The sequence below is a fragment of the Cetorhinus maximus genome, chromosome 19 (assembly GCF_964194155.1).
Source record: "Cetorhinus maximus chromosome 19, sCetMax3.hap1.1, whole genome shotgun sequence".
Classification (NCBI taxonomy): domain Eukaryota; kingdom Metazoa; phylum Chordata; class Chondrichthyes; order Lamniformes; family Cetorhinidae; genus Cetorhinus; species Cetorhinus maximus.
In genome coordinates, this window is record NC_135897.1 from 65,457,283 (window position 1) to 65,745,640 (window position 288,358).

At 43.8% G+C, this 288,358-nt stretch overlaps 2 protein-coding genes across 6 annotated transcripts; one reads left to right on the forward strand and one right to left on the reverse strand.

The window, feature by feature from the left end:
• Nucleotides 1-26,161: 26,161 nt before the first annotated feature.
• Nucleotides 26,162-46,612, forward strand: dnajc19 (DnaJ (Hsp40) homolog, subfamily C, member 19). 2 transcript variants are annotated; one of them, XM_078563965.1, is made up of 6 exons: nt 26,162-26,302; nt 40,848-40,899; nt 43,625-43,698; nt 45,616-45,692; nt 46,248-46,318; nt 46,395-46,612. In XM_078563965.1, exons 1-6 carry the CDS (start codon nt 26,300-26,302, stop codon nt 46,436-46,438), a joined length of 321 nt encoding a protein of 106 aa, XP_078420091.1. In that variant the 5' UTR covers nt 26,162-26,299; the 3' UTR covers nt 46,439-46,612. The 2 variants fall into 2 exon arrangements, with proteins under 2 accessions (XP_078420091.1, XP_078420090.1); XM_078563964.1 differs by having other exon boundaries at nt 46,414-46,612.
• Nucleotides 46,613-56,847: 10,235 nt separating this feature from the next.
• Nucleotides 56,848-163,492, reverse strand: fxr1 (FMR1 autosomal homolog 1). 4 transcript variants are annotated; one of them, XM_078563973.1, is made up of 17 exons: nt 163,361-163,492; nt 141,828-141,880; nt 141,242-141,335; nt 130,276-130,347; nt 129,314-129,462; nt 127,810-127,903; nt 126,917-127,033; nt 120,129-120,299; nt 110,009-110,087; nt 106,597-106,706; nt 102,394-102,480; nt 99,393-99,591; nt 92,396-92,605; nt 75,064-75,273; nt 74,827-74,922; nt 67,528-67,625; nt 56,848-57,917 (listed from the first exon to the last, which is right to left on the reverse strand). In XM_078563973.1, the coding sequence occupies exons 1-17, from the start codon at nt 163,409-163,411 to the stop codon at nt 57,753-57,755; spliced, it is 2,055 nt and encodes a 684-aa protein (XP_078420099.1). In that variant the 5' UTR covers nt 163,412-163,492; the 3' UTR covers nt 56,848-57,752. The 4 variants fall into 4 exon arrangements, with proteins under 4 accessions (XP_078420099.1, XP_078420100.1, XP_078420101.1 ...); XM_078563974.1 differs by lacking the exon at nt 74,827-74,922; XM_078563975.1 differs by lacking the exon at nt 67,528-67,625.
• Nucleotides 163,493-288,358: the final 124,866 nt, after the last annotated feature.

The following is a 288,358-nucleotide window of genomic DNA, read 5'->3' on the forward strand; positions in this document are numbered from 1 at the left end:
GGCCAGTGATAGGCAGGGACTAAGGAAACATTAACAAAGGTGTCATGGACACAAGACAAAGGGAGTGTTAATGGTACTGGTGAAGACCTTCTTAGCACATTGGATCACTGCTGAACTATCCAGGAAAAGAGGGAACAGGTTGATGAGGTGATCGTGCTGACAGGACAATTCCAAAAAAAATATGAATATTAGAAAACTAAATTTTCCTGATTTAATACTGAAGTAAATACAAGGGAAAATGGGCAGTATTGTCAAAATCAGGCCAGTTTCATGCTACCACTTTGGCCCCACTTAGGGAGACTCCTCCCCAGCATAAAATCTGGCCCAATATGTGCACCATCTCAGTTTTATGAAGGAGGTGCTCATGAAAATTTACTACCTCTTGCAGGCAGGCCCAAGCCAATGGCTGTGAAAGTGGCGATGACCATCTTTACTTCAGGATTCTTCCAGGCCAGAGCAGGTGGCATTTCTAACAGCTCTCAATTCGCCAACCATTGCTGTGTAAGGGAAGTGACTAACACCTATTTGTGCCAAGACAAGGGTGTACATTGTGTTCTCTCTAACCAGAGAGAAACATACAATCATACGTACGAACATACGAATTAGGAGCAGGAGTAAGCCACTCAGCCTCTCGAACCTCCTTCACCCTTCAGTAAGATCATGGCTGATCTGATCGTAACCTTAACTCCATATTCCCACCTACCCCCATGACCTTTTAGCCCCTTGCTTATTAAGAATCTGGCTTGAAAATATTCAAAGATTTTACTTCCACTGCCTTTTGAGGAAGAGAGTTCCAAAGACCCATGACCCTCTGAGAAAAAACATTTTTCCTCACCTCTGTCTTAAATGTGCAACCTCTTATTTTAAAACAGTGATCCCTAGTTCTAGATTTTCCCACAAGAGGAGATATTGGCCGAATTTTCCGCTCCTGTTAGAAGTGGGCAGGCATGAGCAGACAATATGATGAGAAGGCCAAAAATCAGTTTTACGCCACCATGGAAGCAGTTTGCGATTGCCCATTTCACCAGTCAATGGGGGGGGGCCATGTTTCCTGCCGCTGCACATCAGGAACCTAATTTCAATACTTTAGCATCTCATTATAAGCCCTGCTCGCCAGTATCATCCAACCACACTGGATCATCCGAGCATACTACTCATTTCATCTTGCCAACCAGAAAATGACCCATTTATGCCTACTCTCTGTTCCTGTTAGCTAGCCAATCTTCTATCCATACCAATATGTTACCCCATACGCCATACATCATGAGCTTTTATTTCCACAATAGCCTTTGATGTGGCATTTTATCAGGTACCTTCTGGAAATCCAAGTACAGTACATCCACCAGTTCCCCTTTATCCACAGCACATGTTACTTCTTCAAAGAACTCCAATAAATTGGTGAAACATGATTTCCCTCTCACAAAACTATGTTGACTCTGCCTGGTTATGTTGAATTTATCTATGTGCCCTGCTATAACGTCTTTAATAATAGCTTCTAACATTTTCCAATGACAGGTGTTAAGCTAACTGGCCTGTAGTTTCCTGCTTTCTGTCTCCCTCCCTTTTTGAATAAAGGGGTTACATTCGCTATTTTTCCATCTAATGGAACCTTCCCCAAATCTAGGGAATTTTGGAAAATTAAAACAAACGCATCAACTATCTCACTGGCCACTTCTTTTAAGACCCTAGGATGAAGTCCATCAGGACCAGGGGGCTTGTCAGCTGGCAGCTCCAACAATTTGCTCAGTCCCACTTCCCTGGTGATTGTAATTTTCTTGAGTTCTTCCCTCCCTTCCATTTCCTGATTTACAGCTATTTCTGGGATGTCACTTGTGTCCTCTATAGTGAAGACCGATGCAAAATAACCTGTTCATTTCATCTGCCATTTCCTTATTTTCCATTATTGATTCCCCAGACTCACTTTCTGTAGGACCAACGCCCACATTGCTAACGCTTTTCTTTTTTAAATATCCATAGAAACTTTATATTTATATTCCTTATATTATCTTTATATTCCTAGTTAGCTTTCTCTCGTACTCTGATTTTTCCCTCCTTTTTAATCTTTTAATCATTCTTTGCTGTTTTTTATATTCTGTCCAATCTTCTGACCTGCCACCCATCTTAGCATAATTATATGCTTTTTCTTTAAGTTTGATAACCATCTTTAACTTTTTAGTTAACCACGGATGGTTGATCCTCCCCTTGGAATGTTTCTTTCTCGTTAGAATGTATCTATTCTGTATATTCTGAAACATCCCCTTAAATGTCTGCCATTGCATCTCTATTAACCTATCCCTTAATCTATTTTGTCATTCACTTTAGCTCACACTGCTTTCATGCCTTCATAATTGCCCTTATATAAGTTTAAAATAATGATCTTAGACCGGTTCTTCTCCCCCGTAAACGAAATGTAAAATTCAATTATATTATGATCGCTGCTACCGAGAGGCGCCTTCACTATGAAGTCATTAACTAATCCTATCTCATTGCACAATACCAGGTCCAGTATAGCCGGCTCTCTGGTTGGCGCCAGAATGTGCTGTTCTAAGAAACTATCCTGAAAACATCCTGTGAATTCCTCATCTAGGCTATCTGATTTTCCAGTCTATATGTAGATGAAAATCCTCCATGATTATTGCCGTACCTTTCTGACAAGCCCCCATTATTTCTTCCTTCATACTCCGTCCTACCATGTGGTTACTGTTAGAGGGCCTGTACACCACTCCCATAAGTGACTTCTTGCCTTCATAATTTTTCATCTCGGCACAAACTGCTTCTAAATCCTGGTGCCCTGAACTTAGATCATCCATCTCTATTGTGCTAATACCATCATTAATTAACAGAGCCACCCCTCCACTTTTTCATAGCTTCCTGTCCTTCCTAAATGCCACATACCCTTCGACATTCAGGATCCAATCTATGTCATCCTGCAGCCATGTCTCTGTAATAGCTATCAGATCGTACTTATTTATTTCTACTTGCGGTATCAGTTTATCTGTTTTGTTTCAAATGTGTGCGTTCAGATACAGAGCCTTTAATTTTGTCCTTTTAATATTTTTGCACCCTCTAGCCTTATCTGCTGATTTACCTTTAGATTTGTACTCTGTCCCTCCCTGTCACGATCTGTTTATCATTTTCCATATTAGTACCTTTCTCTCTTGCCTCGTCTCTACACTTTGATTTACCACATTTGATCCCTTGGCCCCACTATTTTGTTTAAAATCTTCTCTACTTCCCTAGGTATGCGGCTCACTAGAACACTGGTCCCAGCGTGGTTCAGGTGTGGACCTTCCCAATGGTACAGCCCCCATTTTCCCCAGTACTGGTGCCAGTGCCCCACGAATCGGAATCCACTTCTCCCATGCCAGTCTTTGAACTACGAAGTCATCTCTCTAATTTTAATCACCCCACGCCAATTTGCACATGGCTCTGGTAATAATCCAGGGATTATTACTTTTCAGGTTCTGTTTTTTAATTTAGTGCCTAGCTCCTCATACTCTCTCTGAAGGACCTTTTTCCTAGTTTTACATATGTTGTTGGTGCCTACATGGACCCTGGGTCCTTCCCCTCACACTGCAAGTTCCTCTCCAGCCCCAAGCAAATATCCCAAGCCCTGGCATGGGACAGACAATGCAGCCTTCTAAATCCCCCTCACTACACTATCCCCTTCTACCACTACATTTCTTTTTGCTCCCCCCACTTGAACAGCTTCATGGACTATGGTGCCATGGCCAGTCTGCTCATCCATGCTAGAGACTTCATTTATGTCCACACAGGTTGCAAGCACCACAAATCTGCTCGACAATTGCAAAGTCTGAGGCTCCTCCACTACTGTCTGCTTGGTCCCTTTACCTGCCTCACTCATGGTCACACCCTCCTGTCCCTCACCACTGACCAGAACAGATGATTCTATTCTAACAGTTGTGACCGTCTTCTGGTACAAAGTATCCAGGTATTTCTCCCCCTTCCTGATGTTGCACAGTGTCTGCAGTTCAGCTTCCAGATCAATAATCCTGGTACAGAATTCCACTAGCTATTTACACTTTCTGCAGACATGTTTGTCCTGGATTGCATTGGTGTCCAGCTCACCCACATTCTACAGCTGCATCACAACGCCTGTCCTTCCATTGTTACTTATGTTATTTTGTTCATTTAATATAAATATTTTCTTAATTGGCCTAGAATAATTCCTACATATAATACGAATTACTGTACTTATTAAATGCCAGTACCACCTTCAACTCAAAGTTATACGTGTCTTAATTCTTAATTGGCTTACCAGTTACTCACCACCCAGCAACTTCTGCTGCACTGAAGAAAAAAGTAAGGGAAAACAAAAGCAACTCCTCCCTCCTCACCAAACTACCCACTCACCAAACTTTCATTAGCTTATTTTGCTTGCAATCTGCACCCCATTTGCAAAGTTGCACCCAGACATCTACATTTATAGTCTTTGGAGCTGAGACTACAACAACTAGATTGGGCTAGTGAGCCAATTAACTGATAACTTACTTTCCAGTATCACAGAATCACACAGTACAGAAGAGGCCCTTCGGCCCATTGAGTCTGCACCGACACGTGGGAAACACCTGACCTACTTACCTAATCCCACTTACCAGCACTTGGCCCATAGCCTTGAATGTTATGACGTGCCGAGCGCTCATCCAGGTACTTTTTAAAGGATGAAAGACAACCCGCCTCCACCACCTGCCCAGGCAGCAAGTTCCAGACTGTCACCACCCTCTGGGTAAAAAAGTTTTTCCTCACATCCCCCCTAAACCTCCTGCCCCTCACCTTGGACTTGTGTCCCCTCGTGACTGACCTTCAACTAAGGGGAACAACTGCTCCCTATCCACCCTGTCCATGCCCCTCATAATCTTGTACACCTCGATCAGGTCGCCCCTCAGTCTCCTCTGCTCCAACGAAAAGTAGAGCTTGTTTATCCCTGCCTAAGCCTAGAAGAAACTTACTTTAATTTATTAACTTACTTTAATTAAATACCAGTTAAATGTTAACCACAGACCAGATTTGTAGAAAGATATTGATGCTTAAAACTCCTCACTCACCAAACTTGTATCAGTTCACTCTACTTGCAATCTGCACTCTGCTTTTGAGGCGAAGCAACAGGTGGAGCATGTACGTGCCTTTGCCTGGATAGCAGGCCTTCCCATGGGGCATGGTGACATTGAAGGAACACACTTGGCTAAATGCAGAGATGTACCGTAACCAAAAAGGGTTCCACTCCCTGTAAGTGCAGCTATTGTCTGACTATGTTCAGCATATCATGCATGTCAATGCTCAGTATCCTGGCAGCAGTCATGCTACCTTCATTCTGCATCTGTCTACTGTTCCCTTAGTTTCTGAGCAACCACATCAAACCAAAGGATAACTGCTCGGTGACAAGGGCTATCCGCTTAACACCTGGCGCACAGCTCTGGTGCATAACCCAACCACATGCAGGCAACCTACAAATGTGAAAGCCGCATGAAACATCATCGAACAGACCATTGGGGTGGTTAAGCAATGATACCACTGCCTGGACCACCTGGAAAAATGCTGCCGATCTCGGTAGGGCATGTCTCATGATTCATCATGATCTGCTATATACTGCAAAACATCACTATTATGAGGGTGCAGTCCTTCCCACTAGTGATATGGTGAGCACTGAAATGGAGAAGAATGAAGGAGCTGGAGGAAGAGGAGGAGCTGGAAGAAAAGGAGGAGCAAGAGGAAGGGAGAGTCAACCAGCATATTCCCTATCTGCTGCGCTGTCTATGATCACCCCAAATGATTACGGGCCCCATGAGCACAACCACAAATTTACAAAAATCATGCATTTTACCTTCCCTCTGTCGCTGATGATCACAGCATCCTCTTGGTTACAACACTGAAATAAAAGCCACCACAAAACAAACATTCCAAACCAATTTACACTAAACAATCCATTCAATATTCTAGACAAAAAAGTCAACTACTCTTAGTCTTGTGGGTGTCTTTGTCTGACCTAGTGGTCCCATGCAGTGCTACAGTGACTGTAGCATGGCTGGCCGACTTTCAGCAGAGGAGGGTGCAGATGCCCTTGCCAGACGCCCTCCAACAGCTCTGGAGGTAGAAGACCTGTCCTCAGACTGCATTATCTCGGAATGGAGGGAGCAGCAGTTTGGCTGGCTGATTCAAAGAAAACAGTGAGGGTACTGGGAAAGTGGCAGCAGTGGGAGGAGGAATGCTGTCAGCCTGAGAGAGGACAGCAGGTTTGCACTCCATGGACCCACTGCCGCTCCACCGGGACGGCGCCTCAACAATTTTCGTAATCTGATGCTGGACTGCTATGAGCTCCTGCAAGTCCCATTAACTACTGGTATCACAGTCATGAAGGCAGGACATTAAGACTGCCTGAGCATCCACTGCATCGCTGAGACTTTGGATGGCTTCTGCTTGTTTTCTTGGGATGCTGCTTTTGTTGTCTATCCCTAACTGCCCTTGAGGAGCTGGCGTTGAGCCGCCTTCTTGATCCCCTGAAGTCCATGTTGTGTAGGTACACCTACAATGCCGTTAGGAAGGAATTTCAGGATTTTAGCCCAGTGATAGTGGATGAACAGCAATTATAGTTGATTATAGACTTAGAAAGGAGCTTGCAGGTGGTGATATTCCCAAATTGTCCTCATCCTTTGAGGTGGTAGAGGTTGTCAGTTTGGAAGGTATTGTCAAAGGGGCTTAGAGAATTGCTGCAGTGCATCTTGTATATGGTACACATTGCTACTACTGTGCATCAGTGGTGGAGGGAGTAATGTTTGAGGTGGTGAATAGGATACTGATCAAGTGGGCTTCTTTGTGCTTGATGGTGTTGAGCGACATAAGGGTTAATTGTTGGACCTGCGCACTTATTCAGGCAAGCGAAAATTATTCCATCACTCCTGACTTGTGCCTTGTGGACAGTGGACAGGCTGTGGGGAGTTAGGAGGTGAGTTACTTGCTGCAGATTTATTATTATTATTCATTTGAGGGATATGGGTATCGCTGGTAAGGCTGGCATTTACTGCCCGTCTCTAATTGTCCTTGAGAAGATGGTCATGATGAGCCACCATATTGCTGTGAGTCTGGAGTCCCATATAGGTTAGGTCAGGTGAGGATTTCCTTCCCTAAAGGACATTGATGAACCAAATGGGTTTTTACAACAATCAGTAGTTCCATGGTCACCATAACTGATACTAGATTTTTATTCCAGATTTAGTTAATCGAATTTAAATTGGCTTGCTGCCATGTTGGTATTTGAATTGATGTCACATCTGGATTACTAATCCAGTAACATAACAATGTTGCTACCATACCCCAGCCTCTGACCTGCTCTTGTGGCCTCAGTATTTATATGGCTGGTCCGGTTAAGTTTCTGGTTAATGGTAATTCTCAGCATGTTGACGGTGGGGGATTCAGCAAAGGTAACACCTTGAACATCAAAGTGGGGATAGTTAGATAATCTTGTTATTACCTATAGCACTTGTGTGGTACAAATGTTACTTCCACTTAGGCCCAAGCCTAAATGTTGTTCAGGTCTTGCTGCATGTGGGCACAGACTGCTTCAATATTCGTGTTGCAAGTGATACTGGAGACTGCAACTATAAGAACATAAGAAGTAGGAGCAGAAGACGACCATACATTCCGTCAAGCCTGCTCTGCCATTCAATATGATCTTGGCTGATCTTGGGCTTCAACTCCACTTTCCCACCCCCTTCCCATATCCCTTGATTCTCTGAGAGACCAAAAATCTGTCTGTCTCAGTCTTAATTATATTCAGTGATGGCACATCCACAACCCACTGGGGTAAAGAATTCAGTGAACATCCCCACTCCTGAAATTATGATAGAGGGAAGGTCATTGGTGAAACCGCTGAAGATAGCTGGGCCTGGGACTCTGCCTCGAAGAACTCCTGCTGCAATTTCCTGTCACAGAGGGCGGAATCATCCCAGATTTGCACCGTGCAGTAGCAGGCAGGAAAGAGGGCATTTTACCCGCTGGCCGCAATGGCGGGTTTTTGCACTGTATCGTTCCATTCCCGTCTCATTAATTATGTATTCCCGGGAAACACGCCAGGTCCTCTGATTTGCCCACCCTGTCATCACCTCAGGCCTTCAATAAACCGGGTGCCATATTTAAAGGCTGCCCCTGCAAAAAGCTAAAATTCTTCAAGGGACTGGTGGCTGCTAAAGGCAGTAAACATGCTGCCCCCAGATTTAGCGATGCCTCCATGAAGTGCCTGTTGGATGCAGTGGAGGCCCACTGCAATAACCTCTACCCCTACTCTGGACAAAGGGCAGCAAGCAAGGTCACCAATCCAGCATGGGAGGCAGCCGCAAAGGTGGTCAGCGCCAACACCCTACAAAAGAAGACAGCCATTCAGTGCAGGAAGAGGATGAATGCACTCATTTGTTCCGCCAGGGTGAGTCACTCTTCTCATCACTCTCAATTCACACATTCACAAACCCATCACACATCCACAGGGATCTCACACCTGAAGGGGCAACACCACTAACTCTCAATATGACACCCTCACTTCTCCATCAGGCTCATATCTTCTGGAGCTCACAGCCTCATCCCGTCCATGGCTCTGCTCACCAGGCAAACATTCCATGCAGTGCCATATATCCTTCTCACACTCTTTCCATCTGTTTTCATACAGGAAAAGCTGGCTCACAACAGCACGGAGGGGTCTCAGACTGGGGGTGGAGTGGCCCACATGAGGCCCCTCATTCACTTTGAGGAGTGTGCCATCGCGCTGACTGGTGAGGATGTGCACCGTGCCTGCGGTGACAGTGAGGTCAGGTGCGAACACCCACTTGAGGATCCTGCACCACACCATCCCTTTCTCAAAGTAACTGTGAGTGCTTCTCTCTTGCTTTTGACTCTGCTGCCATGCATTAATTATCTCTACTTTGGTTCACAGGGAGCTCTGCCAAGCAATCGATACCCTCAGTCAGCCAGTCTCTCAGCTCCATCCAGGTCCGCACCTCCAGCAAAGAGGTCAACTCCTCCATTGAAGAGCTGAAAATAAGCAGCCTGAAAGATTCATCACAGTGCTTACCCACACCCTCCACCAGCGCAGGGACATACACTTCGATGGGACCTAGATCCAGAGCAGGCTTGGGTTCACAATCTGGTGGTCACCACACGCATAGCATGAGGAGGCAGGTTCAGCCAAGCTCCCCGGCACTTGGAGGACTGCTGGGGAAGAGGCATCTGTGAGGTCCGTGTCAGATTACGAGCCTTAGCATTCGGCCTACCAACTCATTATAGGGTGTCAGCAGAAGGCGGGGGCATCAAGTAGAACTCTTGGAAGCCTTCAACAGAGTGGCGTTGACTCGGAGTATGTCCGCCTGCTCTCTGATGAAGTGGTGCCCATATGGAGGGGACCTTGGGAGGATGGCGGACGCCATGAAGACCCTGGTCCAGCAGAACACAGAGATGTGTGCAGACCTGCATTCCATTGCGGTAGCCATGGATGAGTTCATGCAGTGGCAACACAAGAGGGAAATAGAGCACCTCGAGTCCTTCCCCTCAGAGTCAGGCTGGGATCTTTGGGCACCCGAAGGAAAGAGGAGAGGCAGCTGGACACCCCTGGGTCATCTACTCAGGAATCTCAGAGACTGTCCTCTCCCTCTGAGTCCACTTTGCCTGTGACCCCTTCAACCTCCTCCTCTGTCACTACAGAGGGAGCAGCTGGCCCACAGGAGGACAGCCAAAGCAAGCTGGGGCCCTCAAGGCCTCGGCTCTCCAGGGGATCCATGCCAAAGTCATCACAGGCAACAGGGCCAACCATTGCACAGGCTGTCTCCACCCCTGCTGTAGATGTCAAGGCCGCATTTAGAAGAAGTGGTAGGCCTAGAAAAATTAAGAATTTCTGACTGAACACATTTTATCACTTTATAATCTGAAAATATATTCACTTTCACTGAAGAATGTGTAATGGTGTCTTTCAGCTTCAGTTACGGGCTTCAAGTGTCCTCCCCCTGCATCCCCCACCACTAGCTACATGCTTCCAGCCCACAACTGATTCTGGAGGGAGAATTGTGCATGTATGGCAATCCTTTCGGAGACTCATGCAAGCATTTTCCTACGCATGCGGAGCCTTCCTCCATCACACTCATCTCAATGTCCCGAGCATTTTCAATGCTGCCTGCTGGGATTCTCTTTCAGTTGTCCATCTGAGCTTGACCTGCATCTCCACTCACCAATTGATCGCACTCCCATGCAGCACCTGTGCTCGTCCAAAACGAGGCTCCTTTCACTTTCGATTTTAGAAGCATGGTGGTTGTTAAATTTGTCTTCAGCTCCCCCATCCTTTCCCCTCCCCTAGTCACCCAAGTCCCTTCCCCATCACTGTTGAGCCCCCTGGTATCACCTTCCACCTCCCTACTGTCACCTACCAGCCAGAACCCTTCTCTTTCCGGGGTGTCCAGGTGAACGTACACGTTCCCTATCTTCCTGAGAATCCCACCCCCAATGACCTCCCTGACCTCCTCCTTCCCAGCCCCAGAGCCCGTGTCTGCCTCCAAGTCCCCATCAACCACCCTCACCGTCCCTTCTACCGCTACTGTCGTGCCCTCACCCTCCCACCCTACAAGCTCACTCTGCCCTCTCTCATTCTCACCATTCCCTCCTACCCCACCCACCCTCATTTTGCTCCCAAGGAGGCAGTGATCAGCTCCACAGACCCCTCTCTTGCACATTCACTTGGACATATCGCTCCCCCCCCCTCCACTTACTCTTTCCTCCACACTTCCTCCTTGCCCCTTCTGAACTCCTTCCTCTCCCTGGTCTCCTTCCCCCCTCCAAATTCCTTCCTCCTCCTGAAGTCCTTCCTCTCTTGAACTCCCTCCCCCTCCAAACTCCTTCCATTACACCTTCCTCCTCCCTTACACCTATCTCCTCAGTTGCCGCATTCTCCCCACTTACACCCTCCTCCCCTGCAACCTCACCCTCCCGACACCATCGTTTCCCCCCTTCCCAGTCTCACCTCCTCCCTCCCCCCCACCCACCCACCACCACAATACACCTTCCTCTCCTAGTCAAACTTTCCAAAGCTTTCGCAGCGGAGCCATGTCCATCAGAATCTACACAGCATGTGATGCATGTGTTCCTCCAGAGTCCGGTAGCTGTAGGGCTCTAGCACCTTCTGCTCCTCAGATATTGCAATGTGAGCAAAGCCCCAACGGCAAGTCCTGACTTCTGTACGTCACACTTGTCAAGACGTGTTCTGGGCCAGCATGTTTTCTCGCCAACGTGGGTGGTAAGTTTGACATGGGGGAATGATTCCAGTGAGCAGGGCTTATAATTAGATAGATATATCTAAATATATATTAAAATGATATATATTAAAATGATGTTCCTGGCACGTGGCAGTGGGAATGGTCGCCTGCCATTGATGTGTGGGGCGGACGATTGCAAATTGTTTCACAATGGCATGAAACCAACTTTTGGCCTTCCCAACATATTGCCTGATCACACCCACCATGACGCCAGTGGGGATGGAAAATCCCAGCCAGAGAGTATCAGCCTCAACCATTTTCCTTCAAGCTAGGTATGATTCCAGCCAGTGGAGATTCCCCCCTTTTTCCCACTGAGTTCAAATTTGCTACGGATCCTTGGTGCCACACTCAGTCAAATGCTCAGCATTTAATGCCAAGGTATGTCACTCTCACCTTACCTCTGGAATTCATCTCTTTTGTCTACATTTGGACAAAGGTTGTAATGAGGTCTGCAGCTGAGGGCCTGGCAGTACTCAAATTGAGCATCGATGAGCAGGTTATTGCTGAGCAAGTGCTGCTTGATAGCACTGTTGGCAACATCTTCCATTACTTTGCTGATGATTGATCAAGACTGGGCAGTATTTGGCCAGATTGGGTTAGTCTTGCTTTTTGTGACAGGACACAAGGGGACAATTTTCCATGTTGTCCGGTAGATGCCAGTGTTGACTAAGGATGTGACTACAACTCCTGAGTACCACATCCAGGATGTTGCCAGTGCCCATAGCTTTTGTTATAGCCAGCGCATTCAGCCACTTCTTGAGCAATGGAAGCTGAGACATTGGTTATCAGATATTGTATCATGGTTAGGTCTACAAGCACTCTTGTGAATCAGCCACCATTTCCACACTGCAAAGAATGGGCTCCAAGTTATATACATACAAACATACATACGAGTTAGGGGCAGGAATAGGCCATTCAGCCCTTCAAGCCTGCTCTTCCATTCAACAAGATCTGACTGTAACCTCCTGCCCACGTCAGATATACTTTCACCTCCCCCGTTAATCAAGAATCTATCTACCTCTGCCATGAAATCATTCAAAGACTCTGCACCCACTGAGTTTTGAGGAAGGGAGTTCCAAAGACTCACTATCCTCTGAGTGAAAAATTTCCTCTCATCTCTGACTTAAATGGGTGACCTATATTTTTAAACAGTAACCCCTAGTTCTAGATTCTCCCACAAGAAGAAACATCCTCTCCGCATCCACTCTGTCAAGACCCCTCAGGATCTTATATGTTTCAATCAAGTCATCTCTTACTCTTCTAAACTCCAGCCAATATGCCTAGCCTATCCAATCTTTCTTCATAAGACAACCTGCCAATTCCTGGTTTATTAAACCTTCTCTGAACTGCTTCTAATGCATTTACATCGTTCCTTAAATAAGGAGACCAATACACAGTACTCTAAAAGTGGTCTCTACACAAATCTTTGTGCCACGGTAGTGCTGGACTCCATCATGCTGCTTGACAGTGACAGCAGGCTTTCTGGTAGACCTGCCAATGCAGCAAATATTTCATTGTACATGCCCTTCAGCCTTTTTCTTTACACCGCCCAATCAACATCCCCATCTGAGTCTTCTGCAACAGAACTCTTGTGCAACCTCGTCTCCAAGTAGCTGATATCAGCACGACCCTTGTCCCCTGCCCTGGCTGGAGGCCACTCACGCCCAGTGACTCACAACGTGCATATCCTCTCTCTAAAGAATACACAGTGTCAGTATCTGAGCTAGTGGCTGTGAGTGTGAGAGCAAGTGACAGTGCTTCATCATCATCAGCCTCCTGGTCTTCTTGGACTTCCAATGCTACTGCCTGGCCAGCTTGCAGTTTTTGGGTATCTGAAAGGAAAAAGGCAAAAGGCTCAGGTTGCAAGGAGGCAAAAGTGTGTGGGGGGAGAGGAGCATGAGGTACATGTTTACACCATCAGAGATCGTGGGTTGAGGGAGAAATGGAATGAGATAAGGTGGATTAAGTAGGAACGTCTTCTATGGTTTTAGACCCTCTATTCATGGCCAGCACCATCTCCTCCTTGGACATGCAACGATTCCTGTTCCCAGTCAATTAGCGATTGCTACTTGTACACCACTTTGTACTGCAAGAGAGTGAAGTGTCAGTGAGTGTGGTACACTGGGGAGATTTCTCCCCCCGTCGGGGGGGTCGTGTGGGGGCGGACGCGGACCCGATCGGCACCCCCGATTGGGTCCGCGCTACCATTTTGCATGGGCGGGTCAATTAAGTGACATTCGCCTGGAAGCGCTGAGCACTCTCTGTGCAGATGGGGGTGGTTCACTGAGTCGGGGCCGGTGCTCTTTCATGCATGTGCATCAGGGAGATTAGTTTAAGTTTAAAAAATTTAAATAAAGAAAATAAAAATTTTTAAGACATGTCCCCTCATGTGACAGCATCACGTGACCTGGGACATGTCAATGAATTTTTATAAAATTTTTTATTCAATTTGTAAACACTTCATGAAACCTCATCCCGCCCATGTATGAGGTTCCATGAAAAATGCGAAGGCTCTTCGCCTGCCCGCCAACCTTAAGGTTGGACAAACAGCTCAGTTTATTAGTTAAATTGATATTTAAATGGCCTTAATAGGCCTTAACAGTTCAGCGGGCGCGCAGCTGTGTCGGCTGCGCGCCCACCAAACTGAAAACCTAAATGATGCACGGTGACGGGATGAGCGCCTGATGTCACCACGTGTCATTTTATGCGTCGGCGAGCGGGCCCCACCCCCGCTCACCGACCCGAAAATTCTGGTCACTGTGTTTGGGTGCTGTATCTTTGATAGTTGAATAGCTGCGAATGTGTGCAAGTTGTGACATATGGATGTGAGGCTATGCAGTAGTGCTATATCTGTGAGGGTTAGGTAAAGCTATGAATGTTACTGCAGTAGAGTGCTTAAGTTAGACTTTGGTGACTGAGGGAATTTAAGGGTTAATTTCTATCTAAAGTCTAGTCTTTCTTTAATTTAGTAATTTAGTATAAAAACAGGCCATCTTACAGTGCTGACTTTGTCTGCACTGGAGTGCTGCTTTGGGCTGCAGTAGAGTGCTTAAGTTGGAGTTTGGTGACTGAGGGAGATTGGTGAGGAGGGAATGAGATGATCCTTTGAGTACCGTGAGTACGGTCGGGTAAGTATTTACTACTTTTATCGCTTAAAGTTTTTAATGTCTTATTTTGTGGTTCATCATTTGTAAGGGCTATATTCTGTAACAATGAGCAGCAGGGAAGAAGGGCCCTAGAGTAATTGATATTAAGTATCTTCCAAAAGGTTTAATTTAATTTAAAGGGGTAAGTCATAGCAGGAGAGCTCAAAGCCGTGGTGTGCTCCTCTTGCTCTGTGTGGGAAACTGGGAACATTTCCAGTGCCTGGGGCCAGCATGTGTGCAGGAAGTGTCTCCAGCTGCAGCTCCTGGAAACCCTGGGGACACTGTGGAGCATCCGCAAGATGGAGAGTATCATGGACAGCAAATATAGAGAGGTGGTCACACCGCAGGCTAAGAGTCCACAGGCAGGAAGGGAAAGGGGGATCACCAGGCAGTGCAAGGGGATGAGGCAGGCAGTTCAGGAATCTCCTGTGGCTATTCCCCTGAAAAGCAGATATACCACTTTGGATACTGTTGAGGGGAATGGCATCTCAGAGGAAAGCAGCAACAGCCAAATTCGTTGCCCCACGGATGGCTCTGCCGCACAAGGGAGGAGTAAAAAGTGTGGGAATGCAATAGTTATAGGGGATTCAATTGTAAGGGGAATAGATAGGTGTTTCTGTGGCTGCAAACGAGACTCCAGGATGGTATGTTCCCTCCCTGGTGCTAGGGTCAAGGATGTCTCAGAGCGGCTACAGGACATTCTGAAAAGGGTGAGTGGTCGTGGTACACATTGGTACAAATGACGTAGGTAAAAAAAGGGATGAGGTCCTAAAAGCAGAATATAGGGAGTTAGGAAGTAAGTTGAAAAGTAGGGCCTCAAAGGTAGTGATCTCAGGATTACTACCAGCGCCACGTGCTAATCAGAGTAGAAATAGCAGGGTATATCGGATGAATATGTGGCTGAAGAGATGGTGTGAGGGGGAGGGTTTCAGATCCCTGGGACATTGGGACCCGTTCTGGGAGAGGTGGGACAAGTACAAACTGGACGGGTTACACCTGGGCAGGAGCGGGACTGATGTCCTAGGGGGAATATTTGCTAGACTGGCTGGAGAAGGTTTAAATTAAAATGGCAGGGGGATGGGAACCTATGCAAAGAGTCAGAGGAGGGGGAATCAAGGACCAGAACAAAAGACAGAAAGGGGAATAAGAAAAGTGATAAAGCAGAGAAATCAAGGGCAAGAATCAAACAGGGCCTCAGGGAAAAATAGTGGGAACGGGACAAGTAATGTTAAAAAGACAAGCCTTAAGGCTTTGTGCCTTAACGCGAGGAGCATTCGCAATAAAATGGATGAATTAACCACGCAAATAAATGTAAACAGGTATGATATAGTCGGGAATACAGATACATGGCTGCAGGGTGACCAGATGGGAACTGAACATTCAGGGGTATTCAGTATTTAGGAAGGACAGACAAAAAGGAAAAGGCGGTGGAGTTGCATTGCTGGTTAAAGAGGAAATTAACGCAATAGTAAGGAAAGATATTAGCTCCAACGATGTGGAATCTGTATGGGTAGAGCTGAGAAACACTAAGGGGCAAAAAACCATTAGTGGAGGTTGTTTATAGACCCCCAAACTGTAGTGGTGATGTTGGGAATGGCATTAAACAGGAATTAGAGATGCATGCAATAAAGGAACATCTGTAATTATGGGTGACTTTAAGCTGCATATAGATTGGGCAAATCAAATTAGTAACAATACCGTAGAGGAGGAATTCCTGGAGTGTATACAGGAGGTTTTCTGGACCAATACGTTGAGGAACCAACTAGAGGACAGGCCATCCTACACTGGGTATTGTGTAATGAGAAAGGAATAATTGGCAATCTAGTTGTGCGGGGCCCCTTGGGGATGAGCGACCATATGATAGAATTCTTCATCAAGATGGAGAGTGACGTAGTTGATTCTGTCTTGGGTCTGATTGGGTCCTGAATCTTAATAAAGGAAACTACGATGTTATGAGGTGCGAGTTGGCTATGATAGATTGGGAAACGTTACTTAAAGGGATGACGGTGGATAGGCAATGGCAAACATTCAAAGAGCGCATGGGTGAACTGCAACAATTGCTTATTCCTGTCTGGCGCAAAAGTAGAACAGGAAAGGTGGCTAACAAGGGAAATTAGAGATAGTATTAGATCCAAGGAAGAAGCGTACAAATTGGCCAGAAAAAACAACAGACCTGAGGATTGGGAGCAGTTTAGAATTCAGCAAAGGAGGACCAAGGGATTGATTAAGAAGGGGAAAATAGAGTACGAGAGTAAGCTTGCGGGGAACATAAAAACTGACTGTAAAAGTTTCTATAGGTATGTGAAGAGAAAAAAAGTAGGTCTCTTACAGTCAGAAACAGGGGAATTTATAATGGGGAACAAAGAAATGGCTGACCAACTAAATATATACTTTGGTTCTGTCTTCACAAAGGAGGACACAAATAACATACCAGAAATGTTGGGGAACACAGGGTTTAGTGAGAGGGAGGAACTGAAAGAAATCAGTATTAGTAGGGAAATGGTGTTGGGGAAATTGATGGGATTGAAGGCCGATAAATCACCGTGGCCTAATAATCTACATCCCAGAGCACTTAAGGAAGTGGCCATAGAAATAGTGGATACATTGGTGGTCACCTTCTGAGATTCTATAGACTCTGGAACAGTTCCTACAAATTGGAGGGTAGCTAATGTAACCACACTATTTAAAAAGGGAGGTAAAGAGAAAACAGGGAATTATAGACCAGTCAGTCTGACGTCAGTAGTAGGGAAAATTCTAGAGTCCATTATAAAAGATTTAATAGCTGACCATTTGGAAAGCAGCGGCAGAATCGGACAGAGGCAGCATGGATTTACGAAAAGGAAATCATGCTTGACAAATCTACTGGAATTTTTCGAGGATGTAACTAACAGAGTTGATGAGGGGGAGCCAGTGGATGTGGTTTATTTGGACTTTCAGAAGGCTTTCGATAAAGTCCCACATAAGTGTAAAATTAAAGTGCATGGGATAGCGGGTAGTGTATTGAAATGGATAGAAAATTGATTGGCAGACAGGAAACAAAGAGTAGGAATAAACGGGTCTTTTTCCGAATGACAGGCAGTGACTAGTGGGGTACCGCAGGGATCGGTGTTGGGACCCCAGCTACTCACAATATATATTAATGATTTAGATGAGCGAAATAAATGTAATATCTCCAAATTTGCAGATGACACAAAGCTGGGTGGGAGGGTGAGCTATGAGGAGGATGCAGAGATGCTTCAGTGTGATTTGAACAAGCTGAGTGAGTGGGCAAATGCATGGCAGATGCAGTATAACGTGGATACATGTGAGGTTACCCACTTTGGTAGCAAAAACAGGAAGGTAGATTATTATCTGAATGGCTATAAATTGAGAGAGGGGAATGTGCAATGAGACCTGGGACATCAGTCACTGATGGTGCAGCAGGCGGTAAAGAAGGCAAATGGTACATTGGCCTTCACAGTGAGAGGATTTGAGTTCATGAGCAGGGATGTCTTGCTGCAATTCTACAGGGCCTTGGTGAGACCACACCTGGAATATTGTGTGCAGTTTTTGTCTCCTTATCTGAGGAAGAATGTTCTTGCTATAGAGGGAGTGCAGCAAAGGTTTACCAGACTGATTCCTGGGATGGCAGGACTGACATATGAGGAGAGATTGAGTCGGTTAGGATTATATTCGCTGGAGTTCAGAAGAATGAGGGGGGATCTCATAGAAACCTATAAAATTCTAACAGGACTAGACAGGGTAGATGCAGGAAGGATGTTCCCGATGGTGGGGGAGTCCAGAACCAGGGGTCACAGTCTGAGGATACGCGGTAGACCATTTAGGACTGAGATGAGGAGAAATTTCTTCACCCAGAGAGTGGTGAGCCTGTGGAATTTGCTACCACAGAAAGTAGTTGAGGCCAAAACATTGTATGTTTTCAAGAAGGAGTTAGATATAGCTCTTGGGGCGAAAGGGATCAAAGGATATGGGGAGAAAGCGGGAGCAGGCTATTGAGCTGGATGATCAGCCATGATCATAATGAACGCCAGAGCAGGCTCGAAGGGCCGAATGGCCTACTCCTGCTCCTATTTTCTATGTTTCTATGTTAACTATGAGGTGTGATAGAAAATGTTGGTAGTTGAGTGAAGGGGTTGGATGTTGAATGGAGCTATGTTAGGCTAGTGGTTCACTTGGAAGGGTATGGAATTTGAAGACGCAATCAGTGGCCTTGAGGTTATTAAGCTTATAAAGAAAGAATAATGGCACAGAAAGAGGTCATTTGGCCCATCGTGTCTGTGCTTCTTCCTGAACTGCTTCTAGATCCTCAGGGCTAGATTGCTTGCCTTGACAACATTTTCTGCTCCCGCTGCCTTTGCAGTGTCTGCCTAGAGGACCTCCTGACGCCCTGTGGGTTAAGGGCCTTTCTTCGTCTGTCTGCCTCCTGTACCAAGGCCTCCAATGCTGTATCTGAAAACCTTGAAGCCCATTCTCTGTTCTGCTGCGTCGTGTTCATTCTCTCTTCTTCCTGCTCAGAATGTCTTCTGCAACCAGTTCCAGCAATCTTTTTAAGAGATGCAGGCCAGCTTTAAGTGGTGCTAGCCTTGCATGAACTTGGGCCCCCAGCTGAGGCTTGCAGCAACTCAGCAGTGTGTTTATAAATTAGCAGGCAGCCCAAAATTTTCTCGCTGCCTGCATCCCAACAAACAAGCGCAGGTTAATGAGGCATTGCGGTCCCCACATCTGTTTTCGGGCCTTATCTAGTTTTCATATGTCCATCTATTCCTCAGCAGATAGGATGAATATAGTTCTCCTTTGATCTATTCATTCAATACCAATTTTTATTTTTATCTCCAATTTGATGTCAAATAAGAAATAATGGTCAGGTAAGGTAAGATTTGAGTGAATTCCATTCATGTATATTAGCACTTCCATCAGAGGCTGAATTTTACTAGGCTCAGGACCCCAACATCAAAGTGCAAAGCAGGTCCTGCGCTCGCACTTGCTGGGCAGTGGGACCGTGGGTCATGGGCGCCTTATGCTGCCAGCACAATCGGGCGCCAGCAGCTCTAGAGCCTTGGAAGCCCAACTGAGAGAGGTGGGGTCTGCTGAGGCAGGTCAGAGATCTCGGGGCACCTCCAAATGGAGACACCCTTAGACAAATGTTTAACAATTCAAATTTAGTGGGCGGGTGGGGGCACAAGTGGCAGGCCCTGCAGGACGGAGAGGAAACCCCTCAGAGGCGGGATTAGGGCCACCCGGGACTGCCTTTCCTGCCCACGACCCTATCATCGCACCATTGAGTCTCCAGCTGATTGTCTCCCAAGCTACCGCAGGGAGGCTGCCCCTCTGTGAACCTTCAGCCTCTCCTCGTGGCAGGGGGCTGCTCCACTGTCAGCAAAATGCCAGTCAAATGGGCATGTAAAATAGCTGCATGCCTCTGCGGAACAGACAGCTGATCAGCCTCACAGTCCGCTGCTAGGAAACCTTCCCAGTGGCAGAACAATGTTGAGGAATTGTTCCAACCACCCTGGAGCTGGTGAAGTTCCGCTCCATGTATTCATACATGATGGAAAAAGAAATGAGGAGATATAAGGGGTAAGGTGAGAAGAGTTAATTTGAGCAGGAGAAGGCTCATGTTGAGTAAAAACACCAGCATGGACTAGTTGGGCCGATTGCTGGATTGTGCTTGGTAGGTTCTACATGATATGTTATTTTCTATGACATTCCTGTTTTGAGGAATACTATTTTTATTATAGTGTGACAGTCTACCTATTTAAAACAAGAATATATTGCATATAATTTTTCTGGGTGATTTAACATGACTGATATTAACTAGCATAATAATGTGCCAGAACATGGAACAACGTCGTCCTCAAATTCTGATAAATACTATCACAGTATGCTAAAACATTTACTGATAATCAGTACTTTTTCACTTAAATCCATTGCTCCCAGTGCATACAATTTCTTACCATTTCAGAAAACGGGAACTGTTTTTCTCCTTTAATACAAAGGTATTAATGATTCGACAAGACATACTTTACGGATCTAAACTAAACTTTATTTTGGTAAAATTATCAAAATGTCATTACTATATTATCAGTTGCCACTTTAAATTAGCATGACTTTTTGCATTTGCTTGCCTGTTTTAAATTAAAATGATCCACACAATATACATATTAATAGAATATTAATCTAAAACGTGCCCAGGCTTATGCAAATATGGTATACAGTTCATCTCTGTTGATATTCTAAACACAGTGCTTATAATTACATACAACTAAAGTCTGTTAGAAAATTTCTAGATCCCCAGGGTTCTGTCCCACCATCAGCAACAGCTTTATGTCCTTTTTATCAAAAACAATTGCATCACAACAATGATACAGCAAAGATAATTTCATCAAGCATCTGTTTGGTTCTATTAACTCGGCACAGCAGCCAGTATGGTCTAGGTTATGTTTCTAGCCATATTTTTGCTATGTTGGATTTACCACCAGACTACAACACATCAAGATCCATAAAACCAACTGTATGTCCGCCAAATCATAATGGGAAAATCTATAATTTTAGATTGGAATAATTAAAGAAAGCAGCAACAGTTTAACCGGACAGGCTATTCTATGACCTAAACTCACTGATAAAATTCCCTAAATCAGCAGAGTTCATACTAATGGGCTCTAAAGTTTTCCTCCAAAAATATTATTTCCAAAAAGTTGTCTATTGTCCCATTACAAACCACTGTATTCAGATCTTTACTTTACTTATATATGGCAGCATGTTAAAGGGGGAGGGAAGAGGAGAAATGGAAGGAAAGGGAAAGAAGGAGAGACCATGGAACTGAGGTGGCTTTCAATTAATGGCAGCTTGCCCTGGTCAAAGTCGCTGCCAGCTCTATCCCTGGGGCTTGCTTGTTACCTGGTAACATCTCCCCACATGACTTTGCAGGGGTGCTCTGAGATGGAAGGTTGGGAGTATGGCATGAGCTGTTATCCTGATAGTCATTGGGCGGGATTTTCCGTGTCTGCTGGCTTTGGGCGTGTTTAGCGGCATGAGCAGACGATATGGCAAGAAGGCCAGAAATTGGTTTCATGGTGTTGTGAAACCAGTTTGCGATCGTCCGCTCAGCCCGTCGATGCCGGGCCGTGTTTCCCGCCATCGATAGTCAGGAACACCATTGTAATACATCTGCATAGCATTATAAGGCCAGCCCGCCGGAAGCATCCCCCCACGCTGGATTGTCTGCCAACGTCGGCGGGAAAACATGCTGATGCAGAACACATCTTGACAAATGTGACGTGCAGAAGTTGGGACTTACCGCCAAGGCCTTGCCCACATCACAGACATCCAAGCAGCAGAAGATGCTGGGGCTCGACAGCAATGGGAGAACGTTCATGGCATGTGGTGTGGATTCTTAAAGACACAGCTCTGCCACAAAGCAGCACATGGAAGTTGGAAAGTCACCGTTGAGGGTCTGATAACAATGGATGATGGTCGAGGGGGTGGAGAGGAAGGTTCAGTTGTGTTTGGGAGATGAAGATGTATCAGAGGGTGGGAGGGAAAGGTTTAGGATCGATTGGGAGAGGAAGAGGTGTCAATGAGGTGAAGTTGGGTGGAGGGGGGGGGAACAAAGGTGCCGGAGGGATTGGTGGGGGGAAGGAAGGTGTCAGGGGAAGGGAGAGGTTAGGAGGGTGGAAGGAAGGTTTCAGGGGCGGCTGTGGTTGGGAGGAGGAGAACGAAGGTGTCAGGGAGGGGTGAGGTTGGTGGGGGAGGGAATATGGGGAAGGGAATAGGTTCCGAGGGGGGAAAGGGGTTCTGACCGGGGAAGGGATCCGGAGGGGGTTGCATGTCCAGGTGAACATGCAAGGAAAGGCTCTGATGAGTCCACGACTGCCTCCTAGGGATTGAACTCAGGATGGGCATGGTATGAAGGAATGGTGAGAATGACCGAGGGCAGAGTGAGGCAGTAAGGTTTGAGGGTGAGGGTTCAAGGGTAGCAATAGAAGGGATGGCAAGGGTGGTTGGTGGGACTTGGAGGCATACACGGACCCTTGGGGTGGGAAGGAGGAGGTTTGGGAGGTGAACATGGATGGGGGTGGATTTTCGGGAAGAAAGGGAATGTGCACATTCACCTGGATGTCCCGAAGGAAAAGGGTTGTGGCTGGTAGGTCACAGAGGGGAGGTTGAAAGTGATGCTGGTGGGGGGGTTGGGGGTCAACTGTGATGGGGGAATGGAAATGGGTGGCTGGGAGAGGGAAAAAGATGGGGAGCGCACAAAAAACCGAATCCAGACCATGCTGTCCAAATCGAAAGTGAAATGCAGTCGTGGTGCGCGAGGTCAGGTGCTCATGGGAGTGTGATCATAGGGTAGGCAGAGATGCAGGTCAGCTCAGATGGACAACTGAAAGCGAACTCCAGCAGGCAGCATTGAAAATGCTGTGGACATTGAGGAAGGATCCACATGCATGGGAGAGTGTTTGTATGAGGCTCCAAAAGGCCCTGCCACACACTCACACTTCTCCCTCCAGAATCACTTGTTGGCCAGCTGCTCCCTCTGTGGTGACAGAGGACGAGGTTGAGGGGGTCACAGGCAAAGGGGGCGCAGAGGGAGAGGTCAGTCTCTGAGATCACTGAGTGGATGACCCAGGGGTTTCTAGCTGCCACTCCTCCTTCCTTCGGGTGGCCGGGAGCCCTGGCCTGACTTCTCGAGGAGAAGGAGCACTTGGAAGGATGTTGAGGTGCCCCTTTTCACTCTCGCACTGCCACTGCAGGAGTTCACCCATGGCTCCCGCGATGGAGTGCAGGTCTGCACACATTTCCGCGTTCTGCTGGACCAGGGTCTCCATGGCACCTGCCATCCTTCCCATGGAGACCTCCATACACGCACGTGTGGGTACCACTTTATCAGAGAGCAGGCAGGCGCACTCCTCCGACTCATGAGCCACCCTGCTGAGGGCTTCCAACAACCCTGCGTGATGTTACCCCGCCTTCTATTGACTCTCCAGGTAGAATTGGAAGGCCAAATCCAGAGGTTTGTCTTCTGACTCGGACCTCACAGATGCCTCTTCCCCTGTGGTCCTCGAGTGCCATGAGCTTGGCTGCACCTGCCTCCTCCTGCTGCAGACGTGTCCTTGTGGTGACCACCAGATTGTGAACCCGAGTCTGCTCTAGATCTAGGTCCCACTGGTGGAGAGTGTGGGTATGCACTGTGACGAGTTTTCCAGGCTGCTTATTTCCAGCTCTTCAATGGAGGAGGCGTCCTCTTGGCTGGAGGTGAGGACATGGATGGAGCTGAGGGACTGGCTGTCTGAGGACGTCGGTCGCTTGGCAGAGCTCCCTGTGAACCAAAGTAGAAATAAGTCAAAAGCAGGAGAGAGAGCACTCACATTTGCATTGAGATGGGGATGATATGGTTCAGGATCCTCATGAGGATATTCACTGCTGACCTCACCATCACCGCAGGCACGGTCTATGTCCTCACCAGTCAGCGTGATGGCACGCTCCTCAAAGTGAGTGAGGAGCCTAATGTGGGCCACTTCACCCCTGGTCTGGGACCTCTCCCTGCTGATATAAGCAGGCTTCTCCTGCATGAAAACAGATGGAGAGCGCGTAAGCAGGACACATGGCACTGCATGGAATGTTTGTGTGGTGAGCGGAGCCATGGACAGAATGAGGACGCAAGCTCGAGGGGGTATGAGCCTGATGGAGATGTGAGGGTGTGTGTGAGAGTTAGTGGTGTTGTCCCTTGAGGTGTGAGATCCCTGTGGATGTGTGGTGGGTTTGTGAATGTGTGAGCTGAGAGTGATGAGAAGAGTGAAGAGTGAATTACCCTGGCGGAACAGATGAGAGCATTCATCCTCTTCCTGCACTGAATGATTCTGCCCACGCAATAGAAAAAAATACTCACTTGTGATGATCAATGAGAAATTATAGCATTAACAACTAGTTTCTATTTATGTTAAGTTGAAATTAGGTTTGATACCTTCAGCATTCAGGACAGTGTTCAGAGAAGTGTTATGTTTGACTTGTTCCCACAGTAAAACTTAGATACAGCAATAAGATAGTCAAAACAATGTTTGGAAGAAATTTGCTAAAAATTCCAAATGAATGGAAGTGTTTACCCTCCAAGTTACTTTAAATGTGACAACAGCCAATATCTTTTATGCTACTGACTCCTTCTACATATCTATCACTGGTTAATCAGGTTTATGTTGGTTCATCATATATAGCTACACATTTAGTAATTCAGATTAGGATTCCAAATAAAAAGGGTGCAACACAGGTGCCAGGCCTCCAAGAAAAAGTGATGGCAATGCTTTTCATAGAGCACCACACAATCTTATATTCCCATCAAGAATGGGGAGATATTAGTAACACATAAAAGAAACAACAAATATAAAATAAAGTTTAAAAGTCATACAAAAAATGGACAAAGGTATTTTAAACGTTTGAATAAACATTAACATGTTAAGGAAGTACCTCCTTTCATTGTCCCTATGTTACGATCCCCATGGAGACCAATAACGCAAAAGAATCCAACTTCCCAAATGACTCCAAAAGGAAGAAACCAATAGATGTGATTTCATTTTTTTAAACTTTTACTGCAACAGTCAAACTAAAACAATTTATGCACGAGAAGAGAATGATGATTGGTTGGCAAGTGGACTCTGCTTGGTAGAGGCGTTGCCATAAAGAATGCACGAAAAAACTACCAAGCTTTTGTTTAAATTCAAACCAAGCAGGTCGACTCTGATTGGTCAAGGCATTGGCATGGGGAATGAACCAGGGAATGGTTATTCCCCAAGCTTTTATTTAGTTGAAAAAGACGCAATGCGTGGAAGGAGAAATGTCCAGTTGCTTCACCAGAAAATTGGAAAAGAACAAAAGCATGGAAATGAATGAATCAAGAATCCCACCAAGTGGTGATTGCTATATGCTGTGGTAAATGTGAGAGCTCAAGGGTCTTACAGTCATGCCATGGGAATACTCCTATCAAAATTAAATCATTATGCATGTTCACACAATTCTATTTCTGCCAGTCCATGTAGCAATCTGCTATTCCTGCATTCAAAATAATTTTCCACATCTTACCTATGAAAAAGTTCTTTGAAGTTTGGAAAAAAAAATCCCTGTGACAAATTACCATCCAATAGACTTAACTATGATGCATTGATGTCATCTTGATGTTAGATGCTTACCAGTTTAACAAGGCACAATCGAAATTATCATTTTAATGCCAAGATTTATAGCTCTGAAACTTCAGCCATGTTCTAATTTCCTACAGGAAGCAGTAAAGTAAATGGAGGTTAACATGATTTGAAGAAAGACGGATGCAATAAAACTAAGATTATCGCTGAATTATGCAAATTCCGTTAAAGTCTAATATTAAAACGGCAGTTTGGTGTGGTTACTTTTGTATTTAACAATAGAGTTAATGTGTCCAGTGCCATTTTTAAAATAATCCACATAGCTGTGGCCGTGTTGTTGGTATTTGATTTCCTTACCAGGACATGTCACCCTCACTGTCGCCTCCACTGCCTCTGATCCTATCACACCTCTGGCCTCTTGACAGTTGAGAGCCAGCGGCCTGATTGACAGCCGCGCTCAACTCGCCCGCGCATGAGGGGCGGGGCGGGGCCTCCTCGCGGTCACGCCCCACCCCGCGCAGCCCCGCCCTCCTCGGGGAACGCACCAATCGCGGGGTCGGGAGGCAAAGGAAGTTTCGCGACAGCAAATCTGGTGTGCGGCAAAACCCCGGCGATAGCCTGGTCACGTGTAGCCTCTGCCTGGAATGCCAAGCGGGAGGTGGACAGAATGTCAATGTATAGTTTGTAACTGTATTATTTTTAAAAGATAATCTGCTTTTCCATAAAAATGGTAAGTGACTGAATTCTTTTGACTTTTATTTTACTCTGGCAATCAGTCTCCGCGCAGTTTAAAGAAGCAGATTACAAACTCTCAACTGCACAGAACTGGGAGACATTTATCATTAAAACAGCTTCCAGATTTGGACTGTTATTGTGCCTTTGCTTTCATGACATATTGTCGAGCAGAGTTGATGTGTTTTGTTTCATTCATTCACGGGATGTCGCTGGCAAGGCCAGCACTTACCGCTACTCCTCGCCTGGATTATGTGGTCCAGCCCTGTGGGACAGAGCAGTATTATGAAAACCTGATGTTACAACAGAGGTGATGCCAACAGTGACTAATTTTGAAATGCTTGTTTGTGCTTTCCAAAAGTAGGTGACTTTTTTTTCTTAGTGAGTTAATAACCAATATTTCTATTTGAAAAGCCGAATTGAGTTACAACAGGACTAATAAGTGACATGTCTTGGGCTCATTCATATTACTAGTAAATGCTTGATTGAAAAATTACTTTTTTTATCATTTTCAAATTCCTGATGTTTTTCCAAAACAAAAAAACATTGCCCTGGTAATCACCAATTTCAATCCAAAATCCTTAAACCTATTCCAATTGTTGGCTATCTGTGCGTCCCACTTGTCCTTGCTGTTTAGCTTTGACTCAACTGATTTTCATTAAACCTTCTAGATTGTTATACATTTTAGATACAAGTATACTTTAAACAGATTCAAATTCTGTATAGCAACAAGAAGGACAATATTTGTATTATTTACAAATGCAAAACATTGCTTTAAAAGCTGAGTAGAGCTGTTTTGTGTGTACGTTTTCAATGATTAGGACACTCTTGCAGCAATCTCCTGGGCATGAGATGATTGACTTCCAACAACCATAACAATCTGACTCCAACCAGTGGAGATCCTCCCCACCACCCCCTCTTCCTGGAGTCCCATTGATTTCAACTTCACACACACTCAGTCAAATGCTCCTTGATGTCAAGGGCAGCCATTCACACCACCTCTGGAATTCAGCTCTTTTGCCCATGTTTGGACCCAAGGCTGAAATGAAGTCAAGAGCTGAGTGGCACTGGCAGAACCCAAATTGAGCATTGGTGAGTAGGTTGTGTAAGTGCTGCTTGATAGCATTGTCGATGACACCTTCCATCACTTCGCTGATTATTGAGGTAGACTGATGGGGTGGTAATTGGCTGGATTGGGTTTGTCCTCTTTGTAGACAGAACATACCTGGGCAGTTTTCCACTTTGAGTATGGTAACTACTGGAACAGTTTGGCTAGGGGCACAGCTGGTTCTGGAGCATGCATCCTCAGCGCGATAACTAAGATGTTATAGGGGTCCATAGCCTTTGCTGTTTCCAGCGCACTCAGCTATTTCATGATATGTGAAGTAAATCAAATTGTTTGAAGACTGGGATTTGTGATGGTGCAGAATTTGGGAGGAGGCAAGATGGATCATGCACTCGGCACTTTTAGCTGAAGATGGTTGCAAATGCTTCAGCCTTGTCTTTTGTACACATGGTTGAGCCCCAGCCTCCAGTTCATTAGGCCCCAGGTTCAAGGACTTGTGCACCACTGGAGTAGCTTTCACCTGGATTGGATTTGCACACGTTCCGTTAACCAGAATGTGACAAGAAGAAACAGAACATGCAAACGTAAGAGTTCACCAGCAAATAAGGTCAGAGTAGGCAAAAATGGTAAAAATACAGAATTAAAGTCACTTTAGATGAATGCACGTAGCATTCATAGAAACATAGAAAATAGGAGCAGGAGTAGGTCATTCGGCCCTTCAAGCCTGCACTGCCATTCAATATGATCATGACTGATCTGCTATCTCAACACCATACTCCTGCACTCTCCCCATATCCCTTGATGCCTTTAGAGTCTAGAAATCCATCTTTTTCCTCCTTAAATATATTCAGTGACTTGGCCTCCACAGTCTTCTGTGGTAGAGAATTCCACAGGTTCACCACCCTCTGAGTGAAGAAGTTTCTCCTCATCTCAGTCCCAAAATGCCTATGCCATATCCTGAGATTGTGAGCCCTTGTTTTAGAACTTCCAGCCAGAGGAAACATCATCCCTGCATCCAGTCCAACCTTGTCAGAATTCTATACATTTCAATGAGATCTCCCCCCGCCTCATTCTTCTAAACTCCAGTGAATACAGGCCTAGTCGTCCCATTCTCTCCTCATATGACAATCCTGCCATCCCAGGAATCGGTCTGGTGAACCTTCACTGCACTCCCTCTATGGCAAGTATATCCTTTCTTAGGTAAGGAGACCCAAAACTGCACACAATACTCCAAGTACTATATACAAGTACACAATACTCCAAAACTGCACACAATACTCGACAAGACCCTGTACAGCTGTAGTATGACATCCTTGCTCCTGTACTCAAATCCTCTTGCAATGAAGGCCGACATGCCATTTGCCTTCTTAACTGCTTGCTGCACCTCACGCTTGCTTTCAGTGATTGGTGCACAAGGACACCCAGGTCCCTTAGCACATTAACATATCCCAATCTATCACTATTTAAATAATACTCTGCCATTCTGTTTTTCCTACCGAAGTGAATAACTTCACACTTGCACTGCACCTGCCATGTATTTGGCCACTCAATCAACCTGTCTCAATACCTTGAAGCCTCTTAACATCCTCCTCACCACTCACATTCCCACCAAGTTTCATGTCGTCAGCAAACTTGGAAATATTACATTTGGTTCCCTCATCCAAATCATTGACATATATTGTGAATATCTGAGGCCCAAGCGCTGATCCCTATTGTACCCCACTAGTCACTGCCTGCCACTCCAAAAATGACCCATTTATTCCTCCTGTCTGTTAACCGATTCTCAATCCATGCCAATATATTAAGGCCAATCCCATGTGCTTTAATCTTACACACTAGCCTCTTATGTGGGACTTCATCAAAAGCTTTCTGAAAATCCAAATACACCACATCCACTGGTTCTCCCTTATCTATTCTGCTAGTAATATCCTCAAAAACGTCAAACATGATTTCCCTTTCATAAATCCATGTTGATTTGTCTAATCCCGTTGATAATTTCTAAGTGTCCTGTTTTCGTATCCTTTATAATGGACACTAGCATTTTCCCTACTGCTGATGTTAGGCTAACCGGTCTGTAATTCCCTGTTTTCTCCCTCCTTTTTTAAATAGTGGGGTTACATATACCACCCTCCAATCTGCTGGGACTGTTCTAGAATCTACAGAATTTTGGAAGATGAAAACCAACGCATCCACTTTTTCCATGGCCACCTGCTTTAGTACCTTGAGTTGTAGATTATCAGGCCCTGGGGATTTATCGGCTTTCAGTCCCGTTAATTTCTGCAGCACTTTTTTTTTAGTAATTTTCTTCGATTCCTCCTCCTCACTAGACCCTTGATTCTCTAGCATTTCTGGGAAATTATTTGTGTCGTCTTCCGTGAAGGCAGAACTGAAGTAGTTGTTTAATTGCTCTGTCATATCAAGATGGATGAATTGATAGCACAAATAGAAGTCAGTGAGTATGATGGCCACTTCAGAGAACATGGTTGCAAAGTGAATCACAGCTGGGACCTAAATATCAAAGGGTTTTTGACATTTTGGAAGGACAAAGAGAAAAGATAAGGAGGTGGGGTAGCTCTGTTAATGAAGATGAGATCCTTCAGTAATGAGAAATGATCTTGTTTCGGAGGATCAAAATGTTGAATCAGTTTGGGTGGTGATAAAGAAATAGCTCCGGGCATGCTTTTCTACATTCTTCATTCATTCCAGAGGATGAAATCTGGTGCATGGAAATGGTAGAATGAGGGATATCCCAGGCCATGATGTTACAGATTGCAATCCGATATGATTCTGCTGCTGATGACTTCTTTATACTTTCATAGGATGTGGGCATCACTGGTTGGGCCAGCATTTATATTGCCCACCACAAATTGCCCTTGAGAGGGTGTGGTTTGCAAAAGAAGCAAATGCGATGTGAGAAAAAACTTTTTCACACGAGTAACTCGGGTTTGGAATGCACTGCCTGGAAGTGTGATGGAGGCAGGTTCAATCGAGGCGTTCAAGAGGGCATTAGATGATTATTTGAATAGGAACAATGTGCAAGGGTAAGGGGAAAAGGCAGGGCAATGGCACTAGGTCATAATGCTCATTTGGAGAGCTGGTGCAGACACAATGGGCTGAATGACCTCCTGTGCTGTTAAAATTCTGTGAAGTGCTGCAGTCCATCTGGTGTAGGTACACCCACAGTGCAGTTCGGGATGGAGTTCCAGGATTTTGACCCAGCAACAGCGAAGGAACGGCAATATAGTTCCAAGTCAAGATGGTGTGCGGCTTGGATGAGAACTTGGTGTTGTTCCTATGCATCTGCTTCCCTTGTCCTTCTAGATGGTAGATGTCGCATGTTTGGAAGGTGCTGTTGAAAGAGCCTTGGTGAGTTGCTGCAGTGCATCTTGTAGATAGTACCACTATACGTTGGTGGTGGAAGGAGTGGATTTTGAAGGTGGTGGACGGGGTGCCAATCAAGTAGGCTGCTTTGTCCTGGATGGTGTCAAGCTTCTTGAGTGTTGGAATTCCACTTATCTAGGCAAGTGAAGAGTATTCCATCACACTCCTGACTTGTGCCTTGTAGATGGTGGACAGGCTTTGGGGAGTCAGGAGGTGAGTAACTCTCTGCAGAACTCCCACCTCTCACCCTCTGACCTACTCTTGTAGCCACAGTAGTCATAGAATGATTCTAGGGATAAACAACTGTAGCTATGAGGATAGATCGGAGCGGTTGGGTCTGTTTTCCTTGGAGAAAAGAAAGCTGAGAGGAGACTTGATAGAGGTATTCAAGATCCTGAGGGGTATGGACAGGGTAAACAGTGAGAAACTCTTCCCACTGAAGAGTACATCAAAAACTAGAGGGCCCAGATTCAAAATAATGGGCAAAAGGAGTAGAAGTGATATAAGGAAACTTTTTTTCACCCAGAGGATGGTTGGAGTCTGGAATGAACTTCCTGAAAGGATGGTAGAGGCAGGTTTGATCGAGGTATTCAAAAAGGAAACTATTTTTTAGATAGCAATCCATGTGCAAGGTTACAGGGATAAGGTAGGGGAGTGGGATTAGGTAGTATGCTCTTTCAGTGAGCCAGTGCAGACTCAATTGGCTGAATGGCCTCCTTCTGCACTGTAAGGATTCTGTGGCTGGTCCAGTTCAGTGTCTGATCAATGATAACCCCAGGATGTTGATAGTGGGAGATTCAATGATGGTAATGCCATTGAATGTCAAGGAGAGATGGTTGGATTCTCTTTTGTTGGTAATGGCCATTTCTTGGCACTTGTGTGGTGTGAATGTTACTTGCCACTTATCAGTCCCAGCCTGGATATTGTCCAGGTCTTGCTGAAAATGGGCACAACTGCTTTAGTATCTAAGGAGTCGCGACTGCTGCTGAGCATTGGGCAATCATCAGTGAACGTCCTCGCTTTTGACCTTATGATGAAGGGAAGATCATTGATGAAACAGTTGAAATTGGGCCTAGGACACTACCCTGAGGAACTCTTGCAGTGCTGTCCTGCAACTGAAATAATTGACCTCCAACAACCACCCCCATCTTCCTTCTGTGCTAGGTATGACTCCAAACAGTGGAGAGTTTTCCCCCTGATTCCCATTGACTCCAGTTTTGCTAGGGCTCTTTGATGCCACACTCTTTCAAATGCTGCCTTGATGTCAAGGGCCTCACCTCAGGAGTTCAGCTGTTTTATCCATCTTTGGATTAAAGATGTAATGAGATCAGGAACTGGGCTGCCCTTGCAAACCCAAACTGAGCATCAGTGAGCAAGTTGTTTCTGAGTAAATGCCACTTGATAGCACTATCGAGGACCCCTCATGCAGTTGATGTAGTTTATATGGATTTCAGCAAAGCCTTTGACAAGGTCCCACATGGGAGGCTTATAAAGAAGGCAAATGCACATGGGACACAGGGTAATTTGATGAGGTGGATTCAAAATTGGCTTAGTTGTAGGAGACAGAGGGTGATGACAGAAGGATGCTTTAGTGACTGGAAGCCAGTGTCCAGTGGCATACCACAGGGATCTGTGCTGGGTCCCCTATTATTCGACATTTCTATTAATGACATAGATGACTATGTGGGGGGGAGGATTAGTAAGTTTGCGGATGACACAAAGATTGACCGGGTGGTTAACAGTGAGGCTAAGTGTCTTGGATTACAGGAAGACATAGACGGGATGGTCAAATGGGCAGATGAGTGGCAGATGGAATTTAACCCTGAAAAGTGTGAGGTGATACACTTTGGAAAGAGTAATTTGACAAGGAAGTATTCAATGAACGGCATGACACTAGGAAGTTCTGAGGAACAAAGGGCCTTGGCGTGTGTGTCCATAGATCTCCTGAAAGCGGAGGAGCATGTTAGTGGGGGGGTGTAAAAGGCATATGGGACACTTGCCTTTATCAGTCGAGGCATAGATTACAAAAGTAGGGAGGTCATGTTGGAGTTGTATAGAACCTTTGTGAGGCCACAGCTGGAGTACTGTGTGCAGTTCTGGTATAGAAAGGATGTGATTGCACTGGAGAGGGTGCAGAGGAGATTCACCAGGATGTTGCCAGGGATGAGACATTTAAGTTATGAAGACAGGTTGGATAGACTTGGGTTGTTTTCGTTGGAGCAGAGAAGACTGAGGGGTGACCTGATCAAGGTGTACAAGATTATGAGGGGCATGGACAGGATGGATAGGCAGCAGCTGTTCCCCTTAGTTGAAGGGTCAGTCATGAGGGGACATAAGTTCAAGGTGAGGGGCAGGAGGTTTAGCGGGGATGTGAGGAAAAACTTTTTTACCCAGAGGGTGGTGACGGTCTGGAATGCACTGCCTGGGAGGGTGGTGGAGGCGGGTTGCCTCACATCCTTTAAAAAGTACCTGGATGAGCACTTGGCACGTCATAACATTCAAGGCTGTGGGCCAAGTGCTGGTAAATGGGATTAGGTAGGTAGGTCAGATGTTTCCCACGTGTCGGTGCAGACTTGATGGGCCGAAGGGCCTCTTCTGCACTGTGAGATTCTGTGATACCCTCAATGGCCATCGGTCTACTCTCGATCATCAGCAATTGGCCTGGATGGATTTGTCCTGCTTTTTTTATGGGCAGGACATACCTGGGCAATTTTCCACATTGTTGGGTAGATGCCAGTGTTGTAGCTGTACTGGCTGAACAGCTTGGCTAAGGGTGCGGCTAGTTCTGGAGCACGTGTTCAGTACTATCTTGAAGTGCTGTACTTGAAGTACTAGAACTTCAGTACTATTCTGACAGTGCCTTATGAATGCCCAGCTTTGAGCTGCTAGATCTGATCTGAATGTATCCAATTTAGCACACTGGTAATTCCACACAACACAATGGAAGGTGTTGTCAGTGTGAAGGCACGGTTTTGTCTCCACAAAGGCTGTGTTGGGCACTGTTACCAGTACTGTCAAGGATAGGTGCAATTGTGTCAAGTAGATTGGTGATGATGAGGTAAGCTGCAGAGATAGTGAATGCATTGGTTATGATTTTCTGAAATTTCCTATATTCTATTAGTAAGGAAGATCTAACAAGCCACTTAAATCAGAGTAAGATCAGACAGAGCCAACATGGTTTTACAAAAAGGAAATTGTGTTTGACAAATTTATTAGTTTCTGAGGATATAACTCGTAGGATGGATAAAGAGTAAGCAGTAAATGTGGATTCCCAAAAGGTGTTTGATAAAGCACCACATAAAAGGTTAGTATACAAGATAGGAGCTCATGGAGTTGGGGGTAATCTATTAACATGGATGGAAGATTTGTTTACAGACAGGAAGCAGAGAGTAGGGATAAATGGAGAATTTTCAAGTTGGCAGGCTGTGACTAGTGAAGTGCCACAAGAATTAGTGCTGGAGCTATTTTTAATCTATGTTAATAACTTAGACAACAAGATGAAGAGTAATGTATCTAAGTTTGTTGATGATGCAATACGGGGTGGGAATGTAAGCTGTGAGGAGGATGCAGAGATATAGTCAAATGAAATGAATGGGCAACAAAGTGACAGATGGAATATAATGTGGGGAAGTGTGAGGTTATTCACTTTGGTAGTAAGAATGAAAAGGCAAAATATTTCTTAGGTGTGAAACTTTTTTCAATGTTGATTTTCAGAGGGCCGTGGATGTATCAAACAATCATAAAGTTTATGGCACAGAAAGAGGCCACTTGGCCCATCATGTCTGCACCAACCGATAAACAAGCCACCCAGCCTAACCCCACTTTCCAGCATTTGGTTCGTAGCCTTGCAAGTTATGGCACTTGAGGTGCAAAATTTGTACAAAGCACAGAAAGTTAGCATACAACTAATTAGTAAGGCAAATGGCATGTTGGCCTGTATTTCAAGGGGATTAGAGTATAAGAATAAGGAAGTCTTTCTACAATTGTATAGGGTTTTAATGAGACCACTCTTGGAATATTGTATGCAGTTTTGGTCTCCACATCTAAGAAAGGATATACTTGCCTTGGAGGTAGTACAGCGACGATTCACTACATTGGTTCCAGAAATGAGAAGCTGAGTAAATTGGACCTATACTTTCTGAAATTTAAAAGAATGAGAGGTGATCTCATTTATTCACATGCGATTCTGAAGGGACTTGACAGGATGGACACTCAATTGTTTCCCCAGCTGGTGAGTCTAGACACAGGCACGGTCTGAGGATAAGGGGTTGATCATTTAAGACTGAGATGAGAAGAAATTTCTTCATTCAAGGGTTGTGAATCTTTGGAATTCTTTACCAGGGTAATGGATGTTCTGTAGTTGAGCATATTCAAGGCTGAGATAGATTTTTGGTGTCCCAGGGAATTGAGGGATATTGTAAAATAGAGGTGAGGCAGAGAATATCAGCCATGATCGTGTTGTATGATGGAGCAGGCTCAAGGGGCCATTTGGTTTACTCCTGCTCCTATTTCTTATGTAGATGTGCTTTTCCCTCTTGTTGACTGTCTCACCACCTGCCACAGCCCTAGTCTGATAGTCTTGTCCGTAGTGGTGCTACCAAGCCTCTTGTGGATGTTGAAATCCCCCAACCAGAGTGTATTCTGTACCCTTGCTACCTTTTGCTTCTTTCAGTGGTGTTTGACATGCAGGAGTACAGATTCATCAGATGGGGGATAACCTATTACAACCGGGATGGGAGTAGTGCACAGTTGATCTAGCCCCACTACTCCACAGGTTGCACCATTAGTTTAAAAGTTTGATTCGCTCACCAAAATGGGCAATCATTTACCTTCGCTACCGTTACCCAGAATAAAAGAGACTTTAATCAAGCTTCTTTCAATAAACAACAAACTTATTAGTTTTTAATAAAACCAGTCTTTTTGACTAGAAAGGCAAAGCTTATTCACATACAGTATGGAATATGAAAGTATACTAATTACTCTTTTGAGAAACCCTAAGCCTCTCTCCTCTCTCTCTCACACACGTGCGCGCGCACACAAAAAAAATAATAAAAATAGAGGAACTCTGCCAAAGATTAAAAGTCAGTGGTTCAGGGGAAAAGGAAAGATGGTGGAGTTCTTGAAATAGCGTCCAGATTATATGGTTGGTGTCTCAGCACTGATCTGTGAAACAGTTGAGGAACACTTGCAGGTACTTTGTTCCAGCATGCAGCCATGGACTGGATCTGGACTGCAAAAAGACTGCTGCCTTCCTTTCACAAACAGTTGGTCCTTTCTCTTGAAGCAAGGCCAAAATGAACTTTTGAACACAGATTTTCCAAGCACGTTTTTTTTTCAGAGCCAGAAACGACCATGTGACCCCTTTTGTACACAGTCCAACAGGGTCAAGAGGTTTCCAGTTTTAGAACTGCTTAATTACCTTTTCTTGTAAAAGGATGTTTTTTCTAGGAATAGCAATCAGTCTTACATTAACCCTTTAAGGGACTGTGTCATTTAAAACAAATTCTTCCAGAATATTCTTAGTCCTTGAAGATGAACCATTTTCTGTGAATAAAGTGTTTAGAACAAATCAGACAAGTTTCCTTGTCCACATTTAACCTGATGCCTTCTGACTTTGTGGCGGCTGGAATCAAATGAGGAGGTGCATCCTGTGCCACCTCCTCTGGTATGTCTGACCAGATAATGGGACAGGGTATACCCAGGGATGCTGATGGAGGAGTCTGCGACATTGGCTGAAGATTATGAATCCCAAGTATGACTATGTCATGCTGTTATTTGACTAGTCTATGAGGCAGCTATCCCAATTTTGACAGAAGTCCTCATGTCAGTGGGGAAGACTTTGCAGGGTGTGCCTAGGTCAATACCAGATGGACCTTTGATTTTATTCTTCTTAGACATTTTCATAGTTCTTAGACACAGCTTAGTGACTTGCTGGACCATTTCAGAGGCAATAAGAGTCAACCACGTTGCTGTGGATCTGGAGTTGCATATAGGTCAAACCAGGTAAGGACATTAAGGAACCAGATGGGCTTTCTTTAATGACAAATGACACTGTTACTGATAGTAGCTTTTTTATTCCAGATTTTATTTAATTAACTTAATTTAACTCCTAAGCTCGTGTGGTGGGATTGATTTACAAAAGTCCTGGGAAGACAATGGGGTAATCGTATTGTCGCTGAACCAGAGTAATGCTCTGGGGACCGGGGTTTGAATCCCGCCACAGCAGAGGGTGGAATTTGAATTGAATAAAAATCTGGAATTAAAAGTCTAATGATGATCGTGGAAACCAATGTCGATTGTTGTAAAAACCCACCTGGGTCACTAATGTCCTTTAGGGAAGGAAATCTGCCACCCTTACTTGGTCTACATGTGACTCCAGACCCACAGCAACATGGTTGATTCTTAAATGCACCCTGAAATGGCCTAGCAAGCCACTCAGTTGTATCAAACCACTACAAAGTCTCAAAAAAGGCATGAAACCAGACAGACCACCTGGTATCAACCTAGGCACCGGAAACAACAACGGCAAACTCAGCCTTGTCGACCCTACAAAGTCCTCCTTACTAACGTCTGGGGGCTAGTGCCAAAATTGGGAGAGCTGTCTCACAGACTAGTCAAGCAACAGCCTGACATAGTCATCCTCACGGAATCATACCTTACAGACAATGTCCCATCACCATCCCTGTCCCACCAGCAAGACAGACCCAGCAGAGGTGGCGGCACAGTAGTGTGCACTCGGGAGGGAGTTGCCCTGGGAGTCCTCAACATCGACTCCGGACCCCATGAAGTCTCATAAAATCAGGTCAAACATGGGCAAGGAAACCTCCTGCTGATTACCATGTGCTGCCCTCCCTCAGCCGATGAATCAGTGTTCCTCCATGTTTAACACCACTTGGAAGAAGCACTGAGGGTGGCAATGGTGCAGAATGTACTCTGGGTGGGTAACATCAATGTCAATCACCAAGAGAGGCTCAGTAGCACCACTATTGACCGAGCTGGCCGAGTCCTAAAGGACATAGCTGCTAGCCTGTGTCTGTGGCAGGAGGTGAGGAAACCAACAAGAGGGAAAAGCATACTTGACCTCATCCTCACCAACTTGCCTGCCGCAGATGCATCTGTCCATGACAGTATCGGTAGACATGCCCACCGCACAGTCGTTGTTGAGACGAAGTCCTGCCTTCATATTGAGGATACTCTCCATCGTGTTGTGTGGCACTACCACCGTGCTAAGTGGGATAGATTTCGAACAGATCTAGCAACTCAAGACTGGGCATCCGTGAGGCACTGTGGGGCATCAGCAGCAGCAGAATTGTACTCGAACACAATCTGTAACCTCATGTCCCAGCATATCCCCCACTCTACCATTACCATCAAGACAGGAGATCAACCCTGGTTCAAGAAGAGTGCAGGAGAGCATGCAAGGAGCAGCACCAGGCATACCAAAAAATTAGGTGTCAAGCTAGTGAAGCCATAACACAGGATTACTTGCGTTCAAAAAGCATAAGCAGCAAGTGGTAGACAGAGCTAAGCGACCTCTCAACCAACAGATTAGATCTAAGCTTTGGAGTCCTGCCACATCCAGTTGTGAATGGTGGTGGACAATTAAACAACTCATTGGAGGAGGAGGTTCCATAAATATCCCCATCCTCAATGATGGGGGAGCCCAGCACATCAGTGCAAAAGTTAAGGCTGAAGCATTTGCTACAATCTTCAGACAGAAGCACTGAGTGGATGGTCCATCTCGCCCTCCTCTGGAGGTCCCCAGCATGACAGATGCCGGTCTTCAGCCAATTCAATTCACTCCACATGATATCAAGAAACAGCTGAAGGCGCTGGATAGTGCAAAGCTATGGGTCCTGACAATATTCCAACAACAGTGCTGAAGACTTGTGCTCCAGAACTTGCTGCACCCCTAGCCAAGCTGTTCCATTACAGCTTCAACACTGGCATCTAACCAGCTATGTGGAAAACTGCCCAGGTATGTCCTGTACGCAAAAAGCGGGACAAATCCATCCTGGCCAATTACTGCCCCGTCAGTCTACTCTCGATCATAGTAAAGTAATGGAAGGGGTCATCAAGTGCTATCAAGCGGCACTTGCTTAGCAATAACCTGCTCGCTGGCGCCCAGTTTGGGTTTTGCCAGGGCCACACTCAGCACCTGACCTCATTACAGCCTTGGTTCAAAAATGGACTAAAGAGCTGAACTCCTGAGGTGAGATGAGTGACTGCTCTTGACATCAAGGCCGCATTTGAAGGAGTGTGGAATCAAGGAGCCCTAGCAAATCTGGGGTCGATGGGAATCAGGGGGAAAACTTTCCACTGGCTAGAGTCATACCTAGCACAAAACAAGATAGTTGTGGTTGTTGGAGGTCAGTCAACTCAGTTCCAGGACATCGCTGCAGGAGTTCCTCAGGGTAGTGTTCTCGGCCCCATAATCTTAACTGCTTTATCAGTGACCTTCCATCCATCATAAGGTCAGAAGTGTGGATGTTCGCTGATGATTGCACAATGTTCAGCACCATTCGCGGCTCCTCAGATACTGAAGCATTCCATATCCAAATACAGTAAGTTCTGAACGGTATCTAGGCTTGGGCTGACAAGTGGCAAGTAACATTTGTGCCACACAAGTGGCAGGCAATGACCATCTTCAACAAGAGAGAATCCAACCATCGACCGTTGATGTTAAATGGCATTATCATCACTGAATCACCCACTATCAATGGTTACCATTGACCAGAAACTGAACTGGATTAGCTATATAAATATTGTGGCTACAAGAGCAGGTCAGAGACTAGGAACCCTGTGACCAGTAACTCACCTCCTGACTTGCCAAAGGCTGCCCACTATCTACAAGGCACAAATCAGGAGTGTGATGGAATACTCCCCACTTGCCTAGATGAGTGCAGCTCCCACAACACTCAAGAAGCTTGACACCATCTAGGACAAAGCAGCCCACTTGATTGGCACCATATCCTCAAACATTCACTCACACCACCACTGATGCACAGTAGCAGCAGTGTGTACCATCTACAAGATGCACTGTAGGAATTCACCAGGGCTCCTTAGATAGCACCCTCCAAACCCACGGCCACTACCATCTAGAAGGGCAAGGGTAGCTGATAGATGGGAACATCACCACCTGGAAGTTTCCCTCCAAGCCATTCACCATCCTGACTTGGAAATATATCTCCGTTCCTTCACTGTCACTGGGTCAAAATCCTGGAACTCCCTTCCTCACAGCACTCTGTGTGTACCTACACCACATGGACTGAGGCGATTCAAGGAGGAAACTCGCCATCACCTTCTCGAGGGCAACTAGAGATGGGCAGCCAGCGAAGCCCACGTCTTGTAAATGAATTTAAGAAATCGGAGGTGTACTTACATAGTTCATAAAAATATCGTGAACAGGTTCAGAAAATAATCCAAAAGACTAATGGAACCCTAATTAGAAATCATGCCTCAGTTATACAAAACCCTGGTTAGGCCACACCTGGATACTATCAGTAATTCTAGCAACCACACATTTGGAAGGATATATTGGCCTTGGAGGGAGTGCAAAGTAAATTTACCAGAGTGATGCCTGTACTCCAAGGGTTAAGTTACAAGGAAAGATTAACAAACTATGGTTGTATTCTCTGGCAATAGGAAGGTTAAGGGGTGATTTTCATTGAAGTTTTCAAGATAATAGGGGAACAGTTTGAGCGGACAGGGAGAATTTATTTATTAGCAGGGAGTCTTGGACTAGGTGTCATAATATAGAGCCTTTCAGGAGTTAAATTTGGAAACACTTTGCACAAAGGGTGGTAGAAGTTTGGAAATCTCTTCTGCAAACAGAATTGATGCTAGATCAATTGTTAATTTTTAAAGCTGAGATTGATTGATTTTCGTTGAACAAAGTCGGGGGCAAATGGTCTCAGATGAATCATGATCTCACTGAATGACAGAACAGGCTTGAGTGTTTTAACGGTTCCTATTCGTATTTCCCAATTAGCAAAAACTTTGAAAGAATGCACATCAACCTAGATAACATATGTAAGTTCAGAGCCTAACGTGTTTAAAATATATGTAATAATATATGCTCTTTTTCCATTTCCAGGCGAGCACTATGATAGCGGTTGGTCTGACAGTTGCTGCTGCAGCATTTGCAGGTTTGTACTGAAAGACAAATAGACATAATACTAAGGTACTTTGTTCACCTGTTTTCTTAGTTTTATTCATATAACCCTCATGTTTGCAGATATGCACATTTTTATCTCAAGGCTATGTTGTCAGCTTATCATGAGTAGAATTTATTTTCATGGATATGGATTTTACTACATTTACACACTTCACTCATTATTATATGGGGTTCATACCAAGTCAGGCCACTTATAAGTTCCACATAGTTCACTTCATCTTTTATGCTGTAAAATGCAATATAATCAAATCTGGTAGTACCATTTTATGAGTAAAATAAGGGCACATCCTATCACAGTCGTTTGAATTTTAATATTTCCTACACCAGCCTTAAGGTTGTTTAAAATTAGAATTGCTTAGTTTTATGCATCCAGTGAATTGATACAGCCCAATTTGCAGAATCTTGCACAGGACTTTTGCAGCCAAGAAGAGTTTGGGTCGATGTAAAATCCACAATCCAAAAGCAAATTTTTGTTGTAAGCAACATATGGCTGTGATGCTTCTGAGCAGTCAAATAACCTGTTACCTTTCACTATTTTGGTTCATTCATAAAGATCACTTGATAGGCAATTGATATTGGTAAAACTCTACAGTAGTACAAGTCATGAGGTGAAATTTTGCATTGGAAAAATTGTGTTCCCTAAATAATTTACTTGGATTAAACTTTTAAAATAATGTTCCCAGTGGCACATCCATTAACCTGAGGAATGCCAGCTTTGTGCTCGACCAAACACACACTGAAAAGACTGATGGGAGCAATGAAAGGATTGCAAGCAGTAAAACTACAGAAAGAATGGGACGATGCATTGAATGATGCAACACAGCAGGATCATTGTAGCTGTGATGGCTGTTTTGTAGAGCTATCTAATTACTGCCATTCCCCTACTTTTTATCCATAGCCCTGTAAAGCTTTTCCCTTCAAATATTTATACAATTCCCTTTTGAAAGTTACCATTGAATCTGCTTCTACCACCCTTTCAGGCAGTACAATTCAGATTACAACAACTGGCTTTTTTAAAAAAGAATAAACTTTCTTGTGGGTTCTGGTTTTTGCCAACCACATGGGGTGAAAGGGGATTCAACCCCAAATCTTAAGTGCTGAATGCGCTAGTTGGCACAATTAGAGAGGGGGAAGGGGGTTGCAGTATAAGTGAGATTTGATATGTTACAGCATTTGAGAAGTAGTTAACAAAAGTGCAATCATGAGGCTGTTACCCGTTATGCCCAGGGTAAAATGTCATAATCTCAAAGCCTACAACCACTAGCCTATGCTAAGGGCCTTTGTCGAGTCGGTGTGGCACATGTGGGTACCTCCATAGCTGCTCCTTCCTTGGATATGTCTGCTGGATGGTCCTAAATCCCTGGCTGAATGCCTCTACACACTCTGTGCTCAGGAAATCCCTCCTTACACTTTCTTTGCATAGAGAAACCTATGGGGCAGAATCTTGCCCTTGGATGGCGAGCGGGCCCCACTGGCTTGGCGGCGGGCGGGCAGCCGACCCCTGCCACTGAAACAGGGTGCGCCCATCATTTTAAGTGGGTGGGCCAATTAAGGTCCGCCCAGCGGCATCTCCGACAGAAAGCGCTATGAGCTTCCTGTGCGGTGGGGGGAGGGAATCCCCAGCTGTCAAAATGCGCTCTTTCGCGCATGCACGCGAAAGAGCGCACTTCTCCCTGAGGCAAAGTCCTGTCTCAGGGAGATTACGGACAGTGGAAAAAACTTTAAAAATAGAAACAATAAAAAATTATTGACAATGTTAAAAAAGAACACAAACGTTATTATTTTTGTTCAAAACGGACATGAAACTTCATCCCGCCAGCGGATGAAGTTTCATCAATAATCAGAAGCCCGCTGGGGCTACTGGCCTGCCCGCCAGCCTTAAGGTTGGCCGGGCAGGTCTTTAAGTACTTTAACTAGCCCGTCAATGGTCTTAATTGACCATTGACAGGTCGGCGGGCGGACAGCTGATTTCGCTGTCCGCCCGCCTTCCTAAAAATTTAAATGGCCCGGGATGACGTTGGGGATTCCTCCCAACGTCATCCCGTGTCGTTTTCCCCTTGGCGGCCGGGCCCCACCCCCAAATCGCCGAGGGGAAAATCCTGGCCATGGAGACTGGTTTAACCAAATTACAAAGATGTCACTTACTCCTCAGTGCCTGCCCAGACGGTGTCAGTCTTTTCTGACAGCTTGACATCATCTATTTTTAAACCCTCCTCTGCTATTATAAGTGCAGCTGTAGCAATGCAGTAGACATGTAGTGTCCTTGATGGCCTAATGATACCTGTGAGAGGCACCCTCCCTTTATTCCTTTTCCCATTTCAATTGAGGCACCTAGCCTATGTTCTCATGGGAACATGGCTACTCTGATTATTGTTCTATACTTACTAATGTTCATTGAATTTAATTAGCTGCATTACCCATTATTCTCTTTTAATTGCCTAACTTTTCCTACTACCCCCGTTTTCCTTCAGTTATCACTATCTTCAAGTCTTAATGGTGTCTTGGGTAATACAAAAGTAAACTAAAACACGTGTATAGATATTCTTGGGATGACACGGTAGCCATATTCTAACAGGTAATACTTCCAATTAAGCATTTGTCCTAATAAGCAACTAGTGAACATACTGGAGGACTCTCAGATTTAAGTTATAGTTTCTACATGCAGGCTATTTTTTGTTTTTGTTCTTCCTTTTTAGGCCGCTATGCTGCTAAAGCTATGAAGCATATGGAACCCGCTTTGAAACAAACCATTCAAAGCCTGCCCAAGTCGGTTAGTTTCTGCCTTGCTGTTCAGTTTATTCAACGATGATATATTACACACAAAATCTAAGGGGATATCTAGATGAATAAAAATAGTTCCTAAACTTGCACATGCTCAAGATACAAGTTCTTGAAGCCTGTAAAATCTCCTAATTAATTTTTGGATTTTATATGTCTTAAAATGACTTCTCTGCCCCTGTGTGGAAAACAACAAATTTTTGGGAATATACCAAGATTTGGACCAATTAAAGTCAACTGTTTTGATTTGAACTGGCCACCAGGTTCTCATTTTCACCATTTGGATTAAAATCGCATGGCCATATAAAAATAAAATTCAACCAAATTTAATTGTTCCCTTTACACAGCCTTTGCTGTTGAATACACCAATTAGTGTGAGGATCAGTACCTTGAGCAAGATAATTAGAATACAAACAATACAAGAAGCACAAGTGCAAATTCAAAATCTTTAGTGACAAAGTCTGCATTTTCTCAAACTTGAGGAAGTGCACCAATTTTACATAAATAAAAATACTGTGCATGATTTGAAATTCACTAGATGATTGCAGATCTGCACGTCTACTGAATAATGTAGCTCAAAGGGGAACAATAACATTTATTGGGTTTGTAGATGTTTATGAACTGGAACAACTGAAAAATATTTGCATTTTTCCTGAGCTATTTTTTGGAAAATCAGCATTCAGGGAAATTTCACTTTTCTAAACATTAATCTTCCACATCTGGTTCTTCCTCTGGTGATATTAAGTAATGTGAATGATGTTTTTAAATTGTTTTCTATATTTATGAATGGCTTAACATTTCCTTTTCAAAAATAAATTATATTTTTATATTAATGTTCTTTCACCTCTGGATCCTAGGTTCAAATTTAAATCAGACTCATGTTCCCTTTCCTGTCCAGTCAGAATCTGAAAGGAAACAAATGTGCATTGCTTCAAGTTGTTCTTAAAAGTGCTTTATAAATTTATATTAAATTATGGTCTTGCTCAGAGAGCTATAAGGATTGCTCCAGGAGCACCGCCAGACCAACAAAATCAAAACCATGATTTCAAGAGCAGGGCAGAGACCAGATACTCTGCAACAAGTAATTCAACCCCTGAAACCCTCAAAGCTTTTCCAAAATATATTGAGCTCAAACCAGAGGAGTGATGGAACACTCACCATACCTCTGGATATGCACAGCCACGACACCCGGGTCAACACCATTCAGGACAGGGGAACTTGCTTGTTCAGCAGACTTAATATTTACCTTCCTGTCAGTATTGGATGCACTGTGATTGCAATATGCACGTTCTACAAAATACACTGCAGCAATTCACCTAAGGTTGCTTTAACAGCATCTCCCTACAACTTCTTCAAGAACATTATGTATTAGAATTATCACCATCTCTAATTTTGAGCACCATCCAGATTTGAATGTATATCACTTCTTGCATTGTTATTGGGTTAAGATCCTCCCACTTAACACTATCAGAAGGGCTGCAGTGATTTAAGGAAAATAATAAATAGCATCTTGTCAGACAAGTAGGATGATCAAATTTAGACTTGCGAGTTTTGCCCACATCCAGAGAACAAACTTAATTAGATTTGAAGCATTGTATTGCAGAAGCTAATCCATGTCTTCCACTGAAAAGGTGACATATATTTGGAGTCTGTTTCCACACTGCAAGTTGATGTACAGTTTTTTAGTGTGTTGAAACTACTTTGCAAGAGCATAACATCTAATATCTATTGTTGATCATTCCACAAGTGCATTCTTGAACTACTTCAGGTGTTAATAATTGTTGTAGCTTTTGGATAATTGTACTTTTTGGCTTCCTGCATTCACTTGCCACAAATTCTTAGGTTTCATATCAAAATAGGTCTTGCATATTACAGTGACAATATTGCAGAAAATTGATTTTCATTTCAGGCTTTCAGTGGATACTACAGGGGTGGATTTGAGGCTAAAATGACCAAGAGAGAGGCAGCTCTTATTTTGGGAGTGAGGTAAAACAACATTTTAATTTACAATGAAATATCCTTAATGACAAAGCTACTAATGGTCATAAATATCTTTTTAGCCTATTGCATTATTAAATAACCTCCAAGATGTTGACAGTTAGTTTATGCTGGTCTTGAACTATTTGACATATCCCTGAGTTGTTGCTATTAAGTAGTTATGCCGGCACTCAGTGTCATTCTATGCATGCTGAATAATACCACTGCTGTAGTAATTCTTGGTTATTCCCCAAAATCCCAAACTGACCTGGAATCTTCATACAGTCTACACTGATCCAAATGTGTTCAATTGAAGTAACGCAAAAAAGTGTGTCAGCATGTGCATGCTTTTCTAAACCAGCCTGGCCCACCTTGGAAGATGTCCCAATGCATAGTGTTCACTTGAACCATTTTTATAGTAGCAAGTAGACTGTCCTGACTGTGTTCAATTAATAAGTCACAGGGCAACTGACCATCAGATACCCAGATGTGGTTATTCTTGCATGATGTCAAACGTTATACTTTTAAAAAGTACTTTTGGTTTAACAATCTGTCTGTTAATAGTCCTACAGCTAATAAGGTTAAGGTTCGAGAAGCGCACAGGAGGATCATGGTGCTTAACCACCCAGACAAAGGTGAGCTCATCTGGTCAAAATTAGGTGTGTCTATTAAATGTGTTGGATTGTAGTCTTCACTTTAAACATTTTGAAGAAAATGGTTTGTTTGACAGGTGGATCTCCTTATCTTGCATCTAAAATCAATGAAGCTAAAGATTTACTGGATTCTCAGAACAAAAAGTGACCTTGCAGGAAGACAAGTTAAACCATCATTTTTTTGAGGATATATTATGGTTTTATGGTCTGCTATCAGCTTATTTAATCATGTAATCCAGAATCTATTTTAAATAAATCATCTAATGTTCAAAGATGTTTTTTCTGTACATTAAAGAGTCATTTTTAGAATTAGAGCTCATTAATATGAGGGGATCATAAGCAACATTCCCTCTAAGCTGCACAAATGGCTTTCCCTTCATGTTGTGCATGGCCCTCTTGGAGAATACACAGTGCAACAAACAGGCCGCTCACAGTTAAGGAAAATTAGTGGGAACATTGGACGTAGAACCAAATTGTCCAAGCAGCAAAGACTCCTAATTGGATTTCCTCTTTCAAAATAATTTCATATTTAAAATAGCAATTCTAACAAGTGTTGCAATGCAAAATAAGATGTAAATCCTCAGCACATACCAATTCAATTGTTCTTAGAGGTTGTAAGGATATGAAAATGATAAAAATGAAACACATTGATGAAGTCCATCATAGAGGAAAGACAAGCTTAATAAAATTGCTTTAAGAATTCCCTGAAGATTCTTTGGGCCACCGTCTTCGCCACCAGTTTCTCCTTTCAGCCGAGGCCTTGGTACTGGATGTAAGGATTGTAACAATTTCACTTTACGCAGGGTTTGTAGCTATTTTTTTAAGAGTAAAATTAAATTCACTTGACTATTTCCTGCATTTGGAATGTCTCCACTAACATTTTATCAGAGAACTAAGTCTTCAGGCAATAGGAAGGTTGTGGTGATAGGGTTCTGGTTTCTAGATTTGGCACTCTACTCAATTGGTGGTTTACTTATGGCTTTCACTGGGCATTTGCACTTTGAAAATTCCTAAACTACAAGGCAGCAGTAATGGCTTCTTCCGAGCCTGAGAAAATGGTCAAGCAGTGAGGATTTTTTAGGAGGAAGATCCTACACTATTGGTAACTGTACTTGGTCATTCAAGTATCATCTCGTGCATATTGTAGCAGCCCTACTAAAACATCATTTTAATAGGAGAGGTCTCAACTGGGATTCCTCAAAAGACAAAATTTGCATTTATGTATAGCAGCTTTCAGTTCAGGACATGCTACATTTGTAGTGTAGGGAAACATGGCAGCCGATTTACATGCATTAAAATCCCACATACCAGAACTTAGATAATGACCAGATAATCTGCTTTTTAGGTGATGAGGTATAAATTATGGCTAGGTCATCAAGGAGAACTCTCCTGCTATTCTTCAAAATAGGGCCATGGGATCTTTTATGTCCTTTATAAAATAGATGTGGGCTTCTGTTTAAGATCTCATCTATAAGACAGCACCTTTGACAGTGCAGGACTCCCTCAGTATTGCACTGGAGTTTCAGCCTAGTTTAAATGCCTGCTGTCAAATAGTATTTGCGTTGGATGCACTTAAAACCAAAATGTTTTATCAGCATTAAAATTAGTTTACATATTAGCTTCAGCAAGACTGTAAATAAACCAAATTAAGAACAGCCGAACTAATAGCTGTGAAACCTAGAATGCTTACTTGATCAGTGGTGTAGTAGATGGTGTGAATCAATCTCTTGACCCAAATGTAACAGACTATCATACGGAGAAATCCTGGAGGAATTATATTGTCAATGGATGCAACTAAAGATTAAAAAAAAATACCTGCCCTTTATCGTATGGTTCTTCCAGTGTGAAGCATGCCTGAATAACACATACACTAATCCTCTTACCAAATCAAATGGGGTTGACCTATAACTAAAACCTGTTAATCCCAGAATATGGATGTCAAGCCACTCGATTCAAATAAAAGTACCTTTTGGGTCTTGTTTGACCATTGATTTAATTGGAAGCTCCAATTGTACCCAAGGCGCATTCAGATTTTTCACTGCCGCATTCCAATTGAGCAGTGCATTTGGAATCATCAAAGAAAGTTTTGTAAATGAGACCCCATGGAGAGTGAGCAAACTACCATAAAGGTTACTCTCAAGAATTGTATGTCCAGTCTACATAGCAGTTTAGTGCAGCAGACACAAATGTATTCACTTACTATCTAATAATTCTGTTTATATCTTAAGTGGCTCTGAAGTCAAGGAAGAACACGAGAGCATGTGATATAACCAGTAAGCATCATAGATGACTACAATAAGTAGTTTCCTGGTGTCACGAAATCTATACTTACCTTCAGAGGTCGGGAACTCCGATTCCCAACGAACCTCAGGTCCCGTGCTCTAGTGCTGGCTGGGAACTGGCCGCATGTGCACAGTTCGGTTATTTTATGCTCTTTTGGTTGAGGCCCTGCATACCTACAGCTACTAGCAGAAGAAAAGAAAAAGAAAGGCGTGAAAATGTAGGTCAGATGACCTGATGTGGAGCACCATTATCAAGTAAGTGAACTAGGGAACAGGACAAGGGAGGGGAACAAAGAGAAGGTCCCAGGGAGGTGAACAGGAAGAGGTCCTAAAAGGAAGACCCAGGTAAGGGATAAAGGCAGCTGGACCTATTTCTGTCCCCTAAGTTAGCAGAAAGAAGCAGAGAAATGGGCTCCAAATTAAAGACGAAGCAGCAGGGAGCAGACTTTAAGCAAAGTGGGCACAAAGGAAGCCCTGAAGATCCGAGAAGGCAGCCAAAGGTTGGTGACTCTGTGCTGCAGACTGCAGGTGAAAAGGTACCCCTTTGGAGCAGTGATGTTCTGTTTGGCACGGCCAAAAATCTGAAATTGTGCTTGGAAGGTGAAACATGAGTGTATTCAGAGATCCAGGAAAAGAATCTCAAAAGGTGAGATTGAAATCCTGCGAGGTGGGTCATTGTTAAAGCCGTCTGAGTGGAAGCAACCTTTGGAGAGAATTCCAAGGCAAGATCTTCAAAGGTGGAGATTTGAAAAACTTCATGAGAAAGAGGAAGTTTTAGTGAGATTGGCTGGCTCACAATGTGATAAGAGTCTGGGTGGGTTGTTGGGAAGTCCATGGAATTGGGTTTGGTCACATTTGGCATTGATTCAGTAGCGTGGCGTGTTCAACCAGTTTGCCTGTTAATTTACAAGTACCTCATACTCTGAATGTTAGAGTATAAGATAGAAATTGTAAATTGCTTTATCTTTCTGAACTTGTATAGTAAAGTTTATTTTTGTTTGTTCAAAATCGGTGGAATCTTGTAGCTTTATTCACTTAGTAAGTGTCTTAAATCTCAAACTTCATCTCCTTTAAACAAAACGTTATTTGGCCCCTAACCAGATCTCCACCACGACCCGGGGTCTGGCCGAGGATCATGACATAAATCGGGAGCTCTTACGAGATCTCGGAATCCACAGACAAATACAAGTACTCATACTTGCTGAGGTTAAGGTTTATAAGATCACCATGGTGAATTTTATTATACTGATTGAAAAGCAGAATGGTTTTCTCAATTACTAAGACTTCTGGAACAGGAAGACATTGCTGAGTGATTTGCAACATCTAAGCAAGGCTAGGCTAATCGCAGTATGTTCGTATTAGCAGAAAAGTTGTAGTTAAAAACGTACTAAGAAAGCAGAAGTAATTGGGGTAACAGCACAGCATCCGGGATTGGAAGAAGAAAAAGTTAATCCAGAGAGCAATTCAGTTGAATTTGCTAGAATCTAGCTGCAAATGAAGCAGCTTGAAATAGAAAAATAAATGGAAATGCGAAAGCTTAAACTTGAACTCCAGAGGGAGAAGTTAGCAAGGAAGGAAACTGAGAAGGGAATTTGACAGCGTGAATTAGCCAGAGAAAAGCTTAGGTTACAGCGAAAGAGAGTCTGGTGGTTTGGAAGAAGAGCAAGGAGCCATTCAGAGCTTTGATATAATGAAGAGTTTTCGCCTATTACCTAAATTCACTGAGGACGGAGTTGAGATATTTATCCCATTTGAAAAGGTGGCTAACCAACTAAAGTTGCCAAAGGAGACACACAGAGATTTGGCCAGGAAGGCTATGGATGTGTATTCTACTGTTTCAGAAGAACAATTTTCAAAGTATGAATGAGGTAGTTAAAGCCATGGTGCTTAATGGTTATGAACTTGCCCCTGAAGCATATCAGTTGAAATTTTGGACTTGAAAGAAAGACCAAATGAAACATTTATAGCATTTGCTAGGGAAAAAGAAATGTGGGACTGGTGGTTTTGATCCCTGAAGTTAACAACAAAACTTTGAGAATGTGAGGGAGCTAACAATACTGATAGAATTTCAAAATAGCATCCCAATAGCTATTAGGTCACACCTGCAAGACCATAATTTCTAAAATACAGGAAGCAGCATTTCTGGCAGATGGCTATATCACATAGGCAGCTAGGGGGCATTAGATCTCCCAATGTAAACCACAGGGAAGCTGGAGGAACAGAAAAGAGTCTGGCTTTATGGGGAAGATGGAAGATACTCCAGTCAAGAAAAATGATAGTGTAGAGAAAATGGGTGAAAATGAACTGGTATGCTTTTATTGCCATAACACAGGGCATCTCAAAGCCCATTGTTTGTAAGCTGAATGGTAAACCGGTGGCAGAAGTAGGAATGCTTAAGGAATCCTCAGAAAAGGAAATGGGTTTTAAAACCGTAGCAGTGGCTCAGGTGATATGGCTCAAGATAGACAGAGTTCTTCCTCGACTGCTGCTAAAGGGATTGTCAAGCTAGTGGAGGTTCTAGATACATAAACAGAATTACCTGGAAAAACTCAGCAGGTCTGGCAGCATCGGTGGAGAAGAAATCAGTTAACGTTTCGCGCCTTCACGGCCCTTCGGCAGAACTGAAGCATAGTTCTGCCGAAGGGCCGTGAAGGCTCGAAACGTTAACTGATTTCTTCTCCACCGATGCTGCCAGACCTGCTGAGTTTTTCCAGGTAATTCTGTTTTTGTTTTGGATTTCCAGCATCCGCAGTAGCTTTTAGCTTTTTGTTTTTATCTCGGAGGTTCTAGATGTTTTGTCTCGAAGGGAGAAGTGTTTCCTTACTCCTCCAACAAAACAAGTAAACATTAATATTTTGGAATACTGGGGAAGATCAGTCATTATGGTGACTGATGATGCAATTTGTGTTCCACATAATTTGATGAAGGATGAAGTATTAACGGCATTTATGAACCCTTGTGTAAGGACAATTTACAGAGTGACTTAATAAACTGAATTATTACGGAGGGAATTTTTCCTAGGTTACCTATGGAAGGGGTAGATTTTTTATTGGGTAATGATTTGGCTAGCGGAAACAGTAACATGGCAACACCTGTACTGCAACAGAGGAACTACTCATTAAAATGGCATTACATATGAGTCCCTTTAGGAGGGAGAGCACTTTAGAGGCTGCCTTGAAAGAATGGGAGAGGGTGTTACATAATGGGAATTATTCACCCTGTACTTCATCTTCGAATGTTTGAGGGGATCAGCACTGCAAATCATGCTCTGTAGGAACCAGTGCAGGCTGCAAAGCAGCAACAACAGGAGGGGGCACAATGACAAGAAGCAAGGCAGAGGCAGATACAGGCCTCTAGCTCATCAGAGTTGGTAGGACAGGGATGACATACCTACAAATGACAAAGAAACAGTGTCAGAAAAGATTACCCGCTCCAGGGGACCATCACAACTATGCACCTTTAGGCAGGACATCCTGTGTCCATGGGGATAGTATCCTATGGGCACCTATGCCAGTGGCTTTGAAGGTTACTGCAACTCAACTTCTTTGCGGCCAGTTCCTTCCAGAGGTCAACAGGTGACACCTGCAGCAGCTCCAAAGCAGCCACTCACCACTGCAGCAGGGAAGTGATAAATGCACTGTACAAGAGGGCTGGGAAATTCATAAGGTTCTGGACAGACAAGGACAGCCAGGCAGAGGGGGCAATGGGATTCGCAGCCATCGCTGACCTTCCACATGTTCAAGGTGTAATAGACTGCAGCCATGTTTCCATCAAGGCAGCATCCGAGCAGCTGCCACATTCATTGCCAGAAAGGGATTCTATTCTCTCAATGTGCAGTTAATTTGTGACCACAAGAAACAAATCATGCAGCTGTATGCTTGCTATCCCAGCAGCAGCCACAATGTCCATGTGATTCAACACTGGCAGGAGTGGTATTTGTTTGTGCCAAGGCCACACATTAAGGGATGGATCCTAGATGACAAGGGCTACCCTCTTTGCACGTGGCTGATGACACCTGTTGGGAACCCTCTGAGGCAGAAGAGAGGTTTCAATGCCAGTTACAGCACAAGGAACATCATAAAGCAAACCATCAGTCTGCTGCAGATGCACTTCCACTACCTCAATTGTTCTGAGACAGCTCTCCAGTATGACCTAGGAAAGGTAGGTGGCACATCTGCTGAGCACTGTTTAACATTGCTATGCAGACTGGTGACAACATTAGGCCAGAGGAAGAGGAGGAGGCAGAAGCCATGTCTGATGAGGACAACGGGAAAGTAGAGAGTGACATGGAAGGGGGATCTAATCACACTGCTGGTGTGCGTACCATGAAAGTTAATGCACAGGAGACAAGGGACCATCCCATACTGACTTGTTTCCAACCACCTGGTTACCATTAAGCGACTTAAAATCAACAGCCTTACCCACTTTCAATGGATGGCATATATTGTTGCATTTAGAAACTCACAACACTCTTTATCAGTCATCACACAGAGACCTGCATCTCAATCAGCGAGTAAGTGTCCCTTAAACACAATATTAATAAATGTCATACATCTCTGAAGGGGAAACATGATGAGGCCCTCGTATGAAAAAACTCACTGAATAAAGCACAGCAACATTTTAATGTGATGCTAACATTCCTTCCTTAATATAAACACCAGTGCTATATACTGTGTGAAAGTGAACTTTTTGAAAAGTTTCCACGTGCTGAGGCAAGGTGCATCCCCAATATTGATAGATGTGGTGGGAGAAGGCTACTTCTCTCTTTGCCCCATTGTCTTTGATGACTATGGCAAGTGTCCTCTGGCAGCCCCATGGCAGATGAGCCAAGAGTGCAGGAGAGTCCTCTGTGGCCACTGCTGCTGGAGGAGTTTGGGTTACTGACAGAGGAGCTGGGGAGCTCCTAACAGCACCCAAGAATCACCTTCCAGTGCATTAGACTGAATCATCCCCAGCCCTTTGATGCAACATGACACCATGCTTCTCTTGCAGTGCACCTGGAGGGGTGTTCAGGTGCACCAACAACCTCTCATTGGCCCACTGCTACAGTGAACTCATAGCACCAGCAATAGTCTGCAGGGTCATGTTGATACACCAGGCATCCAATGTGTAGTCTCTTGGGTCTGCCCTTCGAGGCAGCCACCACCCTCTCCATGGAAGAATTGATGCACTCTCCTACCTGAGACATGGCAAAGGTCATGCCATGAAAGGACTCCTCCATCGCCCACACGTCTTCTCAAAGTCTCAGGCAGTTACGCCATACTCTACAATGTTCAAGCACGCAACTCCAACAGGTTCACTGTGGCCATCAGAGGCCCTTCATCAGCCACAGGCTGCCCTCCAACACTCCTCTGACTGGCAGTAGTCTCATCTGTCACTGCCTCCCTTATTTGCATAATTGTGCTGTGCTCACCAGATTGTGACCATAGGCTGGCACACAATCGACTCCCCACCTAGGTGTATTTGCACTGGTGCAGGAGATAGGTGTGATGGTACACCCTTGAGACATCCAGACTGACACCCTCCAAGAAGTCAGGTGGAAAACATGGGAGCTAGTCATGACTCTAAGGCAGTTGACCTTACAATTGAAGCATAAAAACAATCAATAAATTGATAATGTTAAGGGCCATGAACATTCATGGATGCAGCAGGTTGCCACGGTAGCCAAAGATGATGGGTAAGCACAACTCCTCACTCTAAGCTCCCCAATCTATACTCAGCATTAGCTACAGACCGACTACCCTGCTCCCCTGCCAGCTCCAAGACTTCCATCTCTGCCTCTGACAGCAGAGCACTCGATCCCCAATCTTGGAGCTCTCCTTGGCATTATGGGCCCTTTTGTCATGCAAGCATTAGGGAAGAAAAAATAAGGTTTTTAGTGATGCTTAAAAGATTGCTAGGTTGCCTCCTGGTCCCATGAGGTGGTCAGGTTGCCCATTTGTCCTTCCGATCCTTACACTGTCAGGAAATCTGGCTAAGGCACAGAATGCAGTGATGCACACACATACAGCCTATGCAACTATGGAAGCTGGTAAGAGGGATCGCTTTACACATCAACACCCATCCTAGCCCTTGACTATGCAGTGCCCCTACTGTTCCCACCCACCTTTGACCCAGTTCTTCACCCTTGCAGTGCAGAGGTCATTCATCCTTTTTCAGCACTGGACCCAGTCTCTCAAATGGGGTCTACAGCCACTCCAACCTCCGTCCAGGCCACCTAGGTTGTGTGGCCATTAGCTGGAAATAGAATCTCTCTACAGTCCCAAGCAGCCTGGAGGTCACAGTGAGCTCTCACTGAAGTGTGGGGCAATGTGCTGGGTGGATTGTGACATCTCCAAACACAACGGAATCCATTGATGACACTAACTAAACTTTTACAAAGGGGGGGGAATTTCTTCTACCTAGGCCCTTAAAAGTTTTCTGTTGCAATATGAACACACCTGACAATACTAGCCAGTTCTATTGCAGTCCTCCTTCAGAAGGTCGGCATGCAGCATTTCAGGTTTTAAATAGGGCTTTCTGCTTTTTAAATATGATGCTTTCTCCTGCACAGGGATAAGGTGATGCATCTCCCAACTTCAGAGCTGCCCATGTCACACATATTCATGAACTTGCCCTCATACGAGTGGGTTCAAGCAGCCACATCCTTCCCGCACCAGATTTCAAACTTCTTCCAAGCCCACCAGCAGGACTTATTGATTGATCCAGCCTCTAGTACTCTCTTACCTGGAAAAACTCAGCAGGTCTGGCAGCATCGGTGGAGAAGAAAAGAGTTGACGTTTCGAGTCCTCATGACCCTTCAACAGAACTGAGTAAAGAGAGGGGTGAAATATAAGCTGGTTTAAGTGGGGGGCAGGGGGGTTGTAGGGACAAGCAGGCAGTGATAGGAGCAGATAATCAAAAGATGTCACAGACAAAAGGACAAAGAGGTGTTGAAGGTGGTGATCTTATCTAAGAAAATGTGCTAATTAAGAATGGATGGCAGGACACTCAAGGTACAGCTCCACCCTGCTCTCTTGCCCACATCTGTCCTTGGCTTGCTGCATTGTTCCAGTGAAGCCCAACGCAAACTGGAGGAACAGCACCTCATCTTCCGACTAGGGACTTTACAGCCTTCCGGACTGAATATTGAATTCAACAACTTTAGATCTTAAACTCCCTCCCCCATCCCCATCCCCACCCCCACCCCCACCCCCACCCCCTTTCCGTTTCTCCCCCCTCCCTTTTGTTTTCTCCAATAATTTATATAGATTTTTTTCCCACCTATTTCCATTATTTTTAAATCTATAACTGTAATACCCTTTCAGTCTTTCCACCCCACCCCTACTAGAGCTGTACCTTGAGTGTCCTGCCATCCATTCTTAATTAGCACATTTTCTTAGATAAGATCACCACCTCCAACACCTCTGTCCTTTTGTCTGTGACATTTTTTGATTATCTGCTCCTATCACTGCTTGCTTGTCCCTACAACCACACCCACCCCCCCACCCCCCAAACCAGCTTATATTTCACCCCTCTCCTAACTTTACTCAGTTCTGTTGAAGTGTCATGAGGACTCGAAACGTCAACTCTTTTCTTCTCCGCCGATGCTGCCAGACCTGCTGAGTTTTTCCAGGTAATTCTGTTTTTGTTTTGGATTTCCAGCATCCGCAGTAGTTTTTTGTTTTTATCTAGTACTCTCTTGTCTGCAATACATGTGTTTACTTTTTTGTTTGAATTGTTTGTGGCTGTATCACACCTTGGCGTGTTAGATTGTGTGTAAGGAAACTTTTCTCTTTAATAGGCTTGGATATAAATAATTAGTTGTACGTTTTATGATGTTTTCAATGCTAGACTGAGAATCAGTGCATCAGCCTATTGATAAATGTTTCTTACTGTAGTTTGTGGTTCACCATAAAATAAAATCTTTACAGATTTGAATGATAAAACAAATCAAAATATCTCAAACAGTGAAGGGATCCAAAAGGTCCCTATACTATTATATCATAAGACTAGAATGTGAATCTTTGTTTAATTCAGATTATCAAGCTTTATATCTTGTGATGGTGGTTTTGTGCATGGGGAGATGTTAGTGTCAAGTAGTCCAAGGGGTTGGAGGAAGTAGTACAACTTTTGTTTTTCAATACATGCTATTCTACAAGTATTACTTCATACAATATATACAGAAATTTTAAAAATCTCAAATTTGAAGGCAATGTAAAATGCTTTACAATAAAGCTCCAGAAAACATTCATGTTTGCATATTTTAAGTCAGAAGATGGAAGATCAAACTTTATTTATCAACTATCTGCATACAAAACATATTGCACATCAACCAACCAAAACTGAAAATAAAAATACTCTAAGGACTCTAACAAATGTAGTTTACATGGAAAATCGTTTCTCTGGAACTTAATCTTACAATAGTTGGATTATTTTGGCAATGACATCTACAACCAGTTTAGTGTAACATCCAAAGCATTGCTTGATTTTTAAATACTGTACATTTAATAAATAAACCAAACAAGCCCCTTTGTAAAACAGTCACTGCCAATCACATCCCAATGTCCCTGCAGATGTATAGATGCAAACGAGTATTCTCCAGTGGTCTGCAATTTTCTCTACATACAGTATTAAAAAAACCTACAGAGATTTAGTAAAACTGACCAGTTTCCAGACTAGTATCACCTAGTATTCCTAATGTTAAATTTACAATTCAGTGCAAAATTTTGAAACTGCATTTTCTATTGTTTTCCTCAGATGAAGAAGTGGTTGCATATTAGAGAACTTGACAAAAAAGCAGCCAATGCTTTAATCCAGTATTACAGTAAATGTCAATGATCTCCATCTCCAGAATAATCTGAAATTTATTTTAAACATTTCAAGACATTTCCCTACAACCAGCTAGTTCTTTTAATTTTGCATCTACTGTCTGAAGGCACAACATCTGATAATGTATTGAGAACTTAACTAGGTGAAAAACAAATTTATACAAGTGTTTTATTCAAGAACCCTCCCCATCTCCACTCCAGTACGGAGGAACTAGAAAAAAAGTGCGCCGTAAAGTCTGGCAGTCCTTATTCTATCTTTGGCAAGCTTTTACAAGCACTATTAGAAAATGTAATTATGCAGAACCAGACGATGGTGGGTAATGTTTAAGAAACACCATTCACCACAACTTTAGTTCCATTTCCTTGGTAATCTCTTTGTTGGCTTTCCTTAGAAACTTTACATGTAGGAGCTTCATCACCAGAAACATCGTTTGTTCCATTCATGGTCTTGAAAGCTGGAGAGTGTTCATCAATCAGATCCTCTTGCACCTGCAGAGCACGAGTGTGTGAAGTAAAATAGTTAACTTTGAGGAAAATAGAGGCAAAATTTGCTCGTCACACAACCATGAATGTTCGAAGTAGATACCATTAAAAAGTAATACAGAACTGAACAGGATGCAACAGCATTATACAGGATCTCAATGTTAAGCAAATAATTCAGGAATTTTTGATCTAAGGTCACATTTATTGTTAACATCTGTCAGTTCCAATACAAATTATGAGAAAACCCAAACTAATTCCAATTATTGGGACAATTTATTTAATACATATTTACTATTATTTCTCTGCCTTTCCTCTGACAGGCCCTATTCCTTGCAGCTGATATTTTGGTGCTCCCCAATAAATCTTCCAAAATTCAGCTACAATGAATCAATGCTCTTCAATTACTTACTAGGTTTGTCCACAGACCATTAACTACATATACAAACTATAACTTACATAGGTTACATAGTCTACAGCACAGAAATAGGTTCCTTGGCCTAAAGATTGTACGCCAGCATTTATTCTCCACACAGGCATCATCAGTTCATCTACTGACTGTAGATAATGTGACTGAGAGGAAGCACACAGATCAGAAATAGGAGGGGGCAAAGATATTTGAGTGACCTCGGAGGTGACATTGTAGGGAAAGGGGAAGCCACTGCTGGAGATCCATTCTATTCCTACTATTAAAATGCAGGCAGTGCAACTATGCAAGGTCCCATGGACCTGGACAAAGCAAAGGCATGGAGGAGGACAGCATATTGAACTGTGTTAAAAGCTGCAAACTGGTCAAGGAGAGCACCATGCTAAGTTACAGATAATGTAATTCATTGCTTGGGCAAGTGCTGTACAGGTGCTATAAGACTGGAAGCCAGACTAGAGGGGTTCAAACATGGAGCTTCGGGAGAAGGTGCACTGAAAGATGAAAGAGAGGTATGAGATGAAGTAGTAATTAGAAAGCAGATGGGTCATGGGTGCATTTTTGAGGGCACGCTGTTGGCAGTTATGAAGGGAGAAAAGTTTGCAGATTTCTAAATTGCCAAACAAGACAGAGATTCAGGAAATAAAGATAACGCAGAGTATAGCTAGAAGGTTGATTCCTATTGTGAGGAAATAGTGGAGAAACACAAGCTTTTCAGTCTAACAACGAAAAGGTTCCTATAAAAGCATACAAAATTGTTTGTATGGGGATAGTTAACACAGAAGATTACTTGAAATTAAACTGAGTTCAAAACTAGTAAAAGATAACTTTAGGACCAATATCAGAATTTTATTTATTTATTTAACAGAGTGTGGGATTAATGGGTGAATTCATGTAGGAAATAACAATGCCATAACGCAGGGTTGGGGCGGGGGGGGGCGCGGGGTGAGAATCTGTTGATATTTTTAGATCAAATGACTTCCTTATTAAATAATTATCTTGTGATTTAGTAAAGGGCTGTCCTTCAAAATAGGGTTAAACTGCAGTGCTGGGAACGAGAAGATGAATCTTTATTTTTGCTGTAACCCATGTTATGCCTGACTAAGGATTGCTTGATGCTGACTAGTTGACAGCCTTGAGTTGCTGAAAGAGGAGAAGCTTCATTCCTGGCACTATCAACTAGTCACTTGCTTTTAGGTGCACGAGTGTGATATGCTGAAGTAATCAAAGCAGAAGCCAGCTGGTGGTTACCAATAATTTAATGATAATCAAGGTAATCCACTATACTACTTCTGACAACTTAAATGTGAATGTTAGATTTTAGTTCAATTTTGCATCAATTCTAAACATTTGTTAATGTATAAAAACATTATAAAATCAACTTCTCTAAAAAAATCATTCATTTCACAACCCAATACAATTCAGTACTATTTACAAATATAGTTACTGCTGCCTATAGTGGGCACATTCATAAGCAAATTGCTCACGAAATGCAATCATCATTATGACATGGTACCATAAGTTGATCTCAATTTTTTTTGCTTCTGAAGTACTAAACAGTTAGGGCTTCAAATAAATAGTACCACATGAGTCACCTTAACCATAACACTGACTCAAAACAGTGCCTCCAAAGGCTATCAATAAATTCCCTTCTCCAAAGATAGGAAAATTAACACTAATAAATTTTATTCCTTTTCATAAAAATGAGAGATTCTGGATACATGGATCTTGGCTGCTAAAAATCTGTACGAGCATATGCATGGGAGTTTGTAGCAGCAGCCTACTTTGAAGACTATCTATCAAGTACAACCATCGTCCGCAATACTAGCTGCCATTATTAATTCCTCTACATTGAAGAGTGAGCCAGAAAATGTTTAGAAAGTCAGAACAAACAAGCAGAGTGTCCAGCAGCTGATAACTCAAGCAAACTGGTATGAATAAATTAGTCATCTATAATTCAGTAGTCAGAACAAAGACAAGTCATCTAAACATTTGTGATGAACAGTAGTTATTAGAAGAGAACTCATGTGTCCAACAGGTCGATGTGATGCATGTAGTGCGTGGACGAAGAGAATTAGCATGCTATCTGCTTTTGTGCGCTAGTTTGCTTTTCATTTTCGCATTGCTGCTAGCCAGCAGTAGGCTGAAGAAAAGAGCCAAATGTCTAAGTCTCTCCTGTCAGTACACAGCATCTCCATCTGCTGTGCCTCCTCATGGCAACACACAACAAACTGGGTCTCTCACAATGCAGGCTAAAAGCTTAAGAGAAACGCTGAGGAGGTTTGGCTGCCAGACATGCAGTTTGCATGCCCGCTAGCGTGTGGACAGACCCTGGCATTCATGAACCAACTCCCAGCTATGGGTGAATAGCTCCACTACTTCGTGGATACCTTGGGAGAGTGGAAAGCTATGGGATTAAATCCTGAAAAAAATCTGGAGTGGAACCCAAAGGCAGACTGTTGTCTGAAAAGATCATCCTTCCAGCAACTCCTGCAACCAAGCTAGTGCCAAATGTAGAGCTTTGCATCCCTTTGGACTCAGCTGGGGAGGTTGAATATGGGCCATGATGTTTGGGCAGTCCAGAGTCTCCATAAATTGTGCCCAGGCTTGTGTACTGGAGAGGACACTACAGTTTTGCTGCAGTGTTAACAAAACTCAGGGCAAAGTTACAAGTGATAAGTCCAACTCGATTGACAGAGAATCATGGGCTGTCTCTAATGGTGAGAGGGATTGTGCCCACTGGTCAGTCACCATCTACCTCAAGTTGAGCAGCCCCCAACGAGTAAGATGCTGACCCACCACAGACAATCCATTTAAATGAGTGCTTGGAGCTTAGAATCTCTGCTCAACAGGTGGACAGAATCCATCACACCAGACAAACAAAAGAATTAAACAAAAAGAAGATACCAACTCTGATTGTCAAGCTAGAATGTCAGGACCATATGCACAGGATTGACAGACAACTTGCAGCTGGTCAATAATGTGCATAAGACAGCTATGATAGACATGGAACATGATAGGCTGAACATCGACATAGCATCCCTACAAGAGGGCAGGCTCGCAGATAGCAGATCACAAAGAAAAACATTACACATTCATCTAGCAGGGAAGAGTTCAGATGAAATGTGTGAGCAAGATGTAGGCTTTGCTGTAAGGAACTCGCTATTCTTGATTATAGATAGAACCCCCCCCAACTCCCTGACAATGGCTCAGAACATGTTCTCTTCATCTGCCCTCTCAACTCAGGCAGGGCCAGTTAAGATCATGAGTATCCATGCTCCAACCATCCACTGCAGAGGAATCAAAACCAGTTCTATGAGCTTGGCACTGCTGTCAGAATCCCTAAGTCAGAACATCTTTACCTATTGGAGGATTTCAATGCAAGAGTGGGCACAGACCATGAGGCATGGTCCTCCTGCCTCAGACATCATGGTCTGGGAAAGATAAATGAGAACAGACAGAGACTACTTGAGCTTTACTGCTACCAAGAGATTTGTGTTACGAACACCTTTTTCAGAACAAGCCATGTCTCAAGATGTTCTGGAGACATCCAAGATCAGGACATTGGCACCAACTGGACCTGATCATCACCAGATGTGACTCTCTGAATAGCGTTCTCAACACATGCAGCTACAACGGCACTGACTGTGATAGAGATCACTCCCTGGTGTGCACTAGGGTTGAGGATGCAACCCTTGGAGTTTTTTCACTCAAAGTTGAAATGCTGTCCTCATATCAACATCAGCCATGCCACCTACCCAGGCAAAACCAACAGTTCCATGACTTGACTGAATAGGTGTTCGCTGGCATTCCCACAGAGTGCAGAAGTGAAAAGAAACATACTTCGAGACACCATCCACATGCTCAATATATGGGAAGCAAGAACAGAAAAATGCTGACTGGTTTGAGGCTAATATCACTGTAATGGAACCGGTCTTTGAAGCCAAGCAGTCTGCTCTTAATTGCAAAAGAGATCCAAGCGAGAAAACTCAATGCGCAAACAGCCGCTCGAAGTAAACAACAGTCCAACAGACTGCTAGGTGGTGCTCCAATGACAACTGGTTACAACTCATGTCAGAATATTCAGATGTCTTTCGACACAGGGGATGTCAGGGACAAGGATGAAGGGATCAAAAAGGTCCATCAGCAAAGAAAAGGATCCATTGAAAACAAAGACAGGGGAAGTCACCACCAACTGAAATAAACAGTTGGAGAGATGGGTGGAACTCTACTTTGACTTGTACTCTAGGGGAAGGCATAGCGGCACTATCGCTAGACTAGTAATCCAGAGAACCAAGGTAATACTCTGGGAGCCCAGATTCAAACCCCACCACGGCAGATGGTGAAATTTGAATTCAATAAAAATCTGGAATTAAAAGTCTAGTATTGATGATTGTCATTAAAAACCCATCTGCCCTTTAGGGAAGGAAATCTACCATCCTTACCTGCTCTAGCCTACATGTGGTTGACTCCTAACTGCCCTCTGCAATGGCCTAGCAAGCCACTCAGTTGTATCAATCTGCTAAAAAGTCTAAAAGGAATAGAACTGGACGGACCACCCAGCATCAACCTAGGCACTGGGAACTACAACAGCAAACTCAGCCCTGTCCTTACTAACATTTGGGGGCTAGTGCCAAAATCGGGAGAGTATTCTCACAGACTAGTCAAGCAATAGCCTGATATTGTCTGTAATGTACGATTCCGTGAGTATGACTATGTCCCAGACACCACCATCAACATCCCTGGGTATGTCCTGTCCGACCAGCAAGACAGACCCAGCAGAGGTGGCAACAGAGTTGAGCGCGAGTTGCCCTGGGAGTCCTCAGCATCGACTCTAGACCCCATGAAGTCTCATGGCATCAGGTCAGACATGGGCAAGGAAACCTGCTAATTACCTCCTGCTGAATTAGTACTCCTCCATGTTGAACGCCACATGGAAGAAGCACTGGGGGTGGCAAAGACACAATGTATTCTGCATGGGTGACTTCAATGTCCAGCACCAAGAGTAGCTTGTTAGCACCACTACTGATTGAGCTGGCTGAGTCCTAAATGACAAAGCTGCTATACCAGATCTGCGGCAGATGGTGAGGGAACCAACAAGAGGAAAAAACATACTTGACCTCATCCCCACCAACCTGCCTGCTGCAGATGCTTCTGTCCACGACAGTATTGGTAGGAGTGACCACCACACAGTCATTGTGCAGCTGAAGTCCCGACTTCACTTTGAAGATACCCTCTATCATGTTGTGTGGCATTACTGTATTAAATGGGATAAATTTCAATCAGATCTAGCAACTCAAGATCGGGCAATTATGAGCCATCAACAACAGAATTGTACTCCACCACAATCTGTAACCTCATGGCCCAGTATATCACCCACTTTACCATTACCATCAAGCCAGGGGATCAACCCTGGTTCAATGAATAGTGCAGGAGGGCATACCAGGAGCAGCACCAGGCATACCTAAAAATGAGATTGAACCTGGTGAAGCTACAACACCGGACTATTTGCATGCCAAACAGCATAAGCAGCGTGATAGACAGAGCAAAGCGATTCCACAACCAATGGATCAGATCTAAGCTCTGCAGTCCTGCCGCATCCAATCATGAATGGTGGTGGGCAATTAAACAACTCACTGGAGGAGGAGCTTCCACACGTTCCCCCATCCTCCATGATAGGGGAGACTGGCACGTCAGTGCAAAGATAAAGCTGAAGCATTCGCAACAATCTTCAGCCAGAAGGGCCAAGTGGATGATCCATCTCAGCCTCCTCCGGAGGTCCCCAGCATCACAGATGTCAGTTTTCAGCCAATTCGATTCATTCCATGTGACATCAAGAAACAGCTGAAGGCACTAGGTACTGTAAAGGCTATGGGCCCTGGCAACATTGTGGCAACAGTCCTGAAGACTTATACTCCAGAACGTGCCGCACCGCTAGCCAAGTTGTTACAGTACAGCTACAAGACTGGCATCTACCCAGTAATGTGGAAAATTGTTCATGTATGTCTTGTAGACAAAAAGCAGGACAAACCCAACCTAGCCAATTACCGCCCCATCAGTCAATTGATGAAAGGGGTCATCAACAGTGCTATCAAGCAGTACTTGCTTAGCAATAACCTGTCGTTGATACTCAGTTTGGTTTGCACCAGGGCCACAGTTTCTGACCTCATTACAGCCTTGGTTTAAACATGGACAAAAGAGGTGAGGTGAGAGTGACTGCCCTTGAATCAATGCCGCATTTGACCAAGTATGGCATCAAGGCACCCAAGTAAAACTGGAGTCAATCGGAATCAGGGAGAAAACTCTCTGCTGGTTGGAGTCATACCTAGCCACAAAGGAAGATGGTTGTGGTTGTTGGCGGTCAATCATCTCAGCTCCAGGACATAACTGCAGGAGTTCCTTGGGGTAGTGCCCCAGGCCCAAACAACTTCAGCTGCTTCAACAATGTCCTACCTTCCTTCCACCATAAGATCAGAAGTGGGGATGTTCACTGATGATTGCACAATGGTCAACACCATTCACAACTCCTCAGATACTGAAACAGTCTAGATCCAAATGTAGCAAGACTTGGACAATATCCCGACTTAGGTTAACAAGTGGCAAGTAACATTCGCACCACAGAAGTGCCGGGCAATGACCATCTCCAACAAGACAGAATCTAACCATCGCCCCATGACATTCAATGGCATTACCATCGCTGAATCCCCCACTATCAAAATCCTGGGGGTTGCCATTGACCAGAAACTGAACTGGACTAGCCATATAAATGCTGTGGCTACAAGAGCACGTCAGAAGCTAGGAATCCTGCACCGAGTAACTCAACTCCTGACTCCTCAAAGTCTTTCTACCATCTACAGAGCACGTCAGGAGTATGATGGAATACTTTCCACTTGCCTGGACGAGTGCAGTTCCAACAACACAAGCAGCTTGACATCATCCAGGACAAAACAGCCTGCTTGATTAACACCCCATCCACAACTGACACAAAGTGGCAGCAGTGTGTACCATCTACAAGATGCACTGCAGAAATTCACCAAGGCTCCTCAGACAGCACCTTCCAAACTCACGACCACCACCATCTAGAAGGACCTATACTACAGGGACTGCAGTGGTTCAAGAAGGCAGCTTCATCACCACCTTCTCAGGGCCAATTAGGAATGGACAATAAATGCTGGCCTAGCCAGCGATGCCCACATCCCATGAATGAATAAAAAACTGTCACCGAGAAAGCTCTAGACACTGTAAAAAAACCTGTCTCTTCAGGCAGAGCTGGATATCAAACTCATAGCGGAGAAGCTTAGAAAAGCTATTGACTCGCTTACCGGGGTAAAGCTCCAGATGCTAATGCTATACCACCTGAACTCATTAAGCATGGGGAAACCGGCATTCCTGCAACATCTGCATGAACTTTTCTGTCTCTGCTGGAAGGAGGAAGCAGTGTACCAGGATATGGTGGTGCGAAGATTGTGACCCTGTACAAGAACAAGGGCAACTGCAGCAATTGCAACAACTATCAAGGCATCCCCCTGATGAGCATCGCAGAAAAAATATTTGTCCGTGCTGTCCTCGTCAGACTGTATATCTTGACTGAATGCATCTATCCCGAATCCCAGTATGGTTTCAGAACTGAAAGATCTACAATTTATATGATCATCTTAGTCTGGCAGCTGCAAGAGAAATGCTGTGAACAAAAGAAACAACTACATATTGCCTTCATCGATCTCACCAAGGCATTCGACAATGTGAGTAGAGGCAGTCTATTTACACTGCTGGAGAAAATTGGCTGCCTGCCAAAGCTGCTCAGTGTGATCTCTTCTTTCCATGACATGTGGGTTAAAGTCAGCTATGACGGGGAAACATCGGAACCATATGAGATCCACAGTGGGTTCAAAGAGGGCTGTGTTCTGGCACAGACACTCTTTGGCATATCCTTTTCTTTGCTGCTGTCATATGCCTTCCGGTCATCTACAGAGGGTGTCTACTTACATACCAGAACTGGTGGAAAGCTGTTCAGCCTTGCTTTCCTGAGACCCGAGACAGAAGTGTGCCGAGTTCTCATCAGAGAGTTGCTTTACGCTGACAATGCCACACCAACAGTCCATACTGAAGAATTGCTGCAGCAGCAAATAGACAGGCTCTCTCATGCTTGTAAAGAGTTTGGTTTGACCATCAGGAAGACAAATGTCATGGTGAAGGATGTTGCCATACCGCCATCTATCGGCACTGACAACGTGACACTGGAGATTGTTATAGCTTCACTTGTCTAGGTTCCACAATCACCAGCAATCTGTCACTTGATGCTGAAATCAACAATAACGAAAGCTTTTGCGATGCATATGTCCAAGCCAAGTATCACAGTGTGGAACAACAGCAACCTGACTAAGAACAACAAACTGCGAGTCTGCCAAGCCTGCGTCCTCAGTGCACTCCACGACAGAGGTGAGACCTGGACAACATATTGCTATGCAGGAGAAAAGACTGAACAGTTTCCACCTTCACTGTCTCGGATGTATCCTCAGTATCACCTGGCAGGACAAGGTCAGAACAGGTACAGTAGGCCCTCTCCTAACCCTGTATTTTATTACATTACTGTATTTCCTGCACACCATAATGGAGATGCAAACTAGCAAGTATGTGCAGCTATTTCTGCCCAAAATAAATGGAGCACATAAGACACTATAACTGGCAACTTGAAAGTTGATATTAATGCAAACGGTTATTGCTTTTTGGCCAATATAACCGATTGCACATTTTAAACGTGGACATTTTAAGTGGTGAGATCTACTGTAAAGACTAGAATGCCCCAATTACATTGCATATCTAGCATTTGTGTAATGAGAACTTTTCACTGAAACCAGAAAATTTGCATTAACATCACCGAAGTGATAGTGTCAAAAGGTAAATTTCACACCTTTGGTTTGTGCTTTGCTGTGTTTTATACTTAAGTTTAAAATGAATTAATCTAACTCACTACACAACCTTAAATTTCTTTTGACAGAAAATTGCTGACTATTCTGTCAGTTCTTCTTTATCTGAAACAGCATAGTCAGAGGCTGGTAAACTTCCCAGACCCACACATTGATGCTTTCTTATTCTGTAGCAGTGCATGTGGATAGTATAACTGCATCCACATGACCCATAATAGATACAACTGCGACATCAATTTGCTACCAATTTTATTACTCAAATTCTTACCAAGGTAGTTGCATTTTTGCTGGCTGCAAGATTCTCTTTAGGCTGGACCCGCTGTCGGCTCTGTGATTCCGCACGAGATATGTAATCAGCTACAGTTACTGTCATTGAAAACAAAAAACTCTTTATACACCTCATTCTGTATATTGCTAGATGAATTGCATGGATTATATGTCTTTGCAAACATCTTCTGCACAAATCTGCCAACCATTTTAATTTAATCAAGCACTTCCTATTTAGTCTAAATGAGACATGTTAGTGTTATATGCAATAATGTCATACACAGACGCAAGATGCATTCAGGGTTAACTCCAAGGTTTTGAATAGGCCTTGAAATAGTAAAAAGTTACTTTTTTATCCAAGTTGTTATTAACTACAATGCACACATCCTTTGCAATTTTCTGATGTACAAATTTGGTATTTTTCTTTACATACAGTACCACTCTTTACCCAACCATAAATTTCTAAACTGTCCAGTAAATGAACTATTACTAACAGGAATCAAGGTACTTCCCACACTTAATGAAGTAATTTAAGTTTGATGTAGTAGTTTGAAAATGTTTTTATTTGAACAGAAACTTAACACTGGGATTAAAACTGCTCCTTAGTTTACAATTGGGTTTTGACTGCTCCTAAGCACCCACCACTTTTAACATACCCAAAACACTTAAGCCAACTAATGTGTACTTTTCTAGAATGGGCAATCATGTCATTTCTGCGTCCAAGAGACACTCTCTACAGCTTAGATTTTAAATGACTCTGTGAAATAATTGGATAAAATTAGATGAAGCAACTTAAAAGTATGCAGAATCATAGGATATGACAACATGGAAACAGACAATTTGGCCTGTCAAAGTCCTCACATTATTTCAGTATTTATATCCATCACCCTATAAATCTAATCCCACTCTCTTCAATATTTCTCTTTCGTGCAGCCTGTAATTCCTTTTTTAAAAACAATATCAAATATTAGCTAATATTGATTGTATCAATGGAAATTCCACATTTGGGATTTCCAAGTTCTATTCTATCTGTTCCAGCACATCCTGCTTCTAATTTGGCCACAAATCGGGCCTTGCTTGAATCACTTAGGATTTTAAAAACTTCTTTTCAATACTGAGCCAACAAAACATTAATAACAAGACTCAAAATTTTGCTTAAAATGTTAAAATAATTGCTACTGACTCATTTCTCAACTGCAAAATCTTTATTGGTGATCCAGAATTTTTATATTTTACAATATATTTAACTTGTGAGTTCAGAGAGGTTAAACAAGTTGAATGGTGTGGGTGAAGAAATCTCAAGTTGTTTCCATATCAGGTGAACAGACAATACCAAACAAGTAATGTGATACTTCTAATTAAAACAAATGAATTTCACCTTTCTTGTTTTTAGGAATTGGCTCAGCAGGCATAAACAGAATGCAATGGTATCAAGCATTGCAAAAATAAAAGTGAATGAACATTTGGCTGACCAATGTCACTCCACCACTCAATTGGACAGAAGGGATGCTCATTGCCACTGAAGTTTTTAAACAGTGCAGATATCCCATGATTGAGATTTAATTATTGCTCAGTTAACTTGCATATACTTGGACACTTTCAATCCTAGTTATTTCTAAACCTGCAACTGATGCGATTCAAACACTCCTCATAAATTAAGACATTAAATTACATTCCGATAACTAGTTTAAATTAGGTAAACTAAATACAGCCAAGCAAATATCATTAATTATCATCAGCAAAAGTACCAACATCAGAGCTAGCTTTTATGTTCTCAACAATTTTTTCCAGGCAGCTCATAGAATCACTACAAAAGCAAAGACAAAATTCTCATTCTTGTCAAATACTTTGCCCATGTGCTTCTGGTGTTTCAATCACCACAGAAATGTCCACAATTTAGAATGTGCAACAAGGATTTCTAAATTCCGGAGATATGCTACCCATACAAGGAGTGAACATGGGCAGAATTCTAACCCTCTTCCCCAAAATAACAAAATAAATAAGCAAGCCAAACACGGGATGAAATCTAATGCAGACAAGTGCAAAGTACAGCATATAGGAAAGAATAGGCAACATATATACTTCACAGACTGCACTAAAATAACTAAGGATGAAGGTGAAAGATATCAAAAATTTTAGTACTTTTAGTTACAATGCTGAACATATCCAACTAATGGCAGCAGAATGTTGAATAACAAAGTCATGATAGTAGAATACATGCCAGATAATGTCAGGATCAAACCACCTAAGTGCTCTGGTCAGACTGTACATTCAATATCAAGTTCAGTCACCAGGGCACAAGAGAGACAAACATTCAAATGACAGAGGCAATGCAGAGAAGAGCCCTAAAGCTACTTCTTAGTGTCAAAGTTCTGAGTTGAAGAAAACAAAAATGGAGAAATTTGGGTTTTTAGGCCTGTAAAGAAGATATCGGAGAGGTGATCTTTGAGGTATTCAAATTAGTTAAGGAAATGACAAAGGCAAATCCAAAATATTACTTTAAATGAAGCAGTATAAACTAGGACAAGGACACAAGTTCAAACTAGCAAAAGGTAAATTTAGGACTAAGTGTATGCAAAGGCATTTCCTGATATCAACATATGGAATAGAATCAGATAGATAGAATCATTTAAGAAACAAAGCGGATGCTGCAATGCAGAGGAGATGGCAGAGAATAGAGCAGATTTAACATCCTTCCATGTGGATGAATTTAGAAAGATTGCATGGTGTTCTTCATCCCAAAATATCTGATGATATTGTAATAGATGATAGATTTGCTTTGGATAAATACTAAATTGCAATATAGCCTGTGAGCTATGTGATAATAGTTTCTGTTTCTCAAATTCTTATAAATTCTTGTTTTGGAGAGATAATTGATCAAATACTGCAGAACTGTTCTGTAGGATGCTCTGTTTTGCAATGAGTCTGCATAGCTAAGCAATCAAAATCAATTTGCTGACCTCCAAGATAAGACAGGACAGATATAGTATGATTGCAAGAGATTCCATCAGTACACATACACAATGCTTTTAGTGAGATTGTTAGCTAAATCTCACTGCATTGGTCGTACATCACAATCATCCTATGCAGCCTAGGCAAATAAGCATTCAAACATGAATAGCTCTCATGGTGTTTTATTTAGAAGGCTGTTTCTTGTGGTCAGTAGTATTATTTCAGATGTTTTTTCAGTAATTAGAAAATTTACATTCTGATGTTGATTTATCAATAATTTTTGCTTCAAACCAAAAACTATGATCACTAACACACCGAAATGAGATACTACGGATGCAAAATTGATATCAACTGAACTGATTTATGTATGCATGTGCTTTTGTACAAAAGTACACAAATACACTCTGCTCGAGTTTTTACAAGAGTTGTGCCATTCAATTTTCCAACATTTAAGTGTTCTCAATCTTGACGAGACAACTAAAAAATGTGATTGGTAAGTGTTTTAGATTTGCCTAAGGGAAAGAAGAAAACGGAAAGGTCATTCCCATCTTACTCTTTAGTATGTCATTCAACAGCAGGTTAAACCATGGCAATGAAAGAGGTAGGAATAGTCTCAGTTGAGGGGAAAAAAGCTGCATTTTTTGTTATAAATCATAAATGTTCTCAAAGTTTTAAGTCACATCCTAGCAAACAACTAAAATAACTCACACCCCATTACCGACCAACTCTGATACCAGTAAATCTGACAAATAATGGACATCTGAGAAAAATGCAGACACCAAAAAGATTTTTTTTTACTACTGACCAACTCTTAATAAATCAGCAATGGCCGTGAAATTCTTGCACTATTAAAACATGGCAGAAACAGAAATATTCCATTCAGCCTCTCCAGTTTGTTCTGTCAAATACATACCTCAACTCTATTTACTCGCTTTTGGTACATATTCCAAATTCTATCTCAGTCTTGAAAGTTTCAACTGACAGAGTATCCAAAGCCTTTTGGAGGACAAAGTTTCATATTTCCACTAGTGTGAGAGAGAAAAAATGCTTTCGGGTTTCACTACTAAATAACTTAATTCTCAATTTAAGTTTGCGTTCTTTGCTCTGTGCTCCACCACCAAAGAAAACTGTTCATCTAATCTCTTTATCCTTGACCATCTAAATTTAAGGGAATGCAAGTCAAATTTTATGCAACATGTCCTCATAATTTAATCCTTTAAGCCCTAATTGTTCTCGTGAATCTGCACTATAGCCCCTCAAAGGCCAATATACCCTTCTTGAGGTACAAGCCCAAGAGTGAACACAATACTCTAGATGGAGTCTGACCAAGGCTCTGTACAACTGAAGCATGACTTCACACTTGAATTCCACCAGCCCCCTTCCCAACAGCCAAGTAAAACCTAACATTTATTACCCTTTCCGATTACTTAATGTACTTGCGCACAAGCTTTTAGAACTTTGTGCAGATGGATAGCCAAATCCTTTTGCTCCTCCGTAGTCCCTAGTCTCTTGTGGTTATGAAAATATCTTAATTTGTCTTTCTTGGATCCCAAGTGGATGACTTCACACCTTCCCATGTCAAACTATCTGCCATTGTTTTGAGGAGCCGCCTAGTGTGTTTATATCGCTTTGTAACCTTATGCTCTTACTTACACAATTTAGCACACCTCCTAATTTAGTGTCATCTGCAAACTGTGATATGCAACTTCATCCAAGTTAGCGATATACAGAAGCAGCATCCTATACAAAATTCTAATAATGCTCCAGTATTAGCCACACTGCCTCCTTTCCATTTTGCACACTTCTGTATCTTCAATACAAAGAAAAAACTTCCAAAATCTTGTCAGTACCGCATTTAACAAACTACTGATAACTTAATTGTAACTAAAGATGATTTTTCTTATATTCCTAAATTGCTTACACCAATTTTTTTCCTCTCACATCTTCCAATTTCTAAAATAAGCAGAACTTTTGTTCAACAGAGTCAAATAAGACCTCTTGTTTTACATTAGGTTAAATATTGCAATTTGGCTGTGCAAACTTAAGCTAGTTGAGGTATACATAGCAGTAACATTACAAGATTCCTTGAATTATAGATAATCTTAATTGCTGACTCCTCCAATCTCTAAAGAAGATGGAAATACTGCCAATGCAGCTGGAAGTGATGTGGTTTACTGTATGTTTGAGGCTGCAATTTTCTGAATGAAAAATGCAACGGAGTGTTTTCCCTGCCTTTGTCAGGTCTAGTACCGCTTGTCCTAGAGTTTGGGAACCAGTGATACCAGTGGAACCATGGCATCTTCCAAATAATTTGATATGGCAGAAGCTTTTTCAGGATACGATCAAAAAATTTACCTGTTCCCAACTAACAAAATTAATTGATCTGGTTTTGATTTTTGTTAAAATAATGGAAGAGCAAGTTGGCTCTTCTATTTATCTATTATTTACCTAAGTATCCTTATGTTCTTCTATTTCTTAGCAGTGTTATAAAGGCATCCTGTGGCCCAGGGATCTATCGCCCCAGCTATTCATTTTTACAAAAACAAATCCAGTTGCTCTGAAGATGCTGACTCAAAGTTGCATCTTTTCCATCTTTGCTAATAGTTTCAAACCTATTTTAACTATTAGAGCTATACAGGATTAAACCTGTATCCATGAAGACCATATTTTTATATAGTGATTTCATCAATTGTGCACTATGAAACCTAGCATCGTAAGGATCATTATAAAAAAAGTGCTGGACATATTGAACAGGTCTGACAGCATCTGTGGAGAGAAAAAGTTAGTGTTTCAAGTCAAATAGGACTTCTTCAGAACTGTCCGGAATAAGTCATATTCGACTTGAAACGTTAACTCAGTATCTCTCTCCACAAATGGTGTCAGAAGTGCTGAGTATTTCCAGCACTTTTATTTCAGAATTCCAGCATCGCAATATTTTGCTTTTACTATAGTAAGGGTTGTTAGTGAATGTGGAGTAAGATCTGAAATTATCATTTATTTGGAATTCATGTGAAACATTTCTCCCCTTTTGTGTACAATCTTCATCTTCACCAGTTTGTACTAAACCTTTACAAATCACTGTTTAGGTCTCAGCTGAAAGTGTGTCTAACAGTTTCATAAGGAAGTCAAGGCCTTGGAGATGATGCAGAGATTTATCAGAATTAAACAAGGGGTGAAGGACATCAGTTACATGGAGAGACTAGAGAAGCTGGGAGAGCTTCCTTAGAGTAAAGATGGTTACGGACAAGTTGTATTCAAAAATTATGAAGGTTTTTGACAAGAGCAAATAAGGAAAAAATATTTCAACTGGCAGGTAGATCAGTAACCAGAGGACACTGGATTTAAGATAATTGACAAATAAATCATCAGGGAGATTTGATGCAACAAGTTATTGTGAACTGCAATGCAACACTTGAAAGGATGGTGGAAGCAGGTTTAATAGCAACATTCCAAAGGATATTGGATATATGATAGAAAAGGAAAAGTTTTCAGGTTCTGGTGTTGATGCAGGTGCGTACTTCCATAGCTCTTTTACAGACCTGGCATAGGCATGATGGACTAAATGGCTTTCTTCTATGCTTTAAGATTCTATGATTATATCTCACTGTACATAGTACATTTCAGAATAGTAACATGTACAATTCAGCAATTAGACCACTCACTTTACTTCCTTTATGAACGTGTTAATTCCTGTGAGTGATTCCATAAGCAGCAAACTATGAAGGCCACCAAACTAATCCTGAATCACATTCTCTCTCTCAGAAACACACACACACAAATGCTGAAGTACAGTAATCCAAAAGACTATTCAAGTTTGCCTTCCCCAACCTTACGGTGAAGTCAATAGTAATACTCTAACCAGTGCCCAGGCTGGGATCAAGTAAGGACAGACCTGGGAGCTTCCTGGTACTGTTCAGAGTCAGAGACTTCAAATCTGAGCCATCTGGGAACACTGACTTCACATAATATATATAACTTCATCTGAAAATTTAAATTGAAGCAATAACCCAGCAACTACAGAGACTCTTCAGCAGTATACACCAAGGCATGGTGAAATCAAATACATGATGTGCTTATTTGGAAGCTGAATTATGTTTAACATCTGTGCGATTGGTACATTTCCCTAAATCTTTAAAACAATTACCAATTAAAGGCGTTCCTTCTTCAATACAAGGTAATCAAAGTTAAATTTTTATGTTAGATTTTTAAAGTACATTTACCACACACAAGCAGCAGACCCATGAAGCTGTGGTTAGAATTTAATGAATTAGATAAAGTGTAACAGTGACACACAATTTCAAAAATTTCAAAACTCCAAACACCCTAGCATGCTAGTTATGGCTGTTACCTGGCTGGCTGTCTCTGCTCAAAGAGCTTTCAATTTGACCACGTAAACGACGTCTGCGGCTACGATTACGCCGCTGTGGTTTTCTTTCATTATCATCTGCAAATGTAAAGTGTGATGGAGGCTTTCTTTTTAATGTTTTATTTACAATAGCAGTCTATGCTTGGAGTTAATTCAAATAAAACTCTAGTTGGCCAAGTACAATCTTTCAAATGATACATAAATTTGATCTATACATACCTAAACCATTCTCATTAACTGAAGCACTGTCAGATTCTGTCATTCCATCAATCATTGTAGCATCATCATCTGTCCTACGCCTACGCGATCTCCTGCGGCGGTTTGTGCTGCTATGAGATTCACTACCATCAGTATCTGCTGTTTGGTCCGTTTCTGTGTTATCTGCGTTGTCTAGCAAACTGTAAGGATTGCTATCTGGATCCTTGAACACTAAGGGGAAAACAGACAATGAAAACACCATATTCCGACGTTTTGTGAGATCTTTTTTCAAAAGTTTGAATTGTAGATAATATTTTTATTTCTTTACAGCAGCCAAGCTAACAAGCATAGCAGATGATTTATAATTTATTATAAAAGAGTCTGCAAGAAATAGCTGCTAATAGATTAAATGCTAAATAAATAAAATTAGACTGGAATCTTTCTCAATTAAATTATGGCAAACTGTTGAATCTCAATTCACTACATTAGTTACTCATAAAAGCAGGTAGGCATCCATTAAAAATAGGACAGACAACCCCCTGAAAAAAAGGCGCCTACAAAAAAAAGGGACACTTACTGACAGTCCCAAATAACTTCCATTATAATAGATACAACTGCCCCTTAAAACCACAGACACTAGTAAATTACAAATTCGATAGCTTTTAATGCACAAAGCCTATTTACTTCATAAAACACTGGTCAGGCGGGTAGGGACAATGCAGCGGGTGAAAAAAAATCACCTTTTGTTTAATGGAGATTTCTTTTTGAAGCATAGGTAACAGCACAGAAAGTCTGGGACTGATTGTTTACATGGTTCGATCCCAGGGATAAAGAGGTTTCACTGACTTTATGAATATTGGACAGAACCCAGGAACCCTTAAATTGGGTGGGATGAGAGACTGAAATCATGGTGTCACATTGCCAGGCATCATGTGACCCTTGATCCTCTAGGAATGCGTCTAACTACAACTGGCAACCCTACTCTTAACATCAAGTACTGACTGGTGAGCTATTAATAGCCTCCTACCCACAGCACCCCCAGCACTTAAAACATTAGCAGCTGCAGCACACAAGAGGGAGGGATCCAGGGCAATTGGGTCAAGGGTCTGCAGAATATTAGTTCCTCTTTCCCCCAACACCCACAAATGCATTTAAGAAAGAAATAAAGGCCATTAAGTGCTTCCAGTCTGATCCATGGTCCAACAAGCTCGTAGATATTCTCCAAATTCAACTCCACCTTCCTGTCCTTAATACCCAAAAATTTACCAAACTTTGTCTTGAATATATCAAAGACTGAACATCCGCAGCTCTCTGGGTAGAGAATGAGAAAGATTCACAAACCTTAGAATAAAGAAATTTCTCCTCATCTTAGTCCTAAATGGCCAACCCATTACTGTGAGACTGGGGCCCCATGTTCTCAAGTCCCCATACAGGGAGAACATTTTCCCAGCATTGAATCTGTCAAGCTCCTTAATAATTTTATATGTTTCAATTAGATCACCTTTCATTTTTCTAAAATCCAGGGAATGAAGGCTTACCCTAACTCAATCACTCCTCAGAGACAATCCTTTCATCCCAGGAACCAGTCTAGGAAACCTTTGCAATACACCCTCTAATACAAGCATGTCCTTCCATAGGTAAGGAAACCAAATGTGCACACACTACTCCAGGTGCAGCCTCACCAATGCTCTGCATAATTCTTTTTTTAAAAAATTTATTCAAGGGTTATGGGCTTTGCTGGCAGGGCCAACATTTATTGCTCATCCCCAATTGCACTTGAGAAGGTGGTGGAGAGCTGCCTTCTTGAACTGCTGCAGTCCATATGGTGTAGATACACCCACAGTGCTGTTAGGGAGGGAGTTGCAGGATTTTGACCCAGCAACAGTGAATGAACGGCGATATATTTCCAAGTCAGGATGGTGAGTGGCTTGGAGGGAACTTCCAGGTGATGGTGTTCCCATGTATCTGCTGCCCTTGTCCTTCTAGATGGTAGTCGTCATGGGTTTGAAAGGTGCTGTCTAAGGAGCCTTGGTGTGTTTCTGCAGTACATCTTGTGGATGGTACACACTGCTGCCACTGTGCATCAGTGGTGGGGGAAATGAATGTTTGCGGATGGGGTGCCAATCAAGCGGCCTGCATTGTCCTGGAAGGTGTCGAGTTTCGAGTGTTGTTGGAGCTGCACTCATCCAAGGAAGGGGAGAGTATTCCATCACACTCCTGACTTGTGCCTTGTAATGGTGGACAGGCTTTGGGGAGTCAGGAGATGATTTACTCGCCACAGGATTCCAAGCTTCTGACCTGCTCTTGTAGCCACAGTATTTATATGGCTAGTCCAGTTCAATTTCTGGTCAATGGTAATCCCCAGGGTGATGATACTGGGGGATTCAGCGATGGTAATGCCATTGAATGTCGAGAGACGATGGTTAGATTTTCGCTTGTTGGAGATGGTTATTGCCTGGCGCGAATGTAACTTGCCGCTTGTCAGCCCAAGCTGGGTGTTGTCCAGGTCTTGCTGCATTTGGACATGGACAGCTTCAGTATCTGAGCAGTTGTGAATGGAATCATCAGCGAACATCCCCACCTTCTGGCCTTATGATGGAAGGAAGATCATTGATGAAGCAGCTGAAGATGGTTGGGCCTAGGACACTACTCTAAGGAACTCCTGCAATAATGTCCTGGAACTGAGATGTTTGACCTCCAACAACCACAACCATCTTCCTTTGTGCTAGGTATGACTCCAAAATGCAGAGAGTTTTCCCCGATTCCCACTGACTCCAGTTTTGCTTGGGCTCCTTGATGGGATGATTGGGAGTACACATATAAGGGAGTAATCGGCCGGGTTGGATTTATCCTGCTTTTTGTGGACAGGACATACCTGTGAAATTTTCCACATAGCCAGGTAGATGCCAGTGTTGTAGCTGTACCGGAACAGCTTGGCTAGGGGCACGGCAAGTTTTAGAGCACAAGTCTTCAGTACTGTTGTCAGAATGTTGTCAGGGCCCATTGCCTTTGCAGTACCCAGTGCCTTCAGCTGTTTCTTGATATCACATGGAGTGAATCGAATTGGCCAAAGACTGGTATCTGTGATGCTGGGGACCTCCAGAGGAGGCAGAGATGGATCATCACAATTGACATTTCTGGCTGAAGATTGTAGCAAATGCTTCAGCTTTATCTTTTGCACTGACGTGCTGGGCTCCCCCATCATTGTAGATAGGGATATTTGTGGAGCCTCCTCCTCCAGTGAGTTGCTTTAATTTTCCACCACCATTCACAGCTGGATGTGGCAGGACTGCAGAGCTTAGATCTGATCCATTGGTTGTGGAATCGCATAGCTCTGTCTAACACTTGCTGCTTATGCTGTTTGGCATGCAAGTAGTCCTGTGTTGTAGCTTCACCAGGTTGACACCTCATTTTTAGCCATGCTTGGTGCTGCTCCTGGTATGCCCTCCTGTACTCTTCATTGAACCAGGGTCGATCCCCTGTCTTGATGGTAATGGTAGAGTGGAGCCAGGCCATGAGGTTACAGATTGTGGTTGAGTACAATTCTGCTGCTGCTGCTGATGGTCCACAGTGGCTCATGGTGCCCAGTCTTGAGTTGCTAGATCTGTTCAAAATCTATCTCATTTAGCACAGTGGTAGTGCCACACAACACGATGGAGAGTATTCTGAATGTGAAGATGGGGCTTCATCTCCATAATGACTGTGCAGTGGTCACTCCTACCGATACCGCCATAGGCAGATGCACCTGCGGCAGGCAAGTTGGTGATGAGGTCAAGTGCGTTCTTCCGTCTTGTTGACTCCCTCATCACCTGCTGCAGACCCAGTCTAGCAGCTATGTCTTTTAGGACTCAACCAGTTCAGTCAGCAGTTGTGCTACCGAGCCACTCTTGGTGATGGACATTGAAGTCCCCGACCCAGAGTACGTTCTGAACCCTTGCCACCCTCTATGCTTCCTCCAAGTATTGTTCAACATTGAGGGGTGCTGATTCATCAGCAGTGGGTGGACGGTACATGGTAATCAGCAGGAGGTTTCCTTGCCCATGTTTGACCTGGTGCCATGAGACTTCATGGGGTCCAAAGCTGATGTTGAGGACTCCCAAGGCAACTCCCTCCCTACTGGGTATGTCTTGCCAGTGGAACAAGGATGGTGATGGTGGTGTCTAGGAAGGTATGATTCTGTGATTATGACTATGTTAGGCTGTTGCTTGACTAGTCTGTGAAACACCTCCCAATTTTGGCACTAGCCCCCAGATGTTACTACAGAGGACTTTGCAGGGTTGACAGGGCTGAGTTTGCCGTTGTCGTTTCCGGTGCCTTGGTCGACACTGGGTGATCCATCCAGTTTCATTCCTTTGAGACTTTTTAGCGGTTTGATACAACTGAGTGGCTTGCTAGGCCTTTTCAGAGGGTGTTTAATAGTCAACCACATTGCTGTGGGTCTGAAGTCACAGACCAGGCAAGGACGACAGATTTCCTTCCCTAAAGGGCATTAGTGAACCAGGTGGGTTTTGATGACAATCGACAATGGTTTCATGGTCATTTTTGGACTTTTAATTCCAGATTTTTATTGAATTCAAATGTCACCATCTGCGGTGATGGGTTTCAAACCCGGGTCCCCAGAACAATATCCTGGGTCTCTGGATTACTTGCGTACTGGGTCTCTGGATTACTTGCGTACTGGGTCTCTGGACAATACCACTACGTCACCACCTCTCCCACAGTAGTAAGACTTCTTTATTCTTGTAGCCCAATCCCTTTGCAACAACAGCTAACATATGATTTGCCTTCCTAATTGCTTGCTGTACCTGCGTGTTAACTTTGTGACTCGTACACAATAACATAGAAACATAGAAAATAGAAGCAGGAGTGGGTCATTTGGCCCTTCCAGCCTGCTCCGCCATTCTAAATGATCATGGCTGGTCCTCTATCTCAACACTGTACTCCTGCGCTCTCCCCATAACCCTTGACGCCTTAAGTCCAGAAATATATTTCCTTCTTAAACATATTCAGTGACTTGGCCTCCACAGCCTTCTGTGGTAGAGAATTCCATAGGTTCACCACCCTCCAAGTGAAGAAGTTCTCCTCATCTCAGTCCTAAATGGACTCCCCCATATCCTGAGACTGAGAGTCCTTGTTCTAGATCCCCTAGCCAGAGGAAATATCATCCAGTCTGTCCATCCCTGTCAGAATTTTATGTTTCAATGAGATCTTCTCTCAATTCTTCTAAACTCCAGTGAATACAGGCCTAGTCAACCTAATCTCTCCTTATACGACAAGCCTGCCATCCCAGGAATCAGTCCGTTGATCCTTCGCTGCACTCCCTCTATGCAAATATATCTTAGGTAAGGAAACCAAAACTGCACACAATACTCTATGTGTAGTCTCTCCAAGGCCCTGTACAGCTGCAGTAAGACATCCTTGCTCCTATACTCAAGTCCTCTCACAATGAAGGTCAACATACCATTTGCATTCTTAACTGCTTGCTGCACCTGCACGCTTGCTTTCAGTGATTGGTGTACAAGGACACCCAGGTCCCTTTGTACATCAACATTTCCCAATCTGTCCCCATTTAAATAATACTCTGCCATTCTGTTTTTCCTACCAAAATGGATGACTTCACACTTATCCATGTTATACTGCATCTGCCACGTACTTGCCCACTCACTCAATCTGTCTAAATCACCTTGAAGCCTCTTAACAGCCTCCTCATCGCTCACATTCCCACCGGGTTTTGTGTTGTCAGCAAACTTGGAAATATTACATTTGGTTCCCTCATCCAAATCATTGATATCCTCATTCAAATCACCCAGGTCACTCTGAATGCAAACATTTTCTAGTCTCACCATCCAAAAACTATTTTGCCTTTTTTTCACTACCAAACAAAGTTATGATAAACCCGTCTAAAACAATGGTTTAACCTTAACCTTAGAGTAGTGTGTCCATTTTTGGACACAATACTTCAGGGAGGATATGAACGCGTTAGCGGGGGGGTGCAGAAAGGATTCATGAGAATAGTTGCAGGGATGAGCAACTTCAGTTACCTGGCGAGATTTGAGAAGCTGGAGCTGTTCTCCATGGAAAAGAGAAGATCAAGAGGAGATTAGAAAGCTGTTAAAACTTGAGGAGTATTGACAGAGTAAATGGGGAGAATCTGTTTCCAGTGGCAGAAGGATCAAAAACCAGAGGGCACCAACTTAAGGTGATTGGCAAAAGAATCAACGGTGACTTGAAGAAAAACCTTTTAATGCAGCAAGTGGCTAGGATCTGGAATGCATTGTTTGAGTGTGGTGGAGGCAGATTCAATCAAGGCCTTCAGAAGAAAATTGGATAATTAGCATAAGAGGGCAAATTTGCAGAGCTACAAGGAAAAGATGAGGGAGTGAGACTAGGCGAGTTGTTCTTACAGAGAGCTGGTACAGACACGATGGGCTGAACAGTCTTGTGTTGTAACCATTCTATGATTTCTAAGATTTCACACTTCCCCACATCATATTCCATCTGCCATGTTGTTGTCCATTCATCCTACCTGCTTACATCCCTCTGCAATCTTTTTGCTTAGTTTCTCACCCAACTTTGTACCATCTGCATCAGCAAACACTCACACCCCTCATCTATGTCATTAATATAGACTGTAAATAGATCAGGCCCAAGTACTGATCCTGACAATTCAGAGCTAGTTCTGGCCTGCCAATCCAAAAAAGTTCCTTTATTTCTACTGTTTTCTGACAATTAACTTATCATCAATTCATGCTATTAACCCCAATCCCATGAGTCCTAATTTTATGTATTAATCTGTGTGGCAGCATAAATTCAAATACACTACATTCACTGGTTTCCTCTTATCAATTCTACTACACTGAGGCCCCACTATAACACAGTCCGCTATAGCACAGAACTTGGTCTAACGCAGGTCCGTCTTTGACACCAAAATTTTGATTTCAATAGCATTTTATCCAGTGAGATATTTAACCACATAAGTCAGGAAGGCTTCCAGTTTAGTATCAGAGCTCTGCTAAGTAGTAAAAGCATTTCAGATGACCTCAGCACTCATGTTGGAGAAGAGGTAAACTTGTTAGTGCTGCTGTTGGCTTTCCAGTAACTCCTGCTGGTTGCTGAATGTGATGAATCTAATCAGTCACTCTCAAAATGCAGCCACACAGCCTCCTCCTTTCCTCAATGATGGTGGCACATTTCCTCCTTTCCTTCTGCAAATCTGTCACAAGCCTTCCCCCCTCCCCCAGTATGAACACTGCTACCCACTTAAAAAGAAAAATTAAAAGCAACAATTTAATTATTTGGAACAAAAACAAAAATACCTGGAAAAACTCAGCAGGTCTGACAGCATCTGCGGAGAGGGATACAGTTGACGTTTCGAGTCCTTATGACCCTTCATCAATTTAATTATTTCATTGATTTTACACAGTGGCTCATCAGCAACTCCCACATCCCATAAAAATAGAATAAAGGAAAAAAATTATTTCAGAGCATGAGGACTGGAATCTGTCAGGGTGTGTATGCAATAATGGCCCAATGGGGTCAACCCTGAACGCTAGGCACCAGCAAATGATAGAACTATGAGTGGAATCAATGGGTATACATCTTCCCAGTCAGGGGAGAAATGCTGATTGATCTAGGAAACAAATATATGCACATAACCATTGCTTTTATACCCAGCCAGGTGTGTTTCCCACCTAACAGACTGAGGCATACTGTAATGCAGACTCACCTAAAACGTGGCCTTGAGATATGGTGCCTGTGCACCCTGTTACTGCAGGGCACCAAATGTAGTTACATCCTCAAAAAATTAACAGATTTGTCAAACACAATTTCCCTTTAATAAATCCTTGTTGACTCTGCTTTAACATACTTTGATTTTCTAAGTGCCCAGTCACCACGCCCCTCATAATAGATTCTAGCATGTTGCCTACTACTGATGTTAGGCTAATTGGCCTGTAGTTCCCGGTTTTCTCTTCCTCCTTTCTTAGTGAGATTGTGTTTGCGACCTTTAATTCTTGGGAACTGTTCTAGAATCCAAGGAATTCTGGCAGGTTAACACCAATGCATCCACCTGTTTTTAAACAACCCTAGGATTCAGGTCAACAGGTCTAGGGGATTTGTCACTGGGATCCGTCAGGCATTCTGGCTCTACAGCAGCTACTTTGCCCTGTGTAGGCTGCCAACATAACACATCCCAGGATCAGGGCATTCCTCCCTCAATGTAAAGGACCCTGGGATGGCCACAAACTGGGAAAGTCAACAGAAAGAAAAATTAACTGAAATCATATTTTGCCAGCAAGGCTCCAGAATTAGACATAGGTTTAGCAGATTCGTATGGTTTGTCTATGAATAATCCTGTAAGGTTATTTTCTTAAGAAAATGTAATATCAGGGCTGGACTGCAAAGCATGATCGCTAGCTTCACTGATATCTGTCAATTTGCCAATGTTGGAATATGCACGTGCAAGAAACTACATGTAGCCCACGCAGGAAAGGGGAAGTTATGCAGATAAAAGGGGACCCACATACCAACTCGATGCGGTTCATTGCAGGCTATAGATTCAAACATATTTTACACTTGTGACAGATAAAGCAGTTAAATTAATAGAACTGTTAAGCTAATAGAACTAATTATATGCTACGTACATCAATATATTGAAGTCTGCTTGAGTTAATGCTTGCTTTGTGATATTATACTTTGTTAAAACCTTTTCGTAAGAACAATGGAAAGGACAAGAACAATATGATGGGGACCTTAGCAGAAAGTTAGGAGAAGATGAATGTGAAACTGCAAAATTTCAGAAGTTGGGCTATTAACAGTAATGAGAATCTTCGAACCTTTGGAAAATCAGCAAGCATCTGTCAGTGCCTACTTGTTGGGGTACAGGGAGCCCATGGGTTATCAATGACCTCAACTGATCCACTCATATTTGAAAGGATAAACTATGGTCTAATATGTCATGGCAAGGGTCCCTCGGTTGGGATAAAAGGAGCTGCACGATATCGTTGGCACACATCTAGAAGACAACAGGCTACAGTCAACGGAACACAGCAAAAGAAGAGAAGAGCAGTCTCGTTGTATATCTATAGCCATCGTTAAATATTACCTCTGTATTTCTCTGAGATACTTAATAAGCTCTCTGACTTGATTATGAACACATGTCCATACCCCGTAGATCAGAACTGGCAAGAACCAAGTGAGAGTTTCCTCTGTCTTACAATACCATTTCGAGGATCTCTCTCCGTGACACCTTACAGTGAAAGTAATTGGAGGAGGAACATTTCAGCAGAAACATACAATCCTGGAATACGTGACTCTCTCCATTTACCGTACATGACCATTGTGAAAAAAAAAAGTATACCTCAAAATAAAGGACACATTACAAATACTTTAGGTGTTCCTAATTATCAGGTTACACCATATCTATGCAAAATATATAGTAATTCACGTAAGTCCTGCACAAACAATCCAAGTTCATGCCTTTTAATAACTTGGACAAAATAGCATTTGATAAAGTACCATGTAATAGGCTTGTTAGTAAAACTAGAATATGAATAAGCAGTGGCAGGGAGGATTGGCTAAGAGCAGAATTGTGGTTGTATTTTTCCAGATTGGAGGGAAGTATAGTGATAACCCCCTGGGATCAGTATGAGGATCCCAACTCTTTTTGATCTACATTAATAGCCTGTACTTGAACTACAGGAAACAATTTCAAAGTCTGCAAATCACACAAAACATGGAAAAGCAGTAAACTGCGAGTAGGATAGAAACAGACTTCAGAAGGACATACGCAGACTAGTGAAATGGGCAGATGAAATTTAACACAGCGGTGTGAAGTGATGCACAATACAGGCACAATGGCCTGAAAGTCTTCCTCCTGTGTTGTAACATTCTGAGATTTACAATACAAAATGGGTATTCTGCCCTCAAGAGTAATGTTTGGGCAAAAGTTGCATACAAGATGTCTATTCTACATATCTTAAGTCATAAGGTGTAATTCCTTCACGCCAGAGCAAGAAAGATGTTGATCCTTTGCCAAGCAAATTCCATACACTAAAATATCACTGAACTGTACCCATGCAGTGGTCCTTCTGGAGTACTGAGACCAGTGGGAGAGAAGAGAGGCAAAGGTGGGATAAAAGGAGTGGCAGATAGAGCAATAGAGTCACTGCAACACCAGCGGGAGGTCTCCAAAGAAATTCAAAGTGTGATATCACAGAAAACCAGGTAGGTAATTGATTGGTGAGAGTTTTCCTCTATTCTATTGAAACTCAGGTATTTGTTTCAAAGAATGAGCTGGGAAAATAAGAATTTAAATCAGGTTACTATTATAGTGAGTGAATTAATAAGATTATAAGCTCAGAGCAGGTCTACAAGTATTAATTGAAATTAGTAGCTCAAATAGGGCACTAGCTAGATTATTGAAAAGGGAATAGAGGGTTTTGTTTTACATCATGCATGGGCATCTGCAACCTGTTGCTTGCAATTCCTATGCCATGTAGGAATTTCAGGGCACTTAACATGTCTTGGGTGACCATGTGTGTAGGAAATGTCTCCAGCTTCTTGAGGGACAGCTGAAGTCACTACAGAGCATCGGAGAGGATGAGAGTTTTCTAGATTGTACGTTCCAAGTGGCAGCCACCCCACAGGCAGTACGAGTTCAGAACAGTAAGCGGGTGGTCATCAGCAAGGGCAGAAAGAGACAGGAGGTACAGGATTCTTCCGGTTTTGTGCTACTCTCAAACAGATACTCAGTGTTTGAGACTGCTGGGAGTGACGATAGTCTAAAGCAGTGCAGTCCAGATCACGGCATCAATGGCAAAGGGACTGTACAGGTGGGAACAGCCAAGTGTATTAATGTTTGTTATAGGCGATTCCATAGTCGGGGTGGGGCGGGGGGCAAATAGACATTTCTGTAACAGTCATCATGAGTCCTGCATGGTCCTCACAGGGAGGTTTACTAGTGTGATTGGGGAGGGTTTAAATAAATTTGCTGGTGGACAGGCACCAGACATAGAAGTAGAGAAGAGGAATAAGGTGCATAAAGTCAGAATACTAGGCAATGCTAGGGAATAGTTCCATATTGGATAGGAGAGGAGGAAACACTAAGTTATTAGGTGAGCTCGGAGTACAATCTAAATTAGGGTTAATGTGCATGTATGTGAATGCACAGAGTGGCACATAAGACTGGTGAGTTATTTGAAAGAGTAATATGTGCTGTGGATAAAAGAGAGCCTGTAAACATTCTGTACTTGGATTCCCAGAAAGCATTTGATATGGTGCCACATCAAAGGTTACTGCGGAAAATAAAAGCTCATGATGTAGGGTGTAATATATTAGACTAGATAGAAGATTGGCTGGCTGGCAGCAAACAGAGTATGCATAAATGGGTCTTTGTCTGAATGGCAGGATATGACTAGTGGAGTCCTGTTGGGGTCCATGCTGGGCCTCAACTTTGTACAATTTACATCAATGACTTAGATGAGGGGAGCGAAGGCATGGTAGCTAAATTTGCAGATGACACAAAGATAGGTAGGAAAAAGTGTGTTGTGAAGAAAACAAAAGGAGGTTGCAGACGGATATAGATAGGTTGAGAGAGTGGGCAATAATCTGGCAGATAAAGTCCAATGTGGGAAAATGTGAAGTTGTTCACTTTGGCAGGAAGAATAAAAAAGCAGACTATTACTTAAATGGAGAACTGCAGAATTCTGAGGTGCAGAGGGATCGAAGTGTTCTCGTGCATGAGTCACAAAAAGTTAGTATGCAGGTACAGCATGTAATCAAGGCAGCTAATGGAATGCTATCCTTTATTAGGAGAGGAATTGAATATAAAAGTAAGGATGTTACATTTGTTATACAGGAAATTGGTGAAACCTCATCTCGAATACTTGTGCAGTTTTAGTCTTCTTATTTAAGGAAGGATATAAATGTGTTGGAGGTGATTCAGAGGAGGTTTACTAGATTTATACCTGGAATGAGCGGGTTGTCTTATGAGGAATGGTTAGACAGGCTGGGCTTGTTTCCACTGGAGTTTAGAAGAGTGAGGGGTGACTTGATTGAAGTATAGAAGACCCTGAATGATCTGGACAAGGTGGACGTAGAAAGGATGTTTCCTGTTGTGGGTGAGTCCAGAACTAGGGGGCACTGTTTTAAAATTAAAGGTCACCCTTATAGGAAAGAGACGAGGAGAATTTTTTCTCTGAGGGTTGTGCAACATTGGAACACTGCCTCAAAAGGCAGTGGAAGTGGGATCACTGAATATTTTTAAGTCAGTGGTAGACAGATTCTTGTTAGGCAAGGGAGTCAAAGGTTATCGGGGGTAGATGGGAATGTAGAACTCGGAAAACAAAACCATTAGCCGTGATCTTTTTGAATGGCAGAACAGGCTCGAGGGGCCAAATGGTCTACTTCTGCTCCAATTTCGTATGTTTGAATGTTACAGGGGCAGGTTGCCACATGGAAATATATGTTGCAGCTGTAACAGAGACCTGGTTCAAAGAAGGGCAGGCTTGGGCATAATATTCCTGGATACAATGTGTTCAGGCAAGATAGGAAAAAGAGGAAGGGGAGGGGAGGTGATTGTATGGATAACATTCCAGGGCTGGAGAATGAGGATGTCCCAGAGGGGTCAAGGACAGAATCTATTTGGCTGGAGCTAAGGAACAAAAAAGGTGCGATTACATTGCTTGGTGTAGTCTATAGAGCATCAGCCAGTGGGAAAGATGTAGAAGAACAAACCTGCAAGGAAATTACAGAGAGATGCAAGAATTATAGACTAGTTAAAATGGGAGGTTTTAATTATCATAATATAAACTGGAATTGTAGTAGTGTAAAAGGCAGAAGAGTATCAAGAGTTCAGAGTGTGTGTTCAGGATGATTTTCTACAACAATATGTTTCCAGTCTAACAAGAGAGGAGGCACTGCTAAACCTGGTTCTTGGGAATAAGGTGGGCCAAGTGAATCACGTGTCAGTAGGGGAACATTTAGGGGACAGTGATCATTGTGTCATAAGGCTGACTATGGAAAGGACAAAGAACAATCCAGAGTAAGAATAATTAACTGGGGGAAAGTCAACTTCAATGGGGAGAGAATAGATCTGGCACAGGCCAACTGGACTCAAAGGTTGGCAGGCAAAATGGTATCTGAACAATGAGCTGCCTTTAGAGAAGACTTGGTTCAGGCACAGACAAGGTATATTCCCACGAAGTTGAAATGCAGGGCAAACAAATCCAGAGCTCCTGGATAACAAAAGAGATAGAGATTAAGTTGAAGAAGAAAAAAAACTGTGCTTATGACAGATGTCAGGCAGACAATACAATCAAGAACCAGGCTGAATATAGAAGGTTCGGAAGGGAAGTAAAAAAGCAAAAAGAAGCAAAGGGAGAGTATGAAAAGAGACTAGCAGCTGATGTTAAAGGGAATCCAAAAGTCTTCTATAGGATTATAGATAGTAAAAGGGTGGTAAAGAGGGGTGGGGCCGATTAGGGACCAAAATGGGTATTTACACATGGGGGCAGGGAGTATGGTTGAGGTATTAAATTAATATTTTGCATCTTACTTTACCTACGAACAAGATGCTGAGCAGATCACAGTGAACGATGATGTAATTGAAACACTAGAAAGATTTAAAATTGATAAGGAAGAGGAATTGAATAGGCTGTCTGTACTTAAAGCAGATAAAGCACCAGGTTCCGATGGGCTGCATCCAAAGATACTGAGGGTAGTGAGAGTGGAAATTGCGGAGGCACTGTCCAATATTTTCCAATCTTCCTTCAACATAGGTGTTTCCAGAGGTCTGGAGAATTACAAATGTTAGGCCAGTCAGTTTAACTTCAGTGGTGGGGAAGCTTCTAGAAACGATAATGCGGGACAAAATACATTGCCACTTGGGCAAATGTGGGTTAATTAAGGACAGCCAGCACAGATTTATTAAGGGCGAATCATGGGCCGAATCTTCCGTGAAGTGGCAAACACTGTCGGTTTGCTACTCTGCTCCTATTTTCTTACCTTAAACTGGAGCTCCACAGTTCTTGCCCAGACCTCTAGGTCTGCTGAGAAATGTGGAGCCTAGCTGCTCCCAGAATCCTTCAGTGTAGTGCAGGAGCATTGAGGTTCATGAAGCCACACCCCTTTTTAACACCACTAACTGGGGGGGGTAAGCAGGTGGGTCAGGGGGAAGTTGTGGGGTCCAATAGGGGATCAGGGACAAAGTGGGGGGGTCAGTAGTACAGTTAGCCAGGAGTTAGAACTGGTTTTAATCCTTAAAATCACCAACTTTAAATTGGAGTTTCGGAGGATTACAGATCCAGATGCCCAACGGAAGTTGAAACTTCTCGTGCAGTCCTTGAGTGGGGACTTTCGAGGGATTCCCCCAGCGTACCTTCCAGGGTACCACCGGAGAGAGGAACATCTGGGCCTGTATTTAACTAGCTTGAAGTTTTTTGATGAGGTAACAGAGAAGGTTGATGAGGTTAATGCTGTTGATGTTATGTACATGGACTTAATAAATTTAATAAAATTGCCACACAACAGGCTTGTGGGCAAAATTTTGGCTCATGTAATAAAGGGGACGGTAACAACATAGATAAAAAATTGGCTGAGTCACATTAAACAAAGACAAGTGAATGACTGAATGTTTTTCAGATTGAGGAAGGTTTGTAGTGGAGCTCCCCAGGGCTTGGTGTTGGGACCCTTGCTCTTCCCGATATGTATTAATGGCCTAGATCTCAGTGTACAGGGCAAAATTTACGGATGATACGAAACTTGGAAGTGTTGTGATCTTTGAGGAGGATAGTGTAGAACTTGAAAAGAACAGACAGGTTGATGGAATGGGCGGAGAACTGGCAGATGAAATTTAACACACGGAAGTGTGAAGTGATTAATTTTGGTAGGAAGAATACGGGGGTGCGGGAGCAGAGGGACTCAGGTGTACACACGCATAAATAATTGAAGGTGGCAGGGCAGGTTGAGAGAGCAGTTCATAAAGCGTACAGCATCCTGGGCTTTGTTAATAGGGGCACAGAGTATAAAAGCAAGGATGTTATGTTAAATCAGTATAGAACACTAGTTTAGCCTCAATTAGAGAATTACATCCAGTCTGGGTACCAGAATTTAGGAAACATGGGAATGCATCAAGAGTGCAGAAAAGATTCACAAGAATGGTCCCAGGGACGAGGAACTTCTGTTACACAGATAGACAGGAGAACTGGGACTGTTTTCCTTGGAAAAGAGAAAGTTGAGAAGAGATTTGATAAGAGATATTCAAAATCATGAAGGGTCTAGGCAGAGTAGATAGGGGAAAGTTGTTCCTATTGGTGGAAGGATCAAGAACAAGAGAGCACAAATTTATGGTAACTTGCATAAGCAGCAATGGCAACATGGGGATTTTTTTTCCACAGTGAGTAGTAGAATCTGGAATACAGTGTGGTGGAAGCAGGTTCAATTGAGGCATTCAAGAGGGAATTGGATTGTTACCAGAAAAGGAAGAATGTGCAGGACTACAGAAGGCGGGGGAGTGGCACTAGATATACTACTGCTATGTAAGAGCTGATGCAGACATGACAGGATTAATGGCCTCCTTCTGTGATGTAACAAATCTGCGATTCTAATTTCTTACTGGTGCGAAGTGTGGCATCACAGACACCAACTGCAGTGTAACTGTAATGTTGCAACCCCTTGGATTTTCTACACTTCGTTAAGTTGTCTCAATAACATTCCCGCCACCTAGGAACTGAAAAGAAGTATTACACCAGCACTTTTCACTGGAAAACTTACCAGCAGCTCCAGGCTACCAAGCAGCACTCAAGAGAGAACTAGAAGTTTACAAACAGAAATCTCTTAAGTTGGGATGTCAAGTTAAGAAGGCTATTATATATCAATATATCAATCAATCATTGACTTTATAAATCAAGGAATAGTTTACAAAAGCAAGGAAGTTATGCTAAACCTTTATAAAACACTGGTGAGGCCTCAGGTGGAGTAGTGTGTCCAATTCTGGGCACAGCACTCGAGGAAAGATGTCAAGGTCTTAACAGAGGGTGCAGAGGAATTTTCTAGAATGGCACAAGGATGAGGGACTTCATCTATATTTTCTTAAGAAAACTGGAAAACAGTTGGAATAAACAGGTCATTGTCAGGTTTTCCGGCTGTAACTAATAAGGTACCACAAGGATCAGTACTTGGATACATTTCAGCACAGCTCTCAGTCTATATCAGAGATTTGGATGTGAGGATGAAATTTAATACTTCTAAGTTTGCAGGTAACACAAAACTAGGTGAGAATGTGTGTTGTGAGGGTGATGCGAAGAGGTTTCAAGCGGATTTGGACAGGCTTAGTGAGCGGGCAAGAACATGGCAAATGAAACATGATGTGGATAAGTGTAAAGTTATCCACTTTGGTAGGAGGAACGGAGGTGCAGAGAATTCTGAAAATGGAGAGAGATTGGGAAGTGATGCTGTCCAAAGGAACCTGGGTGTCGATGTTCATTATTAAGCAATTGAAAGCTAACCTGCAGGTGCAGCAAGCAATTAAGGCGGCAAATGGTATGTTGGCCTTTATCGCAAGAGAATTTGAGTGCAGAGGTAAAGATGTCTTGCTGCAATTGTATAGAACCTTGGCTAGGCCACACCTGGGGTATTATATACAGTTTTGGTCCTCTTACCCAAGGAAGGATATACTTGCCAAAGAGCAAGTGCAGGGGAAGTTCACCAGACTAATTCCTGGGATGGCAGGACTGTCTATGAGGAGAATAAACTTGGCTTCCCCAGAGTTTAGAAGAATGAGAGGTGATCTCATTGAAGTGTACAAAATTCGTAAGGGGCTAGACAGGGTAGATGCCGAAAGGATGTTTCCCCTGCCTGGGTTTGGGGTCGGGGTCGGGGGGGTGCAGATGGGGTCGAGAACCAGGAGACAGAGTCTGAGAATAAGGGGCAAGCCATTCAGAACTAGGATGAGAAGGAATTTCTTCACTCAGTGGGTAGTGAATCTTTGGAATTTTCTACCTCAGGGAGCTGTGGAAGCTCAGTCAGTGTGTTCAAGAGATCGATCGATAGAAGTCTAGATACTAATGACATCAGGGATAGCACGGAAAACTGGTGTTGAGATAGTTGGTCAGCCATGATCTGGTTGAATGGGAGAGCAGGCTCAAGGAATTGAATGGCCTACTCCTGCTCCTATGTTCCTACATAATCTGCTTCTAAATAGAACTGTCTTCTCCCCATTCAACATAGGTCTGACTGTGCTGTATAACCACAGCTGGCCATTTACGTCATTGTCAAAAATGCAGTCAAGGTTGCAGTACAAATGGCACTATTTTCAGACTAAACTGGATTAAAGGTGTGCTTAAAAAAAACTTACCTGAACTAATAGATGAATGTCCACCTCGTGGTCCCCCACGACCTCTGTTGGATTGCCCTCCACCTCGCCCTCTCCCTGCTCCAGGCCGCCTTCGACTATCACGATGTGGTCTTGAATCCCGATCATCTTCAGCAGCCAGTGACCAATCACTTAATTCATCCCTTCGTTCAGATTCAGTCTCTGAAGCATTTGATAATTCTGAATTTGTACCTGTACCACCAATAAATATAATAAACTGTAGTTATGAACAACATAAGACATTGGAGTCCATATACAATTATTGTGTTGTCCAATAACACTCCAAAAAAAACTCCAAGTCATCTGAAAGGCCACAGAGCCAAATTCTGTACAATCTGTCTAAAGTGCCCTTGAATTGTTTGGGATTATCTTAAACTTGTGCCTTCTTGCAATATTGACTAGCAGAAACAAATGATCACGACTGATCTGAGAAGCTATATAATCTTGAAGATTTTTTAATCAGGTCAGCTTTTAATCTCAGCTCCAGCGAAAAGCTCTAACTTGTCAAATCTCTCATCCTTGGTAATATCTGAATGAGCCTCCACCACATCCTTCTAATTGCCATTTTCTATTCCAACCAACATTCTAACCTGTAGTGTTGCATTCCCTGGATTTTCTACACTGCATTACGTTATCTCAATAACACCGTGAAAGATGGAAAAATCTGAACAAGTAGGGTGCACCAAGTGAAAGTCAGTATGAGTTTATGGGAAGGTGGTCTTGAGCAGCAGATCTACTGAAGTTCTTGGAGAAATTCACAGACCTTTTATATTCCAACCAACCTTCTTTTACAAGGTCAAGATTATCTTGCTTTTGTATTCAAAAATCCAAAATCTAATTTTCCAATTGCCTTTTTAAGGAATTTTGTCCTTGCATTGCCATATTTAATGACTTTTGTGTTTGCACACCAAGGTAGGGACCATTTACATTTACCCCATTTCCTTTTCCTATTCTTGCTTCCAAAAGGCGATATTTCCCATTTTTCGACGCTACCTGCTTCTACCACCTGCGCTGCAAGCGGATCTAGCCTTCCTATATTATTTCACAATCATTCACAATTTGCAACACCACCTGCCACCACCAATCCCTACCCCCACCAATCCCTACCCCCACCAATCCCTACCCCCACCAATCCCTACCCCCACCAATCCCTACCCCCACCAATCCCTACCCCCACCAATCCCTACCCCCACCAATCCCTACCCCCACCAATCCCTACCCCCACCAATCCCTACCCCCACCAATCCCTACCCCCACCAATCCCTACCCCCACCGCCCCCCACAGAACCACACCTTTGGAATCACCAAATTTGAATATTGGTCCCTTAGTTTCCAAGTCCAAATCATTTATGTACACATAATAAACAATAAAATTCCAGGACAGACTCGTAGAACACGACTCACCATATATAGATGGTCCAATAATTTCACTTTACCCATTATCTTTGCTTTCAATAATCTCAGTAAACATTCCCAAATCCATTAACACTGCTATAAGTCTCCAAGGTCCAATTCTTGGCTTCCTTGATGACAGGCCATATTTAGATGCATTTTAGGGATACCTAGGCACATCTAGCCAACACTTTCCTCAACTCCACAACCAAAGCTATGTGGTCAGACCTACCTAAAACAATCATTTGAAAATGTGATCACAGATAGAATATGAAATGTTTCGTGAAACAACTTGTCAGGGCCCATTTGAACAGGGTCATTATTGGATCTGGTAGTAAGCAAAGACCAGGTGGTGACAGAGGAAATGTCAAGAGAAAATTTTGACAGTGACAAAGTTACGGTGGATTTGTTTGATTTATGACAAAAACAATGAATGAGTTTAATAGAAACAGTTTAGAAAGGCAGATTGAGGGGATTAATCTTGGATTAATAGCACCATTAGAGAGAAACAGCAGGGAAGAAAAATTAATATTGAGAAATACTGTAGAATACTTAAGAGATATCACACAGGGAACGGACCATTATGCGTAATTTTGGAAGTAATGCAGGGAAGAAAGGCAAAAACATTGCTCCCAAAGTGCAAAGCTTCATGGAGCAGTGAATTGTGAAGGATAAAGGAAATTAAAGAAAATGGGCAGTGAAGCAATAATCTTAAAAGTGTCAAGCATTTTCTATAAATATATTTGAAATCATGAGCAGTCTCTGCAGCATACAAGTTGAAGTAGTAATAAAAGTAATAGAAATTCTTGATAACGCAGTTACTAATAGCCTAAAGCGGTAAAATAAAGTCAAGATACTAGGTCCAGATAGACAAGGATAGTTAAAGAGCTGGGTAGCAAAGTCAGTCATCATCTTAACATCATCTTCAGACAATCATCAGAAATGGTGCTAATGTCCAAGGACTGAAAAGAGAACGGTATAACCCCAAACATTATTAAAGGGGTATGGGGATGATTCAGGAATCTTCACACCAGTGAGCCTAAAATCAATTGTAAGTAAAATATAAGAAATGATACTGAAAGGTGGAATAATGATAAATCTGAACAAGTGTGATGCACTAAGTAGAAGTCAGCATGGATTTCTGAGAAGGCAGTCCTGAGCAGCAGATTTACTGAAGTTCTTTAAGGAATTCAGACATTTTTAAACAATGGAAAATCTATGGATTTGTTCTTAGATTTCAGCAAGGTTCCTGATAATCTGCCACACAGGCGGTTAGTGTGCGAGGAAGGCATGGCAAGGGTGGTAAACTTTAAGAAGGTACATAAGGATGACTCAGCAACCTTTTACAATAAGAAGCATAAAATCTTGTTTCTTTTGAGGAGGTCACCGGCATGGTGGATAAAGAAGTGTCTTTGCATGTTGGTCATATGGACTTTCAAAAGCTGTTCAATAAGATTAGATTAGAAAAAATGAAAACATACAAAATTGGACGCATCCTTGTGATATAGTTTAATAATTGGTTGGGAGAAGACGACAAACAATAAAGACAAAAGGGAACTGTCTCCGATTGGTGGGATGTAACAAGTAGTGTTGTCCAGGGATCTGTACTGGGGCCTCAGCTTTTCACAAGATAGTGAGATGGAATCTGTGGTCAAAGCTTGTATATTTTGAGACAGACCCTAACTGAAAAGGGAAACCGACCCCCTCAGTTTCTAAGAAAACAAAGGCTAAAACTGAGATTGGAAACCAAAACATCTGGTTGAAACTATATAAAAGGAGACAGAGCCATCAGAGATCAGTAAAAGTTGATAAGTCCAGTGGTGCAGTACAGGCAAGCTGAAGACGACAGGGGCTAGATCCGGAAGTGGAGAATAAGTTACTGCAGTGTTTCTGCTACTTGAAGGTAACATTAGGGGTCCTATGTTATCCAGACCGAGTTGAAGCTGTTCTACAGATATGTGCCATTTTTGGTGAACACTGCACTCGTGGAACTCAGGCTAGTTGTGCTCTTCTGTTGGCTGGGATCAGGCTATGACTTAGAAGAGGAGCCAAAATTCTTCCTGAGGAAGACATAGTTTTGAAGGATTTTGTGACTGAGATTAATGACCTACATGTTGAGTGGACTGCTGAGCAAATATGTAAGATCTGTCTTAGTCATATCTGCCATTTAATGTGTAAATTTATAGGTTACAATTGATCACAATTAGGCTGTTAATTCAAGTTTAACTTATGATGATTATGGGTTTTAGCGTATAGGACATTATCTAAGATAGTATTTAGTGTTTGCTTTGTTTGACTCTTGTATAATAAAAATTCTTCTGTTTTAACTGGAACCTTGTGGCTTCATTCTTCCAGTAAACAACTGGGGTTTTGGATTTCTTTTTCCACAAGAAAAGTTACTAGTCTTGTTCAGGGTCGTAACAAAAGATTATGTTAATGACTTAATTCTTTATCCAAGTTTGCAAATAACACTTAAGTTAGGAGGCACAGTAAGTTGTATAGTTGGGAACATGAAGTTTCAAAGAGACAGGCAGAATAATTGAGTGGGTAAAACTGTGGTGGGGGGGCTTCAAAATGAGGAAGTGTGAAGTCACCCGAGAAAGACAAACTGGAATATTTTATTTGAGATAGGCTTGGAGCTGTAAAGGAGGAGTCAAGGGTTTAGAAGCACAAAGTAAATGCATGCACACAAATCACTTAAAGCTAGTGCACAGATACTAAAATATCTGTCTTTGTATTTCAAAGGGATTGACATACAAAAGTGAGGAAATGATGCTTTAGTTGTACAGAGCCTTCAACAGAATCTGCACTACTGCAATCAGTTCTGGGCCCTGAACATCAGGAATAATATAACAGCTTTGGGGTTTGATAGGATATTTCCTGCAATAGGAAAATCCAGAACAGAGGAAGGGGGCACAATCTTAAAGCTAGTCTAGTTGGGAATGATATCAAGAAGCATTTTTTCACACAAAGGATGAGACCTGGGAATCTTTCCCTCAAAAGGCTATGGATATTGAGTCAATTGAAAAATGCAAGACTAAGCTTAACAAATTTTTGTCAGGTAAAAGTATCAGGGAGATGGCAAAAAGGTCACTGAGGTACAAATCAAATCTAACGTGGAACAGGTTCGAGGAGCTGAATGGCCTACTCCTGTTCCTATATTCCAATGTTTCTGACTTGTACTGAAAATCAACTAAAGGATCATTTTTAATTTAGCAGTATTGGCATGCCAAAGTGTCATTAGCAGATTGCAACAGAGGTCAAGTTTGAGGCCATTCACATCAGACAAGGGCTTAGGGGAACTGCGTCATTCCCCATGTCAGTGCCTTTACCAGAGTCAAACTGCCTAGTTTGAATTTAACCAAAAGCATGGCAGTTAACAGTTAATTGTTCTCTGCTGCATCCCCCGTGGCAACGCCTCTACCGATCAGAGTCCATGGCCAACCAATCAGCAGTCTCTTCTCATGTAGTATAAACTGTTGTTCCCTTTACTGTTAATTTATCTTGCGTAGCTGTTTTGGTGAGTGCAAGATGAAAAGCTTTGATAGCAGGTCTCTTTTTTCAGCAATGTTCACATTCTGTACTACCAAACAACTATTTTGAGTAATCTATGACTCACAAACCTTAAAAACTTATATATTTAAGGATGAGAGATTAATTTTTACAACTAGTGCTCTGCACAGCCTTATTCTGTCTTGCATTTTTCTATGTTTCTATGTCAAAATTTCCTCCAGCTGTACAAAAAGACCAAAGCTATCATTGCAGCCCCCTGCTTATTCCTTGCAACCGACTCCATCCTCCTCCCTTAATCAGGTTGAATAATGCAATACAAAATCTTAATGTCCTGTTCCATTTTGAGCTCAGCTTCAAAGTTTACATCTCATCCCTCACCAAGACCACTTGCACTTATCTCTGCAACATCACTTCCATATATCCACTGTTGATCAAACACTTCTCATTTTCATATCTTTAGCCTCGAGTCCTCCAATGTCACCTTTCCAGCTTCCATATTCTTCTTCTCAAGTTCACTGCCTGAAGATAGGTCTTTGGTGATTAGTTGCCTAACCATGGTAAAGTGCCATTTGCTCACCATGCAAGCTTTATGCTGAAATAATATCAAAGGTATCCTACAGGATAATGGCTACCCTGATAAGATCATTTCACGCTGTATAACGTGCAAGCTGTATAGAATGAGCCTATGGCCATCACTTTTACCCCTGAAATGTGCCCAGTCTACCTCAGATTACCCTTGAAGGGCAAGGTATCTCAAAAATTTGAACAACAGGTAAAGCAAGCTGTTTCACTATGCAGTAGTAACACGAGTGGTATTCATCACTAACAGGTCGCTGCCATCAAGCCAAAAAGACATTCTGCCTATCACACAAATGAACAACGTGGTATATGAATTTCAGTGCCAGTGTGATGCTAGGTATGTAGGCCATACACCCCAAAGACTGGCAGATCGTATCAAACAGCATGTTCTAGCTACTGTTCGCAATGGGCAAGGTACAGACTGTAACCATGCTTGCAAAACTCAAAACAGTGTCCAACATTAGAAGTGATTCCACGATTGAAAGACATATGCTAAATAATCCTCAATGTGCTAAGAATTATGCTGACAACCAATTTAAGATAGCCAGTCGGGCTCACAGTGTGGCACCTTTGCGTGTACTGGAGGCTACATATATTAACACGAGGCCCTGCTCTTTGCAGACAAAGAAGATGTACAAACATTGTGCCTGTTTCAGCTAAACAAAGTACGTGACAGCCATTCGCAGACTCATTCCTCAGGGCAATGCCTCGATTAATCAGGGTCAAGCTGCCTAGTTTAAATTTCAAATAATGCTTGGCGGTTAACTGTCAGTCACCATCAATCGATGCGTTCACCATGGCAATGCCTCTGAGTCCACTTGCTAACCAATCTGCACTCTCTTCTCATACAGTATAAATTGATGTTCCCTTTACATTTGGTATTCTTGAAGTGTCCTGATGAATGCAAGTTGAAAAGCTTTGACAGGTCTCTTTTTTCAGCAATTATCCAAAACTCAGTTGCTTAGATCATATTCCACACTATATCCCAAAAGCCCATAACTCCACCTTCACTGGCCTATATTGGCTCCGTCTTCTCAAATCACAGAATTTTAAATCCACGTTCTCATAATCCAATCCCTCCAAATCCTTGCTCCACAATACCTCTGTAGCATCTTTCAACCCAACACTTCCTTCTGCATTCTTTATTCCTCAGGCTCTGACCTTCTCTGCTTTCTAATTTCATCTTTTACTATAAAGGAAGGAAGTCTAACCGGTTTAAAATATCCTGGCTTATTCCTTTCTTGTTTTTGGAGGAGTGTCACATTTGCAATCTTTCAGTTTCCTGACAATTTTCTTTTTCTCAGAATTTTGGACAATTATATGAAGCTACTCTGATATCTCTTCCCTAGCTTTCCTCAGGATGTAAACTAGTTTTACATTATATAAAAACAACTGTTTGCTTCATTTCCACAACCATTCTGTATTGAATATATATTTGTCAGTTAAAGCACCTTAGCCCAAATCAAAATGCAATAAAAATTTTAATTAAAATTACCGTAACCAGAGGTATAATTTGGACCTCGACGACCACGGCCACGATAGGACCTGCTACCATGAAGTGAGGAAGCAGTACTCTCATCAGTAATATAGCCCTTATCTTTCTCTGGCCGACTTGTCACTGGTCTATATCCCATACCAATTTGCCGAAGCTGCTCATCAATTTGCAACCGGTCCATTCTCAGCTGCTCTACTTCCTAAAACAAGTAAATTTAAGGCAAATTAGAAAGATCACTGTCCTTTCAACCAACTGAGAAAGTCATCATACCATTTTTGATTGTTACTAATTATGAGGAAAAAGAATTCTGGAGGTTTTATTGTTATGCAGGACCAGGGGAAAGAAAAGGAAGATGGGAGGAGGACAAACAGTGTCGAGGAAGAAGGGTGCCATTTCTCATTCTGCTCAGAAATGGAAGAATTTTATTTCTGCATTAGACTCCATTAGAAAACAATGTTTGTTCTTGCATCATGAGCAAAACCACAGGAGTTACCTGGTCAACTAAGTTATTTGAATCAGAATAAAACATTTAACCTAGTGAAAACTTAAATACTTATTAATACATTGTAATTTCAGTTCACTTCAAAATAATATGAATAATCACACAAAGTTCAGGGAATCAATATCATTCACAGTCCCACAAGACCACTGCATGCTGCAGAAAACAAAGAGCAATTCCGAAAACACATTTTGTTTAACAGAATATTTTGTGGGAGGAAACTGTTCCTTAGTAGAATAAGAGGAAAAAACTTGATTACACTGGGGAAACTGCCACATTTATTTATGGTGCAAAACAACAATCAGCACATGGAGATTGTACAGAAAATCCTACTGTAAACACAACAGATTTGCACTTAATCCTGGACTGATGGCCCATTTGCAAATATAGATTATGCTTAAACACAGTAGTTGACATGTCTCCATGCATTAAAGCAGTTCACAATTTCAATAAACAGAGCAGTCTCAAACAAAGACAGTATGCACCAAATACAAAATATGGAACAGTAACCCCTCTTCAAAGAGAGGAATTAAAAGACAAAGATAAGGAAGCATAAGACCCCATTGCAGCATTAGAATAACACAAAAGGCACCATTTTTTTCTATTTCAGAAGAATTTATTAAGGTTTGTCTGGTGCAGTCAAAATTATGATCTTAATTACAAGTAATAAAAATAGACATGGTAATCCAAACATAAAAATTCTGATAATTGAAGGGAAAGACAATGGCACATCTTTGCAGAGATATTTAAATTAGGTTACGTTCATGATTTGAACATTAGGTATGTAAACCCTCACAAGCCATTTGTAGTAATAGGGCCCTTGAAAGCTCAGTTCATCTAATAACCCTAGTGATATGGTTTCTAACTGTAATAGCTAAAATAGATCTGCTTGGGATATAGATGCAATCAATAAACGAAACATCTGAAATGCAAGGTGCACAACCTTGTTTTCTTTGCCCGCTATGTTGATCACCTATATGTATTTTTTTGACAGATACTTTCATGATGAAAACAAGGATAAGGGAGTGGGTGAGAGGAGGAGGGTAGAGCAGCCTTGTGGACTTACATTTTGGGACTTCTATGCCAGATATAATATCAAGATTCAGCATCATTGCCACTCTCATAAGCAGATCTCAAGTCCCCTATGAACAGAGGTGTTTAATGAGGCTCAGGAGTGAAACAAAGTCCTTGCCACTGTTTTCCAGCTTGCTAAAATGCTGCTACATGACCTCCTTGTTTTGTTGCACAGATTAGAAATACTCAAAGACATAGGCTATAAATCGACAAATTTATTTTACATTAAGCAGGTAAATGAAAAACACTGATTACAAATAGTGTATACAAAACTTGTACTATTCTCTTTGAAATGCCATAAAACAAAGACAATTCGACACTATTTCTCAATCTAAAGCTGATCCTTGAAAGATGCTCACTCACTTAAATGACCAAATGCGACCATGGAGCCAATGATCTAACTCAGCCCCCCTCACTGACTTGAAACCGACTAAAGCATTAGCAGATTCTTAGAAGCTTGTAGCCAGATGCTCCTGGCCACAGAAGTGTCCATCAAAAGGACAACAAGAATTATCAGGCCCATCTCCCTCTCAGATCCAACACAACAGACACTAGTTGATCTGATCCTTTTATTACAGCTGCGGTCTTGCATCTGATTGGCTTCATTTTTTCTATTTTTTGCCCTCAAGTAAATTACCCTGCCAAAATGTTATATCCAGTGCATGCTTACTGGATTTGTCTCCCTAGATCAAAGTTTCAAAGTAGGACTGGGTCAGGGCAGGCACAATACATTTGATGTTGGTTGGCGGGGGTGAGATATTTGACAATATTTTTTAAATGTAAAACTGTGCATGCGTGTATAACTTCAATTTCTGACTTGAAACCAATAAGGGAAAAATAGTTTAACCTACAAGCACTTCCAACTCAATAGTGAAAGCACACAACCTATTTACCTTAGGCTCCTAGCAAATTACTGTTCCTACAGTTCCAAACCTGATGTTCTATACTTAGTCCAAATGCAGCCATCATTACCAAGAGCTGCTTGTCAGATACCATAGCACACTTACAGCAAACTCCACTAATAGAATTTTTAGCTTTACCATTTTAAGAAAAATCCTCAAAAGCAGATTAGGAAAGTGCGTCAGGCAGCATATAAGCAGTATTGCCTTTGTGACAAGATGCCATTTGCTTTCCTTGCACCGTTGCAGTTAAACTGGGACACCATTTTAGCCAACAAGGCCGCAGAAACTACAACCTATGCCATCTTGTTAAAGCTCCAACAGTAATGACATTTTCTGCAGCTGATATAACTTAGAGAGCACAACATAATACTATCTTTCAGTTTTCATCAATCTAACTGGAGTACTGTTCAAAAAGGTGATAATTTCAGTGACTAATCTCAATTCCACTTATCTATATTTGCATTGCCCAGTTGTTTTACGCCACTTCCACTACAGCTATTAATACAGGGAAGATAAACATACCCACCTTCAAGTAAGAAATATGGTACTCCAAAAGAACCTGCACATTTCCAATGCTTTCTTTTGTTCCAACAAAAGTGAAAGGCACCATTCCCTATGGAAATTTTTAGAAAAAAAAATTAAAACTATCGTTATTGCAATCTTTCAAATAAAAATGAAACCACAATTTTACACCTAAATAAATATACTTACATTTTGAAATAAAATTTATCCCTGTTAATGAAGGATTTCTGTGGTCTTCATCTTGCCCATGAGATCCATCTCCTGCTTCTCTTGACCCCATTTCATTGCTCTGGCTACCCAATTTCTCTTCCTAGCCCCATATGAGCCAATATTGAAATGATTCCCTCTTTTCCGGTACTGCACTCATCCCTTTGAAAATCACCAAATCATCACTCTCCTTAAAAAGAATCAAGACCCCTCTGAGTTTGCAAACTACTATCCCATTTGCCGTTCAAAGTCCTTGAATGTGTTATCACCTCACAAATCCATTTCATTCTTTTCCACAACTCTCAATCAGGTTTCTGTTCCTGCTACAACACTTGAACAGTCCTAATCGAAGTCAAAAATGACATACTCAATGACTGTGGTGTACTATGTCACCTTGCCACCTCAAACTCTGCAGTCCTCGACAAGGTCAACCACACCAACCGTTTTCCAATGTATCTCTGCACCGTCCAGTTTCAGTTAAACTGCACACAATCGGTTCCACTCTTACCTATCTAATTAAAGCCAGAACTAGTTCAGCAATGGTTTCTCCTCCTGCTGACTCTTCCTCATCTATATCCTGCACCTGCGACGAGTAACTCACCTCCTGACTCCCCAAAGCCTGTCCACCATCTAAAAGGCACAAGACAGGATTGTGATGGAATACTTCCCACTTGCCTAGATGAGTGCAGCTCCCACAATACTGAAGAAGCTTGACACCATCCAGGACAAAGCAGCCCGCTTGATTGGCACCACACCCACAAAACATTCACTCCCACCACCACCACTCCACCACCACCACGCGCAGCAGCGGCAGTGTGTACCATCTACAAGATGCACTGCAAGAATTCAGCAAGGTTCCTTAGACAGCACCTTCCAAACCCACAACCACTACCATCTGGGAGGACAAGGGCAGCAGACAGATGGGAACACCATCACCTGGAAGTTCCCCTCCCAAGCCACTCACCATCCTGACTTTGAAATATATCGCCATTCCTTCACTGTCGCTGGATCAAAATCCTGGAATTCCCTTCCTAACAGCACTGTGGGTGTACCTACACCGCACGGACTGTAGCAGTTTAAGAAGGCAGCTCATCACCACCTTCTCATGGATAACTATGGATGGGCAATAAAGACTGGCCCAGCCAGCGAAACCCACATCCCATGAATTAATAAAAAAAAGTCTTGGTAACATGAGGTCAGCTACCCCATACATGACAGACAGCTCTACCTCTCCACCAGCTCTCTTGACCCTTCCACAGCCTCTCTGTTGTTACATTGCTTGTCCAACATCTAGTCCTGCATGATGCACAAATTTATCCAGTTAAACATTGGGAAGACAATTTTTTGGCACCTGCCAAAAACCCTAACCTCATCACCTATTCGATCCCCTCACCAGTCACTGTCTCAAACTGAACAAGATTGCTCAACACCTTGCTATCCTATTTGACCACAAACTGAACTTCCAACTCCACCACAATGACTACTTACTTCCACCTCTACCTCAAAACATCTGCTCCTGAAATCCTCCTTGATGCCAAGGCCACTTCCAAACTCAACAATTCCAATGCTCGCCTAACTTGCCTCCCATCCTTCACCCTTTATAAACTGGCTTGTCAAAAATGTTACTACATGTTTAAGCTTCACTCATCCATCACCCTTGTTGTTGCTGACCACTGTCATTTGCCCACTGTATCTGGTTCTGCAATGCCTCAAATTTTAAAAAGTCTCATCTGTGTGTTTAATTCTCTTTATGGCCTTGCCCTCTCCCCATCTCTGCAACCTCCTTCAGCTCTACAATCTTCTGAGAACTCTTCATTCCTACAACACTGGCACCTTACACATCCACACAACCCCCATTCTTTGCCACACAACAGGAAGACTTGCCTTCAGCTGTTGAGGCCAACAGCTTTGGAAATCCCATCCAAAAACTCTCAAACTTCCCACCTCCCTCTTTTTAGAGCCTTATTTAAAACCCACCTTTTAGTCACCCCCTCCTTTTTGGGCTCATCCCCATCTCTGACCATCCATCTGTAAAGATCCTGCAGACATTTTTCCCCATTGAAGGCGCTATATAAAGTGTATGCTTCTGCTGTTGTTACACAAAGTGATCATTCCTTTAAGATAGTCTTCATTCAGATCACAAAATGAGCTTCAAATGCTGATTTCTAAGATATTAATTTAAAGTGAAGTAAAACTCACCAATGACCATTAAAATAAATAAAACTTGCATTTATATAGCATCATTCACATCTTCAAGACATCCTAAAACACTCTGCAACCAATTAATTATATTCAAAGTGGTCACAATTGTATACAAATTCAGCTGTCATGTTGCACACAGTAGACTCTCACAAACAGCAATGAGATAAATAATCAGCTAATCTGTTTTGGTGTTTACAGTTGAAGGATAAATGATGGTCAGGGCACAGAAGTCCCCTGCTCTTCTGCGAATAATGCCACGGGATATTTCACAGTGACCTGAAAGGCATGTGTGGCCTCAGTTTAACATCTGAACAGAAATTTGGTTCCTTCAGGCATTAAAGAACACTCTCAATATTGCAATGAAGTGTCTGCCTAGATTATTTACTGAAGTCTTAAAGTGAGGCTGACGCAGAGCCAAACTGGTACTGGTTTGGGTTACTGCTAAGCCCATGCTTACTAGTTATTGAAAAGCCTTAATCATAATAATCCACCAGTTCCTTCATTCAACTGAAAGCACTGTGCTGCCTTGCCACCTGAACGCACAGAAGTAAAATGGACTGTTGGAACAGAGCCCATAAGCGAAGCAATCATTCAGTTCTTCGTACTTAGAATACCATGGAGATATTTTTCAAGTAGCGCCCAAACAAGTTAGGCTCAAGGTGGGGGCAGCAGAGATCTGAATTTTGGAACCCCAGGAGCAGCACTTCTGCTTGGGCCACCCAAAAAAAAAATCCTGGGCAATTTTCTGAGCAGCCTCCAGGAGTTCCCTTACAAGCTACTGTTCAGGTTGTTCAATACCTGATACAAATGACTGCATCAGGCAGGCGTCAAGCATAAACGGGGCCCTGATTTTCCATTTGCTAGCCACCAATTTCTCAAGCGAAAAATGGGTGGCTGCAATTGAAATTCATGCCTCATGTCAGACTGCCTGACAAGGAAACTATTCCCCTAAGTGTGCTTTTTAAAAAATTCTTTGACAGGATGAGAGCATCCGGCTAGGCCAGCATTTTCAGCCATCTTCAACTGCTCAAAATGGTGGTGATGGGCTTCCTTCTTGAACCGCTACAGTCCATGTGGTGTAAGTACACCCACAGTGCTGTTTGGAACGGCTTTAAACCTACAGTATTTCTGTAATCAATGCAGTAAAAATTCAACAAGTTTTTAAATTGGAGGATATTTTAGAAACTGAAAAGGACGAGCCCAATTCACTTTAAAAGGCGCTTGATATTTAAAGGGGAAAAATTTAAACACGTTTTAACCAAAGTTAAGTGGTTAGATTGCATTCACAGTTGCAAACATAAACAGATAGATAATGACCAACAAATTTCCCATCATCCCACTGACTCTGATCAAAAGTAACTACAATTTTATGCCCACTAGTATTATGGAATTACACTAGGAAAATGTAACTTGAGATTTTATTGTTCCATCCACACCATTTACTGCCACAAGAGAGAAATCAATAAAAAAAGTGAGATAAAAACAGAAAATGCTGGAAAAACTCAGCAGGTCTGGCAGCATCTGTCGAGAGAGAAACAGAGTTGACAGCTCTGAAGAAGGGTCATGCGCATTTGAAATGTTAACTCTGTTTCTCTCTCCACAGATACTGTCAGACCTTTTGCGTTTTCCCAGCATTTTCTGTTTTTATTTCAGGTTTCCAGCATCCACAGTATTTTGCTTTTATAAAAGAAAGAGGTGGTTGGATTTCCAATTAGAATCAAGTACAATGAGGATGGAGTTTCTAATAGCATGACAGAGTGCTGTATGAAAACATGTTATGAACACTTCAATAGATTACCTCTTCTCTGGGCTGTCTGCTGTCATTATCACCTTCAATTCGCACTCTCACTACTCCTGACTTATCCACTATCTCCTGAATAACCTTACCATTTTTGCCAATAACTTTTCCTGCAATAAAAGTGAGAAAGCATTAGCAATTTCACTTCAATTAAATACTCGAAATGTAAACCATTAACTGTTAAGATACACAAAAGCCAAAGTAAACAAAGGGAGGCTTGCTCAATGATCTTCACTCATCATAAGGAGCAATGTCCATAGATCTCACGGGTTTCATGCGTGAATGAACATGAAGAGTTTTACATAAACTGTCTGCTGATGAATGGCTGCTAATTGCCTGCTAACCTTTAATCTTATGTATTTTGTGTCTGAATTTTGGGGGTAGTCAAATGGATCAAATTGACATTTTCCAGTCAGAAATATTCCTAAAACTAATAGGGATAGATCAAGCATACATGGTTATCTGCCGTGGCCAATTCCAGTAACCAAGAAAATAGTCAGAAAATTTAATTTTCATAAATTCAAACTGGCTGAATCATTGCATTGAAATAAACAAGAGGTTTCGTGAACTGACTGTAATTCAGCAATATTGACTGTAATTGACTGTAATTCAGCAATAAATTTCAAAACTGCCATATAATAAGGCCATCTCAACTCATTCATCCCATCAGATCTTGGTGTCCCCCTTCATGGGCATTCAGCAGTTGACAACTCTATTACCACAGAAGTCAATCTCTCCTGTTGATCACTGCATGTTTATAACTTCCAGACATAAGTTCTAAATTTTACTGTTGCTAGTTCAAGACTGTGTGCCATGTTCCACTGCCACAATTTGAAATAATGCTGGATCTACCTCTTCTGTACTATTTACTATCTTATATGTGCCTCTAAGATCATAAGCCAAATCATATTCTTTCAATGCTGAAACGTCCAAGTTTCTGCAGCTGTTCTTCATAACTTAGTTGCCCAACACCACGGATCAGGTTATAGCTCTCAATGCAGTCTCCTCTACACTGGGGAGACTAAATGCAGACTAGATGAACACTTTGCGGAACACCTTTGCTCAGTCCGCAAGCATGACTCAGGCCTTCCTGTCACTTACCATTTCAACACACCATTTTGCTCTCATGCCTACATGTCTGTCCTTGGCCTGCTACAATGTTCCAGTGAAGCCCAACGCAAACTGGAGGAACAGCACTTCATCTTCCGATTAGGTAATTTACAGCCTTCCGGACTTAACATTGAGTTCAACAACTTCAGACCATGAACTCTCTCCTCCATCTTGACCCCTCTCCTCCATCTTGACCCCTTTTCTAATCCAATTGTATTTTTAATTTTAAATTTGCATTTATTTTTATTTTTTCTTTATTTACTTATTCATTTTTTAAAAAATCCTTTTTTCCTCAACCTCCCCCCAGCCAGCCATCTGTCACTTGCTTCTATGTTGTGCTTTCAAAGAGCACTGACCCTTGTTCTCATATCAACACATTCTGCTATCTTACCTTTATGCCACTATCAGCACCTTCTTTAGTCTTTGCCACTACCATTATCACTCCCTTTGCCTTGTGTCCATGATATCTTTGTCAATCTCTCCTTAGCTCCCACATACCCCTGACCTTCTATCTTGCTTCACCCCTCTTAAAAAGTATAAAATCGATCACATTTCTACTTCTCTTTAGCTCTGAAGAAGAGCCACATGGGCTCAAAATGTTAACTCTGTTTCTCGCTCCACAAATGCTGCCAGACCTGCCGAGTTTTTCCAGCACTTTGTTTTTATTTCAGATTTCCAGCATCTGCAGTATTTTGCTTTCATCACCAGGGATCAGTTTCATGCTTTTTTCCTGAATCTCTTCCAATGGTTTTGTCTTGATGATCAGGATTGAACACAGTTCTTAAATTTTTTTCTAAATTTATTCATTCACAGAATGTGGGCGTTGCTGGTAAGACCAGAACTTATTGCCTATCCCTAATGGCCCCAGAGATGGTGGTGTGAGAACTGCCTTCTTGCGCTGCTACAGTCCATGATGAGATGGGACTCCCACAGTGCTGTCGGGTGGGAGTGCCAAGATTCGGGCCAAGCGGTGATGAAGGAACAACAATATGTTTCCAAGTCAAGATAGTGCATGACTTGGAAAAAAAAATTGGAGGTGATGGCGTACCCATGCACCTGATCCTCCTTGTCCTTCTGGGTGGTAGAGGTTGCGGCTTTGGGGGGTACTATCCAAAAAGCCTTGACAAGTTGTTACAGTGCATCTTGTAGATAGTACACATGGCATCCATGTTGCACTGTTGGTGGAGGGAGTGAATGTCTAGGATGATGGATACCAATCAAGTGAGCCATTCTGTCCTGGATGGTGTCAAACTGAGTGTTGTTGGAGCTGCATTCATTCAGACACATGGAGTATTCCTAGCCTCTGACCTTCTCTTGTAGTCACGGTATTCATGTGACTAGTCCAGCCAAATTTCTGTTCAATCATAACCCCAGAATGGTGAAGTTGGGGATTCAGCAATGGTAATACTACTGAATGTCAAGGGAAGTGGTTAGACTCTCTTGTTGACTGGCACTTACATGGTGGAAATGTTGCTTGCCACCTATCAACCCAAGTCTGAATGTTGTCCAGGCCTTGCTGCATGTGGGTACAAACTGCTTCAATTTCTGAAGAATTGCGAATGGAACTCAATACTGTGTAATTATCAGCCAACTAACCCGCTTCTGACTTTATGATGGAGGGAAGGTCATCAATGGAACAGCTGAAGGAGGTTAGGTCTAGGACACTGCCCGAGGAATTCCTGCAGCAATGTTCTGGGGCTGAGATAGTTTGCATCCAACAATCACAACCATCTTCTATTGTGCTGGATATGACTCCTGCCAGTGGAAAGCTTCCCCTGGATTCCCAGTGATTTCAGTTATTCTGGGACTCCTTAATGCCACACACAGTCACATGCTGCCTAGATGTCAAGGGCAATCACTCTCACCTCAACTCTGGAGTTCAGTTATATTGCCCATGTTTGGAACAAGGCCGTTAACGAGGTCTAGAGCTAAATGGTCCTGGCGCAATCCAAACAGAGAACCTGAGAGCAAGTGCCGCTTGATAGCGCTGTCAATGACATCTTCCTTCACTTTGTTGATGATGGAGAGTAGGCTAATGGGCAGTAATTAGTTGGATTGAATTGGTCCTGCTTTCTGTGGCCGACCAGAGCTCTAAGCAGAGTATGACAAACTCAAACTTACGGTCTATGGTTCAGGTTAAAATAATTTGCTATTTGCCTACCTGGCTGCTGTTCTGGAGTGATGTTGAATGTTGAATTCCAAGTCAACTTAAACACCTAAAAGTCTTAACTTCATTCTTAGCTATTTTGATACCATTCATACAATATTTATGTCCATTTCAACTGCTATGTGCACTACTTACCTACTAAATCCCTGGGAACTTGAACAGAATCCTCCACAAACTCAAGATAACTTCTAGCCTTCTGGACTGCCTCTTCAGTCTGAAAACAGATTATTAAACATTTCGTATGTTATACTGACTGTGAAATACTCCATGCATGACGACCAGTTGTGTTGTCTGCATCTTCATTCTGATTATTTCTGCCACCGTGCGCCCCCTTTATACAAATACTGACACCCAGAAATCTCAAAGGTGGTGAAATTTCCACTCTTGTTCCCAATCAAAACACTGAGGGTATATTTTTTATGCTCATAAGGTTTCATTCTGGAATATTCTTTTAATTCTATTCTGAAATTATAAAAAGATTCACTATTTTGTGTGCGTCATCTGTCAAATATGCATCTACATCATGCATGTAAGGCACATGATGTTTTTGGGGCAAAAACAGGATAGTATTAATTATCACATAATATAATGCTCTTATTGCGATTATTAATTTAATTAGAACTAATTCGGTATCTGTTGACTGACAGGTAAGCTTGAGAAACAGATTTTTCTCCCCCAAAGTTACCTACAGGTCTTTTCTAAAAATACATCTTTTCTAAAATTATACTACATAGACTTAGTATGTTGTAAATACTTATAATTTTTCTAATCTTATAGACTAACATTTCACAGGTTCATGTCTCCCAGAACTGCCCCAATTGAACAGGCAAAGATGGTGGACTGCATTTGTCCTAAAACTGTTCTAGTGTGTTTAATGGAAGACAAAACTTTAAAACAGTCAGCAAATTCCTGCAAAAGTTCCCTCCACCACTCAACCATATGATAGTGCTGGGCCAGTAGTGATTTTCTCTTGGATCAGGCAGCTTGAGAGAGCTTTTGAATGCTTTAAAGAGGAATAATGCTCACCATTCCCTAGACTTACATTCCCTTTTACGCTTCATTAGTTTTATGTTTGAGATTCAATTCTAGACCATAGCCTGTAAATTATAAGAAAGGTAGATACCAGTGACCAGGTCACTTGGCAATACTGTTTAGTCACCAACCAGGTTAATAAAAATATAGACCATGTTTAAGCCAGAAAGGAGTCTTTTTGAAAAAAAATGGTGGATCAGTTTTCTTCCAGCAATTTCCAAGGTTCCAAGTCCCTAACTTACTTTCATTACTGACAGTTTTCTGAGTATCTTCAAGATGACAGTTTGCCTGTTCAAAATTGTGCACACTCTGAAGGTGACTTTTGAACGTAGAATTAGGAGTAGGCCATTCAGCCCCGAGCCTGCTCTACTATTCGATAAGGTCATGGCTGATCTGATTATGGCCTCAACTCCACTTTCCTGTCTTCCCCCGATAACCCTCGACTCCCTTGATCAATCAAAAATCTATCTAACTCAGCCTTGAATATATTCAATGACCCAGTCTCTACTGCTCTCTGTGGAAGAGAATTCCACAGACTAACGAACCTCAGAAAATATATTTTCCTTACCTCAGTCTTAAATGGGAGAATCCTAATTTTTAAACGGTGTCCTCTAGTTCTAGACTTCTCCTCTAGGGGAAATATCCTCTCAGCATCCACCCTGTCAAGTTCCCTCTGGATGTTAAATGTTTCAATAAGATCACCTTTCATTCTTCTAAATTCCAATGGGTATAGGCCCAGCCTGCTCAGCCTTTCCTCGTAAGACAACTCTTCGTCCCAGGAGTCAGTCGGGTAAACCTCCTTTGAGCTGCTAATGTAACTATATCCTTGCTTAAGTCATAAAACTAAAACTGTACACAATATTCCAGATGTGGTCTAACTAAAGCCCTGTACATATGCAGCAACACTTCCCTACTTTTATAATCTATTTCTCCTTGCAATAAACAACAAAATTCCATTTGCCTTCCTAATAACTTGCTGTGCCTGCATGCCAACTTTTTGTGATTCATGTACCAGGACACCCAGAACCCTTTTTTTAAATTCATTCACAGGATGTGGGCTTTGCTGGCTGGGCCAGCATATATTACCCATCCCTAGTTGCCCTAGAGAAGGTGGTGGTGAGCTGCCTTCTTGAACCACTGCAGTCCATGTGGTGTAGGTACACCCACAGTGCTGTTAGGAAGGGAATTCCAAGGTTTTGACCCAGTGACAGTGAAGGAACGGCGATATATTTCCAAGTCAGGATGGTGAGTGACTTGGAGGGGAACTTCCAGGTGGTGGTGTTCCCATCTATCTGCTGCCCTTGTCCTCCTAGGCGGCAATGGTCGTGAGTTTGGAAGGTGCTGTCTAAGGAGCCTTGGTGAATTCCTGTAGTGCATCTAGTAGATGGTACACGCTGCTACGATGTGTGCCGGTGGTGGAGGGAACGAATGTTTGTGGATGTGGTGCCAATCAAACGAACTGCTTTGTCCTGGACAGTGTCCAGCTTCTTCAGTGTTGTAGGAACTGCACTCATCCAGGCAAGTGGGGAGTATTCCATCACACTCCTGACGTGCTCTGTAGATGGTAGAAAGGCTTTGGGGAGTCAGGAGTTGAGTTACTCGTCACACGATTCCTAGACTCTGACCTGCTCTTGTAACCACAGTATTTATATGGCTAGTCCAGTTCAGTTTCTGGACAATTGTAACCCAGGATGTTGATTTTGGGGGATTCAGTGATGGTAATGCCACTAAACATCTAGGGGCGATGGTTGGATTCTCTCTTGTTGGAGATGGTTATTGCCTGACACTTGTGCGGTACGAATGTTACTTGCCACTTGTCAGCCCAAGCCTGGATATTGTCCAGGTCTTGCTGCATTTGGACATGGACTGTTTCAGAATCTGAGTCACAAATGGTGTTGAACATTGTGCAATCATCAGCGAACATCCCCACTTCTGATCTTATGGTGGAAGGAAGGTCATTGATGAAGCAGCTGAAGATGGTTGGGCTTAAGACACTGCCCTGAGGAACTCCTGCAGTGATGTCCTGGAGCTGAGATGACTGACCTCCAACAACCACAACCATCTTCCTTTGTGCTAGGTATGCGGAGAGTTTTCCCCCTCCCCGATTCCCATCGACTCCAGTTTTGCTGGGGCTCCTCGATGCCACACTCAGTCAAATGTAGCCTTGATGTCAAGGGCGGTCACTCACCTCACCTCGGGAGTTCAGCTCTTTTGTCCATGTTTGAACCAAGGCTGTAATGAGGTCAGGAGCTGAGTGGCCCTGGCGGAACCCAAACTGGGTTCCAAACCCAAATTGAGCAGGTTATTGCTAAGCAAGTGCTGCTTGATAGCACTGTTAATAATCCCTTCCATTACTTTACTGATGGAGAGTTGACTGATGGAGCGGTAATTGTTCAGGTTGGATTTGTCCTGCTTTGGGTGTACAGGACATACCTGGGCAATTTTCCACATAGCCAGGTAGATGCCAGTGTTGTAGCTGTACTGCAACAGCTTGGCTAGGGGCATGGCAAGTTCCGGAGCACAAGTCTTCAGTACTATTGCTGGAATGTTGTCAGGGCCTTTGCAGTATCCAGTGCCTTCAGCCGTTTCTTGATATCGCTTGGAGTGAATCAAATTGGCTGAAGACTGGCATCTGTGATGCTGGGGACCTCCAGAGGAGGCCGAGATGGATCATCCAATCAGCATTTCTGGCTGAAGATTGTTGTGAATGCTTCAGCCTTATCTTTTGCACTTCCGTGCTGGGCTTCTCCATCATTGAGGATGGGGATATTTGCGGAGCCACCTCCTCCAGTGAGTTGTTTAATTGTACACTATCATTCATGGCTGGATATGGCAGGACTGCAGAGCTTAGATCTGATCCGTTGGTTGTGGGATCACTTAGCTCCGTTTATCACTTGTTGCTTATGCTGTTTGGCATACAAGTAGTCCTGTTTTATAGCTTCACCAGGTTGACATCTCATTTTTAGGTATGCCTGGTGCTGCTCCTAGCAAGCCCTCCCGCACTCTTCATTGAACTAGGGTTGATACCCTGGCTTGATGGTAATGGTAGAGTGGGAGATATGCTGGGCCATGAGGTTACAGATTATGTTCCAGTACAATTCTGCTGCTGCTGATGACCCACAGCACCACATGGATGCCCAGTCTTGAGTTGCTAGATCTGTTCAAAATCCATCCCATTTAGTACGGTGGTAGTGCCACACATGATGGAGGGTATCCTCAATGTGAAGGCAGGATTTTGTCTCCACAATGTCTGTGCTGTGGTCACTCCTAACAATACCGTCATGGACAGATGCATCTGCGGCAGGCAGGTTGGTGAGGATGAGGTCAAGTATGTTTTTCCCTCTTGTTGGTTCCCTCACCACCTGCCACAGACCCAGTCTAGCATTTAGGACTTGGCCAGCTCAGTCATAGTGATGCTACCAAGCCTCTCTTGGCGATGGACATTGAAGTCCCCCACCCAGAGAACATTCTGTACTCTTGCAATGTTCAACATGGAGGAGCACTGATTCGTCAGCTGAGGGAGAGCAGTACATGGTAATCAGCAGTACATGGTAATCAGCAGGAGGTTTCCTTGCCCATGTTTGACCTGATGCCATAAGACTTCAGGACTCCCAGAGCTATATACCCTGCCTGTATACCACTCTGCTGGGTTTGTCCTGCCCAGGGATGGTGATGGTGGAGTCTGGGACATTATTTGAGATTAGCCCCCAGACATTGATGAGGACGACTTTGCAGGGTTGACAGGGCTGCAATTGCCGTTGTCGTTTCCAGTGCCTAGGTCGATGCCAGGTGATCCGTATGATTTGATTCCTTTTTGTGTCTTTCAGAGGGCATTTAAGGTCAATTAAGAGTCAATTGCTGTGGGTCTGGAGTCACATGTAGGCCAGGTAAGGACGACAGAAAACCAGATGAGTTTTTACAACAATCAACAATGGTTTCATGGTCATCATTGGAGTTTTTAATTTCAGACTTTTATTGAATTCAAATTCCACCATCTGCCGTGGCAGGTTTCGAATCCGGGTCCCCAGAGTATTACCCTGGGTCTCTGGGTTACTAGTCTAGCGACAATACCACTACGCCATCACCTCCCCTGTACCAGAGTCTCTTTCCATTAAAATAATATACTGCTTTTCTATTCTTCCTGTCAAAATGGACAGGTTCACATTTTACCACATTATACTCCATCTGCCAAATTTTGGTCACTCACTTAGCCTACCTAAATCCTTCTCTAGACTCTATGCCCTCTGGACAACTTACTTTCCTACCTATACTGTGTCATCAGCAAATTTAGCTGTTATACATTCAGTCCCTTCATCCAATCCATTGATATAGATTGTAAACAGTGCTTTTTGCTTCATGACTTCTCACCCCATTTTGCTGCTGTCAGACTCAGTGTCTTTACTGCTTTATTTCTTGATACAATAGCCCCCATTATCATCTTTTATGAAGAACTGATATTGCAAAAATGAGAAGCACAGTGCAGCATATCATGACTCATCCACCATTGTATCTTATTCATTTCAATTCTAGCATTTTATTAAGCCAGAAGATATGCACATAATTAGAACCTGAAATCCATATTGGCACAAGGAGTTCCAATGACAGTCACCGCTTTAGGGGTGCTTTTCAATAGTAATATATACCTCCAATTCAGTTTGGGGTTCAACTTTGTTGCAATATCTGGTGAATTCTAGTGGTGAGCTTTAGTTTTCTCAATACAATTAGATTTTTTTATCCCAAGAAGCTAAAGCTGACATAACGTGTAGACTATTGTTCAACTCTCAGTCCATATTAGGTGCATCATTTTTTTAATACATTTGTTATTGTGATGCAGATAACACTGAAAGTATAGACCTTCATAAAGCTGTTCTTATGCTGACTATATTAGTTAGGAATTCCAAGATTTTTTTAAATCCAGCTATGGAGGAGGATGGTCAGGATGGTGTTATGATTTGGAGGGGAACTTGGAGGTGATGGTATTGCCAAGAACTTACATTTCTGGGGTGTTACATGTTATAGGGCTGGGCTTTTCTGTCAAAGTAAGCTTGACCAGTTGTTGCAATGCACACATAGAAAATACAATCTGCAGCCACAGTTTGCTGGCTGTGGTTGTGGCTGTGGCAGAAATCCTCACCAAACATGCCTAAAGATATAAGCAAAAAACTGCGGATGCTGGAAATCCAAAACAAAAATAAAAATATCTGGAAAAACTCAGCAGGTCTGGTAGCATCTGCGGAGAGGAACACAGTTAATGTTTCGAGTCCATATGACTCTTCAACAGAACTAAATAAAAATAGAAAAAAGGTGAAATATAAGCTGGTTTAAGTGGGTGGGGTAGAGCTGGATAGAGGGCCAGTGATAGGTGGAGATAGCCAAAAGATGTCATAGACAAAAGGCCAAAGAGGTGTTGAAGGTGGTGATATTATCTAAGGAATGTGCTAATTAAGGGTAGAAAGCAGAACAAGCAAGGTACAGATAGCCTTAGTGGGGGTGGGGTGGGGTGAAGGGAAGGGATCGAAATAGGTAGAGATAAAACAATGGATGGAAATACATTTAAAAATAATGGAAATAGGTGGGAAAAGAAAATATATAAATTGGAAAAAAAAGGGGGGGGGAAATCGGAAAGGAGGAGAGAGTTCATGATCTAAAATTGTTGAACTCAATATTCAGTCCAGAAGGCTGTAATGTGCCTAGTCGGAAGATGAGGTGCTGTTCCTCCAGTTTGTGTTGAGCTTCACTGGAATAATGCAGCAGGCCAAGGACGGACATGTGGGCATGAGAGCAGGGTGGAGTGTTGAAATGGCAAGCGACAGGGAGGTCTGGGTCATGCTTGCGGACAGACCGAAGGTGTTCTGCAAAGCGATCACCCAGTCTGCGTTTGGTCTCTCCAATGTAGAGGAAACCGCATTGGGAGCAACGAATGCAGTAGACTAAATTGAGGGAAGTGCAAGTGAAATGCTGCTTCACTTGAAAGGAGTGTTTGGGCCCTTGGACGGTGAGAAGGGAAGTAAAGGGGCAGGTGTTGCACCTTCTGCAGTTGCATGGAAAGGTGCTGTGGGAGGGGGTTGAGGTGTAGGGAGTGATGGAGGAGTGGACCAGGGTGTCCCGGAGGGAATGATCCCTGTGGAATGCCGCCAGTAGGGGTGAAGGGAAGATGTGTTTGGTGGTGGCATCATGCTGGAGTTGGCGGAAATGGCGGAGGATGATCCTTTGAATGCGGAGGCTGGTGGGGTGATAAGTGAGGACAAGGGGGTCCCTATCATGGTTCTAGGAGGGAGAGGAAGGTGTGAGGGCGGATGCGCGGGAGATGGGCCGGACACGGTTGAGGGCCTTGTCAACCACTGTGGTGGAAAACCTCGGTTAAGGAAGAAGGAAGACATGTTAGAGGAACTGTTTTTGAAAGTGGCATCATCAGAACAGATGCGACAGAGGCGAAGGAACTGAGGGAATGGGATGGAGTCCTTACAGGAAGGGGGTGTGAGGAGCTGTAGTCGAGGTAGCTGTGGGAGTCGGTAGGCTTGTAATGAATATTGGTGGACAGTCTATCACCAGAAATTGAGACAGAGGTCAAGGAAGGGAAGGGAAATGTCAGAGATGGACCTTGTGAAAATGATGGAGGGGTGGAAATTGGAAGCAAAATTAATAAATTTTTCCAGGTCCAGACGAGAACATGAAGCAGCACCAAAGCAATCATCAATGTACCGGAGAAAGAGTTGTGGGAGGGGGCCGGAGTAGGACTGGAACAAGGAATGTTCCACATACCCCATAAAGAGACAGGCATAACTGGGGCTCATGTGGGTACCCATAGCCACACCTTTTATTCCTAAAGATATGAAGTGTCTTAGTTACATTCTGGGCTCCAGCATCTAAAAGTTAACAATACTTAACTGCTACCACCCACTGGAATGAAGTTGCTTGCCTTACAATGCCCAAGAGGATTAAAGTATTACCACAGTTTTTCAAAGGTGAAGTTCACATAAATGGCAAACTGTACCAGCTACCTTACCAGATTTACTTAAAATACTTCCTAGTAAACCTCTTTTTCCATAGGAAGAAATTTGGACTCAATATCAAATAGAGCTTGGTTCAAAGGTAATTGGTCAAGCTATATGAATGTTTGACTTGAAGCATAACTGAACCCAGCAACAGTTTTTCAGAATGGAGAGTGGCAGACAATGGTGTCCCCAAGGATCTGCGCTAGGACTACTGCTTTTTATGCTGTATATAAGTGCCTTGGATCTTGGAACGCAGAGCAAAATTTCAAAATTTGCTAAAGATGCCAAGTTTGGAGGAGTGGCAAACAGTGAAGATGATACGATTTGCCTGCAATGGGCCATAGATAGGCTCGCAGAATGGACAGACAAGTGGTAGATGGGCAGGTAGGGGGGTGGCTGGTTTAGTTACAAAATTAGGTTGGAAAAGGCTAGGCTTATCACAGACACAGAATTGTTACAGCACAGAAGGCCATTCAGCCCATCATGTCCGTGCTGGCTCTCTTAAGGAGCAATTCGCGTAGTGCCACTTTCCCGCCTTCTCACCACATCCTTACACATTTCCCCTTTACAGATATTTAGAAAATTGAGAAAAATTTATGAAATAGAAGGCCACTCTGCCCATTGTGTCTGCACTGGCCAAAAAATAAGCCATCAGCCTAATCCCATTTTCCAACACTTGGTCAGTAGCCCTGGAGGTTACAGGACTTCAGGTGCATATCCAGACACTTTTTAAATCAATTGAGGGTTTCTGCCTCTACTACCCTTTTGGGTAGTGAGTTCCCGACCCCTACCACCCTCTGGGTTAAAATTTCTTTCCTCATCTCTCCTCTAATCCTTCCACATTAAATCTATGCCCCCTAGACACTGACCTTTCTGCTAAGGGAAATAGGTACTTCCCACCCACTCTTTCCAAGCCTTTCACAGCCTTGTACACCTCAAACAAATCCCCTCCTCTGTTCCACGGAAAACAACCCCAGCCTAACCAATCTTTCCTCATTGCTATAATTTTCCAGTCCTGGCAACATCCTCATAAATTTCTCTGTACTCTCTAGTGCAACTACATCCTTTCTGTAATGAGGCGACCAAAACTGCAGGCAGTACTCAAATTGGGGCCTAATTAGTGTTTTATATAGCTCCAGCATAATCTCCCTGCTGTTCTCCTTGGTGCAAAAGAGATTGAGGGGTTTTTTGAAAGAGGTGTACAAGATTAAAACAGGTTTAGGTAAGATAGACAAGAAAAAATTCTCCCCATTAGCCAGCTATACAAGGACTAGGGGGCACAGATTTAAGATTTTGAGCAAGAGATGCAGGGAGAATGCGAGGAAGGACTTTTTTTTTCCCCAAATGCAGCGAGTGGTAATGACCTGGAACTCGATGCCCACAGGTGTGGTTGAAGCTAAAGCATGATTTTAGAAGAAAATTAGATTAGCAACTGAAGGAAATAAACTTGCAGGGCTACAGCGACTAAGCAGGGGATTAGGACTTACTAGGTTGCTCCACAGGGAGCAACCAAATGGCCTTGTTCTGTGCCATAAATGAGTATTACTCCAAGAAGTGGAAAAGGCAGCCCTAAACAATCCAAGAGAAGCTGTATGAATTGTAACTATACAGGCACTTTATAAAAAGTTTTCTTGGTCATCTCACAAGGTTTATAGTGCATGAAGCTTAGCAAACTTTTGCAAAGTACTACGAATGGCCCAAGGGAGAGGGGAGTAAAAAGTCTCCACTCTTAGTATTTACACAACTACATTGACATTAACTGTCTAAGCTCACATGGAAAATGCCCTTCTTGGGTAAGTGTTGGACCATAGCCATATACAAAGTTATTGCTGCAAGTGATGAAGCTATTAGAAAAATCTTGATTTGATAACATTCACTAACTTCTGACTTTTCCATTAAAACTGAAAGACACTTTGTCCAAGTGGTTCTTGTGGATGGAGAAAGAGTAATGAAAAATGAGGCACCTGAAATAGAGATTGTTTTAACTGCATATGGGACAGTACAGTTACAGACAAAAGTATTCTTTACCCAAACCTAATCAAGAAGTAACTTAATACTAAGGTTCCATAGATCTGTAACATGTATTTAAATCAAAATTATTGGCCACTTTCTTCTAAAGTTCTTTGGAAGAATAATGCTAAGTTTTTATTTTCATGTCATCACTTTGTTAACTGTCAAGGTGTTCAAAAATATCTAAGGATTTTTTTAAAATGTGCCTGTGAGCTTACCTCTCCATAAATCCTGAATGTACCAGTTTCTTCATCAAGCTCAATTGCTGTGACACCAGAAACCTTTCTTGCTTGCTGAATATTGGAACCATGGGTTCCGATTGCTAGACCCATAAGATCCTCTCTGACAGTGAATTCCTCTTGGAATGCAGCTGCTAGCTGCTTGGTACTCTGGTGGTTAAAAATCACAAGAGCTAATTATTTCAGCTGATGCACAGCAGACATTTGGGTAGTCCATGAATAAATAGTGAACAGAGAGCAGTTTAAATGAGAATTTTTTAAAGTTTTTCTTTAAAAAAAAAAGCATTAATTTTGCATGTAAAACCTGGTTTATGCCATTCATTTAAATAGGTAAGCTTGAATACTAATGATTCTGTTGGTAGCAATTACATTTGCTGACAAAAGCAATTAAAATTTCCAACAATGAAACACCATTTACACGATGCAAAAAACTTAAATATCCTGAATTCCTAATTTAACACAGTAGCATTGTACACATTGTATCAATGCTATGGAAGAGGTGGATGTGAGTTCAAGCTCCCAATCTGAGCTGTGCTGTGAAGAGAAGTGGATAAGTGGAGCTGGAACACCTCGCTAATCAACTGTGAAGCACCCTCGGGCTACCAATGTAACATCAGTGATGGTCTCTCAGAATACCACCCATCCTCTTGATAGCAGGATATAAATGGTTTAACAGAACAAACTAAGTAATTCAAAACATCTTGAATCTCCAAGGCACACAATTTTTAGTGGTCAATTCTATGCACTCAAACTGAAGTGTTCAAGTACTCTTAAGGAAAGAGATTAAATAGTCAACTGGTTTGCAAAATGAAGACAGTCTACTTAGGTGACATTTCTACTAGTATGAAGAAATGCTTTAAATGCAAACACGTGAACCAGCATAGCTGGCTATTCATAGGATCTGTCTTTTTTTGGAATGTTGCAAATGAATCAACATATGGTATACAATGCAGCAGTTCATTAGGGATATAGAAACTGAATTAGGTTGTTTCGTCCACCATTCAATGAGATCATGACCAATCTGTGACCTAACTCCATATAACCGATAGTGCCCAAATCTCTTAATCTAAATGTATTAAAAATATCAACAACCTCAAATTTAAAATCAATAATTGATCTAGCATCAACTGCAGTTAACGGAACAGTTTCAAACTTCTACCAACCTATGTAGAAGTATTTCCTAATTTCACTCCTGAAAGGTCTGACTCTAATTTTTTTAGGCAATGCCCCCTGTCCTTGACTCCCCAATCAGCAGAAATAATTTTTATCTACTCTCTGTTCCCCTTAATATCCTGAAAATGTCAATTAAATTCCCTCTAAACTTCTAAATTCAGGGGAATACAACCCTAATTTGTGTAATCTCTCCTCACAATTTAGCCCCTGGAGTTCAGGTACTTTTCAAGTAAATCTATACTGAACGTCCTGCAAGGCCAAATATCATTCCTAAGGAGTGGTACCCAGAACTGCCCTCAACACTCCAGGTTTGGTCAAACGAGAGGTTTGTACAGCTGAAGCATGACTTCTACACCCTTGTATTCTAGTCCTCTATTTATAAAGGCCAGTATCCATTAGCCTCTTTGATTATTTTCTGTGCTTGTTCATGATATTTTAATAATCTACTTACTTGGCCCCGGCAGCCCCCCCCACCACCCCCCCGCCTCTCTCACACACACACACACACACACACACACACATAGTCTCTTCGAGTCTCCTCTGTTTCTAGCTTTTCACTGCAAGTTTTCACAATAAGTTCCACAAAATTTACAATCAAGTTACTTCAGAAACTGCACTTTGCTTTAGGCTCTATGTATAGCTTTCATCCTCTATGTCACAGGAAAGAAAACCATGCAACTTAAGCTGGATTCTCTTTTCCCAGAACTTCTAGACATAACTTAAGAATCGATCAGTGGAATAATACAATTTGTGTGGTTTTTTTTTAATATTCTCTCTCCCCATTAGTTTTCCTCAATAAATCCTACTCCTTTTTAAGCCAGAATTATTTCTCTTCTTATTTGCCATTCTTTAAAAAAGCCTCAATTCCTGCTACTAGTTCTATCAATTTAGAATTATTTTTAATCACATTATAAGCATATTTGCAGATTTTGAAAAGTAGAGCTCCCAGGAGGTGGATGTGAAAACAATTTCTCTGTCTGCTTAGTTTCCAATCTGAGTTGTGCTGTAAAGTGAATAAATGGAGCTGGAACACCTCACCAATCAGTTGTGAAGTACCTACAGGCTACCTGTGATGGTCTCCAAGTACCACCCATTCTCTTGTTGGCAGGATATAAATGGATTAACAGAACAAATATAACAGAACAAAATAATTCTAAACACCTTGAATCTCCAAGGTGAACAAAGTAGTACCATTGGTTGCTGTTCTCTGCTTTACTGATTATTCTTATCTTACACATTGTAAGAGCAACATTTCTCATTCTCATTAAGAAATTTAATTGTTGCTGCTGCTCAGGGTGCAATTTTCTTAGGCGATTGAGCATCGTAGGATGCCTAAATATACCCCCTTCTGTGGAAGTAGCATAAATTAAGTTACATTGAAGTACACTGCAATTTCCTATCAATTAAACACATTTTTGATCTACTTTATCTATTGTCCAACAACATAAGCCAATATTGCCAATAACCCCTGCTGAAGTCCGATGTTTCTTAAAGTCAAAATACAGTTGATTAGTGGGGCTAGTTGCATCTTCAAAATTAAAAATACCAAGTTAGTGCAACACAATCTTTGATTTATCTTTGTTTAATACATTTAATTAGTGCTATTGTTCAGTTATGTTTCCCCCAATAATTTGTAATTATAGGCAGCATGCCTGCATACAACTCCTAAGTGAACCTCCTGCTCTTCAAAATGATCTCCATCTCTTGGCAGTAAGTTTCTGAATAATTCTACCAAGTATCTTCTATTTAATGTGTCTCATGCATTACAAATCACAGAAAAAAATCTTGCCTTTGTTAATGCGCAAGTTACTTTTCCTCTAGAATGAAGGACCCAAAAATAATCAGAAAGGTTGCAGAAATTAACGGTGTTTAAAAATTCAGTATTATTTTTTGATTATCTACACCTCTTACCTGGCTTGTCGGTTACAGTCAAGCCTAATCTCCTCTGAGATTAGTTCAGCCGAAGGGTCATGAAGACTCGGAGCGTTGGCTGGTTTCTTCTCCGCCGATGCTGCCGGGCCTGCTGAGTTTTTCCAGGTAGTTCTGTTTTTGTTTTGGATTTCCAGCATCCGCAGTAGCTTTTAGCTTTTTGTTTTTATCTCTGTGTTTAATTGACTGCCACCTCTCTTCAAGAAATGCCCTCTCTGAAGAAGTATGGTTCTGTTCTCCGACAGGATTTCCGCCTGTCTCTTCTGCCCTGCTCACCTTCATTGCTTTCCATTTCTCTCCTGGTGTTTGACAAGGTGTTTACTAAAACCCGCTTTCACAGCCATATCTCCTTTCTCAGTGACTGTCTCCGTCTCCGACTCACCCCACGTGGATTTCAACTGAAATTCCATCCCTCTTGTTTCGAACCCACCCAGGATTACAGGTATCTCCGGGACATAAAACGTTTCTCGGACTGCTGTTCCCGTCGCATTCTGAGATCCACACTCAGTGCCATGCGCCGCCATATGAACACACTCGACCTCTCCCTCCAGCAGCATCGCCGCACCCTTTTTCAAAGCTGCGCGTGCCCCCAGTTTCATTTTATTCTTCGCCTTATCCGTCGCCTCAACAAGAAACTTTTTCTCTTTCTCTCAAGTGCTAAGGAACGCAAGCTCCAACAACTCATCGACACCAACACCCATCTGGGACGCTCCACCCCTGCTTGTCCCTCCGTCCCCACCCCATCTTCCAATCCCAGCCCCAGCCGCGTATTCACTATACCCCCTGACCTTCCCCTCTCTGATGCTGAACGTTCAGTGCTCAGCTAAGGACTTAGTTTCATACCCTTACGCCCTCATCTCAATGAATTTCGGGCTCGGCATGATGCTGAACTCTTCTTCCGCCGTCTTCGTCTCCGTGCTCACTTCTTTGGGCAGGAGTCCTCTCCCCGTTCAACGGATCCTTTTACTCACCTCCAATATTCTCCCTCCACCTGGACCCCTCCCTCTGGATTCTTACCTTCTCTTGATCTTTTCATTGAGAACTGTCGGCGTGACATTAGTTGTCTCAATTTCTCTGCTACTCTCACCCATTCTAATCTGTCTCTCTCTGAACTCACTGCACTCCGTTCTCTCAGGTCCAACCCCAACATTGTCATCAAACCCGCTGACAAGGGTGGTACTGTTGTTGTCTGGCGCATTGACCTCTACCTCGCGGAGGCTGAGCGTCAACTCGCAGATGTTTCCTCCTACCTCTCCCTGGACCATGACCCCACCACAGAATCAAGTCATTGTTTCCAGGACTGTCACTGACCTCATCTCCTCTGGAGATCTTCCTCCCACAGCTTCCAACCTGATAGTCGCCCAACCTCGGACGGCCCGCTTCTACCTCCTACCCAAAATCCACAAACAGAACTGTCCTGGCAGACCGATCGTGTCAGCCTGTTCCTGCCCCACGGAACTCATTTCTCGTTATCTTGACTCCCTTCTCTCTCCCCTTGTCCAGTCCCTTCCCACCTACATCAGTGATTCCTCTGACACCTTACGTCACATCAACAATTTCCAGTTCCCTGGCCCCAACCGCTTCCTCTTCACCATGGATGTCCAATCCCTCTACACCTCCATCCCCCACCAGGATGGTCTGAGGGCCCTTAGCTTCTTCCTTGAACAGAGGCCCGAACAATCCCCATCCACCACTACTCTCCTCCGTCTGGCTGAACTTGTTCTCACACTGAACAATTTCTCCTTTAACTCCTCTCACTTCCTCCAAATAAAAGGTGTGGCTATGGGTACCCGCATGGGCCCCAGCTATGCCTGTCTCTTTATGGGGTATGTGGAACATTCCTTGTTCCAGTCCTACTCCGGCCCCCTCCCACAACTCTTTCTCCGGTACATCGATGATTACTTCGGTGCTGCTTCATGCTCTCGTCGGGACCTGGAAAAATTTATTAATTTTGCTTCCAATCTCCACCCCTCCATCATTTTCACATGGTCCGTCTCTGACACTTCTCTTCCCTTCCTTGACCTCTCTGTCTCAATTTCTGATGATAGACTGTCCACCAATATCCATTACAAGCCTACCGACTCCCACAGCTACCTCGACTACAGCTCCTCACACCCCGCTTCCTGTAAGGACTCCATCCCATTCTCTCAGTTCCTTCGCCTCCGTCGCATCTGTTCTGATGACGCTACCTTCAAAAACAGCTCCTCTGACATGTCCTCCTTCTTCCTTAACCGAGGTTTTCCACCCACGGTCGTTGACAGGGCCCTCAACCGTGTCCGGCCCATATCCCGCGCATCCTCCCTCACGCCTTCTCCTCCTTCCCAGAAACATGATAGGGTCCCTCTTGTCCTCACTTATCACCCCACCAGCCTCCGCATTCAAAGGATCATCCTCCGCCATTTCCGCCAACTCCAGCATGATGCCACCACCAAACACATCTTCCCTTTACCCCCCCGACGGCATTCCGTAGGGATCGTTCCCTCCGGGACACCCTGGTCCACTCCTCCATCACCCCCTACTCCTCAACCCCCACCTATGGCACCTCCCCATGCCCACGCAGAAGATGCAACACCTGCCCCTTCACTTCCTCTCTCCTCACCGTCCAAGGGCCCAAACACTCCTTTCAAGTGAAGCAGCATTTCACTTGCATTTCCCCTAACTTAGTCTACTGCATTCGTTGCTCCCAATGCGGTCTCCTCTACATTGGAGACACCAAACGCAAACTGAGCAACCGCTTTGCAGAACACCTGCGGTCTGTCCGCAAGAAAGACCCAAACCTCCCTGTCGCTTGCCATTTTAACACTCCACCCTGTTCTCTTGCCCACATGTCTGTTCTTGGCTTGCTGCATTATTCCAGTGAAGCCCAACGCAAACTGGAGGAACAGCATCTCATCTTCCGACTAGGCACTTTACAGCCTTCCGGGCTGAATATTGAATTCAACAACTTTAGATCTTAAACTCCCCCTCCCCCCATCCCCACCCCGTTTCTCCCCCTCCCTTTTTTTTCAATAATTTATATAGATTCTTCTTTTCCCACCTATTTCCATTATTTTTAAATCTAAAACTAAAACTTTGTTAGGCTTTCCACCCCACCCCCACTAGAGCTGTACCTTGAGTATCCTGTCTTCCATTCTTAATTAGCACTTTTCTTAGACAATATCACCACCTTCAACACTTCTTTGATCCTTTTGTATGTGACATCTTTTGATTATCTGCTCCTATCACTGCCTGCTTATCTCCACAACCACCACACCCTCAACTTCTCTCTCTCCCCCCGCTCCCCCCACCTTAGACCAGCTTGTATTTCACCTTTCTCCTAACTATACTCAGTTCTGCCGAAGGGTCATGAAGACTCTGATTTAACTGATTTCTTCTCCACCGATGCTGCCAGACCTGCTGAGTTTTTCCAGGTAATTCTGTTTTTGTTCCTAATCTCCTCTGCCATTTGATCTGGCACAAACAATATGTATACATTCAAAATGAAAGTTGCCTTTCATCTCCCCTTCACGTCATGTTATTTTTCTATTTCATTCATCACTTTTAAAAAGTTTTTTTTATATTAAATGTACTTTACATCCTTCATCTCCTGAAAAAACATTGATTAGCAACTCACGCATAACAGTCTTTGAAAATAAGTTTTGATGGGACAATATATGTTTGCTTACCTCCAAATGTTTTGTTGCCTCTTCATTTCTGGACACAAGCATGAGTTTTGTACGAATGCTACGCAAGTGCATATCACTAAGAATGCTAACTCTCTTCACTGTGGCTTCTTTGGTAGACTAAATTAAAAAAAAACACTTCTGTACGATTTTCATAAAACAAAACTTAATTTAAAAAAATTCCAGCAATGCTCCATACAGTTACTTGCAGCTTACTAGCATATTCTGAGTCAAGCATATCCACTGTAAACATTAGTGTGAATTTAGCTACAAGAGTATCTTATTCTCATTTGCCAATTTATCATTTGCTTGAAATCAAAACTATTTATTAAACTTCCATGATTGTAACATCTCAGTAAAAATGTAAGAAGAAATACACCATACTCAAGTGTGCACTTCCATTCCCATCCTATTTCTATATCCCTTGGTTCCTTAGTGCCCAAAAAAAATCTATCGGTCTCAGTTTTGAGTATACTCAATGAATTAGCATCCAAAGATCTCTGTGGTAGAGAAATCTAAAGATTCAGACCTTCTGAGTGAAGACATTTCTCCTCACCCGAGCCCTAAATGGCTAACCAACTTATCTAAAGACAATAATCCCTAGTTCTAGACTCTCCACATACAGGTAACAGCCTCTCAGCACCTACCCAATCTAGCCCTCAGAATTTTAAACATTTCAATTAGATCATCTCTCACGCTTCCACTCAATTCCCAGCTCATATGCCAGCCCTCTCACCCCCAGAATCAATCTAATGAACTTCCATTTCACCCCCTCAAAGGTTAAGTACATCCTTCCTTAGAGACCAACTCTACACAGTGGTGTGGGCTCACTGAAGCCCTATAATGATAGCAAAAATCATTCTTGAGAATTAAATCTAAACATCTTCAGTTCTTACCAAAACCAACAACTGACCAGTGTCAGCACTATAGAAAATGCAGTCTGCTTCAGTTGCTTTCTTAAAATCCTTATGTGCATTTTCGTGTGCACAGCTGGATGAGAAAAAAAAGCAGTGTTAAATCCAGATAATATATACTATGCAATCAGCAACAAAAACAAGCACTACAACCGAATTAAAAGCAATCATTTTCCAAAAACAAAAGCCATGCTTTAAACCAAATACGAAAATTGTAATATTGGAATAATTTGACTTTAAGGGTAATGAAGGCAAAATCTTCTTTGGATCATCGAATCAAACATCACAGGAGGCAGCAATTCAACCCATCATGCCTGTACCGACTCAGTAAAAGAGTAAAATCCATGTATCCCACATGCCTACTCTTACCCCACAGTTCTGAATTTTTTTCTTTTCCAAGTATAAATGAAACTCCCTTTTGAAAGTTACTATTGAATCTGCTTCCACCACCCTTTCAAATAGAGGCATTCCAGATCATAATTCACCATGTAAATAAAATTTTAATCTTTCTCTGGATCTTTTGATCATTATCTTAAATCTGTTGACCCCTGCCATGGAAACAGTTCTTCACTTATTCCATCAAAACTTCTCATAATTTTGAATGTTGTTACTAAATCTCCTCTCAACCTTCTCTACTCTATGCAAAACAATCCTAACCTCCCTTGACCTGCCACACAAAATTCCTAATTCCTGGTATATTTCTTTTGAAGGCCTTGACAGCCTTCCAAAAATGTGGGCCAGGATTTTCTGACCCCACCATGGGTGAGGTGGCACCCCAGCCAGAAGTCCACTGTCTTGCGGCAGAAAGTCCCAGCAGTGGGCAGGTGCGGAAAATCCCACCCGTGGAAATAATGCTCTAGGTGAGGCTTTAACAGTGATTTATAAAGGTTTAGTGTAACTTCCTTACTTTTGTACTCTTTTGTCTATTTATAAAGCATCTAAGTTTGTGTATATGAACTCCCAGGTCTGTTAATGCACCTGCTTTAAAATTATACCATTTAATATTTTATTGGCTTTCCTCATTTTTCCTTCCAAAAATGCATCACTTCTGCATCAAATTCCATTCTTAGCCAATTTTGTACCCAAGTTGTCACTGTACTTTTAATCCCACGGGCTTCAATTTTGCTACCAAATCCATTATGTGGCAATTTATCAATCACCTTTTGAAAATCTACATTCACAACATTAACTGCAGTACCATTATCGACCTTCTCTGTTACTTCATCTAAGATTTAATGTTCCAAGTACACAAGGTTTGATTTACAAATCATCTGGAGGCAAATGCAAGATTATCATGCAAGGATATTTTAACTTAGTTGGTTGACATGTGCTTAATTTGATCAGCTGAAAAGTGTTTCTTAGCCGTGTTTTGGCAATAAAAATGCTAAATAATTGGGTCACCTACCACTAACAACATTGCGAAGAGAAGAATAAAGGATATTTTAAACAGTTAAATGGTTAAGGCATGCACCGCTTCTCGACTTACGCTTCTTTTAAATCATCAGGAACATCAATTGTGCATTTGAAGAAGGTATTCTTTGTAACTGTCTTGTTTGGGTTCATAGGTCGTAATCGCTCAAAAGTAACAATTTCATTGTACGTTGCATCACAGGCAGCATATTCAATTACATAAAACTGCACAGAACAAAAGGATGTCAAACTCTGATACAGTGTGCATTTTTGTATATAAAACACTTCTTAAAAAAATTAATTAAGCTTACCTAAAAATAAAAGCCATAGTACTTTCTACAGAAATGTTTAGTACATAGGTGGATGGTTAAATAACAAAATTTAGACAGTTTAAAAAAAGGAACTTGACATTTGTTGAAAACGTAAAAATTGTGGGGTTAATCCGTGTAACACATTGAAAATTTAAGTCTTTAAAGAATGTGTCTTCAAGAACCTACCATAGAAGTGTTTCAAATATTTAATCCAATTTTCCATTTGATGTAATAGTCTTTGGTTCAACCATCCTTCATGGCAAAACATTCTAACAACCCTCTGTGTAAACACATCTCTCCTCACTGTCAGTCACTATTTTAAATTGATGGTCGATTACCGGCTCCCCAATCAAAAGGACAAAAAAAAACTTTCCCAATTCACACATCTAAACATATCATTATTTGAAAAACTTTTATTTAAAGCTTCTCTTAGCTTTCTCTGCTACTGTGGAAATCATCCTTGTATCTTAAGTCTCTATTGTAAACAGTTTCCCATCTGATTTTATCCTGGTGATTCTAACTGGACAATCTCTATGGCTTTCACATTTCTTTAATGATGTATTCATAGCTGCATGCAGTTCTCTTAGCTTAACCGCTTTACACTTCCATTCTATGCTCAGATTTATAAAACTATAACACTAACATAATTTGAAGTCCAATTATTTTTGTTAAAACATTTTACAATCCAATTATCTTGCTCGATCATCTCAAAATATTCCTAACTTACATCTCCCTTCATCATCCGAACCTTGGCAAGCCACCATCCACAGGGCTCTTGTTCATTTGCTCTAGAATAAACCTGGGAGAGGGGGGGTAAAGAGAAGCAAATGAATAAAACAAGAGTGACAAACAATGATCCATGCAAACATTTTAATTATTGCAGGCTACATATTTATTTAAAAACTACCTGGGCTTTGGTAATAGTGCAGTGGTACAACTAAAGTTCATTCAAGGAACCCAGGCTTAAAGAAAGCACTAGTGAATGGAATGACAGTCAACACTCTCAGCTTATTGCAATGAATATCAAACGATTGTCCATATTTCTCACATTTATTGGCTATCACATTCAGCTACCATAAGAAAGGAAACAAGAGACTGAAACTAACTCCCTAACTGCAGTGTATAAAGATGAATACAGCACTGAAATTTCCCTGCCTTCAATTTTAAAAATATAGAAGATGTCTGTGCAAATTTTTTTAATGATCCATATCATATTTAGAGACCATTATCGATCCATTAATTTTGAACCCATTTTTAAAATTCAACACTTTTTTTTTCAATGGTACATCTTCACCATGTTGTTCAATCAACTGATTGTTGATCAAAGCCCTTGTGTACACAACATAAGGCATAACCTACTTCATGCTCCTACACTAAGTTGCAATTGTGACAAGTATGCAATGATGCTGAATTGTTGTAACATGGATTTACTACACTGTTTTCACTTGCTTTGGGAATACTACAAAATAGGGTTGAATTTCCAGCTATATTTATATGAAAGGGGTAAATATAAAAGGTAGCATGCTCGATCAAGTTTGCAATGATTGAAGGCTATTTTCTAAGAATGACAATTCACAATGATTTCAGAGATAGTTCCTGCTTTGTAGGCAATTTTCACACACTGATCATATTTCAATACTGTACTAAAATAACCTTAGGAACAAATTTTTCAATGTAATGTAATGCAACGCAACTTGGAGGATACATTATCTGAAGAATACCATATTCTTATTTTCAAATCAACTGGTTAATAGAAGACCTCCACATCTGTTTCCAGCACCAGTTAACGTACATCAGTTACAAAATGAAAGCAGGTTTCAAAATAAATTCTAAAATTGTACAGCACAAAGAGGGAATTTAGTCCGAAGTCTGCAGCAATTAGAACCATAGAAAAGTTACAGCACAGGAGGCCATTCGGCCCATCTTGTCCATGCCAGCCCGAAGACACCCAGGTGCCCTTTCTGATCCCACCTTCCTGCACCCGGCCCATAGCCCTGCAGCTTACAGCGCTTTAGGTGCAGATCCAGGTACTTTTTAAAAGAGTTTAAAGTTTCTGCCTCTACCACCAACTTGGGCAGCGACTTCCAGACACCCACTACCCTCTGCGTAAAAAAGTTCTTCCTCATGTCCCCCCTACACCTTCTGCCACTTATCTTGAATCTATGTCCCCTGGTTCTAGAATTCTCCATCAAGGGAAACAATTTTATCCTGTCCACTCTATCTATTCCCTTCATAATTGTGTACACCTCAATCAAGTCACCTCTCAGCCTTCTTTGTTCTAAGGAAAATAACCCCAACCTATCCAATCTCTCCTCGTAGCTACACTTTTCTAACCCAGGCAACATTCTTGTAAACCTCCTCTGCACTCTCTCCAGAGCTATTACGTCCTTCATGTAATGTGGTGACCAGAACTGTACACAATACTCCAGTTGTGGCCTCACCAGTGTTTTATACAATTCCAACATTATATCCTTACTTTTATATTCTATACCTCTGCCAATGAAGGAGTGCGTTCTATATGCCTTCTTTACAACCTTGTCTACTTGATCTGCTGCCTTGAGGGACCTGTGTACTTGTATGCCAAAATCTCTCACTTCATCTACCCCTCTTAGTGTACTCCCATTTATTGCGTAATCCCTGTAACTGTTTGACCTCCCTAACTGTATGACTTTCACATTTCTCTATGTTAAAATCCATCTGCCACTTTACCGCCCACTCCACCAACCCATCTATATCGTTTTGGAGATTATGGCTATCCTCTACACTATCCACTACTCGGCCAATCTTCGTGTCATCTGAAAATTTCCCAGTCGTGCCCTCCATCTTCACGTCGAAATCATTAATATATAACACAAACAGCAAGGGTCCCAACACCGAGCCCTGTGGAACACCATTTCAGACAACTGTGCAATTGTTTTGCAGAGCAGTCCAGTTAATTCCACTCTCCCAATCCTTCCCCATATCCCTGCATTTTTTTCTCCTCCAAGTATTTACCCAGCTCCCCTTTGAATCTGTATCCATCACCCTATCAAGCAGTGCATTCCAAATCTTAACCATTCAATATGGGGAGAAAATGCTTTTCCTCATGTGCCTCTAGTTCTTTTGCCAATCACCTTGAATCTGTGCCTTCTTGTTATCGATCCTGCAGCTACTAGTAGTTTCTCTTTATTTGCTCCGTCCAAACCTTTCATGATTTTAAACACCTGTGTCAAATCTCCTCTTAGCTTCTCTGCTTGAAAAACCACCCTAGCTTCACCAATCTATCCACCTAACTCTAATTCCCTCAGCCCTGGAGCTATTCTAGCAGATTTCTTCTGTACCCTCATCAAGGCCTTCGCGTCCTTCAAGTATGGTGTCTGGATTTGGACACAATAATCTACAAAAGGTCTGGACTTACTGATGGCCATTAATTACACTGTTAAAATTAAGGAAAGCAAAGGGTTTCTCCATAAGATACTTGTGAAACAATAAAGTCTCTAAATGACCATGGTTAAAATAAATCTCACATCTTTCATATTTCTTCTAAGAAGTATCCTCCACATATTTCTGGAGTGCACAAGCACCAGGTATCCTCCTTTGGAGGATTCGCAAAGAGGCACCAGCATCCTTTGGATTTTGAGATTTGAATAACCTACCTTCACCGGTCATTATAAACATTGGGATTCATATAGCTCCACGTGCTATAAGATTGACCTTATCAGCAAACTTGTAAATAGGGCCCTAGCCATTTGCTCACCTTGCGAGCCTGACACAGAAATAGAGCACATTAAAGCTACCTGCCAGACAATGGCTATCCTAGTCAGATCAATGTTCACTGTGTATCACGCATACTTGCAAATGAGCCAAAGGCCGCCACTTTCAGACCTGAAAAGTGCCCAATCTACCTCAAATTACCCTGGAAAGGCAAGTATCTCAGAAATTTGAAGAGCAAGCAAGCCATTTCACATTGCAATTATGCAATGGCTACGCGAGTGGTATTTCCACTAACGGGATACTACCGACAGTCTAAAAAGACATTGAGCCTACCAAACAATTGAGCAATGTCGTATATGAATTTCAGTGTTGGTGCAATGCTGGGTATGTGGGCCATACTTCCCAACAATTGGCCAATCGAATCAAATAGCCTGTTCCTTCAGTTGTTTGCAATAGGCAGAGTGCAGGCTGTAATCAACCAGTCTGCATTTGCAAACCCAAAATAAAACATCTACTGCTAGATGTGATTCCGTGGTTGGGCAGCACTTGCTGAACAATCCTGAGTGCACTCTTAGCTACATTAACAACCAATTACAGATAATCAATCAAGCTCATAATGTGGCTCATTTAGAAGGGAAATACACTCATACGCAGGGATGCATTCTCTACAAAAGGAATATGTTCAAGCTTTGTGCCTTTTTTGAATTACCCAGGAGCTTGGGAAGCCTATAGCTCCCATCGAGTTTGCCAATCCAACATCTTGGCCAATCAGAGTTGACTTGTCAAGCAATCAGCACACTTTTTCCTGTAGTTTAAATTGTTCTGATCACTTGAAATTTGGCATTCTTGTTTTGTCCTGATGAATGCAAGACAAAAAGTTTCAGTAACATGCCCCTCTTCACAGCAATTTTGAGATTTTAGCATACTTAATACGGAGATGAATTCCCACATAGTAAACACAAAGTCTGCTGCAGCACCAGCTCAATCAAATGAAAGGAATATATTAATTTTCATTCATTCATAGGATGTGGGCATCGCTGGCAAGCCTAGCATTTATCAGCCATCCCTAATTGCCATTGTACAAATGGTAATGTATTGCCTTCTTGAACCCCTGCAGTCCAAGTGGTGTAGGTATACCCACAGTGCTGACAGGGAGAGAGTTCAGAATTCCAACATTTTGACCCAACAATGAAGGAATGGCAATATAGTTCCAAGTCATAATGGTGCATGACTTGAAAGTGGACTTGTATGTGGTGATATTACCATGCATCTGCTGCCCTTATCCTTCTAGGTGGTAGAGGTTCAGGGTTTGGAAGATGATGTTGAAGAAGCCATGGCGAGCTGCAGCAATGGTTCTTGTAGATGGTACGCACTGCTGCTATTCCCCTAAAGGCCTGTGAGATGAATGGCTGAGTGTGTGGACCACGTTTCTTAGAAAAACGATGAAAACCTACAAAACAAATGTTCTCTTTCTAAAGGCGACATCTAACAAAGTACAGGTCGAATATCCTTTATCCATACATCCAAAAACTGAACGGCTATGCAGCTAATTTGTATGTTAATAAAGTAATGTAATATTATATTACAGGTGCCATAAATGTTAACAGGTAAGAAGTAGGGCATGTGTGAGAGACAAATGGAGAAACAACTTATTTATAGACCATAGCTAGCCTGGGCTTAGTCTATTGTAATGTAAGTAGGCCTAGGCCTACCACGTACACAGTAGATCTTAAAACCAAAAATCTGAATACCGAAATGTAACGGCCCCAAGGGTTTCTAATAAAGGATAGTCAATCTGTAGTTTTTAGAGAAGAAAATAGTACTCCAGCTGTTATCAAAGACATGACAACTCTGATTAGATCTCCAGCTAATCTGAGAAAGTTGTGCTTTATCAAAGAAGGGAGCAGAATACTCCATGAATACCACTGAAATAAGTAGAATATTGCTTCACAAATCCCAAATAATTGCAGCCAATATTACATTCCACAAGTCACTGGCAAAGAAACAATTGCCTCATAAACTGGGTAAGTCAAAGATGGAAAGCACTACACAAGAACTTATTTTGATAACTAACATGTCTAAGCACAATGGATATTAATGCATTAAAGACAATCAATCATACGGAAAGAACGAACAATCTTACATTTCCATAGCATATTTCACAACTTCAGGATGGCCCAAAACCCTTCACAGCCAATGACTGATGTACTTCTGAAATGTACTCAGTGGTATAAGGTTGAGAAACATGGCAGCCAATTCACACACAGGAAGGTCCCATACACAGTAATGAGACAAATGATCAAACAATTTATCCTAGTGATACTAATCGAGGGATAAATGTTATCCAACAGACTGGAAAGGCTCCCCATGTGGTTCTTCAAATAAGTGGTGACGTGCTTTTAAAATTTGTTCACAGGATGTAAGTGTTGCTGGCAAGGCCAACATTTGCTGCACATCCATTGAGAACAGTTAAGAGTGAACAACATTGCTGTGGGCCTGGAGTCACATGCAGGCCAGACCAGGTAAGGATGGCAGATATCCTTCCCTAAAGGGCATTGGTGAACGAGATGAGTTTTTATTATTCATTTATGGGATGTGGGCGTCGCTGGTTAGGCCATTTATTGACCATCCCCAAATGCCCTTGAGAAGGTGGCGGTGAGCTGCCTTCTTGAACCTCTGCAGTCCATGTGTTGTAGGTACACCCACAGTGCTGTGAGGAAAGGAGTTCCAGGATTTTGACCCAGCGACAGTGAAGGAATGGCAATATATTTCCAAGTCAGGATGGTGAGTGGCTTGGAGGGGAACTTTCAGCTGGTGGTGTTCCCATGTATCTGCTGCTCTTGCCCTTCTAGATGGTAGCAGTCATGGGTTTGGAAGGTGCTGCCTAAGGAGTCTTAGTGAGTTTCTGCAGTGCATCTTGTAGATGGTACACACTTGCCACTGTTCATCGGTAGTGGAGGGATTGAATGTTTGTGGAAGGGGTGTCAATCAAGCAGGCTGCTTTGCCCTGGATGGTGTCAAGCTTCTTGAGTGTTGTTGGAACTGCACTTATCCAGGAAAGTGGAGCGTATTCCATCACACTCCTTACTTGTGCCTTGGAGATGGTGGACAGGCTTTTGGGAATCAGGTAGTGAGTTACTCACCGCAGAATTCCTAGCCTCTGACCTGCTCTTGTAGCCACAGTATTTATGTGGCTAGTCCAGTTCAGTTTCTATATTTATATGGCTAAGTGACGACTGATGGCAGTCTTGGTCATGGTAACAATGAAACTATCTTTCAGTTCCATATTATTTTTAATTAATTTAAATTTATTAACAATTTAAATTCCACCAGCTGCCGTGGTGAGATTTGAACCCGTGTCCCCACAGCATTAATCTGGGCCTCATAAAGATGGTGCATTCAGAAGAGTGGAAGTGAACGTAATTTAAAAGGAACAAGGCATTCAGGAGGGGATAACCTGCCTACTAAGTGAAGATAGGCAAGCCAGGGATGAAGGGAAGAAAAATTATGAAAATTTTGAGCTAACTATAATAAATGAGTAAGTTAATAAGTTAAAAAAAGGGTTTTGCTCTAGACTATCAAAATAGAAGAATGAAAATATCCACTTATCTCTCAGTTCAAATTATTACATTTCTCTATTATACCTTTCCATATGAATTTTCAGCAGGAGCTCAGTATTACAGATTTAAAACGGAACTCAGTTTCTATAATCTGAAAGGGACTCAGGACCTTAGCACTTAAGAAATACACAATTCCCTCTAGTATTAGCAATCAACCTCAAGGAAGGGGGCCTTTTATGCACAAATTATTGGCTATAAACAAAATACAACCAGGTTAAAATGATTTGGCTAGTATTTCAAGTTAGAGAACTGATAATGTAAACAGCTATGCTCCACAGAAACAAAGTGGGGTTCTTAGATCTATGAGCGTGAATGCCATTAAAAGGGATGCCACGTCAGATAGAAGTCCCAAAAGACATAATAATCTAATACATATATCTTTAGGCAATTAGGGATTATCATGCACTTCCATTTGAGTAATACAAAAAGTTACAATTACTGGATTGTTGAAAAAAGGCAAACCATAGCAAACGTTTGATGTGACTTTGGAAATAGTGCAAGTACTTAACTAAACGCCAGCACACAACTTCAAATGATACCGATACTTCGGGAATACGAGAGCTGGGTTTGATAACACAAATTGAGAGTGTGTTGCTCAAGCTTAACTAGATACCCTTCAAAAACATGGTGCATCATGCACAGACGCGAAGTCACCAAAAATGCTGTGGGATAGATCAATATGGAAATTAAAAGGGGTGGAAAAAAGGAAAGAGTTACAAAGCTTTAAGGAAAAGTATTGCTGAAAAAAGTGTCCTGATGAGTACAAGACAAAAAGCTTTAATGTCTATTTTTTCAGCAATACTCAAGTTCTGTACCACCAAGCGAGTATTTAAGGAAAAGAATGGGTGACCATTTTGTCGAATAGATTATAGCAAGCAAATAGCTAAGAGATAAGGGACGAAGCAGGGGTGCAAAACATAATGTACAATGGCAGCAATGGGTAGAAGGACCCATATGTAATTGAAAATGAGGACATACAGAAGATAGCTACATAAGGGAAGTCTTGTGGTGCAGTGAGTATTGCCCCTGCTTCTGAGCCAGAAGCCCTGGGATCAAGTTCCACTCCAGGGCTTGATGGCCAAGGAAGGTGCATTCATAAGGCGGCCAAACAGGTTGACTATTAACTTGTAAATCCTTGCAACATACTCCAATGGCAGGCAGTGACAGCTGGAGAGATTCCTCGTCATCCAAGTAATGGAAAGAAATTGGAGCTTCTGCCATCACGCTGCGTGGCTCCAGGACTACAACATGCATGTTAAAGTGTATGCTGCCACAGCAACTCCGACTCCTTGGGCGGCCGGTTGCTCAGTTGGCCGGACAGCCGCTGTGGATCAGATCAGCCCCAACAGAACGGGGTTCAATCCTCGTTCCAGCTGGGCTGGATTCAGGATCTGCCTTCTTGCCCTACCAGTGGTGGAGGTCATGGTGCTGTGGATTGGACCAGCCTCCTGGCAGAGAACTCAAGCAGCAGCAGCTACATATGAATGTAGGAGCAGAAGTAAACCTTCTAATCCCTCGTGACTGTTCTGCCATTCAATGAGGTCATAGCTGAGCCATGACCTAACTCCATATTACCTGCCTTTGCTCCATATCCCTTTACCTTTGGCTAACAAAAATCTATTAATCTCAATTTTAAATTAACTGAGCAAGAATCAACTGCTATTGGCGGAAGAAAGTTCCAAACTTCTACCAGCTTGTGTGCGTAGAAGCATTTCCTTTATGAGGGGAGTGAAGACATGGTAGCTAAATTTGCAGATGACACAAAGATAGGTAGGAAAGTATGTTTTGAAGAGGACATGAGGGGGTTGCAGAAGGATATAGATTGGTTGAGTGAGTGGGCAAAGATCTGGCAAATGGAGTTCAACGTGGAAAAATGTGAAGTTGTTCACTTTGGCAGGAAGAACAAAAAAGCAGAGTATTACATAAATGGAGAACGGCTGCATAATTCTGAGGTGCAGTGGGATCTAGGTGTTCTAGTACATGAGCCACAAAAAGTTAGTATGCAGGTGCAGAAAGTAATTAAGAAGGCTAATGGAATGCTATCCTTTATTACAAAAGAGATTGAACATAAAAGTAAGGATGTTATGCTTCAAGTTATACAGAGCATTGGTGAGACCGCACCTTGAATACAGTGGGCTGTTTTGGTCTCCTTATTTAAGGAAGGATGCAAATGCATTGGAGGTGGTTCAAAGGAAGTTTACTAGATTGATACCTAGAATGAATGGGTTGTCTTATGAGGAAAGGTTGGGCAGACTGAGCTTATTTCCATTGGAGTTTAGAAGAGTGAGGGGTGATTTGATTGAAGTATACAAGATCCTGAAGAGCCTTGACAAGGCAGACGTCGAAAGGATGTTTCCTCTTGTGGGTGAGTCCAGAACTGGGGACACTATGTTAAAATTAGGAGTCGCCCTTTTAGGACAGAGATGAGGAGAAATATTTTCTCTCAGAGGGTTGTGCAACTTTGGAATTATCTGCCTCAGAAGGTGGAGGAGGCGGGGGTCATTGAATATTTTTAAGGCAGAGGTAGATACCTTCTTGTTAGGCAAGGGAATCAAAAGTTATTGGGGTTAGATGGGAATGTGGAAATTGAAACACAAGAAGATCAGCCATGATCTTATTGAATGGTGGAGCATGCTCGAGGGGCTGAATGGTGTACTCCTGTTCCTTTTTTTTATGCTATATTCCTAATTTCACTCCTGAAAAGTCTGGCTCTAATTTTTAGACTACGTCCCTTGGTCCCAGGCTGCCCAACCAGCGGCAATGGTCCCAGGCTGCCCAACCAGCGGCAATGGTCCCTCTCTATCTACCCTAACTTTTCCCCTTAATATCCAAAAAATCTTTTGATCAAATCACCCCTTAACCTTCTAAATTCCTGGGAATGCAACTTTACTTTCTTTAATCTCTCCTTGTAACTTAACACTCAATTCCAGGTATCATTCTAGTAAATTTACACTGCGCTCCCTGAGGTCAATCTATTGTTCGTAAGATGTGCTGCTCAAAACCACTCTCACTACTCCAAATGTAGCCTAACCAAGAATTTGCACAGCTGAAAGAAGAAAAGAGCTGAAGCACATGCTATTTAACACATTTACAACTTTTTGGGAGTCTTTTCTAAAACTAAGAAACCAACAATGTCAACCAACATCAAATACGTATCATGTGTGCCAGAACTTTGAAAAGTAAAGCTCTAGATATACTTAAAGCTCTGAAAATGAGTAAATTCCCCGAATTGAACAAATTTATTCCAGGTTCCAAGAAAGTCAAGCTAAGAGATTTGTAAAATATCCAGGCATTTTTAATTACTTCAATGAGGCTCTGCCAGACAAACACAGGAAAATGCAGCTCCCATATTCAAGAGGGGTGAAAGCACAATACCTCAATTATTGACCCATGACCAAGATTTAGTAAATTGTACAGCTAATGGAAGTAAGCCACAAAAAGGATAATTTGGATAAAAATATTCTGAGCCTGTGCTGACTGATATTTTAGTCAAATGTAGCTCAATGACAATCCAGGCAATTCATATATTTCTGAATTTAAAAAAAAGACACCAAAGTTCGGCATGTGATCACCACACTTATTCTTCCATAACACAAGCATTTGTATGTGAACCCTTTTGTGCATATGTTGGTAATAGTAATTTCAAAAACTTATACAAAAGCAAAATACTGTGGCTGGAAATCTGAAATAAGAACAAAAAAGCAGGAAAAACTCAGCAGGTCAGGCAGCATCTGTGGAGAGAAAGAGCTAAATGTTTCAGGTTGATGGAGTTTCATCAGAACCGTTCATCAGTTCTGGTGAAAGGTCATGAAATGTTTACATAACAACCTCAGTGGAAAGTGGCCATAGGGGGTGGGGGAAGGAAATAGAAACAGACTGGAATCAGAAGATACAGCCAAGATCTTTGAAATTAAAGTTCAACACTGTATGTACCCAGCTCCGAGGCAAACAGATGAATGTTAAAAATAAAATTAGGACACACATGTACGACATGAATAGAATTGATCTTGCCAATGGTTGTGTGAGAGTGCGAGATTCCATAGTTGTGGCAAATAGTGATAAATAATATTAGGACTATGCACATGTTGAATCTATACAGTGCCATTGTCAAGACGCACAAATTTAATTTATTTATAAAGGGTGCTGAAAAAAGTTCTTCAGAGAGACTGTAAAATGCTATGATTTAAAGCAAAACATTGTGGAATTATGCATGATGCTTCTAAAATCAATGTGTCTGAAAACTAATTTAGGAAGGAATGCATTTTGTAGATAAAGCTGCACTTTTACTATAAACATAAAAGATGTCGGATTTGAATAGGAGGCTATCAGAATTGGTTACTGTATTTGTTTTGTGTAGCTTTACAATTATTTTAAGCTCACCTCAACCTCATCCCCTTCGCTAATCTCCTTTTTGAGATCAGAAGGGGGTGGTAATCGCACATCACAGAAAGGAATCCGACGTGCCGGTTGCCAACTGTTAAAAAAGGAAAAGTCATTTCAATAAGAAAAATAAATATTTAAATAAGTATGTTTTCTAATACAGTATCTTAGATTTCCTCCCTTTAGAACTAAGGCATCAAAATATATGAAATTACTTTAACAGGTTCCTATAAACACAATGAAAAATTACAAAAGGCAAGTTAGAAAAATACTGCAATGAAAGGTGGTACACAATTAGGGCATTTACATTTAACAGCACTATTGAGGTATTTTGCAAAAGTTCAGAGTAGCACCAAATATATAATTATCCCATCCCACAATGTTAGCTGCACCTCTGGTGAGGAAGAAATGACAGACAGAAGAATAGGTAACAGAATGAAGGCTCTCATTCAGAAGCAATAATTATACCTGTGGGTATAGAGCAACACTATTAAAACAAATAGGTCTAAGAGACCTACATTTTCCAGCAGCTCCTTGATGTAGGTATTTAAAATTTAATTCCATCACTTCAGTATAAAATACTTACTTGTTCTCAAAGGTAACAGCAAGTGAATCTTCAAACACATCTTTAACGAATGCCTAAAAAAAAAATTTAAAACTGGAATTTACAATCAGTTACTATAGTGCATATCAAGACTTATTTACGATACGTGGAAAAATATGGTCAACTGAATTGCTAGATTCTAATAAGCTAGTGATTTCTTGTATTGTGAGGTACATTCTATTATTGTCATATTCTTAATCCACTTTAATGCTTTTGATCAATCACAAATCAAAGCTCCATTAAAGCCATATCATTATACCAGGATAAAAAAGGCTACTTGTAGCCAAATATAAATTATAGGACAATCGAATAAAGTCAAGGGCAAGTTTGGTACAGAGTTTATCTGAAGTTCATGCTTCAATTTTGAGAACAGATGTGCAAATAGCTAAAGGGGTACTCTACTTTCGAAATATACTCATTTTTGCAAATAAACAGACAGGCTTAATGTCTCTTTTGTTTTTGCTGGATTTCTAGATCTGTATCCTGGACACAAGAACACCTGTTCTTGCAAAAATTCCTGCCTCCAGCAAGGCAAAGACAGTCAGCAATTGAGTCCTGTGACCCTGGAAGCTCACCATTACGAAAAGCAGGCCCTGCATGATACATCCAGTAGGAGACAATGGGGAAGCAGGTGGTCAGAGGAGACAATTCACACTCTAAATTGACAAATGACGACAAGGGGCCTGGAAATGAGTTATTTTGGGGTCTAGCTAAAGCCATCTCAAGCCACTACAGCTCACTTTTTCTGCACATGGCTGAATGACACAGGTGCAAAAGCAGGAAGTATTAATTATGATTAATATCAGCTAGCCCTAAATCAGCAGTGAGGCTGTGACATGAACAGTACTACAAAAGCTGAACTTCTGTGCAAAAAGAGGTGGTTTCAATTATATGTTCTGTGTGTATTCAATTAATTAGGATCCAGGCTAAAGATTCTGCAATTCCTCTTTGCCAGCCTCTGCATTCTAACCTCTGTAAACTAAAGGCCGTCCAAAACTCTGTTGCCCATGTCCTAACTTGCACCAAATCCCATTCACCCATCGGCCCTTGCTGGCCCACACTGGTTCCTGGTCAAGCAACACCTCGACTGTAAAATTCTCATCCTTGTTTTCAAATCCTTCCATGACCTCTCTTCTCCTTCAGCCCCATAACTTTCCAAAATATCAGCGCTTCTCAAAATTCTGATCTTGCGCATCCCTAATTTTAATCGCTCCATCAGCTTCCTGGGCCCAATGCCCCAAAATTCCCTCCTTCAAGCTCTCTGCCTTCCTACCTCACTTTCCTCCCTTAAGACACTTCTCAAACCTACCTCTTTAACCAAACTTTCGGTCATCTGCCCTAATATCACGTTATGTGGCTTGGTATCATTTTTGCATTATAATGCAACTGTGAAATGCCATGGTTATTTTATGTTAAAAGCATGATATAAATACAACTAGTCAAATACAACCATTCTGGTGTATTTGATTATTTCTCTTTCCTCATGTTGCCTATCTTTACAAAAGTGAAAAAGGAGAACTTTGGCCTGATCTTCCAGTCCCTGCATTGTCCGAGTGCCTAAAAGAGTGCCTTTTAGGCTAGTGCTTAAAAAGGGGTCGTTGCTGGTCTTCCCCCAACAACCAGCGTTACAAGGAAGCAGATGCATTGCAGGTATGCTCCACATTTTTGAAGAAGCTGGGATGGGAAGACTCGGCCAGAAACGCAGAGTTCCGGCATGGTGCAGAAAAGTAGGAGTAGAGTGGAGTGGCAATCCAATGTTGATTGCCACTCCTAGGAAGATTCAGGCCTTTGTTTAAAAAGCATTGGCAAGAATTGTAGTTAATTTAAAATGTTTGTGAATTCCCCAACGTCAACCTAGTAAATATGGTTTCACTTGGTGGAAAATGATCAGAAAACCTACAATTTATTCTATTCTACCTCTGTACCCTTTATATGGGTTTTAGCCAATATTAGGCAGTAAGTAGGTTTGTCAAGTGCAACAATATGAAAACAGGGCCTGTGACATTAAGCACTCTGCTCCTTTCAGGCACCAAGTTCATCCTTTCCATTCAGATGGACCAGGTCAAGTTTTGAGCAGGCAAGGACAAAGATCTGTCACAATCTGTCACCCTTGCACAAAATCGATTATAATGTCCCATGTACCATTCATGTCTGAAGTCTAGATGGTCTCAACTTTGCTCCATGGAAGAAGGGAGCAACCAAAACGAGCATTTCTCAATTAATTTCTAATCCCATTAAGCATTCGCCAGATCACTTTCAGGAACCTTAACTTAAATATTTAATGCTGTCACTGTGCTTAATTCACGTATTGGTAGCATTAAGCATGTTTAGTTTTCTTTTAAGCAGCCTTCAGCAAGAATAATCTACAGTACTAAAAAGGGAAAACAAAGGTCTACTAAGAGCTTGACTGTGTTGGAATGCCTTGATAAGGGAAAATCCACTCAGATTTAAATTACTCTCCACTTTGCCCATCTTAGAACATCGCATTCAAAATACCTTAAAATTCAATATTGGATAGCCAATCCAACTTGACTTGTACCTGTTTAACTTTGATCACTTTTGCTTTTCACAGTAGGCTCAATTTCCCATGACCCACCATGATCTATCCTATTCCCCAATTAGCCCATTTTGTAAACCAAGGTAAAAATTGTGAACCTCTTGTTGACAAGTGTGTGGATATTCTGGAAGAAAGTGTGGAAGTGGGGCGTTGGGAGCTGATCTGCTGGAAGAGTCCACAAGTTCTGAAATGGGAATGGTGAGTTGGATAGGAAAGAGATTGGCAAGATAAGTCATCAGCGGGTGTGCTGGGCAGGCAGTTCGTTGAAAGAGTAGAATGGGGTATTTGGTGCTGTCAATGAGCTAGTGCCGAGTGCCTCACTGGGCCTTGTGGATGCCAAAAGAGGCAGAGAGAGAAGCTGTAGGCTTATCTAAGAGGAAACCAAGCCTGAGGCAGACAGGAGAGTGGGAAGGTCGAAGAGTACTGAAGGGTTGGAGTGGGGATTTGGGAGGCAGAGTACCTGAGGAGGGGAGAATGAAAGGCGGCATGATGATGATAAAGAGGAGTAAAGAAAAGAAAAATCAAGGGGAAATAGAAGTGATGAGCTTGGTTCTGAAGCAACAGCCAAAATGCATGCATGAATGGACACAGGCAGATATGGTATGTAAAATTTGGACCTGATCTTCAGGCTTAAGGTGCTATTTTGAGTTTTGCACATTTTATACAGAACAATTGCTTACTTACTTAGATTTGCCAGAGGTCCTCAGGACACCTGACCTTGATAGTAAAAACATTTAATTTGAATTGCTGTGTTAATCTTGGGACATTATTTTAGACTGTCTTTAAATCTGAAGGACAATATGCATCTGGCAAACTACAAAGATGATTTACCTTCTGACACTATTGAACAACATTGCAACAAACTGTGTTGAGCACACATTTTGAAAAAATGCATGCATGAGAAGTGAGCATAGACATATTTGCATACAAGATGATTTCCCAAAGTTTTTCTCCTATATTGTAGAAGATGAGCATTAAAATTACAAAGCATTCATCTATCAAAATACTTAACTCTTGTATCAGCTGTTACCAATAAATATATTTTCTCTCTTTTTTTCCCAATTTCAGCTCATGTGCAGTTGCCCTGCTCCTTCAACACCATGATTTTAAATAGCAGTGCTCTCTCCTGACTTCAGTCCTAACTCTTGTTGGCATAATCAGCAACTTGTCTGATATTAACAGTGGCAACAAGATTGAGAGAAAAACTTCCATTTAAATATTGCAGCATTGGGAAACAGAGCAAAGCAATAGGGATATGAATGAGTGGCACAATGATTTTGCAGGATCCAATGTCCCTGATGAAATTGCTTTTCTGCATGGAAATCCTGAAGCAAAATTTAATCTGTGCAAAGAATGACCAAAGATTTTAACTTCAAGTAGGGTCAGGTATCCATCCATCTTACAAGGATATGTATAAATGTCTAGTACAGATACATTTGAAAGCCTCAAGACTACACCTTTCATCATACCTTTCAGTTCTCCCCTCCTCAGATACTCCCTACATCCCTCTACAAGGTGAGAAAGAGCTGGTGCCAGCTGTCAGGGCTGCTGTTCCTCCCAAATCCCCAATCCAACCCTTCAGTACTCTTCAAATCCCTACTCTCCTGTCACTGTCCCAGGCTTGGTTCCCTCTTAGATAAGCCTACAGCTTCTCTCTGCCTTGTTTGGCATCCAAAAGGCCAAGTGAGGCACTCGGCACTAACTCATTGAGAGCACCAACTACCCAATTCTACTCTCTCGCTAAATTGCCTGCCCAGCACACCCGCTGAGGGCTTATCTTGCCAATCTCTCCCCTATCCAACTCACCACATTTCAGAACTTGTGGACTCTTCCAGCAGATCAGCTCCCAATGCCCCAATTACACATCTTCCTCCAGAATATCCACTCACTTGTGAATAAGACGCTTGGCATCCATAAACCTCTTGGGGATTGAGTGGCGTAGTGGTAACGTCAGTGGACTAGTAATTCAAGAACCAGCCTAATGTTCTGTAGTTATGGGTTCAAATCCTACCACAGCAACTGGTGAAATTTGAATTAAATTAATAAATCTGGAATTGAAATCTAGTTGCAGTAATGGTGACTATGAAACTATCATTGATTGCCATAACAATACCCATGTGGTTCACTAATGTCCTTCAGAAGGAAATCTGCTGTCCTTACCCAGTCTGGCCTACATGTGACTTCAGACCCACAGCAATGCGGTTGACTCTTAATTGTCCTCCAAAATAGCCAAGCAAGGCACTCAGTTATGGCAAATTAAGTATGGGCAACAAATGCTGGCTTTACCAGTGACGCCCAGATCCCATGAAAGAATTTTTTTTAAAAGTGCCTCAAAGTGCCTTAATGGAGGCCTGACTAGGGGGCGAGGGGGGTGTTTGTGTGTGTGACAGCTTTTCCCAAAATAAAGCCTCTCCACCACCACCACCCCGCCCCCCCACAGTATGCCTTCCATCACTTGCTCAAAGACCGTCACAATGGTGGTGTAGCTCTCATCACCAATCACACCTTTAGCTGTCCCCTTACTCCTACTTTGAGATTCTCACTTTGTTCCACCCTCTCACCTCTCATTTAACATCCTTGTTTTCTAAAAACCCACCCAAGAACCAGAAAAATGTTCTCACTGAGATATCTTCACTTCCCTCTCAGCCTCTGCATCAAGTGAATTCTCATTCTCAGCGATTTCAACTTCCATCTCAATTCAACATTGTTCTGAGTTCACTGCCCTGTTATTCTCCCTTAATCTCTCCCTTTACATAAACTCACCAACATATTCTGGACCATCCTGAGTGAAAAGATTCCGCTGTTTTAAATGGGCGACATCTTATTTTTAAACACAGACCCCTAGTACTAGATTTTTCCACAAGAGGAAACATCCTCTCCACATCCTGTCAAGATCCCTCAGGGTCTTATATGTTACAATCAAGTCACTCTTACTCTTCTAAACTCTAGTAGATACAAAGTCTGTCCAACCTTTCCTCATAAGACAACCCACCCATTCCAAATATTATCTGGTAAACCTTCTCTGAACGGCTTCCAATGCATTTACATCCTTCCTTAAATAAGGTGACCAATACTGTACACAGTACTCCCGATATGGTCTCACTATTGCCCTGTACAACTGAAGCATAACCTCCCTACTTTTGTATTCACTTCCCCTTGCAATAAATGATAACATTCAATTAGGTTCCTAATTACTTGCTGTACTTGCATACTAGCCTTTTGTGATTCATGCACTAGGACACCCAGATAACTCTGCACCTCAGAGCTCTGCAATCTCTCATCATTTAAATAATATGCATCTCCAATATTCCAGCCAAAATGGACAATTTCATTTTCTCACATTATACTCCATTTGTCAGATCTTTGCCCACTCACTTAACCTATGACTTTTTGTAACCTCCTTATGCCTTTTCCATTTCTTATTTTCCACCTATCTTTGTGTCATCAGTAAGTTTGGCGACCATCCCTTCATCCAAGTCATTTAAATAAACTGTAAACAGTTGAAATCCCAGTACTGATCCCAGTGGCTCACCACTCGTTACATCTTGACAACCTGAAAAAGACCCATTTATGCCTACTCTCTGCTTCCTGTTAGCCAACCAATCTTCTATCCATGCCAATATGTTACTTACTACCATGAGCTTTTATTTTCCGCAATAACCTCTGATGAGGCACGTTATCAAATGCCTTCTGGAAATCTAAGTACAGTACATCCACCGGTTCGCCTTTATCCACAGCACATGTTACTTCTTCAAAGAACTCCAATAAATTGGTTAAACACTATTTCCCTTTCACAAAACCATGTTGACTCTGCCTGATGACCTTGAGCTTATCCAAGTGCCCTGCTATAACTTCTTTAACAATAGCTTCTAACGTTTTCCCTATGACGGATGTTAAGCTAACTGGCCTGTAGTTTCCTGCTTTCTGTCTCCCTCCCTTTTTGAATAATGGAGTTACATTTGTTATCTTCCAATCTAATGGGACCGACCCTGAATCTAGAGCGTTTTGGAAAATTAAAACTAATACATCAACTATCTCACGAAACATTTCTTTTAAGACTCGAGAATGAAGTCCATCAGGGCCTGGGCTCCTGTCAGCCCGCAGCTCTAACAATTTGTTCAGTACCATTTCTCTGGTGACTATAATTTTCCTGACTTCCTGCCCCACTTCCATTTCCTGGTTTATAGTTGCTTCTGGGATGTTACTTGTATCCTCTATAGTGAAAACTGATGCAAAATACTTGTTAAATTCATCTGCCATCTCCTTGTTTTCCCATTATCAATTCTCTAGACTCACTTTCTACAGAGCCAACGTTCACTTTATTTTAAAAAGAGTTAACATTTATAAAAACACTATCTGTTTTCATATTTCTGGCTAGCTTTCTCTCATACTCTAATTTTTCCCTCCTTATTAATCTTTTAGCCATTCTTAGCTGTTCCTTATATTCTGTCCGACCGTCTGAACTGTTACCTGCCTTTGCACAATTATATGCTTTTTCTTCAAGTTTGATACTATCCTTAACCTTTCTTGTTAACCACGGATGGTGTGCCCATCCCTTGGACTTTTTCTTGCTTGTTGGAATGTATCTATCTATTCTGTGCATTCTGAAATATCGTCTTAAATATTAGCCACTGCATCTCCAATGACCTATCCCTTAACCTAATTCGCCAATTCACTTTAGCCAGCTCAGTTTTCATGTCCTCATAATTGCCCTTATTTAAGTTTAAAAACTTAGTCTCAGACCCACTTCTCTTTCCCTCAAACTGAATGTAAAATTCAATAATATTACGATTGCTGCTAGCTAGGGGCACCTGGGGGAGGCAGTGGCATAGTGATATTGTCTCTGGACTGGTAATTCAGCAACCCAGGGTAATACTCTGGGGACCCAGGTTCGAATCCCACCACGGCAGATGGTGGAATTTGAATTCAATAAAAATCTGGAATTAAAAGTCGAATGATGGCCATGAAACCATTGCCGATTGTCTTAAAAGCCCATCTGGTTCACTTACGTCCTTTAGGAAAGGAAATCTGCTGTCCTTACCTGGTCTGGCCTACATGTGACTCTCGACCCACAGCAATAATGGTTGATTCTTAAATGTCCTCTGAACAATTGGAGGCAATTAGGGATGAGCAATAAATGCTGACCTAGCCAGCGACGTCCACATTCCATGAACAAATATATTTTTAAAACTATGAGATCATTAATTATTCCCATCTCATTGCACAATACCAGGTTTAGTATAGCCTGCTTTCCGGTTGGCTCCAGAACGTGCTGTTCTAAGAAACTATCCTGAAAACATTCCATGTACTCCTCATCCATGCTATTTTTGTTCATCTGACTTTTCCAGTCTATATGTAAATCAAGATCTCCCATGATTATCACCGTGCCTTTCTGACAAGCTCCAATTATTTCTTCATGTGGTTACTGTTAGGGGGCCTGTACACGACTCCCACAAGTGACTTCTTGCCTTTACCATTTCTCATTTTTACCCAAACCATTTCCACTCCTGGTTTCTTGAACTTAGGTCATCCCTCTCTATTGTGCTAATACCATCATTAGCAAACAGAGCCATCCCTCCACCTTTTCCTCGCTTCCGGTCCTTCCTAAATATCCTGTACCCTTCAATATTCAGGTCCCAATCCATGTCCTCCTGCAGCCATGTCTCTGTAATGGCTATCAAATCATAATTATTTGTGTGCTCTCAGTTCATCTGTTTTGTTTCGAATGCTACGTGCATTCAGATATAGAGCTTTTAGCTTTATCCTTTTATTCTTTTTATAACCTCTAGCTTCATCTGTTGATTTACTGTTAGATTTGTACTCTCTACCCCTACCTGTCACAGTCTGTTTTTCATTTCCCGTAGTACTACTGTTTCCTTTCGTCTTGTTTCTGCTCTTTGATTTACCACATCTTCCCAAATTTGATTCCTTGTCCCCGCTATTTAGTTTAAAACTCTCTCTACTTCCCTAGTTACACGGCTCGCAAGAACACCAGTCCCAGCACAGTTTAGGTATAGACCATCCCAACAGTATAGATCCCACTTTCCCCAGTACTGGTGCCAGTGCCCCACGAACCGGTATCAACTTCTCCCACACCAGGCTTTGAGCCACACATTCATCTCCCCAATCTGATTTGTCCTATGCCAATTTGCACATGGCTGAGGTAATAATCCAGAGATTTTGGCCTTTGAGGTTCTGCTTCTTAATTTGGTGCCTAGGTCTTCATACTGGCTGTACAGAACCTCCTTCTTTGTCCTGCCTATGTTGGTACCTACATGGATCACAATGACTGGGTCCTCCCACTGCAAGGCCCTCTCCAGCACCGAGCAGATGTCCTGCACCCTGGCACCGGGCAGGCAACACAGCTGTCTGGACTCATGCCCTTTGCTGCAGAGAGCGGTGTCAATCCTTCTGACTGTACTGCCCCTACATTCCTATTTGCTTCCCCCATTTGAACGGCTTCCTGTACCACAGTGCCATGGCCAGTTAGCTCATCCACCCTGCAGCCGCCACTCATTCAAACAAGCTGAAAAAAACTCAAACCTGTTGGACAATTGTAAAGGCTGAGGCCCCTGCACTCCTGTCCCCCGAGTCCCCTTACCTGCCTCACTCACAGTCACACCCTGTCCCTGACCACTGACCAAATCAGAAGACCCTGTCCGAAGACGTATGACCGCCTCCTGGTACAAAGAATACAGGTAACTTTCCCCCTCCCTGATATGTCGCAGTGTCTGTAGTTCAGCCTCCAGCTCATAAACTCTGAAGTTTGAGCAGCTTCGGCTCAAACTCTTGTTGCAGACATGTTTGCCCTGAATCGAACTAGCATCCAGGAGCTCCCACACGCTGCAGCTGTGACACATCGCCTGTCCTGACATCCTTAATGTGTTCTAATTAACTATTTAATTATTTTATTCAATTATGTCTTTTATTTTTGTTTTTATATATTTTATTAACCTTATCACCAGCTGCTAGACTATTTTGAACCTTAGGAATAGAATAAACCTTAGTCAGTTACCAGATACTCGTCAAATAACGAGCTCCCTCTCCTGTAGCAGAGTACAACCACTTGCTGAAGGCCCGAGAAAGTTAGAAAACTGAAAGCAAAGGAGTACCTCTTTCCCTTCCTTCCCTAACTCCCTTAACTACCCAAATCCCAGCACTCTATTCCAAGTCGCACTTCTTGCAGTAAACCTTAACTGAAGCACCTCTTCTCCTTCTCCCCCCCGCCACAAAGCACTGAATACCCACGTGAACCAAATTCCCAAATATACTCAAAAACAAAAAATGCTGGAAAAACTCAGCAGGTCTGACAGCATCTGTGGAGAGAAAGAAAGAGATAACATTTCGAGTCCATATAACTCAGGTCTAAAGGGAGGTAGGGATGTGGTGAAATATATACTGATTAAGGGGGGTGGAACCGGTGAAGCTGGATAGGTGGTCAGCAATAGGTGGAGGCAAACGAGATATGGCAAAAAATGTCATAAACAAAAGGTCAAAGAGCTGTGAATGGTGGTGGTACTTGCTAAATGGGGTGCTAATGGGTGACATTAAGAAAGCAAAATGTGATAACGGCCAGGCTGGGGCAAGCACTCTGGAAACTGGCAGGTTGCCCTAGTGGGGAGAGGGGATGGTAGTGGGAAGAAAGATCAAAAATAGGCTAAAAGCTGGGGATAAAACAATGAATGAAAATGGAAGTAAATTTCAAAAATAATAATAATGAAAATAAGTGGGAAAAAAATTAATAAAAGTTAAAAAAATAAAAATGAATATGGAAAAAAGGTGGATGAAAAAGGGGTGGGGAATGGAGGAGAGCGTTCATGGTCTGATGTTGTTGAACTCAAATGTTAAGTCCGGAAGGCTGTAGAGTGCCTAATCGGAAGATGAGGTGCTGTTCCTCCAGTTTGCGTCGAGCTTCACTGGAACATTGCAGCAGGCCAAGGATGGACAGGTGGACATGAGAGCAGGATGGGGTGTTGAAATGGCAAGCGACAGGAAGGACGCTATCATGGTTCTAGGAGGGAGAGGAAGGTGTGAGGGCAGAGGTGTGGGAGATGGGTCGGGCACGGTTGAGGGCCCTATCAACCACCATGCATGGGAAACCTCGGTTAAGGAAGGAGGAAGAGATGTGAGAAGTACTGTTTTGGAAAGTGGCATCATCAGAACAGATGTGACGGAGGCGAAGGAACTGAGAGAATGGGATGGAGGTCCTTACAGGAAGCAGGGTGTGAGGAGCTGTAGTCAAGGTAGATTCCTTAAAAGCCAGGGTATCAGCTGCAATGGCTTTTCTTCCCACCCCCACAGCATTATCTCTAATGTCTCCAAGGATCTATCCTTAGTCCGCTCCTATTTTCCATCAACATGCTGCTCCTCGGCAACATCATGCGAAAAACAGCGCTAGTTTTTAAGATATATTGATGACACCCTGCTGTACTTCACCAATATCTCTCAACTCCCCCATTGTAACCAAATTATCAGACTGCTTGTTCAAGATCCAGTACTGAATGAGCAGAAACTTCTTTCAATTAAATACTGGGAAGACTATAGCCATTAGCTTCAGTCCCCAAATAAACTCTGCTTCCTAGCCACCAACTTCCATCTCTTTCCACGACCATAAGACATAGGAGCAGAAATTAGGCCATTCGGCCCATCGAGTCTGCTCAGCCATTCAATCATGGCTGATAAGTTTCTCAACCCCATTCTCCCGCCTTCTCCCCATAACCTTTGATCCCCTTACCAATCAAGAACCTATCTATCTTGGTCTTAAATACACTCAATGACCTGGCCTCCACAGCCTTCTGTGGCAATGAATTCCATAGATTCACCACTCTCTGGCTAAAGAAGTTTCTCCTCATCTCTGTTCTAAAAGGTCTTCCCTTTACTCTGAGGCTGTGCCCTCGGGTCCTAGTCTCTCCTACTAATGGAAACATCTTCCCCATGTCCACTCTATCCAGGCCTTTCAGTATTCTGTAAGTTTCAATCAGATCCCCCCCAATATCCTTCTAAACTCCATCGAATATAGACCCAGAGTCCTCAAATGTTCCTCATATGTTAAGCCTTTCATTCCTGGGATCATTCTCGTGAACCTCCTCTGGACCCTCTCCAGGGCCAGAACATCCTTCCTGAGATACGGGGCCCAAAATTGCTCAATATTCTAAATGTGGTCTGACCAGAGCCTTATAAAGCCTCCGCAGCACATCCCTGCTTTTATATTCTAGTCCTCTCGAAATAAATGCCAACATTGCATTTGCCTTCCTAACTACCAACTCAACCTGCAAGTTAACCTTAAGAGAATCCTGGACTAGCACTCCCAAGTCCCTTTGCACTCCAGAATTCTGAATTCTCTCCCCATTTAGAAAATAGTCTATGTCTCTATTCTTCCTACCAAAGTGCATGACCTCACACTTCCCCACGTTGTATTCCATCTACCACTTCTTTGCCCATTCTCCTAACCTGTCCAAATCCTTCTGCAGCCTCCCCGCCTCCTCAATACTACCTGTCCCTCCACCTATCTTTGTATCATCTGCAAACTTAGCCAGGATGCCCTCAGTTCCTTCATCTAGATCATTAATGTATAAAGTGAAAAGTTGTGGTCCCAAACACTGACCCCTGCGGAACTCCACTAGTCACCGGCCGCCATCCTGAGAAGGACCCCCTTATCCCCACTCTCTGCCTCCCGCCAGACAGCCAATCTTCTATCCATGCTAGTACCTTGCCTCTAACACCATGGGTGTTGGTTCTGACAACTGTCAGAATGATCAAATATGGCACCAGCGTGTTCATGACCTTTGTGTCATACTTGATCAGAGATAAGCCTTCGATCACAACACTAAGACCACCAACAACACTTGCAATCAGCCAATTCCTCCCCACTCCAGCCCATTTGCCACTGAAACCCTCATTCATGCCTTTGTTACCTCTACATTTAACTACTTTACCACACTCCTCACAAGCCTCCCACATTCCACCCAGCATAAACTCGAGGTCTCCTAAACTCCGCTGCCCATGTCCTTAGTCACACTGAATCCTATTCACCCATCACCTCATTGTGGCCACTGGCCTCCTTTCCTCCTGGTTAAGCAACATTTCGATTTTAAAAATTCTCATCCTTGTTTTCAAAACCTCTACGGCTGTGACCCTATCTGTAATCTCCTCCAGGCCCACAACCCCCAAAGACATCTACACTCCTATAATTTTGGCCCCTTAAGCATCTTCAATTTTAATTGCTCCACCATTGGCACCCATGCCTCCAGCTGCCTAGGCTCTAAGCTCTGGGATTCCTTCCAAACCTCCCTTTGCTCCTTTAAGACACTCCTTAAAACCTACCTCTTTGACAAAGCTTTTGGCCACCTGCCCCAATATCACCTTATGTAAGTTAGTATAAAATTTCACTCTGTTGCTCCTGTGAAGCATCTTGAGATATTTTATGTTAAAGGTGCTATTTAAACACAATTTGTTGTTACTATAATTATCTTTCCTGCTGATATTAAAAAGAAAATTGCCACAAACTGGCTAGAAACCCAACATAGGCTCAGCAAATTAGTTAGCAGATACTGAACAGCTATCGTTACAATTCCAATATACGTGCACATCATCTTTAGCTGGCTAACCAGACAAAAAGACGGAGAAACATGGGGCGAATTTTCAGGTGATCAGCTTCAATACTGGGAGATCACATTTGCACTTGTTGGATTAATGCCAGTAGTGAGTAGTACAGCATCGGGTGTGCTTCAGTGAATGGAACTCTTGCCATGAATCAGAAGGTTTAAGTATCAATCCAGAGACCTCAACAGAAAATCCAGGTTGAAACTCCAGTGCTGTTATCATTGAAGGTGCAGTCTTTTACAAGTGACATTAAACCAAGGCCCATCTGCCTATTTCAAAGAGCAGGGGCATTATCAGCCAACACCACAAATAAGAGATTAGTTACTATTGACAAATAGTGCAAAGTTTGCTACGTGAAAACTGCCTGCATTGGCTATAAAGACTTTTCAGTTCTGTACAAATTCACCTTTTTCTTTAGTCCTCAGCTGTTATAGCACAACTCAGGTGACTAAAATTACCTCATTTCCTCAACCAACGTGCATTCTAATTTCTGTACTATTTTGTCAATTCAAATTTTAACTGTGTGCCTAATTTGGCTCCTACACCCCACCCATTCATCCCATAAACATGGACTGTATTTCAACCGAGGTTGCTACTGGACACTAGGACAGGCACTGAATTAATCCCTCCCCCACCACCACAAACTGCACTAGGACAAGAGGATAGAAGAGCACAACTCCTCACTGTTGAAAGCATTAATGCATGAAATTTCTTGCATCTTCTCCCTTGAATTTTGCTAGATTCATTTTTTAAAATTTATTTGTGGGATATGAACATCGCTGGCAAGGCCAGCATTTATTGCCCATCTCTAATTGGACTCGAGAAGGTAGTTGCCTCCTTGAACCGCAGCAATCCATGCTCCATGTGGTGTAGGTAGACCTACAGTATTGTTTGGAAGAGAGTTCAAGGGTTTGGACCCAGTGACAGTCAAAGAATGGCGATGTCATTTCAAGTCAGAATGGTTTGCGAGTGGAGGGGAATTTGCAGGTGGTGGTGTTCCCATGCATCTGCTGCCCTTGTTCTTTGAGGTGGTAGAAGTCATAGGTTCGGAACATGCTGTTGGAGGAGGCTTAGCAAGTTGCTGCAGTGCACCTTGTATATGGTACACTTTGCTACTACTGTGGAGGGAGTGAATGTTGGTGGTGGATGGTGGATCTAGTGGGCTATTTTGGCCTCGATGGTGTTAAGTTTCTGGAGTGGTGTTGGAGCTGCACTCATCCAAGCAAGTGAACAGTATTCCACCACACTCCTGACTTGTGCCTTGTAAATTGAGGGAAGTTACTCACTGCAGAATTCATTGTCTCTGACCTTTTCTTGTAGTCACAGTATTTATTGGTGGTATAGTTAAAGTTGTAGTCAATGGCCCTCCAGGATGTTAATGGCGAGGGAGTCAGCAACGTAATTCTTTTGAATGTCAAGGGGGATGGTTAGATTCTACCTTGTTGGAGATGGTCATTACCTGGCACTTGTGTGGTGTAAATGTTGTTTGCCATTTATCAGCCCAAGCCTGAATGTGGTCCAAGTCTTGCTGCATGCAGGCACAGCCTGCTTCAGAATGAGTCGCAAATGGTACAGGCAGTGTGCAATCATCAGCAAACATCCCCACTTCTGAGCTCACAGTGGAAGGGAGCTCACTGATGAAACAATTCAAAGTAGTGGGCCTAGGGCACTACCCCAAGGGACTCCTGCAACTATGCCCTGAGGCCAAGATCTCCAACAACCATCTTCCTTTGTACTCAGTATGACTCCAACCAGTGCGGAGTTTTTCTCCTCACTCCCATTGACCTCAGTTTTGTTAAAGCTCTTTAATTCCACACTCAAATGCTGCCTTGATGCCAAGGGCAGTCACTCTCACCTCACTTCTGGAGTTCAGCTATTTTGCCCATGTTTGGACCAAGGCTGTACAGTAATGAGGTCTGGAGCTGAGTGGCCCTAGCATAATCCATCAGTGAGTAGCTTATTGGTGAGTAGTTGCTACTTGATAGCATGGTCAACCACACCTTCCATCACTTTGCTGATGATTCAGATTGGCGGGGCATTAATTGGCTGGAATGGATATATCCTGCTTTGAAGCAATACCTGGACAGTTTTCCACATTGTCAGGTACATGCCAGTATTGTCTCAATTAAAGGTCACCTGCCTAAACCAATGGCTTGCCTTCCATTTGTCCCCACTTTTCACGAAATGCATGTCCTCTGCCTAGCACTCCACATTAGTACTATCAAGGTAAAAAATCATATGGGAATCCTGGGAACTCACCATGTCTCCCAGAATTACTGGTATATGCATACAGTGATTATGATTCTAGACCCCATTCCAAAGGTCAAAAATGTTGATTGTTGAGCAAAGACATTTTACTGCAAGGCACCAGTTCAATACAACTAATTCTTTCACCAAAAAAAAGGAATGTTCGTTGGCTTCTCTTTAAACTGGTGAAATTAACATAACTATATTTAACAAAATTGAATTTTCCTTTTAAACTATGTACCGTGAAACATCAGAATAATAATCTACAACCGAAAAAATTTAATTGCAGGCCCTAAATGACATGTGCAAATTTCAACATCCACAGCCTTACACATCACTATCCCAAGCCTGCCTCCAGCTAAGGAGTACAAACTGAAATAGTTCTTTTATTTTAAATTAATTCTCAGGATGTGGCTGTTGCTGGCAAGGTTGGTATTTATTGTCAATCCCTATTTTCCCTTCCAAGGGGATGGGGATGAGCTGCCTTCTTGAGCTGTTGCAGTCCAGGAGGTGAAGTTGCTCCCAGAATGCTGATTGATGGGTTTTCCAAGATTTTGGAAGTTCTAATGAAGGAACAGAATGTTAAAGTTGGTGAGGCTTGAAGGCAATGAGGTTCCCATGCCTCTGCTGTGCTTGTCCTAAATAGGTTACAGACGTGAGTTTAAGAGCTGCTGCAGTGCATCCTATAGATGCTACATGTCGGCACCTTATGCCAGTGGTAGATGTTTAGGATAGTAGATAAAGTGCCAGTCAAGCAGATTGCTTTGTCCTGGATGGTTTTGAGCATCTCGAATACTGTTGCAGCTATAGCCATTCATGCAGGTGGAGAATATTCCATCACACACCTAACCAGGTGGTGGATGGGTTTTGGGGAAAAATCATGTAAATCACTTGTTACAGTACAATCTCTGACCTGCTCCTCTAACCATGGCATTTGTGGTGGCTAACTGGTCTCGTTGAGTTTCCTGTCAATGGTGACTCTCCATGATATTAATGCTGGGAAACAGTGATGGTAATACCACAGAATGTCAAGGCAAGGTGACTAGGATCTTTCATATCAGAGTTAGTAATTGTCTCGAACTTCCATAGCACAAGCATTACTTGTTACATACAGGCCAAGTCTGGATGTTGTCCACGTGTTGCTGCATGTGAACATAGACTGTTTCCTTTTTAAATTTGCTTATGGGATGTAGGCATAATGCCCATTCCTAATTGCCTTTGAAAAAAGTGGTGGTGAGTCACCTTCTTGAACTGCTGCAGTCCATCTGGTGTAGATACATGCACACAGTGCTGTTAGGAAGGGAATTCCAGGGTTTTTATCTTGAGGCAGCGAAGGAACTGCAATATAGTTCCAAGTCAGGATGGTATGTTATAGGAGGGGAACTTGCAGGTGGTGGTGTTCCCATGCATCTGCTGCCCTTGCCCTTCAAAGGTGTTGGGAGTTATAGGTTCGGAAGGAGCCTTGGCGAGTTACTGCAACGCATCTTGTATATGGTACACATTGCTGCCAATGTGATGGAGGTAGCTAATGCTCAAGATGGCATACGGGGTGCCAATCAAGCAGGCTGATGTGTCTTAGATGCTGTCGAGCTTCTTGCATGTTGTTGGAGCTACACTCATCCAGGCAAGTGGAGAGTATTCCATCACTTCTATTCCTGACTTGTGCCTTGCAGATGGTGAACAGGGTTTGGGGAGTTGGAAGGGCAAGTCATTCACTGAAGAATTCCCAGCCTGACCTGCTATTCTAGCCAACGATTATACATTTGGTCCACTTTAGTTTCAGGTCAATGGTAACACCCACCCACCTCTTCCCAAATGTTGATGGTGTGAATTCAGCAATGGATTCAGCATAATCCTGTTGAATGGCATGGGGAGATGGTTAGACACTCTCTTGATGGAGAATGTCATTGCCTGGCACTTGTGTGGTATGAACGTTGTTCACCACTTATCAGACCAAGCCTGAATGTTGTCCAAGTTTTGCTGCATGTCGGCACAGGCTGCCGCATTGTCTGAAGAGTCACAAATGGCACAGCCAGCCATCATCAGACATGACTGACAGCGTCAGCAAATATCCCCATTTCAGATTATGCTGAAGGTTAAGTCTTTGAAGCAGGTGAAAATGGTTGGGGGTCATTTTCTTCTCCAAGGAACTCCTGCCGCGATGCCCTGGGGCTGAGATGATTGCGGTCTTGGAAGCCCTTTGTGGCGAGAATAAATATAGGCACCGGAGAGTTTTTCCCCATCGTTACTGACTTTAGTTCTACTAGGGTTCCTTGGTGCCACACTCTTATCGGATGCTGCCTTGATGTCAAGAGCCATCACTCTCATCTCTGGAATTCAGTTCATTTACATTTTGGATCAAGGCTCTAATGAGGTCTGGAGCTGAGTCGTCCTTGAGAAACCTGAAAGGAGCACCGGTGTGCAGAGGTTTTTTATTTGAGTATACAAAATTTGATTGTAATGTTGACGATTCTATCACTTGGCTGATGATTGGGAATAGATGGATAGGTGCAGTAACCAGCCAGATCAGATTTGTCCTGTTTCCGTAGACAAAATATATCTGGGCAATTTCTCCACATTTTTTTGGTTACGTTGTGGCTGTACTCCCAACAGCTTTTCTCAGGGTGTGGCTACTTTTGGAGCACAGGTCTTCAGCACTACAACAGAGGTTCCTCACCTTTGCTGTTGCTTCCAGAGCACTCAAATCATTTTTGATGTCTCGGCAATGAATCAAAATGGCTAAAGACTGGCATCTGTGATAGTGGACAAGCAAAGAGGCAGAGAAGGATTATCCACTTTTCATTTCTGGCTGAAGATGACTACAAATACTTTCGCCATGCCTTTGGCACAAAAATGCTGAGCTCCATCATTGTTGTGAATGGAAAACTCATGGAGTCACCTCCTCCTCCTGTTAATTAGTTATTAACCACCATTCACAACTGGAAGTGGCAGGGCTTTGGCCTGATCCATTGGTTATGCAATCACCCAGCTCTGCTTATAACATGCAGCATTCCATATTTAATCTGTATGTAGTCTGGTGGCATTGCTTTTTTAGTTTAACAGCTCATTTCAGGTACACTCCATTCTGCTCTCACAATGTTCTTCTGCATCTTATCGAGCCAGTGTTGGTCAACTAGTCTGATGGTGGAAGAATATGATAAAACAATTCCACACTGCTGATGGCCATCAATCTCTTGAATGCTCAGCTTCGAACTGCTGCATCTAGTCTTAAACCGTTCCACTTAGTACAGTGGTGCCACACGGCACAATTGAGGGTATGAAAATGGGACTTGGACTCCACAAAGACTGTTCATTGGTCACTCCCACCTGAATGCTGTTTAGTTAGACAAGAGATAAGTATCAGTCAGGACAGCAGGGAGAAAACCCCTGCTCGTCTTTGATCTTTAACATGGAACTGAGAGCATAGGCAGGGCCTCAGCTTACCAAAAGATATTAGTCCAGTAACATAACCACTGCTTCACTGTACCCCCACTTAATAATAGGAGGTCCTACACTAAAGACTTGTCATTCTCTAAATTAGGAACAATTTTGAATAAATTGATATTTAAAAATAATTGAGTCATGACAATATTTTAAAAGCTACACTTCTCAAATTAAACTGCTTACTGCAATCAGTATAAACTAAAGTTGCTGATACTGTTTTTATATTTTCAGAATCCATACATGATTTAGTTACTTAAAAGTTCATACAGTTCCATCAAAACTGACAAAAGTTCATTAAAAATAATACATCAGTGTAGTACACTGTATAACAAAGCAAACATTTAGGTTATAATCTTTGCCACAGGAAAGAAACTTAGAGAATAATTTCAAAATGGCAAACAGCTCAAGTTTAAAAAAGCTTCTTTAACATTTAATAAAGGCAATGAAAACCGATATGCACAAGACATACTGAAACTGTGATCTGCAAATCAATTTTTCCATGCCCTATTGCATGAGGTAAACTAAATGATTCTCTAGGCTGAGACTCTGGAGTACTGAAAGAGTGCCAATTGTTGGAGATACCATCATTGGAAAAGACATTAAGCCAAGGCCTCTACTGCCTGTCCCAGGGCATGCCAAGACAACCTTGGCAATACTCAACAAAAAAAAAAATCAGAAACCTTTCTGATGTCCAAGTCAATGTTCCTCTCAACCAAAAGCAAATTAACTGGCCATTCATCACATTACTGCTTATGGACCATTCTAGTACACAATGATATCCACATTCACCTACATAACTATGACTGCATTTTAAAGTAAAAAAAATGTGATGGGGTTTGGAAAACTTGAGGGACGCAAGAAGCTATAGGACTTCCAAGTTATTTTTCTAAAACAATGGTAAAGCAACATCTTGACTTTAAAATTCTTATCCTTGTTTTCAAATCCCTCCATGGCCTTGCCCTCCCTATCTCCTCCAGCCCCACAACCCTCAAGATTTCTGCACTACTCTTAATTCTGGCCTCTTCCCAATTATCCCTGCTCCACCATTGGTGGCTGTGACTTCAGTTGCCCAAGCTCTGGAATTCCCTCCCTACACTTATGTCTCTCTACCTAGTTTTCCTCCTTTAAGGAAATCCTTAAAACCCACCTCTGACCAAGCTTTTGGACATCTGACCCAATTTCTCCCCACATGGCTCAGTGTCATACTTTGTTTTATAATGCTCATGTGAGGCACCTAGGGATGTTAAAGGCATTATATAAATTGTTGTTGTGACCTTTGTGCTTTTCAATAAAATGTGGACTTCATAGCCGTAACAGAAGAGCTGGGATTGGAGATGCCAATTTAGGGCAGAACATAAGAATTTCTAGTTCTAGGGAGACAGTCATAAACCAATACCATAATGATTATCCAAAACTTGAAAAAAAACTGCGATGTAAACTGATTGTTACAGATCTAGTGAAAGCATCCAAAATATAATCCAGAATATACAGCAAAAGTCAACGCGAAGTCAATGCCACAGAGACAAATTTAAAACTTTAGCCGACCCTTTTCATTCACAAAATGCTAAACGATCATGAGATCATCTCTGCCATCGCTAACATCCGTTATTAAAAACCTTTAAAAACGTTTTTATTCAAAACAGCTTTGAAAAGTAAACACATATTCCACTCGGAGATTATTCACGATTACATAATTTTACATTATATAAAAAAGAATCAAGTCGTTTACTTCCACCCCTCCCCCCGTTTCATACTCCATCTGTTTCCACTGCATTCAAATTCAATAGGTCTGAAGATTCATTGTTAAGTGAGACAGTTGACGTTTGAAACACGTCAAAAAGATTCCAAGTCCAATAAACTTGAGGGAGGGAGGGGGGGAAAAAAATTTAAAACGCATTTTCGCACTAAAGGAAGGAAACTTGCTATTTATGTAATTATTTTATCCGATCATTTGCACATCAGGCAAACCCCTTTTCAAGGTACCACGCCTAGAGCTCCCATCATTTTAACTTCCCTATGCACTTTTATGGCAAAAATAACATGCTTTAATCAAGCGGTTTCAACATACGTCCTCGTTTTAAAAATAACTTGAAACTAGACTCCAAGCGCTTTTCTAAACTTGATAAAACATGACTGACAAGTAACAGCCGGCGAGGTATGTATGTACTCGAATGACGTACTTGAAATAGTTGCTACATGAGAAGGTTTTTTTTTATATATATATATTTATACACAAAGGGAAGGGGGACAACATGCACAAAATAGAATGAGAATCGTCAAAAAGTAGTTACTTTATTATTTTTTGAAACATCCGTTAAAACGATTTTACTAAAAAAAACACGGAATCTGTCCGCACATACTCTTCGCGTTTACCGGTTATAAGATAAAACTCTTTCAAAAAGTAGAAGAAAACTTGACGAAATAAATGTGAAGACGGCGATGGAATGGGAGAGTAAAGGCCTAGTAACTCTCTCCCCAGCCAGGCCTGCAGCTTCGACAGCGACTACACCAGGTTAGCGCCCACTAAAAGCCGCGCTGCTCCCTGCCACACGCTCGGCAACTCACGGTCCTTCTGCTCAGTTTTAACGCGGTCACAACGCCCCTTGTTTAAAAAAAAACACCCAAGCCAGAGAGCGAGGTTCCCGGGGCGGGGTGAGGGGTTTACCTTGTAAAATGCTCCGTTGGAGCCGCGCACTTCGACCGTCAGCTCCTCCATATTGGAAGCGCAGGGAAGCCTGGGATGTGTTTCTAGAATTTGTACAGAGAGAGAGAGTGAGTGGAGTCAGACAGTAAGGGGTGTCAACATCTCCTCTATCAACCCACTCACACTCTCTCTCAAATAAGATACTCAGTCTTCTCCTGACAGGCTGCCAGGACTATCCTACTGGCAGGGTCCTCATCAATCAAGGGCAAGTTAGGACCAATAGTCAACAATTTGTAAAGCAGAAATATCTGTTCAAGCACCTGCTACTGTGTTCTTTCAGTCAGATACATCAACAATGGTTACGGTTATTAAACCAAAATGAGCTGGCCTTACATCCAAAGGGGAAAGCTAGAAAACTATACCACCACCAAGGAAAAAGAAGTACTGTACCTTTTAAAAAGTTGCACTTACTCAAGTGCCAAGCTGGTGAGCTAAGCAGTTGCCAGTTTTGACATCCCGTTTCAGTATCAAGAACTCCCAACCAAGATACAGTATTGTCTGCCTTCACTCTGCCTCAACTGTGAAAGAGTAGTATCCCTCCACACTGAACTTTCCTGCCTCCAAACTGTCTATCTTTAAGACATTCCGTTTTTGGTGTTTGACCAGTATCCAAGTTTGCAAGTGAAAATCAAGACAGACTAAACTTCCCTTGATCCTCAATGTCAATGAGTCACTGCAGCTCAGTAATTCACATGTACAGTATATTCTGTATTCTCTGAATTTATGATGACAATTCAGAGTTGTCATTAGATAGTGGGAGATTGAGATAGTATTCTACTACGCCAAGCTTTTGCAAATTGGGAGGGCTTTGCTTTCTTTAAGAGTAGCAGTTAGCTCAGTTCTTTGTTACTCCTGTAATGAACTCTGCAGATTGCAAGAATTATTTTTAAGATATGGCTGAGGTCATTTCTGAGAGGTGGCCTAGTGACTGGAGGTTGCTATTGAAATGAAAGCTAGGTAACAAAAAAAAAAGGTAAATAGAAGCTATTGGGAGTATCAGATTTCAGCCTGCTGTGCTGCAAAAGAAAACACCAAACTCCTGGTATTCAGGAGAAGGAGGCAGAGCTCTCTAAGAAAAAAGTCAGTTTTCTGTTTGGCAGAAAAGAGGACCGATAGGAGTATTTGGAGAAGCAATGTGCAAGCTAACTAAAAGTGACTGAAACCAAAGAGCGGTGCGAATAGCTCACGCATGCTGAAGAGCTAGGTATTTTTACCAGAGGTGACCAGACTGTGAACCAGGGTGTTAATGGTTGGGTGATTGAAAGTGAACACTTAGAAGTATTTAAAGGAGCACTTGAAACACCATAGCATACAGGGCTACAGGCCAAGTGCTGGAAGATGGGATTAGAATAGATAGGTGCTTGATGGCCGGCATGGACACGATGGGCCGAAGGGCCTATTTCTGTGCTGTATAGCACTATGACTCTAACATTGGAAAGCTATGCCATCAGAACTGTTTTGACCCAGGGAGAAAGGATTCAAAGAAGTGCATCTTATTGGTGTTAATCGTATCTGGGAAACTCGGATGGAATAGAGTTGCCAGTGAAAGCAACTCAAGGGCCAAATCCAGTGAGTGGGAAAAGTAAGAGACCCTACATACAAGAGGCAGAGGTTAATGGACTTTGGGATTGCACGTGATGCCACGTTTGTGCTCGGGGTGATGCTGAGAAACTTGAGAGAGTTATCTTTGTTGTATCGACTAAAGTGAAATTCATCATTTCAAGTGAACTACCGTTTGACTGTTAATGCTTGTTAAATTATGTTGATTTTGGATTTGATTGTTGCAGTAGAAGTTTAAAAAGTGAAATCTTGTCCATTGGTTCCTTCTGTTGGCAGTTGTTTGGGATTCGTTTCTTTTAAGATTATTGGTTTCTATAGGGATCACAATACTCCTAAAGAAAGCAAATGAATCACTGATATTTGATGATCTTTGTTTTGTCAAGCATATTTGATGTTTTTAAAATGTGTACATGGGGCTCTTGTCTATGCTGACACAAACTTAATCATTTTTATGTTTTCTCAGCTTCAGCACCTATGTGCTATTTGTGCTTCAAATGAAGTTTTTTCCAATCACTTTGTATCACAATCAGATGAATGGCCAAGAGCTAATCAACAGTTTAGAAGGAAAGAATGTAATGATCAAAAAGAAATAGTAATGAAAATGTTGGCAGTTGAGAGGTGATGAAAATCACTAAAACAAAATAAGTCCTCACTTGAAGATGTAGCTTTGTTCCTGAAAAGTGCAGGTTTAAGTGAAACAACTAGAAATGTATCAGATTTTCCCATTAAAACCAATGTAAAAACTGTAGTTAGGTTCTGTAGGACCCTGCTCATTGGGAAAAAAACATTAAAAAAGTAACACCTGTAAGTTAAAATACTTTACAATGCTAAATTCCTATGTTGGTGAAAGAAATAACTTTTAAAATAAAATACATTTTAAAATATAAAAGAAATATGGTAACTTTCTACTTACCTCCTGCTTGCTGCTGATCCCGCTCATCGCCAATCCTGCTTCCTGAACCTCCCGTTTGTCACATCCTATTCCCTCCCTCTCATTGCCAATCCTCCAGGCTCATGGCCTCACCCTCTCCCTAACCCACCCTCTCATTGCTGACACTCCGACTCATGGCCTCGCCCACTCCATAACCCATCCTCCCACTGCCAACCCTCCGCACTCGCAGCCTCTGCTGCTCCCTGACCCTTCCTCTCACTGATCGTTCCTTTTGCCAAACCTCCCCACTCCCTGACTCTCCTGCTCGCCGATTCCCTCCCCTGAACCCTCATTGTGAGCATGGGCTCTGGAAATGAGCGGCGAGAGGTAGGTGGAGCAGGACTTGCAGGAGGTAAACCATGAACCGAAGGGCTCAGGGAGTGGGAAAGGCTGCAAGCTGGAGGGTCAGCAGTGAGAAGATGGTTTAGAGAGTGGCAGAGGCCACAAGCCGGAGGGTCAGCAACAAGAGAAAGGGCCATGGAGCAGCAGAAGCTGAGAGCGGGTGGGTCAGCAGTGAAAGAAAGGGTCAAGGAATTGGAGAGGCTGCCCCAAAATGGTGTTGATAAAATCACATGGCCCTAGCTCACACTGGCATAAAGTGAATTTAAAGCAAAACTGGCAAAGCTAAATGAGAATACAGGCCCCATTAAACGACCAACGTTAAAGTGAAGCAACTTAACACAGGGACTTACTGTAAACAGAATATTGGTGAATAATCCTGTAGTATACAGAAGCCTGAGCAATACTTTGCACTATATGAATAAAAAGTGGGTAAAAATGCTACAAGTATGCATGGGGAGGGTTGGGAAAGTGGGGAGTCATCTGCGGAAGAGTGGATAATAAACCTGTACATTGTGTTGTATACTGTTATAATGTCTCTAATGTGGGTTATATTAAGAGTTAAGAATGTAGAGTTTGGTTTCATTTTAAAGTGAATTGGGGATTGTTTACTTTCGGTTTGGTTTAGTATGCCAATGTGTGTTTACAAAGCATGCTTGAACTTTTGTCCCAGCTGAGAAGCTTTTAGAAGCGAGAAAACCCTGAGGTTGCTGTGGAGAAAATTGCTGAGGGTGGAGCTAAGCTCTAAAATGAAAACGAGTGAGTTTGTTTTTTTTCCAGGAAAATGTAAGTGTAAGAGAAGCTGACCTGGAGGCTGCAGACATCGAGTCTGTTGTGTTTAATCAGAGAACTCAGTCCTGTATGTTTAGAGAAGAAAAGAGGGAATTCTAGAGAATTGGGTAGGACCAAGTAGCTCTGTAAAGAGAGGAGAAGTCCAGCTACGAAATAGACGCCAAGGGATTGTCTATGTGTGTCTGGTTGGTCATGGCGTATGACCGTCAGCCAGACCCAGAGAAAAAGAAACTGCTACCCAGAGGCTGAGTATGTTTAAAAGTCTATCAGAGTGAAAGCCACATGAAAAAAGGTTAAACTGAGCTAAATCTGTTGGATTAAATTTAAGGTAGGAGCACATATTGTTTAAAATCATTGGCCAGAATTTTTCACTGAGCGGGCAGGCACGCACCCAACCCACTCGAGTGTAAAATAGCGTGTGATGATGTCGGGCAAGCGCCCTGACGGTATCGCGCACTCGCACAATATTTCGGTCGGCGGGTGCATGCTAAACTTGGAAGCACGCCTGCCGACAATTAAGAGGGCCATTAAGCCAATTAACAGCACAATTAACTGGTATTTTTCGCTGCTCGTCCAACAGATGTTGGCAGACAGATGAATTGGCCAGGCGGCCTTTGCATTTTTCAGGAAACCTCAGCCAAGGGTGGGATGAGGTTTCCGTTATTAAATTAAAAAATGAAAATCTATGCACAGAATTTTTATAATATCTGTGCTCAGGTGACTGCTTGTGTTGCGTGGACATTTTTTTTCCAGATTTAAGAATTTTCATTTGATACTTTTGAAGTCTTCAGCTCCCTGAGGCAGCTCTCTGCCTTCAGAGAGCTGTGAGTGTTCCCTACGCCTGTGCTGACTCCAGCGCTTGCCCTCCTCCCACCCCCAACCTAGGCAGCACTGATCATATCAGCGCATGCTTCATGCTGGCTAGCCGTTAATTGGCCAGCCACTGTGAAATCACGGTCGGGGGCCGATCGCAGGTGACGGCCTGTTCCCCGGCTGCTCCCGGGCCCGCCAATTGTGCCCGCACGCCGACCTAAAAATCCTGCCCATTTTCTTATTTGCTCAGTGTGCTTATTTAGTCATTATTGCTTGTGTTTGTTTTGTTCTAGCTTTGTAAAGATTCTTTTTGTGTTTCAATTTAATCTTGGAGTCCTGCTGCTTATTTCCTTACCTTTGGTTCTTCAGTGCATTATATTCTTCAAATGATTGTGGTCCATCAAGCCAGACCCTAACAAGTATCAAGCTTGTTCAGTATTCTCATAGCTTGGATCATAAAGTGGGGGCTTGACCCAGCTGTAATGAGGTCAGGAGCTGAGTGGCCCTGGCGGAACCCAAACTGAGCATCAGTGAGCAGGTTATTACTGAGTAAGTGCTGCTTGATAGCCCTGTCGACCACACCTTCCATCACTTTTCTGATGATCAATAATCAACTGATGGGGTGGTAATTGATTGGTTTGGATTTGTCTGACATTTTGTGGTTAGGACATACCTGGGGAATTTTCCACATTGCCGGGTAGATGCCAGTGTTGTAGCTCCCCTGGAACAGCTTGGCTAAGGGCATGACTAGTTCTGGAGTATAAGTCTTCAGTTCCATTGCCAGAATGTTGTCATGGCCCATAATGTTTGCAGTATCCAGTGCCTTCAGCCATTTCTTGATATCATGTAGAGTGAATCAAATTGACTGAAGACTGGCATCTGTGATGTTGTGCACCTCAGGAGGTGGCTGAGATGGATCATCCACTTGGCACTCTGGCTGATGATAGTTGCAAATGCCTCAGCCTTGTTTTTTGCACTGATGCACTGGGCTCCCCCATTATTGAGGATGGGGATATTTGTGGAGCCTCCTCCTCCAGCTAATCGTTTAATTGTCCGCCACCATTCACGATTGGATGTGGCAGGACTGCAGAGCTTAGATCTGATCCATTGGTCGTGGGATCACTTATATCTGTCTATCGCATGCTGAGTAGTCCTGTGTTGTAGCTTCACCAGGTCGACACCTCATTTTTAGGTATGCCTGGTGCTGCTCCTGACGTGCTTGTTTAGTGTTGTCACCAAGTTTTGGTGAGGTTTTACTGTTACCATGTCTTCTTGCCTTACCGTACCCTGATGAGGTTTTGCTTATTTTATGACAGACTTGAGATAGTCGGTATAATTTTACTTGAAAATATTTATTAAGAACCATTTACAAAGACTTTAGGGTAAGCACATGGTTTTCAGGACACAGACTGTTCTGCGCCTAACTCTCTTGGAGCCTGTTGGTTATCTGACCCCTGATGTCACACATCATTAATATCATATGGTCTTATGAAAGTAACCATTAGCCCATTACTCTACATAATCCCCCCCATTATAATCTCAAACTGGTACATTCTTTTGTTATACTATTTACATTGCATTTCTCAACGTCTGTAAACTTCCTGCACTGTATAGTTTCTGTCCAACCCCTATCCCTCCCGCCCCCCAAGTTACTGTCACCCAAGGCTTCAAGTGTTCTCAGCTCTCTTGGAGGACGTTGTGGACATATGCGTTCCTTTGTCTTCTTCTTGGAAGGCAAACATATTGGTTGAGTGGGATGGCAGCTTCTGATGACTGCTTGAAACAATTTATTAAGAACTATTTACAAAGACCTCAGGGTAAGCACATGGTTTTCAGGACACAGTCTATTCTGCACCTAGCTCTCTTGGAGCCTTTGACCCCTGATGTCACACTTACATCATTAATATTATCATGGTCTCATTAACATAACTATTAACCCATTACTCTTCAATGCCCTCCTGCACTCTTCACTGAACAGGATTAATTCCCCCAGCTTGATAATGGTGGAGTAAAGGATATGCCAGGCCATGATGTTACAGACCGATACTGTCAAAGGTTTCAGAGATGAAAAGATCAAGAAAATGGCATTACTTAGTCTGCAACAAAGACTGCAAGACAAGTAAACGAATTCCTTTCTGCAAATATACAGACAGGAGTTTTAAAAACTGGTTCTGCCAAGCAGCAGGGGGAGGGGGGGGGGTGGAGAGAAAGAGAAAGAAACATCACAGTCATCTAAAAATGCTGCTGGAACAGAGCAGTAAAGATAGCTCTCTTCCTCTCTCTATCTTTGAAGCTAAAAGAGTGTCTTCAACAAAGTGCAGACCTGAACCAAGTCAACTCCAGAATTCTACAGGAAACCAACTAATTTCAAACAGCCGCAATAATCTACACCTCAAAGACAAGCAAAGGACTTAATTTTATTTTGTTTTAACTTTTTATTGGACTCTAACTTCCATACTTCTGATATGTGTGTGTTTGTGTGTTCGCGTCTTCATTATTTTTTCTCGGGTTTAATAACTAATACACTTACTCTTTCCTTGACTGAAGAAAACATGGTTTGATTGGCTCCTTATTAAAAAAGATACATTTGTATTGGAAAAGGCATTTACGCAGAAAAGTAATTTTAAAAACCTTTATTGCGACTAACTGAGGGAGCAGAATTGAAGGGGAGGCAGCTCACTCCTCCTCACCCAGTTGTAACAGTGCATATATCAGTGGTAACAGATATTCAGCTGCGCTATGGTTCCGAGCTCTTCTGAGGGGATAGTAATTGGCCACTGCACAAACCTCTCCCATGTTTAGAAGCAACATGCAGTTAGTGTGTCTGCTGGGGGGGGTGAATACATTGGATCCAGATTCGTTTCACCACACTTCTGCCGCTGACTGTAGCAGCAATATCCAACCACACCTGCTTGGTCTGGGAGGGTGGACTCCTCTGACTAGCTTCCAAAAAGAGGCACGCCTTCTCTCCCTCAGCCCCAACATGACATCTAAGTTTGCATTTCAAAATCAAGGGGCTGCGCTGCCCCGTACTCCAAGACGTGTCTGATGTGAAAATCCAGCTCCAACAGTTGCCATTTGAAAAAATGGGGACAAGGTTATGACTTGAAATTGTTAAAAGAGTCAATGGAGTAAATTTTGACTTTGGGCAATAGTGTGAAACATGCAGTTAAAACATCTCTTCCAATTTTCATTTCTGTTGAAGTCAATGGAAATGATATTTGGGAGGAAAGGCATTTTGCACTATCCCCAAAATTAAAATTATCCCCAAATTTTTTCATGAAGGGAGAGGAGGACCCAAGCTCACCATTTTTATTTCACTTTGATTTTTTTCTTTCTTTTACCCCATCGCTCTTAAACTCATGACCCTTTTCATTTTTCCCCTCCTCAGATACTCTGCCTCCCAAATCCCCACTCCAACCCTTCAGTACTCTTTGACCTTCCCACTCTCCTGTCACTGTCCCAGGCTCGATTCCCTCTTTGATAAGCCTACAGCTTCTCTCTGTGCCTCTTTTGGCATCCAAAAGGCCCACTGAAGCATTTGGCACTAGCTCATTGAGAACACCAATTCTACCCTCTCGCTGAATTGCTCACCCAGCACACCCACTGAGGGCTTATCCTGCCAATCTCTTTCCCATCTAACTCACCACTCCCATTTCTGAACTTGTGGACCCTGCCAACAATTAGCTCTCACCGTCCTTCTCCACATCTTCCTCCAGAATATCCACTCACTTGTGAGCAAGACCCTTGGCACCCATGTAGTTCTTGTGGATAATTGCCTCAATGTCATGACCTTGATGGAGGCCTGGTTGAGGCATGATAACAGCTTCTCCCTAAATAAAACTTCCCCTCCTGGCTATACCTTGCATCACTTGGTCAAAGACTGTTGCAGTGGGGGTGTAGCTCTCACCACCAAATTATACCCTTTCCTGCCCCCTTACTCCTCTGGCGCTTTCTCCTACTTTGAGGATGCCATCTTGTTCCATCCTTCTCACCTCTCATCCAAAATTTTCATTCTGTACCATTCTCCCATCTTCTCAGAGATATTTTCATTGCTTTCCTCCCTCAGCTTCTGCACCGAACATCCATTCTCGGAGATTTCAACTTTGATCTCAATTCATTATGCTTTCTTTCCTCTGAGTTCACTGTCCTCTTATCCTCCTTAAATTTCTTCCTCCATGTAACTCCCCAGCCCATATTCATAGCCACCTCCTGACCTTGCCATCTCACATTGTCTTGCTAGGTCCTTCGTACCAATCACAGATAAGGCCATCTCTGACCACTTCCTTGGATCACTCGCAACCCACATCCCTCATCCATGGCCCTTCCCTATCTCCTTCTGTATCCACCGCAGAAAATACTGTCCCTCAATTCACTACCCTCTGAAATGGCCTAGCAAGCCACTAGTAGTTGTATCAAACTGCCACAGAAAAGTCAGTAAGGAATGAAATTGGATGGACCACACAATATCAACCTAGGCACTGGAAATGACAACAGACCCAGACCTGTCAATCCTGAAATTCCTCCTTACTAACATCTAGGGCTTTGTGCTAAAATTGGGAGAGCTGTCCCACAGACCAGTCAAGCAACAGCCTGACATAATCATACTCACGGAATCATACCTTAGAGACAATGTCCCAGACACCACCATCACCATCCCTGTGTATGTCCTGTTTCACCGGCAGGACAGATTCAGCAGAGGCAGTAGCACAGTGGTATACAGACAGGAGGGAGTTGCCCTGGAAGTCCCCAACATTGACTCCAGACCTCATGATGTTTCAAGGCATCAAGTCAAACATGGGCAAGGAAACCTCCTGCTGATTACCACCTACTGCCCTCCCTCAGCTGATTAATTTGTACTCTTCCATGTTGAACACCAATTGGCAGAAACACTGAGGGTGGCAAGAGCATAGAATATACTCTAGGTGGGGGACTTCAATGGCACCACTACTGACCAAGCTGGCCGGGTCCTAAAGGATATAGCCACTAGTCTGGGTCTGTGGCAGTTGGTGATGAACCAACAAGAGGGAAAATCCTACTTGACATAAGTTTCATCATGTTACAGATGTACCAGTAGGACTGACCACCGAACAGTCCTTGTGGAGGCAAAGCCCTCTCTTTACATTGAGAACGCCCTCCAGCATGTTGTGGCACTACCACGTGCTAAATGGGATAGATGTCAAAGAGATCTAGCAACTCAAAACTGGGCATCCATAAGGTGCTGTGGGCCATCAACAGCAGCAGAATTATACTCAACCACAATCTGTAACCTCATGAGCCGGCATATCTCCCACGCTACCATTACCACCAAGCCAGGGGATCAACCCTGGCTCAATGAAGAGTGCAGGAGGGCATGCCAGGAGCAGCACCGGCATACCTAAAAATGAGGTATCAACCTGGTGAAGCTGTAACACAGGACTACTTGTGTGCCAAACAGCATAAGCAGCAAGTGATAGACAGAGCTAAGCAATTCCATAACCAACGGACCAGATCTAAGCTCTGCAATCCTGCCACATCCAGTCATGAATGGTGGTGGACAATTAAACAACTCACTGAAGGAGGAGGCTCCACAAATATCCCCATCCTCAATGATAGAGGAGCCCAGCACATCAGTACAAAAGATAAGGCTGAAGCATTTGCAATAATCTTCAGCCAGAAGTGCCAAGTGGATGATCCATTTAGGCCTCCTCCAGAGGTCCCCAGCATCACAGATGCCAGTCTTCAGCCAACTCGATTCACTCCACGTGATATAAAGAAATGGCTGAAGGCATCCGAAACTGCAAAGGCTATGGGCCCTGACAATATTCCAGCAATAGTACTGAAGATATGCTCCAAAACTTGCCACTCCCCTAGCCATGGCATCTACGTGACTCTGTGGAAAATTGCCCAGGTATGTCCTGTATACAAAAAGCAGGACAAAGCCAACCAGTCTAGTCTCTATCATCAGTGAAGTGATGGACGGGGTCATGAACAGTGCTATCAAATGGCACTGGCTTAGCAAGAACCTGCTCACTGACGCTCAGTTTAGGTTCCGTCAGGGTCACTCAGCTTCTGACCTCATTAAATCCTTGGTTCAAACATGGAAAATCTCCAGCTGAACTCTAGAGGTAACGTGAGAGTTACTGCCCTTGACATCAAGGTGGCATTTGGCGGAGTATGGCATCAAGGAGCCCTATAAAAACAGGGTCAATGGGTATCAGGGGAAACGTCTCCATGGTTGGAGCCATACCTAGTACAAAGGAAGATGGTTGTGGTTGTTGGAGGTCAATCATCTCAGTTCCAGGACATCACTGCAGGAGTTCCTTTGGATGGTGCCCTAGGACCAACCATCTTCAACTACTTCATCAATGACTTTCTTTCCATCATAAGGTCAGAAGTAGAATGTTCGATGGTTGCACAACGTTCAGCACCATTCATGACTCCTCAGATAATGAAGCAGTCCTTGTCCAAATGCAGCAAGACCTAGACAATATCCAGGCTTGGGCTGACAAGTGGGAAGTAACATTTGCACCACACAAGTGCCAGGCAATATCCATCTCCAACAAGAGAAAATCTAACCATCGCCCCTTGACATTCAATGGCATTACCATAACTAAATCCCCCACCATCAACATCCTGGGGGTTTTTGAGGAGGTGACCAGGTGTGTAAATGATGTAGTTTGTATGGATTTCAGCAAAGCCTTTGACAAGGTCCCACATGGGAGACTTATAAAGAAGGCAAATGCACATGGGATACAGAGTAATTTGATAAGGTGGATTCAAAATTGGCTTAGTTGTAGGAGACAGAGGTTCATGACAGAAGGATGCTTTAGTGACTGGAAGCCAGTGTCCAGTGGCATACCACAGGGATCTGTGCTGGGTCCCCTATTATTCATCATTTATATAAACGACATAGATGACTATGTGGGGGGTAGGATTAGTAAGTTTGCGGATGACACAAAGATTGGCTGGGTGGTTAACAGTGAGGTTGAGTGTCTTGAGCTATAGGAAGATATAGATGGGATGGTCAAATGGGCAGATAAGTGGCAGATGTAATTTAACCCTGAAAAGTATGAGGTGATACACTTTGGAAGGAGTAATTTGACAAGGAAATATTCAATGAATGGCATGACACTAGGAAGTTCTGAGGAGCAAAGGGACCTTGGCGTGTGTGTCCATAGAACTCTGAAGGCAGAGGGGCATGTTAGTGGGGTGGTGAAAAAGGCATATGGGACACTTGCCTTTATCAATCGAGGCATAGATTACAAAAGTAGGGAGGTCATGTTGGAGTTGTATAGAACCTTGGTGAGGCCACAGTTGGAGTGCTGTGTGCAGTTCTGGCTGCCACATTATAGGAAGGATGTGATTGCACTGGAGGGGGTGCAGAGGAGATTCACCAGGATGTTGCCTGGGATGAAACATTTGAGTTATGAAGAGAGGTTGGATAGACTTGGGTTGTTTTTGTTGGAGCAGAGAAGAATGAGGGGCGACCTGATCGAGGTGTACAAGATTATGAGGGGCATGGACAGGGTAGACAGGGAGCAGCCGTTCCCCTTAGTTGAAGGGTCAGTCAAGAGGGGGCATAAGTTCAAGGTGAGGGGCAGGAGGTTTAGTGGGGATGTGAGGAAAAACTTTTTTACCCAGAGGGTGGTGATGGTCTGGAATGCGCTGCCTGGGAGGGTGGTGGAGGCGGGTTGCCTCACATCCTTCAAAAAGTACCTGGATGAGCAATTGGCACGTCATAACATTCAAGTCTATGGGCCAAGTGCTGGCAAATGGGATGAGGTAGGTAGGTCAGGTATTTCTCACGTGTCGGTGCAGACTCAATGGGCCGAAGGGCCTCTTCTGCACTCTGTGATTCTGTGACCATTGACCAGAAACTGAACATGACTAGCTGGAATTGAAAGATATTTTAATGGTTACCATTACCAAGACTATCATCAATCATCACATAGCCATATAAAAATAGAAACTGAACTGGACTAGCCATATAGCCTGTCCACCATCTACAAGGCACAAGTCAGGAGTGTGATGGAATGCACTCCATTTTCCTGGATGAGTGCAGCTCCAACAATATTCAAGAAGCTTGATATCATCCAGGGCAAAGCAGCCCGCTTGATGAGCACCCCTTCCACAAATATTCGCTCCCTCCACCACCAACGAACAGTAGCAGCAGTGTGTACCATCTACAAGATGCACTGCAGAAACTCACCAAGGCTCCTTAGGCAGCACCTTCCAAACCCATGACTGCTACCCATCTAGAAGTACAAGGGCAGTAGATACGTGGGAACACCACCAGCTGGAAGTTCCCCGCCAAGCCATTCACCATTCTGATTTGGAAATATATTGTTGTTCCTTCACTGTCGCTGGGTCAAAATCCTGGAACTCCCTTCCTCACAGCATTGTGGGTGTACCTATAGCACATGGACTGCAGCGGTTCAAGAAGGCAGCTCATTACCAACTTCTCAAGGGCAATTAGGGATGGGCAATAAATCCTGGCCTAGCCAGTGAAGCCCTCATCCTGTGAATAAAAAAAAAGATCTAAATCAACAGGGATGGGGTTATTTCCTCCTCCACAGGGATTTTGAATGTTTGATGAGTGTCTGGATGATTAACAGTTCCGTTGATAGAACTACAGCTGATCAAAGTCCAGCACTTTGCATTTTTAATGCCTTCCTTTCAAGATAGGCCCTGTTTGAAGTGGACCTTGCCAACACCCAGGTGTGAAATTCTGCGCAACAAGTCTGCAGTGCAATTCATATAGAAAATTTCCAGAGAAGTGGTAAACTTACAGTATCAGACATCAGGTGGCTTGTGGCAGACATTTTTTGATCAGTGTTTTTCCTTGTATTTTTCAAAAACAGGTCTTTAAACAGTTCAATTTGTCTGTGGTTAACTTGTGAAGTTGTAAGTTGATGTCATTCAGTCACAGCTTCCTGTTGTCATGACAGCACCCTGTAATGAATTGGATCAGCAGCCAGTGGGCAGGAGTTCTTTATTTCTCTCTCTTTGTCTTTGCAGGTGAAATGGATCCATAATGCACTCAAGAAGGTGATGAGATACCCTAACTTTAGATCATTCCACCAATGGAGGAGGGAACGATGGAAATAGAATCGCAGACCATGAGGAAGTCAGCCACAGAGAGATGGACTCATGTGGAGGGTAATTACAGAGGGTAATGCACTCATTAAGAGGGTTAAAGGGGTCCACCCTGTTTAATAGGTGGATGTCCATTTACCAAATCAGGCAGCAGAAGGCATTCTGTGAATCACAAATATTTTATTGTTAAACTATAGTTCAGTACAAATGCTAGTTTCTACTCGTCCCTTTTGGATCCTTTCCTTGTCCAGAAGTAAAACCCCCACTACTGGGGGGTGGGGGGGACCCAGCATCTTAAGTACAGACTTCAATGAGCATCACCTGCTCTCAATTCACTCTGAAGCTTGTCCTGGTTTACTCTTAAAGGGGCCTGCATTTTTAACATTGTTACACCCAATCTGACAGTATGCCGAACACTTGTGTTGAATTGGAAAACCTCAGCACTGTAGAAATTTCTGCTGTCCAAGGCTAGCTCTCATGATCTCTACTTGTGTCTCCCACAGGTGTAGACATGACCCAAAGAAACCTCTCTCTCACCATCACCGGGCTAAAATGATCAGCAAAGTTACAAAGAAGCACTGTTACACCTTACTATCGCATCGTTCCGCAATGCAGATACAGTCACCTGGGTGGATCATTGCATGCAATTAGACAGGATGGCACTGGGTGTGCAGCACAGCACTAATGTACAGTAGGAGGTGCCATAGGCAGAGGGAGCAGTGGGCACGTCCCCTCACAGGGGCAAGGACAGACAGTTGTGCTCAGCTGGACACAGATGCTGCACCTCAAGAGTCACTGGAAAGGAGGCTCTACCTAGACTAGCAGCAACAGATATGTTCCCAGATGTCAGAGTTCCCTGAAACAATGTGGGGTAATGGACTGAGAATTGAGAAGTCCATCCAGCTAATGTGCACCACAATGTCTCAGGGCTTTGAGCACATTAGCTCCTCCATTGAGAGAGTGGCCAACCTCACAGAGAGCCATATGTAGCAGCACTTGGAGTGCATGTAGGCACTGCACATTGCCATCACAGGATGCATGCATACAGGGTGAAAGGTTATCGGAAGTAGGTGCTTAATACCTACTTTCCCTGCCACCTGGGCTGCACCTATTTCACAATTTACATTAACAATTTGGACTTTGGAATCAAAAGCACAATTTCTATATTTGCAGATGACAATAAATTGGGGGGTGATAGTCAACACTGAGGAGGACTGCAACAAATTATAGGAGGACATTAATAAATTTGCAGAATGGGCAAATAATTGACAAATGAAGTTCAATACAGATATATGTGACATAGTATATTTTGGTCGGAAGAATAGAGAGGTCACGGATTACTTGGAAGGTTCAAGTCCAGGTGGGGTAGAGGAACAAAGGGATCTCAGAGTACAAATACACCAATCACTAAAAGTTACAACATAGGTTAGCAAAGCTATAAAAAAGCAAACCAAACACTAGGCTTTATTTCTAGAGGGCTAGAATTGAAAAGTAGGAAAGTTACACTAAACCTGTATCAAACCTCGATTAGACCACAACATAAACAAAAAATGCTGGAAAAGCTCAGCAGGTCTGACAGCATCCGTGGAGAGAAAGACAGAGTCAACGTTTCGAGTCCGCATGACTCTTCTTCAGAGCCATAATCAAGCTCTGAAGAAGAGTCATACGGACTCGAAACGTTGACTCTATCTTTCTCTCCACGGATGCTGCCGGACCTGCTGAGCTTTTCCAGCATTTTTTGTTTTTGTTTCAGATTTCCAGCATCCGCAGTATTTTGCCTTTATCTTGATTAGACCACACTTGGAGTACGGCCAGCAGTCCTGGTTGCCATATTATAAAAAGAGGTTCTAGAGGAGGTGCAGAGAAGATTTACAAGGATAACACCAGAAATGCGTGGGTACGCATATCAGGAAAGGATTGACAGGCTGGGTTTCTTTTCTCTTGAAAAAAGAAAGCTGAGGGTTGTCCTAATAGAGGTCTTTAAAATTATGAGAGGCTTTGATAGAGTAGATCCAGAGAGAATGTTTCCTCTTGTGGGAAAGAGCATAACTAGAAGCCAGCAATATAAGATAGTCACCAAGACATTCAATAGGCAAGTCAGAAGAGACTTCCTCACCCAAAAAGTGGTGAAACATAGGGAGTGAATGAAGCAAATAATACAGATACATTTACAGGGAAACTAGACAAGCATAGTGGGAGAAGGGAATGGAAGTTTAGGCTGATAGATTTAGATGAGGAAACATGGGAGGAGGCTTGAGCAGAGCATAAACAACAGCATGGGCTGGTTGGACCGAATGGCCTGTTTCTGTGCCATATATTCTATGTAGTCCTATGTATTTCTCAATGGTCAAGTTCTGTTGGTCTGTGCTGTTTATCCTTTTTTGGGGTCGAGCTAGTTCTCTGGCGCAGCTATGACTGGTTTCCTACTGTGTACCCATCTCTCTTCACCTGGTCTGCCCCAGAAAACGCATGCAATCTGTGCACCCCTGCGACAATCACAACATCCACCATTAATGAACTCTTAATGAGCTCTTTAGCCATCTCAATTAGCTTTAATCATAGATTGGGCAGGATCATGGGCCTGTCCTCCACCTACCCTAGTGAACGTGGCTGGTGCCAGGAACAGTGTCAGGAAACCAGCATGCCATCCACTCCAGCGTTTTGGACCCCTGCTCACCTCCATTCCAGTCTCCCTGGATCCCAAAAGTCCAACCCTAGTAATGATTCTGTTTTTCCAATTTACACCTCCTATAAACACATCATTTGTTTCTTTTCTTGACACATTACCATCTCCTTTTGTCTTGCACCATCATCTCTTCTGCCATTTAGTCTCTCTGCCTTACACCCTATGACAGACCTTTCATAGGAGCATAGGAATTAGGAGCAGGAGTAGGCCATTTGTCCCTTCGAGCTTGCTCCACCATTTTCATGGCTGATCTGGTTGTGGTCTCAGCTCCACCTTCCTGTCTGCTGCCCCATAACCCTTGACTCCCTTGTTTATCAAAAATCCATCTAACTCAGCCTTGAATAAATTCAATAACCCAGCCTCCACTGCTTTCTGAGGAAGAGAATTCCACAGACTAACAACGCTGTGAGAGAAAAAAATTCTCCTCAACTCCATTTTGAAAGGGAGACCTCTTATTCTTAAATTGTGTCCGCTAGTCCTAGTCTCCCCCACAAGAGGAAACATCCTCCCATTATTTACCCTATCAATTCCACTCAGGATCTTATATGTTTCAATAAGATCACCTCTCACTCTTCTAAACTCCAATAGGTATACGCCCACCTCTTCAACTTTCTTCATAAGATAAGCCCTTCACCCCAGGAATGAGCCCAGTGAACTTCTCTGAACTGCTTCTGGTGTAATTATATCCTTTTCCAAATAAAGAGGCAAAACTGTACGATGTACTCCAGATGTGGCCTCACCAAGGCCCTGTACAGCTGCAATAAAACTACCCCGCTTATGTAAAAACAGAAAGTGCTGGAAAAACTCAGCAGGTCTGGCAGCATCTGTGGAGGGAGAAACAGAGTTAACGTTTCGATCCAATATGACTCTTCTTGGGAAGTCAGTTCTGAACAGGAGCTATATTGGTGTGAAACATTAACTCTGTTTGTCTCTCCACAGATGCTGCCAAACCTGTTTTTCCAGTGTTGTCTCTTTTTCTTTCAGATCTCCAGCATCCACGGGTAATTTGCTTTTATTTCCTAGTTTTACATTTCTTTTGTTCTAACTGCCCTCCCCCACTCTCCCTGCCTCTGTACTTACTTAAAAACCAGTTAATTTCTAACATTTTCAGTTCTGACATAAGGTCATGGACCTGAAACGTTTGTTTTTCTCTCTGCGTATGCTGCCTGACTGCCTGTTGATCAACTTGTTTTTTGTTTCTTGTTTTTTCTTATCAAAGAGGTTTTGATATGATGTACCTTGCAAGTTAAGATGCAAATTAATAGCCCAGATGTTTTGGTCAATGGTGAAACTACAGTGCTCACCACTGATTTAAAGAAATCTGGCCACGATGATCTAGCAATCTACATGGCACGGACTTTCCCTTTCCCAATCACAGTTTAAATGTGGTGCCAAGTTAATAGGATTTCTAGATGTGAAGTAGCAGGGTTGTCAGCAAGCAGGGTAAGCAACCAATCACATTCAATTATTCTCACAGCCAGGAAACCAGGAAGATAAAAACACTTTACCTTCCCTTTTAATATAATTTTTCAGATAGTAAAACAAATGACTACGTTGGATTTAGATCAAAGCTAAAATATCAATATAAACAAACTTCTATAAAAAGGTTATTTAAAAAATATATGGAATTTTATCATAATGGAGAAAGTTTTTATTCCACAAATATAAAATCAGCCTTTTAGGGCCAGTGAGGGTGTTTAGCAGTAAACTGGCAATGGAGTTATCATGCCTTTACATCTCAGTGAACAAGGTGCAACTTTTTCTTGGGTTCTACAGCAAGACTAAAAGCGAAAGAGTGGATGTTTTTACCAATGCATAGATAACCCATTGTAGGCTGGGGGTGCCTCAACAGTGCATTCTCTGGAGAAGCATAGAATCACTGACAGCAACTTCTGGATTTCCACTCTATTCTGTACAACTGCAGTTTCAGTGGAACAATGATCGCAACACTAATAATTTCATCATCATTACCACTAGTTATGCAGGCTGGTTTATGATACACCATATGTCCATTCATGAAAATATTGATCTATTTGCTTGCCTCAGATCTAAACAGCTCGGAACAGGGTCTTGGTTCATTTCTAGAGTGACACAGCTGGAAAGCAGAGGAGTTGTGTTAAATTTGTATGAAAACTTGGTAAGGCCATACGTAAGAATGCTGTGTACAATTTTGATCTCTGTGTTTTACAAACAATAATAGAAGCATGGGGGAAGGTGAGGAAATTATTCACAAGACTGATACCAAAATTGAGAGGCTATACACTTCAGTGAAGATTGAATTGAAAAGAGATGGCTGAGGGTAACCTGATAGAGATCATTAAGGTTATGAAAGAGTTTGATAGGATAGACATAGGGAATGATAAATGCTAATTGTTATGGACAGGAGAGAGGGAAACCAAACTTCTGTATCCTCTCTGGTCTGTCCGTAAGCAGAAACATTTTTGAATTATTTTTCAAGTATGCCATGACATGTTTCCCCAATCCCTCAGTTTGTGTGATCCAATTAAATAATCACTTGCAGCAAACTCATGTTATGATTAACTCAGAAGGTTAGTTTATTCACATTGAAACTGGGGGTGGGGATGGCAGGGGAGGAGTGTTCATAACCTCACACACACACACACACACACACACACACACATACAGTAAGAAGGGATGGAAAAGAGGAAGATTTACAACTTCATGGCAGAGTTCAGTCCAGATGAGTTTCTGGTTGGAGATAACAACACAAGAATCCTTGAAGCAAATGATGATGAGGCACAATGGAGTTTCTGTGCTTAAACCTCTTGACAGGCAATGATCAGAGACTTTTAAATATCAAACAGTCTTCAAGGAGTTGAGGGATGATAGCTGGCTGCTCGCTTCAGCGACAGGTCTGCTGGTGCTCCTTCCAGCTGATATTAAAACAGCAGTCTGGGGGTTTCTCAATTCTGAAAGGAACATAGAGATTTCAAAATAGTCACTTGAGTCATGGGACCTTCTTTCTCCACAATTATGTCAAAAGTATCTATTGTCTGGAACTGGCTTTTGGTTTCAGGACTGATAATGTCCCAGCCATTAGATTTTGAGAGTTACCATCCATATTGAGGTTCTTGTTACGGGTAGCCATTGTCTAGGCAGACCCTCCAACTCCACTAGAGGGGTAAGCTTAATGAGATGCAAATGATGTCCATTGGCCCCTCAATGGTTCCCTTTTGAAATGGATCTGGACAGTCCCAGGTATGAGATGGGTCTGATAACAACTTTGCAGGAATAATGAGTTTCAATTTGCGAGTCCCCTGGTTTTGTGATTATAATGCCCTTACAATTAGGTGTGAGATTTCATGATGATGAGAGAAGGATTATTTTGTCCTTCTAAGTCCTGTTGGTAGTTTCCAGAACAAAGGACCAATCCTATGGTCATGTCGCTTGTAGCAGCTATCTTTTTGGTTCAGCAGAAAGTCCATTTTAAAAATAGCAAAAAAGAATTAAGTTTGTATACTTGTATACTTTTCATCGCATCTTTTAGTAGGATTTTTAACCTTTGATGAGTGAGGTGAGCAGTTTGTGTATGTATTTTTGAGCCAGTTTGGTTTGTCCTTCTCTGATTCTTATCATCTGATACAGTTAATACTTGTCTAATGCCCTGAGAAATATCAGGTTTTATTAAGGGATACACTTATGTCCTGACTGGGTAATCTGCAGATCCACTTGCTGACTTGCCCAAAATAATTCCCTTATCATGGTCCATGCCAAATTTCTTTTGTGCCTTTCCCATGGGAGCATTGGTATCCCACTAGAGACTACATCTGTGCTTGGAATTATAATTCGCTTTAGTGACTTCAATTCTTGTAATCACAAACCTAAAGCAAGTAGTACTTTTATAATCCTTACCCTTTCAAAAAACCCCACTACTTAGTGAATAAAAATAACATGTTAGTCCATCTGTTCCACAAATGGTCAAAATGCGAGCACTATCTAGCATTGCACTGTTAAAGGAGTCCGCAAATATCACATTCATTCACAGGATGAAAATGCCTTGTGACCAGTATAACTTATTCAAATTCATCATTATCACAATCCACTTCCTCAGATTTTTCTTCACCATTTCATTTTGAGGACTCTGCCTCTCCCTTCTGGTCAATTCACTGCATAATGATACTTTGAATCACACATGAAGCAACTACTAACTGAACTGAGCACCACAACTGACACCCCCCTGATCACCCCAACCTGATCAGCTACCCACCTGACCTGACCCAACTACCCACCTGACCTGACCCAACTACCCACCCGACACGACTGCATCCCCAACCCAGCCTGACTACCCTCCAGACCTGACCCGACTACCTGCCAGACCCAACCCTTCCCACTACTCCCAATCTGATCCGACTACCCCATTAACCCAACTGCCCCAACCTGACTATCCACTCGCTCACTCACCCACTCACTCACTCACTCACCCACCCAATTACTCACTCACCCATTCACCCACACATGCATGCACCCACTCACTCATTCACCCACTCACTCATCCACTCACCCACCACCCTCTCACCCACTCACTCATTCACCTACTCACTCATCCACCCACCCACTCACCCACTCACTAACCCACTCACTCATTGAAAGAATTGAGACCTTTAAAAACTTACCTAAAAAGGGCAGCTACTGTCGTAAAAAGGGGACATGTGCTTCCTTCACCCATCTCCTTCGACACTCACCGGATGTGCCCTGGAGAGTCTGTCCTGGCCCATTTCTGCTGCAGCCAGGATCAGAAGCTCCGACTAAAAATAGTCAGGGTGCAGAAAGCCTCATGGGCAGCAGCAATGTTCCTACAACCTAGTTAATTAATTGTCAGGAATTGATGTACATTTGAGAAAATTACAGTGTGGTTTGCCTCCACAAAGCAAGCCCAGAATTCCAGCTTTTTTATTATTGTCTCGATTTTGTCCTTGACATTGATGACAGTTGCACTCAGCCCTTGAAGTCCTGGACATATTGCCTTCAAGTGAGAGAATACAGCTGACAAATAGTCCAGCCATGAGAGCCAGGCCATGTCATGCAGATAGTGAGAGATTAGGAATGGGTGGTCTGTAAAGAATAACTTGATCAGAGTGAAGTTCAAAGAAATGTGCCAAGACCTTGCTAGATGATAGCCATCGAACCTCCCTATGGAGCAACAGATTGAGGTGCTCATTCCCATCTCATTACATAGAATGGAAAATATTCTGGATTTCAAGAGCTTGGCTTTCATAAGGTTTACCATGTTGACTGCTTTGCCTAGAATCTCTTTCAAATTGCTAGGCATGTTTCTGACAGGAGTACTTCCCTACGTGTACTGCAATGGACCCACGTCATATTAGGAGCAACTGCGCTGACAAACATCACTACTGAACCATGCCAACCAGTTATTGACTTTTCTGCATTGGTGGAGATGCCAATACATTGTGACCAGACAATTTCATGTTGATTTATGAAGTTATCAAGCAACCAGAAAATCCCTTTATCTGTTGTTGTGCTAGGCAATGTCTGGCAAAATAAAATGTCGTCCAGTATTACACCATCGTAAATATACCTCACATACAATAGAAGTGAGCTAAGTCTGCTACACCTGTGGATTCAATCAGCTGCAGAATCAAGTACTGACTGCTAGACACCCAGTTCATTAATTGAGTTAGGACATCATTGGCCATATGATTAATTCAATGTGATACTGTGTTGTTTGAAATTAGCACTAACTGAATTAATTTTTGGGCCTTCTCTCCAAACATGGTGCTTACCATATCTCCAGCCACAGTATTAGTTCCTCTGCTATGGTGTGGGGTTTTCCCGACTTTGCAACTCCACAACTCACTAAGCACGAAGCTTTAAGGGCTTAATATTGTCATCAACAGCAACAGAGTGCAAAAATGGCTTGCTCACCATTAGTTGCACCCGCATCCACTTTACATTTTTTTTGGCAGTTTGGCCTTTCCTTGTTCATGTTTTGTTTCAAAACATCTGCAGAGAAGAGATGGCTTTAGGCTTGTTTGACAGGACTTCACCACTTACAACACACTGCAGCTGAGGGTATTCAGTGGCTCCAGACCGAGTAAATGCCATTTCATTTTACTTTTTGTCATATTTACACCTCTTTGATGTAAATTCTGCTTTGTGCTTGGTGTCCATGTTTCACTTCACAGGCTGAGATTCGCATGTTGAGTCAGCAGTTGTAATCTTACGAGTGATTTAAGCAAGTGTACTGGCACTGGCAAGACAAATTTCAATACTTTGCTTCTCATCACTGATACTGTGCTTTGTGGGTAACACTACCTGTCTTTCACCTCTTGTCCATTTTTTACTGTTACATCCCGGCAGATATAATTGGACTGCAACCTATACAACTGAGAAGAAGCCCTCAGCCCCCTAACAAACATCAACTGGCCCCCATCCCCTAAAGATCATTAACTGCATCCACCCCCTACCCAGTTCCCCAACTATCCCCAGTCCCTAACAGGATCTGCTGTCATAATTCACTAATTCTCAGGGTGGGATTTTCCATTCCGGACCTAAGTCCTGTAGCGGGGGTAGGAACCAGGAGTGTTTCCCACCATGCTTCATGGTGGGAATTCACGCCAAATCTCGCGATCCTGGGCTCATTAAATGCAGGTGGGGTTGTCCCAATGTATTGTGTGATGTGACAGGCTGGGTGGCGCGTGCCTCACTGTCATATCCAGGCATCATATTTAAAAGGTGCCTGGACATTAACTTCTTTATCGCGAAACCCCTGTGGAAGGAGGCGATGGCCTGGCAATTCCAAGGACCTCCAGCCCCCAGATTCAGCGACGCTTGCCTCGATGTTCTGCTCAATGCAGTGGAGGCCAGGAAGGGCGTCCTGTAGCCCGAGGACGGAAGGAGGAGGCCGAGCCATGTAACCGACTCTGCATGGAAGGAAATCGCCAGGGTGGTCAGTACCCATGGCCTCCACTGGAGGACTGCCTTGCAGTGCCAGAAATGGATGAATATGCCGCCAGGATATGTGAACCTCAACTGCTCACATTCACCTCACTGAATGGTATAGGGAACATGGGTCTCTGTGGCAAAGGCACCATCCGTGCAGCTCATGCATATAAGAGCTATTAACATGATATGGTGATGCCTCATAGCCCCACTGTAATCCATCTAGTCTGGAGGTGGAGAGGCTATTATGGGTCCCTGACCCTTCCACACAGAGAGCTCAGATGTGAGGGAAGAGGGTTAGACATTGAGGGAACCAGCAAGACATGCCGCCATGGAAGGTTAGTGAGCAACCTGCAGTGCATCAATCACATGGCACACAATCAAGTGAGTTATTTGTAAGAGTGAAAGCAAGAGAAAGATACCTGAAACCCAATTGCTCTCAACCCCATCTCTCTTTGCACAGGAAAACTTACGGCACAACAGGAGAGAGAGAGAGAAGGTGGGGAAGGGCCCGCCTGAACATAAGAACATAACATAATAACTAGGAGCAGGAGTAGGCAATTCAGCCCCTCGAGCCTGCCCCGCCATTCATTACGATCATGGTTGATCTCATTTCGGCCTCAACTCCAATTTCCCGCCCTCTCCCCATAACCTTTCAACCCATTACTAATTAAAAATCTGTCTATCTCCTCCTTAAATTTATTCAGCAGCCCGGCATCTACTGCACTCTGAGGTAGTGAATTCCACAGATTCATGACCCTCCTCATCTCTGATTTAAATCTACCACCCCTTAGCCTAAAACTATGACCTCTCATTCTAGAATGCCCTAGAAGGGGAAACATCCATTCTACATTTACTTTGTCTATCCCCTTTAGCATCTTATTTACCTCAATCAGATCTCCTCTCATCTTTCTAAACTCGAGCGAGTATAGGCCTAAACTGCTCAATCTCTCCTCATAAGACAAGTCCCACATCTCTGGAATCAATCTAGTGAACCTCCTCTGAACCGCCTCCAGTGCAACTACATTCTTCCTCAAGTAAGGGGACCAAAACTGTGCACAGTACTCCAGGTGCGGTCTCACCAATGCCTTGTACAGTTGCAACAACACTTCCCTATTTTTATACTCTATTCCTTTAGCAATGAATGCCAAAATTCCATTTGCCTTCCTTATTACCTGCTGTACCTGCATACTAGCTTTCAGTGATTCATGCACAAGGACACCCAGATCTCTCTGCACTGAAGCATTCTGAAGTTTCTCTCCATTTAAATAATAAATCGCCTTTTTATTCTTCCAACCAAAATGGATAACCTCATACTTATCCACGTTAAACTCCATCTGCCAAATTTTGGCCCATTCACCTAACTTGTCCATATCCATTTGTAAATTTCTTATTTCTTCATTGCAACTTACGTTCCTACCTATTTTGATGTCATCTGCAAATTTAGCTATAGTACCATCTATCCCTGAATCCAAGTCATTAATATAGATTGTAAATAGTTGGGGCCCAAGGACCGAGCCCTGTGGCACCCTTACTGAGGAACCTTACAGAATTCGAGGAGCTGGCAACAAAGCTAGCAAGGGAGGAACTGGACTGAGCCTGTGCAGATGGAGAGCTCAGCGGGTGGAGGAGGTGGAGTCAGCCACCCTCACCAGCACTCGAAGGACTGCTGGGGAAGAGGCATTTGTGACATCTGAGTGGATGACAAGCCTCTGGGATCGGCACTGCACGAGATGCTGGATATGCAGCAAGAGGCGGGGAAACATTAGGCAGAGGCCCTCAACAGAGTGGCACATGAGGTGGAGGAGTCTGTCCACCTGCTCTCTGATGAGATAGTTCTGCCCTGTGCACACATGGAAGTCTCCATGGGGAGGGTGGCAAACGCCATGGAGAACCCCATCCAGCAGAACGCCAAGTTTCTGTCAGAGATGCGCTCAGACCTGTACTCCATCGCTGTAGCCATGGGTGAGATCTTGTTGGGCTATGTGAGAGGGGAACGGGGCACCTTGACCTCCCTCCAGGTGCCCCTTCTCCTCAAGGAGTCAGGAAGGGGCCCTCAGGCACCCAAAGGGAGCAGGAGCAGCTGTTAGACGCCACTGGGGCCTCCACTCAGAACTCTCTGAGGAGGTCCGGCCCTTCCGAACTCTCCTTGCTTGCTACCCCTTCAGCTTTGTCCTCTGTGACCGCAGATGGAACAGCTGCCCCACAGCAGGAGTGCCAAAGTAAGCCCGGGCCCTCCAGGACTCGGGTCTCCATAGGACAGCCACCAAGGTTATTGAAGACAACAGAGCAAACAGATCAGAAGGCTGCCTCTACCCCTGCTGTGGATGCCAGGGAAGCACCTAGAAGAAGTGGTAGGGGACGAAAGATTAAGAAGTTATGATTTCACATGTGGTTGCATGGGTGCAGTTTAATTGTTAATGTGCTTACAGTTTTGTAAATAGACTATACCTGCACTTTAATGAAGTTCAATGTGGTTTAACTGTAATTTGTAGTTGTTAAGGCTGTACGCCCCCTCATCCCCCCCCCACCTTCAGGGGACACCTCAGGTTGGGTCTATGTCCCCTGGAATCATGCATGTGCAGGGAGACAAAGTTCTTTGCCAGGGCCCTTGCGAGCCATGTGCAAGAAACCTCCTGCATACGCTGAGCCTTTACCCTTCACATGCTCGTCTGTTGAAACACCTTAGCATTGTCAGTACTATGTGCTGGGGTTCTCCTTCAGTTGTCCAGTTGAGCTGACCTGCCCACATCCGATGACCCAACTCCCATGCAGCATCTAGAGACCTCCACTTCGAGGCTCTAGATAGTTGCAAGCAGCTATGGTGTGTGTGACTTTTCAGCTTGAGACCAACAGCATCCAACCTCCCCACACCTTCCCACCTGTATTAATTATGGTTTTATTTAGCGTGTAATGTACCTTTAAGAGTAATACTTGTTAGGAGAGATCACATGATCTGTAGTAACCAATAGGAGAATAACGCAGGCTACCTCCGTAGTCAGTGTAGAAATAGTGTTGGAGTTGAAAGCATAAGTGTAGTTGCTGCTGAATACATTGTGAATAGACTTATGTTTTCCACCCAAGAAGTGACTGCAGATCAACTCTATCATTAATAGTACAACTCAGCCACCCTACAACAAACTGGTGATGAGGATAAAACAGGGTTGAACAGAAGAAATAAAGTTAGAAAGAAATAGGCGCTGTACCTCACCCAGTGATTGTAAAAAGCAAGCTCCGTTAGAATTGAAGACATTATCCTCTCTCAAAATGCCACAATTTGGGAGAATTGACCCTTTTGAACCAGCCACAGACCCTTGGTCTCAATATATAGAATGCCTCACGTTCATTTTTCAAGCGAACAAGATTACAGGGGAAGAGAAGAAGCAGCCGAACGATCCTCTTGAGTACTTTTGGGAGCAAACCTACAGTTTGATTCTAAGTTTGATGACACCCAGTGCCCCAGATTCAAAGAATTTTGATGAATTGGTGGACCTCGTGAAGGGTCCCTTTCAACCCAAAGCCCTCAGTCACAATGCAGATGTTCAGGTTTAATTCGAGAAATAGAGCCCTGGGTGAAACAATTGCATGCTACTTGGCAAATTTGAAGCAGTTAGCGGAACATTGTAAGTTCGGTAGGACTCTGAATTACATGCTCAGAGACCGTTTAGTGTGTGGTGTGAAAGAGGAAAAGATTCAGAAAAGATTATTGTCCCAAATGAATCTGAATTTCAAGAAAGTGCTAGAGATAGCGCTAGCCATGGGAAGCACTGTAAGAGATTCAAAAGCAATACAGGGTGCGGAAAATGGCATCATCCTCCACACTGGGTGGGAAACCTCAGCCGAAAGTGGCGGGAAGAAGCACGACTCTGCTGAGAAGCGGGAAGCAGCCTCTGTTAGCTGAAGAATAAAGAAAAATAAAGTCTTTTAGTGATTGGCAGTTTAAAAAAATCGAATGCTACTATTGTCACAGAAATGGACTTATAATGAGGCAAGGCAGGGAAAGATTCAAGCAGGCTTGTAAACAAAAGAAAAGGCCCAATGGAAGCTACAGTGTAGAAGAGCCTGAAACAACACATTCTGATATTTACTTGTTGTTTAATCTGCAAGTTTGAAAGACAGAACCAATATTTATCACAGTGAAAGTAAATGGCAAACCTGTTAAAATGGAAGTAGACCTGGGAGCTTCCACTACAGTAATTGGGGAACTTACTTTCAGATATTTAAATAATGGTGACCGTCAATTCAGCTTGGAACGAACAGCAGCCAAATTAAAAAATTATATGGGTGAAGACATTCAAGTGAAAGGCATAAGCAGAATAACTCTCCATTATGGAAGCCAATCGGCACAGCTACCCATGATGGTGATAGCAGGTGAAGGGCCAAGTCTCCTGGGGCGAAATTAGCTAAAGGAGATCAAGTTAGAATGGTCCAAAATTTTTCAGTTGAGAGCCAGTGGGCTACCAGAACTACTTAAAAAGTATGCCACCGTCTTCCAGGATGAACTGGGAAAAATCCAGGGCCTGCAGGCCAAGATTTATGTGGATCCAGAAGCAACCCCTCGCTTCATGAAGGCGAGACCGGTGCCATATGCCCTGAGGGGAAAAGTCAACACAGAGCTGAACAGGCTAGAGAAACAGTGCATTATGCAAGCTGTTCAGTTCTCAGAATGGACAGCACCAATAGTCCCCATCCTTTAACCCGACTAAAGCGTCCTAATTTGTGGGGACTACAAACAGACGGTTAACAAAGTAATCATACTGGACAGGTACCCCATTCCAAAAATTGAAGACCCGTATGCCAAGCTGGCAGGAGGGACAATGTACACAAAGCTAGACATGAGTCATGCTTATCAACAACTAGAATGGGATAATGCTTCCCGCACAATTAATCACAATTGTCACAATTAATACCCACAAAGATTTGTACCAATGTATATGATTGCCTTTCAGTGTCTCCTCAGCTGGTGCCATCTTTCAGAGAACAATGGAAAGCTTACTGCATGGACTGCCCCAGATTGTAGTCTATTTAGATAATGTATTGGTGACAGGATTCACTGAAAAAGAGCAGTTGATAAACTTGGAAGAAGTCTTAAAACATTTCTTGCAAGTTGCAGTGTGTGTAAAAAAAAGAAAGGTGCACGTTCTAAGCGAGGGAGGTAATCTATTGGGTCACTGGGTAGATTTACAGGGCCTCCATCCAGTTGAGGAGAAAGTGAGAGCCATAAGAGAGGCACTTCCACCAAAGAATACCTCAGAGCTCATACCATTCCTAGGAATGATCAACTATTATGGCCGGTTCTTACCCAGTTTGTCTACAATGCTGGCCGCCCTGCATTCTTGGCTCAAAAAGAACCAACGTTGGTCTTGGAAGGCGCCCCAGAAAGAAGCTTTCATAAAGGTGAAACAATTGTTGCACTCGTCCAATCTATTAGAGCATTATGTCCAGACGAAAGAATTGGTGCTGACATGTGACACATCTCCCTACGGAGTGGGAACAGCTCTATACCATCAGATGGATGATGACATGGAACGGCCAATAGGTCACATACCAAGGACGCTCACCACGGCGGAAAAGGAAGACACACAGGTGGAAAAATAAGGCCTGTCCATCATCTTTGGTGTCAAGAAATTTCACCAGTACATACACGGCCGCCATTTTACAATCATTTCAGACCACAAACCACTGTTAGGTTTGTTTAGTGAGGAAAAAGCTCTACCATCCATAGCCTCAGCAAGGATGGGCCTTAATTCTGGCAGCATTTGAGTACACTTTCGTACATAGGTCTGGCAATCGAATCACAAGTGCCAACACCCTTAGTTGTTTGCAAAAAAATTTCCAAAAAAATGATGAGCACACCCCAGTTCCACAGGAACTTGTTTTACTGTTATATTTCTTAGATTCCTCTCCGGTATGTGCTCGACAGATCAGAGACTGGACAAATCAGGACCCAGTCCTATCTCAAGTATGAGAACAAGTGCTGCTTGGTTCATCTCAGGAGTCCCTATCTGATGAAATGAAACCATACTTCAACAGAAGGCATGAAATAACCAGCCAGGATGACATCCTATTATGGGGTGCACGAGTGATGTTTCTTCCAAAGGGAACGGAGCATTTTTAGTTGAATTACACAGAGACCATTCAGGAATATCCCAAATGAAGAGTCATAGAGCCATAGAGGTCTACAGCACAGAAAAAGGCCCTTCGGCCCATCGAGTCTGCACCGGTCAAACAAGCACCTAACTATTCTAACCCCATTTTCCAGCACTAGGACCATAGACTGTAACCATAGCATGCAACTATCTATGGTGGCCAGGGATGGATGGCGAAATAGAGTGTTTAGTAAAGCGCCATGTGCAATGCCAGCAACTGCAAAAGTTGCCAGTGACAGCTCCATTACACCCATGGGAGTGGCCAGGTAGACCCTGGGTGCAGTAACAGTTTGACTACATTGGACCTTTCCTGGAAACAATGTTTCTGCTCATTGTTGATGCCCATTCAAAATGGTCGGACGTACATGAGGTGAAATCACCAACGTCGGGCGCTACAATTGAGAAACTACATCAGAGTTTTGCCATTCACAGACTATTAGAAGTAGTAATTTCCAATAACTGCACGACAATTACGAGTGATGAATTTCAATGGTTTGTCAGCCTCAACGGTATCACTCATGTGAACACTGCACTATACCACCCTTCCTCAGACTAGCCGAAAGGGTAGTTCAAACATTCAAGGCAGGCATGAGAAAGCTAACTCCTTGGCAACCAAGCTAGCATGCATTATTTTTCATTACAGGACCACCCCTCATACAACAGGTGCCACACCTGCAGAGTTACTGTTGAATGAGATTGAGCTTAATAATGTCGAACTTAGAGGGGAAGGTGAAAAGGAGTCAGGGAAGCCAGAAAACTAGACACGACTGGCATAGTCTTGAGAGGAAATTTACTGTAGAAGAGCCTGTATACGTGAAAAGCTTCGGGGAAGAACTAAAGTGATTACCAGGTGAAATAAGTGCGGTGACTGGACCTCTATCTTACCACATGGAGGTGGAAGGCCGGATCATCCATAAACATGTGGACCATTTAAGGAAGAGAGAGACAAATTATCAAGATATGGTTCCACCAGTGACCACATTTCCTTGTTGATGAGACTCATCCCAGGATTGACAGGTCTGACGTTCCTGTAAGAGTTGAGAATACAGGACTGCAAGTGCCCACTGAAGCACCTGATGTTCAGGCAACTCCAGAAAAGGAGGTTCCTGACAAAGAATCTGAAATTGTGGAGCTGCGATGTCCCACATGTACCAGGAAACCATGTGAAAGACTGAACTTGTAAATTCCTTACCCAGTGTAAATGTTATGTTGTCTTGAAAAATTTGTACTTGTAAATATAATATGTATAGCCGAGTTAAAGGGGGAGGAATGTAGTAATTATGGTTTTATTTACAGTAATGTACCTTTAAGAATAATACTCGTTAGGAGAGATCACATGACCTGTAGTAACCAATACCAGAGTAGCGTGGGCTACCTCCACAGTCAATGAGAGATAGAGTTGGAGTTGAAAGCACATGTGTAGTTGTGCAGTTGCTGCTGAGTACATTGTGAATAAACTTAATGTTTTCCACCCAACAAGTGTCTGCAGATCAACTCTATCATTAATAGTACAACTCAGCCACCCTACAATGTCCCCTATAACCATTGATCCTGCTGGTGTGACTTTAGACCTCCCTTCAGTCACCCAACAACTCTCCCCCATCACCCTCCTTCCTGTGCAGGTGAATGTCCACATCCTCTACCTTCCAGAGGTACTCACCCCATAACAATAGATATGCCCCTCATCCTGCAGACCCCACAGAATCCAGCTTTACTTCCATGCCCCCTCCAACAACCCTCAGCGCCCCTTCAGCCATCATCACAGGGCCCTCACCCTCCCACCCTACCAGCTCCCACTACCCCTTTAACCCTCACCATCCCTTTCTGTCAATAATTCCCTCAATTTTCCCACACAGGACTTGACACCATGGACTGCTCCCTCTGTACCCCTTTCCCCTCTTTCTCCCCATGTCCTTTCACATCTCCATAACATCCCCCATGCCATGCCTGTTCACACTTGAACACCACCCCCGCACTCCATCACAGACCTTCCCACCCCCCCGCTCCATAAACCACTTCACCCATTTCATGACCCCCACATCATCTCTCCCTTTCCCCAGCCTCTCCCTCCACCCCCTCCCCCTAGGCTTCCACACCCACCCCACCTCTTCATTTCCCTTCTAACTCAGCCACCCCACCCCCCAGCACAGACCATTGCCGCCCAACATTACCTCATGCAGCCAGCCACTTGCAGCCACGTCCTGGAAGCTCCTGCGACACAAAGATCCATTTCCTAGAAGCTGCTGCAATGTGAAGATCCAAATCCTAGAAGCTTCTGCAATGCAAAGGTCAAAATCCTAGAAGCTCCTGCAACGCGAAAATCCAATTCCTAGAAGCTCCTGCGACACGAAGATCCATTTCCTAGAAGCTCCTGCAATGCAAAGATCCAAATCCCAGAAGCTCCTGCAACGCGAAGATCCAAATCCTGGAAGCTCCAGGATTGAAGAGATAGTGTGAGGGGGAGGGTTTCAGATTCCTGGGACATTGGGACTGGTTCTGGGAGAGGTGGGACCAGTATAAACTGGATGGGTTACACCTGGGCAGGACCAGGACTGATGTCCTAGGGGGAATATTTGCTAGAGTGGTTGGGGAGGGTTTAAACTAAAATGGCAGGGGGATGGGAACCTATGGAAGGAGTCAGAGGAGGGGGAATCAAGGACAAGAACAAACGACAGAAAGAGGAATAAGAAAAGTGATAGGCAGAGAAATCAAGGGCAAGGATCAAAGAGGGCCTCAGTGAAAAATAATGGGAACAGGACAAGTAATGTTAAAAAGACAAGTCTTAAGGCTTTGTGCCTTAACGCGAGGAGCATTCGCAATAAAGTGGATGAATTAACCATGCAAATAGATATAAACAGGTATGATATAGTCAGGATTACAGAGACATGGCTGCAGGGTGACCTGAGATGGGAACTGAACATCCAGGGGTATTCAGTATTTAGGAAGGACAGACAAAAAGGAAAAGGTGGTGGAATTGCATTGCTGGTTAAAGAGAAAATTAATGCAATAGTGAGGAAAGATATTAGCTCTGACGATGTGGAATTTGTATAGGTAGAGCTGAGAAATGCTAAGGGGCAAAAAACATTAGTGGGGGTTGTATATAGATCCTCAAACTGTAGTGGTGATGCTGGGAATGGCATTAAACAGGAAATTAGAGATGCATACAATAAAGGAACATCTGTAATTATGGGTGACTTTAATCTGCATATAGATTGGGCAAATCGTATTAGTAACAATACCATAGAGAAGGAATTCCTGGAGTGCATATGGGATGGTTTTCTGGACCAATACGTTGAGAAACCAACTAGAGAGCAGGCTATCCTAGACTGGGTATTGTGTAATGAGAAAGGAATAATTGACAATCTAGTTGTGCGAGGCCCCTTGGGGATGAGCGACCATGATGTGATACAATTCTTCATCAAGATGGAGAGTGACGTAGTTGATTCTGAGATTAGGGTTCTGAATCTTAATAAAGGAAGTTACTATGGTATGAGGCACGAGTTGGCTATGATGGATTGGGAAACATTACTTAAAGGGATCACGGTGGATAGGCAATGGCAAACATTCATTTTTGACATTCAAGGTTGAACTGCAACAATTGATTATTCCTGTCTGGTGCAAAAGTAAAACAGGAAAGGTGGCCAAACCATGGCTTACAAGGGAAATTAGAGACAGTATTAGATGCAAGGAAGAGGCATAGAAATTGGCCACAAAAAACAACAGACCTGAGGATTGGGAGCAGTTTAGAATTCAGCAAAGGAGGATCAAGGGATTGATTAAGAAGGGAAAATAGAGTACGAGAGTAAGCTTGCGGGGAACATAAAAACTGACTGTAAAAATTTCTATAGGTATGTGAAGAGAAAAAGATTGGTGAAGACAAATGTAGGTCCCTTACAGTCAGAAACAGGGGAATTTATAATGGGGAACAAAGAAATGGCTGACCAACTAAATACATACTTTGGTTCTGTCTTCACAAAGGAGGACACAAATAACACACCAGAAATGTTGGGGAACACAGGGTTTAGTGAGAGGGAGGAACTGAAAGAAATCGGTATTAGTAGGGAAATGGTGTTGGGGAAATTGATGGGATTGAAGGCCGATAAATCCCCAGGGCCTGATAATCTACATTCCAGAGTACTTAAGGAAGTGGCCCTAGAAATAATGGATGCATTGGTGGTCATCTTCCGAGATTTTATAGACTCTGGAACAGTTCCTATAGATTGGAGGGTAGCTAATGTAACCCCACTATTTAAAAAGGGAGGTAGAGAGAAAACAGGGAATTAAAGACCAGTCAGCCCGACGTCGGTAGTGGGGAAAATTCTAGAGTCCATTATAAAAGATTCAATTGCTGAGCACTTGGAAAACAGTGGCAGAATCGGACAGAGTCAGCGTGGATTTATGAAAGGGAAATCATGCTTGACGAATCTGCTGGAATTTTTCGAAGACGTACCTAGTAGAGTTGATGAGGGAGAGTCAGTGGATGTGGTTTAATTGGACTTTCAGAAGGCTTTCGACAAAGTCCCACATAAGAGATTAGCATGTAAAATTAAAGTGCATGGGATTGGGGGTAATGTGTTGAGATGGATAGAAAACTGGTTGGCAGACAGAAAACAAGGAGTAAGAATAAACGGGTCTTTTACCGAATGGCAGGCAGCGACTAGTTGGGTGCTGCAGGTATCGTTCACAATATATATTAATGATTTAGATGAGGGAACTAAATGTAATATCTCTAAATTTGCAGATGACACAAAGCTGGGTGGGAGGGTGAACTGTGAGGAGGATGCAGAGATGTTTCAATGTGATTTGGACGAGCTGAGTGAGTGGGCAAATGCATGGCAGATGCAGTATAATGTGGATAAATGTGAGATTATCCACTTTGGTAGCAAAAACAGGAAGGCAGATTATTATCTGAATGGCTATAAATTGAGAGAGGGGGATGTGCAACGAGACCTGGGTGTCCTCGTACACCAGTCGTTGAAGGTAAGCATGCAGGTGCAGCAGGCGGTAAAGAAGGCAAATGGTACGTTGGCCTTCATAGCGAGAGGATTCGAATATAGGAGCAGGGATGTCTTGATGCAATTCTACAGGGCCTTGGTGAGACCACATCTGAAATATTGTGTGCAGTTTTGATCTCCTTATCTAAGGAAGGATGTTCTTGCTATAGAGGGAGTGCAGCAAAGGTTTACCAGACTGATTCCTGGGATGGCAGGACTGACATATGAGGAGAGATTGAGTCGGTTAAGATTATATTCGCTGGAGTTCAGAAGAATGAGGGGGGGATCTCATAGAAACCTATAAAATTCTAACAGGACTAGACAGGGTAGATGCAGGAAGGATGTTCCCCATGGTGGGGGAGTCCAGAACCAGGGGTCACAGTCTGAGGATGCGGGGTAGACCATTTAGGACTGAGATGAGGAGAAATTTCTTCACCCAGAGAGTGGTGAGCCTGTGGAATTTGCAACCACAGAAAGTAGTTGAGGCCAAAACATTGTATGTTTTCAAGAAGGAGGTAAATATAGCTCTTGGGGCGAAAGGGATCAAAGGATATGGGGAGAAAGCGGGAGCAGACTATTGAGCTGGATGATCAGCCATGATCATAATGGATGGCGGAGCATGCTCTAAGGGCCGAATGGCCTACTCCTGCTCCTATTTCTATGTTTCTATGTTTATGTTTCCTGCAACGCAAAGATCCAAATCCTGGAACTCCTGCAACATGAAGATCCAAATCCTGGAACTCCTGCAGCGAGAAGATCCAAATCCTGGAACTCCTGCAGCGAGAAGATCCAAATCCTGGAACTCCTGCAGCGAGAAGATCCAAATCCTGGAACTCCTGCAGCATGAAGATCCAAATCCTGGAACTCCTGCAGCATGAAGATCCAAATCCTGGAACTCCTGCTACATGAAGATCCAAATCCTGGAACTCCTGCAGCATGAAGATCCAAATCCTGGAAGTCCTGCAGCATGAAGATCCAAATCCTGGAACTCCTGCAGCATGAAGATCCAAATCCTGGAACTCCTGCGGCGAGAAGATCCACGTGGTAGATACTCCACCCACCCGCTGCTGCACGTGGTGTTCCAGGGTCCTCAGTCGCTGGAGGCCTCCATCTTCTACTCTCCGCAAGCTGCCCTCGGCCTTCTTCCAGGTGAGTCTTGACATGTCCACACCATGTTAGTTCGGATGTGTTTTGGACTGACGTGATATCCCGCTGGCGGTGTGGATAATTGGACAGTGGGGTTACAATTCCGGTTGGGGCTTCATCTGCATCCCATTAACGGGATGCAAAATGGCTTCATGCTGGCCTCTGTGGGAATGGTGACCCACCATGATGGGCAGGAACGCACATTCCCACCGTCATTTCACACCAGTGCTAAACCAATTTTTCAGCTCCAGCTGCATTGTTCCCCCACCACCCGCCATTACACCCGCCACTGTTGGGACTGGAAAGTCCTGGCCTCAGTGCCTGGAGTTGTATACATGGCCCACTTGAGACAGTCAACACTTATTGAGTCTTAGAGCAGGAAGCTTCCACTCCAACTGGGTTACTTCAAAGTGCAGCCCTCGAGCAGCTGAAATCCTGATCTGAACCAAGGAGCCAGGAGCCCCTAGCAAAGGGATAGATGGTGCCATGGGTTCAATTTGAATGATGCAAAGCAGATGTCAGAGAGACAATGTCATTTCAATCTTACCTGTGTTTTTTGAATTATCCCAAGAGTTCAGAGCCCTCTCACAAGATCACATGAGAGGATTAATTTTACTTAAAAATCATGCACTGAAAATGAAGCGAGAGCAGCTTTAAAGTGAGCGAAATTAAATGCAGGGGGCATGTGACAGACAGCATGAGCAGAGCGGATGTGCAAGAGTATCCAACATTAGACTATTTCTCCTGCCTAGCCCCCAACAATGTCTTAAAAACAAAAAAACTACTGCGGATGCTGGAAATCCAAAACAAAAACAGAATTACCTGTAAAAACTCAGCTGGTCTGGCAGCATCGGTGGAGAAGAAAAGAGTTGACGTTTCGAGTCCACATGACCCTTCAACAGAACTGAGTGTAGTTAGGAGAGGGGTGAAATATAAGCTGGTTTAAGGTGGGGGGGCGGGGGGAGAGAAGTAGGAGTGGTGGTTGTAGGGACAAGCAAGAAGTGATAGGAGCAGATAATCAAAAGATGTCACAGACAAAAGGATCAAAGAGGTGTTGAAGGTGGTGATATTATCTAAGAAAAGTGCTAATTAAGAATGGATAGCAGGACACTCAAGGTACAGATAGCTCTAGTGGGGGTGAGGTGGAAAGACTGACAAGGTATTAGTTGTAGATTTAAAAATAATGGAAATGGGTGGGAAAAGAAAAATCTATATAAATAATTGAAAAAAACAAAAGGGAGGGGGAAGAAACGGGGTGGGGATGTGGGGAGGGAGTTTAAGATCTAAGTTGTTGAATTCAATATTCAGCCTGGAAGGCTGTAAAGTGCCTAGTCAGAAGATGAGGTGCTGTTCCTCCAGTTTGCGTTGGGCTTCACTGGAACAATGCAGCAAGCCAAGGACAGACATGTGGGCAAGAGAGCAGGGTGGAGTGTTAAAATGGCAAGCGACAGGGAGGTTTGGGTCTTTCTTGCGGACAGACCGCAGGTGTTCTGCAAAGCGGTCGCCCAGTTTGCGTTTAGTCTCTCCAATGTAGAGGAGACCGCATTGGGAGCAACGAATGCAGTAGACTAAGTTAGGGGAAATGCAAGTGAAATGCTGCTTCACTTGAAAGGAGTGTTTGGGCCCTTGGACGGTGAGGAGAGAGGAAGTGAAGGGGCAGGTGTTGCATCTTCTGCGTGGGCATGGGAAGGTGCCATAGATGGGAGTTGAGGAGTAGGGGGTGATGGAGGAGTGGACCAGGGTGTCCCAGAGGGAACAATCCCTACGGAATGCCGCCAGGGGGGGTGAAGGGAAGATGTGTTTGGTGGTGGCATCATGCTGGAGTTGGCGGAAATGGCGGAGGATGGCGCACTGACCTCTACCTCGCGGAGGCTGAGCGTCAACTCGCAGACACTTCCTCCTACCTCTCCCTGGACCATGACCCCACCACGGAACATCAAACCATTGTTTCCAGGACTGTCACTGACCTCATCTCCTCTGGAGATCTTCCTCCCACAGCTTCCAACCTGATAGTCGCCCAACCTCGGACGGCCCGCTTCTACCTCCTACCCAAAATCCACAAACAGAACTGTCCTGGCAGACCGATCATGTCAGCCTGTTCCTGCCCCACGGAACTCATTTCTCGTTATCTTGACTCCCTTCTCTCTCCCCTTGTCCAGTCCCTTCCCACCTACATCAGTGATTCCTCTGATACCTTACGTCACATCAACAATTTCCAGTTCCCTGGCCCCAACCGCTTCCTCTTCACCATGGATGTCCAATCCCTCTACACCTCCATCCCCCACCAGGATGGTCTGAGGGCCCTTAGCTTCTTCCTTGAACAGAGGCCCGAACAATCCCCATCCACCACTACTCTCCTCCGTCTGGCTGAACTTGTTCACTCACTGAACAATTTCTCCTTTAACTCCTCTCACTTCCTCCAAATAAAAGGTGTGGCTATGGGTACCCGCATGGGCCCCAGCTATGCCTGTCTCTTTATGGGGTATGTGGAACATTCCTTGTTCCAGTCCTACTCCGGCCCCCTCCCACAACTCTTTCTCCGGTACATCGATGATTACTTCGGTGCTGCTTCATGCTCTCGTCGGGACCTGGAAAAATTTATTAATTTTGCTTCCAATCTCCACCCCTCCATCATTTTCACATGGTCCGTCTCTGACACTTCTCTTCCCTTCCTTGACCTCTGTCTCAATTTCTGATGATAGACTGTCCACCAGTATCCATTACAAGCCTACCGACTCCCACAGCTACCTCGACTACAGCTCCTCACACCCCGCTTCCTGTAAGGACTCCATCCCATTCTCTCAGTTCCTTCGCCTCCGTCGCATCTGTTCTGATGACGCTACCTTCAAAAACAGTTCCTCTGACGTGTCCTCCTTCTTCTTTAACTGAGGTTTTCCACCCACGGTCGTTGACAGGGCCCTCAACCGTGTCCGGCCCATCTCCCGCGCATCCGCCCTCACGCCTTCTCCTCCCTCCCAGAAACATGATAGGGTCCCCCTTGTCTTCACTTATCACCCCGCCAGCCTCCGCATTCAAAGGATCATCCTCCGCCATTTCCACCAACTCCAGCATGATGCCACCACCAAACATATCTTCCCTTCACCCCCCCTGGCGGCATTCCATAGGGATCGTTCCCTCCGGGACACCCTGGTCCACTCCTCCATCACCCCCTACTCCTCAACCCCCACCTATGGCACCTTCCCATGCCCACGCAGAAGATGCAACACCTGCCCCTTCACTTCCTCTCTCCTCACCGTCCAAGGGCCCAAACACTCCTTTCAAGTGAAGCAGCATTTCACTTGCATTTCCCCTAACTTAGTCTACTGCATTCGCTGCTCCCAATGCGGTCTCCTCTACATTGGAGAGACCAAACGCAAACTGGGCGACCGCTTTGCAGAACACCTGCGGTCTGTCCACAAGAAAGACCCAAACCTCCCTGTCGCTTGCCATTTTAACACTCCACCCTGCTCTCTTGCCCACATGTCTGTCCTTGGCTTGCTGCATTGTTCCAGTGAAGCCCAACGCAAACTGGAGGAACAGCACCTCATCTTCCGACTAGGCACTTTACAGCCTTCCAGGCTGAATATTGAATTCAACAACTTTAGATCTTAAACTCCCTCCCCACATTCCCACCCCGTTTCTTCCCCCTCCCTTTTTTTTTCAATTATTTATATAGATTTTTCTTTTCCCACCTATTTCCATTATTTTTAAATCTACAACTAATACCTTGTCAGTCTTTCCACCTCACCCCCACTAGAGCTATCTGTACCTTGAGTGTCCTGCTATCCATTCTTAATTAGCACTTTCCTTAGATAATATCACCACCTTCAACACCTCTTTGATCCTTTTGTCTGTGACATCCTTTGATTACTGCTCCTATCACTGCTTGCTTGTCCCTACAACCACCCCACCCCTACTTCTCTCCCCCCGCCCCCCCACCTTAAACCAGCTTATATTTCACCCCTCTCCTAACTACACTCAGTTCTGTTGAAGGGTCATGTGGACTCGAAACGTCAACTCTTTTCTTCTCCACCGATGCTGCCAGACCTGCTGAGTTTTTCCAGGTAATTCTGTTTTTGTTCCCAACAATGTCTTACCTAATCCCAGGGATATGCTTACCACAGTTTGGAAACTGCTGGTATGGAGAATCAGTGGAACTCTCCCTCAGAAATACAGTCATTAGGTGCGGTTGGGGTTGGAATTTTTAAAGTTTTAGCATCTCACCTGACCCCAACACTTTCGGAAGTTAAGATTCAGCCTATTGTTTGATGCGCAGTAAAATTCTACGATTCTATGAAACATTTTCCTCTCTTCTCTTGTTCACTGAGTTATCCCCCAAAATAAGTCATACACTAGCAAGGGACAAAATAGAGTTACTTTCTTGTGTGCCCATGTGGCCAATGTTGTCCACATCATTTCTTAAGTGCTGTATGCACTGCTGATAAAGTCAAGCTATAATGCTGTATTTGTGCTGTCTGAGTCAATGTCAGAAGGAGTATTTGTGCACAAACAAAGTTGTCCGACAACTTACAGTGATTCACAATTCACAGGTATCTCTTCCTCGCCACAAGTTGTCGCATGATTTACGCATTAATAATGACAAGCAGCAGATAACATAGCATTATTTTGACAGTAAATTCTGGGTCATTATTAGTGTTTTTAAAATTGGTCCAAAATTTTAAAAAATATATACAGATATAGATGGTGAAATAACTGATTTTTAAAGATAAGTTCATGTTGTTACTCATAGGCTACTATAATATTGAGAAGTTTGTATCTGCATAAAAATATACAGTGCCACTGCTGCCATCTAGAGATCATACCATAGGAGCACCTTCAAAGCAACTACATTTTCTCAAATGATAAAGATTTAAATAAATAACTGAAAGACCTAAAAAAAACATTGTTTGATTATAGTGAGTAATCTTTCAGGCTTTTTTTCCTCTCATGTATTTTATTGTGTTTATAAGCCGAATTAAAATCTCAGATGTGAGGATTGCTAATTTTTATTAGTGTTAGGTACGGTTATTAATTGGTGACCTTCACAAAAATGCTTTTCAGCAAAATAGCACTTATAATGCAACAAATAACTTAGTTGAGATGAGGTCAGTTTGGTGAGTACTATTTGAGACTGAATTAGTGGGGCTCATTGCTTTAATTGCATTATTTTTGTCATTTTGGGGGAATTTTAATTGGCAGATCACAGGTGATAATGGGCAAAGATGTCATCCACCAGGAAACTGGCTCCAAATCGCTGACTTTCATGGTTTGAGGCTACAAATAGATATAGATAGGTTAAGTGAGTGGGCAAAGATCTGGCAGATGGAGTACAATGTGGAAAAATGTGGAATTGTCCATTTTGGCAGGAAGAATAAAAGAGAAGCATATTAACTAAATGGTGAGAGATTGCAGAGCTCTGAGGTGCAGAGGGATGTGGGTGTCCTAGTTCATGAATCACAAAAGACTGGTATGCAAGTACAGCAAGCAATTAGGAAAGTTAATAGAATGTTATCATTCATTGCAAGGGGAATTGAATACAAAAGTAGGGAGGTTTTCCTTCAGTTGTACAGGGCACTAATGAGGCCACATCTGGAGTACTGTGTACAGTGTTGGTCACCTTATTTAAGGAAGGATGCAAATGCATTGGAAGCAGTTCAGAGAAGGTTTACCAGACTAATACCTGGAAAGGGTGAGGAAAGGTTGGACAGACTAGGCTTGTATCCGCTAGAGTTTAGAAGAGTAAGAGGCGACTTGATTGGAACATATAAGATCCTGAGGGGTCTTGATAGGGTGGATGTGGAGAGAATGTTTCCTCTTGTGGAAGAATCTAGAGCTAGGGGTCACTTTAAAAATAAGAGATCACCCATTTAAAACAGAGATGAGGTGAAATCTTTTCACTCAGAGGGTCTTGAGTCTTTGGAACTCTCTTCCTGAAAAGGTGGTGGAAGCAGAATCTTTGAATAGTTTTAAGGCAGAGGTGGATGGATTCTTGGTAAGCAATGGGGTGATAGGTTATCGGCTGTAGGTGGGATGCAGATTTGAGGCTGCTGTCAGATCAGCCATGATTTTAAATGGCGGAACAGGCTCGAGGGGCTGAATGGCCTACTCCTGCTCCTTGTTCGTATGTTTGTATGTTCATAAGTTACTTGGGCACAAACCCTTTGAAAGAGGCAGGATGCCTATTAAAAATGCTAATCACCTAATTGGAGCAATGTTTTAATCCACTTATTTCCCAGGCTTCCTGAAACTTACCAGTGAAGGCAAGGTGAGTATACAACAGCTGTTGAGGGGATGGCCTCAGACTCATGGAAATACTGCAACAAATCCTCTGCACTCATAGCTGTTTTCTTACCTGCTATTTGGAAATGGTTTGTTCACAGTGCTCCTGCTGAGTCTTTACTTTATACATTCGAGGTTTTCTGAATCACATCAGGAGGGGTGGCGCTATGGCTACCTTAGATTGGATGTCGGACGAGGATCAATTTGACCAGCAGCAGCAGAACACTATTCAAGAGACCTGTAGCTGGACTGAAGCAGACAGAATAGCAGCAGAGGGGGCAGCAACTCAACAGGAAGCACTACCTGCAACATAGGATATACAGGTTGAGTTTCCCTAACTTGTTCAAACAGCAGTGTTTCAAGATGCTCAGGATGTCATGTCAGGTGGTGGCAAGTGTCTGCAGCCTCCAAAAAGAAGACTTGCTGCCTTCTGGACCTGGAACTCACGTATTACTAGTGACTGTTAAAGTTACTACTGCCCTCAACATTTTAGCCTCCTGACCCTTTCAGGGCTCTGGCAGAGACATTTCCAGGATCAGCTAGTCGGCAGTGCACAAATGCGTAAGATAGGTGAATGTTGGCCTGTTTGCCATGGTTGGTAACTACATGAACTTCACCTGCGATGGCGCCAGTCAACATGAGCAGGCGCTCAGGTTTGCATCTCTGGCTGGCTTCCCACAGGGACTTGCTACCATCAACTGCATACACCTGCCAATCTGAGCACTCCTAGATCAACCAGTGGTGTTTGTCAACTACATGGGCTTCCAGTCCATAAATGTGCAGCTGGTGTCTAACCACAAGAAGACATTTATGCAGGTGCGTGAAAGGTTCCCCTGGAGTTGTAATGGTGTCTTTGTCCTGCAACAGCCCCAGCTCCCTAATGTCTTCAGACCTGCAAGCAGACTTAAGAAGTGTCTGCCAGGGGACACTGCACCACCAAATGCTAACACTGATGTCCAGGATGCTCTTATAAATGCAAAAGGTTGCAACAGTAAATCGATGTCAGAAGCACATGTAATGGCTACTCTTCCCACCCTCAATGTCACAAAGCAGTCCTACAACACCAACCTCTTGCACATCCCCCCATTGATCCCTGTCAATTTATGTCTTCCCATTCATCATCAGACAAGTTAAAAGGTGACTTGGACACCCAGCAACCAACAATGGGCAAGATGAGAAAGTGGTGCAAAGAATAAAATCCATAATTTTAACTAAACAACAGGAATTCAACATTATATTTTCTCTTACACCAACACCCTCTGTGGCTTGACAAGGTTAAAGGCAGGCTAAGCAGATCCCTGCTCTTGACTGCTCTTGACTGCTAATATACTCTTGGCCAACAACCTTTGGATTTTGGAGTCAGTGATGGCCCAGCCAAAGACTGTTTCATCTGAACCTGTGCAGGCCAGATTCAGCTATTAGGAGGGTGAGGGCAATGGGTGAGAAGTGAAAGCATTTTGAGTGGAGCCCTCACTTCCAAGTCCCCCTCCTGCATCATGGCCAGCTACATTTCACTGCTACAAGAATGCTGTACTTTGGTGCAGGTCAATGAGCCACTGTAAGACCAAGGCTAAAGTATTAGTCATCCAATTTAAGGTGGCAGAGATGTTCTGATCCAGATTCTGCATGGCTGTGGTCAAGACGAGCATGAGCTCATTTGATTGGACCATTTGATTTTTCCATGGAGTTGGTCACTCTATTAATGAAGACATCATCATCACAATGCCCTGTGTCATCAACCCATTCATGTATGAGGTGAACTCCATTCTCTCTGCAATCATTGTCATTGTGCTTGGAAGACCTGCCAGTACATTTGCATATTTTCTGCTGCTGGACAACGATTCTCATTTTTATCAATGGCCCCAGAGGTACAGAATTTGTCTCCAACTGAGCAGAATTTGGAGACAGCTGCTATCTCTGACACGGATTTTCCACTGCTGTCCCCACTGCCGCCATCTGTTCTTGCTCACTTGAAGTATAAGCCACTTGGTGAAAATCCAACTTTCTGCCTTACTAGTCTCATTGAAGTGTAAGTATCCGACCTGGTATGCATGAGTCCTGTAACATTGCATCTTCAGAAGGATTCAACTTGTCTGATGGAGGGATGGGAATCTTGAGAAATAGTTGTCATTCTCGATGACATGGAAATGGAAATGTTCTGCTATTTGTTATTCCTTGGGCAAAGGAGACAACACTTGTCGTGATCTTTGACTATATAACAGAAATCACAGCACCTGATAAAGTAATTTGGTGTTTGAAATTATTTGAGAAGTTTTGAGGAACTGATTCAGTAATACAACTATTTATTTCTTTAAAAAGGACTTGTATAAATTATAATCTTTGTATGGGACCTGAAAAGTTAGAAACCTGCTGAAGATTTCTCACGAGCATTGCGTAAAGTGGCCTACATGCATACTTGAATCTAAAAACTTATGCTGCCACCATTGTGAAATGTTACATTTATTTGAAGCAATTTGTGCTATTGTACATGTACAGGACATAAGAGTAGCAGAAGATTCCTCCTGCAAATGACTTTGCTGAATGAACAGTAAGAACTAGGTTTTCTGCTCCCCTTCCACCAATTTTATAGCATGGGGTGAGTGCAGTTGGAAGAGGAGTGGGTCAGTTGCGACATGAGAAACTACACCTATGTGGTTGGATGCATGCTAACGAAATGACAATGAAGGAAGCATTTGCACTATAGGGATGCAGATTGCCAGGGCCACTGTTAGTCTCTTGAAACCACCATCCAAAAGTCTGTGAAGCAGGTACTGGGGCTGAACTGAAAACAAGGAGATTATGCAAGCATTCTAAAAGCAAGACTCTCCACCAGCAGCACCAGGTAAGAGGAGGCTTCTATATAATTATTAAATTATTGATAGCAGCATGCTGGCAAATCCATTTGGCTAGACTTTACGGCCCTCCGCCAGCATGCTTGAAGGTGGAGGGCTCATAAAATGCAGCGCATGGGCTGCCAGTCGCCTTCCCACCCACCCCCAGCCTGTCTCTCATTCACGTTGGGTGTTTCACTCGCCCTTGTGCCTATTGAAGCCCTTCAGTGTCCAATTAATGCCCACTGAAGTGCCTCATCCCTGCACCCCACTCCCCACCACTATTTTACCCACAGCAGGGGGAAGTGATGTAGTGCTGCCAGAGGGCACCTGAACAACACTCCGGCACCTTCTATTTAAAGCAGGCTTGGGAGACTCAATGCAGCCTGCCAAATGCGTTGGACATTCAACCAACTTATATTTGAAAAATGTTCACTAGTGAGCCTATCAGCAGCAAATGCAGGGATGAACCAGCCTGTGATTGGATGAACAGCAAAGAGTGGGAAGGTAAGTTTTGAAGGCAGCTACAGCGGTGGGCCCCAGGTGAACCGGAGCAGAGGGTGAGGCAGCCAGAGCAAAGTGGGTATTGTTTTCTTGAAAGTTGCACAGTAACCTGACATGCTATGCGTAATGTTGCCCTTGACAGAGTGTGCCATCTGCTTCAACCATTGGTATGACAGGAAGGAGCAGTATCTAAAGCAGCAGGTCCAAAGAAAATGATCGATCAATCACACCTCTGTACATGACAAGGTAAACTACTGGCTTCATGTGTTGTTTCTTGTTTTGTTTTATTTCCTTCCGAAATTAGGTCGCCAGATATTAAGGTAATGTTCCACATTTCTGGAGCTAATGCAGTTATATTTCAATCATTACTCTGGATTAAATGGGAAAGCCCCTACTATCTGAAAGAGATGCTGGTTGCAATCTTCTATTTCACATTAGGAGCTTTTTTTGCTGCTTTAGCTAAGTATCATGACACACGTACTCTCGGACATAACTAAAAGAGGAATAAGGAGAATCTTCAAATATATATGTATTTCTTTATGTTGTATCTGGGCTTGGAAAATTGATGGCTGGCATGACATGTCACTGAATAAATGCTAATAGGTCAGAGAAATCTATTAACGGTTCAAATTTAATCCAGGAGGAACCACTTTATTCTTGAATATGCATAGTTGATATTGAAGTTTCCACTTGATAACTGAAAACAAAGCGGAGTTACAAAACGTCAAACTTCTGAACAATGTTACTGCTTCCAATTGGCAAGACAATGACTGTACATCACACCAGTCAACAGCAAACAAAACAGTAACAATTTACTTAACTCCAATTGACTTCCGAATGACAATAGTTGCTTTCAAGAGGGGAGCTAAATGTAGATATTACAGTGAATGTAAACTGAAACACCCAAATGCAAGGCACAGCTGCACCAATCTGCCAATAGCAACCAATGTTATCCAACATATAGCGGGTGGGAGCCCCAAAAACCATGTACTAGTCACTTAAAAAGTGGCAAGCTGGTTGTGGAGCAGCTTACCATTTTTGTTGTTTGACAGCGGTTAATTCAAGGACTGTGTTCTGTAATCTAAAGTTTATCATGCAACCAAGTGATAAGGCTTCTCGTTTTCAAGAAGCGAATGGTCACTAATGCTTTAGTTTAGGTGCTGTTTTTGCATTCCATTTACCATAAGTCAAAGCCATTGTGAGTGGCAATGTCAGCCCCTCTGAAAAGAGAGACCAGAGTTAATGTTTTCAGGTCGATAACCTTTGGTCAGAACAGATTAATTTATTTTGTGTTTGTGGGTCATTTGACGCAAGTCTGATTATTCACAAACTGTTGCGATCAGGCTTCAAGGTTGGGGTGGTAGCAGGGAGTAGCAGGACCTTGTCTGGATGAGTGCAGCTCCCACAACACTCAAGAAGCTTGACACCGTCCAGGACAGAGCAGCCCGCTTGATTGGCACCACATCCACAAACATTTACTCCCTCCACCACCGACGCACAGTAGCAGCAGTGTGTACAATCTACAAGATGCACTGCAGGAATTCACCAAGGCTCCTTCGACAGCACCTTCCAAACCCACGACCACTACCATCTAGAAGGACAAGGGCAGTTGATAAATAGGAACACCACCACCTGGAAGTTCCCCTCCAAGTCACTCACCATCCTGACTTGGAAATATATCGCCCTACCTTCACTGTCGCTGGGTCAAAGCCCTGGAACTCCCTTCCTTATAGCACTGTGGGTGTACCTACACCACATGGACTGCAGCGGTTCAAGAGGGCAGCTCACCACCACCTTCTCAAGGGCAATTAGGGATGGGCAATAAATGCTGGCCCAGCCAGCGAAGACCACATCCCATGAATGAATGAAAAAAGGGGGGAATGTGATGGGGGTGGGGGAACTTCTAGTCTAGATGGGAACAGTTTCTCCCCATTTATGCTATCCAGATCCCTCATGATTTTGAACACATCTAACAAATCTCTTCTCAACCTTCCCTTCTCCAAGGAGAATGACCCCAGCTTCGCCAATCTATCCACTTAACTGAAGTCCCTCATCCTTGGAACCATTCTCGTAAATCTTTTCTAGTCACTTCTTAAATTATGTGGAGCTATAAAGCAAGATATTCCTCTTGGCTGGATATAAATAATTTGAAGCAAATGTTGTGGGTACACTTTAAACTCATTATGTACGCTTATTCCTCCTAGTATGGCTGCCTTCTATTGTCTTGATTATTATTTGTGGTGCAATAAGTTTTTTTTAGGTATTGAGTCATTTGGATGGCAGGGAATTAATGCAAGGTTACCCATAGAATCATAGAATGATTACAGCACAGAAGGAGGCCATTCAGCACATTGTCTCTGTGTCAGCTCTCTGCAACAGCAACTCAGCTAGTCCCACTCCTCCTATGTGGCCTTTTCCACGTAGCCCAGGAAAATCTTTTCTCTTCAGATAATTATCCATTTCCCTTTTGAAAACTGCAATAGAATCTGTCTCCACCAAACACTCAGACAGTGCATTCCAGATGCAAACAATTTGTTGCATAAAGAAGTTTTCCCCCATGTGGCCTCTGGTTCTTTTGTTAATCACCTTGGGGTTCTTGACCTTCTACTGATGGGAACAGTTTCTACTCATTTACGCTATCCAGACCGCTCATGATTTTGAACACATCTAACAAATCTCTTCTCAACCTTCTCTTCTCCAAGGGGAATGACCCCAGTTTCGCCAATCTATCCACTTAACTGAAGCCCCTCATCCTTGGAACCATTCTCGTAAAATCTTGCATCATCTTCAAATTTTGAAATTATGCCCTGTACACCCAGGTCTAGGTTATTAATATAAACCAAGAAAAGCAGTGGCCCATCAACATACCATCCCCCAGTTAGAAGTAAGTAAATATTTCTGTAATTCATGTTTTTAACACGCTTGAATTAAACAATTAAACAGTTGTATAATGAAATTCTAGCTATGCTAAAGACTAATGATTCAAAATAACACATGGTTTGAAATAAAATGCCTACCAGCACTAATATTTTTCACTTAAAAAGCATAGTTTTGCTGATGTTTGGGGACTCGAAGATTAATATATCGGAAAACAACGCAATAGGAGATTTAGAAATGATATGGCCAACACGTTTTCTTAGAGCTCCTGCACCTCAACATTTCCCACTACACCACTGGGGCAGACCCAGGCCAAGTGGGTAGCCTAGCAGGTTTTACTGGGCAAGAAGGGGGAAGTTCCTCCTTTGGGGAGTTCCCTGTGCCCACCGGAGGCAACCACACCCCCTCACCCCCAAGGTCATATCCCCCCACCCTTTAACGCTGCCGCCTAGCCTCTCAAACCCAGCCACCCAACTCCCTCATCCCCCATGCAGGGGCTTCCAGCTAGCCCCTGCCGATTCCCTGGAGCTACCTGAAGCCCAGCTTCCTTAATTTCCTCTTCTTTGGGGACTAGTTGTAGTCCCAGTGGTGGCCACCACTCGAACCTGGAGCTGCTGGGGCTACAGAGCTGCCAGACAATCGGATTGGCCAGCGGTTCGCTATGATGGGACTTCCTTCCCAGATAGGGAGGAAGACTCACCCTTAGCGAATTAACAACCTTCCGATTGTAAAATAGCTGCGAGTCAGCCGGCCTTTTCGAAGGTGGGCTTCCATCCGACTTTTTACTCAAGAGGGATGGGCAGCCCATGCCCAGACTGGCACAACTTCCCGGTGAATGCCAGGGAGCCTGTTTCCCATGCTAATGACCATAGGGTCAAAAAAACAAAAGTACCTGCCCACCAGACCTCTTCCAGCACAATGGCCAAGTAAAATGCAAAGGCAACAATTCTGAACCAGTTTTGCTTTCTGTCAGTATTAAAAGGAAAATAAATTTCATCACTGAAGCGAATTACTGTAAATTTATCTTACTGAAATTAAAACAGTTGAACAGAAATTTGGTGGTATATGCTTATCTTTTTTTTTGATTTTATGTTTATCACTGAGCAATCTGCACATCACCAATCACAATACCAGATTGTTGTAGCATCTCTATGAACCTCGTGTTGAATTTAACTAAACTCATATTATTCATTTTTTTAATCCTTCACAGAACTTGATTCAAAATGTTCAGGTGAATGTCAATTCCCTAACGATCACTTATTATGACAATATTGCCTAAACTGATATTGAAACTCACAATCCTGTTCTTTCATTGACCACTGTTTGTTCTTATTCTACAATAATTGCCTTTAGATTATAGATGATTTATATTGTACTAAAAATGTAGTTATACAATATTAATACTTTATCCATTGCAAGTGTGTACAATGTGTAACTTTCAGAATAATTTCAATTTACCATGTCAGGCAGGCGGTTAAGCACAGAAATTTAAAAATTAATCTCTTCTAACTATGTTTGCACTTGCACCCAGACTGACTTAGGCATGCTTACTCTTAGTGCTGTGCCATGGCATTTATAATCTTCAACAAGTCCGTCCAGCATAGAGAAACGTCAGTGTTGTGCCGAGAAGCAGAATAGTGGGGATGCTGGAAATCTGAAATAAAAACAGAAAATGGTGGAAATACTCAGCAGGTCAGGCAACATCAGTAGAGAGAGAAACAGAGTTAACATTTCAGGTCGATGATCATCTATCAGTTCTGCGCCATCAGCTTATAGCCTGGAGATAAAACCTGAAATCCTAATTTTCCTCCTTTTATTGCACAAGCACAAAAATACTTGTAGTACTTGTATACAAAATCCCCGGTCTGGTTGGTGCAGCATTTCCCTATACATTTAAATCAGCATTTTATTTGTATCATAAGCAGTACCCTGTCATTAGTCATTTCAATATCTGTGCTTGAGGGAAATGAAGGGCTGCCATGACCACCTAGTAAGTAATCCATCACCTTGCATTATTTTCTGCATTTATCTAACACTCTCTTTTTCGTTCTCTCTTTCCCTCCCCCATTAATATACTTCATGTTCAAGAAAACCAAAATCCCTTATTAATATTTTGTTTTTGGAAAACATCAAAACAGGAATTGGCCCCATGCATTGTTTTCTAAAATCTTTCATGAGTGAGCCCTGTCTTAATGCAAACATGGACATTTATAATACATGTTTAGTAAATGGCCATTTCTGTTGAAACAAGCACATTCTCTGAAGTTACTCACTAGATCCTGAATACATTGCAGTCGAACTTCAAATATTTATCAAGATAATAGTGAAGTTGTAAAGGGTATGTAGTATGTACATAATATTGCCCATGTACAGATTGTGGTTGTGCACTGCTACACGAGTGTGAAATTGAAACATAATAAGATGAAGCAAACTTGTATTTACTTAGTGTTTTTCTAAACCTCAGGACGTCTCAAAATACTTAATGGCCAATGAAATACTCTTAAAGTGTTGTTGCTGTTGCAATGTAGGGCACGTTGCAGCCAATTTGTGCATAGCAAAACCCCACAACAGCAGTGAGATAATGACCAGATAATCTGTTTTTGTGATGTTGGTTGAGGGATATCAGGCATAACATTGGGAAAAGTTCTCTATTCTTCTTCCAATTGTGCCATCAAGCACTTTACCATCTCATCTAAAAACATAGCGGGCGGAATTTTACATTCTAGAGACTAAGTGCAATGGCGAGTGGGAAAGTTGGCCTGATTGCCACTGGGCAGTGGGTCAGATTAATCCACGCAATTTTCCATGTTTGAGCTCATTAATTATGCATCAACAAGCAGCTTGTCAAATCTCGTGGCAGGAGGGGCAGGGATTTGTCTGCCCCGCTGTTACATTATGGGGTCGAAGGCTCTGGCGCCATATTTAAACAGCACCCGCACAGGTATTCACTCACTGCAAGCCAGGTGTGTTGTTAAGTTCTGCTTCTCAATGGCGCCCAAAGAACAAAACGATCCGATCCAGTGTTCCCCCTTGCTGTCCGACCTCGTCTCATCCCTCCTCTCTTGTATTCCATACCGCCCAGCCTTACCTCTGTCTCTGTCCCCTCCTCTCATGCTCCCCCACCCCACCCCAGCCCTGCCTCTGCCTTACCCCTCCCCACTGGTTTTGCTTCCTGTGCCCAGCCTTGGCACAGCTTGTGCTACAGGCACCTGATATTTCACAGCAACAATCTTAAAGATAGATGGAAACAATGTCTACTGACCCCAAGTCGTGGATGAAGTAAAGCTCACCAGGTGTGCGCCACGAAACAGACCATTCTAATTATCTGTTGGTGGGGCACTTAATTTGGAGGGGGAACATAAATCTGGTGAGTTGTCCTTTGTGCATTCATGAGATGAAAATGAATGCAAATGCGGTTCCCGGCACAGATCATCAAGAAACGCGACCTGCCTTTAGCCTTCCATCAAAGTTGGGAGAACAAAATTTCAAACTCATTTCCCGCTGGTGGGAAACTGACTTTTTCATCACGCCAAATTTAGTGGCCCCGCCCGCCACAATTCCCACCACTGGTGGGAGAGGAAAATTCTGCCCGGCACCTCTGACAGTTCAACATTCCCTAAGTACTGAAGTGTCAGCCTTGACATGGCCCTTGTGGAACCTGAACCCACAACCTACAGAATCAAAAATAATACTGTGGAGGTGAGAATAATGTCACGCTATTCAGGGACTTTGAACCAAAATTAAATGGTACCAACATAATTTAGTAATAAAAATTACAGTGCAAATTTCCTTACCCTCACTCCATTTCAACTGGATTAAGACCTTCCAAGTTGTTATCTGAGCAGTGGAGCAGTGTTGTGTCGGCAGCAGTACAGTACCTGGACTGGAATTTTACCAGATCTGTGGGGATGGGTTCAGAGGCCAGAAGGCTCATAAAAGGGCATGGGAGGCATTGGAAAGGAACCCATCATCTTCCCATTGCCATGGGATATTCCCAGAAGCAGGAATGACTAGAGGCGGGTGGCCAATTATTTCAATTATCTGGCCAAATAATGGCCACTTTATGCCACCCCCTCCACCATCATTGTTATTGTACTGACATTGGTACGGCTTCTGCCAAGTGGTGAAACTGCCAGATACTTCCGGGCGGCCGCCCAGCATCTTCCTGGTGACAGCAGGGAGCCTTCCTTTCTGTTTTCCCCTTGGCCCACAAAGGGACCTCCATCGGCCCTAAATATCAGTGATATTTTAATAAAATTCTACTACCTTCCTTCCTTTCCCCATAAGACACTTAAAAACTTGGAGGCCCCTCTCCTTCTCCATGTCCCCTCAGTAGCAGCCAGCTCTATCTGTGATGCTGGCAAGGCTAATAGGGCTGGCAGCTCTGAGAGGCAGGCTGCTGTTCACCATTAGATAGTGGTTCTAGCTGTCAATGGTAAAATTCTCTCCTCGTTCCTGCCATCTGCCCACGTAGGCTGGGGGAACCTGCTTTCAGTTCTGGTGGGCAGGACCTCCTTTTGTATGGTAAAATTCAGTCCTTGGAGTCAGTTCAGTAACACACAACACAATAAATATATCTATGTCATAACAAGCACTGCACCCACAGGAGGTTGGTTGGGAGGCGATGGCATAGTGGTATTGTCGCTTGGACTAGTATTCCAGAGACCCAGGGTAATGCTCAGGGGACCCAGGTTCAAACCCCGCCACAGCAGATGGTGGAATTTGAATTCAATAACAAATCTGGAATTAAAAGTCTAATGATAACCTTGAAACCATTGTCGATTCTTGTAAAGACCCGGTTCACTAATTCCCTTTAAGGATGGAAATCTGCTGTCCTTACCTGGCCTGGCCTACATGTGACTCCAGATCCACAGCAATGTGGTTGACTCTTAAATGCCCTCTGAAATGCAAAGTCGCAAAAAAGGAATGAAACTAGATGGACCACCTGGTATCGACCCAGGCACCGGAAAAGACAACGACTAACTCAGCCATGACGACTCTGCAAAATCCTCCTTACTAATATTTGGGGGCTGGCTTCAAAATTGGGAGAGCTGTCTCACAGACTAGTCAAGCCTGACATAATCATCCTCGTGGAATCATACCTTACAGATAATGTTCCAGACACCACCCTCTTCCTGTCCCCCCCGCAAACCCAACAGAGAGCCCTCAACATCGACTCCGGACCCACAGCATCAGGCCAAATATGGGCAAGGAAACCTCCATGCTGATTACCACATATCGCACACCCCTCAGCTGATGAATCAGTGCTCTTCCATGTTGAACACCACTTGGAGGAAGCACTGAGGGTGGCAAAGGCACAGAATGTACTTCAATGTCCATCACCAAGAGTGGCTCAGTAGCATCACTAGTGACTGAGCTGGCTGAGCCCTAAAGGACATAGCTGCTAGACTGGGTCTGTGGCAGGTGATGAGGGAAAAACATACTTGACTCATCCACTTCTCCCTCTTTCCCAAGCAAGCCATAGCCCTGCAGCCGTTGAAAAGCCACCCCGCCTTACTGGTCTTGTAAATAGACACTCGCCCGTGAGACCCCCTAAAAGAGATGCAATGCTGCCTGGGAAGCCAGGTGCTGATGACCATGAGTGCTGCCCAAAGCCCGTTAGGCAAACAAACTTCAAAATATGGAACAAAGTGCAGCTCGCCAGGTGCATGTCACTTATGTTCACTTGTGAAACACATCAGTGTGCAATCATATCGACATGCCTGGATGATCCAGAGTGGGGGGATGATTCCAGTGAGCTGGGCTTATAATGATATGCAGATGTATTAAAATTAAGTTCCCGATGTCTGGCGGTGGGAAAAGTGCCCCTCCATCGATGGGCAGAGTGGATGATTGCAAACTGGTTTCACAACGACATGAAACCGATTTTTGGCCTTCCTGCCATATTATCCACTCACAACCGTCATAATGCCCAACACCAACGGGCATGGAAAATTCCATAGTTCACACAATAAAGTCCCGCCTCCATCATTTAAAACGTTGTCTATTATATAATAAATTTGGCATGTGGAGCATGCATTTCATTGAAAACTTGTTTAGCTACCTGTAACACCTGTTAGTACTGGTGATAGCATTATCATGGGCAGAATCTTCTGCCTGTCGGGCGGGCCGGTCAGGAGTGGGTGCGGAGCCGATTGGCACCCGTGATCGGCTGTGTGCCGCCATTTTATGTCAGCGGGCCAATTAAGGCCCGCCCAGCGTGACGCACAGCCAGTAGAGCTCAGCACTACCTGTGTGGGCAGGGGGAGGAGGCAGAGTCGGGACCTGTGCTCATTTGCGCATGTGCGCGAAAGAGCGCGGAAATCTCCCTGAGGCACGGAGCTGCCTCAGGGAGATTAAGTTCACTTTGAAACTTCAAAATAAAGGAAGTTAAAAATCATTTACACATGTCCCCCATGTTTATGATATGTTTAAAAAATATTTATTAATTTAATAAACCCTTCATGAAACCTCATTCCGCCCGTGGATGAGGTTTCATGACAAATGCAAAGGCTGTTTGGGCTCTTCGCCTGCCCGCCAACCTTAAGATTGAACTGGCTGCCCTTTCAATTTGGTTAATTGGTTTATTAATGGCCTTAACAGGCTTTTGACAGTTTGGTGGGCACGCAGCCACCTCCGGCACGCGCTTGCCGAATGAAAGATCGGAATGACAGATGCCCAGCGCCACCACGCATCATTCTACGTGTGGAGGCTAAAGAGAAAATTCTGCCCCATAAATATTTTCAAGAAATGGATGGCTTAATGCAACCAAGTGTTCATAGTTGAGCCAAGGTACTTCAGGCTTGGAACTACTAAGCTGTGATGCCAATCGGGGTCGCAATGTAGTTCATCAGTCCAGTCCTTAGAAATGTTAGGTGGTTCCAATGATGAGCTGCACGCAAGTAGCACTGATGAGGGGAAGACAATCTAGAGGATGCAAGTCCAAATTGGCAATATTTTTGTAGAGTCAGAAGGAGCACTCCTGGTTCTCCAGGTTCCATAGAAATAAAACAATAAAAAAAACCTACATTTTTAAGGGCTGCCTCCAGCAGTCCATGTAAGGACCGCTGGTTAGATCACTAAACACCCAAAACAATTGGGCAGAGTATTCATGGCACAAGCTTCACCCAGTTTATCACCAATTGGGATCCTGCAATCAGCAGTCAGGTAGTTATATTGCACACCTGGAAGTTGTCAGCTTCCAATTTGACAGCTGCCACACATCTGGAGAGAATCAGGTATGAGGGATTGCGATCTGAAATTCATCACTCCAACCTCATTTTTGGTACAAATAATGGGTGAATCAAGGTCGAATTTCTTCCCCATAATATCTGCCATTTCATGGTGAGAGTGTATTGCCCTGTCTTGCCATTGGGCTCCTACAATCCTTTTCTCAGTAACTGGCATTTCTATTGTTCAAAATAAGGGTTTTTGCTTTCGGCTTTACAAATTTTTAAAACTGTATTAAACTGAGGGGATAAAGATAGAGGGGAAGACTGAGAGAGGGAGAGAGACTGGAATGGGTGTTCAGAGATCATGGGCGGAATTTTATGGCCCCTCCCGCCGGCAGGATTTTCTGGTCCCGCCAAAGTCAATGGAGTTTTGAACAGCTCGCTGCATTTTATGGCCCCACCCCTGCCGCGATGTAGCTATAAAATTCCTCCCCATGTCTTTTTTCCTTTAATGTTTTGCCAGTTGAACTTTGAAGCCAACAAGTTATTGCAGCAAAAACAAAAATAGCTGGAAAAACTCAGCAGGTCTGACAGCATCTGCGGAGAGGAACACAGTTAACGTTTCGAGCCCAAATGACTCTTCATCAGAACTAAAGAAAAATAGAAATGTAGTGAAATATGTGAACAGGGCAAAAGAGACAAGCGGAAATCCTGTCAGAGAGAAGAACATTCCTTCTTCAAGGTAGGCACTCCTGGAAGAGAAGTGGCAGTCAAATGAATACTAAGATAAAAGCAAAATATTGCGGATGCTGGAAATCTGAAACAAAAACAAAAATAGCTGGAAATACTCAGCAGGTCTGACAGCATCTGCGGAGAGGAACACAGTTAACGTTTCGAGTCTGAAAGACTCTTCATCAGAACTAAGGAAAAATAGAAATGAGACGCAGCTTTGTTTTATTGACAAAGAAGATGAGCACAAAGGCACAGATTCTAGTTTTTAACACTTAGCAGACAGACAGAGATCGACAAAGAAATACACAAATGGAGAGAAAGACACACAGGCAGATCCTTTTCTTATTCTAAATTGATATTTCAAAATTGAATTTTGAATGCAAACAAAGACATTTTGAGAGAAACAGGTAGGATGGGAACGGAAAAAGAAAATTGAGTAAGGGAACCTCTGGCCTCTTAGAGCTGTGAGAGTAGGGAAAAATAGATGGTAAGTTAAGGGCGAGGTGCGTGACAGTGGATCAAGAGGGAAGGGATGAAATGATCTGAGTGTATTTTTCAAAGGGAGAAACAGTGAACGGAGTGAGGGGGTAGCAGGCAGTGCAAGGGGTAGTGGGAAGATTAAGGGGTAGGGAATGAAATGGGATTTGGGAGGATGAAGCAATAAGAGTAACAAGGGCACAGAACAAGCTCTGGGTGTGGGACTTCAATGAACATCACCAACATCGGACTACCACCACGAACCATGCTGGCTGAGTTCTGAATGACAGAACTGGGCTTGTGGCAAGTGATGAGAGAACCAATATGAGCCAATGATCTACTTGACATCATCCTCACCAATCTACCTGCCACAGATGCATCTGTCCATTATAGCATGGGTATGGTCAAGACCCAGTCACGTCTTCTCAGAGCAGACATCCTCCATTGAGCCATGTGGCACTCCCACTGTGCTAAGTGGGATAGATTTTAAGAACAGATTGAGCAATTCAAAGCTGAGGGCCATCAGCGGGAGTAGAATTGTATGCCCACAATCTGTAACCTCATGACTAGCATATTCCTCACTCCTCCGTCGCCATTAAGCCAGATGGCCATACCTGGCTCAAGGAACAGTGTAGAAGAACATGCTGGGAGCAGGACCAGGACCAAACATGGGGACAACCCAGTGAAGCAACAACATAAGGAAAAAAAGAAAGACTTGCATTTATATCGTGCTTTTCATGACCACCAGATGCCTCAAAGTGCTTTGTAGCCAATGAACCACTTGAAGTGTAGTCACTGTAGTAATGTAGGACAAGACTACATGCATGTTAAACAGTGGAAGCAGCATGCTAAATAATCATAGGGTGGAATTAATAATTCACAAGAGATCCAGCTAAATGTAACTTCTGCAGTGATGCACAAGGTTTAGTTAAGAACTGAATATCAGGCACCAAGAACTAACAAATGACTTCAGACCTTAAAAACAGCCTTTCACTGCAAATGTAAACATGCTAAGATACCGCAATGTACTCCTCCCACAACTATTTTACAATCAAAACGTACATGGCTTCAAAATATGTTCATGAATGTAAACTGTTGAAATACAAAGAGAAAAGGGAATACCAACTCAATCTTCATAGCACATAAAATAAGCTTCAAGATGAACTTTACAAGTTAGCTGTCACTTGAAATGCTCTTTTACAGAAAACAAGTAGGCAAATAGTCTGAACGTAATAGTGTTTTCTCTTTTTTGTGCATACTCCATTTTTCCCCAATCTACAAGCCATTTATAGGTATAATTGAAAATTAGCAGTACAGCTGTTTTGGGGGAGTAATTTATCACAGTGCATTGTTCATTACTGACACTTAGCCTTGGCTCTAACAAGGCAATAGTTGCTGGGGTTGAGACATGGAAAGCACTTCTGCTGCGGTGGTGGGTTTTCACTGCTTTGTTGCTAATTGTAGCCTCTTTCTATTGAATTGTGAGCAGAGTAAAAGAGCTTGTTTGCTTGGTGCAGCAAAGCTGCCAGGGCTGCTCAAGCTATTATCAAAGATACTCTTGATCTTTTGAAAGCAGGAAATAGAATTTTTTTCCAACAGAGAAAGTAATTTGCGATGCGTCCATTAGTTCTTCATTAAAGCAAGATTAAATTGCACAGCAAATCACATCTGTGTTTGGATGATTAAAGGGTGGCATTTTAGAGGCCAAAACTAATTACTAGTCAAAATGAATGAGAGTGAAAAAACAGACATGTTTTTACATTAGATAGCGCGGCTTGTAATTAGATTCTGGCTAATTCCACTATTTCTTCTCCTTTAATGAGATGAGCCTGTCCTCATCTTTTTGTAGGCTGTGCTAACCGCTCAAAATGCATAATTTTGATATGCCTAGAGTTTATTTTAATGAAATTTCTCAGCTACCTGCCATAAATGATGTTCTTTCTAGTGGTGCTCGATTATATAGGAAAACATGAACTCTGTTATATTATAGGAACAATCTACTTTAAAAATTCCTGTTACTGTTCAGTAACTTTGAGATCACTTATTTCAATCTTCAAGTTAATTATGTTAGTGACAAATGCAAAGGAAACTGTAAAGCAAATAATAACTTCAATTTACTTTGCAAACTGCTAAATAAAGGTATACCCGTGCCTAAATGACATTTTACAGTTCAGTGTTCAAAACACATAATAAAGTGATTGTGTTGAAGCATTACTGAAATTACAATAAGTTAAAGTTTTTGTAACACAGTTTCTTTTTATTTGGAAGCATTAGAAAACAAGAGTATAGTTATGCCCCAAATACAAGTAATCAAAAAATTAAAACTCCACACCTAATTAATTTTAAAAATAACATCATTATACAACTTTAATTCTTAAATAATTGATAAATCTGCCATTTTGCATAATCTTGACTTTCTCCTGACAAACTGGAAGCAATAACATTGCTGAAATATAATCCCCAGTAAATAACACGTCAACAGCTTGCTACATCAGGTATGATGAACGCAAGCAAACTTCAGCCTTTACACTGTATCAAAATATTGGACCTGGTGAGCTTAGAATGTGAAGATTTTTAGTTTCAGTTTTGTTATTATTGTGTCTATTGGTTCATTATATTCAGGGATTAATTGAATGAATTAGCAGTGATTTTGAAGTCTCAGAACCCATTTATAAAATGTTTTTCTAATAACAACCACCCCACCAAAATAAAATGACAATTACTCATATTCAATGCAGAAGCTAATGTCTAACATCATGAAAATCATTATGTAGCAATATTTCTCTATCTCACTTTAAATATTAAATCTTGACAGAAGCACCGTAAGTCTAAATAAATGGTGATTTTTACCAAGTCCTTCTTTTTCTCCTTAATAGAAAATGACATAAATGTTATATGTACAGAAAGGTAGTTAAATGAAACGTTTCTGTATCCCAATCTGGTACCTATGACCAGATCTCAAATCAGGTCACAGGTAACAGATCCTAGTTAGCATTATGGGTTTGGGAAATGGAGATATTGCACTTTGTCATCCCCAAACCCTTTGCTAAAGAGCCTCCAGCTTCAGAAAATAGCTCACAGTATTTCCAGGCAAGTGCTAAGCAATAATTTTCACCAAGAGTTGTCCACTATCAATAGGCTAGACAGCTGTCAACTAAAATCAGAAACCATGGGCATGAAAGTCATTGCTCGCTGGCATAGCCTCTTCAAAACAGCACTTGCACAGACACCCCAGCGTACAGTTTAAGCTTGTAAAGTAGTGCTATCCTGATATCACACAGTCCAACTGGCTGATGCAACACCATAATACCTGATTTGGACCATGCAGCCCAGGCAATGAATGCATAAATCACTCTGCAAACAAGAGGCTCAGAGATGCAAGTGGGCCTTGTACTAGCTTTCTTTAGTGGATTGGTCACCCAAATTGTGGTTAAAGTTTTGCTATTGCAAAGTGTCTGGAAGTATTCTGGATTGTCTTTGGAGATGATGTGGTGAGTGTGAGTTCCTAGATTTGCCAGAAATATTTTCTGCATCCTGACAGGGTGGTCTATGGGTCCAGTGGCCGTCCGTGCAAAGGTTACAACAGCTAGAGGGGAAGCAGGTTTAGTGTCTCTGGGTTCACAGTATGACAGGGGAGATGGAGCAAAGGCTGCGGAGAGGCCAAGCTTCATACCATGCCCTCTGCCAACTAGCAGCCAGACTCCTCCACCCTCCTTGACAGTGACAGGATACTGTCTGCCAGGCCACCCGATGCACCCAATATCTCAGTGTTCATGCCCATCAGCAGTCTCCTCATGCCACCCCAATGTCCTTATTTGAGTCATGCGGTCCTGATGGCTGCGAATGTCAGATCGAGAGACAGTGCCTCTTCATTAATGTCATGATATTGATCTCTCCCTTTCTCCTTACGCTGTTGTGGCTAAGCAGGTTAGTTCTTGGGTGTCTGAAAACCAGAAATCAGAAGGGGAAGGCTGGGATGAGGGGATGTGTGGGGCGGGAAGCAAGATGCCCACAGGGAAAACCACCTGCTGCTTGCACATCATGCTGCCTAATAACAAAATGAGGGTGAGCTGGGAGTTGAGAAGGGACGTAAGGCAGGAACATACTGTCATCCTAAGTGTTCTCAATGACATTGGATGACAGTGGCTCTGTCGCTACTGGCCCCATGATGCTAAGAACCATCTCCCCCATGGGGGTCAGGAGATACAGAAGTCCCTGTGCCTCCTGCCAATTCTGTTCTGCGCCCTTCTCCTGCATGCCATTCCAAAAGAGGTGGCAGAATGTCAGCATTGTGTAGCACTGTATTTGAGTGGTGCCCGCCATGGTTGAATAGGCAGAGGTATGTAGAGGCGGTGAGAGGTGGGTGTGAGGCTAACAGCATTGGTTGGAGTGCGAGGGTGAGGTTGAGTATCTGAATTTTAGGCATGAATCATAAGTGCCAGGGAGTGGGGATGGGTGAATGATGGGGGTGTGGTACCTTGAGCAGCATGAGAGGCTGGAGGTGTAGGGGGAAGGAAATGTCGAGTGAACATGTATTCACTGACATGACCACCCATGTGAGGTCATTAGACATCTAGTGGCACTGCTGCCAGGTCCTTGGGACCAGACAGCAGAAATTGACCTCTATAGTCATTGCTCCTGTTTCGTTCTGAGGGTGGTCCTTGAGGGCCTCCTGCCACCGCACCACCCGCTCCATCCCCACCCCTGACCACCGGCAGAACATGGAATCGGTATTCTTGCCCAGCTCCACAATTACTGCCTTCAATGACACTGGAACCCTTTCTCTACCTTGGTGTTAAATTTTCCATAATTTAAATTCCACCAATATTATTCAGTGCACCTTCCCTTTAAGATTGACAGCCTGCCTTTAAAAAGAACAGGCTGGCTGCATCACATGGTATCTGTGCAACCCTACTCGGCCTCCTGCTGAACACAGAGGCAGCCAGCAACACGACACAAGTTCAGTACCACGCTAAAATTAAGTAAATGAGGTGGATAAGCCAAATTTGAGTGGTGCCCATCTCAAGCAGAACCGACGTGGGCAAGTCGTGAGCCAAAAACCAGAGCAGACAAATTTCTAGCCCCACGTCATATCCTCTCCGATACATTGACGTTTACAATTTTTAAATGAAGTGAATACAAAAGTATAATTTAAAAAGTATTAATTGCTGTGTTTGGGCTATAATTTGAAAATTACTATACCCTTTATTACAGAAATCATTTGAATAGGAAATGATGCAGGGGTCAAAAGATTTTGATATCATAAATACTCAGGTTGTAATTTACTGTCTGCTAATTTTATCAAAAAAGTAGATTCTAGTCTCTACTTTATATTATCTACTTTTAATTCACATCTACTTTTTGGCTAAAATTAGCATTTGGAGTAAAATCTTCAAAATCTTCTTGTTACTTCTACAACTGTAAGGGCACAAGCATACCAATTATGCAGTTCAGTCAGTATTTGTTTTATTAGACCCGAAGCAGTGTTTTGAAAGTTTCTCAACACTTGATAAGTAGGTCCTCAGCAAGAAGGGAAGAGCCCCGAGCATGAGGAGGGAAGAAGAAAGGGACAAGGGGCAGGAAAGAAACAGAGGCTTCAGAGACTCAGCATTGGCTGTACCACTGAAGACGGAGTTACCAGGAGACTGCAACTCATCAGACAGTCAGTCACAGAGATTTGTACCCTCGTTGAGGTAGACCTCACGTCTCGCAACACTACTTGCCATGCCCTGCCAGTAGTGGTCAAAGTCGCTTTGGCATTGAACTTCTTTGCCTCTGGTTACTTTCAAGGATCAGCTGTGGATACCACAACCCTCAGCTCACTGATGCCCTATTTGCATGAGCTGAACAGTATTCAATTCCAGGCAGATGGAGCCTGGTGGGCAAAGGGAGCAGTGGATTTCACTGCCATTGTTGGATTCCTCCAGGTGCAGGGCTTCATCAATCGCATCCATGTGACTATCAAGGCACTGTGTGTACGGCCAATGAGATTCATCAACAGGAAGGTCTTCCAATCCCTCAATGTTCAGCTGGCTTGTGACATTAAGAGCTTCCTGCATGTGTGCACTCAATTTCCTGGCAGCTGTCATGACTCCTTCATCCTCTGGCAGCCAGTTTGCCAAACTATGTGGATGAGTTACAGGGTACAAGGAATGTCACTTGAATGCATGGCTACTCACTGCTTCATGAGAACCCGGGATAGAGATACAGAAGCACTACAACTGGAGCCATCTGCTCACCAGGATCACCATCAAGCAGGCCGTTGGGCTTCTGAAGATGCAGTTCAGTTGCCTGAATCGTTCGGGTGGCACCTTGCAGTGCACTCCTGCAAGGGTCTCAGGCATTGTGGTGATTTGTTACATTCTTAATGACATGGCCCTCCAGAAGGTGTGGACACTGAAGAGGGTGAGTGCTAGATGGACACAGTTCATTGGAGGAAGAGGAGGAGCAGGACATGCAAGAGGAAGAGGAAGAGTGGGATGAAGGAGCAGAACACAGAGGTGCCCTGGCTTCAACATGGAGTTGTTCAGGCCAAGTGTAGGGCTCGATGGTCTAGCCAGGATGCCATTAATGTGAGGGATCATCTGAATCAGGCTCATTTCACCTGTGTCTCTCTGACCCAGGAGGAATGGCATCGTTTGGAACTCACTTTAAATTGCCTGTGAGAACACTTCCATGGAAGACACAGCCTGGAACAAATCAACTCTTATTGGCAATAAAGGATGTACATCTGCCCAGATGTTTCACTGTCACCATTCATGGACATTTGCTCCTCTTCAACACTTCATCCCACTTTTCTTGTCCTGCCATTAATAAAAGGAAGCTCACACAGCTGGCTTCATGTGTCAATATTTATATGGTGCTCAAAAAGCCAAAGGGTGAAATTTAATTCATCCCACTGAACCAGGGAGGAGAGGCAGCAGCGGAGGGGTGGGGAAGCCATGGAATGGGGAGGGAAGGTGGGTGTTGGAATGCTCATCACTGGCTCCATCCAATTGACTCGGGGTGGGGAATGTTGAATATGGCCTTCCCGCCCTGAGGCCTTTTAAGGTCCTTAAAAAGCTAATTAAGGGTCACTAAAGGGCCTTTTCCCACCCATGTTGGGGTCCTCCGTCTCATGGAGAGACTGCCCAATAAAAGCTGGTTACCTCCCTACCAGCTCGTGGGGATCTCTACTGACAAGATACCCTGTGGTGCATAGAGGGTTCCTAGGCAGCAAGGGCCACCCCTGCGGAACCCCTCCTCCCCCCCACCAAACCCTGCCTTACTGGGTCTGGCAAGCTTGACCCAACATCTCCAACCTGGGGCCTGCTACATCTTGCTGGTCCTGGCTGGGTGCAGTCCTCTGCTTGGACTGAAGAGTTGTTGACCCTCTGATTGGGTGTCAGCTCTTGGAAGTGGGATTCCCACCCGTAAAGGGACGGGAACCACAACACCAGGCGGTTAATTGCCTGATGGATACAGAATCACGTCAGGGCTCCTGGAAACGGCTGCAGCCGGTTGCCCCAGGCTTTCCTGCTCACTGTTGGGGCCACCGCTGCCAGCATTAAATTCAGCCCCAAAGGTTCACGGTTACAGGTGAAAGAAATCCCAAGCCCAACTCAGTGCCCTGTCCGATATGGTGGCCTTGGCTTTCGGCCACTTCTACCTCATGCTTCCCTTGTGACCTCAGATGAGGTGGAGGCAGCCTGCTCACTTCTCTCTCCCTGCAGCTGAGATCCATGTGGCAGTCATATTTGTCATGAAGGTGCCAGTGGGAAGCTGCTACATTGGTATCAATGCAGTGCACTGTCTGTCACCTGGCCCTTCTGCACAGATGCTCCCTCTGTCAGAGGGGACCAAGGAGGCCAATGATGATGATGGTGCCCCGTGAGAGGTGGAACCCTGATCCTCAATGTCTACCTCAGCCCTTGGGCTCCAATGACTGGAGGAGACCACCAGTTGGGGCGTAACTGGTATTCTCCCAAACATCTCAGTGTCATTAGTGCCACTGATCAGTCCATGCTACTTGGTGTTGTATGCATTCTGTGAACGTTAGGGCATAGTTCCTGCATGCATTCGAAGTGCTGCTACATACCTGGAGCCTCTATGAACCTGGACATGCCTGAAACATGATGGTGCACATGAACTGAATGGACCCCATTTTCAGCCCATGACCCCACCCTGCCTCAGGGAGCTCTGACATGTGGGAGCACATCTGTTGCTGCTGGGCTAAGTAGAGACTCCTTTCAGGTGATTCCTGAGGACCTGCATCTGTGCCCAGCTGAGCAGGGCTGTGTCCGTTCTTGCTCCTCCGAAGGAAATTGCCCTCAGCTGCCTCTGCCTTTCCCACCTCTTCCTGCAAACTCATGATGTGCTCATCATCCAGTGCCAACCTATCTATCTACCTGCAAGGACCCACTGAGGTAACTATCTGTGCTGGCGAATGGTGAGCTTGTAAGGTGTTTGCACTGAGGTCTGCTCTGGCAGCACTTGGCACAGTGATGGTACAGGAAATGGTTTTTGAGTTTCAACATCAGAACTTGCGGAAACACAAAAAGAGATCATGAGATCAAGCTTTTGAGAGCAGAAGCCCCCATATTGCCCACGCTTCCCAATGCAGCCAAGTCTTTGGAATGCTGCCGAACGGGCTGGAGTGTAATGCACCCCCTTAATCTAGGCATTCCAATTTCTATTCATCCTCCCCACCAGGGATGCCCATCTCACCTTGCCTGACTTGCTTGTGGTCAGTGATACTGGTGATCTCCATGGCTCCCTATTGTGGTGACAATGTGAAGGTTGGGGACCTTTCCTTCTATCTGAGCCTTTTCACAGACATTGTGAGTCTATCTCTCCTGCAAGCACAACAGAGGGAGAGCTAAGGCACTACTGGCCTCTATGGCCAATGCCAACAGCTCATTGACATAACATATACCACATGGACTGCAGCAGTTCAAGAAGGCAGCTCACCACCACCTTTTCAAGGGCAATCGGCTTGGGAAATAAATGCTGGCTCAGCCAGTGAAGCCCACATCCCATGAATGAATAAAAAAAATAAGCTGCATGTATCAGTGCTGGCAGGTCCTCAACAGCATGAGGGCTCTGAGCCTTGCTGAGAAGTCAGATCAGTGCCCTGGCACACTCCCCCCATGTTCAAGGCAGCATGTGTCCACAGCATGTACATTCAGCTTTCCAGAGTGAATAAGGTCATTGAAACGTTACCTGAACTGAACCCAGTTCTTCCTGATCAGGCTTTTAGAGTTGGGGAGGGTGGCCTTCCTCGCCAACCACTGGAATGAGGACCTCCCTCCTCTCTCTCGCTGCTTCAAGGAGGAGCTCCAGTTCAGCATCCGCAAAGTGTAGGGCAGCCCAGCCCCAGGTTCCAGCCCTCTGCTGCTCCTGCTCCAAGTGTGATGTAGCAAGTATATCTCTAAAATGGTAGCCCCAGTAATTACTGTTATGGTGTGTTTAAATCAGACCTGCCCTCTTTCAGTCCCGCTTCTGCAGCTGCTAATTGACCGCCCAATTCATCTTCAGCCATTTAGCAGGCCGTCCCTATGAAAATTGGGGCAGGATTGGGACCTGGAAACAGTACCGATGTTTGTTTCCTGACCCCAGAAGGAAAATCAGGTCTTTAACTCCTAAAAGAATAAAGAACAGGACTGACGATCTTGGAGAATAATTCAAATAAGTTCTGGCAATAAATATGAATATTACCTGATTTATATTATTGAAAATAAGTTTTGACTGGTGGAGAGTCTTTGGGTTTTGATGGCATTGAAATGTGCTTGAGATTCATTATCATAAATTATGACAGCCAGAGCCTCCTGACTGAATTAAAGTCATACGAACATACAAGTTAGGAGCAGGAGTAGGCCACTCGGCCCCTCAAGCCTGCTCCTCGTTCAATAAGATCATGGTTGATCCGATTGTAACCTAATTTCCACATTCCCACCTATCCCCGATAAGCTTTCACCCCCTTACTTATCAAGAATCTATTGAACTCTTAAAAGTATTCAAAGACTCTGGGCGGAATCGTCCCAGATTTGTGCAAAGTGCTGTAACAAGCGGGAAAAAGCAAGTTTTACCCGCTGGCCGCATTGGAGGCTTTTTGCACCGTATCCTGTTTCTGGTGCGTCCTGCCTCACTAATTATGCATTCATGGGGAACATGCCTGTTCGCTGATGGGGGGGCTTGTATTTGCCCGCCACGTCATGACCTCAGCGCTTCCTCGCTCCGGGAGCCCTATTTAAAGTGCACCAAAGCGCATGCCTACTTCATACCTTCAGACCAGGACTGCTCCAGGCGACAGGCGGCCCCGAAAGCAAAAAAGATGGCAACCCCCAAATTTAGTGACGCCTCTCTGGGGTGCCTGCTGGACACAGCGGAAGGCCCCTGCGATGTCCTCTACCCCAGCTCTGGCTGCAGGAGGTCCACTAGAGTCACCAATCCAACCTGGGTGGCGGTGACAGTGGCAGTCAGCGACACCGGAGCACGGAGGAGGTCAGCCATCCAGTGCAGGAAGAGGATGAATGCTCTCATCTGTGCTGCCAGGGTAAATCAACCACCTCATCACTCTCAACTCACAAACCCATCACACATCCACAGGGATCTCACACTTCAAGGGACAACACCACTAACTCTCACACACGCCCTCACCTCTCCATCAGGCTCATATCCTCTGGAGCTCACGTCCTCAGCCCATCCATAGCTCCGCTCACCACACAAACATTCCATCCAGCGCCATGCGTCCTGCTCTCACTCTCTCCATCTGTTTTCGTGTAGGAGGAACTGGCTGACAACAGCAGAGAGAGGTCCCAGACCGGGGGTGAAGTGGCCCACATTAGGCCCCTCACTCACTTTGAGGAGCGTGTCATCGCTCTGACTGGTGAGGACGTGGACGTGCCTGCGTCAACGGTGAGGTCAGCAGCAAAAACCCATGTGAGTATCTTGCACCCCATCAGCCCTCTCTCAACGCAACTGTGAGTTCTCTCTCCTGCTTTTGACTGTGCTACCATGAACTAATTATCTCCACTTTGGTTCAAAGGGAGTTCTGCCAAGTGACCGACACACTCAGCCAGCCAGCCCCTCAGCTCCATCCAAGTCCTTACCTCCAGCCAAGAGGCTACCTCCTCCTTTGAAGAGCTGGAAATAAGCAGCCTGGAAGATCCATCACAGCGCTTACCCACACCCTGCACCAGTGCACAGACACACACGTCGGTGGGACCTAGATCTAGAGCAGTCTCAGGTTTACAATCTGACGGTCACCACACGGATGAGTGCCCACAGCAGGAGGAGGCAGGTTCAGCCGAGCTCCCCGGCATGCAGAAATATACGTAGACCTGCACTCCATTGTGGTAGCCATGGGTGAGTTCCTGCAGTGGCAACGCAAAAGGGAAACAGGGCACTTCGATGTCCCTCCAGGTGCACCTTCCCTTCCAGGAGTCAGGCCAGGGGCCTCGGGCACCTGGATGGAGGAGGAGCGGCAGCTGTACACCTCTGTGTCATCCACTCAGGAATCTCAGAGGCTGTCCTCGCCCTTTGAGTTACCTTTGCCTCTAACCCCCCTCTGTCACTGCAAAAGGACAGCCAACGCAAGCTGTGACCTTCAAGTCCTTGGTTCTCCAAAGGATGCATGCTGAAGTCATCAGAAGAAACAGGGCCAACCATTGAACAGGCTGTCTCCACCCATGCTGCGGATGTCAAGGCAGCACCTAGAAGAAGTGAAAGGTCTAGAAAAGTTTTCTGATCACAATTGTTTGCACGAGTGAACACATTTTGTGTTGATCTGAAAATATATTCACTTTCACTGAATAATGTGTAATGGTGTCTTTTAGCTTCATTTACAGGCTTTGCAAGTCCTCCCCCTGCATTCCACCCACTAGCAGTTCAGCGCATGCAGCCGATCACAAGTGACTCTGGAGTGAGAAGTGTGTGCGTGTGGCAGGGCCTTTCAAATGCTTGTGCAAGCATTCTCCCATGCATGTGGAGCCTTCCTCCATCATGCTCATCTCAATGTCCCATGCATTTTCAATGCTGCCTGCTGGGGTTCTCTGTTAGTTGTCCATCTGTGCTGACCTGCACCCCTGTCCACCCACTGCTCACACTCCCATGCAGCACCTGTGCCCATCCAACACGAGGCTCCACTCACTTTCGATTTGAGAAAAATCGTAATCATCACATTTCTGCTCAGCTCCCCCATCCTTTCCCCTCCCCCAGTCACCCATGTCCTTTCCTCCATCACTGTTGAACCCCCCGGCATCACCTTCCACCTCCCCACTGTCACCTACCAACCAGAACCCTTTTCTTTCCAGAATGTCCAGGTGAACGTGCACATTCCCTACCTTCCTGGAAATCCCATCCCCATTCACATTGACCTGCCTGACCCCCTCCTTCCCACACCCAGGGTCCGTGTCTGCTTCTGCATCCCCACTCTCGCCATCTGTTCTACTGCTACTGTTGCACTCTCACCCTCTCACCCTTCCAGCTCACTCTACACCCTCTCAAATTCACCATTCTCCCCTACCACGTCCACCCTCAGTTCGCTCTGCAGGAGGCAGTCATTGGCTCCACAGAACCCTCCCTTGCACGCTCACCTAGACATTCCCCCCCTTACTCCCTCCTCCACCCTTATTGCCTCCTCCACCCTTACTCCTTCCCCGCTCTGAACTCCTTCCTCACCCGAAGTCCTTCCCCACTCTGAACTCCTTCCTCCCCCTGAACTCCTTCCCCCCCTCTGAACTCCTTCCTCCCCCACAAACTCCTTCCTCCCCCGAAGTCCTTCCCCTCTTTGAACTCCTATGCCTCTCCAAACTCCTTCCCTTACACCTTCCTCCCCCCTTACACCTCTCGCCCCACTTACCACATTCTCCCTGTTACATCCTCCTCCCCCATACTCCCTCCTCCCCCTCCCAACCTCACCCACCTGACACCTTCACCCGGCCACCTCACCCCCCAAACCTTTGCCCCCAAACCCACCAAACACACTCCCTCGGTACACCTTCCTCTCCCAGACCTTCCTCTCCCACCCCCCTGGTACACCATCATCTCCCACTCACAGCTGGACCTTCCTCTCTGCCCCACTTCGCCAATCATCTGTAATAGCCCATGGCCAAGACTGTGATGTTCTGAAGCGAGTCCAAGACATCAACGGAGACCTCCCACCTTCCGAGATCTGCTTCGCAGCGAAGCCAAGTCCATGAGAATCCATCTGGCATGCGATACACTTGTTCCTCCAGGTCCGGTAGCTGTAGGGCTCCAGCATCTCCTGCTCCATGGTTGTCTGCGATCTGAGCAAGGCCCTAATGGTAAGTCCTGAATTCTGCACGTGACATGACACTTGTCCAGATGTCTTCTGCGCTGACGTGTTTTCCCACTGGCATAGTGGTAAATCTGGTGTGGGGGGACGATTCTGGTCATGCCTTATTTTGCATCCCATTAGCAGGACGCAAAATGGGTTCATGCCAGCCTCCAGAGGGATTGGCATTCCACTCATGGCAGACACCATCAGGTGATCCCACTTGCTTTCAGGTTGGCATGAAACCGATTTTTGGCCTTCTTGCCACATTGCACCCCCCACCCCCCCAACCCCCGGCCTGCCATCATCCTGACACCAATGGGACCAGGAAACTCCGGCCTCTGCTTCCACCGCCTTTTGAAGAAGAGAGTTCTAAAGCCTCATAAACCCCTGAGAGAAAAGCATTTCTCCTTATCCCTGTCTTAAATGGGCAACCCCTTATTTTCAAAGAGTGACCACTAGTTCTGAATTCTCTCACAAGAGGAAACGTCTTCTCCACATCCAGCCTGTCAAGATCCCTCAGGATCTTAAAGGTTTCAATTATTTTGTCTCTCACTCTTTCAAACTCCAGTGGATACAAGCCTAATCTGTTCAACCTTTCCTCATAAGACAACCATCCCATTCCAGGTGTTAGTCTAGTAAACCTTCTCTGAACTGCTTCCAACACATTTACACCCTTCCTTAAATACAGAGACCAAATACTGTACATAGTACTCCTCTTGTAATAAATGATAACATTCTATTAGCTTCCCTAATTGCTTGCTGTACTTGCATACTAACCTTTTGCAATTCATGCACCAGGACACCCAGATCCCACTGCATCTCAGAACTCTGCAATCTCTCACCATTTAGATGCTTCTTTTTTATGCTTCCTGCCAAAATGGACAATTTCACATTTTCCCACATTATATTTAATTTGCCAGATCTTTGCCCACACACTTAATCTATCAATATCCCTTTGAAGCCTCCTTATGTCCTTTTTGCAACTTACTTTCCGACCTATCTTTCTATCACCAGCAAATTTAGCAACCATACCTTCAGTCCCTTCATCCAAGTCATTTATATAAATTGTAAAATGTTGAGGCCCAGCACTAATCCCTGTGGGTCACCACTTGTTACATCTTGCCAACCAGAAAATGACTAATTTATGCCTACTCTCTGTTTCCCGTTAGCTAACCAATCTTCTATCCATGCCAATATGTTATCCCCTACACCATGAGCTTTTCTTTTCCATAATAACCTTTGATGTGGCACCTTATCAAATACCTTCTTGAAATCTAAGTACAGTACATCCACCGGTTCCCCTTTATCCACAGCACATGTTACTTCTTCAAAGAATTCCAATAAATTAGTTAAACATGATTTCCCTTTCACAAAACCATGTTAACTCTACCTGATTACCTTGAAGTTATCTTGATACCCTGCGATAATGACTTTAAGAATAACTTCTAACTTTTTCCCTATGACAGATGTTATGCTAACTGGCCTATAATTTCCTGCTTTCTGTCTTCTACCTTTTTGAATAAAGGAGTTACACTTGCTATTTTCCAATCTAATGGAACCTTCCCCAGATCCAGGGAATTTTGGAAAATAAAAACCAACGCATCAACTATCTCACTAGCCACTTCTTTTAAGACCCTAGGATGAAGTCCCTTAAGACCCAGGGAATTGTCCGCTCACAGCTCCAACAATTTGCTCAGTACCACTGCTCTGGTGGTTGTAATTTTCTTTAGTTCCTCCCTCCCTTCTATTTCCTGATTTACAGCTGTTTCTGGGATGTTACTTGTATCCTCTATAGTGAAGACCAATGCAAAATATCTGTTCAATTCATCTGCCATCTCCTTATTTTCTATTATTAGTTCCCCAGACATGTTTTCTGTAGGACCAACGCTCACTTTGTTAACTCTTTTTTTAAATATCTATAGAAACTCTTACTATCTGTCTTTATATTTCTGGCTAGCTTTCTTTCGTACTCTACGTTTTCCCTCCTAATTAATCTTTTAGTCATTCTTTGCTGGTTTTTAAACTCTGTCCAATCTTCTGACCTCCCACCCATCCTTGCACTATTATATGCTTTTTCTTTAAGTTTGATATTTTCTTTCACTTTTTTAGCTAAGCACGGATAGTGGGTCCTCCCATTGGAATTTCCCTTTCTCATTAGAATGTATCTATTTTATGTATTCTGAAATATCCTTTTAAATGTCTGCCACTGCTTCTCTATTGACCCATCCCTTAACCTCATTTGCCAGTTCACGTTAGCCCGGGCCGGCTTCCCTAAAATTGCGGACATGTCAGGGGTGGACAAGGCCTAGGGCGGCCTCCCCACCCTTGTCCCAATTAAGGCCTTTAAGTGGGTAGGAACCACACTTAAAGGTGCCTTGCTGTTAAATTTTGCAGGACATTTGGGAAGAGCTCTTCTAGGTTTCCTGACCTCACAACAGCACCCACACCACCATCCCCTCCCTCCCCCACCACCACCTGCAAACCCATTAGCAGGCTATTGTAAAATTCAATGTTTCCAAACTTAAAAGGTAACGAAGGTTGGATGTTTGAGAAACTGTAGCCCCAGATTTCCTCAGGAACTAGGAGGCACACCCAGCGGAGTGGTTGGGGAATCAGGGTGGGATTTAGAAACATTACACCTGCCTAATAACCAACAATGAAAAGTGGAACAGGAAGCAGTTGAAAGTATTTTAAAAATCTCTTTCTACTGATTAACAAAGATGTATGCAACTTGAATTTTGAGTACTTTTTGAAATGGGCAGCGAGTGCTCCAACGGAAGCTTTATTTAAATGAACCTAACGTAATTTATGTATCAAAGTGCAGAACATGCACTGTGCACACTTTGCCCAGTGAACCAACGTATTGAAGCCTGGATTATAGCCTGGAGGTGGGTTCTGAGTGAGGTGGGAATGGAGGTGGTGGGGCGGGGGTGTGGGGGAGGGAATGGAGTTGGTGGCGTGAGGTCAGGAACCCAGAAGAACACTTCCCAATGTCCTGCAAAATTTAACAGCAAGGTGCCTTTAAGTGGGATTCCTGCCCACAGGCAGCCTGATTGGCAGGTTGCATGCTTTTCAGCAAAAAAGACAATTCAATGGGGTCGAAGCCTACGATATCAGCTAGGATGGGGGAATGGAGAGATCACCTGGGGGACGGGCGTCTGGCCAGACAATGGGGAATGGGATCCATATCGCAGGGGAGTCCAGTTTATGGGGAGTTGGGTGGATACTGATTACAAGGATGGGAATGTCCAATGGTGGTGAGGGGAGTCATTGTGACCAGGAGATAAGATGGTGAAGGGTAGTCATATCACCAGAGAAGGGTCAGGTGAGGGTTTGGAGTTGGATGGTGGTCAGGGGGTTTCAAAGGTAGTTGCAGGAGTGGGTGGGGAGGTGCAGACAGATTGCAGTGGGGGAGGGGTATTACTGGGTGGCTTGCTGGGTCTGAAGGAAACCCTCCTGCTCCTCTGGCCCATAAGCGATACTGTAAAGGCACGAATGGGTTCAACCCTTCTCACCTCCTTTTATCTGCTGAGTTTCCCAAGGCCTGGGAAACCACAGTGCTTGGGGCTGAAAAATAGACTGAATATTAAAATGAAGGAATTCCTCCTCATTATAATATTTAAATAACCCACCAAGTTCCTGTGAATGGGCTGGTTCCCGGTCCTCACCTCACCTTCATTAAAGTGGGTGGGTTTGAGATGAGTTGGAAACCTGTTTATAGAGTCCTTGCATTTTAATCACTGACACGGCCCTAATCCACTCGCTTTTGAGAGTAAAAATCCAGTCCAGAGTAGATTATGCACTGGACCTTCAGAGGATCACTGAAGGCTGTTTCCAAATTCCCAAAGAAGAAGTTTCTGGTCCCACAAAAATCTTACCACTGTGACCCAAGGTCAATGTCTCACCTCCCCTCACTCCTAACCGACTAGTATTGTTAAGGTTTGAATTTCAGCTCGGCACTGTGGAGAAATTTGCAGTCTTTCCCACTCTCTGATTAGATAGCCACCTGTTTGCATTTATTGAGTGCTGGCAACTTACAGATGTTTCCACTAAAATGAGGGATGAAATGGTTTGGGCCTCATTGCAGCCCTCAGGCAGGTAGTGCAATTGTTTCACAAACTGCCACCCAATATGCACCCTATATGAAAACAAATTCTCCAGGTCTCCTAGAAAAGCTGTGGTCAAAAGTTTTCATTTAGGTCTGGGGTGGACCAAGATCCTGTCCGCTCATAGAATGTCCAATATGTCACAGTAAGTGGGGCAAGCAGGATGACATCCCTCAGATGAATTCCTGTGGCCCTCACCTTCTGTACGTCCAGCAATCTGGATACCAGTGGAAAAAAAAATTGGTATGTAGGTCATGGACGGTGCAGATAGGGCCACCACACTGTCAAGGCCTGGGTTTTAGCCTGGGTGTCCTAGAAAACTGCTAGCAGCAACATAGAATATCAGCCCTTATAAAGGAGCTAAGTACCAACAGTTTACAATCTTTTAAGTTGACATGAGAGCTTCTTCCCCAGCAATTGGTGGCCAGTGACACCTCTTCCTTCTCCCCCAGACAACAAGCACCCAAAATGCATCCATACTGGCGTAGGTGCCTTTCGATAGTATTTAAATTTGCCGGAGCAAAGGTCAGCAGCACACCAGATTTATAGGCTACTGGACTTCAGTGTAGGGAAGTGTGAGAGCATCCACTTCCAATGAGAAAAGGGAAATCAAAATGTTTTCTTCATGACAAGAGATTAGGAGTTTGGAAAAGCAGAGGGATTTAGATGTTTTTATACATAAATCATTAAAAGCTTGTGCATCAGTTTAAAAAAATGTAATCAATAGGGCTAATGGAATGTTGGCCTTCATCTCAAGGGGATTGGAATACAAATGTGTGGAAGTGATGTCTTAGTTGTACAAAACCTTGCATCAGATGACATCTGAAGTTCAGTTTGAGCACCAATGGTACATTAACCTTGGAGGAAGCACAGCGCAGATTCACCAGAATGATACAACAGCATAAATACAGAGAAACTATTTCCTATGGTGAGGGAATTTAGAAAAAGAGCACATCTTCTTATAGTTACAACTGTGTTATTTAGGAGTGAAATCAGGAAGCACCTTTTCGCATAAAGAGTAGTGGAAATTGGAACTGTCTCCCTCCCAAAATGTTGTGGATGCTGGGTCAATGGAAATTTTCAAGACTGATCAATCAATTTTTGTTAGGTATGGGTACCAAGGGACAATGGAACAGTGGCAAGTTCATGGAATTCAAAGAATCAAAGAATAGTTACAGCACAGAAGAAGGCCACTCAGCCTGTTGTGTCTGTGCTGGCTTCCTAAAGGAGCATTCACCAAGAGCCACTCTCTTGCCTTCTGGGGTTTTGCCATGATCTAATTAATGTTTCAATGTTCCTATGATCCAAGAAATTTCAGTCCCAGTATATTCAGTCAAGGGTTATCTAATTACAAGTGCACATCAATGTGGTAAAACACTACAAGAAATTGAAGATTTTGTTTAATGGGTTAGAAGTACGCTTTGCTAATTCAAACGAGGTATAGGTTCCCTGGTGCTGTTTACTTTGACTAAAGACATTGGACTCAATTTCTTGAAGAGATTATCCAAGATGACTCCATTATTTGGAAAAGGATTAAAGAAAATTCCTGACAATTATAGAGCAGTGAGTTCAACTTCTGCGGTGAAGAAGTCAATGGAAAGCACATTAGAAATGTTATAAATGATTGAGTATAATGCACAGGAATGATAACGGATACTCGACCTGGCTCCATGTAACAAAAATCATGTTTGGCAAAATTGATAGTTCATTTAATAAAATGATTACTAGAATACTGGATCATGAAGATCTAAAAGACATCGTCAACTTGAATTTCCAAAAAGGTTTTGGTAAATTGCCTTATAGCAGGCATTGGACAGAATATAATGCTCCCCCAGGAGTGGGCTGGGAGGCAGGGGGGCATAAAATGGAACGGGAAGACTTGGGGTGGAGAGCCCATCACCTTCCCGATGCCCACCAATTAAGTCTGGAACGGGAAGGGGCAAGAGAGGCCCTCCCGCCCAGAAGCCAATTGGGGCCCTTAAATGGCCACTTAATAGCTTCATCCTGCCACTGCTGGTATTCATCCAGTGGCGGGCAGGGGTCACGCCATGCGGACTAACTGTTGGGCATGCCTGCAAACTGGCTGGGGGGGTGGGGGGTCTCCCTCCTTCTCGGGCATCCTGTGTCCAACAGAGGGATCCACTGGCGGCAAGGGAAGGACTTGTGGTAAACCTTTGTTTGCAATCCTTTACACATACCCTCCGCTCCTGCTCACCAGGACCTCCCTGACTGGCCCACTTACCTCTGTTCCATGGTCCAGTGTCAATCATCCTCCTAGGCCCTACTGCAATATCAGCAGTTGCCACAACTCCCTGTGGAACTGCTGGTACCGGAGAGTTGCCGGCCTCTGATTACTGGCGGCTCTGAGAGGCGGGAAATTGCCCCTGCAGGAGACAGGAACCCCAACAGCACCCAGCAGAATGCCCAATTGGGATTGAATTCTATGCAGGGCTCCTGGAGGCGGTCATGGCGGAGTTGCCACTGGCTCTCCAGCCAGTGGATGGGCCTACCATTGTGACCATTAAATTCCGTCCTATATGTGTAAATTAAGTCTCAGTGCGATGGATGAAGGACAAGATGGATAAAAGTATGAGCTCACAGAATGCAGACATTGGATAAATTTTTAAAATGGAGTTGCTTCCCAACGAGCTACTGTAAAGTGCCCCGGGTTCAGTGCTTAGTCCCTTTCTGTGTTCTGTGCTGTAAATGCAGAATTTTACCGCTCCGTCATGGCGGGGGCAGGGTCCTAAATTGCAACAAGCCATTCAAAAGTCCATTGCCTTTGGCGGGACTATAAAATTCAGCCCGCTTAAAATTCCGCCCCATGATTCTATGGCCAGGATTTTCTGTTTGGAGTGGGGGGTGGGAGTGGGAGTGGGAGCGAGCACGGGCGGGCGCGAATCCGATCGCTGCCCACGATAGGGTCTGCTCCGCCATTTTACGCAGGCAGGCCAATTATGGCCCGCCCAGCGTATTTGCTGACTCTTGTGGATAGCGGGAGTGTGCAGGCTACAGCAGGCGTGCATAGACCGCTGGGTCCAATGGCGACCCAGCAGTCTGTTTAAATGAAGGCCTGGCAGCCTTTTGTAGGCTGTTCACAATGGCCAGTTCCAGGCCGCAGCAGGGGGGTTTGGGTGAGCAGGACAGTCTGGAGGGTAGGCCAGCGGGGTGGGCCAATGTGCCTCTCGTTTTTCTGATGACTGCCTTGCTGCCATCCTTGAGGAGGTGGCAGCACGGCAGGAGGTGTTGGTCCCCCCCGGATGGGAGGAGGAGGCCTCCCCACATGACCAAACATGCTGGGGAGGAGGTGGCGGAGGTGGTGAGCTCCCACGATGTGGTGGATCCAGTGCTGCAAGCGCTTCAATGATTTTTTGCGCTCTGGCAGGGTGAGTACCATGTTGGCATTGGGCATTTAACCCAGCAAGTAGCCTTACCCTCTGAGGCCTCTCCCCCCACCACACCCCCAAGTCTTACTGTTGTGACTGCATTTAATCATTTAGGGCATTTTTTCTTTGCTGGGTGGGCAAGCAGATAGTGCCCATGCTGAGGTCAGCCTGAGTGGGTCATGAGGAGATGAGTTCTCCCCAGCACCATGCGTTGATCTTAGTCCCACATGACTGGTTTGGGGGCAACCTGGAGGAGCTGCACCTAGGTGCATACTCAGCACTCCAGAGCATGTCCTAGTCAGGGTGATGAGATGGTGGAAGAGGAACCTCAAGGTGTCATGACAATGAACCATCTGCTGCCCTCTGTGGGAGGAAATACCGTGTGGTTCTTAATGTGATATAGGCAGCATGTGTCTAAGCATGTGTTGGTGGGGTTGGGAGCAGGCCTAGCATCTTTGTCTAAGTGATCAGCAGCAGTGGAGAGAAGAGGCACTGGAGTCCTGATATGTCCCACTCTGGTTGGGGTGTGGCATGTACGAGCAGAGTCCATGTGCAATTGGCCCTAATCAATGGTCTTCTCTCTTTTTCAGGAGAAGAATGCTCATAACGCGGACGAGTGTGTGAGGACTGGAGTGGTCAGGCACAGCTCTCCATATTAAGCCACTTCGAGCAGGAGGCCCTTGAGGTGGAAAGGCGCCATGCATGCATGTCTACTGGTGTCCATGAGGCTGGGGTGGCACGGCCAGGTATTTAAGGCCAACAGTGAGGTCTGCATTGTCCTCCCAACAGCCATAGCACTGATGATTGTTAAGTTAGCTATTCTTGCAACATTGCTGGGCCAATGGTTATGGAAAGTTGAGCGCATAATGAGTTGGGGGAACAGGGATGAAGTTTGTCAGTGTGTGCACGTTAACTGATCCACTGTCCTTGTTCTTCCTTTCAGCATCATCAGAGAGCGGCCAGGAGGAGGAGCAGCAGATGCCACCTCTCACACCTGAGGGCCCTGAAGTCTCACCAGTGTCACACCATTTCTGCGAGGTAGGCACCAGTGCAGATACTAGCACCTCAGTGGGAATTCGAACATCAGCTAGTGTCCCGGAGCACAGTGGTGAGGGCACTTCACAGTTGCTGGAGGAGCTGACAGAGACAGAGAGTGCCCATGGTGCCAGCAGTCAGAGGACTGGAGGGGACCAGGCACATGCTCAGTCGGTGCCTGATGATGTGCCTCAGGCGTCGTCCGCAAGGCAGCAGGTGCAGGAAATGCAGCCGGGTGTGCGGGAGCATCTGGAGGAGATACATGAGGCTATGCTTGGCTTGGTCTCTGTGGTGGACAAGTCTACGCGGACGATCGCCGAAACAATGAGCCACATGTCCAAGCACCATGTGTCCTCCAGGTAAAGAGTGGCGACTCTCATGGAGAGCCTACTCCAGGAAACACGCCAGGGCTTTCTGGGGATGCGCTCTGACCAGCAAGCCCTCACATCGGCATTGACCTCAGCTGGTCACTGCCAGTGTGGGAATGATGTGGGCATCAAGCTTCCAAGCTTGTTGCACATCCATCCACGGTGAGCAGGGAGGTCCAAGGCAAGCTCAGGTCGGCGCAGCAGCTGCCTGTCGTCTCTGCGGGCTCCTCTCAGGGTGCTCCGGATGAGGGTACCAGCTCCTCCGCCCCTCTCCCAGTGACCGTATCATCCAGTGAGGCTGCAATGACAGGGGAGATGCCAGCTGTGGAACTGGCATCTCCCTCCCAGGCGGGGCCAGCACAGGCTCCATGGGCCAGAGGACGATCGCCAAGATCATCAAGGCCAACAGGACAGCAGAGTCAGCAGGCTGTCTCAGATGTCACTCCGAGTGATGGGGAGGCACCAAGATGTAGCACCTGTAAACAAAAGCATAAGGCACATTAGGCACACCACGGGCTTCTCACTAGTGCTTTTGTGTTGGCCCGAAATTAGGTCCTTATGATTTCTTTTTGACTGTTTACTCTATTGTTTAATATTTATGATAATTTCTGATTCACACATTAAATGCCAGAAGTGTCACCATGGCTGAAGGTGACTTGTTTCTTCTGCATGTGTATGATTAAGAAAAGTGTCATGAGTGTTTTTTTGGACATTCACCTTTATGTACAAGGCCCTTAGTTAGTGCTGATGACCTGGCAGATTTTGCACTTAGGCGTCGAGTATCGAGGCGGCAGCCCGGGCTTGTCCGGGTGATCCATCTGTGTTGTGCTAGCTGAAGGTTCATTGGATTAAAGCATCCCAGGTGACCCTGCCTCCTTGGAGTAGTCCTGGGTCAGCTTCTACCCGCTCAGCAGCTCCCTGTGCATGCTCATCCTCAGAATCACTGCTGGACTCATCGTGTGCAGCCGCAGACACTGCATCAACGTCTTGAGCGTCCACTGCGTTCCCCCTTTTCCAGCACAAGAATGTGGAGAGCGCAGCATGCATCCACTATCACTGAGACATGATCTGGGGGGTACTGGAGTACGGCCCCTGAACAGTCCAGGCATCGGAAGCACATCTTGAGAAGACCGACGGCTCTCTCCACCACAGCCCTTGTGGAGGTGTGGCTCCTATTGTAACGCTGCTCAGCTTCTGTTCTTGGATGGCGGAGAGGCGTCATGAGCTACCTTCTGAGGGGATATCCCTTGTCATCCAGCAGCCATCCATCCAGCCGGGCCGGAGCACTGAAGAGACCCAGCACCTGGGAGTGTCTGAGGATGTAGACACCGTGGGAGCTGCTTGGGTACCTTGCACAGACTTGTAAAATCAGCATCCTGTGATCGCACACTATCTGCACGTTCATGGAGTGGAAGCCCTCCCTGTTGACGAAGGCACCGGGCTCACCTGCTGGCGCCTTGATGGCCACATGTGTGCAGTCTATAGCACCCTGGACACGGGGGAAGCCAGCAATGGCTGCATAGCCTCTGGCTCGCTGTGCCTGGCTTGCCTGGTCCCAACAGAAGTGGATGAAGGTCAATGCACGCCCAAACAGAGTGTCTGTGACCTGCTTGACACAAGTGTGCACAGCTGATTGGGAGACACCGCAAAGGTCACCCACCGAGCCCTGGAAGGAGCCAGAGGCATAGAAGTTGAGGGCAGCTGTGACCTTCAGAGCCACTGGCATGGGGTGTCCACCCACACAGTTAGCGGAGATCTCAGGCCCAATCATCTGACAAATATAGTTCACTGCCTCCCTTGACAGTCAGAACCTCCTTTGGCACTGTACCTCAGACATATCGAGGTAACTGATTTGCTGTCTGTATATCCTGGTAGCAGGATAGTGGCATCTTGTGCGGCCCCTTCCGCCTTGGTCCTCTTGGCCCTGCGTCCCTTGTGCCTGCGCCTGTACTCCCAAAAGTGGCTCCCCTGGAGGCTGAATGTGCACTCCTGGCCTCCTTCTCCTTCTACCCCTCCCTTCCTCCTCAGAGGAGCTGCCTCTAGTGGACAGATCAGATCCCATACCCTGGCTAAGGGAAGGCTTCCTGAAACCAGCAGGCCCAGAAAAAATTACTTACTGCAGAGAGCTGACCTGAAGGTTAAGAGTCCAGAAAAAGCTGTTGGGATGCGTTCTGAAGTACTGCAGATCACACAGTTTTAAAAGTTTTAAAAACTTTCTCCAATAAATACTTCACAGAGCAGATTCTTGACCCCACTGAGACCTCTTATCCTGCCCGTGGATGAGGTTAATACAAATGTTTCCTACCCGCCTGCCCGTTGTGCCCGTGCGCCGACCTGACGATTGCACAGGCACCGAAAAATCGGCGTCGATTGAAGACTAAAGGGCCTTAAGTGGCCCGTTAATTAATGGCGGGCACGCGTTGGACTTCATCGCGCATCCGCCCAGCGAAATATCATGATGGCGCGTGGTGACATCGGGACGCTTTCCCAACATCACCGCGCGTCATTTTAAGCGCGGACGTGCGGGGCCCACCCCCTGCACATCAAACAAAAAATTCTGCCCTATGACTGTTTAATATGGAGCTGCTGGCATACTAAAGTCAGGACCTAAGAAGAAGGAAACAAATTGCAAAAGGATTTGGTGAAATTGGCAAATGGCTTTCAATACAGATAAGTGGACAGTTGTGCACATTGTGGGACAAAATATGGACATAAAAATATGACATGAGCCAGTGTAGCTTAAAGTGACTTGGATATTGAGAGCTCCCATAAAGTGCAAGTGGATTGTCCAGAGACTTCAGGCATAGCAAATAGGGAGTCCGGTGTAGTGTAAAACTGTTATCACTGTAGTATAAGGGTATCTTAGGGTAGAAGCAAGCATGGAGTTAGCTTGTAGCTTGGTCTATGTCCTGTATATATGCACAGTTATGTGTCACCAATAAACACTTAGGGCAGGAATTCGGGCCCGACACGCCGACGCTTAAAAGGATGTGCAATGATGTCGAGCGTGGGTCCTGATGTCATTGTGCTGTCTCGCGATGTTTTGCTCGGCGGGCGGTTGCTGAACTCGGCTGCGCGCTCGCTGATATTTATAAGGCCTATTAAGGCTTTTAAGGAAGTGATTAATGTAATTGTTAATGCTGCCCGTCCAACCTTAAGGTTGGTGAAAAGGCCAAGCAGCCTTCACATTTTTTAGGAAACCTCATCCATGAGCAGGATAAGGTTTCCGCAAGCTTTTATTAATAAAATGAAAATGTTTTCCTAACTATAAAAACCCAGAACTTCAGAGAAGCTAGAGCAGAAATTCAAAAGCTGGAAAATTAAAGGAACAGCATTCTGACCTGACGGAAAGCACCTGAAGTGAACACAATTGCAGAATTGGAAGCAGAAAGGCAGAAGAACAAACCTCACTGTGCAGCTGAGGACCCCATAAGATCTCATGGAGGTCCATTGTGAATATTCACAGAGTACAGAGTCAAAGGACGTGGCGGGGTGAGCGAAAAATTCAGTTCTATGCCAAGGCTACTTTAAAAAGATTCAGTGTTGTAAAAAACAGTCAGAGGGGAGAATTTTCCTATGGTGGGTAGGCTGGGCAGGTGCGGGCGGGCACGGGCGCCAATCCGATTGCCGCCTGCGATCGTCTGCGCGCCGCCATTTTACGCAGGCAGGCCAATTAAAGCCCGCCCAGCGTAATGCGCGGCCAGTTGCGCTCAGCAGGCAGGGGGAGGAGGGAGAGTCGGGGCCTGCGCTCTTTCGCATACCTTGAGGCACGGAGCTGCCTCAGGGAGACTGAATGGATTACAATACTTTTTAAGAAATCAAGAAAAAATTAATTTAAACATGTCCCCTCATGTGACAGTGCCACATGAGCTGGGACATGTTTGTGAAGTGAGTAAAATTTATTTATTTATTTGATAAAACTTCAGGAAACCTCATCCGGCCCGTGCATGAGGTTTTCTGAAAAACGCGAAGACCACTTGGGCTCTTCGCCTGCCCACCAACGGGCAAGGTTAGACGGGCAAGTGTTCTTAACAAGTGTAATTACTTTTTTAATGGCCTTTGGTGGGTGCGCAGCCGCCTCCGGCAAGTGCCCGCTGAACGAAATATTGAAATGACGCGTGGTGACTTCGGGACGCCCGCCCAATGTCATCACACATCATTTTAGGCTTCAGCATGTTGGGACCGCCCCCGCACACCAACCAGAAAATTCAGCCCAGAGTAGCCCATTTTCTAATGCTCTATAGCCAGCCCAGCTCAGGATCAGCGCCATACCCATGGTGGCTGAGTTCGTTGTAAGAAAAAGAGTGGAAGGTTTAAACACCTCTGCCAAAGCTGGGAATTGATTGAAAAATGCCCAAAATTCCCCTGATATCACAGCGAAGCCCAGATGATGGAATAAATTGCTGCACAAAACTAAAGAGAAAGAGGTCGGGACTGCCATCGCGATGGAACCCGCCAAAATGTGACAAGCTTTGGAAGACTCTTTGAGAAAAGGGTTACTATGGTGCCATATTTAAAACCTGCACAGCATATAAAGCTGTACTCACCTGAACTTTAAAGCAACCATGGACAACAAATTAACATTTACAGACCAATTTGGACTGATCCAAGGGCCAGACCAAACACAAGATTGGGGACTTTGGCAGAAAAGATTCTTAAGAAACATGATGGCTTCAGGATTAGATAAAAAGATGGAAGCTGAACAAGTGAATACGCTACTTGCAGTGGCCAAGGAAGATCTGACTCTGGAAATGGCCATTCAAATAGTCAGACATTCTCAAATCCACCGACAGCACTAATCCATTTTACGTGATGAAAGCAAGCCATGTCACAGAGAAACCCCAACTGCCCAGCTAGTAAAGCAATAAAACAGCAGAGAGACTTCAGGCCAAGGAAGGCAATACCCAAACCAGCCACAAGAGAGTGAGCAACAATGTCAGCACTGTGGAACTAAATGACCTCACAGGCAAGAGCAATGTCCAGCAATCTCAGTGCAGTGTTTCAACTGCAACTGACTGGGGCATTTCAGAAAGCTATGCAAAGCTAAGACACCCAGACGGGCAGAGAAATCCAAGGCAATCCATGAGATTGAGGTACCACACGAGGAAGGGACCCAACTGTGCTTCTTGGGTGAGGTCAAGAATCCTGGATTTCCTTTTTGGAATGTGGACATCTCGGTAAACGGTCACCTCACCAACTTCAAATTGGACATGGGAGCCAGTATAACGGCCCTCTCAGATCAGGAACCGTGGCTGAGAGATCTCTGGCTTTGAACGATGGGCACATCATTCTGGGGGCCAGGAGGAATCCAACTTCCAGCCATAGGCATGATCCTCGAACCACTAAGATACGGTGACAAGCAGATATTCGAAATCATGTACGTCATTCAAAACTAATCTTTTTCTCTCTTCAGCAGAGATGCCTGTGTTGCCCTTCACCTTCTTAAAATGGCAGAAGACGTCAAGACAACCTCTGTTGTCAACTATGTGAAGCTGCAAGTTTCTGCGAGGCCCACCAGTCAAGAAATTCTCGACTGGGACTTCAGCTCTAAATTGTCTTCAGTCTTTGCAGAGCCAGTTTGTCCAATTTTTTTTCAGGCAGCAGGGTCTCCTCTTTGGTCAGACCAGCCAAACCTTCAGATTATTAGCACTGTACCTTGAGTGGGTGACACACAGGAAACTGACCAGCGACAGAAGAATGAGCCCAACGCCAGGCTCCAATGGGTGCTGTCACGCTACCTGTAAAGACCGCAGCACAGACACTGCAATCGCCAGCTAACGCGCAAAACTGCATCAACTCGCCAGAGCACACCTCCATGAGGCACGGAGACACACAGAAGAACACAGTGTCACAAAAAAGCCAAACTGCAAGGTAATCCCGCTGATGAGGAACATCCAAATGGCAGGAAGAAACACCTTCAACTCCCATAAAGATCACAGTGAGCCACACAGAGAAAGAAAAAGCGGGTTTGTACCGCAAATGAATGGAATGAACAGTCGCTCCAGAAAGAACGGGACAAGCCGGTGGTCCTCAAGCAGAGCAGACGGGGAGTTGACAAAGAAAAGTTCAACTCCAAGGAGCAGAAAAAGTGCAACAGAAGAAGACAACCAAGTGCCAGAAACACAGACTACAACTCAAACTCTGAATCAACAAAGGTTGCCCAATTCAACAGAGCCTACCACTCCTCCGAATGTGACCAGAACAAGACCTGGAAGAATTGCCAAGCCTCCAGACCATCTGAATTTATAAAGTCAGAGACTTGATGTGGAGGGGGGAGGTAGGGGAGAAGGTATAGCGCGATTGTAATGTATATATGTTGGGTAAAGGCTTGGGGGAGGTGTAGTATAAGGGCATCTGGTGTAGCAAGGGTTAATGTGGGACTGGGAAACAGTACCACCGACAGGGTGATGTAAAGAGACACATGATCTGAGACTAGGGTCAGTGGCCTGTGTAGAAGCAAGCGCGGAGTTAGCTAATAGCTTGGGCTGTACCTTGTGTCCATGTTCATAATTATGTGTTATCAAGAAATACTTGATGTTCAACCATACAAGACTCAGAACCTCTTTGTGAGATCCACTGAACATACAACATACATCAGTCACAATGATAAGGAGGCTTTGTATTTTGAGTGCTGAATAATAATCTTCCCCTCCCCCGCCAGCTCAAGCAGGCCATTGTGGCACTATAGAAGGCGAAGAAGAGGGTAACAAAGATGATCCTTAACCTTAGTTCAGTAAGCTATCAAAATAAACTTAACGCCTTTGGTTTGTAGTTTTTGGAGAAAGATCCTGAAATTCCAGGGACTGGAAAGGCTGCAAGCCGCATTTATAGGTGGGAAGCCCTATGGGCTTCATCCTAGCTCCAGTAAATTTCCACTCCATTTGGACTGTGCCTTAAAATTCTGGCTGGGGGCCATGGATGGATCTTCTAGCTGTTCTCCTCTTCCATGTCAAGAAGGCACCAGGAGTATTAGAGTAATGTAATCAAATCCTGGAGAGAATTAATTACCTTCATGAATTGAAGTGGCTGTGGTGGGAGTAGAAGAGTTTATTTTTAATTTCTTCAATTCATTTGGATCTCATGAGAATTCTGCTTCACATTAGAAGGCAGACTGACTCTGGGGCCGCCGCCTTGGTACACCCTTTCAGGCACCGATGCCAGGCACAGCCATGCAAATTATCCCATTCTTGTCATTTAGAATGTGGTGTCTGGCCCTGAGCAAGCACAGGCAGGGGTTCCAATTGAACATACTTACATTGGTGGCGATGGGCCGGAGAAATTTCCGGACCACAGATTTAGGGAGGATTTGATACAAAATTATTAAAGGGCATAGATAACATGAAAGTAGACATGTGCGGTGATGGGGTCGGGTACAGCCAGAGTTTCCCATATAAACTGAGAAAACAGAGAGTGAGGTTGACTGTCCAAATGTTGTTATTTTCTCTGGGGGTGATCAAATTGTGGAACAGAATCCTGCAGGCGATAGTACAGAAAAACTGATTCTTTACAGTCCTTAACAGTCCTTTAAAAAGGCTGTCATGTTTTGAGATATATTTATAATTTTTCTACAAACTGTATTCATACAAGTTTTTTAATAATGGAGATGATAGGTGGTTAAATTGCTAATGAGCTGTGCTTGAAGTTGTTTCCTCAAAGACTAAAAGTAATGCGCTGTTTTTTAACCTGTGTCGGTAAGTAATAACAACATCGTTGTGTTGGGAAATCTCTGGTCCCAAAAACTTGGTTGTGAACAAAAAGGGACAAAAGAGAGACAAACAGACATTAATAGTCAGGTTTTTAAACAGTAAGCCACTGGGCAGGCTTTCACATGGACTCAGGGTAGGATGCAAGAAGGTAGCTAGAATTCAATTTTTTGTGTTAACGTGATCAACAGAAGTGGCACAGTATGGCTTGTTTATTATTTTGTATTATTATGTGAAGCTAAGTTATTCTGATTGAATTAAATGCATTTGATCATGACCAATGCTCCATATGTTCACATAGGGCTGAATTTGCCCCCCGTCGGGGCGGAAGATGATGGGCAGGTGGGTACCGGCGCGCTTTCGATCAGCGCCGCCAATCGGAGGCGCGCCGCCATTTTACGTGTGCAAGCCAATTAAGGCCCGGCCAGCATGACATCCACACAGAAGCGCTGAGCGCTCCCTGTGCAGGCGGGGGGGGAATCCCAAAATCGAGAGTGCGCTCTTTCACACATGCACACGAAAGAGCGCACTCATCTCTCTAAGGCTAAGTGCTGCTTCAGGGAGATTGGCTGTAAATGTAAAAAAGACAAAAATAGAAAAATAAAGTTTCCCTTACATGTCCCCTCATGTGACATGTCCATAATTTTTATAAAATCTTTATTAAAATTTTTTAAAGCCTGCATGAAACCTCATCCTGCCAGTGGATGAGGTTTCATGTTTTTTCTAGTTCCCGCCAGGGCCCCTGGCCTGACTGCCAACCTTAAGGTTGGACGGGCAAGTCCTTTAATTACTTAACTGACCCTGTCAATGGCCTCAATTGGCTAATTTTGCTGCGCTCCCACCTTCCTGAAAATTTAAAATCGGGTGCGGTGATGTCGGGAGTTCCCCCCGATGTCACCATGCGTCATTTTACACATCGTAAAATTTTGCCCATAGTGTTTATCTAAAACACCATGGGCAGAATATTGCCATCGGCATGCAGGGGCAGGCCTGACATGCCGATGCGTAAAATGATGCACGATGACATCAGGCGTGCATCCCGACGTCATCACATATCATTTTGATATTTCATTCAGTGGGCGGGCACCGGAGGCGACTTATTAAGGTCATTAAAAAAGTAATTTAACTTGTTAACAATGCTGCCAATCCAACCTTAAGGTTGGCGGGCAGGCGAAGAGCCCAAGCGGCCTTCGCGTTTTTCAGGAAACCTCATCCACGGGCGGGATGATGTTTTCTGAAGGTTTTATAAAATAATTAAATAAATTTCCCGCAAACATGTCCCAGCTCCTGTGACACTGTCACATGGGAACATGTTTAAATAATTTTTTACTTTATTTATGAAAAAGTTTTATTATCTACTTAATCTCCCTGAGGCAGCTCCGCGTGAAAGACCGCAGGCCCCAACTCTCCCTCCACCTCCTGCCCGCAGAGGTAGTGAACGTTACCGGTTGCGCGTTACGCTAGGCAGGCCGTAAATGCCTGCATAAAATGGCAGCGTGCAGCCGACCACAGGTGGCAATTGGCTCCGCGCTCGCTCCCAAACAGCCCGCCTGCCATAGGAAAAATTCACCCCCATGTTCCATTCCCACCTCGCCTCCCTAAAGCGTGAACAATCTCGCCACAGCAAGATTGGAAAAGTATAAGTGAAGGCACATGTAAAAGATGCAGGTTGATTGTCAATTTCCTGCTGATGCCTCAAACTAGTATTTCAATTGAAATTAAAATTGGGTGGTTTCTATAATGGGCAGAAAGTTGAAAATCTGCTCCACTGTATTCAGCATCAAGGAATTGCATTGTTACATAGAGGCCTGAATCTTCTGGTCGGCATGCGGGGGTGGGATGAGGTTTCATGAAGGGTTTATAAATTAAATAAAAAATTTTATTAAAATACACAAACATGTCCCAGCTCATGTGACACTGTCACATGAGGGGACATGCCCGAATAATTTTTTTTCTTTTTTGCAATGTTTGATTCTTAAATTAATCTCCCTGAGGCAGCTCAATGCCCCGACTCTCCCTCCTCCTCCCGCCACACAGATAGCGTTGAGCACTTCTGGGTGGGCGCGTCACACTGGGCGGGCCTTAGCTGGCCCGCCCACACAAAATGGCGGCACAGAGCCGATCGCGGGCGGCATTTGGCTCCGCGCCCACTCCCGAACAGCTCGCCCAACGGGGAGAAAATTCTCCCCATAGAAAAGTTGTGGCTCAGAAGGAGGCCATTTGGTCCATTTTCTCTGTGTGTCGTTTAAAAGTAATTTTTAGTCAATTAGAATCGGGTTACTCACAGGTGGTGGATTATCAATATAAATTTTTTCACGATGAAACCCATTTTCAGCTGTATTAATCAAATTGCACTGAATTATCACTCTCAAAAATATCAAGGACTAGCTGTAACCATTTTTTCTAAATACACCTTTTAAAACGCTGCCTGATTGCATTTATGGCAGATTTTGTTTCTGCCTGGTTGTCTGGTCTTGCCTCTGTAACATAACCACCACCAGGCACTTCTCCAAAGAAACTATAACCAACTATCCAGAAGTGTCATTCTGACTGTGAAATGAATTTTTGTCATTGGTTATTAAGATGAGATTTTTTAAGATTATTTAGTTGTTAGATGATTATAGTGATGTACAGCTGTACCAAGCTTATAGTACTCGGAAATTGTTGATGGCTATAAAAAAATCTTCAAGATCTATTAAGGTTTTCATTTTTTTTTTAAATGCAGCCAATGCATTTTTGATGTGAAATCTGGGTGAAGGGTGTTCTTGTTGCAACATTTTTATATTTTGGATAACCATGAGTGAAATCAAACATCCTAAGGTTAAGTGTAGTACAATTAAATTGAGAGTTTTTTAAATGCAAACATCATCACATCACTCATGATGCTGCTATCACTGTATATTTACACTTTACCTCATGACCAGGAAGGCAATACCAGTTTTAGTTCTGGGAATTTGGGATTCATTTTTGAAATTTCCAGGTGGAATTGAGGTTGAGACTTAAGGCAGAGGTAGCATCTAATATCTAAGCTAGATGTAGACTGTACTCTCGAGGGGAAAAAACATCCTGCAATGCTGTGGAAGCTAACAATACATTCAGAAAATAGAAATGCACATATTTTTGATCATGATGATATAAATGGGTCAGTCATATTTTGCAATTACTGGCAGTATTGAACCAGAGTAGACTCTTAAGCTAGAATTATAGCCATTTACCACTCCATCCTGTTCTTGCAAAAAAAAAACTGACAGGGGTGAATGGGAAAGAGGTGATTATACTTCACGTGAATAAGGTTGGAATTAAGGATTATTTTCTTTGGTTTCCCCCAAAGGACAGGTAGAATAAAAATAAACTTTCGGAGACTGGAACTCATACAGGTCCCAAAGTAATAATCTTGTGTTCTTGAATACATATAATGCTCCTGGCATATGCATGTGTCACAATTTTTTTGTTCAACTGTTGCATAATGTTTCTTTCATTTAACTTTATATTTAAATTTAGTATTGCTCTACTTTCTTCTACCACCTACAGGTTCAACACTCACCAATAACTGTTCAAAACTAACAAAATGCTTTTGAAATGCTACTGGCTTCAACCATTCATAATCGGAAAATTTGTGTTTGTAGCCATCACATTTCCTAAAGATAGACAGAAATAGTGGGAACATTGATGCCAAAGCTTATGTCAACAAATAGGAACAGAAACCTCCAAACTTGTAACAGAGATTTGTGCATTTAAGCATGTGGTATTTTTCATTAGGTTATGATCATTTTATTTTTAGCCCATTTGTAATTAATAGACAATAACAGGATAGTGTTGCTGAATTTCTATATAGTTAATTAGGTGTACATATATATTTAATAGAGCAGAAAATCTTGGAGCGTCTATACCATAAATGGATCTGCCACACTTTCACAGTCTTGTTATATCAGTTCTTCAGCTATACCTTGACGTCTATGTTTGTTACAGTAAATTGCACAAGCCAATCCTCTAAAATTGATGCAGCAGTATTAAAGTTTTATGATTAGAGATGCTACATTTCTGCTGAATTAGGATTTCTCTTTGCAGTTTATGATCATTGCAGAAATTCAAACCTCATACCATTTCAGCTAAAGCTTATAATAAGCTTTTTAGATGTTCCTGATGCTTCTGGTGAGACTGATACAGTATTTCCATAAATCAGCAGAATTAGCTGGGATCTTCAACAGTGTGGTTAAAACTCAGCAACAGAAGTCCAGAATTTGCTGCACTGAATATTATGATAACATTCCTAAATATTTTTTTCTAATCTACTCGAAGCTGACGTACAGTTACATTTTATATTTATACTTTACATCCTGCACCCTATGATACAAGTGTTGCTCAGCCAAGCCCAAGCAGAATTATTTTCATGTATAATATTTCCAAAAATATAAACAATCTTTATGCAGGTTACAAATAGTATAAAACAGGAAATATATAAATTAGACTGCATTAAAAGTAGATTCAAATTAGATGATTTATATATTTTCCTTTACTACAATTATAATTAATCATTAACTCATCATTAGTCAAAGCATTAGATTGGGCGTGGAGTTTCTATAAATGCAGCAGGTGAGGTAAAATAATTACACATACTTAGAAAATATATAAAATAATTACTGTGTGCAATCATTGTAAGACAAACTTTAGTGTCACCCAAAAGAATAATCTTTTTTCATTTTCTAACCTCAATAATCCTAAGTATAGTATATGCATATACTATAATGAAACTGAGTGTGTATGCTGCATAATACTAATAGAAAAAAGCATAGTGCTGACCATTAAAAAGTGAGAAATCGCTTCAGTACACTTGAAAATAATATTAAATAGAATGGCATTTACATTTAGTTTGATAGGTAGGAAGCAAAACAGCTGATACTGCTGAGGGATTCACTAATGATATTAAAGACTGCATTTCAGAATATGTGTTAGTAAGATCCTAATGTCACTTATGTCAGTCTCTAATGCAAACGAAATGAGTCTTTCCTGTAATAAGAAGCTTCATGGAATTAGTTTCCGTTTGCAGAAAATTGCAATAGGCAGACACTTTTATCTAAAAATTTCACTCGTGTATAAGCAAAACTCATATTATTTGGTTACATTCCATCAGAACTAAAAATAACATTGTGCAAATTCTATGCATGCTAATGATGTATAGAAATCCACCTGCTTTCAGATAAAATGAGTTTAATTTTCTGTTGCCAACTGCCTGGTTGGCCTTTCATAAATTACTTATGCACAGCTATTATTAAAAAAGAGGAAAAGCAAATTAGAAAAGTCTTCCTATCTCTGCTGGATTTAGGTAACCCGTTGCTCTGACTGCTGGAGTCAGCATTTTGAAAAAAAAAACTACTTCCTTGAAATTCTTTGCATTTATGTGCGGTTTTGCGTCATTGTTGTAATTTTTCACTCCAATTTCTCCTAAGTTAGTCTTAAATCTGAAAATTAAAAACAAAAATCAGTGGGCATCTTGATTGTACTCAATAGTCACCAATTCTGTTGAAGTTTAATTTATTTCATTGAAATATAATCTGCACTCAGATAAATGCATTTTTAAAAAAAATTATCATTCTTTAGTTGGGTGGTATTAATTTAAATTCTCATGGTTTAGTACATTACCTTAGTGTGCTCTGGAGACTTCCTTCTGAAGATAGTTAAGGCTTAAAAAATGAATCAGTGTTTTCAGTGAGTTGCCTGGGTTTCTGATTAAATAAACGAACCCCTCTGCTTAATATATAAAAAAAATTGGCCAAATGATTGAAGACACCCCTAATCATATTCCTGTATTTTTAATCCAAAGTATGACAAAAAAACTACATAGCATTGAGCTTTAGAAAATACATTTTCCTCATTCAATCAATTGAAAGGGTATGCTCTTAAAAAGAAAATAGTTTAAATTTCCTAACTCCTATGTTAAGTTTCAAACATTAATAAGATTTTACATTGAGCATAAACATGAATATATCACAAATATTTTATGTATCAAATAACAGATGAGTGCCAGTGAGTTATAAGACAGTATTCAACTAATGACAAGATAAACTACAAGAATGAAGAATGACGAAGGAATGAATATCAACAAAACATCAAGATTCAATTAGGGCTTTAAAATCCTGTGGACAGTTATTACTTATAATTTGTCTATAGTTCAAAATAATCTTTCATTTTTAAAATTCTTTAATGGGACCTTGGCACTGCTGGCTAGGCCAGCATTTATTGCCCATCCCTAAATGCCCTTGAGGTGGTGGTAAGCTACCTTCTTGAACCGCTGCAGTCCATTATTGCAGGTACACCCACAGTGCTTTTAAGGAGGGTGTTCCAGGATTTTGACCCAGTGACAGTGAAGGAGCGGCGATATAGTTCCAAGTCAGGATGGCGATTGTCTTGGAGGGGAACTTGCAGGTGGTGGTGTTCCCATGTATCTGCTGGCCTTGTCCTTCCAGATGGTAGAGATTGTGGGTTGGGAAGGTACTGTTGAAGGAGCTTTGGTGAATTTTGTTATGCAGAAAATCTTACAGACATGGCTGATGCTGTAAATAAAAAGCTAATATGTAGCAGTTAGTTAGAAACTGAAGGTAAAATTGGTGCTCATTCCTTCATTTGTATAATAGGACAAAAGTTGAGGAAAATGCCTCAGAGAGTTAGCAATGCCCATTCAACTCATTTTTAAACAGTATGAAGACGTGCCTGATTTCCCACCCAAAACTGTTGTCTATAAAGCCCTGTGCCGCTATCAGACTTTGCAAATAAGCATACATTATTATGTTGGCCCATTGAAGTCACTGGGAATATTAGCTCACAAAATTAGTACTGACTAATTATTTTACACTAAAATGCACGTATGGAGTATATAAACTAAAATTGGGAAATGAGAATAGAGATAGATTATAATAGAAAATCATGAAATTAATAGTAATAACAGAAATAGAGGCTGCGGTTGGATCAAGAGTGGCAATTAAATATTCTGGCTGCAAAATTTTCAGGAGGGTTGGAGGAAGAAACTAATGGAGCAGACTAGCTGTACCAACTTGAGACAATGCTGTAGCATTGAAGGATGAAAACTTAAACAGAGAAGTGGCCCAGACATAATCCCTTTGGATAGACCTGAAGAATAACAAGGGATGTATCACATTACTGGCAGTATATTATAGGTAATGAAACATTTATGGACACATTAGATAAGGAAGTATTAATGATAATCAATAACCTATTAATTTTTAATTATAAAAAAATAATATGGGGCAGGGAAAATATTTGTGTTAAGAAAAGAGAGGTATTTTTGCTATATGTTTTCTCAGTTAATATGTTGCTGCTCCAAAGAGAAAGGAAGAACTGGAATAGGGAAAATATTTGTGGTGAGAAAGGGGAAATAATGTAAATTGGAGCAACTATGTGAATATTTGGGAAAAGATAGATATAATATAATTGGATTTCAAGTAAAAAGAGAAAAGGAAAAATAAAAAAGGTACACGACTGGACAAAACAGCAATTTATGACAAAGCTAAATGGAGCTTTCTGTAGATTAAATGGAAAGAAAAATTAGGAAAAAGAATCATAGATCAGCAATGGGAACTTGTTAAAAAGTAGATGGAAAGAATGCAAATCAAGTATATTCCAGCAGGGGAAAAATAGCACGCATCATAAGATAGGGTTCCATTGTTGAAACAGAAACAGAAAATACTGGGAATACTCAGTAGGTCAGGCAGCATCTGTGGAGAGAGAAACATTTTGGGCCTGTTAACTTTCATGAAAACTGTTCCATGGTTAAATATGGAGACATATTTGAAATATTAAAAAATTATGACAGACAATGAAAAGGAAAGTTGGAGCAAATTAGAAAAAGGGAAACTTCAGGAGGTTAGAAAGGGTAAGAACAAGTAAAATATAAAAGCTTTTGAAAAGATATTAGTAGTAGAAGTATTGTAAATGTAGTGTTACAACAACTAAGAGACAAAGGGTGGGATTTTCTGTGCCCGTTGGCGTTGGCGTGTTTGGAGGTGTGAGTGGACAATATTGTGAGAAGGCCAAAGATTAGTTTCACAACGTCATAAAACCAGTTTGCAATCGTCGCTCTGCCCGTCAATGGTGGGCTGTGTTTCCCACTGTTGGACATTGGGGACCTCATTATAACACATCTGCAAATCATTATAAGGCCAGCCCCCGGAATCATCCCTCCACTCTGGATCATTCATTCAAGTTGGTGGGAAAACATGCCGGTGCAGAACATGTCTTGACAAGTGTGACGTGCAGAAGTTGAGACTTACCACCAGGGCCTTGTTCACATTGCGGACATCCGAGGAGCAGAAGATGCTGGAGCCTGACAGCAATGGAGGAACGTGCATGGCATGCTGGGTGGATTCTCATGGACTTGGCTCCACCGTGAAGCAGCTCAGGGGAGGCAGAAAGTCATTGTTGAAGGTCTTCTCACAATGGGTGATCATCGAGGAGGTGGAGAGGAAGGTCCAGCTGTGTTTGGCAGAGGAAGTTATACCAGGGGATGGGAGAGGGATGTCTAGGATCAACTGGGAGAGGAAGAGGTGTCGGGGGGTGGGTGAGGTTGGGTGGGGGCGAAATGAAGGTGTTGGAGGGGTGAGGATGGGAGGGGAAGGGACTATGAGGCTAGGAGGGGGGGATCAGGGGAGAAGACAGCAACTGGGGAGGTAGGTTTTAGGGTGGAAGGAAGGTGTAAGGGAAGGAGTTCAGAGGGGGGAAGGAGTCCAGAGAGGGGAGGGAGTCCGGGGGAGGAAGAAGTCCGGGGTGAGGAACAACTCCAGGGGGAGGAAGGACTAAGGCTGGTGGAAGAAGTAAGAGTGCCTGGAGGAGTCATGAAAGGGGAAGGACTAAGGTGGGGGAGTCCGGTGGTGGGAGGGGAGGTGGGGGAGGAGTTCCAAGGGGGGAAGGAGCTAGAAGGGGCGAAGGAGTCCGGGCGGGGAGAATGTCCAGGTGACTGTGAAGGGAGGGGTCTGATGAGTCCATGACTGCCTCCTGGGGTGCGAACTGAGGGTGGGCGTAGTACAAAAGAATAGTGAGAATAACCGACAGCAGAGTGAGGTGGTAGGGTGGGAAGGTGAGGGTGCAACGGTACCGGTAGGAGGGATGGTGAGGGTTGTTGGTGGGGACTCGGAAGCAAACACCCTGGGGTTGGGAAGGAGGAGGTCGGCAAGGTCAATGTGAATGGGGGTGGAATTTTCAGGAAGGAAGGGAACGTGCACAAAAGAAAAGGGTTGTACGTCATGGAGGGGAGGTGGGAGGTGATGCCAGGGGGGTCGACAGTGATGGGGGAAAGGAAATGGGTGACTGGGGGAGGGGAAAGAATGGGTGAGCGCAGGAAAAAATGTAGCAGGACCATGCTTGCCAAATCGAAAGTGAAAGGAGAGCCGTGGTGGGCGAGAACAGGTGCTGCATGGGAATGTGATCAGTGACTGGGCGGAGATTCAGGTCGGCTCAGATGGTCAACTGAAAGCGAACACCAGCAGGAAGCATTGAAAATGCTCAGGACATTGAAATGAGTGTGATGCAGGAAGGATCTGCGTGCTTGGGGAAGTGCTTGCATGAGGCTCCGACAGGCCCTGCCACATACACACACTTCTCCCTTCAGAATCACACGTTGGCCGGCTTCACGCAGCAGAACTGCTAGTGGTGGTGGATGCAATAGGAGGACTCTCAAAGCCTGTAAATGAAGCTGAAAGACAACATTACACACTATTCAGTGAAAGTGAATATATTTCCACATTATAAAGTGACAAAATGTGCAACCAACTGTGATCAGAAGTTCTTAACTTCTGAACGCCTTAGATTTCTAGTTGCTGTCCTGACATCCACATCAGGGTTGGAGACAGCCTGTACAGTGGTTGGCCCTGTGGCCTCTGATGCCTTTGGCATGGGTCCTCAGCAGAGCCGAGGCCTTGAGGGCCCTGGCTTGCTTTGGCTGCCCTCCTGTGGGCCAGCTGCTCTCTGTGCAGTGACAGAGGACGAGGTTGAGGGGGTCACAGGCAAAGGGGTTTCGGAGGAAGCGGACAGCCTCTGAGATTCCCGATTGGATGGCCCAGGGGTGTCCAACTGTTGCATCTCCTCCCTTCAGGTACCTAAGGGGCCCTGCCTGACTCCTCAAGGGGAAGGAGCACCAGGGGGGGATGTCAAGGTGCCCTGTTACCCTCTCACATCGCCACTGCAGGAACTCATCCATGCCTACCGCGATGGAGTGCAGGTCTGCACACATCTCCATGTTCTGCTGGACCAGGGTCTCCATGGCGTCCGCCATCCTCCCCATGGAGACCTCCATACACGCACGTGGGCACCACTTCATCAGAGAGCAGGCGAATGCACTCCTCCGACTTGCGTACCACTCTGTTGAAGGCTCCCAACAGCTCTGCGTGATGTTCCCCCGCCTTCTGCTGACTTTCCACGATGGATTGGAAGTCTGAATCCAGAGGGTCTTCATCTGACTCGGACCTCACAGATGCCTCTTCCCCAGGAGTCCTCCGAGTACCGGGGAGCTCAGCTGAGCCTGTCTCCTTCTGCTGCGGACACGTGTCCATGCGGTGAACCCTAGATTGTGAACCTGAGCCTGCTCTAGATCTTGGTCCCACCGGGGTGTGTGTTTCTGCGCTGGTGGAGGGTGTGGGTAAGCGCTGTGACGGGTCTTCCAGGCTGTTTGTTTCCAGCTCTTCAAAAAAGGAGGAGTCCCCTTCACTGGAGGTGGGGACTTGGATGGAGCTGAAGGATTGGCTGGCTGAGGTTGTTGGTCGCTTGGCAGAGCCAAAGTAGAGGCAATTTGCGCATGGCAGCAGAATCAAAAGCAGCAGAGAGAGCACTCACATTTGTATTGAGAGAGGGATGATGTGGTGCAGGATCCTCACAAGAGTGTTCATTGCTGACCTCACCGTCACCACAGGCATGATCCACATCCTCACTAGTCAGCGCGATGGCATGTTCCTCAAAGTGAGTGAGGGGCCTAATGTGGGCCACTCTACCCCCTGTCTGGGACCTCTCCCTGCTGATGTGAGCAGGCTTCTCCTGCATGGATACAGATAGAGAGTGTAAGCAGGACACGTGGCACTGCATGGAATGTTTGTGTGATGTGCAGGGACATGGATGGGATAAGGATGTGAGTTCCAGAGGATATGAGTCTGATGGAGATGTGAGGGTGTGTGTGAGAGTTAGTGGTGGTGTCCCTTGAGGTGTGAGATCCCTGTGGACGTGTGATGGGTTTGTGCATGTGTGAGTTGAGAGTGATGAGAAGAGTGACTTAACCTGGCAGAATAAATGAGACCATTCATCCTGTTGCGGCACTGGGTGGCTGTCCTCTTTTGCAGGGCATTGGTGCTGACCACCACTTCCCATGCTGGATTAGTGATGTTGCTGCCTCCCCTGTGGCCAGAGCAGGAGTAGAGGACATCATGACGGGCCTCCACAGCGTCCAAAAAACGTTCCAGATATGTGTCACTGAATCGGGTTGCTGCAGTCTGCTTGCCTTTCAGGGCCATATCTTCTGTGCAGCAGTCCTGGGTTGAAAGCACTAAGAGGTGTTCAAGCGGCTGTACTTTAAATATGGTGCCCGGTGTGATGAAGCAGGAAGATGACGCTGTGCCGGGCAAATGAGAGCCCACCCGCCATTGAAACGGCGTGTTTCCTGGGAATGCATGATTAATGAGGTGGGTTTGGGATGATAATGCACGAAAACCCGCCATTGTGGCCAGCAGGAAAAACATTCTTCTCCTGCCCGCTATGACACTTAGTGCGACTCTGGGACGATTCCGCCCAAAGGAAGCAAGATTATAGTAGAAGGTTGGGCAGAAATCCTAAATAATTACTCTGTCTCGATTTTCAGAGAAGATGGATAATAATATTGAAATTTGAGGAGTTGGTGTTTTTTTTGCTGCAACTGGGAAGGTTCTGATGACCACAAAAATCAGGGTGAGGGTAGATGGTTAAACATAACAGGAAAGGATTGATAGGCTGGGTCTCTTGAAAAAAGAAGGCTGAGTGGTGACCTTACAGAAAGTATGAAAGGTTTTGATGGAATTGACAGAGAGAGATTGTTTCCTTTTGCAAAGAAGAGCATAACTGGAAGCCATCAATATAAGATAGTCACCAAGGAATCCAATAGGGAATTCAGAAAAATCTTCTTTACCCAAAGAATGGTGAGAATGTGGAACTTGCTACCACAAGGGTTGGTTGAAACAAATGGTATGGATGCATCTAAGGGGAAGCTTGACAACTGTATGTAGGAGAAGGGAATATATGGTTACGATGGTAGATTTAGCTGAGGACATTTGGGAGGTGGCTCAAGTCGAGCATAAACATCAGCATGGACTGGTTGAGCTGAACAGCCTGTTTCTAAATTGCGCATCCTATGTTGAAGTGTGATCTGATAGAGATCTTCAAACTTATGAAGAGCTAGGTAGACACTGATAGATTATTTCTGCTGGTTTGCAATGAGAAGCCAAATTTAGGATGATCACAAAGAGAACAAGTGAAGAGGACACTCGGTAGAGCGCATATCTCCACCACGCTGTGTTAACTCAACACTATTACAATTATGCTTTCTTGATGCTTCTCCCTGCCCATTTGATGTCCTTTAACTGCAAAGCTGAATACAGAAATCTTTTTAATAAGACTTTGCATCTCACTGAGGAGGCTTCAGGCCAATTCACATCCAATAACCTGCTTTGAAAACTCTGCTTACATTTTGACAGCTGTGGCAAATTCCACCACAGCAGCTGAGACAATCCACACCATTTTAAAACAATCAACAAAATTTTAATTAAAACAACTCACAAGGTTCTAAAAAAAAAAGTCAATTCACCCTATCTCCCAATATTAACAGATCCTTTAAAAAGTTCCAGGATCTGAATCTGGATCTGCATCTTTGCCAAAAATGAATCAGTTCTTCCTTGGGTCACACCCTATCTGTGTAAAAGGTTTCATTGAAATCTGTCCATTGGTTTTTGAGATATATTGTTTACAGACAAAGAGACATACAGACAAACAGGAGCGAAAACAATATCTCTGCTTACCTTCAGTGGTGGAGGTAATTAAAAACCAAGTTAGAAAAAAATGGGGGTCAAATTGGCCTACACCATTATTGCAGAATGAGTTCATAGTGAATCAGCTTGACTTGATCTGAAAGGAAAAGTTCAGGCTCTGTGTAAAGTGGGCTGCTACTGGCGGACGTCAATTCTGTCTCAAATATTTTTACACAGAAGGTGGTTAAAATGTGGAATTATCTATCAAAAATTTCTGTGGAAGTGCAGTTCACAAAGTCTTAGAAAAAGGAAGCAGTGAATTGTTCGAAGAGCAATATTAAACAGTTCTTGTGTGAGGAGTAAAGGATTGGATTAAGTGGTTCATGAACAGAAGTATTGGCACAGACGTAATGGGGTAAAAGAGCTGGTCTTATGCTGGAATATTACATGATTTTAACTCAGCTTCAGTTAAAAAATTAAACGTTGAAAATATTGAGAAAAAAAACTTGACAGCTGGACTTGTTCTCCTTGGAGCAAAGGAGATTGAGGGGAGATTTAAAAGCGGTGGACAACATTATGACAGGTTTTGATAAGGTAAACAAAGAAAAGCTGTTCCCATTGGTTGATGGTACAAGGACTAGGGGACACAGATTTAAGGTTTTGGTCAGAGACGCAGGGGTTATGTGAGGAAGAACTTTTTTATGCAGCGCATAAATGGAACTCGCTGCAATATGATCAATAATTTTGTGATGTTTGTGTTTAATGTTTATGCTTTTTTGTAAAAGGACATTTTAGTTAAAAAGAATTGTTATATAAAACTTGACAGTAGGGTGTGCTAAGTCCCAGATGTATTGCCCTCTGGTGGAGAATAAGGAATAAAGGAACCTTCTGTTTTTCATACATGAAGTTAGAGTTCAGAAGCAGATAGCTGTGTGTGTATTCTTAATTGTTAAGCAGTGACAAAACACTTCAAATGGCGATGAGGATGGGATCATTATTATTAGGGGCTTTAGAGGCTTTTGACCCAGCTACTATGGACTTTATAGTTTATGTCGAGCAAATGGAACAGGTTTTCATTGCGAATGAGATTGAAGAGGGAAAGCAGGCCTCAATGTTTCTTACAGTCATCGGAACGAAAATTTTCACTTTACTGAGAAATTTCATTGCTCCTGACAAGCCAGCAGATAAAAGCTTTAAAGAGCTTGTAGATGTTTTGGAAAAAGCACTTTGATCCTAGACCAGCAATACTGCCGAGAGATTCAAGTTTCACCGAAGAGAAAAGCATGTAAGTGAGTCAGTTTCCCAGTTCCTGGTTGAGTTGAGAAAATTAGCGGAACACTGTGACTTTAAAGGTTGCCTGGAAGAAGTGTTGTGTGATTGCTTGGTTTGTGGACTGAGAAATGAAAGAATTCAGCGTAGATTGTTAGCGGAGCAAGAGTTGACACTGAAGAAAGCGTTCAAGATTGCGCAAAGCATAGAAATGGCAGAGAAACAAGCTGGAGATTTGAAAGCGCATTCCAGCAATGCCAAAATTAAAGTAGTAAAGTCAGGGTACGCTCACTTTCAAACATGTTACCACTGTAATGGAATCGGGCATAATGCAGAAACCTGTAAGTGGAAAACCGCTGATTGTCGCTACTGTGGAAAATAAGGACATGTACATCGTGCATGTAGATCAAAGGCTAATCATAGTAAAGCAGTACCACCAAGAAAAGGGCATCACGAGGAGCACACAGACAAGTTGCGCTTGAAAATAAACAGGCAGTTTAAAAAGACGCAATACTTGGAAACAAAATACAAAAGTAATGCGAGTCCGGACAAGACAGAAAATGCAACTAACAGCGACAATGAGGAAGAGCAATTGTATTGCATTCAGTCTGATCTGAAATTGGATGAAGGACTAAAAGTTGCCATTGCCTTAAATGGTAAAATGGTTGAAATGGAGGTTGACACTGGAGCATCTGCTTCTATTGCTTCAGCGGAGACATGGGAGAAAATTTTCAAGAAATGCCCATTGGAGAAAACCCTCCTCCAGTTTAGCACTTACACTGGTGAGCCTGTGAATATACTTAGAAAAATATCTGTTCAAGCTAAATATGGAGATCAAATAGCAAAGTTGCCGATTATCATTGTGAAAGGGGATCGTCCATTGCTTATGGGCAAGAAGTGGCTAAAAGAAATTCAGCTGGACTGGAATAAAATAAATAAAGTGCATTGCAACCCCATGTTGCAGTCCTTGTTAGACTAGCATACTGATGTCTTCAAAGAAGGTCTTAGAGTTATTAAAGACATTGAAGCCAAACTTGCTATGAAGACCGAAGCTTCTTCAAGCCACGTTCAGTCACCTACTCAATGCAACAGAAAATCGAGCAGGAACTAGAACGACTTGAAAACTTTCAGATAATTGAGAAAGTTGATTATGCAGAGTGGGCAGTTCCAATAGTTCCAGTAGTGAAGGATGACCGATCTATAAGAAAATGTGGTGACTATAAAATCATCACTAATCCTATCCTGGAAATGCATCAGCACCCGCTACCGAAAATTGAGGACCTGTTCACTGCTCTGAATGGAGCTGAATTATTCACAAAGCTTGACCTTGCAAATGCAGCTGAGTGAAGATTCCAGGAAGTGTACAACCATCAACACACGCAGAGGTCTATGTCAATACAAACAACGACCATTTGGAATCAGCCTCATTCCAGCAGGCCATGGACAAAATATTGCAGGGCCTCCCTGGTGTAACCTGCTTCCAAAATGATGTGCTCATCACCGGGAAAAACCTCCCAACTCATTTAGAGAACTTAGGCAGGGTCCTGCGTAGACTGGAAAAATACGGCATCTGCTGTAAGAAATCCAAACACTCATTCCTGAAGCCCTCAGTAGAGTATCTTGGACATGTAATTGACGAAACTGGCCTCTCAACCTCACCCAAAAAAGTTGAAGGCAGTGGTGAATGCACCATAGCCCAAAAATGTTAAGGAGCTTTGTTTGTTTTTGGGACTTGTGAATTACTACGGTTCACTTCCAGTGTGGCTACCAAGGCAGCACCACTGAATAATCTGCTGAAGAAGAACGCAAAATGGGATTGGTCACAAGCCTGTCAGGAAAGTTTCAAGGAACTCGAGCAAGAGCTCACTTCTGCTAAAGTCCTGGCACATTTCAATGAAAAGTTACCTGTCAGCCTGGCTTGTGATACATCTGGATTTGGTGTTGGAGCTGTCATCTCCCACACATTTCCTGATGGCAGTGAAAGGCCCATTGCATACGCCTCATGCACATTGTCCAAGGCAGAACAAAATTATGCACAAATTGAAAAGGAAGTTCTTGGACTAATCTATGGAGTCAAGAAGTTCCACCAATATTTGTATGGGTGTAAATTCACATTAATTTCAGACCACAAGCCTTTGACCTGGTTGCTTAGCCCGAAGTCACAAACCCCGCCACTTGCTGCTGCACGTCTACAAAGGTGGGCACTGATCTTATCTGCTTACCAGTACCAAATTACATTTCGCTCTACTGAGAATCATGGAAATGCAGACGCGCTTTCCAGACTTCTGTTACACCACAGCTCCATAACCCGAAGTGAAGTCACTGCTTTCAATGTGAACCAGATAGCCATGTCACCTGTTAAAGCGGATCAAATTCGACTTGAAACACAGAGGAATGCTGTGCTCTCCAAAGTTTACCTGTACACACAGAAGGGTTGTTGTGTACCTCGAGAAGTGACTACTGAGCTTAAATCTTACTACATGCGTAGATTTGAGCTGACTCTCAAAGTTGTTATTCCTCCAAAATTCCAAACATGAGTGTTAGAAGAACTTCACCTCAGTCACACGGGAATTGTCAAAATGAAAGCATTAGCTGGTCTACATGTTTGGTGACCACACCTGGATAAAGACATTGAAGGCCTGGTCAGTGATTGCCTTCCATGCCAAGAAATGAAGTCTTCGCCTGCACCTGCCCCATTACATCCGTGGGCTTGGCCTGACCACCCATGGCAGAGACTTCATGTGTACTTTGCCGGACCACTTCTCGGACATATGTTCCTGACTGTGGTGGATGCCTGCACAAAGTGGCCTCGTGTTATTCCCATGAAGTCAACTACTTCAGCAAAGATCATTGATGCTCTCCAGAATGCGTTCACTACTTTTAGATTGCCGGAGCAGATTGTATCTGACAATGGCACATAGTTCACATCATATGAATTTCGAACATTCCTGAAAAGCAATGGGATCAAGCAGATTCTCACCCCCCCCCTACCACCCATCCTCAAATGGTGAAGCGGAGCACTTTGTCCAGACATTCAAAACAGCCATATTGCAGGGGAGGACACAACAGATTGGAAGTTGAAGCTGAAGAACTTTTTGATGATGTATCATAACACTCCACATTCAACAACAGGCGTATCTCCTGCTGAGCTGATGTTTGGAGGATGACTGCGTACCAGAATGGATTCGCTGTGTCCGGATTTGAAAGGAAAGATTGGTTCAAGGCAACTTGATCAGAAAAAGTCACATGACACAAGCAAACAAGCTCATGAGTTAATCTAGATCAGTCTGTTTGGGTCCGAAATTAATGTGGGACACCAAAGTGGCTCCTGGGACCACGTCGAGGACCACTGACCTATGATGTTGAATATTCCTGTGGAATCTGGAAGAGACACATTGGCCAGATTAGAGAAACCAAATCCAAGGAAGCAAATTTCCAGGGATCTCCAGTCACTGTGGAAGATTTCTGGGGAACATCTGCTTTAGTTGGTGAAACCTGACTTGATTCAACTGACAAACCACGAGCATCTGTAGCTGCAACTGTTGAACTTGAACTGAAACAAGTGGAACAGCAGAACCTTCCATTTTGAAGCAAAGCAAACTGAGATATCTAAGCCAACGCTCCTCTCTAGACCAAAGTGAATCTGCGAACTGCCTGACCGATTTGTTCCTGGCTAAAGGGGGAGGAGATGTGATGTTTGTGTTTAACGTTTATGCTTTTTCGTAGAAGAACATTTTAATTAAAAAGAATTGTAATATAAAACCTGACAGTAGGGTGTGCTAAGTCCTGGATGTATTGCCCTCTGGTGGAGAATAAGGAATAAAGGAACCTTCTGTTTTTCATACAGGAAGTTGGAGTTCAGAAGCAGATACTGTGTGTATTCTTAATTGTTAAGAAGTGACAAAACGCTTCAAATTTCAAAAGAAAATTGGATAGCTTTTGAGAGAATGGGACTGACTGGATTGCCTATTGAGAGTTGACATGAATTCAATGGGTCAAGTGGCCTCTTTCATTGCCTCTATGACTCCATGGCGTGAATTTTACACTTGGAAATCAGGTGCACGCCACTACCTCACGGCCCCCTCTGCACTTAGGTAAAACCTGGTGTGATGACCCAATCACGCCGGTCTCCAATAATATGGAAGTCAGATAGGCACGAAGATCGGCAGCCCGCCCAGCATTTATAAAAGACTAACCCAATTGACTGCTATTTTATGTTGTTCACACCATTTTTTGGTGGACACACATGAAAAACAATTGAAGTGTTTTACATCAGGTATGAGGAGCCATTGCAAAAGTGGTTAGAAAGGCTGCAAGTTTGACTGTGGCTGGCTGCATTCAGCAGAAGGGTCTGCTGGTGAAGGTGGGAGAGTTTCCCAATGCTTTAAGTTCCTTTCATAATTGTTTTTAGCCTGCAATAGGAGATATTGTTAGGGAAGTTGGCCTAACAGTTTGTAGACTCCAGTATTGGACCTGGAGATTGCTGCCCCCATGGGCATTGTCTATTCTAGAGCAGGCTCCTCCTCCAGTGAGGAGGAGAGGATGAGAGGAAGGAGGGGGGCAGCTGGCTAAGAACAGGTGTCCCCTGTGTTCCTGCAAGGTGAGGAACCTACTGCTGTGCAAAGGCCTGCAGAGAGGAGATGTCAGCAACAGGCAGGTAGAGGTTGGCAAAGACACAATCCTGCCAACAGAGTCTACAGAGTGGGGATGATTTACCTCTAAATATCAGAGCAGCAGTGCCTTAGAAGACTGTGTCTTTCCAGGGAGACAGTCATATCATTGTGTGACATGTTGGCTGGGGATAATGCCATGAATTGTGTTGGTGTCCACCCTATGCCTGTGGCATTGAAAGTTACAGTGGCCTTGACTTTTTTCCCATCTGGATCCTTCCAGGCATCAGTCGAAGACCTTTGCGGAATTTGCAGCCGGCAGCCCATCATTGTATCAAGGTTTTCACCGATGCAAAATTCAGGTTCATATCATTCAACACAGACAACACCAGTCAAGCAGACAGGGGCAGAGGTTTTGCTACCATTACTGGATTCTCCAAAGTGCAAGGGATCATAGATTGCACATGTGTGACAATTAAAGCACCATCACAAAAGTCTTTGTGAACAGAAAAGGATTCCATTCGATTAACATGCAGCTTGTCTGTGATTAAGGGCAAAGGGGTTTTTTTTATTCATTTACAGGATGTGGACATCACTGGCTAGGCCAGCATTTATTGCCCATCCCTAATTGCCCTTCAGAAGGTGGTGGTGAGCTGCCTTCTTGAACTGCTGCAGTCTCTGTGGTGTAGGTACACCCACAGTGCTGTTAGGGAGGGAGTACCGGGATCTTGACCCAGTGACAGTAAAGGAATGGCGATATATTTCCAAGTCAGGATAGTGTGTGGCTTGGAGAGGAACTTCCAGGTGGTGGGGTTCCCATGTATCTGCTGCTCTTGTCCTAGATGGTAGCAGTTGTGGGTTTGAAAGGTGCTGCCTAAGGAGCGTTGGTGAGTTTCTGCAGTGCATCTTGTAGATGGTACACACTGCTGCTACTGTGAGTGGTTGGTGGAATGTTTGTGGAAGGAGTGCCAATCAAGCGGGCTGCTTTGTCCTGGATGCTGTCAAGCTTCTTGAGTGTTGTGGGAGCTGCACTCATCCAGGCAAGTGGAGAGTAATCCAACACACTCGTGAGTTGTGCCTTATAGATGGCAGACAGGCTTGGGAAGTCTGGAGGTGAGTTACTCACCACAGGATTCCTAGCCTCTGACCTGCTCTTGTAGCAACAGTATTTATGTGGCTAGTGCAGTTCAGTTTCCAGTCAATGGTAAACCCCAGGATGTTGATAATGGGGGATTCAGCAATGGTAATGCCATTGATCGTCAAGGGGCGATGGTTAGATTCTCTCTTGTTGGAGATGGTCATTGCCTGGCACTTGTGTGGCATGAATGTTACTTGCCATTTGACAGCCCAAGCCTGGGTATTGTCCATGTCTTGCTGCATTTGTACATGGACTGCTTCAGTACCTGAGGAGTCACAAATTGTATTGAACATCGTCCAAACATCAGCAAACATCCTCATTTCTGACCTTATGATGGAAGGAAAGTCATTGATGAAGCAGCTGAAGATGGTTGGGCCTAGGATACTAACCTGAGGAACTTCTGAAATGATGTCCTGGAACTAAGATGATTGACCTCCAACAACCACAGCCACCTTCCTTTGTGCTAGGTATGACTCCAGCCAGTGGAGAGTTTTCCCCCTGATTCCCATCAACTCCAGTTTTGCTAGGGCGCACTGGATGCCACACTCCGTCAAATGCAGCCTTGATGTCAAGGGCAGTCACTCTCACCTCACTTCTGGAGTTCAGCTCTTTTGTCCATGTTTGAACCAAGGCTATAATCAGATCAGAAGCTGAGTGACCCTGGTGGAACCCAAACTGAGCGTCAGTGAGCAAGTTACTTCTAAGCAAGTGCCGCTTGATAGCACTGTTGATGACCCCTTCCATCACTTTAGTGATGATCAAGAGTGGACTGATGGGGCGGTACATTGGCTGGATTAGATTTGCCCTGCTTTTTGTGTACAGGATATACCTGGGCAACTTTCCACATTACTGGGTATTTGCCAGTGTTGTAGCTGTACTGGAACAGCTTGGCTAGGGGCATGACAAGTTTTGGAGCACGAGCCTTCAGTGCTATTGCCAGAATATTGTCAGGGTCCTTAGCCTTTGCAGTATCCAGTGCCTTCAGCCATTTCTTGATATCACGTAGAATAAATTGAATTGGCTGAAGCCTGGCATCTGTGATGCTGGAGACCTCTAGAGGAGGCTGAGATGAATCATCCACTTGGCACTTCTGGCTGAAGTTTGTTGCAAATGCTTCAGCCTTATCTTTTGCATTGATGTACTGGGCTCCTGCATCATTGTGGATGGGGATATTTGTGGAGCCCCCTACTCCAGTGAGTTGTTTAATTGTCCACCACCATTCATGACTGGATGTGGCAGGACTGCAGAGCTTAGACCTGATCCATTGGTTGTGGAATCACTTAGCTCTGTCTATCACTTGCTGCTTATGCTGTTTGGCACGCAAGTAGTCCTGTGTTGTAGCTTCACCAGGTTGACACCTCATTTTAGGTATGCCTGGTACTGCTCCTGGCATACCCTCCTGCATTCACCATTGAATCAGGGTTGATCCCCAGGCTTGGTGGTAATGTTAGAGTGGGGGATGTGCTGGGCCATGAGGTCACAGATTGCGGTTGAGTACAATTCTGCTGCTGCTGATGGCCCACAGCGCCTCGAGGTTTCCCAGTCTTGAGTTGCTAGATCTGTTTGAAATCTATCCCATTTAGCACGGTGCCACACAACATGATGGAGGGTAAAACTCAAAGTGAACACAGGGCTTCGTCTCCACAAGGACTGTGTGATGGTCACTCCTACCAATACTGTCAGGTACTGGACAGGTGCATCTGCAGCAGGCAGGTTGGTGAGGATGAGTCAAGTATGTTTTCCCCTCTTGTTGGTTCCCTCACCACCTACCAGCTGCAGATCCAGTCTAGCAGCTATGTCCTTTAGGACTCGGCCAGCTTGGTCTGTGGTGGTGGTGCTACTGAGCCACTCTTGGTGATGGACATTGAAGTCCCCCACCCAGAGCATATTCTGCACCCTTGCCACCCTCAGTGCTTCCTCCAAGTGGTGTTCAATATGGAGGAGCACTGATTCATCAGCTGAAGGGGGGTGGTACGTGGTGATCAGCAGGAGGTTTCCTTGCCCATGTTTGACCTGATGCCATGAGACTTCATGGGATCCAGAGTCGATGTTGAGGACTCCCAGGTCAACTCCCTCCCACCTGTAAACCACTGTCCTGCCACCTCTGTTGGGTCTGTCCGGATGGGACAGGACATACACAGGGATAGTAATGATGGTGTCTAGGACATGATCTGAAAGGTATGATTCCGTGAGTATGACTATGTCATGCTGTTGCTTTACTAGTCTCCCAATTCTGGCACAAGTCCTCAGATGTTAGTAAGGAGGACTTTGCAAGGTCGACAGGGCTGTGTTTGCCTATGTCGTTTCCGGTGCCTAGATCGATGCCGGGTGGTCTGTCCAGTTTCATTCCATTTTATTGAATTTTTAGTGGTTTGATGCAGCTGAGTGGCTTGCTAGGCTATTTCAGAGGGCATTTAAGAGTCAACCACATTACTGCAGATCTGGTGTAGGCCAGACCAGGTGAGGCAGATGTCCTTCCCTAAGGGGCATTAGTGAACAAGATGGGTTTTTAGGACAATAGACAATGGCTTTGTGGTCATCATTAGACTTTTAATTTCAGATTTTTATTGAATTCAAATTCCACCATCTGCCCTGGTGGAGTCTGAACCTGGGTCCCTTGAGCATTACCCTGAAACTCTGGATTACCAGTCCAGTAAGAATATCACATGGCCACTGCCACCGCCTCCCCCCTAATGCAAGTGTGTGCACGGTATCCTGGGAGTTGTCATGATTCATTCACACTTAGGCACTCCGAGGTGCCAGGGATGTTCACTAGAACCTTTAGATGGCTGGCTTCTGGGAGATAAGGTATACTTTCTCAAGAGATGGGTCAGTCAGAAATCCAGAGAAGCGGTACAATGAGAGCCACACTTCTACCAGGGCCATCATTGAGCAAACAAAATGAAATTTAGATGTCTGGGCCATTCAGGTGCCGCACTGCAATATTCACCTGCTCGTGTCGCTGATGGCTGTGGTCTGCTGTGCATAACACAGCTTGGCGATCCAGAGAGGGATGCCCTGGCAGAGGAGGATTTCATAGAATGAGCCGCATCCTCTGACAAGGAGGAGTCTGTGGAGGAATCTGACCGCAAGGAGCGTGAGCCATGCCAACCAGCCGTGGAAGCCAGTGCAAAAAGTGCTGGATGGCAAAGAGATGCCCGATTCTTTAATAATGCAAAGATTTACCTAGTAATGTCCAATTCAATCTACTAGACCAGCTTTGTCATACTCACCTCTTCCTCATCTCTCCCATCCCAAACATAATTACCAGGCTCGCCTATTTATGTTTCAATGTTGAGGGATCTAATGAGGCCGATCAGAGGGACCCACATGAACACTAACTCCATCGACAGCATTAATCAATCCAAATCCAAACCACCACATCACATACATGAAACACTAATGAAGTTGCAGCAGCAAGTGCAAACAACAGTGATTTCATATAAAATTAAAATATCATTTTTCATAACTATCAGAACCACATAATCAGCCTTGTGAACTCATGTGTGACTAATGTGGTATTTTCTTGAGTCCTTTTAGGATGCCACAGCGTGGTGCTGCTCCTCGTTGCCAGCTGTGCCGGATACAATCTGCGGACTCATATGCCCCTTTGCATGGGATGACTTTGGCGGGTACCCTTTGGTTGCCTGAGGCTGTGAGGGTTCCAGCATGGTGGGGGTCTACTGCACAATGACAGGAGTCTCATCTATTGCTTGCCATTTGAAGGCATTTGTGCCAACGGTAGAGGGGCAGAGGAGCATCCGTCCCCATCAGAAGCACCCTGAGAGGTGCCCCCCAATGGCGACAGCAGCTGCTCATCCACAACTTGAGGATCCTCATGCCCCTCTTGCCTTGACTCTGGACACTCAGATGATGGAACAGAGGTCAGAACGCGTACCCAGTTTCCCATCAGTGAGCTGCTGAGTCTGGCCCTCCAGGACAGTCGCAAGTCTCTAAATAGAGGAAGCCATGCGTACTGAACAGTGGGCGATCACACAGTGCTCACGGCCTGGATGGACTCCTCCACTGTTCGTGCCAGTGTGCACAACCTCTCTGGAATCTCTGCCACATGCCCATGTACCTCGCACTGTACGTCCAGCATCTTCTGCCTGACGGATGACTCCAGAAGCTCATCATCAGCCTGGGACCCAGCATCAAGGTGGCCTCCAGCACTCCTCTGACTGTCAGAGGCCTGCAATATCTCAGTCTCCTACAATTGCTTTTGTGACTGTGATGTGCTTGTACCAGCGTGTGGTTCCCTTACAGCCGAGTCAGGCATACCCACTGAGGTGCGTGCATCTGCACTGGTGCTAGGTGTTGTGCAAGGATGTGATAGTGCACCCTCTGAGGCTCCCTCCTCCTCCTCAGAGGTTAACGGTCCATCTTCTTGGCTGGTGGTTGGAGCTGCGGGGGGAAAACAAGCAATGATTATGAAGGTCACCATCTTCATTTGAGATGACTTCAGAGATACATGCTTCCTACAGATACACACTCTCACTCACTACTGGGCGACAGTAACCATGGTTGAAACATCAGCATCTTCAACATTTCTCCCCAAATTCTGCAAGCCTCCAAAGCTAAACCCATCAATGCTATCACCCCACTATCTTCTCCAGTTTCAGCCCCCCCAGTCCTTCAGCATGATATTTGCAGGAGAGATGTACGCGCCTTGGAATCTCACTAGCCCGGGCCTGTCCTCCAGCATCTCCAAGGTCAACGGAACAACTCCATTGGTTTGCTGCTAGCTCCAGCATCTCCTCTCCAACAGAGTGAAATGACCAGATTTGCAGGTCCACCTCCTGTCCTTGCCCCCTTTTGGGCACTATGTGCTCTCTTTTCCTGGAAAGTAAAATGGACATTGTAATTAATCTTCTATCGGAAAATCTTGCTTTCATTTGTGTGCCCAACATATCCATTGTCAGCAGCCAACATTTCTCAGTGATCCTTGCTAACTAACAAGTCTTACAATTCAGAAATCAGCCCCCCACCCCCACTGCCACAGAATTCCCCCATGCCATGCAGAGAGGCATGTCTGCTTTGTGTCCCCTTGTGCACTTGGACAAGGCACTAGACAATCCCACACTTGACACACATCACCCCTCATACCCTTCCATATAGGTCCATCTGTGAAATGGTTGCACACTTACCCTGGTAGATCATAAGAGTTCATTGAGCCTCTTATGGCACTGCAGTCATGTCCTGCAGGCCACCTCATGGCTACTGACCACTTTTGCGACCTTTGTCCAGGCTTGTCTGGCCTAGCGGGAAGGTCTCCTCTTCCCATCCGCTGGCATGAGCACCTCCCGCCGATCATTCACAGCCTGGAGGAGGGACGCAGGGAGTCATTGTTGAACCATGGGACCGTCCTTGGTCTGGGCCCCTCCAGCTGCCCTTCATTATTCCTTGCGGATATAAAGCTGAAGAAAGCACAAGTTAAGTTCCTTCCTGTGTGGAGAGAAAAACAAAGTTAAAGAGTAAAAGTTCAGACGTTCTTTCATTCCTGGCAAGGGTCCTGAATGAGACACTGCTGACACAATAGTCACCAAAAAATGCTCTTATTTCTTGCATCTCAAATACTTCAATGGCTTCCAAAACAGCCTTCGGGTAATGCACTTATCCCTGAACACCGTAATTTCTCCTGTAGCTGCCACCAACCCGTGCCAGGGTGCTTTTAAATGGGTACCTGTGACTGACTTCTGGTTCACAGCCTGACCCCTCACTTGCCAGACGACACTCCCTAGAGGGCCATTTGGGCGCGCTGCCAACCCTTCCCTCACCTAGTTGGCCAGCTTCCCGCCAGGCAGCCGCTAATTGGCTACAACACACTTTAGTCGACGTGTACAAAGGACGGGGGTGGGAGTTGGTGAACTGCGCACTTCCGGGTTGGCCTCTTGCACCCCTCCAAAAAGCATAAAATCCACCCCTATGGCTCTCTTAACTATAATACTGAACCTTTGCCTCAAGACTCTACTAAATAACATTGTTGGGGAAATGATGGATATAATTGAATCATGCAGGGCAATTTGAATACAGAGCTGTAAGGTGGGGGAATCAACTTGGACATTCCACTTCGAAATTTCTGAGAACAATCTTAACAAATTGAAAGTAATGTGACACAGATTTAACCAGAAATCATTCAGATCCTGAGCTATTATTCCCCTAATTTCTGCCCAGAACATGAAACCAAATGATGATCTGATATTCCTCAGCCAAAATACAATGGTCAACGACAGCAACAGTACAATAGCATTTGTAGTTCTTAGAATGTGGATTCTATCTTGACCACTATTGACTCAGTTACATCCAATGGAAAAGAAGGCCTGATGGCCTTCATAGCACCAATAAACTACATTTAGAGAGTGCCTTCAACATAGCCAAACCCAAGTCATTTCACGAAAGATTTACCACCAAAATTTGACACCTAGCCACAGAAGGAGATATCAGAGCAGATGACCAAAAGTTTGGTCAAAGAGAATTAATGAGCACCTGAAAGGATTAGAGAGAAGTAGCGAGGTGGAGAAATTTAGGGAGAGAATTCCAGAACTTAAGGTCGAGGCAGCTGAAGGTGCAGCCACCAATGGTGAAAGAATTAAAATTGGGATGTGCAAGGTGCCAGAATTAGAGGAACTCAGATGTCTAGAAGGGTTGTAGGGTTGAAGAAAGCTACAAAGATAGGGAGACAATTTTAAAAATGAGGTGGACCGGAGGCCAGTGTAGGTTACCAAGCACAGGGTGATGGCTGAAAGGTACTTGGTGCAAATTAAGATGAGGGCAGCAGAGTTTTAGTTGAGTACGAGTTTAATAAATAGGTTTGGTTTATCACCAGTTGACCCACTAACAGGGAGAGCTAATTTTGAATTCTTAGTTTTATAATGTCTCTGAAAACAAAATAAGAACATTCATTTGTACTGAGGAGGCAAATGAAAAGAAAAAAAAACTGCAGAAATTTAAAAAATATATATAACGTTGATTTGCTGAGAAACTATCACAAAAAAATTGCACTATTGACAAAAATGTATGCAGAAAGAGGTGCATTTCTATAGCATCTTTCATATCCACAGAATGTCTCAATGCACTTTCCAGCCAATGAATTGCTCAGAAGTTTAATTCAGTAGGCAAATGCACAACTAAAACAGCAATGGCATAAACAACCAGTTATTTTTTGGGGGTTGTCGGTTTTGAGACCAGGACAAAGAGAACTCCTTTGCTCTTTTTCAAATAATCCCTTGGGATCTTTAACATCCACAATTATTTGATTGTTTGAAGACCATACAGAATTGGAACCTTTGTGTATCATTAGTGTATGTTCATAGAGCTTCAGAGTTTTCAGGTGACGTAAGTGTAACTGATGGGCATTGTTCATTTCATTTGGGGAGTGTGGAAGGAGAGGCAAGGATGTTGAAGAAGACTGCTGATGAAGGGTTGGGCTGGTGTTGGGGTTTGTGGGAAAGGGACTGAACTTTATGTAAACTGCTGGTGAAAGAGGTTGTCTCTAGTGAACCAGCTGCCAACTGGTGTGTCTGAAGGTTGTCCCCTTCCTCTTCATCATCTTCTTCCTCAGAATCATGGCTGGCTTCCTGATGTTCAACGTCCATACCATAGTCACAATAAGTGGTCATGATGCAGCACCCAGCATGCTGGCAGCTTATTGGAAACATGGTCTAACCTGCATTGCAGAGTTCTCCAAAAAGATCCAAAACATTCTTTCAGGGTGCCAATAACCTACTCTTTCATAGCATGAGTACTGCTGAGACTCTGATTGCAGTGCTGTTCTTCCAGAGTTGGAGAGTAACCTACCAGGATCAACAGCCAGATTTTCAAAAGATAGTCTTTGTCTGCCAGTAGACTCCCAGGCACTTGTTACTACTGCTGGGAAATTGGTGGGAAATTTGACTCCTCTAATATGGCAGCATTATGCAGCTCCATAGGAAACATATACGCACCTCCATAATACTCAGTTTACAATTGCTTTCAAGCTGGATGTCCTTCAAGGAATTGCAGTTAAGGAATGCAGCCAACTCATTGGGAGGCACTCCGATAACACAAATATGCAATCTATTACCTCTTACACTTGGGAGAAGCCAGTAATCATCAAGAAGCCAGCAGCCTAATCATGTTGAGCGAGATCATCCCAGATTTGCACTAAGTGCAGAAGCGGGCCAGAAAAAGGACGTTTTACCCATGAGCTGCAATGGCGGGCTTTTACACCGTATCGTCCCAAACACACCTCATTAATTGCGCATTCCCAGGAAACATGCTGGGTCGCTGGCGGGCGTCCTCTGATTCACCCACCCCACCCTCATCTGAGGTCTTCAGTAAAATGGGCACCATATTTAAAGGCCACCCCTATAAAGAACTGGCAATCTTCAAGGGATAGGAAGCTGCTGAGAACTGATGGCTGCCAAAGGGAGGAAATGTGCTGCCCCCAGATTTAGCAACCCCTCCCTCGAGCGCCTACTGGATGCAGTGGAGGCCGTCTTGATGTCCTCTATCTCCTCTCTGGGCAAAGGCCAGCAAGCAAGTTCACCAATCCAGCATGGGAGGCAGTGGCAGCGGTGGACAGCGCCAATGCCCGGCAAAAGCGGACAGCCATCCAGTGCTGAAAGAGGATTAATGGTCTCATCCATTCCACCAGGGTAAGTCAGTCTTCTCATCACCCTCAACTCACACAGTCACAAACCCATCACACATCCACAGGGGTCTCACACATCAAGGAACAACACCACTAACTCTCACACACACCTTCACATTTCCAAGAGGCTCATATCCTCTGAAGCTCACATCCTCGTCCTGTCCAAAGCTCTGCTCACCATACAAACATTCCACACAGTGCCATGCATCCTGCTCTCACTCTGTCCATCTGTTTTCATGCAGGAGAAGCTGGTTCACAACAGCAGGGAGAGGCCCCAAACTGGGGTGGGGTGGGGAATGGAGAGGCCCACATTAGACCCCTCACTCACTTTGAGGTGCATGCCATTGCGCTGACTGGTGAGGTCATGGACCAGGCCTGCGGCAACGGTGAGATTAGCGGCAAATAACAATGTGAGAAACCTGCACCACATCATCCTTCTCTCAACACAACTGCGAGTGCTCTCTTTCCTGCTTTTGACTCTGCCGCCATGCACTAATTATCTCTATTTTGGTTTATAGAGAGCTCTGCCAAGCGACCGACATCCTCAGCCAGCCAGTCCCTCAGCTCCATCCACATCCCCACCTCCAGCAAAGAGGACACCTCCTCCATTGAGGAGCTGGAAATAAACAGTCTGGTAGACCCGTCACAGCGCTTACCCACACCGTCTACCAGCACAGAGACACACGCCTCGATGAGACCTAGATCTAGAGCAGGTTTCGGTTCACAATCTGGTGGTCACCACACAGACACGTGTCCACATTAGGAGGAAGCAGGTTCAGCTGAGCTCCCCTGCACACAGAAGACTGTTGGGGAAGAGGCAGCTGTGAAGCCCGAGTCAGATGAAGAGCCTCTGGATTCGGCCTTCCAACTTCATCGTTGAGAGGCAGTAGAAGGCAGGGGAACATCACGAGGAGCTGTTGGAAGCCCTCGACAGAGTGGCACGCAAGTTGGAGGAGTGCGCCTGACTGCCCTCTGATGAAGTGGTGCCCACATCTGCGCATGTGGAGGTCTGCATGAGGAGGATGACAGACGCCATGGAGACCCTGGTCCAGCAGAATGCGAAGATGTGTGCAGACCTGCACTCTATTGCAGTAGCCATGGGTAAGTTCCTGCAGTGTCAACATATGAGGGAAACAGGGTACCTCAATGTCCTTCAAGGTGCTCCTTCCCCTCAATGAGTCAAGCCGGGGCCCTTAGGCACCCAAAGGGAGTAGGAGCAGCAGCTAGACACCCCGGTGTCATCCACTCAGGAATCTCATAGGTTGTCCTCTCCCTCCGAGTCCCCTTTGCCTGTGATGTGACCCTTTCAACCTCATCCTCTATCACCGCAGAGGGAGCAACTGGCCCACAGGAGGACAGCCAAAGCAAGTAAGGGCCCTCAAGACCTCAGCTCTCTAGAGGACCCACACCAAAGGCATCAGAGGCAACAGGGCCAACCATTCCACAGGCTGTCTCCAGATGTCAGGGCAGCACCTAGAAGAAGTGGTAGGCCTAGAAAAGTTAGGAATTTCTGATCACAAGTGGTTGCACAGGTGAACACATTTTGTCACTTTATAATCTGAAAATATATTCACTTTCACTGAATAGTGTGTAATGGTGTGTTTCAGCTTCATTTACAGGCTTTATGAGTCCTCCTCCTGCATTGGCCCCACACCCCCCACTGGTAGTTCAGCTGCATGCAGCAGGCCCACGAGTGATTCTGGAGGGAAAAGTGTGTGTGTGTGTGTGTGTGTGTGTGTGGCAGGGCCTTTTGGAGCCTCGTGTAAGCATTATCCCACGCACGTGGAGCCTTCCTCCACCATACTCATCTCAATGTCCTGAGCATTTTCCGTGCTGCCTGCTAGGGTTCTTTCAGTTGTCCATCTGAGCTGACTTGCAGCTCCCATGTAGCACCTGTGCCTGCCCAACATGAGGCTCCTTTCACTTTCGATGTTGGTTGTTAAGCATGTCTTCAGCTCCCCCGTCCTTTCCCCACCCCCAGTCACCCATGTCCTTTCCCCTATCACTGTTAACACCCTTGGTATCACCTTCCACCTCTCCACCATCACCTACCAGCCAGAACCCTTTTCCTTCTGGGATGTCCAGGTGAACATGCACATTCCCTACCTTCTGAGAATCCCATCCCCATCCACAATGACCTCCCCAACCTCCTTCTTCCCACCCCCAGTATCCATGTCTGCCTCCGAGTCCCGACCAACTACCCTCGCCGTCCCTTCTGCCGCTATCATCGTACCCTCATCCTCCCACCATACCGTCTCGCTCTGCCCTCTTTCGTTCTCACCATACAATCCTACCATGCCCACCCTCATTTCGCTCCCAGGAGGCAGTCATCGATCTACAGATCCCCCATTGCACGCTCACTTGGACATCCCACCTTCTCCTCCATCCACTCTTACTCCTCCCTCCACCCTTACTCCATCGTCCACCCTTACTCCTTCCTCCCCCTGGACTCCTTTGCCCCTCTGAACTTCTTCCCTTACACCTTCCTCCCCCTTTATGCCTGCCTCTTCAGTTGCCACAGTCTCCCCCCATTACACCCTCCTTCCCCATACTCCCTCCCTCTCCCAAACTCACCCCCCCAGACACCATCAATGCCCCCCCTCCCAACCTCACCTCCCCCCCACCCTGCTACACTTTCCTTTCCTAGTCAAACCTAGACTTTGCTCTCCACCCGCCTTGACGACCATCTATAGTAGACCATGGCCAAGGCGTTGATGTCCCAAAGCAGACCCCAGGCATCAACAGTGACCTTCCACCTTCCATGAGTTGCTCTGTGGCGGAGCCATGTCCATCAGAATCCAGCCAGCATGCGATGCATGTGTTCCTCCAGGGTCCGGTAGCTGTAGGGTTCCAGCATCTTCTGCTCTTCGGATGTCCGCAACGTGAGCAAGGCCCTAAAGGTAAGTCCCGACATCTGCACATCACACTTGTCAAGTTGTGTTCTGGGCCGGTATGTTTTCCTGGCGACGTGGGTAGTAAATTTGACGTGGGGGGATGATTCCGGTGAGCTGGGCTCACAATTACATGCAGATGTATTAAAATGATGTTCCCGACTTGCGGCGGTGGGAAAGGCGGCCCGCCATTGACAGGTGGAGCAGACGATCGCAAACTGGTTTCACAGCAATGTGGAACTGATTTTTGGCCTTCCGTAATTGTTCCGATATTGTCCACTCATGCCCACCATGCGCCTGACGCCAATGCGGAGAGAAAATTCCAGCCGTTGACTTCTGCTGTCCACGGGGAAAGAAATGTATGAACTTGTGTTCTGAACCACGAAGTCCATCACCTGCAAATAATGTTGTAAAATATACACAGAAAATAGAAGCATTAAACACAATGGGAAAAATTTTTCCCCCCGTTGGGGGGGAAGTGCAAGAGTGGGCGCAGGCAGGCGCGCCTCCAATCAGCGCCCCCAACTGGGGGCGCGCCGCCATTTTACATGGGTGGGCCAGTTAAGGCCCATCCAGCGTGACGTCTGCTAGGAAGCACTATGCGCTCCCCATGCGGGCTGGGGGGATTCCCCTAGCCGAGTGTGCACTCTTTCGCGCATGTGCTCCAAATTAAAAATTGTTAAACAAATGATAGCAAGATTTCCCTGACATGTCCCCTCATGTGACAATGTCACATGAGTTAGGACATGTCCATAACTTTTACTGAAATCTTTATTAAATATTTAAAAACCCTTATGGAACTTCATCCCGCCTGTGGAAGAGATTTCATGCTTTTTCTTAAGCCTGCCAGGGCTCCCGGCCTGCCCGCCAACCTTAAGGTTGCACGGGCAGGTCCATTAATGATGTTAATTACTTTTTCAATGGCCTCAATAGGCCGTTGTCAGGTCAGCTGATTCGGCTGCACCCCTGAAAATAGAAATGATACGGGGTGACATCGGGAGTTCCACCTGACATCATCCCGCGTCATTTTACGCGTCGGTGAGCGGGCCCCACCCCCACTCGCCGACTGGAAGATCCTGCCCAATAGGATAAATATAGTTTAACTCCATTGAGAAAACTATTAAAGTTCTGCATTTGAAATGCACAAATCCCATTGCAAACAAGTACTAGAAAGATAAAACAAAACACAGTTGAAATAACAGCAATTTTGATGGATTTTCTGTGTTCTCTCGTCGCTTTCTATTGCATAATTATTTGAAGAATTGCAGGTATTGTATTCATAGTTTGCCTCTGAAAATGTATAATTCCATAAAAACCAGAACAATCTCAACAACACTGCTTTTAATCGGAGCATGGGCCATCATGTTTCTAAATGGCACAAAAACACTTTAATAACAATTTGCACTCAAAGTAGTAGAGGGAACATACTGCAGGTGCTGGAGTTCTGAAATAAAATCAGAAAGTGCTGGAAAATATCAGCAAGTCTGGCAGCACCTGCAGAGAGAGAAATAGTTTTGAGTCCAATATGACTCTGCTTCGGAACCGAACTCAAGGTGCTTAGCGACAACAGATTATTTATTTTGTGCACAAGATGCAGTGGAATCCCAACCCCATTTTTAAAAAATGAAATCAAATCATTTATTATTTCCCTACACCTGGCAAAAGGCAATCTTCACCCAATAAGGGCACATGTAGTTCAATTATCTCCTGTTTAATGTGAAGACATTTAACATACTTGTCAAGAGCAATGCTAAATAGTTTTTAACAATTTTACATCTTCCCATGCCCAAAATAACCTATGGATGCTTTGATGTCAATTTGTTTAAAATCTGCACTAGGGTCATATCTTTCCAGTAAGAAGTCATTGAACTGAAACGTTAACTTGGTTTCTTTCTTCACAGATGCTGCCTGACCTGCTGAGTGTGTCCAGCATTTAATTATTTTATTTCAGATTTCCAATCTACAGGTTTAACATCTAATATGTTGAATGTCCTGAAAGCTTTTATAATGTTCAAGCAGAGATGAGGTGCAGTGGAAAACACAAATCTATCATAATAATTTGCAGTTTCTGGCTGTCTGCATTTTCTGATTGGTCAGTGGGTTGATTTGGTGGGCTGAGCGTTGCACACATGGAGGCATATGGAACAAGGAACCTTAAGTCTTACTCTATGTGCCTTGTATCAGATGGGTCAAAAATATGTATGCTCGATATATTCAGTACCCGAATGCTGCAGTAAATTTGTAGAATATCTAATTAACCAACTATCATCCCAACAGGATCAGAACAACAGAGATTTGCAGAACAACCTCACCAAACATAAAGCTCTTTGCAAAGCAAGGCTCACAAATTTGACAACAGTAATCATTTTAGTGTGTCTCCCTCTGTGGGTTCAATGGACAAATCAATGGTCAGTAATGATTCACTGAAGTTTTACTCTGTAAATCCATTTCACTGGTGTATAGGCTTCTTTTTGTCAGCATGTAGTGCTCTTTATGGCATTGCAAGGGTGGCATGGGAAGGATGGAATGACATAAGAGCCACAGGAACATAGGAGTTAAGACCAGGAATAGGCCATCCAGACCTTTGAGTCTGCTCTGCCATTCAATAAAGGCATGGCTGATCTGGTAGTGGACTCAACTCCATCTCCTGCATTAGTTCTCATTTTTCCTTATCAAACACATCTTTTGTACATGAAAGTTGATTCTCTACGCTGATCAGCTGTTCCTTGGCAGAGTATAATGTTCAGCTTGAATCTTGAGTTCATATCTTCCAATTCGGTTCTGATATGAACTTCAATTTTCCTTTTGCCAGTGTTTGTTTATTTTGGGTTTCATCAGATAGTTTTCCTTCATTTATAACCAGCTGCTCACCCCACACTGTCATCTGCTGTTGCAATTCAGGTAATATGTCTGGATTTTTAAAAAGATATATTCTTGAGACTTCTGGAAAGTTCCCTGTCTCTCTGGCATCCTTGTGTGGTTTACTCAAGTATTGCCTTTCATCTCTTTCAGTACTTTACTGGAGGTTTTCTGTGCTTCCTTTTAATCTCTGTGCACTCCACAACTAGAAGATTAAAATATTTGTCAAAGGCTTTCAATAGTTCATCGAAGCTGGTGAAGGATTCATTCATGCATTGCATTAAGATTGCTTCATCAGCAAGTTCACCAGACCAGTATAAATGCTATTAACCTGGATCTTTTCTGAATTTATACTTCGACCTAATGTACTCCGGTAGTTCAAACATTTTCTTCTCCAAGTTTTCCATTCGGCTTGGCCCATGGATGAGTCCAAACTGATCTGGTAATTTGGATTTTTGATCCATGGTTAAAAAATGTTAAAGTTTGGATTCAGCATTAAGAATTTGCTGAAATTCAAGATAGTGCTGCTGTTCATTTGAAGACAAAGGGTGGATTTTTCCCAGATTTGCACTAAATGCAGTAGCGGATGGGTAAAATGGAGTCCTACCCACCAACAAAAATGGCAGGTTTTTATGCCATATCATCCCGAGCCCGTCTCATTATTTATTCACTCCCGCGAAACATGCTGTTTCCATGGTGAGCGGGCTCTCATTCACCCGCCAGCCATCACCCCACTGTTGCATCATGCTGGCCGCCATGTTTAAAAGGCAGCCATCAGCAAAGCGTTCATTGCCACCAGCTCACCACCACTGCCCGGGAGACATGGCCAGCAAAGGCAAAAAGACTGCAGGCCCCCTGCTTCAACGACGGGTCCTTCGAACAACTGTTGGGTGCCGTGGAGGCCCCGCCGGAGCTCTATCCCTGCTCTGGCACAGGATGGGCAGTAAAGTCACCAACATGGCTTGGGAGGCAGTGGCAGCGGTGGTTAGCACGAACGCCCTGCAGAGGAGGACAGCCACCCAGTGCCGCAAAAGGATGAAAGATGGTCTCCATTCTACCAGGGGAAGTCACTCTTTTCATCACTCCCAATTCACACACTCACAAACCCATCACACATCCACAGGGCCCTCACTCACTGCCAATGCAAGGGACATCACCATTCACTCTTTCACACACATATGCAATGTCCTCACCCCGTCCATAGGACCACTCACCACCCACACAGGCAGGGCAAACTTATCATCTGGCCCGGCAGGCATTCTGTTCCACTCTCCCCATCCCTATCCATGCAGGACAAACTGGCACAAAACAGGAGGGAAAGGTCGCAGACAGGTGGAGGGATGCTGGAGATCAAAGTTCTGACAGAATTTGAAAACAGCACCATCCAGCTGGCCAGCGATGACCGGGACCGGTCCTGTGCTGACGGTGAGGTCGGCGCTGCTCTACCAAGTGAGGATCCAGGAGTGCAACTTCCATCAGACAACCAAGCTGTGAGTGATGTGTCCTCTTTCACAGGCCACTGCCATGCACTAGTTATCTCCCCTTTGCTTTCGCAGGCACATCTGCCAAACAGCCAACAGAGTCCATGACCCAGGGCCTCCAATCAAGCCCTGAAGAAACCTCTGAAGAGGGATCTGAAGGCACCCTCCCTGAAGTCCCGACACAGTGCTCACCCACACCCTCCACCAGCGCAGAGACACACTTCTCGGTGGGACCTAGATTTAAAGTAGCCTCTGGGTCACAATCTGATGAGCATATCACACGTTCTGATCCACAGCAGGCGGAGGCAGGGACTTCCCAGGCCCCCAGCACTAAGAGGACCACTGAAGGCCAGAACGTTGGTGAGTCCAAGTCAGATGACGAGCCTCTGGACTCGGTCATGTCACAGTTGCTGGAGCTACAAAGGCAAGCTAGGGAACATAAGGAAAGGATGTCCATTGCACTCGTCAGATTGCAAGGCATGATGGAGGAGTCCGTCCATCTTCAGGCTGAGGTGAAAGCGCCGGCATTGCAACGCACCGAGGTCAACTGGCAGGATGGCAGCCACCATGGAGACCTTGGTCCAGGATGTCACTATTGCACCGCTGCATGGGCTGAACTCCATCGCTGATGCCATAGTTGGTCTCCAACAGTGTGTACGCGAGAGGGGTGCTGGGCATCTCGATCTCACTCCAGCTACCCCTTCCGCTCACAGAGTCAGCCAGGGGCCCTTGGGCACCCATAGGGAGGAGGATCAGCAGGTGCACACTCCGGGGCCATCCATCAAGGTGACTCTGGGAGTGACCGGCCCATCCGAATCCCCTCTTCCTGTGACCTCCGCAGGCTTGTGCCACTGCCACAAAACAGGACCCCAAAAGCAGGCTGGGGCCGACCAAGTCTCGGCCCTCCAGAGAACACCCACCAAAGTCATCACAGACAGAGCATCACAGTCAGCAGGCTGCCTCCACCTCTGCTGTTGATGTCTGGGGAGCACCAAGACGTAGCGGCAGGGTTAGGAAAGTTAGGGTAAAAGTAGTTGCACAGCCTGGGCATGAGTGTTGATCACTTGTACATACTGTTCACTATTGTCAATAAGCTCCTAAGAATGTCTCCCTACCTGTGTCTCCTTGTCCTGATGAGCAGTATTCTTGTCACTCAGATGTGAAACCGTTCTGCACAAGATAAAAGGCAGGTGTCTCAGTCCAGAGCCTCTTCCCTGTTCTCCAGGCAGCCTTCAGACCACAGCGATGGTCTAGCCTCACTCCCTGGAAACATTACTGATGCCTGCACCTCGGTGGTGCTGAATTTGCTGCCAAAATGTCGTGGGCAGGCACTACAGAGTTCTGTCATTCTCTCTGTGTGCTCTCAGCACCTTTCAGGTGGGACTGGCCCCCATCACATCAGCATCTGTGACCAGTGATGCTGTGCAGCATCTCCTGAAGGGCTGAGGTGCTGAAGGCGGACACAACATCAGATGCATCTAAGGTTTCATGGCTGCGTCTCTGAGATGGCCATGAACCTGGATTATGAGCGAGCTGCCTTCAGCCAGACAGGAGTCAGACATTCTCAGAGGCTATGTGAAGATCTATGGAGTGTCCTCACTGTATGTTGTCATCATCCTCCTGTGATCGAGTGACGATTAGGGCCTCCACTGCATATCCATGACAGGAGCATTCTCTCAAGAGGGTATTGGTGCTGCCATAAACCAGACTGGAGTCAAACATTCACAACTGTGATGTAAGGATCTATGGGGACACTTCACTGCATGTCGTCATCATCCTTCACAAACCTTGAAGCTATGAGGGCCTCCCAAGTGTGCCTGCCTCCTCTAGCCAGTGCGAGAGCCTCATCCCCATCATCATCACCACCAAGGACCCCCCCACTCTCATCCCCGTCGGCGTCCTCCTCATCCGAGGACACCTCCAGCTCCTCCTCAGCCAGCTCCTCTCCCCGTTGGAGCACCAGGTTGTAAAGGGCGCAGCAGACGGTGGCGATGCGTGACACCCTCTGAGGACTGTATTGCAGGGCTCCACCAGACCGGTCCAGGCACTGGAGCCGCATCTTCAGTATCCTGCTGGTCTGCTCCACCAAGTTGCGAGTTGCAGCATGAGCGTCATTATAGCGTCGCTCTGCTGCAGTCTGAGGCCACCACACAGGTGTTGCCAGCCACAGCCTCTGTGGGTAGCCCTTGTCCTCAAGGAGCCAAACCTGCAGCCTCTGTGGACCCTTGAAGACTGCAGGGATCTGCGAGCGACTCAGGATGTAAGCGTCATGCATACTCCCTGGAAACCGTGTGCACACCTGCAGGATGCGTTTCTGGTAGTCGCACACCAGCTGCAGGTTCACCGAGTGGAAGCCCTTGCGGTTGATGAAGTCCACTGAGTGTAGCGACAGAGACCTGAATGCCACATGAGTGCAGTCAATCGCACCCGGCACCTGTGGGAATCCTGAGCTCAGGGCGAATCCAATGTCCAGGTCCCAGGCGAAATGCACGAAGTTGTGTGGCATGGAGAAGATGGCATTTGTGACCTCATGGATGCATTTGTGGGTGGTGGATTGCGAAATCCCACAGAGGTCACCTGTGGAGCCCTGAAAGGAGCCACTAGCATAGAAATTGAGCACCGCGGTCACTTTCACAGCCACTGGCAGTGGATGCCCTCCATGTCCCCTTGGCGCCAAGTCCCACAGTAAGTGGCAGATGTGAGCCATCAGGTCCCTAGACATGCGCAGTCGTCAGCGACACTGGTTCACAGTCACCTGCAGGAATGGCAGGCGGTGTCTATAGACCCTGGGTGTCGCTAGGCATCGACCAGCCACGGCTCGCTGTCGCTCCTGGGCAGCGTGTGCGGGAGTCTCTGCTGCCCCTTCTTCATGAGGTTGGTGCTCCTGCCTTTGTGCAGCCAGGAGCCTCAGTTGCTCTCCCCTCAGTCTTCC

Bases quoted from the DNA above. Each gene is read 5' to 3' on its own strand.
- fxr1 (XM_078563973.1), bottom strand. From the start codon at position 163,411: ATGGAGGAGCTGACGGTCGAAGTGCGCGGCTCCAACGGAGCATTTTAC. The intron at 106,707-110,008 runs GTAAGTAGTGCA...CTTTTATTGCAG, and splicing joins AGTTCCCAGGGATTTAGTAG to GAAAAGTTATTGGCAAAAAT. The intron at 67,626-74,826 runs GTAACAGCCATA...TTTCAATGACAG, and splicing joins GAGCAGAGACAGCCAGCCAG to TAACTGTAGCTGATTACATA.
- dnajc19 (XM_078563964.1), top strand. The intron at 43,699-45,615 runs GTTAGTTTCTGC...TTTTCATTTCAG, and splicing joins TTCAAAGCCTGCCCAAGTCG to GCTTTCAGTGGATACTACAG. The intron at 45,693-46,247 runs GTAAAACAACAT...GTCTGTTAATAG, and splicing joins GCTCTTATTTTGGGAGTGAG to TCCTACAGCTAATAAGGTTA.